Below are 268,435 nucleotides of genomic sequence, written 5' to 3'. Positions count from 1 at the left end.
CGACAGTGAGAGGCCCGCGCACCGCGATGAAGAGTGGTCCCCACTCGCCGCAACTAGAGAAAGCCCTCGCACAGAAACGAAGACCCAACACAGCCATAAATAAATAAACAACAACAACAAAAAAAGAACTAATCTACCGCAGAAGTCTTTTAAAAAAAAGAAAAAAGAAAAAAAGAAAGAATAGTGCAGCGATTAAAGCAGGGCTCTGGTTCTGCCTCAAGGGATACACATAACAATTTCTTTGAGCTCTTTACAGAACTAAAACCCCCAACAAATGGAAGATGTTAGCATTCTTCATTCCAGAGACGACCACCTGAGACCAGATTAAAGGAACCAGAGAAGCTCATCAAGAGACTACCTGAGACCAGATTAAAGGAGTGCAGGCCCTGCACACGCCCTAATCTTACCAGCAACCCCGCCCTTGAACCACTGCTATAAAACTCCTCACCAAATCCTCCTGGGTTCGGACACACAGTTTTTCAGGGCCCACACACGAGGCCACTGTGTCCCCCTTTGCCTGGCAAAGCAATAAAGTTATTCTTTTCTACTTCACCCAAAACTCTGTCTCCGAGATTTGATTTAGCACCGGTGCACAGAGGCCGAGTTTTCGGCATCACTCCCAACCATTACTTAATTCTGTTATTCATTTAGACAGAGTGGGCCAGTCGACAAGTTTTTATCAAGGACCTTCTCTATGCAAGGGATTAAACTAGGTGCTGTGGAAAGATAACTCAAACAAGACAAGGTACCACCATGGTTTATATTCCCTCAGGAGCAGATCCTGAGATAAGAGGTGAGTGCTAGCTAAAGGGTTTACTTGGGAGGTTCAAGGAACAGCACAAGTGAGACAGGGAAGGGAAGTCAGTCAATGAAGGGTGGGCTTTACTGGCTACCACAGGGGAAACTCAGGATGATGGTGTAGAGCACACGTCTCAGCGTTATCCCACCCAAGGGGCAAGGGAATTGGGGTATTTATACACTAGCTCCCATCTTTCATTGGTTGAGAGCTGTGCTCAGGAGCCATTGTCAGTCCCTGGCACTTTCAGCCTGCCCTGTGCTGCCGGGCACAGAAATGGTAATTGCTGAGAGGATATGGGGCGGGGCAGGGCAGGGAACACGGGCTGTGGGTGCTACATTCACATCAAGCACTTTACAGTATTGAGGGGAAGACTGACCATCAGAACACAGCCTGACAAGTTCAATGACAGAGGCATGCTTGGAACACAAAACAGAAGTCCCTAACCTGAGAGGCCTCCTCAAGGAAGTAGCCTAACACATGAACTGAGTCTCAAAAGGCAGCAAAGCGTTGGCCTAGAAGAAGGGGCTGGGAAGGAGCCCCTGAGGCTGTGACAGATGGGCTGCTTCAGGAGTTTTCAAGTCATCCAGTGTAGCTGGAGCATAGCCAGCATGTGAAAGAAGAAGAATAGGGGGATGAGGCAGGGAGAGAAACTGGTGCTAGATCATTCAGAGCCTGAATGTGGCTTTCTACTTCCTATGGAAGGATTGGGCAGACTTGCTAGGATTTTAAGCACAGGTAGGTCATGAATCTGATATACTTTCTAGAGAAATCACTGTGGCTGCAGAGCAGAGAATAGATTTGAGGGGACAGGACTGAGGGCAGGGGGCAGGGAGCCCAGGAGAGAAATTACAAAGGTTGAAAACAGAGAGGTGGCAATGGAGAAAGAGAAGGCAATAGAATCAAGAGAGATGAAGAATGCACAAGGCTTAATGGCAAACAGGATGAGGAGCCCTCGAGAGGCATCTACACCAGTCATAGGTTCCCACCCGGAGTTTTAATCCATTCAATACCTCTGAACTTTCTAGCACACCTGGAAGGACTTTTTACTTGGAACCAGGATACAACAAGGAGATGTTTGTAAGTTTTACCACAACGAGATCACAAGCATAAACTGTGAGTGGGTAATTGAGATGCAAGTACCAAGTCTGTGTTATTACCCTGAGAACATTCCAGGACCAAAGTCTGACAGAGGGCCCCAAAGTCTTGATTTAAATCCATTTTCAATGAGAAGATTCACCACCACGTATTTTTTTCAAGGCACACAAAATGTTAGCAGATTGCTAGCAGGTTAAAGGTAATCTTTCCAATTGGATTTCCCTGTGTCATATTAAACAAAAAAATTTTTAATTGAAGTATAATTGACATATAACATTATATTAGTTTCATGTGTACAACATAATGATTCAAAATTTGTACATATTGCAAACTGATCACTACAATAAGTCTAGTTACCATCCATCACCAAACACAATTACAAAAAAAATTTTTTTCTTGGGAGGAGGACTTTTAAGATTTACTCTGTTAGCAACTTTCAAGTATACAGTACAGTATTATTAACTATAGCCACCATACTGTACATTACATACCCATGATGTAATGATTTATTTATTTTATAACTGGAAGTTCGTACCTTTTGACCCCCTTCCCCCATTTCGCCCTCCCCCACCCCCCATCTCTGCCAACCACCAATCTGTTCTCTGTATCTATGAGCTTGGGTTTGTTTTTGGTTTTAATCCCACATATAAGTGATATCATACAGTATTTGTCTTTCTCTGACTTATTTCACTTAGCATAATGCCCTCAAGGTCCATCCATGTTGCTGCAAATGGCAAGATTTCCTTCTTTTAATGGCTGGGCAATATTCCATTGTGTGTGTGTGTGTGTATATAACAATGTATCCATTTAACAATTTCTTTATCCATTCATTCATCAACGGACACTTAAGCCGTTTCCATGTGTTGGCTACTGTAAATAACGCTGCAGTGAACATGGGGTTGCATATAAATTTTCAAAATAGCGTTTTCATTTTTTTTCAGATAAATATCCAAAAGTGGAATTGCTGCATCATATGGTAGCTCTATTTTTAGTTTTTTGAGGAACCCCCATGCTGTTCTCCATAGTGGCTGCACTAATTTACATTCCCACCAACAGTGCACGAGGGTTCCCTTTTGTCCACATCCTCGCACTGTATCATTTTCAGCTCCTTTTTCCTCCATTGACTTTTTGATCCTCATACCTTGCCTAAAGTACGCTGTTTTGGTTGCTGTTGCGCTTGTTTTTTCCTAACAGGCACCAAAGCAACCCATGTCTCATTCAGATAAGGTAGGAAGCAAAGATGGTCATGGTACAAAGTGTTCCTGTCTCTCCAATTGCAATGGTGTCTCCAGTAGACTTTGATGTATTGTTAAGATCAAGCCCTCATGGGCTTCCCTGGTGGCGCAGTGGTTGGGAGTCCACCTGCCAATGCAGGGGACACGGGTTCGAGCCCTGGTCCGGGAGGATCCCACATGCCCCGGAGCAACTGGGCCCGTGCGCCATGGCTACTGAACCTGAGCTCCAGACCCCGCGAGCCACAACTACTGAAGCCCGCGTGCCTAGAGCCCGTGCTCCGCAACAAGAGGAGCCAACCCAATGAGAGGCCCGCGCACCGCAATGAAGAGTAGCCCCCGCTCGCCGCAACTAGAGAAAAGCCCCCGCGCAGCAACAAAGACCCAACACAGCCAAAAAAATAAATTAATTAAAAAAATTTTAAAAATAAAAAAGAAATAATTCCTCTCCTCCTTAAAAAAAAAAAAAAAAGATCAAGGCCTCAAAGATAGACATTACCTGGACGTTGTATACACCCTTTCTATGTATAGCCCATTGGCCAGAACTTAATGATATGGCTGTATCTAGCTGCAAGGAAAGTTGAGAAATGTAATTTTCATTTCTAGTGGTCATATATCTAGCTGAAAAATGAGGCTTTTTTTTTAACGAGGACAAAAGAAGGGACATTGTGGGGCACCTGGAGGTCTCTGCTGTGTTAGCTAGCTATTGCTACCTAAAAAACCACCCCAAAACTTAGTAGCCTAAAACAACTACCATTTTTTTTCTCACGATTCTCTGGATCAGGAATTTGGGGCGGGGGGTGGGGGTGGGGGTGGGAGTATGACTCATCTCTGCTCTGCACGATGTTGGCTGGGGCTGGAGAACCCACATGGCTCAGCTGGGGTGGATCAAATGCGTGAGGGCCCACTAGGATGTCTGGGCCTCTGTCTTCTCATGGTATTGGCAAGAGTCACTAATATGTCTGGGGGCTTCGTTCTCCTCCAAGTGGTTTCTCTCTCCAGCAGGATAGCCTGGGCTTTACATGGTAGCTGGAAATCCCTCCCCAAGCAAAATGGAAGCTACAAGTCCCCTTGAGGCCTGGTAATTCCACCTTTTGATGGAAGCAGCTAAAGATACTTTGCAAAGGGAAGTGAACCCTGGGAGACATGATTCTTTGGAAGCCGTGTTTTAGAATCTACCACCATATGATCCTGCAATCCCACTCCTGGGCATATATCCAAAGAAAACCATAATTCAAAAAGACACACGTGGGCTTCCCTGCTGGCGCAGTGGTTAAGAATCCACCTGCCAATGCATGGGACACAGGTTCGAGCCCTGGTCTAGGAAGATCCCACATGCCACAGAGCAACTAAGCCCGTGCGCCACAACTACTGAGCCTGCGCTCTAGAGCCCGCGAGCCACAACTACTGAAGCCCGCGTGCCTAGAGCCCGTGCTCCTCAACAAGAGAAGCCACTGCAGTGAGAAGCCCACTCGCCACAGCTAGAGAAAGCCCGTGCACAGCAAGGAAGACCCAACGCAGCCAAAAAAATAATAAATAAATAAAATAAATTTTAAAAAACAAAAAAACAAAAAGACACACACACCACAATGCTCATCACAGCACTATTCACAACAGCCAGGACATGGAAACAACCTAAATGTCCGTCGACAGATGAATGGATAAAGAAGATGTGGTCCACATATATAATGGAATACTACTCAGCCATGAAAAAGAATGAAATAATGCCATTTGCAGCAACATGGATGGACCTCGAGATTATCATACTAAGTGAAGTAAGTCAGACAGAGAAAGACAAATATCATATGATATATTTATATGTGGAATCTAAAAAAAGACAATGATACAAATGAACTTACATACAAAACAGAAATAGACCCCCAGACATAGAGAACAAACTTAAGGTTATCAAAGGGGAAGGGCAGGTAGGGATAAATTAGGAGTTTTGGATTATCAGATACACACTCCTATATACAAAATAGATAACCAACAAGGACCTACTGTATAGCACAGAGAACTATACTCAATATTTTGCAATAAGCTATAAGGGAAAAGAATCTGAAGAAGAATATATCAATATATATACACACATACACATATATATATAACTGAATCACTTTGCTATACACCTGAACTAACACAACATTGTAAATCAACTATACTTCAATTTTAAAAATTTAAAAATAAAAAATAAATTAAAAAAAACAATCTACCACACCTGCAATTGGGGGTGTACTAGTCTACTTGAGTTGCCTTAAGATAATACCACCGACTGGGTGGCCTAAACAACAGAAACTTATTTTCTCACCGTTCTGGAGTCTGCAAGTCCAAGATCAAGAAGCTGGCAGGGTTGGTTTTTCTTGAGACCTCTCTCCTCGGCTTACAGATGGCCACCTTCTCATCATGTCCACACTTGGTCTTTCCTCTTGTGATATTGTGATCTAAAATAAATATATATTTGGTCTTCATCCCTGTTTCTGGCACAGAGCTCCTAAAACTATTGGAGTTTCCTAAGTGTTGAGAGCAATAAAGGCATCTTTTGTTATGTTAATGAGGTGACTTTTGGAAAGCACACAGGTAACCTGAGGATGAGGGCCGGTTGCCAGGGGACCCAACCATATGATCTGAGGATTGGAACTTTCAGTCCCTCCCCTTACCCCAACTTCCGGGAAGGGGAGAGAGGCTGGAGGGTTAATCGATTGCCAATGGCCAATGATTTAATCAATAGTGCGTACGTAGTGAAGCCTCCATAAAAACCCAAAAGGATGGGATTTGGAGGACTTTCAGGTTGGTGAACCAGAATGTTTCCACTTGCCCGCCGTGCTGGGCCCCAAACTCCAAGAGGACAGAAGCTCCTTTGTTCAGGACCTCGCCCTGTGTATCTCCTCTTCATCTGGTTGTTGATTTGTATCCTTTAATATCCTTTGTAATAAACCAGTAACCTGAGCTCTGTGAGCCACTCTAGCAAATTAATTGAACCCAAGGAGGGGGTCGCTGGAACCTCCAATCTGTAGCCTGTCAGTCAGAAGCACAGGTGATAACCTGGGCTTGTGAATGCAGTCTAAAATTGAGGGGGTAGGGCAGGAAGTCTTGTAGGACTGAGCCCTTAACCTGTGGGATCTGATGCTATCTCTGGGTAGATAGTGTCAGAATTGAGTTGAATGGTAGGACACCCAGCTGGTGTCCCAGAATTAATTGGTGGTGTGGGAAAAAAAACCCATACATTGTAATTGGTGACCAAAATCCTTACCTCTGTGCTCACACATCCCTGGTGTCTCTTCCTCTTCTAAGGACACCAGTCAGATTGGATTAGGGCTCCATCCTTACACTTTATTTAAACTTAATCGCCTCTTTAAAGGCCCTATCTCCAAATACAGTCACATTGGGGGGTTTCAACATATGAATTTTGGGAGGACATAATTCAGTCGATAACAGGGGGTAATATATTAAGTTTGATCAGTCATTTACACCATTTACCACTGCTTATAAGCTAGTCTTACAGAGACTGAGAATTTTCTTTTGAATTCCACCATGTAAATACTGGTGCCTTGGTTTGGTTATATATGCATATATCAGGGATCTGAAAGAAACCAGGAATTTAACAAAACATTAATTCTTGCACTTTTCCTATAGAAGCATCTCTCTTCTATAAAAAAAAAAAACCAAAAAAGCAGTCTGCTTAGGATACAGAATGTTGGAAATAGCACACTAGTAACAACAACAAAAATCTGGACAATCTGAAAATCACAACTTTTCTTAAACTCATCAGAGAGCTGAGGTCACAGAGCAACCAAGTGACCTGAATGCTAAGAAAACACGGGTGCCTCCAAGGTGAGACAAGATGTGAGCACCTGTTTGCCTGGGGTGGAAGCCACTGGACACTGGCCTTAGTGAAAAAAGTACAACAACATGCAAGATCAGATGGGTAATTTCATCAGAGAGAATAAAACTATAAGAAAGAATCAAATGGTGGGACTTCCCTGGCGGCCCAGCGGTTAAGACTCTGCACTTCCACTGCAGGGGACACAGGTTAGATCCCTGGTTGGGGAACTAAGATCCTGCATGCTGCACAGCACCGCCCGGCCAAAAAAAAAAAAAAAACTTTCCTTAAATGCATACTTGTGTTGGGTTAACAATGTCTGAGTAAATTAAGTATTAGAAAAAAAAAGAATCAATGGAAGTACTGGAAATGAAAAACATTACTGTGCCTTTAATGGCTCAGCAGGAGACTTGACACAGCTAAGGAAAGAATCAGAAAATTCGAAGATAGGTCAATGGAAATTACCCAAACTGAAACACTGAGAAAAAAATTGTAAGAGAAAAAAACAGAACAGAGCATCACAATGCTGTGGGAGAATATCAGTGTAACATATATGTAATAGGAATCCTAGGAGAAGAGAGAGAACAGGGCAGGAGAAATATTTGAAAAAATAATGGCCAAGAATTTTCCAAAATGAGTGAAGCTTATCTACCACACAAATTTCTCATCCCAGCCTCTTCAGCACTACACTTGGGGGTTACCTTAAACAGCAGAGTCACCAACAAAAAGCTCAAAAATGTGAATAACATGGCACTAAACAGACCACGAAAAAGACACTTATTTATAGTAGGAGAGCCAAAACAAAAAAGCAGAGCATCACCATGTTCAACCTCAGCTGGGAATGGGCACTTTGGATGACTCAAGTTTTTCACCCCTCTGCACAAGCCCATGAATGACCATGACTGTGCCATGAGTATTTACTTTGTGGTTACAAATAAATTTTAGTGAGAAGGCAAATTTGCAAATAGGGAATCCACAAATACAGGTATTCCTTGATTTTCTAAAGTTCGCTTTATGCCACTTCACTTTTACTAAAGACCTGTATTAGTACCTGTTTTCACTAACCCTGAGAAATTCGAAGAGGATTTTCGCTTTTTCAAATAAAGGTGAAAAGGGAAAATAGCATTCAGTGTTTGTTTTGCAGCCAGCTGTTATAGAGGCAGCGCGCACCCCAAGCAGCAAGAGTGGTCCCGCCAAGCTCCTTCCCTGGGAACTACCCTCAGCATCAAGCCACCATAGCTTGCACCTGTGTCTGTGAGCATCTGCGTTTTATTTATCTCCATTTATTTTGTGCACCTGTTAGCAAGATGTGTCCTAAGGTAATTGCTTCTTTGCTTTACGCCATTTTGGCTTACAAAAGGTTTCGCAGGAACACTCTACTTTCAGATAGCAGGGGAAATCTGTAATGAGGAGCTATTGTATTTGCACACGACTTGGAAGGCTAAAGAGCGGCAAGAAGCCATAATTATTGTTCCTCCAGCAACAGCAGGCAGACACAAAGCGTACAGCAAGTGGAAATTTTCATGGCCACCTCCAGGCACGTCTCTGAGAATCACCTACCTTGGTCCTGCACCAGCATGCAATTCACTGTACTCTCTGACGCTCTGGAAGTTTGAAGGAATCTGAGAGCTGGTATCAGCTTTCCTGGACCTTGGCTCTTCCAACTCTTCCAATTGTTTTGTTAGCACCTGATCTCCAGTATTAAATCCCTTCCTATTTGAAGCACCAAGTGCTGTTTTCCCAACCAAACCCTGACTAATACACATTCCCTAAAAAAACATACAGCTTGGAGGAAGATTGGAACAAATATTAAAAGTCCAACTTTGTATAAGTTGTCACAGCTCAGGATTTGCCGGTAAGGCTGGGGTGTGACCTAATTCAACCTCAAGGGCTTTGCGAGTCACTTTGGCTTCTTCATCACAGAGGGGCACATGACAACAGAACTGCTTTGTCTTCAAAAGTGCTGTCCCATTTCCTATTTATATTTTCCAGGGTAAACCCTTATCTTAGGCCACGAAGACACTGTGACAGGATTTGTGTGCAAGTGATTTATGAAGGCAGTGCTTCCAGGAGAGACCAGTTAAGAGAGTGAGGAAAGCAGGACAAGGAAAGGAAAGCAGTCGAGCAAGGGCGCACACTTGGCCTGACCCCGCCAGGGCTCTTGAGTGTAAATTACACTTTAGTCTTTTTCCCAACTCCAGCCAAGGGAGCTGGGCTTGCAGACTCCCGCGCAATGAGTCATTGGCGAAGTGCCATCCCAATTCCCAGGCGCGGACTGAGTGGCTCCGGTAACCGGAAGGCAGACCTCTGAAGAGTGTTGCACGTGCCGTCTGTTAGCAGCAAAAGTACAGAGAAGTCAGGGAAGAGGCACCCAGAAATCAAGGAAAGGATTTGAGGAGGGCTGTGTGAAACACGCACCCTTTCTTTGCTGAAATGGAGAAGAAGCAGGACATCGGGGTGACTAAGCCCCAGGACTCGAAAGCCATTCTGATTGGGTTTAAATCCCAGCTGTGGCAGACACTGAGTTGACCCCTGATATCCATTTTTCTTAATACAGAAGCTCTGACTGTCAGCTGGGCCCATGGCTGCCCAGAATAAAAGCCATATTTCCCAGCCTCGCTAAAAGCCATGTGTGGCCAATGTGAGGTGAGCAGTAGTTTGGGTACTGACTTCCATGAAGTGTCTTTAAAGGGAGCGAGACCCTTCTTTAACCCTCCTCCCTCCTGCTGCCTGAAGTGTGGTCCTAAAGGCTGGAGCGCACACAGCCATCTTGAACCAAGAGGTGGAGATAGGGTTGCCAGATTGAGTAGATAAAAATATTTTATTTTTACTTAATTTTTATTCAATTGAAAAATTTCAATACTTTAATTGTACTATGTTAGTTAATTATTTAATATGGCACAGGACATACTTAAACTAAAAAAATTGTTAATCTGGAATTCCAGTTTAATTGGTGTCCTGTATTTTATCCAGCAACCCAAGGCAGAGACCATATGTTGTTTTTCTAAGAAAGAATATCTTTCTTGTTTAAGCCACTCTTTTCTTCCCCCCCACCCCCACCACTGTCTCTGGCAGCCGAACCCAATCTAGTAACACTGGATTAAGTACAAAACTTGTTGGGTGACCTTGGAAAAGTTACCTAACCTCAAGATTGCTATCGTTTAAATGGGGGTGATTATCATAATCTACACCGCAGAGGGCTGTTGTGAAGATTAGATGCATTTCAAGTGACCAGATACAGTAGGCAGGGTTCAATAAGTGTTAGCTATTATTGAAGCAGTGGGGTCCTCCTCTCACTTATAAATGATCTCCAACACATTTCCCCTCCCCAAACAACATCATTGCACAGCATCCGGGTTCACATCTTCACCCCTGAAGACCATAATTCTATCTCCTCTGAAGGTCTAACGTCTCCCGATTTACAGAACCACTATTCGGCATCAAGCACTGCACCCTTAGGAGGTAGCTCCTGAATCTATTTCTCTCAGTCAGTTTTGTAGGGATTAAAAAAAAAATGCAGAGAAACTGGGACTGACCATGCGACGCGAAGTCTCCCACGGATAAGAGTCTTTCTATCTTCGCTCAGAATTAGACACAAGAGGAAAACCGCTGGCGCATTCTCACCTTCCGTCTAAATTTAGAAATCTGAAAACACTGTTCATTTTGCCAGACATTTGGTGCCTTCCTTGTGGGCCTGAAGGTGGAGAATTAAATCTCAACACTTTCTTGCATGAGAAGAGTGTATGGAACATTAGACAGTGATCCCCAGAGACAGATCCCCACAGCGCGATCCCCTGTGTACTTACAGGACAAGACTTTTCCTGCAGAGAGAACCAGCCGAACCAGTGTAGGCTTGCAGGCCTTGCAGCCACTCGCTCAGCCCCTCCGGCTGCCTGCAGGTGTCTGTTTCCAATATCTGAACCCGTTCCATGCAGAGGTCCATTTGAAATCAAGAGAATTCTGTCCCAAAGGCAAGGGGAGAGCCCACCCAGATCTGACAACTTGTAGATTTCCTCCTGTCAGCATATTCTAATGGCCTGATTAGCAATTCTATTGTATTTAATTTGCACCCAGGGTAATTCACTGTCAGCCAGAAGAGCCATCAGCATGAAAAATGGCACCAAAATTAAAAACCAATAGTCAAATTTCAGTTGGAATGAGCTCTCCAGGCATAATGATGAAGCAGGATGAACTGGAGTCAGTGGGTCCAGCCCACGAGGTGCAAGCATGTTAGTTACTAACATGCTGCCTGGAGTTTGAGCCAGGCCTTTCTGCATCATGGGAAACAAGCAGCCGAATAGAAAATCGAGAAGGAAAAATGTGTTGGTCCAAACTGTCAAGCCAAGTGGCTGTTTGCCATCTCCTAGCCCACTGTGGTGGTTTTAAAACATGTCCCCAAATTCTTTGACAGTCCTCTCATCCAAGGGTGGAGGAGGCTAATCCCTTCCCTGGAATATGGACTGGCTTTTCAGACTCGCATGGGATGAATAGAATATGGCAGAAGTGACGCTGCGTGATTTCCAACACTAGGTCATAAAAGGCGATACAGCTTCTGTCTGGTTCTCTTTCTTGGAAGCCCTGGGCTGATGTGTAAGAAATCCCACTGCCCTGGGACTTCCCTGGTGGTCCAGTGGTAAAGAGTCCGCCCTCCAATGCAGGGGATGCAGGTTCGATCCCTGGTGGGGTAACTAAGATCCCACATGCCGCGGGGCAACTGAGCCCACGCACTACAGTTACTGAGCTCACGCGCCTCAACGAGAGAGCCCATGTGCCGCAAACTACAGAGCCCACGCGCTCTGGAACTCATGTGCCACAACTAGAGAGAGAAAATCCCCACGCAACAACTAGAGAGAAGCCCACGCGCCACAACGAAGAGCCCACGCCGCAATGAAAGATCCCGCATGCCGCAACGAAGACCCGATGCAGCCAAAAATATAAAGACAAAACAACAACAACAAAAGATCACATATTAAAAAAAAAAAAAGAAAGAAAAAGAAATCCCACTGTCCCAGAGAGCCCCAACTGAATCTCAAAGGAATGTCGTAAAGAGGCAGAGACAATGACACCATGGTGGCAACCTCAAAGGTCTAGCAGTGACAGTGCCCTACGGAGGCTGGTGGAGGTAGGGGTGGGTGCTAGCAAGTCACACACACACATTCCCCGCACCCACCAGAGTATTCGTGGTTACAAGTCCTATCCCCTTCTGTCAAGCAGGTCGACCACCTCACACCTTCCAGAAATCCCTTTACTACTGAAGTTGGGTAGCATTAGTTTCAGTTGCTTGAAACCAAGAAGCCTGACTCAAAACACCCTCATCCTAGCTGAGCCCAGTACACAAGTCTAAAATTAGCAAGAGGCACCGAAGTGCTGCCGGTCTCACGAGGGAGGCCACAGAAGCTACAAGGATCCCAGACCACAGTGAGCTGTGTTACATGCCCATTCCCCACTCTGGCTTCGGCATGGAAACTAACCAGAGGTCACCTTTGCAAACTATTTATTACAGGGTCATAGAGTATTACACGGATAATCCAATATAAAAATATATATTCTAACTAAACCTTCCTATGAACACACATGCCATATACACACACAATTTCCTTTAGGGCAGAGGTTAAAGGCCATAGTAGCTTAGTGCCTAGGCGGGTACCTAAGATAGCCTATTATTCATCTCATAGGCCTATGCAGGAGATGTCACCATCACTGTCGCTGCCCACAAGTCCCCTCACTCTTACCGCTTATTGTATCCAGGCCCAACTTTCAAATGGCAATCCCTGAGTTTCTTCACGCAGGGGCTTCTACTGATCACCAATGCTGCTCTGCCTGTCCCCGGGCAGACTGGGGGTGTGGGAATCAGTGGCGCCCCCCCCCCTGGAAAGAGCCCCCAGTGAATGACTGATGCAAGTTGGATGAATCCCCCAGCTTCCTCACTGCCCTCCCCTCCCACCGTCTGTGTCTGTCCCACGGATACCAGTCAGATTGGATCAGGCCTCATCCTTAATGACCTCATTTTACTTTAATCACCTTGTTAAAGATCCTATCTCCAAATACAGTCACATTCGGAGGTCCTGGGGGTTAGGATGTCAACATATGAATTTGTGCAGGGCACAATTCAGCCTAGAACGGTTGCCCACAGAGGTACCTGGCTCGCTTGTGCATCCTTTATTAACTGTCTTCCCGCATACCTGCATGCCCCTGCTTGGTGCTTCCTGCCCTTGAATCTTTGTCTCAGGCTTGCTTCTGAGAGAACCCAAACAGTACTACGGTGCGGCCACTCCCTTCCTCTCGCCCTCGGCAACTTAGGCTGTCACTGTGGATGGGATCCAGCACCGGATCCATGTCAGAGCAAATTCCAAGTCCCCCACGGCCTCTCCCCTGGGCTGGGAGTGAGAGCCATCCAGCTGGGGAAGCTCAGGCACTTACACTCTGCGGTGGAGAATTCCCTTCGTGTGATTCGTTCCCCCAGCAGCTCTGCTGTTCATACCTTGGCTGTGATTGGCTGCATGTAAATTAGCTAAGCCTAATCCATTGATCGTAGTTGTGATTACTGCACACACTGCACTACCCACCCTGCTGGGCTGGCTGTAGGCTTGGTATGGATATGCAAATTAGGCAACCCTCATTTGTTGATGCTGATAAGATGTGGGAATGAACGAAGTCCTCCTGTGTGGCATCGATAAGGTGCTGAGGCTGGAACTGAGATTCGGAGTCGCAATTCATAGGCTCACACACTCCACAGAGACCATCCCTGCACACCCAGGAGCCAGGACACACTGATTGTGAAACGGTGACGGAGTCAAGACATCTAGGGGCCCGGTGGCCTTTCCTGCCTTTATAGCCGTTGTTTGGGTGTCACATCACCCCAGCCTACCAGTGTGACCCTGCTGATATGACCACGAGATTCTGTTCCACACCATCACCACCTCACAACTGTGCCAAGTGACACAGCTTACAAAATGTCGCTTCTTACATCAGCTCCTTCGTGACAAGCCTGCAAAGTAGAGGGAACAGGAATTGTCATCATCCCCCTCGATCTACTTCTGTTTTCCTGCTGAGGTCTCAGAAACTTTGCCTACGGCCCCACTGCTCAGGGACTACGTGGCTGGAGCTAGGGCCCCGGCCTCTGGCCTCTGGGTCTGGTCCTCTCCCAGGTATCACTGCACCCTGCTTTGACAAACTCAGCTGGCAATGCTGGGGCAGCCCAGGCCTCGGGTCCCTCTGCCACATTCCCGGGGAGCGGGGGGGAGCAGCCTGGGTGAGGCAGGTGGAGAGGGGCCAGATTCTCACAGGTTCTGGAGCGTCACTCACACACCAGCCTGATTCCATCTCTCCCCAACTCCAGTGTGGTTTTCAGCTGTGGCTTTTTCTCCAATCCTGACCTTGGCTCCTAGAGGCCCAGCTGTTTTCAATTGCCGGCACTGGGGGTGGGTTGGGCAGGAAAAGTCCTATTCACACCAAATCTCAAGTGTAGCAATGGAATGGCGGGCCCTAGCAGAGCGGAGCCGAGCGCACTTTGGTGCCTCAGATGGATTTATTCAAAGTTCATAATTACCCTGAAATCTCTTAAAATGAAAACATGATTGAAGAATTAAACCTGGTAAACAAATTAGTCAGAAAGAAAACCTCCGCATAGCAAATGACAAAATCCCAAGATCCAATGCAGCAAATGAATGGGCCTGCGCTATAATTGGCAGCCAGGGCTGCAGACAGACCCAGGGCCCTGGCAAAGGCACGGCTGGAGAAGCAGCCAGCCCCTTGGGCTAGGGTAGGCTGGGCCCCTGGGGCCGTGCGGTCAGGGCCCGGGGAGGGCTGTGGTCGGGGCCCTGCTGCAGCCGCAGCTGCGTGGGCAACTGTAAGTGCCTCCGGGCTCCACCGTAGCCCGCCTTCAGGAGCCTTGCCCTGGCGGAGGCTGGGGAGGACGGCAGCTGCGGGGAGGCCTGGCTGCAGCCTCAGGCCCTACAGCTCTGTCTGCGAGCGGGTTTTGGGGAGGGGTGGTTTCTTGTGCTGAAAGGAGCTGTTTCTATTTTCTGTGCTCCCCCCGCCCCCCCTCCATCTCTCATCACAGAACCACTGGGAATTGGGGCAGGGGTGCTGGTTCACACAGGATATATTCCCTTTGTCTCTCCTCTGAATCAGACCTATTTCTCAGGAACTGCTAACCTCCGATTTGGGGCTTTCTCTAGACAAGGAGGGGGTGTCCTGATTACTATTGCTGTGTGACAAACCACCCCCAAACTTAGTGGCATAAAATAGCCATTTTATTATCTTCAAATTCTGTGGGTTGGGAACTCACACAGGGACAGCAGGGACAGCTTTTCTTTGCTCCATGATTTCTGGGGCCTCAGCAGGGAAGACTCCATGGCTGGGGGTGACTGGAGAGCTGGGGGCTGGAATCATCTGGAGGCACGGGGTGCTGGCTGTCAGCTGTCTCAGCTAGAGCTGCTGGTCAGAACACCTACGTGGGACCTCTCCATGTGGCCTGGGCTTCCCCCCAGCATGGCGGTCTCAGGGCTCCAAAAGCAAATGTTTCCACAAAAAAGGCAGACACTACATTGCCTTTTCGGATGCACCATTGGAAGTCACGCCACATTCTTCTGGTGACAAGTGAGTCACAAGCCCATTCAGGTTCAAGGTCAGGGGCAGTGACACCACCTTTCCATGGGAGGAGTGTCAAAGACCTTATGGCCACACTGTAAAACCAGGACCAGGGGGTTCCTACTGGTCCAGCTCTTCTTGGCAAGATTGTATCACATTCCAGGGACAGCAGATCCTTTTTCTTAGGTTCAGGGCCCTGGTCCCCCTCTTCCCATGTGTAGTGGGTTGAACGCTGGCCTCCAAAAAGCTATGTCCATGTGTTAACCCCTGGAACCTGGGAATGGGAGCTTATTTGGAAAAAGGGTGTTTGCAGACATATTTAAAGTAAGGATCTTGAGACGGGATCTTGGATTATCCAAGTGGACCCTGGATCCGGTGACAAGCGTCCTGATAAGAGACACACAGAGAAGATACATGAAGAGGAAAAAAGGCCATGTGAAGACAGAGGCAGAGATTGGAGTGATGTGACCACAAGCCAAGGGATGCCCGGGGCCACCAGAAGCAGGAAGAGGCAAGGAAAGATCCTTCCCTAGAGCCTTTGGAGGGAGCGCAGCCTAGCCAACACCTTGATTTCAAACTGCTGGCCTGTAGGACTGTGAGTGACTCTGTTTCTATTGTCGTAAGCCACTCAGTCTGTGGTAATTTGTTATAGCAGCCCTAGGAAACTAATACACCATCCACGGGACCTTGGCCAAGTGGCCTTAACTTCATTGAGTCTCAGTGAGATGGGGATAAAAATAGTATCTGCCTCCTAGGGTTGTTGGGCAGATTCGTGAGATGACCTGTGTAAAGTGCTCGGCCCAGCATCTGGCACTATCCTTGCACTGTTATTTATTAATAGAGTCATATAGAAGCAGGTAGAGGCCTATTTCAAAAAAAAAAAAAAAGGAAAGATTAGAAAGACAATGGAGTGTAACACAAAGGCAAGTGATGTCTACTTTATCCAAGTGCTGCCTACCACGGTCCCTTCACACATCACCTGCCTCCTGCCCGGACTTGGGACCCTTTAGGCGAGTTTACCCATGACCTAGGACCCACCCTTTAAGACGTGGCCTGCCCTGCCGGCTCTGGCCGGCTCTCTTCTTCCCTGCCTTTCTCCAAGGCTGCTTCTCTGCTCCCCTACTCGCTGACCTGGGGACTGCTGCCTGGAGTTCTCTTGGCCTAAGAGATGTCTGCACCCTCTGAAGTCCCCACCCACACCGGGAGGGTCTCCAGGGCGGGAGCTGCACTTTTCCCTGTAAATGACCATTCCCACAGAGATCAAATAAGATTGGCGACGAGTTGGCAATTACCTGAGCTGGGCCATGAGATCATGGAAGATCACTATATTATTCTTGCTGTTTTTGTGTGTGTTTGAAATTGTCCCCAGTAAAGCTGTGAAATATGTGTGTGCACGCGCCAGCTGCGGCAGTTTGGGTTTCCTAGGAAGTGGACTCTCAGGTGGACTTTAATAAGATGCAGGATGCTTATCAGGGAGAGCCCGTGGCACCAACCCTTGTGGAAGGGCGGGAGGAGAGCCGGACTGGGCAGAGGGAGACCTGGCAGCAGCCTCCGGGCCCTCAGCCCCAGGGAGCGCTGGAGCTGGACCCACCTTCAGAGCTGTACTAGTTTCCTACTGCTGCTGGGGCAAATTCCCCCAAACTTGCTGCCTTCCACCACCGCACATTTATTCTCTTATAGTTTAAGAGATCAGAAATCCAAAATCCAGGTGTTGACCGAAGTGCGTTCCTTCTGGAGGCTTCAGGGGTGAATCCGTTTCTTTGCTTCTTCTAGCTTCCAGAGGCCACCTGCACCCCTTGGCCCTGGGTGCTACCTTCAACCTCAGAGGCAGCAGGCACATCACTCTGACCTCTGCTTCTGTCCCATCTCCTTCTGCGACTCTGATCCTCTTGGCCCCCTCTTATAAGGCCCCTTGTCATTACATTGGGTCCGCCTGGATCATCTCTCCATCTCCAGATCCCTAATTTAATCACATCTGCACAGTCCCTTTTGCCATGTGAGGTGACACACGTGTTCACAGATTCCCAGAACTAGGACGTGGACATCTTGGGAGGCTGTGGGGCATTACTCAGCCTTCCACAGAGTAGTCCAGAGGTGGGCCTAGGTGCCTAGGACTCTATATCCCTATATTAAAAGGTCACTGGAAGGGCATGACTTTGACCGAGGCACTCTCTGTAGCTGAGGCACCCCTGAAGGTGCTAATAGCTGGAGGGGGCCCCTGAAAGCACTCCACAAACCAGGACAGCAAGTGGTTTCTTTTTTTTTTTTAAGATTTATTTATTATTTATTTATTTTATTTATTTTTGGCTGCCTTGGGTCTTAGCTGCGGCACACGGGATCTTCGTTGAGGTTCAGTCTTTCATTGCGGTGCATGGGCTCTTCGTTGTAGTGCGCGGACTTCTCTCTAGTTGTGGCACGAGGGTTCTCTCTCTCTAGTTGTGGCGCGCGATCTCCAGGGCGTGTGGGCTCTGTAGTTTGCAGCACGCAGGCTCTCTCATTGAGGCGCATGAGCTCAGTAGTTGTGGCGCAGGTGCTTAGTTGCACGGCAGCATGTGGGATCTTAGCTCCCTGACCGGGGATCGAACCCACCTCCCCTGCATTGGAAGGCGGATTCTTCACCACTGGACCACCAGGGAAGTCCCAGAAAGTGCTTTCTTAAAGGGGAACCTGGGCAGTATATTATGGCGTCCACTACCACACTCCGTCCCCAAATCTTGGCACAGAAATGGGCACCAAGTAGGCTCGTAACCTTGACTGTAGGTGCATAAGTTGCCACCTAGACACTCACCCACAGAGGAATTCCCAGAAACGGATCATAATGGCAATGGCACCCACTGACTGAGCACATACCATCCATCTGCCAGGCCCTGCACTAAGCACGAGACTCACATGACCTCACTGCGTGCCCGCCCCTGCCCTATTACTCTTCCCATCTGTTTAAACAGAAAAGGAAACTGAGGCTCAGGAAATGTCCTCTGTCTGAGGTCACACAGCCCCAGGAAAGGCAGGACTCAAACCCATGTCCTTCTAGCTGACCAGCACCATGACACAGTCCAACTGAATGATACAGCCATAGTAGAATGAACTGGACACTCAGAGACCAAAAGGGTCCCCTCTACTGTCACCAAGCCTCGCCATGGAAGTCTGGGTGTGTCCTCCCTGGACCCTGCCATAATCCCTCCATGTGGGGGTGGTCCTCACCCCATCCCCACCTCACCAGCTGGTGTGGAGAGCAGTACCCAAGTGTCTTTAAAAGAGATTCTCGTGTATTGCTGGAGGGAATGTAAAATGATGCAGCCTCTGTGGAAAACAGGATGGTGGTTTCTCACCAAGTTCCACATAGAATTACCCTGTGACCCAGCAATTCCACTTCTAGGTATAGACCCCAAAGAATTGCAAGCAGAGAGTCGAACAGATAAATACCCATGTTTGAACACACCCATGTTCAAAGCAGCATTATTCACAATAACCAAAAAATGGAGGCAACCCAAATGTCCATAAGCAAAATACGGTTTATCCATGCAATGGACTATCATTCAGCCTTAAAAAGGAATGAAATTCTGACACAGGCTACAACATGGATGAACCATGAAGACATTATGCTAAGCGAAAGAAGCCAGACACAAAAAGACAAATACTGTCCCTTTACCCCTGAGCCTGTGTCACGTGGACCACAGCAAGATGGAGCCCAGAACACCCAAGTGTGAGCCTGGGTCTGATCTGCCTTTGACTCCATCCACACTGGCATCCTCCTTGGGCGCAGGCGGGCTCAAGGCCTCTCCAGCACAGTGGTATAGAAATAATAGGTGGTTGAAGAAATGTACACAACTGTAACAGATGCTGTGGGTACCTCTGCATATGCCTTTGGTATGCACCTTTCATATCTCCAGCTCTTTTCCCTAGCTACAGGGCAGGCTGTGAGGGCCAAGGAGTTATTACCCTCAGGAAGCAGCCCTCAACTAACGACTGATGGGACTGGTAGATAAATACCCCAGCTCCCTCACCCCTTGGGTGAATTCTATACTCATTCCCAGAGGACCTGTCAGGATTGAGTCTGTTTCCCATCTGCTTACTCACTCACCCTCTACTATTTTTTTCCCCTTCCCTGTCTCATTCCCTCCTTACTGATGTCTCTGGAGATCACCTCCCAAATGAAATCCTTGCACTCAGTGTCTGCTTCTGTGTGTGTGTCCTGGTTGTATGTTTTTTGCTAGTGAATGAGGTCAGGTTTATGCAAGTTTTGATAAATAAAAACATAAAAGTGAAAAAAAATTCAACTCAAACTAGGACAAAACATAGCACAGAGAAGACATCAGACTTGGTCAGGTGAAATCTCGGAAACCAGATACTTCTGTTGTTGACATGTGAAACCTGGGCAGAGAACACATCTTCAGCTGCCACGGAAAAAGAGGTAGGCATTTCTTTTCCTTCACTCTGTCTCTCCCCTTTCTCTCTTCAACTTCATCTCTGCCCACTCCCTCTGGCAGATACCACAGTAAAACATGCGCTCATTCCCTGAATTACTTATAGTTCTCTGCTCTTTCAAGCCTCCATTCCATTCCATGGGTTATTTCCTTTGCTGGAATGACCTTTCCCCCTTTGTCCAACCTGGAAAACTCTTACTCAGCCTTCAGAACCCAGTTCCATCATCCTTTGAGAAGGCCTTTCTTGATTCCTCCCATCACCTCTGTGCTTCTTCCCTTGGTGTTATAATTGAATGTTTCATATCTCTAACAGGACACCCCACACACACACACACACACAGTGAGTTCCTTAACTGAAGAGCCTTCTAGACTCCTAGCAACTGGGACCTACAATGCTTAGCACGTATTAGAAACTCAATACTGAAATTTAGTATGGCTTATTCCCTTTTTGTCTTGCATGAGAATTTTGGAAAGTGTGTATTATAAAGGTGATCCTTTTAAAACCTAAGTCGAGAATAAAATATCTAGGATTAAACCTACCTAAGGAGGCAAAAGACCTGTACTCTGAAAACTATAAGACATTGATGAAAGAAATCTAAGATGACACAAACAGATGGAAAGATATACCATGTTATTGGATTGGAAGAATCAATATTGTCAAAATGACTATACTACCCAAGGCAATCTGCAGATTCAATGCAATCCCTATCAAATTACCAATGGCATTTTTCATAGAACAAGAACAAAAAATTTTAAAGTTTGTATGGAAACACAAAAGACCCTGAATAGCCAAAGCAATCCTGAAGAAAAATGGAGCTGGAGGAATCAGGCTCCCTGATTCCAGACTATACTACAAAGCTACAGTCATCAAAACAGTATGGTACAGGCACAAAACCAGAAATATAGATCAGTGGAAGAGGATTGAAAGTCCAGAAATAAACCCATGCACCTATGGTCAATTAATCTATGACAAAGGAGGCAAGACTATACAGTGGAGAAAAGACAGTCTCTTCAATAAGTGGTGCTGGGAAAACTGGACAGCTACATGTAAAAGAATGAAATTAGAACATTCTCTAACACATACACAAAAATAAACTCAAAATGGATTAAAGACCTAAATGTAAGGCCGGATACTATAAAACTCTTAGAGGAAAACATAGGCAAAACAGTCTTTGACATAAATCGCAGCAATGTCTTTTTGGATCCACCTCCTAGAGTAATAAAAATAAAAACAAAAATAAACAAATGGGACCTAATTAAACTTAAAAGCTTTTGCACAGCAAAGCAAACCATAATCAGAATGAAAATACAACCCATGGAATGAGAGAAAATATTTGCAAACAAAGCAACCAACAAGGGATTAATCTCTAAAATATACAAACAGCTAATGTAGCTCTATATTTAAAAAAAAAAAAAAACCCAATCAAAAAATGGGCAGAAGGACTTCCCTGGTGGCACAGTGGTTAGGAATCTGCCTGCCAATGCAGGGGACACGGGTTCGAGCCCTGGTCTGGGAAGATCCCACATGCCGTGGAGCAACTAAGCCCGTGCGCCACAACTACTGACGCTGCGCTCTAGAGCCTAAGAGCCACAACTACTGAGCCCACGTGCCACAACTGCTGAAGCCCGTGCGCCTAGAGCCCGTGCTCCACAACAAGGGAAGCCACCGCAATGAGAAGCCCATGCACCACAACGAAGAGTAGCCCCCGCTCGCCGCACCTAAAGCCCACACGTAGCAACGAAAATCCAACGCAGCCAAAAATAAATAAATTAAATAAATTTTTTAAAAAAGAAATTAAAAAAAGGGCAGAAGATCAAATAAACATTTTTCCAAAGAAGACAGAGATGGCCACAAAGCACATGAAAAGCTGCTCAACATCACTAATTATTAGAGAAATGCAAATCAAAACTACAATGAGGTATCACCTCACACTAGTCAGAATGGCCATCATCAAAAAGTCTACAAACAGTAAATGCTGGAGAGGATGTGGAGAAAAGGGAACCCTCCTACACCGTTGGTGGGAATGTAAATTGGTATAACCACTATGGAGAACAATATGGAGGTTCCTTAAAAAACTAAAAATAGAACTACCATACGATCCAGTAATCCCACTCCTGGGCATATATCCGGAGAAAACCATGATTCGAAAAGATATGTGCACCCCAATGTTCATTGCAGCACTATTTACAATAGCCAAGACATGGAAACAACCTAAATGTCCATTGACAGACGAATGGATAAAGAAGCTGTGGTACATATATATATATATGGTGGAATATTACTCAGCCATAAAAAAGAATGAAATAATGCCATTTGCAGCAACATGGATGGACTTAGAGATTGTCATACTGAGTGAAGTAAGTCAGACAGAGAAAGACAAATATTATACAATATCACTTATATGTGGAGTCTAAAAAAATTATACAAATGAACTTATTTACAAGACATAAATAGACTCACAGACTTTGAGAACAAACTTAACGGTTACCAAAGGGGAAAGGTGGGGGGGAGGGATAAATTAGGAGTTTGGGATTAACGTATACACACTATTATATATAAAATAGATAATCAACAGGGACCTACTATATAGCACAGGGAACTCTACTCAGTATTATGTAATAAGCTATAAGGGAAAAGAATCTGAAAAAGAATGGATATATGTATAACTGAATCACTTTGCTGTACCCCTGAAACTAACACAACATTGTAAATAAACTATACTCCAATAAAAAATTAAATTAAAAAATAATGAAATAAAACCTAAGTCGGATCATATCACTCCTTTACTCAAAGCCTTGCAGTGACTCCCTATTTTACTCAAAGTAAAAGCCAAGGTTCCGACACTGGTCTCCAAGACCACTGGGTACCAGAGGGTACAAGAATCTGCCCCACCTCTCACAACTCTGCTCATATCTCCTATTCTCCCCCTCCCTCTACCCCAGCCACCCTAGCCTCCTTGGTGCTCCTGTAACGTCCCAGGCAATCCTGCCTCAGGACCTTTGCACTGGATGTTCCCTCTGGCTAGAACACTCTTTATCCAGATAACTGCCCTGCCTACTCCTTCACCTCCTTTGAGCCTTTGCTCCAATGTCACCTTCTTGATGAGACCTCCCTGACCACCCTATTCAATTCAGCCACCATCCCCATCTCATACTCCCAACCCTGATTTTCTCCTCTTTTACATTTTCCATAGAACTTCTCTCTTTTTTAAGAGATGCGATAACTTGCTCATGTGTTATGTTCATTGTTTGTCTTGCCCCATTCCTAGAATGTATACTTCATGAGAGGTGGATTTTTTTTTTTTGGGCCACGCCTCACGGCACGTGGGATCTTAAGTTCCCCGACCAGGGATCGAACCCAGGCCCCCTGCAGTGGAAGCACGGAGTCTTAACCATTGGACCGCCAGGGAAGTCCTGAGAGGTGGAATCTTTTGTCCATTTTGTTCACCAATACGTCCCCAGCACCTAGGCCAGCTCCTAGCACATGGCAGTCACTCACGAAGTATTTGTTGAATAAATGAACCTAGGTTATCAATCCCTCTTGGATTAGAAAAAGTAGGCCGGCCCTCCTGGAGGTAAAAGCATAAAAGCAGCCAGAGCCCCCAACCTGTCTGCCTCCCAGGGAAGCTCAGGGCAGGGGTCTCCCTCTTTCCTGGAGATTCTCCCAGAAATGCTCCTCCATGTCTCCTACGACAGCTTTCATTTGATGAGGAAGTTCTCCCCTCACAGGCACCCAGTTGCCCTGCACATCCTCAACTCTCTGAGCAGGGCTGAGACTCAGGGATGGGACGAGAGCCCAGGAGCAGGCCAGCGGAGGCCCCCATGGCCTGTGTCGGTGGCAGGGAAACCTGGCCGCCGTGGCCTGTCCTGAAATGCGCCCCAAAGGCTCGGAGAGGCTTCGCCACCTCAGCACACACCTCCCTTCGAGTTCTGGGGCCTAGCGGCCTAAACACCCCAAGGAGGAGCCCGTGGGTGACAGAGGGTCCATTCTGAGCCGTTACAACACAATCCCTCGAAGCCATCTCTCAAGCCCTAAGGAAAATTCCACAGGTTCTCCACAGTGAGCACTTACAGGAATGTCTACCCTGTTCAAAGGAAAAAGACAGGATACTCATAATGACTCCTTCCTTCACTGGGCCAAGTTCTGGGAGACCAGGCAGGCCCTGCATGTAATTAGATAGCCCAAGAGGCAGGCGTGATTCACCCGTCCACCACTTACAAGCATATCAAAATTTCAGGTTTTGCAACTGAGGCTCAAAATGAAACCGTTTGGGTTTGGCAGACCTGCTACAGTGTGCTGGCTTCAGCCTCAAACTGGTGATTTAGTAAACAACTGTGTGGTGGTAGGGGGGGAACCCCAGCTCCTCGATAGGCAAGACCCACCAGCCTGGCACAGAGGGCCGCGGCAGCATTTTGATAAGAACAGGAACGAAAGCAGAGAGAGGTTTCCGAGTTGAGAGGACTCCAGGGGTGGCGGGGATGACGGCGCGGGTCTTGAAGGCACGGCAGCAGGTCAAAGTGCCCCCTCAGGCCGAACCTGTGGAAAGTGCTTTGATCTCCTAATCACATCTATTTATCCTGGGTCCAGCCTGAGACAGAAGAACTGCCCAGAAGGACCAGCCTTTGAGGGCAAGCCGGGCTCCGAGGACCTCTCTGAGCTCTTGCTTCTCTGGAGGTACTTGGGGTTCTGTGGGTACTTCTTGGGCAACCAAGAAGGCAGTCCTGGGATCCCTGAGCCCCAGATGGACCTGGTTTACTAGGGCCCAGAGAGCTGCCAAGGGGGAGAAGGGGGTAGAAGCCACTGGGCCGTGACCTCTGTGGCAGCCGGATACAGAGGCGAGAGCAGCAACGTCCATGGGATTTACTTGTCCTCAAAGACCTCCAAGTGTGCGACGTGGGGAAGAGGGCCGGAGGGCGGGAGAAGCCAAGTTCGAAGTGGCCTTTCATTGGACTCCCTGACATCTAATAACAACAGTGATCACAGCACTTAGTTCGCGCCTGGCACTTTTCTTCAAACTTGCCCTTTACTAACCCATGGCCATGCTACTGTAATTCCCATTTTACAGATGAGGAAACTGAGGCACAGAGATGTTAAGTAACTCACAAAAGGTTACCCAATTTGCAAATGGTGCAACAGGAGACTTCAACCCAGGCCATCTGGCTCCACCATCCACATGCCTCACTACTGAGCCCACCGCCTCGTCACCCTGTTTTTTCCCCTCCTGCCTCCTGACCCTGACACGGTAGCACGTGGGCAGAATCAGGACCTCAGGAGCCCTGATCTGACTCTAACATCCAGGTTTATCATTTTCAACCTCCCTGGGTCCTGTTCCTCACCCATTTTGTCAAATGAAGCTTGGGAGATGCCAGGAACGTGAACACGTTAAAAACAAACAAACAAACAAAAAACACACCACCACCACTAAACGTCTATTGTTCTTTTCTTTCCTCTTCTCAATTCCTCTAGGCTTCCTGCGAGATCAAACTTATGAGAGGTGTGTGAAAAGAGTTTGGGGGGCAGAGCTGCCTGGCAAGAGGGGGCTGGGGTCTTTTCCTGACTGGAAAGGGCTTTGAATCTAGTCTCCTTTTAGGGCCTGCCAGCAGAGCCGTTTGGCTTTAACTCCAGGAGGTGCCATTCACATAGGATACACACTGATGGTGACCCTTGGAGTCATTCAACATGCCTACCAGGCTGAGTGGGAGAAGCTTCTCGAAGAAAGGGCACATTTGCCTGGGGAACAGCCCAGCCCTGACCACAACCCCTGGGCGTGCGGAGCAGGGACTTAAAGGCCTGAGGCCTTGGGGGCCGGGGGTTAGATGAAGGGCAGAGGCCAAGAGAGGGGTCTGGGAATGCCAGGTAGGCAAAGCGGGCCTGGGACGGGGCGGGGGGAGCAGCCATGAGGGAGAAGCTCAGGGACGCCCGCACCCACACCCCCGCTGGGCTGTGGGAGGGAGACCCTGACCACATCAGGGGTGTGTGGCGAGGAAATGAGGCCTCCTCAGGAACGAGCTGCAAATGAGAACCGTATGGAGTTTCGGGATCCCCGCAGGAACACAGGGAAAGGATACAGTTGCATCCATGGGAAAGTTATTATCATCTCCGCTGAAGTTAAACATTCAGGAGGCTCTGTTTTCCATCTCCTCCGCCTGGGAGCCTGTGAAGGGGGAGGCGGATGGGAGGGCGGGGGCGGGGGGCTTGTCGGGAGGGCCCGGTGGGTCACGTTTTCCGAGGGGAGTCAGGGACAGAGAGGCGCTGTTAGAGGCGTCCCGGAGGAGGCCAGCGTCTGCTCGCTCTTTCTCCAGGGCTCGGGAAGCCGGTTTGCCAAGGGCAGGCTCTCTCTGGGAGCTGTCAGAGGCTGCTTCACCTCCGCAAGTCCCTGGGCAGATGGTGGGGAGGAGGAGGGAGAGAGGCCTTGGGCCCTGAAGAGACAAACAGGTCATGTAGAACTCGGGCCGAGCTGCAGGAAGGCGAGGGCTTCAGGCTTCTGGACAGTTTTCTATCCCTTCAAAATGTACTAGGAATGGAAGTGCCGGGCAGAGAGGTCCAAGAAGGGAAGAGGATCAGCCTCCAGCTGCTGGACCTCCACCAGCATCCACTAATGACCTTTGGGACAATAAAGCTGCCTGAGAGAATGGTCCCCCTGCTGCAGCTGCCCTCAGAGGGCACGGAGAAGCTGGGCTTTCGGGCTTCAAGGGAACAAGTGTGCTGAGCACGGGGCAGTTCTACAGTCATCAGGGTCCCAAGCTCCTTCTATATTTCTGCTTTACTTTCCTTAGCATGGGGCTCCCATCCTCAAGGTCACAAGATAGCTGCTGGAGCTCCAGCCATCATCATCACAGGAAGGAGAGGTTTAGGGAGAAGGAGAAGAGCAAGCGGCAAAGGGGACTCTTCCCAGTTAAAAGAGCCCCTTTGAAGACTTGCCCTTATTATTATGAGCCACCTCTAAGCTTCAAGCAAAGCTGTGGATGTAGTCTTTTAGAGGCACACAATGCTGCCCCTAATAAAATCCAAGGAAGACGAGGAGAAGGCAGAGTTGATATTCACGAGTACGGCAGTACTGTTGTTAAAATAGTGAAATATCTCCATACTGATAATAAGTGGCCCCTTCCCCAAGCCTCGCTCCCAATGTCCCTCCTTGTGGCCCTGACCCCTCCTCTATCTCCCTATGACCTAGCAACCGGAGGGTCAATGCCTAGCCCAGCAGAGGACCTCAAGAACCCCGGTTCAGCACTGGGCAGGCATCTGCTCTGATTGGTCATTGCCTGTCCTATACGGCGGTGAAATATTTCAAATGTCACCCTTGGAAGGATGGGTGCCAGGCAGGTGAAGAGCCCAAATGAAGTTTCCTAGTAGCTGCACAGGAAGACGGAAAAAGAAATGAGTGACAGCTCGAAGGACACAGAGCAATTCTACCGAGCACGACTTAGTCTGCTCTCTAGGATAAGAAGTACCCTTAGAACCGGGCAATCAAGGCCCCTGGCCTGGGTCCCATGCTCTAGAGGGCCCTGCTCTGGCCACACCCCTGCCCATGAGGCAAGGCATCCACAGGACCAAAGGGACACCCACTTGGAGTCTCTTCTCCCCTCTGGACATGCTCTGGGATCCTGGGACCCCAGAATTCCCCTCCAGACAGCCCTAAGTTCACTACCAGGGACTGCCCAGGCCTCCTCCCCTTGTCTGTCCTCCCAAGGGCACACACTGCCATCTGTTCACACCCTTAGGTGCCAGGGGTGAGTGTTTGCAGGGGGATTTGGGGGAGGGCAGAAAGTGGACAGCGCTGGACCAGGTGGGTCGGAGGGTGAGCATTTAGGTGCACCAGGCCCCTCCCAGTGTGGAACGGAAACGGGTAGAGCGGGCCCAGGAGCCAGCTGTGCTCCAGTGCAGAACGCTGCGGAATCCAAGAATTCGAAATTCACACCTGGCTTTTCACATCACTGTGAAGTTACATTTGTCAACATACTTCGGGAAGGCTGATTTGAGTTTTGAAACATTTAGAGGTACAGAATGGGGGCTTCTGTGTGTCCTCCTGTCCTGGCCCCCAACCAAGTTAGGGGTGGGCGTGTCCACAGTGATCAGCCATTTGTAAGTCTGGCCTCTGTATCTTGGGGGAGAGAATAATCAGAACAGGGAGCAGACCTGGATGGAGTGAGTCGGCAGCAGGGCCCGGGCTGTAGCCCCGAGAGGTACCTCCCGTCCGCTGTGGGAGCCCTGGGTGTTCCTCACAGTATCGTGAGGCAGGGCTGCGGCTCTGAGGTCCGGCTGCGTGTTGTTTAATGACCGCCCTGGTCCCTGCAAGGGACACTGACTGAGCATCTTCTGGGGCTGATGAACCAGCGAATGCAGGCGGCAGCCGAGGCGCAGGTACCGCTAGCGGTGGAGAAGATGGAGTAACCCACCAATGCCTACTCTCAAGCCCACGGAGAACTACAGGTAGAAGAGGCTGTGTGTGAGCTTAATGCTGATGGACCAGACAGACGCCATCACAGCCAGGACAGCCCTGTGAAAAGGCAGCTGATGGAAAGACCCCAACCCCATCTCTAGAGGAACCCCCATTCTCCAGTCATAGAGAAATCAAGAGCCTTGGCAATGGTCTCAGAGCTGCCCCTTTCCCCGTGGAGCCTGCTGGAAATAGCAATTTCGGCCCATCTTTCTAGGCAGTGACAGACACAGAGCACAGCACGGTGGCTGTGATGGGGACCTGACCTGCTCCTCATTCTCACCCCCAGCCTGCAACCCAGTCCCTGCTCCCCGGGCTTTCCAGGCGCAATTCCCCGGCCTCCCGCAACCTCCCTTCTTCTCTTTCCCCGGAGCCGTCTCACTACTACGCTTGAGCTTCCGGAGAAATCATTAAAGCTGAGACCCGCCACACATACCGGTCAGCCACGCTCCTAAAACCCAATGACAAATTTGATGCGTAGGCACCGTCCAGGCACTCTCTGGGGTGAGGGATGGCGGAGTCCCTAGTTTTCATGGGTCACCCAGATAAAAACCCCAATGATTTCTGGTTTCTTATGAGTAAATGCTTTTTAGTATATGTGGGTCCGGCTATCTTTTTCAGTAGGAAATCTCGTTTTGCTAACTTTCAAAAGTGTATGATAAAACCTTCCACGGCTTGGAAGAAGTAAGTTTTGGAAAGCAAAGGGGAGAAGGCGGGGGGTGGGAGAGAGAGAGGGGGAGAGAAATCTCACTTCCTGAGAGAGACTTCGTCAACACCCCAAACAAAATCTAGACCCTCGGTTATACTCTCTTAGCTTCCGCATCCGGCATTTTCCCTCCAGAGCATTTATCTCAATTTGTAATTATGTATTTACTTATAAGGTAATTTGTTTTCTGGCTGAAGTTAGGAACGGTGCCTAACGGCTTAGGCACTCAATAAATATGTGTAAAATGAATTTATGAATTCTTCAAGGGAATGGTTCCAAAAACAAAGTTTTAAGAATTTGCAGGAGAGTAAGACCAGCTGCCGTGTACTCTCAAACCAATGCCAGTTATTGGTTGGGATTCTGCCCCAAAACAGAAGATCTGAGAGGAGGCTGGTACTGCCCTGAGCCCCAAATATGCACCCGAACGCCTCCTGCCCCTCGACCCAGCTGTCCCAGTTATCATAAACGGTGGAACGAATTTTCCCAAGACTTAGTAACCTAAAAAAAATAAAATAATTATGCTTACAGATTCTGCAGGTCAGGAATTCAGACAGCGGGGACAGCTTGTCTCTGCTGTGTTGTCTCGGCCCTCCTCGGGAAGACTCAGAGGCTGGGGGCTGGGGGATAACGTTGGTCATCGGCTGGGGGCCTCGGTTCCTCTCCCCATGAGCCTCACCATGTAGCCTCTCGCATGAGCTGGTTTGGATCTGCTCACAGCTCGGCAGCTGGGTTCTAAGGGAGAGCATCCCAGGTGGAAGCTGTATCGCCTTTTATGACCCAGCCTCAGAAGACAATTAGCATCATGTCTGACTCATTCTGTTCATGCAGGTAATTGCAAAGTCCCACCCAGGATGGAGGAGGGGGACTCAGACTCCACCTGTTGATGGGAGGGTGTCATGGTTCTAGAAAAACAAGTAGGACCAGAAATGTTGTTGTGGCCATTTTTGGGAAATAAAATCTGCCACGAGCCTGACACCAATGTGCCAGCCCCAAGCCTCGTGCCCTCAGATTCCCCATTCCCCACTCCCGCCCCGCTTCCTCTGCTCAGCTTTGCCTGAATGTTTACTGGCATCCATGGAAAGCCCTGGAAGGAGACTGGAGGACAGGAGGAAGGGAGAAGCCAGGGAATTCCTCCTCCTTGCTCTCTGCCTCAGTAGCTGGAGCACCTCTGTGGCCGCAGATCCCAGGGGACAGAACCGTCGCAGCTCCGGCTCCTGCCTGCTGAGCCCACTTCCGGACTCCACCGATCCAGCTCTTCCCCACCTCCCTCCAGCTTCAGGGGCAACAGACGCTTCCTGCACTTGCCTATCTCGGCGTTTTCCATCACATGTGTAAACAATTTTATGCATTAAGTTCCATCTGCTCCAAACACCTAGAGTAGTTCCTGTATCCTTGATTGGACTTTGACCGATATAACTAGCAAGGGCCAGCAAGTGCTTGCAGAAAAGCAGACAAGGTCACGGAGTGCATGTCAGAAACCCGAGAATCGAGTCTCAGCCCCATCGTCACTCAATTTGATTCACTCTGAAAAGTTTGTCTTTCTCCTGGATTCTAAAACAGCAAAATTAAACGAGTCTTTGGGACCCCTATGTTCATAGCCAGAATTTCCAATTTCCTTTTCAGACATTTAGAGTAGTTGTCTGACTTTGATAGCTCTTCACTTTCTTGAGTGTACTTTGGACCAACAGGACCCTCATTCACAGGGCCAGGAACCACAGAGCCAAAAATGTTGGCCAGATAATGCGTGTGGTAGCTCACCTCCAAGATGGCCTCCACTGAGCCCCACCTCCCGTTATTCAGGCCCTTGTATATTCCTCCCCTGATCAACAGGATATTGTGGGAATGACAGAGTGTGACTTCCGAGGCTAGATTATCAAAGACGTTGTGGCTTGTGCCCTGCTCTCTCTTGGATCAACCTATCTGGGGTAAGCCAGCTGCCATGTTATAAGGACACTCTATGGAGAGCCCTATGGAGACGTCCATATGGTGAGGAACTGAGGCCTTCTGCCAACAGCCAGTGAGGAACTGAGGCCTATTGCCAATATCCATATAAGTGAGCCATCTTGGAAGTGGATCCTTCAGCCCCAGTCTAAGCCTTCGGATGACTGCAGCCCCAGCCAACATCTTAACTACAACCTCATGAGAAACCATGAGCCAGAACCAGGGAGCTAAGCTTCTCCTAAATTCTTGACCCAGAGAAACAGTGAAGTAATAAAGGTTTGTTGTTGTTTTAAGCCACTAAGTTTTGGTGTAATTCGATGTGCAGCAATAGATAACTAATACAGCACAGTAACATTATACTCTGAGAGCAACTCTGCGGATAGAAACTCTGCTGTTGACCCCTGGGAGGTGGGCATCCCCACATCCAAAAGTGTATTCCAGGTAGATAGGACCAAAACTTTAACAACCTATGAAAGTACCAGAAGAAAACACAAACTAATTTTTTACATGATTGGGGTAAAGAAAAAACTTCCTAGGCAAGCCATGAAGTCTAGAAGTCATGGAAAAGACGGACAGATTTGACAATGTAGAAGTAAAACCTTGTGTATGAAAAAAGACATCATGAACAATGTCTAAGATAAATGACAGACTGGGAGAAAATATGTGGAGGAGAAGGTGAAAGCACACACCACAATGCCACATGGAAGGGGTATGAAGAGCAGATTTTATTGGGAAATTTTTCAAGTAAATGCTCAGCAGGATGAGGTACATGGACCCTGTGCTCTCATCAGTCCACAGAAAGGAGCTGGGACTCTGGATGTAGGATGCACAGTGGGCTATGATCCACGAAGGGACCCTGCCCCTCCCCACTCTGGATGCTACCTTTCAATTGTGTAAGATTGGAGAGGCTTTACATACAGGGAACAGTCAAGACTTGGAGGTATGTGTGCTGGAGGAAGGGGAGCCCTCAGCCCAATGCAAAGTTGGGTTCAGTCACAGCCACTCCCACTAGGGGGAAGGTGGGAGTCCTCAGCCTCAGCAGGCAACAACAGAAGGGTTCCAGGAATCATCATTGGACCATTCTGCTTGTCACTCCACAAAATGTTTGCAACATACATAACAGGCAAAATGTTACCATCTCTGATAAGCAAAGAGTTTCTACAAATTAGAAAAAAAAAGTCCAATAAAATATAAGCAAAATAGGACTTCCCTGGTGGCGCAGTGGTTAAGAAACCGCCTGCCAATGCAGGGGACACAGGTTCGAGCCCTGGTCCGGGAAGATCCCACATGCCACGGAGCAACTAAGCCCGTGCGCCACAGCTACTGAGCCTGCACTCTAGAGCCCATGAGCCACAACTACCGAGCCCGTGTGCCACAACTACGGAAGCCCGCGTGCCTAGAGCCTGTGCTCCACAACGAGATAAGCCACTGCAATGAGAAGCCCACGCACCTCAACGAAGAGTAGCCCCCGCTCACTGCAAATAGAGAAAGCCCGCGCGCAGCAATAAAGACCCAACACAGCCAAAAATAAATTTAAAAAATAAATTAATTTTAAAAAAATAAGCAAAATATAGGAACACAAATCACAGATGAAGTATACAAGACCCAAAAACATATGAAAAGATGCTCAATTTCACCCAATGATAAGAGTAATGCAAAATTAGGGACCTCCCTGGTGGTCCAGTGGTTAAGAATCCGCCTTCCAATGCAGGGGACTCGGGTTCGAGCCCTGGTCAGGGAACTAAGATCCCACATGCCACGAGGCAACTAAGCCCGCATGCCACAAACTACAGAGCCCACATGTGCTCTGGGGCCTACGCGCCACAACTACAGAGCCCACGTGCTCTGGAGCCCGTGCACCACAACTAGAGAGAAGCCTGTGCACCGCAACAAAAGATCCCACATGCCGCAACTAAGACCCGACGCAGCCAAAAATAAAATTAAATAAATAAAATTTTTAAAAAGGAGTAATGCAAAATAAAAACCAAAATGAAATACCATTTTTAACCTGTTCCACTGGCAGAAAAATTGAAACAATTGACAATAGCTCATGTTGGTGGGAGGGTAAATTGGTTCCGCATTTTGGGGTAAAGCAACTTGGCAATATCTTTCACAACTGTAAGTGTGTAACTCCTCCTTGCTCAATATACCCTATGGAAATAAATCTTAAGGAAACACGAAAACTCAAGGGGACATGAACTAGTTCATTCCAAAAATATTTATTGCATGCTGTTCCAGGTACTGAGGGCTGTTCCAGGTGTTGGCACCTTTCCAGGTGCTAGGAGATGTAGCAGAGAAAAAACAAGTCCCTGGTCACATCCTAATGGAGGACACAAAAACCTGTGGGCAAATGAGGTACCATTACACTCACCAGGGATGCTACAAGTAAAAAGACTGACAATGTTGAGTGCTGATAAGAATATGGAGCAACCAGAACTCTCATACTTTGCTGGCGGGCATGTAAAACAATTTGTCAGTTTCCTATAAAGCGAAATATACACTTATCATATAACCCTGTATTAGCATTCAGATATTTACCCAGAAGAAAGGAAAACATATGACCACAAATCCTTGTAGATGAACATTCATAGCACTTTTATTCATAATAGCCCCAAGTATAACTGACCCAAATGTCCATCAGCAGAAGCATAGACAGATTGTGATATATCCATACAATGACAGACTACGCAGCAATAAAAAGGAATTAACTATAGGTACACGCAACATGGATGAACCTCAAAAATATGCTGAACAAAATATTATGCAGTCACATGAGTGCATCCTATATGATTCTACTTATATGAAACACCAGAAAAGACAAAAACTGATCTCTAATGGTAAAGAAAATCAGTGCTTGCCTGGGGCTGGGGGTGGGAGGAGGGGATTGACTGCAAAGGGGGCACAAGGAAAATCTAGGGTGATGAAAATGTTCTAGACTTTGATTATGGTGGTGGTTACATGGGTGGTGGTCACATGGGTCACGTTTGTAAAATCTCATCAATCTGTACACTTAAAATGGGTCTAATTTATCATATGTAAATATCCATCACTAAAGTTGATTAAAAGAAAATGTGTGGGTGGATTCTTGCTGTCTATGGCACAATCCCACCCACAAAACCTTCTGGAGGCAAGAGCATGGCTTCTATCTCATGGCCTCCAAATAAGGCACCGAGGGCCATGCTACAATGTGTGAGAGACACTGAACCCCACAGTCACACAGAGGAGGACACAAGGGGACACCTGGCAGGAAGTGCTCTCTCTCTCAGGAAGTGCAAGATAGTGTTTTGATCAGAGGCAGCAGATGTGAACTGAAATAGTACTGCTCTATGATGTTAGGGACTCATTGCCCTAAAGCTGAATCCAAGATTTAAAAACTATACCTAATTATGTGTCACCCTATGGTTTATGTGTCTAACCAAAGTTGCTCTTGTCCTTGTTACCTACTGCCACATCATGCACCCAAACCTAGTGGCTTTAGTACAACAACTCGTTACTATCTCTCACAGTTCTGTGAGTTGACTGGGCTCAGCTGGGGGGCTTGCTCAGCTGGGGGGTTTTTACTCTGGGTGTCTTGTGCAGCTGCAGTCAGGTGTTGGCTGGGGCTGGAGTCTTGAAGGCTTAACCCAGCTGGACATCCAAAATGGCACACACATGGGGCTGGCAGTTAATATTGACTGCTGGCTGGGAACTTAACTGGGGCTTCAACTGGAATGCCTTAAGTGTGGCCTGTCCATTGTAGTTTGGGCTTCTCACAGCATGGTGGCTAGCTTCCAAGAGGGAGTGTCCCAAAAGTGAGCATTCTAGTAGGCTCAGGAAGCTTCAAGTCTTTCTGTGATCCTGTCCTGAAAAAACCACACAGCATCACTTCCACCTCATTCTCTCAGTCAAAGCAGGCATAGGACCCACCTGGGTTCAAAGGGGTAGAGACGCAGACCTCTCTACTTGATGGGAGAGTGACAGGTCACACTGCAGAAAAACATGTGGGATATTGTGGCAACCATCTTTTAAAAATGCAACCCATCCGGCTTCCCTGATGGCGCAGTGGTTGAGAATCTGCCTGCTAATGCAGGGGACACGGGTTCGAGCCCTGGTCTGGAAGGATCCCACATGCCGCGGAGCAACTAGGCCCGTGAGCCACAACTACTGAGCCTGCGCGTCTGGAGCCTGTGCTCCGCAACAAGAGAGGCCGCGATAGTGAGAGGCCCGCGCACCGCGATGAAGAGTGGCCCCCGCTTGCCGCAACTAGAGAAAGCCCTCGCACAGAAACGAAGACCCAACACAGCCAAAAATACACAGCCAAAAATAAAATAAATAAATAAATAATTAAAAAAAAAATGCAACCCATCCCAAATATATAGTGAAACCTCATTTTTCTTTGTGCTTCAGTGTAGTTTTAAGTTGGGCTCCAACAACTTTGACTAAGGGCAAAGGTTTGAGAAAGGCAGGATTACACTGATGGTCAGCCCAGTGGTATGGAGGTCTTATTATATACACACTAGCAGTATTAGGTATTAGAGAAATTAGCGCCTCCTCTACAGCACTTAGAGGGCTTAGTAGTGTCTCTCTTACTCCAGGATTCCCCTCTGCTGTTAGCCCTCACCCTTCCCTCAGGATCAACCTCATCCAAAAGATATTTCTCTGGGCCACACCTGACTCTACAATCACATCTCCCAGCATTTCAGTCTCTGTACACTTCCCTACAGGCATTTACAGTATTTCGTAGAGCTGGGCTGCAATGCCTCATTACACCAACAGGTGGCAACCTAACATCTGACCCAGGCTTGTACTTTAGGGAAAGGGGATGTGGGATAGGGTTGGGGAGAAAGAAAGGCAGCAAAGGAAGTATCTAACGTTCCTGTGCTGCAGTCTGCAATTTTCGAGTTTGAAACATTAATTGTTCTAAAATACCCTTTTCATCAAGCTTTGAAGTTTGATAACACCGGTTTTCTCCCGAACACAGGACATCTATGACAGCTGTACTGAATGTTCCAGAGGGAGCCTCGATAATCCAAGATTTCATCCAATATCCCGACTTGTTTTAGAGCCAGTCAGCAATCCAAAATGGATAAGCCACTCTGCCAAGGGCACTCTATTAGACTCTTAAAGTGGGCCATGACAAGGAAGAAATCCAGTCTCTAGTTTCATGGTGCCTACATGGTAACTTTCAAGACACCTCCAAGACAGTGTCTAATCAACTTAAACCTGGCAACTGAGGGCTCAGGTGTGGGCCAGTGGGAGCCCATGATTGCCCTAGCAGGGGGGAAGGGGAGAGGGGCCAACGTGGGGAGGGACAGAGTGGGAGGGCCAAAAGGAAACCGGGTGTTGATGCACACAGGATACAGTTGGGCAAAACGTCAGAGGGAAATGGGGAGAAAAAAAAAAAAAACAGTGTAAAGCGTGTTGCAGGAAAAGACAGACTTGACTTGAATGGAGGGTACAGACCCTAACTTCAAATTATAAGATGTTAGTGCCAATAGGGACCCCAGAGACCATCCAGCCCCAAGCTCATTAGCTAGGAGGGCCACTGTCGGTTAGCGGCACGTCTGGACTGGAACGTGGCACCCTGACTTCCACATGAGGTCTCTCTCCAAGTGTTGAGCGAGGATGACGTAACACAGGCAGAGAAACAGTTATTAGTCAGAATTTCCAAGAGGCAGTAACCTCTCCTCTTTTTCACCGAGTCCAGCTCAGTTTGGCAAATCCCTGAGTGACCTCGGGGAGGCTGCTTCTCCTCTGAGCCTCATTTCCTTCTCTTATCAAACGCTTACTGTACGCTTTGTGCTATTCCTGATGCTTTATATGTTAATTCATTTTGTCACCGCTACAATTGTCTGAGGTAGGTGTGATGATTACTATCCCCATGTGACAGACGAGGAAACCGAGGCAGAGGTTAGTAAACTTGTCCAAGGTCACACAGCTAGGAAGTGGTGGAGAACTGGTTCAAACTGGGGCTGTCTGGCTCCAAATGTGTGCGCTCAACCACTAGGTAATCCTGCCTTTCAGCTGGCAGGGCTGGACTAGATGCCCTCCAAGGTCCCTTCCAGGGCTGACTTGGTAAGCTTCGACCCACTTGCTTCCTCTAGGACTGGTCCAGGAGAACCCAGGAGAGTTCCAGGAAAAAATCCTCCCCGAATGGCCATGTATCCTTCTGCGCTGGGGCCCATTTTACAACCCTAGACATCATGGAAAAGGCCAATGGGGACGATCAGAATCCTGAGATGAGAGACAAACGTGGAGGGCAATGGAAGAACTTGCCTTTTTCAACCCGTTCATCTTTGTTGTTGTTTCTCTCAGTGGCTGTTCTTATGCACAGAGGGTCCACTTTTCCAAATGTGATTTTTAAACTGCAGCAGAGAGAAAGCCAAATAAACACAGAATGGTCGGCCAAGGGCCCGTACTTTCTATTCCCTGGTTACAAAGTAAAATTAGCTAGCTGGTGGCCAGGGCTGGGAGATTTATTTTGGTCTGAAGTCAACCCACAGATTAACAATATTGGCAAGAACTATACAGGAGGGGAAAATATTTTGGACAAGGCTGCATATGTTTGCAGATACATCATCTGCCTCTGCGCAGCAGCCAAGGTTAAAGAGAATGGGAGTCAGGAGCAGGATGCGCTGTGTCCTTTCCGTGAACAGTCGGTTTTCTCCTGCACGATGCCAGCTCACGCCCTCTGAGAGCAGTTGCACGGTACATCGCAGGAGACGGGGAAGGTGGCCAGGAAAGGACACTCCCCATCTTTGAGAAGACGTGCTTGCTCATCTTTTATTCCTCCTTTCCTTCCAAGACCTACATTCCATTCTGAGGGTAATTCTCAGGCAAGAGCAATTTCCAGATTCTCAAGGACTAACCGAGGGTAGTGTCAGAAAAAATTATCCAAAATTGGAAATAGGCGAAAGAGATTACTGGGTGTTCTTGCTGCACCGTGCGCGGCTGGCACCTTTGATTGATTTCCTATTGACTGGGCTATTTTACAATCCCGTAGCTGCAGAGGTTGGTTAACTTTCAGATTTTTGTCTGGTAGAGATGCAAATAATTTCTAACCTAGCTATCTCACCCTAAACTTCTTCTGTTAAACTGCCTATAGATACCTAGCCCCTCACATTCTCACTGTAACCGGTTTTAACATCTTAGAGGGTCCCCTCATTAATGAATGAGCTAAATCAAATCTTTGACATGCGGTCATTTTCTATTTGCACGAGAGGCAAGCGTTTCCACCTGTGTAAAATTCCACTTTAACACAGGAATTCCACCTTAACACGACATTTTTTTCTGGCCTCTTTGTCATCCCACCTCAAGCCCCAGGTTCAAGACCCCATACTGCAATGGGGCCGCAGATAAGACCCTGGCCCCTGGCCTCGCTCATCTCCACCCTGCCCTGGAGTATGCTGGTCCTTCAGGGAACAGCCATGGGTAGGGAAAGGGATCCAGGACCAACCCCCCCCCCACCACCACCACCAGGAGTCACAAGGCCTCTTTTTAGAGAGCTCATGAGCTTGGGCAAAAGAAGGCATCAATTCTCTGACTCTGCGGAAGTGATCTCATTCTCAAAATGGGAATAGTCATTTCTACATTGCAGATTTCACAGGGAGTTTCTAAAGTGCTTCTCAAAGTTTAACGTGCATATGACTCACCTGGGGGAATCTTAATATAGAAATTCTTATTCGACAGGTCTGGGGAGCATCTGAGGGCGTCCTAACAGCCTCTCAGGTGAGGCTGCTGCCGGTCCGCGGGCCTTTTGAGTAGCAAGGCTCTGGGGCTGTTGGGAGAGCCTGCCCTTTGAAAATCCCAGGGCACAGCAAATATACCTTTGAGGAGTTAACGATTTACACTTAGGGCTCCACTCCCACAAGGCATAGGGTCACAGGTCTGCATAAATCCCAGGAACCACCATCACCTAAACCCATGGTGTGCCTGGGCCGTTACTCGCCTGATCTCCCTTAATCCCCATAACCAGCCCGGAAGTAATTCCAATTTTACTAAAGAGGAAACTGAGGCGCACACCAGTTACATAACAGCGCTGGCTTTTGGAGCCGGGTTTGCCGAGCTCTAACCACATTACCACACAGCTTCCTTCCTCCACCATGGCCTCGCAGGGCCGAGCTCCTCGGCCACATCTGCGGGGGCGTTCGAAAGGGACAAGGGAGAACTCTCCTTCTTACCACGTGGCCCCCATAGCCCTCGCATTCCCTGGATAATTCCTCCACCCTCTCCCCCTGCAGCTGTCAGAGGGAGGGAGGGCGTGACTTCTGATTAATTCCACAGCAGACAAACGTTCCTTGAGAACCTGTGGTTGGCAGAGCTTGGTTCTTCACCCTGGAGAGGAATATGGAGAAATTCAAAGAACGAAAACAGATCTCTGCCTTCAAGGAGGTTAGAATCCAGTGGAGAAGCTATCATGTAGATACACTACTGCAATACAAATTCAGATTGTCCGTGCCAGCCCTTTTGTTTGGGGAGCCCGTCTCTCCTCTGGGTAGGGCCCCTGTTTATCAGCAGACCTTTTGGTCTGCAAAGATAATCCTTCTGAGTTTTTTTTTAATGGGACTGGGGTGGGGGAGGACAAGGCAGGTGGCAGATGGGGGCAGGGGGAGGGAGGTTGTGAGCGGCAATTAGAGTCTATTCGGTTGACGGTGTGTGCTCCCAGGGACCCAGGGACTGGGTGCTCCTTTGGCAAATGTAAATATCAAACCAATAAATGCTAATGTAGCATGAAAAAGTGCTGATCTGGGAGAAAGTTCCAATCATTTAGAGAGCTTGTCGCAGAAAGCATTTAGGTGTTCCGGCTGCAAGGGAGCTGGGGAGGGAATCAAGGGGATGGAATTCGGAGCTCCCTTCTGGGTGGTAGTACTATCCTGGCCACCCATTCCAGGAAAAGGGAACCAGCAAAGAGGGTCATGGCAAGGTGTTGGGGAGCGGGGGACAGTAAATAAGACAAAGCCAGGAAAGGGGGTCAAGTTCCTGAACATCTGGCACGAGAAGAGGGAGATGGCAAAGAGCCCTGTTATCAAGATCTCTGTGAACTTGACACCTGCCTCGATGGGTCTTTGCCCAAGGTCATTGTCATCCTGATGGGTTTCCTGAATGTGGCCCCAGCCACATCAGCCTGCCTTCACGGACCGCTTTCTGATTGATGGCTCTGATCTCTCTGTCCCTCACCCCCTCGTCCCACCCCACCATATGCCCACACTTCTAACACACCTGTCAAGACCACCCCGCCCAAAGTCTGCCACACCTACCCACCTCACAGAGGCCCTGGAGGAACTCTGCAAATCCTTATGAACTTGATCCAATACAAATGGCCATTAAGGGACCTGTGAGATGAGAAAGCAGGGAAGTATGTTGGAGAGAAGACTCGGCTGGGTTCCAGGCCTGGCTCTGCCACCTCTTTGACCTTAGAAAAGATATCACACCTCTCTGAGCCTGGAAGCCTCAGTTGCTTCATCTGTAGAATGGGAATAACAACTCCCACCTGGACAATTAAGTGAGACAGTGATATATATGCAAGGGCTTGGTAGCCTACACATCCAGCTGGTGGCAGGGCAGGTTGCCTGGGAGACGAGCAGCAGTGGGGGCCTCCACAGCCAGACCCCCCATGTGAATGACATCACACTCTGCTGGGCCCCAGGCTTGCTGGGTTCTCTTTCTGGTCCCAGGACACTGAGCAAACACCTGAAGCCTCCTTACAGCACTGCTGCCTCTGAACATCAGAGAGAAAGAATGTTCAGAGGGAAAACCACTCATCCACCGTCCCTGCCTCCTGCTCTCTAACCCAAACTGGCTATCTGATCCGGTCAAGTTTACATCTAAATATCTCTGGAACCTGCCTCTTCCCTTTCCTTACATCCCTTTCCCAGAGCTGCCGCCTTGGCTCAGATCCTCTTCACTTTTGCCCGGAAACTTGCAGGCTCCCCACTTCAGTCTCCCCAACCCAGCCCCCTCTTCTTCCTCGAGGCTGCCTCCGTTACCCCACTGCTCTGCTTCCACCGTCTTTCGGCCTCATCGGGCCCTGCCCTCACAGCCCAGCCCTCCTGCTCAGAGGCCCCAGAACCTGCTCCCGCACCTCAGGGCCTTTACATCTGCTACTTAAACAGGACAGCAACTTTGGCCCGTCCTTTTTGGCCCAGCTGGAAACCCCGGCCCCTAGGTTACCTTCAGTGGGATGTGAACTCCTTCCCATGCACTTTCTTCTCTCAGGGTTTGTACAGCTCTCAGCCTGGTAGGACAGTTATTTCGGTTTTCATGAATATGGACTCCCTCAGAACATGCTCAGAAGCCCAAGGTCAAGCTCTGGAAGGAGAGTTTCCGGTAAGGAAGGGCAGCTGGGCCCTGAGCCTTAGTGGCTGTCTCTCCCTGATTCTTCCTTTCCACAACCTTGGGATCCCCTTTGAGACCTTGAGCCCGCTGTCGACCTAGGCAGAGGCATGAAAAGACCTTGCAGAACAATGTCAAGGGACTAGGGCAGAATAGCTAAGGCAGTTCTCAGTCTTTCAAACCCTCACAGAATGCTCTGAGCCAGGCCGAGCTCTGGAGATACAGCGAAGACCAAGGCAGACCCAGATTCTGCCCTCCTGGAGAAACCTGCTCTAGGGGATGTCAGCCACCATGGCATGAGGACGCTCAAGCAGCCCTGTGGAGGGCCCGTGTGGAGAGAACAGAGGCCCCCAGCCAGCAGCCAGCACCAACTTGCCAGCCACGTGAGTGAACCACCTTGGAAGTGGATGCTGTGGCCCCAGCTGAGCCCTCAGACAACTGCAGCCTCGGCCGCCTCTGACTGCAACCTTTTGAGAGAGCTGGGCCACAACCGCCCAGCCAAGCTTCAGATTTCTGCACCGGAGAAACCAAGAGAGTGGAAAAAATGACTTTTGTTGTTTTAAGCTACTCAGTTTTGGGGTGAGTTGTTACCCCGCAATACATAAGTAATACTGTGCCACAGATGATTGAACTCAGGTGGGGTAATAGCACATATCATTATAGTAGCTCTCATCTGTTGAATACCCACTATGTGCCAGGCATCCTACTATACTCCGCACACCTTACCTAACCTGCTCCCCACAATGATCCTGAGGCAGGGCTTATTATTCCCAATTCAGAGATGAGCCACTTATCCAAGGCCACACAGTCTGGGACACTGTCCTATGGGCCTGTGTGAAGAATCCCGTCTCCTAGGCTCATCTCTTCCTCCTCATGTGTCCCACTCAGCTCGGACTTGGATCAGTGACCTATGATCAGGAAGGAACAAGGACTACCTAACAAAGATGCCTGTGTGGGATGCCCAGGGCCCACATTCCCCGAGTGCCCATTGCTCCCACCCATCAAAGACAAAAGCCTTGGGAAACTGATGTGCACAGCAGACTGTATTTTCCAAGAATGGCTGTAACAATACCATCCAGCCCACATCCTCTTCTACAATGTGACACTGACATTCCCTGTTGAGAAACTGGGTCTCCGCCCCCTTCCCTTGAATCCAGGCGGGCTTGTGACCGCTTCAGTCAACACTTCCACTGTACGTGGACGTGATGCCAGCTGACTCCCAAGGCTGAGTCATAAAAGCCCATGCAGCTTCCACCTTATTTGCTAGAACAATCACACTTGAAGCCCTGAGCCACCACATAAGAAGTCCCATCATGCTGAGGCCACCATGCTGTGAGGAAGCCCAAGCTATATAGAGAGGCCACCTGTAGGTGCTCCATCCACCGTCCAAGCCTTTGAGTCCCACCGAGCCCAGGCACCAGACATGACAATGATTGAACCTGCAGATGACTCCAGCCCCCAACTATCATCACTGGGCTTTGAGTCTTTCCAGCTGAGGCCCCAGACATTGTGGAGCACGGACAAGCCATCCCCCATTGTGCCCTGTCTGAATTCCTGACCCATAGAGTCCAATGAGCATAATAAAATGGTGGCTTGAAGTCGCTAAACTTTGGAGTGATTTGCTACATAGAGATGGTAACTGGAACAATGTGCCAGAAGGTGGGTGGAAGGCTGGGTCAGCCAGTGGGTCCCTCCCTCCCCATCACATACAGACCTGCCGCAGTTGTGTCTCAGCTCTGAAACCCAGGAAACTCTGCGCCCACCTTATACCACTGCTCCCCCGCCCCACTTACCACTGAGAACTGAAACCACATAATTCCCTCTCCCTGTGATTCTCACCCCCAATATTAACTCCCTTGCCTGGTCACCTTCCATGTTGAACAAGGCTGCCCTGTATAACCAATAGGATATCTTGGAAAAGATGAAGTGAGATTTCTGAGGTTAGGTCATAAAAGACACTGTGGGTTCTGTCTGGCTCTCTTTTGAATCACTTGCTCTAGCGGAAGCTAGCTACCATGCCATGAGGATTCTCCAGCAGCCACATGGGAGGGGCCCACACGCCAAGGAACTGAGCCCTCCTGCCAACTGCCAACCCCATTTCACCAGCCACACAAATGAGCCACCTTGTAAGTGGGTCCTCCAGCCCTGGTAAATCTTTCAGATGGTTATTGGTGACCCGAGCCAACATCCTGGCTACCACCTCATGGGAGACCCCAAGCCAGGACAACCCAATTCAGCTGCTCCCAAATTCCTGATCTTCAGCAACTGTCAGATAATAAACGTTTACTGTTTTAAGTCACTACATTTGGGGGTGATTTGTTATTCTCTGTCCCTACGTTAAACAATTCTGGGACCAGGCATGCTTTCCGATCCCCATGTTTAAATCGTACTGAGAACAAACAAAAGTAATTTAGCTCTTTGCTATAAGAAATACTTGCTCCTGGAAGATAAGACTGAACCAACTAAAATAGCTTGTTATCAAGACCAACAGCTAGCTCATCAAGACTTACTACAAGACCTCTGCCTTGCTGTGTTTCCCAAACCAAAACTACTTTGTCAGAAACTCTCCCCAACCCCAGTCAGTTTCTTGCCTTGAAAGACCCAACTTCAAAATCACCCAGAGTCCAGCCTCTAAATGCTATCAATACCCTTCCCCAGGGTCCCTGCTTGGAGACATCACTAGCATTCTGTCACAGGGGTCCTCTTCCCTACTGAAGTAGGTCTAATAAATTAAGCTTTGCTTGATTGAAAAGTTTTTCTGGGGACTTCCCTGGTGGTCCAGTGGTTAGGACTCCACACTTCCACTGCAGGGGGCACGGGTTCGATCCCTGGTCGGGCAACTAAGATCCCGCAAGCCATGTGGCATGGCCAAAAACAAAAAAAGTCTTTTTGGGGCATCGATAGTCAATACCATACACCCCCCAAACTGGGGCATCCACTCTTGGGATTTGGTCATCTGTCCAGATATAGTCGCCACTAGCCACACGTGGCTATTTAAATTAAATGACGTGAAGCACTTTGCTGTACACCTGAAACATTGTAAATCAACGGTACTTTCATTAAAGAAATCCCAAAAAAATTACATAACGTTGAAAATTCATTTCCTCAGTTGCACTAGCCACATCTCAGCACAGATATAGAATATTTCCCTTCTCACAGAAAGTTCTATTGGATAGTGGTGCTCTAGAGGAAAGTGGATCATTTGCTTCAGAGGATGGTTACCCCTGAGGAAGCTCACAGAAGCAGGAGGGGGTGTGTGGGAGGGACTGCAAACCGGGGGCAGGCCACTGCCCAGAGGAAAGCAGACGGCCCAGCTCCTCCCGGGCTCGACAAATGCCCGCCTAGGCCGCAGGCACGACTCCACCAAGCAGGCCCCTCCGTGGGCTGCAAGAAATCACCAAGCTTTAGACCCACAGGGCACACGGGCATGCTGATTTCTGGGACTGTGCACGATCCCTGCAGAGCGGCGCTGGCTCAGCTGGAACGCAAGACAGATGATCCCCGATCAACACACAGTCTCCCTCATCAACTCACCGGCCTGCGGCAGGGCCCTGCTCTTGCTTCAGGTCTGACAGCAACCTGCTGGCCTGCAGAACCTCCTAGCCGAGTTTCCTGGATCCTCGTCATCCCCCCAGGTCGGGGACGTGGGGAGAAGTTCGAGAAGAAACCATGGCCTGGTATGTGGCCTTCGCAGAACAAACTCCGAGCAAAGGAGCAAATGAGAGATTCATCAAATCCTCGGACTTATTTGGCCTTTTCTGGGCTTTGAGAATTTTTATCTCTTCCATGGTAACTCTTCCCTGGCTGGGGAATGTCATTTTAAATCATTCTGTCTTTAAAACCGTGGGATGAGGGGAAAGAAAAAGTCACCTCCAACCAGGTTTTCACCATGCAAATCAAGGACATTTCAAAATGCTGGCGAGCTGCTCGGGGGACTTCAAAGATGTCCAGGTCCAATTACGCTTCATTTGGGGTGTGAATTGAGGAACTCTGGGGGAGGTGGCCCGAGTGCAACGTGTCAGGGTCGATACTGTGGTAATGAACCTAGGCCTTTGTTCCTGGGAGCCCAGCTGCTGACAAGTGGGCCGTTTCCTGAAGGGCGGAGAAGCGCTGTGTCCCCCACCAGGTGCAGGAAGCAGGGTAGAGACGTAGATGCCAGTCAAAAAAAAAAAATCATTTTAGGGTGGCTTTTATTTTTCTTCCTTTTTAAAAATCAAAGGTTTACGACAATGTAATATTATACATCAACTATACTTCAACAAAAAAAGGTTTACACAATTAAAAAAATTAAAAGGGGGCGTCAACGTCAAAATCTTGTCATGTCCTAAAATTAGCCACAGTAAGGGTCTCCTGAAATTTGACTGAATTGGGATCTGGGAAATGACTCTAACTTACGGTTTAGATACGTACCACCTCAATTTCTGTGCCTGAGTATGTTTGGATGGGCACTGGGAAAGGTCTGACAGGGGAAGATTCATCATTGAATGGTTAAAAAAAACAACAACAGCAAAAACATTTTGGGCGAATAATTTTGGTTTTGCTTGCTAGTTAGAATTGAACTGACTGCCCTCTGTGGGCAAGGCTGATGGCTTAAGGGCATTCAAAAATGATTCATTCAAGTTCTTCTAGCCCAAAAAGCCCCTCAAAAAGCCACAGCATATTCAGAAATCTCAGCCAAGACTGCTGGGTAGATTCCTAGCAGGACATGTGAGGGCAATAAATCTGCTGCAAGTGTGAGAAAGGAGATCAAAAGCTGGTCTCTCCCACTCGCTAAGATGCTTATGCAATTCATTATTTTATGTCCTTGGCTCTTTTTTCAAATGCAGACACCCTGAGAAAGGTAACACATCCAGTTACTAACACCTTAGTGCAAATGCATGCATCAGAAACATTTGGAATCGCAAAGGAATCTGGGTAAGGCTGCCTGTGAAGAGGGAATAAAAAGTACAGATGCTGAAGTCACACCCCGGAGATTCAGTTTCCTAGGGTGGAGGCCTAACAGCAATATTAGTTTTTAAAGCTCCCCAGGTGATGTCAATATATGGCCAAGTCGAGAACCTCCGGGATAGAGGATGGTGGGGTGAGGACAGAGAGGGAGGGACTGGAAGAGACAAAAGAAAAAAACAAGAGTTCTTCTCATGAAAGACCTGCTTTGAGTCCTGGCACCCAACTTGCTGGCTGCACGATCCTGGTCGAGTGACGTAGCCGCCCTGATCTTCATTTTCTTCATCTGTCAAATGAGAATAATATTCTTCGTAAAACAGTGGCTCTCAAACTTGAACTTGAGAGGGCATCAGAATCACCTGGAGGGGTTGTTTAAACACAGATTCCCAGGCCCCAGCCCCATTGCCAAAAATCGTGACTCAGTAGGTCTGGGGTGAGCCCCCAAATTTGCATTTCTAACAAGTTCCCAGGTGATGGTGATGTTGCTGGTATGGGACAGCGTTTTGAGATCCCCTGGTATCAGGGGCACCTGAGCTGCTTATTACTCATTCACCGATTTTATCCATGACAAGGCCAGAAACCAAAGGTAACACCTGTTCTCTCTTGAGAAGGGCTCAAGAGCCAAATAGGGGGTTGAACTTGCACACAAATATCTCCATTGTTTTAGCATTTTGCTAAGATACAGCCCACATTCAAACCTCAGGCCTGAAGCCACCAACGAACCGTCATGGAGAAGACTGGAAGAATTGTGCCGGGCCACAGAGAGGCCACATTTTAAGCAACACCCCTCCTCCCCCCAAGAGCATCCCTGACACATGTCGTCCCAAAGAGGCCTGGCCTGGTCTTTCTGGAACCCACTGGGCTGGGGCATCAGCACCAAGAGCAAGTGTAACTGATTCACACTGCCCTGCTCCCTGGGGGAACAATTCACACATGAAAGCTCCAAGCATTGAGGGAGGGGCACATATCTCCTCTTTAAAATGCTCAATGGCTTTCAGGAGCTGGAAGAGGGACTGGGGGGCTCCTACCTTAGCTGCCCCTTAGAGCAGGGCTGGTGAGGCCAGGCTCTGAAGTAGAGAAGGTCATCATTTATGCGCTCTGTCCATCCCAGCCACCCACCCCTGTTTTTCCTGTTCCAGAACCCAGTGTCCTTATGCCTCCAGCCTGGGTTTTTGGTCTCTCTTTGCCCCCGACTTCCCCTACCTCCTCCTATCAGAAGGTTGCCAGCTCAAACTTCCCAGGTGTCAGTGACAAGATGATAAAAGAGCCCAGTCTTCACATATTTGGGGGTGATAGGTTGAGGCCCTTCTCATGAATCAGAGCATTTTCCCTGGGGACTCTGAAATGGGGGCCTCTCTGGCTCAGGGATTCACAGGGGACACTGCAAGCCACAGAGGAGTCTCCAGGATCAAAATTAAAGCCAGAGCATGTCAAGTCAGGTCCAGAAGGAGACCCTCCATTGAGAAAAGGGAAAGTGAACCAAGAAATAGGAACTCTGCCCATATGGGTTACATCTTCCACTTAAGGGTCTTCTACCCCGAGTCCCACAGTCACCAATTAACTAGGCATGAAGAACCTGAGATCATTCTCGCTCACCAGGGCCTCATGCCATCTCTCCACAGCTGCCACACATTTCTTGCTCCCTGGACCCTGCAGTCTGGGCCCACCCCACCCCTAGTCTGGGCCACATATGATGTCACCTGCCAAAATGGTGCCAATTTGAGTGTACCAGCTTCCTGGGGCTCCAGGCTTTGGGGGTCCAAATGATCACAACCTGATGTTATTATTTTTAAATTCATCTTATTGTTGTTTCATCTGTTAAAATGTGACACGCTCCATAGGGCAGTCACTAGCAACCTTGTTAAAGTACCAGCCCTAGCACAGTAGTTGGAACATTTTGATTGTATGGGTAGATAGGTGGGTGAGTAGATGGATGTAAGGGTGGATGAATGGATGGATAGAAGAATAGATGCATGGAAGGATAGATGGATGGATGGATGGGAGGATGAGGGTGGATGGATGGATGGGTGGATGGTCAGATGGATGAATGGATAGATGGATGGGTGGGCAGACTGACCTCCACATGTTACTAACGTACTTCTCCTATAGATACCATAACACCTAGATCAGCAGTTAACAAATGTTTAGATCTTGGGACCCCTTTACTTTTTTATTTATTATTGAGCACTCCAAAAAGCTTTTGTTTATATTGACCCATGTATCAATATTTCCCATATTAAAAATGAAAACCGAGGAAAGTTTTAAATGTTTGTTAATTGATATAAAAAAAATAATAATGAACTTATTAGATGAGTGGTAGGCAGCCTTTGAGATGGTATCCAGTAATTCCCACCTTCTGTCACCCACATCCTTGAATATTTCCCTCCCCTTGAATGTGGGGTGGACTTACTGAGTCACTTCTAATAGACAAGACAGAAGTGATGGGATGTCATTTCCAAAATTAGATTATAAAAAGACTGTGGCTTCTGTCTTGGGTGCTCTCTTTCACTCTCTCTGGGGGAAGCCAGCTGCCATGTCACAAGGCAGCCCTGATGAGAGGCCCACATGGCAAGGAACTGAGGCCTGCCAACAGCCATGTGAGTGAGCTGAGAGCTGGATCCTTTCTTTCCTTGGTTGAGCTTTGACATGACTGCAGCCCTGGACCATGCCTTGATTACAGCCTCATGAGAGACTCCGAGCCAGAACCACCCAGCTAAGCTGGCTGCTCCCAGATTCCTAACCCACAGAAACTGAGAGATAACGTGTGTTGTTTTCAGCCACTAAGTTTTGGGGCTATTTGTTACACAGCAATAGATAACTAATACACATGTTAACATCAATAGCACAATTTAATGAAAAAAAAGACTGTATTTTCTAAAAAAAAAATCAGGGAGAAAAGTGACATCGCTTTACATTTTTGCAAACCTCTTTAATAGCTGGCTTCATAGAAGACAGCTGCTTTCTCCTAGCTGCTTCAGCATCCAATCTGTTGTGATATGTGGTTTTGGTTGAAATACATGAAGAAAATCCAGCCTTATGGAGCTTGCAGTTAGAAAAGACAGTCTTGAAAAGGTCTGGGGTACCACAGGGATCCTTGGAACACACTTTGGGAACTGCTGACTTAGACAATCAGGGCCTCAAAAGAGTCTAACTCTAGGGCCTTGACCCCTAATGTTGCTTTCCTGTTTGGGACATTTGCCAGTTTCTCCAGGTGCTAGGGTGACCATGGTAACTGACACCACCCAGGAGGTCTTGTCCCCTGCTGGAAGGGATAAGGCTCTCCTCCAAGGCCCAACAGCAGAAGACAGTGATGAACAAATGCCTAGTCTTGACTGGGTCACGCCCAAGGTGTCACCCAGAAGGGAAAGGATGGCCCACTTCTAGCAGCCAAGGTTAAGGCTGAGGCATATGGGGCACAGGACGGCAGAGGGGGGTTGTTCTGTGCAGTGAAGCCTTCTGGAGACTGTGGTTTGCTGTATCCTCAGGCATTTCCCCCTCTTCACCCCTTTCCTGTGCACCTCCCCCTCCCTGCCCCCCACCCCAACTATAAGGCCTCTTTCGGCAGGAGCCAGTCTGATTTTCTCTGCCTAGTTGGTCAGAGAAATGCATGCAGCTGCACCAAAGAATAAAAATAGCCTCCTCCGTGACCAGTTTCTTCCCACTTCCCTTTCTCTCTCTTCGTGCTCGCCTCTCCGTCCCCACTTTCTGTGGAGGCAGGAAGGTCCCCGGAGGGCGCGAGCATCACTGAGCTATGCCAGGCGCCCGAGTTTCCCTCCCAGGCAGCACCTGTTCCTGATTCTATTTTGCTGTGGCCCGCGCAGGCTGGCACTGGCTTCCCAGGGGACAGGGCATTGTCAGATGCGTCCCTGCCGGCCCAGCGTCCAACCACCTCATGGGGCAGCCTTGCTCTGCTGCACACAAGCACGACAGACATTGGCACATAGAGTGCCCACCGGCGGTGCTGGGATCTGGGGCGCCCAGCCTCTCCCGTAGCCAGCCAAAGGCCTGCACGCGAGCCTTCCAGACCTTCAGGCACCTTAGAGGTTAAACAAGATACCTCAAGCTGGAAGGAAAAAAAAAAAAAACTGCCCAGGTGCTATGCGCCCAGGCTCCAGGTGGTGTCCCCAGCATCCCGGGCTTCCTCTGCGCAGTGAGGATGGAATCTGAAAGTGGGCATCGGGTTTTTTAGTTTGGAAGCAGAAGCGGAGAATCAAACCAGCAGCAGCTCGACTCCCCGAGGCGAAGGTCTTGCCTGCCTTGGGCAATGGAGCGTTCCTAAAACCCCGTGCCGCCGCCAGCGAGAACCAGGGGTATGGCACGCTGAGCCTCTCTTCCCCAAGGCTGTAGGGCCCTGCGGGGACAGAGGACAGGCCATCTAAATCATTTCAGCGCTGGCTTACGGGGTCCAGGGCTGTTCGCCTCACTGTACTGCAGTTTGGGAACAGAGTAAACCACCCCGGCAAAGCTGGGCGGACTTGTCCAAACCACACAAAAGTTCAAACCACACAAATGTTGGCTCCAAGTGGGCTTGGAGCGCAGGGCTGGCTTTATCTGTCCCCGAGGGCTTTGCCCTGCCTTGCAATTGATTAGGGCTCCTAAAAACCACTGAAACGGTTTATCTTGCCCACTCAGCCTCAAGCCCCCTGATGGGCTGGAGTGGAGCCTGGATTGTTCTGGCAGCCAAGCCCCAGCCCAGCTTCCTCCCAGCTTCATGGCCCCCAGGACCACCTGCCTGGCCCCTCACCCCACAAAGACTCCTCATTTTGTGGCAGGAAATAGGGGCCAATGACATGACCATGAGAATGTTATTCACCACAGAAAGGGAGATCCTTCAAACCTGATGGGAGAGGAGGGAAAGGTTTTGTAAATACAAAGATTTAACTGGGAGGGGTACGGAATTAAAGTGGGCTTTAACACAAACTAGCGGGTTAATGGGGGAGCCCAGGCATGGGTAGGGGAGAGTCCCGTGGTAGCTGACTTTTCAGGTTCACACCAGGACACCTGCCACCTTTCCCAGCCGCCACGGCATGTCAGTCATTGCTCTAACTGTGGACAGAGAGGCTGTATTCGCCCTGAATCCGCAGCAGAACCCTTTTGGCCTCCGAAAGCAGGTGACGCACACAAATTACCTGAATTCTTTCAGGCTGTCTTCTGCTCCAGCAGTTTGCGATAAAAGAACGTGTAAACAAGTGGCTCGTCACAAGGGTTTCTATCATGTTTAGTCTCCCCTGACAAAAGGGACACCCTTCCTTGAAAAACACCTAACAGACATAAAGGGCTTTACAGTTTACAAAGCTGTGTAGCACCCACCATCTCCTCTCATCCCAACAACTGTGTGAGCAATGGGGTGTGACTCCTATAGCAGTTAGGGTTCAGTTGCAGGAAACAGAAAACCTCTCCAGCTATTTTAAGCCAGAAGAGATATAATACAGGAAATTAGGTGCTTACAAAATCATTGGAGCAGGCTCTAGACGCCCGTAACACCACTGAGCTGGGCTGCCAAGACTGCTGCCATCTCTGCCATCATCAGGAAGGTGGGAAGGGAGGGGGTCAGCCACAGAGATGTTGATTTCAAGAGGACACTATTGTAGTTGCCATCCAAGGTCAGGAAGCCACTGCCACCACAACACCTCTCAATACTCACAAAGCCGGTAACTAATCAGACACTAGAATGTTGCCTCTCTCTCTCTGTCTCTCTCACACTGACACACACACACACACACACACACACACACACACACACACACACAGTGTCTTCAGCAGCAACATCCAGAGTAGCAGGCAAGTAGTCTCTTCCCCACTGCTGCCTTCCTAACCTCACACAAGTGCATCTCCTTGCTGGAATCTAATTCTCATCTGCAGCCCCAGCTGCAGAGGTGTCTGGGAACTGTAGTTTTTAGCCTTCCAACCTCTGCAGAACATGAAGGCGCCATAGAAACAGGTTGGAATGGAGGCTGAGTGCCTGCCACCTCATCTCCATTTTACAGATAAGGAAACTGAGGTTCAGAGACGTTAAGGAACATGTACAAGGTCACATGGCTGGCGAACCCCGATCTCTCTGACTCCAAAACCTGCGCTCTCATCTGTTACACGGAACCAATGGCCCCATTCCATTTGGGGCTTTGGCAGTCTTGGGGGCATCTTTTGGCCCAATGGCCCAGACTACAGCAGAAGCCACCACACATCTTCTGCATGCTCAAAGACTGAACAGCAGGCTGTGAGTGGAACTGAGGCCCAGGGACTCAGAACCGAACGCAGGGTTCCTGACCCCACGTTGTGTAATGTGTTCCTGTCCTTACAGACACACACACACACACAGACACACACACACAGACACACACACACACACACACTTCCATCAGCATCTGGAGGAAGGGAAGACAAGCTCAGGCTCTCCCTGGAGACATACAATCCTCTAGCACTCCCTGGGGACAGCTGTTCGGCATTTTTCCAGGTGAGGTAAGTACAAGGCTGACCGGCATCCAACCCCCACTACCGTGTTTGAGAAATTGCCCATCTTCCTAGTTGCCTCCCACCAGAGAAGCGAAACACACCATACAATCATTTTCCCAGCTGCCACTGCAGTTAGCGTGGGCTCCTGACTTAGGCTCAGCCAATCAGATGCCCCATCAAAGACTTGGAGTCAGGAGCTAGTGAAGCAGAGATGCACAGAGCACAGGAGTCCGTTCTGGTGGAGGGTGGCAGTCACCATGGCAATGACATTCCATTCCTGGGATGGCAGGGACCATATCCATGTCCGGAGGTGGCAGGGTGTCCTGGACTTGGCAGTGGGATTGTCACTGGATGGGCCTGACTTTGGCCGTGGTCCTGACCGCTGTGCAGCCTCCTTTGTTTGGCCTGCTTTCCAAACCCGGTTCTCCAGCCCTCCTGGTTATTTTGTGAACTCACCAAGACCCTTTTGATAAAGTCCTTTTCTGCTTAAATAAACCAGAATTGCTTCCTGTTGCTCGGAGCCAAGAGCTCTGGCCGTTACAGCTCAGTTGCCAGATTTTGCCTGGCTTCCCTCAGCGAGACCACAAAGGACACCAGCGATTCTAGATCCCTTGTGCATCGTGGCCCACTTCCTGGGAGCTCGTGTCCCAGGACGTCAGCCTGTTGGCCTTACATCAGGAGAACTGGCCTGGTTTGTCAGAGGATCCCATGTCCATCCTGGGCAGCTGCACAATGACGTTCCTGGGCTCCATCTCAAGACTCCCTCCCATCAAAGGCCTTCTCACTGACCATGACCTTTCCTTGGGCACAAGTCAGAGGCCTCCCACACACACACACCTCCCCCAGGTCTCCCATTCAGCACCCAGAGAACATTTCCTCTTCCTCCAGAGGCTTTGCTTTTTGTTAGCCTTCGTTCCACGCTGAGGCAGAAGAGCTGCGGGCCCAGCTCAGACTCCACAAATGCAGGCTGGGGGCAGTGACGCTCCCGCAAGAGATAACGGCTGGACATTAAAAAGAATGAAATAGGGCTTCCCTGGTGGCGCAGTGGTTGAGAATCTGCCTGCTAATGCGGGGGACATGGGTTTGAGCCCTGGTCTGGGAAGATCCCACATACCGCGGAGCAACTAGGCCCGTGAGCCACAACTACTGAGCCTGTGTGTCTGGAGCCTGTGCTCCGCAACAAGAGAGGCCGCGATAGTGAGAGGCCCGCGCACCGCGATGAAGAGTGGTCCCCGCTTGCCACAACTAGAGAAAGCCCTCGCACAGAAACGAAGACCCAACACAGCCAAAAATAAATAAATTAATTAATTAAAAAAAAAAAAGAATGAAATAATGCCATTTGCAGCAACACGGATGGACCTAGAGATTGTCATACTGAGTGAAGTAAGTCAGACAGAGAAAGAAATATCGTATGATATCGCTTATATGGGGAATCTAAAAAAGAAATGATACAAATGAACTTATTTACAAAACAGAAACAGACTCACAGACTTAGAGAACGAACTTATGGTTGCCGGGGTGGGGAGAAGGGTGGGGTGAAGGGATAGTTAGGGAGTTTGGGATTGACATGTACACACTGCTAAATTTAAAATGGATAACCAACAGGACCTACTGTATGGCATGGGGAACTCTGCTCAGTGTTATGTAACAACGTAAATGGGAAAAGAATTTGAAAAAGAATAGATACATGGGGGACTTCCCTGGTGGTCCAATGGTTAAGAATTTGCCTTCCAATGCAGGGGACTCGGGCTCGATCCCTGGTGGGGTAACTAAGATCCCACATGCCCCGGGGCAACTAAGCCTGCACGCCACAACTACTGAGCCCGTGCTCTCTGGAGCCTGTGTGCCACAACTAGAGAAGCCCGCGTGCCGCAACAAAGACCCAGTGCAGCCAAAAAAAAAAAAAATAGATACATGTATATGTATAACTGAATCACTTTGCTGTATACCTGAAGCTATCACAACATTGTTAATCAACTATACTTCAATATAAAATAAAAAGTTTAAAAAAAAAAAGAGAGAGAGAGATAATGGCTGGAGATGACATCCCAGGTTCAAGGCCCCAGCTTTGCCGTCAGCTCATGATAGGGCATTGAACAAATGGCTTGTCCTTTTGGGGCCTTAAGAAGAGGGGAGAGTGAGAGTCCAGCCACAGGAAAGTGAGCAATGCTCCCTGCAACCACAAACTGGGAGTGGAAAGGACCATGAGAAGGGCGCTCCTCACCTAGGTGCTGGGCCTTCAGGTCAGATCAGTGGGTGGAATTGACCAGGGCCTCACTCAGTCAGAGGCAGGCAGGAGCCGGAAGGGGCTGGATTCCTGCAGTCATCACCGTGGAGCCAACTCAAATCAGCTGAGTGTAGACAGGGGTGAGGGTAGGAGGCCTATCTCAGGAGTTGGCCCAGCCGGTGGGCAGACTGGAAGTCCTCTGGGATGACGACAATGTGCTATAAACTTGGGCTTATCTCCGTGATATTGTCTTTGTTCCCGTGACCCTTGCTTTCCAAGAAAGGGTACCCCCAAAACAGAACTGAGGTCCAGAGAGGTGTGTGTACCCTGAGGCCAGCAGAGCCAGGATGCTGCTGTGGTTGGAGAGGCCACAAGTGATGGGGCCACCTCAGTCCTGGCTGGGACTCTGAAGGAAGCAGGAGTAGCTTTCTGTAGTCAACACGGAAGGGAGAAGAACAGAAGGGGCCCAGCAGAAGAAGGGTGCTTTTCTCCCCTTTGTCAGGTGAGCAGGAGAGGTTCAAGGACATCATGGAGTGCTAGGGCAGGATGGGCTGAAGACGAAATGGAAAATCACATCACCAGCCGATTCTGGTGGGGGCGGCCACAAACACCAGCCTGCCATAGAGTCAGCCTTGGCCATGCTTTGAGGGAGAAGCACGGATTTTGGAGTCAGACAGACCTGGGTTCAAATCCCAGCTATGCCATTCAACAGCCGTGGGAGCCTAGACAAGCCTTTTTTTGGTGGACTGTTACTTGGGCATCCCCAATAAGCCATGCTTCCCAGTATGTGTGCCCTCATGTTGTCCCCTCCCACACTGACTCTGGGTTTGGGCATGTGACTTTCTTTGGCCAATAAGGACATTAACAAGCATGATGTAAAGCGGAGGCTTGCTAAGTGCTTGCATGCTGAGGCTTGTCCTCTTGGAACACTCCCTCTTGGAAGTCAACTGCCATGCTTGGGGAAGCCCAAGCTAGCCTGGTGAAAACGACATGAGGAAGAGAACCGAAGCAGCCCAGCCAACAGCCAGCACCAAGACCCCAGGCATGTGAGAGGCCCTCTTCAACCTTTCAGCCAAATCTAGCTGCCAACTGACTGTATTCACATGATAGACCCCAGCTGACACCACCTGGAGCCCAAGAACCACCCAGTTAATCCACAGAATCATGAGAAATTATCATTCATTCATTATCATTCAGTGTTGTTTTAAGCCACTAAGGTTTTGGATGGTTGTCACACTGTAATAATTAGCTGAAATACTGTGTAACCTTCTGAGCCTCAGCTGCCCCCTCTGTAAAATGGGGTGATAATATTCGTTGCCAAAAGTTATGAGGAGTAAATTTAACACACAATAACAATGAGCATTTATTGAGTACCTGCTGTGTTTCGGGCACTGTGATAGATGCCAAATGTACATAATTTAAAGCATATAATCTGTAGAGCATCTATCTCTGTGAAGTAAGTACTGTTAGGCCCATTTTCCAGACAAGGAGACTGAACTCAGAGGGGTTAAGTAACTTGCCCAAGGTGGCAGGTTAAGGTCAGAGCTGGGGCTCTAACCCAGGTCCCTCTCATTCTAATCACTAAGACCCAGCAGGGCCTCCTCCACTGGCACCGACGAATGAACGACCTTCCAGGGGAGCACCAAACCTTCCTATGCTTCAAGAACTTTGTCTCTGTCAGGTGGTTGGAGGATGGAGACAGGGGGCATACTCACAAGGCCAGCATCAAGTCCAAGTACCCTTGAGGGCAGGTTAACAGGGCTCCGTTTGGTGGCCAGTCCCCTGCTCTTGGCGCTGCTTCAGTGAGCCGTGGGTCACAAGGGATGACAGAACTCAGAGCAAATCCATTCTCACTTCTAGGAAAACAGCTAATGGGGCTTAGCAGTACCACAGTCACAAGCAAAAGGCAGCTTGTTTCTCAAGAGGCAGGAGCACCTCAGCCATGAGTGCCCCGCCCCCGCCACTGGAAGGCCTCAAGAAGCCAGAAGCCACCCCTTTTGTCCCTCTGAGAGACAGCCCCCCTCAACACACACACACACACACACACACTCACTCACACACAAAATCACAGGGGAGGGGGCAGCTGTGGGGTCCTGGATCACAATGGGGTAGGAGTGGGGCATGACCAGAGGGCCCCGCTGGCCCAGGCGGCTGCTGCCGGGAGTCTCCCACCCTCCCAAGAACTGGTGAGTGACACTGAAGACGGTGGCAGAGGGATCCTTTCTCGCCCTCCCCAAGCTGACGGCATCACTCTCCACCCCAGAGGCCCAGGAACAACCTTGTCCTGGGGAGGGTAGGGAAGCCTGCAGCTGAAAAAACCCACACCCTTCCCCCCTTTCCTTGATTCCGCCCATCTTACCCGTCTTGCCTTCACGGGGTCCTTTTCACAAGTGTTCACACATGATACAATGCGTGAAAAGAGATAATCTAAAAGTATATTGCTAGAATGCTCTCAACTTTGCTTAAAGTTACATATATATTTGAAAAGTTATATATATATTTTCATAAATATACAAAAACGAGTAGCAAGAACCATCTGAAAATGTTGACAATGATTATCTCTAGGTGGTAAGATAAAGTTTTTTCTTCTTTGTACCTTTTGTATCTTCGACTTCTCTACAAAGGGCACGATTGCTTTTAGAATCAGAAAATAAACTATACTATCTGTGCTTTTTAATGAATGTGCACGGCCTGGAAAAGTCACACCTTAAAACTCTTCCCAGGGACTTCCCTGGTGGTCCAGTGGCTAAGACTCCGCACTCCCACTGCAGTGGTCCCGGGTTCAATCCTTGATCAGGGAACTAGATCCTACATGCTGCAACTAAAGATCCTGCCTGCGACAACTAAGACCCGGCACAGCCAAATAAATGAATAAATATTTTTAAAAAACGCTTTAAAAAAAAAAAACTCTTCCCATCCAGCACCTTCATTATTGGTTCACACCTGGATTATTAGTAGTGTCTCCGGACACCTGAGTCTTCACCCAGGGTAGAGATGGGAAGGGAGCGGCCCCAATGCCCAAGGCAAAAGGGGGCAGGGCCACTGAGGCCAAGCAGAAAGGGGCGGGGTCAGTGAGCCTGGAGCCTGTGCAGTCAGTACCTAGGACTGCTTCCAGCCCTCCAGTGGACTGAAGACCCGGTACCCAAGGCACTGCAAGACTGGGCTGGAGAAGTTGCTGGAATGGAGGGCCTACCCTGCCTGGCCTGGGAGGGCAGGAAGCCCCGGCCCAGGAGTAAAATTCCGAGGCCTGGCTCACGCATGCCGCCTGGTTCACACCGGACCCCATCACTTAGATTAACAGCCCTACCTTGCAGGCAGAGCATGAATTGTAGGAGGCGAGGTGGCGCATATACAGCGCTCATCACAATTCCTAGCACACACAAGGCACTCAATAAATGCAGCTGTGATTATTAGGAATAAACACATGCCCATCAGCACCGGCTCTCCTGGGTAAGCCCAGCACCCCAGTCATCTGGTGCCAGAAAAGGGATGAGCCATCACGGTGCTCAGCCGGCAATCCCCCGTTTTGTTCCTTGCTGGGTCCTGCTAAATATGCAAGCAGAAAAATTTTTTCCACCCCCAGAGCAGTTTCTAGATGTGCTACCTTGGCCAAAGCAAGCTGCTAATTAACATGGGTGAGAAATGCCCAGATGATACCATCAAAGGCCGTTAAAGTACCCCCAGCTGGTTGTGGGTGTTTGTTTTGCTTCCCATCAATTCTGCTCAGAACGATGACAGTACCCAGCCAGAGTGGGAGCCACACAGGGCAGGGTGGGTCTGGGGAAGGCAGACACAGCTGGGAGTGGTCAAGTTCCCTCACACAGAGGAACGGACTCAAGATAAGCTCCTCTATCCTCCTGTACTTTCAGACTTGCAGTGCCCAGCTGCTCTCTCCCTGCTCTGACTTACACACTTGCTCCCAGGAAGGGGTTTTCAGTAAGTCATTTACACATTAGTATGAATTTCAGTATTCCCAGGGGCCTCTGGTTTCATCATGGAATAAAACTCTTTATTCTCTTCCCTTGAAATCCTACCATGTGGGGGGGGCGGTCCTTGGCCTTAAATGAGAAAATGGGAAGGAGTTCTAATTCTGTTTTAGCCATTCCTGGGCTCAGCCACCCACATCCCCAAGATCAGGACCTTCTCTACTCTCTGAGTTCAGCAGCGTATGTATTCACCTTTATTTCTCATTAAGGAAACCTCAATAAAAGCATGAAAAGCTCTTCTCTATCTTTAAAAGAGAAGGATTTAGAGAATTAAAAAAAAATGTGTTAAACTGATAAAAAGAAAAAAAAAAAGGACACAGAACTCAGAAGTCCTAAAGGAAAAGATGGGCAGATGTGACAACACAAACCTCCTTTGCAGGGCAATACAGCATCAACCAGAGGTTGCGAGCTGGTGTCCTGCTGACCCAACCCAGCCCAAACATGGCTGTCTCTTCTAGTGCTTAAAGTTTTTTGAATGAGTTGCCAGCATTTTTAAACTGGAAGTTTTCCCATAAAAGTCCATATTTCCAGCGTCTCCTGAAGAATCAGAAGATCTGGCACACTGGTTCCCAGCAGAGGCATGTGCTCTCCCCGGCCTGCCATGGCCTCGGAGCCTGCTCCACTTATTCACATTGCTTGCCTCGCCTGCAGCAGATGCCTGTGATGTGCCGTAAACAAAACGAAAAAAAGCAAAAGGTGCTTCAGGAGAACATGTTTGCAACACATCCAAGGAAAAGTTAATATCCATTATATATCAATAAGAACCCCACCAACGGTTCAATGGAAGAATGGGGGAAAGTATAAACAGGTAATTCATAGAGAAAGAAATTCAAACAGCCAATAAACGTGAAACGTACTCAACCTACGGGTGATTAGGAAAATGCAAATGAAAATGAGAAGATACCTTTTTGCCAAAGCCATCAAATTGGCAAACAATCAAAAAGCTTTCTAGCACTGCTGTTGGCAAGGATGTGGGGAAAGGAGAGCTCGTGCGTGTTGCTGCTGAACGTGTAAATTGGTGCAACCTTTGTGGAGGGTGAGTTGGCAGCTCCGATCATTAGTTTAAATACATGTACCTTTAAAGAAATGCAGGTAAATTTTTATTGAAGTAGAGCATGCAGGGAGAAAAGGATGCAAATCCTGAGTGTGTGGCTGAGACACTGAACGCACCCAGGTGACCGCTGCAAAGGGAGAAAGAGGATATTATCAGTACACAGAAGGCCCCCTGCGCCCTTTCTCAGTCAGTAAGTCTCCCCGAAGAGAACCACTATCCCAACTTCTAACAGGATTTGACTGTTTCTGAACGTTCCGTGAATGGAATTATGTAGTATATATTCTTTGGTGTCTGGCTTCTTTCACCGAATATTATATACTTATTTTATTTTATTTTATTATTATTTTTTTATGATGCTGTTTTTTTTTAAATTTATTTATTTATTTATTTATTTATTTATGGCTGTGTTGGGTCTTCGTTTCTGTGCGAGGGCTTTCTCTAGTTGCGGCAAGCGGGGGCCACTCTTCATCGCGGTGCGCGGGCCTCTCACTATCACGGCCTCTCTTGTTGCGGAGCACAGGCTCCAGACGCGCAGGCTCAGTAGTTGTGGCTCACGGGCCCAGTTGCTCCACGGCATGTGGGATCTTCCCAGACCAGGGCTCGAACCCGTGTCCCCTGCATTGGCAGGCGGATTCTCAACCACTGCGCCACCAGGGAAGCCCTTATTTTATTTTTTAATCGAAGTACTGTTGATTTACAAAGTTGTGTTCATTTCTGCTGTACAGCAAAGTGACTCAGTTATACATATATATACATTCTTTTTTATATTCTTTTCCATTATGGTTTATCCCAGGACATTGAATATAGTTCCCCGTGCCATACAGTAGGACCTTGTTGTCCATCCATTCTATATGTAATAGTTTGCGTCTAATAACCTCAAACTCCCAGTCCATCCCTTCCCCACAAATATTATATTTTTAAACTTCACCTATGCTGTTCTATGAAGCAGAACATTCACTTTTGTTGCTGTATAGCATTCCACTGCGTGGCTAGACGGAACTTTATTATTCTGTTGTATTGATGAAGAACACTTGCGTTGTTTCCAGTTTGGGGCTATTGCAAATAGTGCTGCTAAGAAACATTCTTGCATGTGACTTCTGGTGCCCATAGAAACGCATTTCTGTCGGGTATACAGTTAAGCCTTGAACAACATGGGGGTTAGGGGCGTGGGGCCCTCCACACAGTTAAATCTGTCTATAACTTAGAGTCGGCCTTCCAGATATATATGTTTCCTCTGTATTCACGGTTCCAAATCCGAGGATTCAACCAACCCGTGTAGTGCTGTAGTATTTACTATTGAAAAAACCCCGCCTATAAGTGGACCCGAGCAGTTCAAACCCCTGTTGTTCAAGGGTCAACTGTATACCTCTTGACACCGCTCACACTAGGAATCTATTTTACAGAACCCCCTGAGAGAACAAGACTTCATGTCCAAGGCTGTTTATTATAACATTAAAAAAGAGTGCGGTCAACCTCTGTGTTCATTAATAACGATACGGTTAAAAAAAATGATGCAATGCTTCCCTGTGACTTGAAATAGTATGCAGCTCATAAAAAAGAGAACGAGCTCCATAGGTGGATTCTGATATGGAAAGGTGCTCACACATCGTCAAGTGAAAAAAAAAAATCCTGCAAAAAAAATTGAGTATAGTACGATTCCACTTTTTAAACTAACAAAAGATAAAACAGACCTTTACATGTGGAGATGTGTGTCCATTATATCCGGAAGGACTTTTCACATATGAACTAGAGAAGGGAAAGGCAGTGGGGGGAGGGGGAGGAAGGGGTGAGATTTTATGTATATTCTACACATCTCAAATTCATCTACTCTTCTCCATCATTGCCACTGTCCTATATTAAGCCACCACAGCTCTGGTGCTGAAAACACAATGGTCTCCTTACGGGTTCACCTCTCAAGTCATCTCTGCCACCATCAGGAAGGTGGGGACTCAGGGGACGGTGCATGGAAATGTTGGCCTCAAGACTCAAGGGTACACTATTGTAGCGGGGTCAGTAAGGCTGCCCGTGACACTGCCCATCAAGTGAAGAAAGAATCTTGCAAAAAAGTAGGTAGGGTATAATCCCATTTTTTTTGTAAATAAAAATTTTCAAGTTAAAACAATACAAGTGAATATATATATATGCATTAGAAGATTTGGAAGCCACGGCCAGCATAATATCTCATTATCTGCAAAGCAGGTGACAGGCCAGTGTTCCCCCAGGAACAGCTGTACCATGGCACCCTAGTGACCTTCCATGTATCCACACGGGTCACAACACAGGCAAAGCCTGAACCGCAGCTAATCTTCATCTTGGCAGAACATGAGAAGATGGAGGCCTGTAGGGAATGCTCTGAGGCCATCTTCCATTCATCTCCCATATTAGTCAGCTCAGACTGCCATGCACAGCACCACAGACTGAGTGGCTTACACAACAGAAATTTAATTCCTCACGGTTCTGGAGGCTGGAAGTGCCGGATCAAGGTGCCGGCAGAGTTGGTTCCTTCTGAGGGCCAAGAAGGAAGGTGGGTTCCAGGCCTTTCCCCGTGGTTTATAGATGGCTGTCTTCTTCCTGAGTCTTTACATCATCATCTCTCTGTGTCCTAATCTCCTCTTCTTGTAAAGACACCGATCAGATTGGATTAGGGCCCACCCATATGATCTCACTTTAATGTAATTACATCTTTACAGGCCCTGTCTCCAAATACAGTCACGTTCCGAGATACTAGGGATTAGGATTTCAACATATGAATTTGGGGTGGGGGGGATATAATTCAGCCTATAACACCCCCCTATCTGCCCTGGGAGGCTTTCACGGGATGGTTTCTCATCACCTCCTGGGTTCTGATGAGCTAGGAAATTTTCATACCACCCCCCTCAAGATAGAGCTTGTACAAAACTGCCTAGTTTTATATTTTTATACTGCCAGTCTAGAATCGGCCCATCAGGCCCATTTTGTTTTGATGTCATCCTTTTTGGGGTGAGGCAAACACCCAGGGAGCTGGCACCTCTGACTAATCTTCCTTTCACTGTTTATGTAAGTAAGAAACTGTCCAAATCTGAGAGTGGCTCACTTCATCTTTATCAGCCAAGGCAGCCAGGGCTTGGCCTTTGGCTTTCCTAGAAAGCCTTGTGTGTGCTTGACAACAGACACTGGAATGTGTTGCAAAAGCAAAAACAAAAATCTTGCTAACAGAGGTGGGAGAAAGGGAAACAAGAAGGATGGCTCCCAATTCTGTGTTCCTCCCACACATCCGGCACCCGGTGCTCTTATGCGGGGATGACCCAGGCCTCCCCACCCCAGTCTCTCGGTCACCTGTATTTGCACTTGCTTGCCATTTAGAAAATGAATTAACGAAAGATAAAATGCATGCACTGAAATATCTAGAAGAGCTTTTTACATATGAACTGATGGCATCAATAATCCTCGGGGAAGGGATTTTGACACTTCATGTGTATTTTATACTACGGGCCTCAGAGGACACAGGTGACCTGCCAGAGGTGGGAAGGTTGGCCTCTGACAGGCAAAGTCGAGTCCATTCACAGTTAACATCCTGTACAGGAATCATTACTCTCAACTCTTTCCCCAACAAATAGAAGTTTAGCTAAAGAAATCAAAACCATGAGGAGAGACTACTTCACACCCATCAGGATGGCTATTTTCAAAACCCAGAAAAAACAGAGAATAACAAGTGTTGACGAGGACGTGGAGAAACTGGATCCCTTGTGCACTGCTGGCCGGAATGTAAAATGGTGCAGCCACTGTGGAAAATAGTAGCCAGACACAAAAGGACAAGTGTATGATTCCACTTACATGAGGTGCCTAGTGTGGTCAGATTCATAGAGGCAGAAAGTAGGATGGTAGCTGCCAAGAGGAAAGAAGGAGTCAATGTTTAATGGGTGCAGAGTTTCAGTTTGGGAAGATAAAAATGTTCTGGAGCTGGATGGTGGTGATGGTTGCCCAACAATGCACGTGTCTTTAATGCCACTGACCTGGACTCTTCAAAAAGGCTAAGACGGTAAATTTTATGTTATGTATATTTCACCACAATAAAGAAAGAGGATAGTGCTCGCTTCAGCAGCACATATGCTACAATTGGAACCATACAGAGAAGATTAGCGTGGGCCCTGCACAAGGATGGCACGCAAATTCGTGAAGCACTCATTTTTTTAATGCAGAAAAAATATGAAGACTAGAATAAAAATTTCCTGGGGGAGGGAGGGATAAATTAGGGGTTTGGGATTAACAGATACACAGTATTATATGTAAAATAGATAAACAACAAGGACCTACTGTATAGCACAGGGAACTATAGTATCTTGTAATAATCTATAAGGGAAAAGAATCTGAAAAACGAGTGTGTGTGTGTGTGTGTGTGTATGTGTATCACTGAATCACTTTGCTGTACACCTGAAACTAAACTAAACTAATATTGTAAATCAACTATACTTCAATTAAAAAAATAAAAATTACCTGGTATCCGAAAACCTAGCTCACCACACGCACACACAAAAAAACAGTATAAAAAAGGATCTCTTCTAAAGTAAACTTTATACTCCATACACACACAGAAGTTTAGCTCAAGATTTGAGAGGCTTTGCTGCCTGGAGATGGAATTTAAGAAAGACACCAGTTTCCTTGTTGCAGTTTTGCACGTGTTGAGAGAGGGACTGGCTTCAGCCACCTGCGAGCTAATGGCCAGAGAGACTCCCCAGGCGGGGATGGTCCTGAGCCAGGGAGGCTGGACACACCGTGGGCATGTCATTTCCCTTCTCTCTCTTCTCTGTCTACAGCCTGGGTCAGAGGACACAGGGTTAAAAGCTGAGACACGCAAAGCCTTCCTCAAATCCTCTCTGTCTCTCCCCACCCTCCTCCCATCGCATTTCTTCTGTGGAACCTTCCACGAACTCTTCCTTCCCCGAACTGCTGGAACAGTTATTCATTCCATATGTGTCTTTCAGCGTGTCTGACTTACTGTTTAATATCACGAGCCGACTTTGCACGGGTGTGTGTCTTCTGGCCCCAACTAAACTAGAAGTTGCCCGAAGGTAAAGACTGATGCTTAGCCTCCCTTGAATCTCTTTAGCTCTCCCATCAGTGTCTACTGCAGAGGAAGCGGCATGTACATCCAGACGATGGAATATCGCTAAAGCGCTAAAGAGAGATGAGCTGGCAAGCCATGAGAAGACGTGGAGGAAGCGGAAATGCTGATTACCCAGTGACAGAAGCCCGTCTGAAAAGGCTACCTGCTGGATGAGTCCAACTACTTGACATTCTGGAAAAGACAAAACTATGGAGACAGTCAAACGATCAGTGGTTGCCAGGGGTTGAGGGAGAGGGAGGGATGAATAGATGGGGCACAGAGGATGTTTAGGGGGTGAAGCTATTCTGTATGATACTGTAACGGTGGATGCATGACAGTAGGCATTGTCACAATCCACAGAATGCATACAACAAAGAGTAAACCCCAATGTAAACTATGGACATTGGTTAGTAATAGTGTATCCATATGGAGTCATCAATATTGAACCAATATTCTAATGCAAGATGTTAATAATAGGGGAAACTGGGGGTTGTATATGGGAACTCTATACCATCTGCCCAGTTCTCCTGTAAACCTAAAACTGCTCTAAAAAAGAAAATTTATTATAAATATATATATATTTATGGAAAAGAATATGAAAAAGAATGTGTATATATATATATATATATATATAAAAAACCGAATCACTTTGCCGCACAGCAGAAATTAACACAACATTGTAAATCAACTATACTTCAATAAAATAAAATTTTAAACTAAAAAAAAATTTTTTTATATATACTTGGATAGTTGAGTGAATATTGGACCATACACATGGACACATCCAGTTATGAGGGAGCTGGGAAGATTTACCCAGGCCTGACATTTTTCAAAATCCAGTGAAACATAGTTGGGAGTAAACGAAAGTTTCTTCTTGAAGCCAAAGAAGAAAAATTAGGAGATAAGCATTTATTTGTGAGTTAAAATTTACGCAGAAAGTTGCTAGATTTGCCTGTAGGTGTTTGTGTTTCTTTACATTTTGCCCTAACTAGTGTTATCATATTTTGTATTAAAATCAGAACTAATTTTGACAGAGAATCAAAGCGTCCTTCGTGGGTATCTGACATCCCCTTTCCAGGCCTTCTCCAGCCCAGACCTCTGAAGGGAAGGAACAGGCCACATATCACACGGCTTCGTTCAGAGAACGAAGGAAGGGAGTTAAAAACCAAATGAACAACATTACAGCAGTATCACCTGGCTACCAAACAGTTTCTGGGAAGACAGTATTCAGGGAACTGCACTGCACAGAGAAACACAAAGGCTCTGATGTCAACAGATACTTGTCAAGAAAGTGCTTGACCGAAAGGCAGCGGGCAGGACGGCCATTGCAGGTGGTCATTTTGTTTCTGTAACAGCCCAGGGCAGGTCCACGGCAGTGGCCTATGTGAACTTCCAGAGCCTTCCTGCCCCTCCAAATCCACAATACAATGACATAAACAGGTTTAAAACACTTCTGTATTTCCCAAATATCTCGCCTTCACTATACTAAGCTTAATGTATCTGCAGCAAGAGCCACTAACTAATGTTATTTTGCTGGCATCCAGGGCTCATGACCTCACAGTGTACATGCGCAGAAAGGAGAGGCAACCGAGTGCCTCCAGCGGGTGGTCCTGACACTGGGTTTTGAGCGGGACTTTCCCGCTGTTTCTGACTCCCAGGTAACTGCGTTTCTCAGCTTCACACCGCACCACGGTTCCTTCTTTCCTTTATCATACTCCCCCAGCAGCCCCCCATGCCAACTTCTGATTAGAGGCTGGAAAACAGGCCCTAGGAGGGAACTAATTACTTAAGTAGGGGACAGAGAGGCCCAGGAATGGCTTGGAACACTCTCCGTGCATCTCGAGGGTTACTGCTGCGGGCCATGGTGACTAGCAGTGTCTTAGGTCAGGTTCTCCAGAAGGAGAGCCCCAGACATGGATTCTTGTGCGAGTGAATTATTGAGGGAAGGGCTCTCAGGAGACACAGGTAATGGTGGGAGGGAAGAAGAACAGGGCAGGGAAAGAAGCCAAGCAAAGATGGAGATTTGGCCAGAGCCTAGCCTCAGCCTGATCCCCTGGAGGAAGGGGGGTAGGGGCAGGGGAAAAGGAGGCGGGGCAGCATCGCAGAGTCATTCATTCCCATACCTGACACAGCGGGTGGGCCTTTATATCTCCCATATCAGTCAGTCACCGACCACAGGCCACCTCCATGGGGGGCAGGAGGGCACATAAGCCCCAAGCCATCAGCTGTGGGCGAGGCTGCTCCTGTAGGGTGGAGGGCTGTTCCACAGAGAAGGCTGAAGCTGTGAGCTGCTCAGCTGGGATCAATGCAGGGCATCTGTCTAGACACCACCAGCAGCCACAAAGGGCTGCCCTCTAAAACAGAAGCAGGAGAGAGGTAAGGTAGAAACAAGAAAAAGCCTCCTGAGGTGGCAGGATTCTTTAGAAGTCCTTCCAGCTGCCTGTCATTAGAACAGATGGACAGGGAACGGCCTCAACTCAAGTGGATCTTTCTAGGCACATCCAAGCAGAATGTTTGTGCAGGTGCCCTCAGAACAGACCCAATCTGAGAACCACACACGTAATCCTGCTGTCAAACAGTAGCCTGAGACCTAAGGGGCTCCCCAGAAAGCTTCCAGAATAGTTTAGTTCTGACAACAGTGGCAACCTGTACAGATGTTACTCTGCCAGGTGCTGTTCTAAGCGCTTTATGTCTGTTACCTTCACTTAATCCTCACAACAACCATAGTAGTGAGGCATTATTATTGGCCATCCCCATTTTACAGATGAGGACACTGAGGCCCAGAGAGGTTCATTAATTTGCCCAAGTTAACAGTTGGAAGTAGCAGAGCCAGGATTTGAACCTAGGTAGCCTGGCTTGGGAGGGCTACACCACCGCTCTACCGCCCCTGGCTGTCTAGCTGGAGTAGATGATGCTATAAGGCAGGAGACCACCACCGTGGATGCCTTCAAAGGAGCATGTTTATACATCAGAATCACCTGTGGGTGACTGTTGCGCTACAGAATCCAGAGTCTCATCCTGAACCTACTCAGAAGCCAGGGCTGAGGGCCAGGTGGAAATCTATACATTTAACAAGCCCCCCAGGTGTTCTGACACAGATGGCAACTCTGAAACCCCACAATGATTCAGACTGAAAGAGTAGAGGCCAGGTTCAAATTCTAGCTCTTCCACTTTCTATCTGTGTGACCTTGGAAAAGTTCATTCACCTCTCTGAGCCTCAACTGTTCTCAAATCTAAAATAAAACTAGGGACTTCCCTGGTGGTGCAGTGGTTATGAATCCGCCTGCCAATGCAGGGGACACGGGTTCGAGCCCTGGTCCGGGAAGATCCCAACATGCCGTAGAGCAACTAAGCCCATGCACCACAACTACTGAGCCTGTGCTCTAGAGCCCGTGAGCCACAACTACTGAGCCTGCGTGCTACAACTACTGAAGCCCGCGCGCCTAGAGCCCGTGGTCCGCAACAAGAGAAGCCACCGCAGTGAGAAGCCCGCGCACCGCAACGAAGAGTAGCCCCCTCTCACCGCAACTAGAGAAAGCCTGCGCGCAGCAACGAAGACCCAACACAGCCAAAAAAAAAAAAGAAAATAAATTTTTTAAAAAAGCTTTTAAAATAAAACTAATACTTCTCCTATTAAGATTTTGTGACATTTAAACTGTGAGTTACTGTACATCTGGTATAATTCCGTGTATACATATTTAAAACTGTGTACATGTATATCTTACACATATATATAAATATTAGACAAAAACCAGACAGAATAAAGTAGTAAGGGTGATTATCTCTCACGAGATAAGAGGGTGGGATAAAGGGGGGTAGAGAGTGAGATGGGAAAGGCTTTCACTTCTTACTCCATGTATTAAATTTTAATTTTTTATAAAGAGAACATATTAAAGTTTTGTATATGTAAAATGTATTTAATCAAAACCCAAAAGACTAAAGAGAATCATCTAGATAAGTGCCTGGCCCACAGTACGTGCTCAATTAATGGTAGCTGTTGGTCTTATCATCGTCCACAAACATTTGTTGAGTGCCTATTATGTGCGAGTCATCATATTTAGGCTGCATTGGGAGGCAGAGAAGCACAAAACAAAGTCCCTGCTCTCACATGCACGAAAAAAAAAAAAACCAAACGCCCAATGGCAGTGTTTACTTTGGGACCAATGAGTGCTATAGAAAAAAAAAAGCCTTTAAGAGTTGAAATGAGAGAGATCATTTCCAGCTGGCCTCTTCAGGGGAGGTGGGGCTCGCAACGAGGCATTGAGGAAAGGGGAAGATTTCAATAGGCAGAGAAAGGGGGAAAGAACATTCCAGTGGCAAAAAAGAGCTTGGTTCAAAGGGCAGTGGGACTTGGTGGGCATGTGCAGAAGATGCTGAGCGGGCATTTGGCTCCGCGCGGCCAGCCTGCGGGATGCAATCGTGCCGGGTCCCAGGCAGGCCATCGCGGGCCTCCCCTCCCACAACTGAAATAACACAATCTCTGGCCCCATCCCTTCCGGTGCTTGGAATGGGGCCAAGATCGACTTTCTCAACGATTCTTGACCCTTGTGGACCAAACATAGAACGGGAAGAGAAGCGGCCAAAGAGATTGAAAAAAAAAGTGGATCCTCTCCCCCAGCTGCTGGGCCCAAGTATATGCAGGGCACATGCTGGGGATGCGGGTGGAGCCAGGTGGGGAGGTGCGTGGTAACGTGGGTCTGGGGGCGCCGTGTGTGTGTGTGTGTGTGTATGTGTGTGTGTGAACTGACGCGTGAGCATGCACGTCGTTCTGACAGGCGGCATTTCCTGTGATTGTGTGCTGTGATCTACGGGCCTGAGTTATGAGTGCAGTGTGTGCTAACCACATTCCTGGAGGCTAATCTTTCTGAGCCACTGAGGAGGACGCAGAGGGAAGCAGGAGCCAGCAAAATATCTGTCCACGGAACACACCCTCTGCCTTCCTAGGACTTCTGCTCGGGATGAGGGTCCCAGGGAGCGTGGGTGGCACCGGGAAGAGGCAGGGAAAGGTTCACACAGGGCACTGACGAGAGCAGGACGAGAGCTGCCCCTGCCTCAGCAAATACCACACCGCAGCTGTGCACTCGGTCACCTATAAAGCACCCTGACATCTTCCTGGATCTGGTGCCTGTGTGTCTATATACGCAGTGTGTATGTAGAGAGCTAGAGATAAACACTTTTTTAAAAAGTTAAAGCTTGATTAGCTGAACACCACGAGGCCCTGGGAAATTGAGTTTTAGAAAAAATTTGGATAATTGGAACAGCAGAGAATATCAAGAATGTTAAATACACAAGTCAGCTGAGCACACAAGAGTTTATGGCAAGCTCTGATTAAGACGAAGTTTCTGATAATCAAAGTTTTAAGGGCAGAGGCTCATTTGAATTTCTTCTGTCTAAAAGGGAGATTAGATATCGTGTGCACAGAATATCTTGTGATATTTTCCATTCTTCCCAACCCCGGGTGAGTCACAAACATGCTTTTTTATGTATGTATTTATTTTGTAAAAAGTACTCTATCCTTTGGTCTGCCCCAAACTACCCCAAACAGGACTTGCCACAGATGTGTTTATCAGATTGTACTGCAAATGCTCGGAGAGGGCAAGTCTGCCTAACGTCTAAGTGATTTCAAAATCAAAGCCATCCCAGACACACCAGAAGCCTAAAGCAGCCAAGAGATAGGCCAAGTTTATAAACTTCCATAATATGTTTATTGCACGGATGGCAATTACCCAATATCCCTGCCCTCCTGGGTCTTAGATCAGAATAGTTCCACAAAAAGAAATCTGTGTTTGACTGCATTTAACCAGTCATAATTCCAGATGTCTGGAATATTCCAACACCAGGCGTGGGGATGGGGAGGAAGAAAGGAAGCTGTTGATCATTCGGCGACAGTCTTGTAGTCTGCGGTGGCGTGTCTAGTGGGGCTGCTTGTGCCGCTTCCTCTGTCCCTAAAGGAGAGGTGTCACAGGAGCAGTCATTGTATTTAGGGGAAGTGGCTGTCTCCAGCCACAGGCAGGCTTTTCTGTCCACCTCTGGAAACCCGATGTGTCACATCAGAGATATAATTTCTTAATGAAATGGCGAGAGTGTCCCTAATTTATGCCAGGACGGAAAACGCTGACGGGGCAGAGAGGACACTTGTTTCTGCTGTAACAGGGAGCACGTGTGGGCCACGTCACTCAGGAATGAATCAGACCAGCGTTCTGGGGCAGTCTGCTAAGAGAATTGCCTCCTTGCGAGCTCCTGTAAAGTGTTAAAGATATTTACTGCGTGCATACATGCCGGTCCATTCCAACCCTTTCATTGGAACGCAGACTTATGTGAGTTCAATCCTTTGTCCCAGACCCCTTCCTGAGCATGAGTAAGAAAAGTTGGATTGTGCTATAGAATCATCAGTGCGATTCATTCTGCCCTTTCCTCTAGGGCTTTTCTGGCAAACATTAAACATCACGAGGGACTTCCGTGGTGGCACAATGGTTAAGAATCTGCCTGCCAATGCAGGAGACACGGGTTCAAGCCCTGGTCCGGGAAGATCCCACATGCCGCAGAGAAACTAAGCCTGTGAGCCACAACTACTGAGCCTGCGCTCTAGGGCCCGTAAGCCACAACTACTGAGCCTGCACGCCACAACTACCGAAGCCCGCGTGCCTAGAGCCCGTGCTCCACAACAAGAGAAGCCACCGCAATGAGAAGCCCGCGCACCGCAACAAAGAGCAGCCCCCGCTCACTGCAACTAGAGAAAGCCTACGCGCACAGCAATGAAGACCCAATGCAGCCAAAATATAAATAAATAAAATAAATAAACATCATGACACCCCCATTAAAGGGACGCGAAGTACTCATTTCACAGACGGTAAGTCTGACACACAGGTTTTGCCTCCGTGACACCTTATAGCCAACGGGATAGATTTTTTTCCCTCTCCGGCAAAGCGGGTGTGAGATGCATTGATGAACTTTTAAAAATTTTATTGAGGTATAGTTGATTTAAAATGTTGTGTTAATTTCTGCTGTACAGCAAAGTGATTCAGTTATTCATATATATACACGTTCTTTTTCATATTCTTTCCCACTATGGTTTATCACAGGATATGAATACAGTTCCCTGTGCTCTACAGTAGGACACTATTGTTTATCCATTCTATATATAATACTTCGCATCTGCTAATCCCAAACTCCCAATCCATCCCTTCGCCACTCCCCCTCCCCCTTGGCAGAGATGTGCTGATGAACTTAACCTAAGGCTTGGGTATGGTGTGGCCAAAGAGGTCAGGGCTTCTCCTGACGGTCGTGGGGCTGCGGCAGGGTCTGAAAGTCTGGAGTCTTTGTCTCCTGCTCAACACTGGGCCAAGAGGTATCAGTCATGGCCAAGTGCAAGAGAACTTTCTCTACGCCAGAAAGTCTCCAAAGTGGGGGCACACACACCCTAAGTGGTACACAAGACAATTCTTTGAGGGGTAGTGTTAATGGGTTGAATTATGTCCCCCTCCTCAAAATTCATATGTTGAAGTCCTAACCTCCAGGACCTCAGAATGCAACCTTATTTGGAGATAGGATCTTTAAAGAGGTAATAAAGTTAAAGTGAGATCTTTAGGGTGGGCCCTAAAAAATATGACTAGTGTCCTTATAAAGTGGGGAAATTTGGACAGAGACACACATAGAAGGAAGATGATGTGAAGAGACACAGGAGAAAGACAAGCCAAGAGGAGAGGCCTGGGAGAGCCTTCCCTTGCAGCCCTCAGAAGGAACCAACCCTGCCGACATCTTGATCTTGGACTTCCAGCGTCCAGAAGGGTGAGACAATATACTTCTGTTGTTTAAACCACCCTGTCTATGGTACCTTGTCACGGCAGCCCAAGCAAACTAACACAGATAGGAAGAAGATACTAGAACTTTAGAATTTCTGTTTATATTACTGTGGTGGTTTGGCTTATGGATCCTAATTCATCACCTGCATGGAACAGAATTAATACCATTTGCCATGTCACTTTGCAGTGCTTCCCACTGTGGGGGGGACTATACTCCCCCCATGCCAGTGACGTTGCACTTGACCAAAGGAGTATTAGTGGATGCGGCTTGTGAGCAGGACTGTAAATGTGTTGTGTGGTGTGTGATTTGCCCTCTTGAGCTTCTGCCATCACTAAGAGAAGAACAGGTCCTAGGTGGCTACAGTCACATCAGCCTGGGCTCCAGACCTGCACAAAACCTGCAAGCTGGAACCAAGCCTGGCCAACCTGCAGCCTGAAGTCGCCCAGCCCAGCCAAGATCCATTAAGACCCCGCAGGACCAGGAGCGACAAAAACCCATAAATGCCTATCATTGTAAGCCGCCGAGTTTCGGAGTGTTTGTTTTGTAGCATAATTGGAGGAAGAGTTGACTGTTACAATGACCAATATGCAACATGTAGATTGACCACATGGCCTCACTCAGGCTGAATGTCACTGCTCGGCATCCAGTGTGACAGGCAAGGAATGCCAAGGGAAGAGTGACAGTCTTGGAACTTGGCTGGCATCTGCCTCGCATGATTTTTCACCTCAGTAAATGGCCTGTTATGAGTGCCACGTCGAGTGATTTGCAAATTATATGATCTTGCTCTAACTAAACTAATCATCACAAAATGGGCAAGGGGCTTGAAATGTCTCCTCTAAAGAAACCATGGCTTGCAGATAATACTGTGAAAGCAACTATCAGCTAGGAAGGAACTGGCCAGCTCCGGGTTCCAGAGCTCTGCCAGCCCGATTAGGAGGAAACAACGTGATCTGAATCAGATTTGACAAAGAGTACGTTTTAAAAATTTCAAACTTCAGAAGATCATTTGAGATGCAGATTTTCAACTTCTATTGTTAAGAATGGGCCTCGCACACATATATATGGCCTTATGCTCTTAGCAGAAAACATCAGCATGTGAATGTGATTTGTAAGTAAATAAATATACTCAAAATGTGCAAAAAATGTTTCACTAATCGGGTCGAGACCCCTTGAAAGTCGCTTGAAAGTGAGTCCAGCCTATCAAACTGATTTATTAACCTTTTGGGCGAGTTCATTGTTTTTAATGTTGAGGAATGATTAGGGTGCCATCAGTGGACATGGGAAAGACCCGTCCCCTCGAAGTGCAGTGTGCAGAACCCATGGGCTCTCCAGTATTTGGCTGTGTTCACCCTGTTTCTAAAGCCTGGGGGAGAAATTGATGTCACGGGGAAAGTGAGGACGCACCTCAGTGCCGGGCCTAAGGAGAACCTTCCAGAGCGGGGAGCTGACGCGCTGTTCAGCAGAGAGGGTGCGCGGGGCAGGTGGGCCCTGCTTTGGGCCCAAAGACTCCTCCCAGCTTCGAGAAGTCCTGAAAGGGCCCAGCTCTGCTGCCCCGTCCCGACTCCAACACCACCATTCAGGGCATGGAGACAAGGAGACAAGGAGACACCCCACTCTCAACCAGAATCTCACTCTGGGCACAGACACCGGGCAGCCAGACTTCATGCCCAACTCTGATTAAACCAGAAAGTGTCAAATAATGCTGACCACTCCCTCCACTCCAGAAAATAAATATCTTCCTCCCTTGAACTCTTGAGCTGCATCGTTTCTTTTTCTTTTTTTTTTTTTGGCTGTGCCACATAACTTGCGGGATCATAGTTCCCTGACCAGGGATCAAACCCGCGCCCGCGCCCCCTGCAGTGGAAGTGCAGAGTTCTAACCACTGGACCACCAGGGAAGTCCCTGCATTGTTTCTATCTTCCCTATGATGCTGACCCCATTTTGTCTTCAAGTATTGTCACTTAGACTTCCGCATGGGTGCGTCCCATCTCAAGGATGTGGGCTGGGTCTTATGGAGGTGAGGACCCCATTTTATATTCCTTTGAGTGTAGAACCTATTTAGGGAGCTGGGTGCATGAGTCCCCGGGTTTCTCTCTGGGCTGCTGTGAGCATAGGCCATTGCGTGGGTTACGGGTGGAGGGGAGGGCACTGCTTGACCCTGAGGTCTCTGTTCTGAAGAATTTTCATCAATTCACGGGAGGCCACCCATGCCCAGGCATTACTATGAAGAGACTGGGACAGAAAGGACGAGGAGGTTGTACCAGTCAGGGCTGGAGCAGGGACGCAGACCATGATGAGGATTATGGAGGAAGGGCTTCATAATGGAACAAGAGCCGACCCAACTGTGGGAGAGTCTGGGAAAGGAAGGGTCCAAAGGCGAAGTTGGAGGGTCCAAGGAGAGTCACTAGCCAGCCCTCCTGCAGCTAGGCGCGAGCAGCTGCCAGAGCAGGGCCACGAGAGGGAGTTGGGGGAACAGCCCACAGAAGATATGTCTCTATGTCTGGTGGCAGGCCTGGCATGGCTGTGGCTCAGCAAGGCCTGCAGAGCAGGAGAGAGCAAGGACAAAACGGCCCCTTCTGGCACCTCCTGTCTTTTATTGCATCTAACCATGATGGCCAGAGAGGAGTAGCAGCTGCTTCTCTGCCACCTTCCAAATGTTGTGCAAATTTCTCTTCTGACCACCTCTAATGTGGAATCATAAAAGGAAGGGAATTCTGGAAAAGGCTCCAGCTTAGCTGAGGTGACACGACACAAAACCACCACAAGATATGAGCTGTCACAGGGTCCGCCGTGGCTCTTCTGCACAGCTACTTTAGAAGTGAGGACTACGCTGCTTGTCCTCAAACATTTCTGTGCCCAGGCTTGGCAGGTGGACTGGGCTCACGGAGGGAAAGACCTTTATGGAGCAGCACCTTCCAAATCTCACCAGCAGGTCAAGCTCGACACTGTCCTGTTGACCCCCTTATCACTCAAGAAGGATGATTTCAGCTTGAGAGACTCAGAGAGGAAAATAGCTAAGGGCCTATGGCAGACTGTATTTTCCAAGAGGGACTGAACTGTGTCCCCGCCCCACCCCACCCCACACGAATCCGTATGTTAAAGCCCTAACCCCCAATATGACTGTATTTAGAGATGGGGCCTTTAAAGAGACAAGTAAGGTTAAGTGAGGTCATAAGGGTGGGGCCCTAACCCATTAGGATTGGTGTCCTTATAAGAAGAGGAAGAGACACCAGGGACTTGCATGCACAGAGGGAAAACCACAGAGAGGGTGCCTGTCTGCAAGCCAAGGAGTGAGGCCTCAGGAGAAACCAACCCTACCAACACCTCGATCTTGAACTTCCAGCCTCTGGGACTGTGAGAAAATAAATGTCTGTTGTTTACGCTACCCAGTCTGTGGTATTTTGTTATGGAAGCCCAAGCAGACAAATATAGCCACCACACTATCTCCCATCCCACAGGCTCTTCTTCAATGTGACAATGACACTCCAATGACAATACTTCCGATGGTGGTGTCTACACCCTCTTGCCTTGAACCTGATCAGGCTTTCATGACCACTTCAACCAATAGAATACAGCAGAAGTGAAGCTATGTGACTTCCGAGACTAGGTCCTAAAAATGCCATGCCCTTCTACCTTGTTCCCCCAGCACACTCACTCTTAGAACCCAGCCACCATGCTGTGAAGAAGCCAAGAAGCCACAGGGAGAGGCCACGTGGAGAAGCCACAGCCAACAATCCCAGCTGAGGTCCCGGCAGCAGCCAGCATTGACACTAGATGTGTGATCGAGGGAGGCTTTGGGTGATTCCAGCCCCCAGCCACTGAGTCGCCCCCTACCCTTTGAGCCACCCCAGAGGACATTCTGTCCCCACTGGCCTTGTCCAGACTACAGATTTGTCAGCAAAATAAATGATTTGTTGTTGTTTCAAGCCACTGATTTTGGTGTGATTCATTATGCAACAGTAGATGACCAGAAGAGAGGTCCTCAGAACAAAGGCATCCAGGAGACCGCCTAAGAGAAAATGGGGCCAAGCCAATATATAGGCTTGACCTGTTTTGGGGGGTATTACAGTGATTTCAGACAATCAAAGCAGTGCAAACCTCCGGCATCAATGCAGAAAAACAGGCTGTCAGATGAGCGGTCCTCTGAAGATCACACCCACTTTACGATTCCTATTCATTTTCCCGCAACTCTGAACATCTTCCCAAGGAGATTTTTTTATTCACGTTGATCAAGCTCTGGACAGAGTTTAAAGGAAGCGTGTATACAGAAAGAAAATGGTGGAATCGGGAGGTTAAGCTGGAGGCTAGAATAATTAAAGGTTAAACTCCAGGTTTGCATTTGGTATTTATAGAATTTTCCATGCTTGGTGTGAGGGTTTTAAAACCAGGCTGAGCAGGGAAGCGCCTTTCAGCTCTTAAAGGAGGGAAAGGATTCTAACACAAGGAATCCAACCTGCCTAGTTCAAAGTTTTAAAAGGCAGGATAATTAAGCTGCTTTGTGGCTTCAGGTGATGCTGTTAAGGTGAACAGGGCTGGGAAAGGAGGCTCTGTGAACAAAACAAAGCCAAACAAAACATTTTCTTTCCCTACCAGGCACCCAGGGCTGTCAGCAGCGGTTCCCTGGGTCCTCGAAAGCGGTTTTCTGCCCCTGTTCCTCCCTGCTCGGAAGGCACGTGAGTGCTGCTTATAGCATTTGACACGAGCCAAGGCAAGCATGGGACAGCAGTGTTCCGGCAGGCGCATTGTGGGGGTTACCAAAGGATGCGCGCGAAGGATGTGGGTGGAGGCGGAGGTAGCGGGGACCCGGCACCCGGTGCTGGCTCGCGCTCAGCTGCGCTCTGAGGCTGAATGCAAACTCCCCGGAATGCACTTCTGCTTTGCTCCAAGCTTCCTCTCGCCTCCTTTATCCCCCTCCCATTTTCAGTATAGAACTTCAGAGAAACTCCTCTCTCTGTCTTTCAGCTTGTTGTTATCTGTTTGCGGGACATGGTTGTCTCTTTTTGTTTCCTGAAGCTTTGATGGGGCTGGGGATGAAAGGTCAAAGGAGGCGAGGCCAGGGGTGTCTGCGCTACAGGCTCAAACTGCTTCTCCCAAGAGTTTTCCAAATGCATCCTGCTCCCAACCTTCAAAGGATGCGGGATGCAAAGGCTTGTGAGAACTTGTCTAAACTGGCACTGCATTTCTTTGTGAAAATCTAGTTACTAAGACAGACTATAATGCAGCTATTGAGAAGGATGATTATAAAGACCATGTGGCAACATGGAAAAGGCAGGCGTGACATAACATTAAACGAAATAGTAGAACTCCAAACTGTGCCTGAGGTACTGTCACAACTATGTTCAAAGTGGATTAGGAGCAGGGACTCAAACAGATACTTGTACGTCAATGTCCATAGCAGCATTATTCACAATAGCCCAAAGGTGGAAACAACCCAAGTGTCCATCGACGGATGAATGGATAAACAAAATGATCAAAAATTCTTTTTTGACCTTAAAAAGGAATGAAATGCGGAGACCTGCTACAACATGGATGAAGCTTGAAGACATTATGCTAAGTGAAATTAGCCAGTCGCAAAAGGATAAATACTGTATGATTCCATTTATACGAGGCCCCTGGAATAGTCAGATTCAAAGAGACAGACAGTAGGATGGTGGTTTCAGGGGCTGGGGGGAGGAGGGAATGGGGAGTTGTTGTTTAATCGATATGGAGTTTCTGTTTGGGATGATGAAAAAGTTCTGGAGATGGATGGTGGTGATGGTTGAACAACACTGTAAAAGTACGTAATGCCACTGAACAGGACACTTAAAAATGGTTAAGGGGCTTCCCTGGTGGTGCAGTGGTTGAGAATCTGCCTGCCAATGCAGGGGACACGGGTTCGAGCCCTGGTCTGGGAAGATCCCACATGCCGCGGAGCAACTGGGCCCGTGAGCCACAACTACTGAGCCTGCGCGTCTGGAGCCTGTGCTCCTCAACAAGAGAGGCCGCGATAGTGAGAGGCCAGTGCACCGCGATGAAGAGTGGCCCCCACTCGCCGCAACTAGAGAAAGCCCTCGCACAGAAACGAAGACCCAACACAGCCAAAAATAAATAAAGAAATTTATTTTAAAAAAAAAAGGTTAAGATGGTAAATTTTATGTTATGTATATTTTACAATAAAAAATTAACTTTTTTAAAGTGCATTAGGCAGATTGGTGATTGCCAGGGGCTGGGAGGAGGAGGGCATAGGGAATAACTGCTTAATCAGTACAGGGTTTTATTTAGGGATGATGATAGTGTTTTAGAACTAGATAGAGGTGACTGGTTGTACAACAGTGTGAATGTACTAAACACCATTGAATTGTTCACTTTAAAATGGTTAATTTTATGTTATGTGCATTTCATCTCAATTTTTTTAAAAACTGGATTAGGAGGACACTGAAAGGGAATGTGGAAAAATGAGAACTGTTTAATGCATTAGGATGGCTAGGACTATGGGTGGATTCACTTTGATTTCTGAAAAAATTGTTAAAATACAGTTTGTGCAATGTATTTTTTACATATTTACGAAAAAACTGTCAGGTAGAAATTCTGTTACAAAAAACAGAATGTATACGGGATTAACATATACACACTACTATATACAAAATAGATAACCAACAAGGACCTACTGTATACAGGGAACTGTGCTCAATATTTTGTAATAACCTATAAGGGAAAAGAATCTGAAAAAGAATATATATATGTGTGTGTGTGTGTGTGTGTTTGTGTGTGTGTATATATATATATATATATATACACATATATATATATACACATATATATATATATAAAAAACTGAATCACTTTGCTGTACACCTGAAACTAGCATGATATTGTAAATCAACTATACTTTAATAAAAAACAAAACAAAACAGGGGAATTGCCTGGCGGTCCAATGGTTAGGACTCCGTGCTTTCAGGGCCGAGGGCCCAGGTTCGATCCCTGGTCAGGGAACTAAGATCTACAAGCCGCATGGCACAGCCAAAAAAAAACCCAAAACAGACTATTAATCAACTAGAGCAAAGTTTCTTACTTTTTCTTAAGACTTGTGGGGCAAGATTGTACAGAGAAAAACCATAGGGAAAGAGAAATTGAGGACCGGGCTAAGATAGTGCTTGTCACTTTTTAGTATGTATTAATATATACTATGTGTCATGTATTAATGTGTTAATAATAAAGAATATATATTAATGTAAATCAATAATAAAGACTATAAGAGATAATCACAGTAAGTCCTTACCAATCAATCAAATATATATATGTTTAATATCCAGTGTCCCCAGCATGATGCTGGGCCCTGTGGGAGGCCCAGAAGATGAGGCAGAGTGTCCTTTTGGAGCTGACACTGTAGGGCTAGCTTGTATGATACTGATGGCAAGTGTGTGAGGTCAGAAAGAAGCTGAAGCACACAGAGAGGCTGCCTAAAGGGAGTGGGGGCACCTCGGCTGGACTTGGAGGGATGGCAGGGTCTGCACAGGCCAAGGGGAGAGAGAGGTCCTTCTAGGTGTGAGGGGACAGGCAGGGGGCAGGAACGCCAGTGTCTGTAGTCAGGGGAAGGAAGGGGAGAGCAGAGAGGTGTGCCGGGCGAGTTGAACAAAGCCCAGTTAAAACACCCCCCTTGAGGGATAAACACTGTAGACAGTGGGGAGCCGTGGTTGGCTACTGAGCAAGGGATGGAAACCATATTTTCAGATGGGGACTCTGCCAGAATGACAGTAGGCCTTGGATCCCCTTTCCCTTTCACTCAGGGGGCTCAGACAGGCCAAAACACAGCCAGACACCCCCAGCCCTCACATGGATTACAGTAGCAGCAGCAGGGAGCAATTCTGGAAACTCCGTTCTCTCATTGATGGTTTCTAGTTCCTCGTCCCCAAAGGGAACACTTTTAGAGAAAAATGATATGTCTGGTTAAAGATTGAGGATTGAACACATGCGTCCCATCCCTCTGCTCCAGGCCAAAACTTCATGAAGATGATAGTAATGGGATTTTCAAAAGGCATTCACCTGCAAGTATAAAGAGAATGAGAAAGGAGAAAATAGCCAAGAGTTTTGGAAGCTGGAAAGCAGAAGGTTGTTTGGTGACTAACCTATAGCAGGGCTGAGAAAGCTGAATCTCAAACTGGATGTGGGGAAAGCTGAGAAGCGGCCTGAATGGATGGCATCGTAGAACCTCTCCCCGCTCCAAAGACTCAGAAGTGGCAATGCCAGGTACTTCTGGAAGAGGAGGTGAAACTGGTACTAAGAACAGGAGGATCAACTGAAAGTTCATTTAAGAAGCAGTCAGGAGGGCTTCCCTGGTGGCACAGTGGTTGAGAATCTGCCTGCTAATGCAGGGGACACGGGTTCGAGCCCTGGTCTGGGAAGATCCCACATGCCGCAGAGCAACTGGGCCCGTGAGCCACAACTACTGAGCCTGCGCGTCTGGAGCCTGTGCTCCGCAACAAGAGAGGCCGCGATGGTGAGAGGCCCGCGCACTGCGATGAAGAGTGGCCCCCCGCTTGCCACAACTGGAGAAAGCCCTCGCACAGAAACAAAGACCCAACGCAGCCAAAAATAAATAAATAAATAAATTAATTAATTAATTAATTAATTAAAAAAAAAAAAAGAAGCAGTCAGATGTTCGGATGCCTTTCCCTGTGCTGTGAACCTAAGTGACTGTCCCTTCACTCCCTCATCCCCCATCTCAGACAGAAGACTGGACTTTTATTTAGTATCTGGAGAGGGTTTTAAAAAGGGTCTTTGCATAGAAAACAAACTTATGGTTAACAAAGGGGAAAGGGTGGGGCGGGGGATAAATTAGGAGTTTCGGATTAACAGATACACACTACTGTATATAAAATAGATAAACAACAAGGACCTACTGTATAGCACAGGGAACTATATTCAATATCTTGTGATAACGTATAATGGAAAAGAATCAGAACATATATAAAACTGAATCACTTTGCTGTACACCTGAAACTAACACAACACTGTAAACCAATTATATTTCAATAAAAAATAAAAATTTAAAAACTTAAAATTAAAAAAATAAAAATAAAAAATATCTCTTTATTTTTGGATAGAGATATAAAGCATAGTTGAAAGTAGGATGCCCAATTGAAAACAGGGAGATTATATATAAGTTTTTTTTTTAATGAACATTGTACCCCCAGCCAAGCTTCCCTGCTCATTCAACTCCCAGAAACTTGACATTCAGGCTTGGACCCTCTAGGAAGCAGATCGAATACTGACATCAGAGATTTGCCAATTAAAAGGCTTACCCAGATCACCATAGAGTGGTGGTTCTCAAACTTCAGCCTGCATCAGAATCCCCTGGAGGGTTTGTTAAAACACAGACTGCCAGGGTTTCAAATCCAATAAATCTGGAGTGGGGCCTAAGAATGTACATTTCTTAGAAGTTCCCAGGTGATGCTGCTGCTGGTCCGGGGACCACACTTTGAAAACTGCTGCTCTAGAGTGAAGTCTGCAATTGGCAAGCCACATCCCCACACATAGAGATTTCCAGCAGCTTTTTAGTGCCCTGCTGTAGATGTGCACACATAACTGGTGATCACCAGACGTCTAAGGGAAACCTCTAACATGAATGACCAAGACCAAAACAGATGAAGCAGGCTGAAGGAAACAGAAACTATGCTGAGAAATGTAAATTTCACACACACGTGGCGCACACACACACACACACACACCTACCTATCAATAATGTCCCAGAAGAGACATTATTTTAATAGCATTAAAAAGAAGCATTCAGGGAACACAAAGAAACTTTTAGGGAGTAAAAATCGAGCTACTGGAAAATTAAAATATGACAGCAGAAATGAAGAAAATAGTAGAAGGGTTGGAATGTAAAGTCTAGAACGTTTTCCAGAAAATAGAGAAAAGAAAAGGAGATGAGAAATAGACAAACAGTTTTTAAATGATTACTCTAAAAGTCTAAATAAAAGGAGTTTTAGAAAGAGAGAACAGAGAGACAGAGGGGAAGGAAGCATCAAAGAAATAACTCAAGAAAATTTCCCATACCTAAGGGACACGATCTTACAGATGGAAGGGACCACAGAAGTATCTAATACAATGGATGAAAACAGACTCACATAAATACATATCATCATGAATTTTCAGAACATTGGAGACAAAGACCCTTAAAGCTTTGAAAGAGAAAATATACATAATATACAAAGGATTGAGAACATTTCTGGCTTTGGACTTCTTAATGGCAAGTCTGGAATCTGGGAGAAAATAGAAAAATGCCTTTCAAAATTCTAAGGGAAAGTAATCCAACTTAGAATTCTATATCCAGCCAAACGATCAGTTAAGTGTGAGCATAGAAAGAAAACTTCTCTGACATGCAAGGTCTCATAAAATTGCTGCCTGTGCATCCTTTCTCAGAAAGCAACTGGAGGAGATGGTCCACCAAAATGTTGGAAAACATCAAGAAAGGGGAAAACGTGGAATCCAGGGAACTGGGGATGCCACCCAAGATAGAGTCAGAGGGAATTTCCATGATGAAGGAGGCAACCCCAGGGTGACGGCTGAGCCCCAAGCATAAGGAGCGACCAGCCTAGATAGGAGCTGCTCAGAAGCCTCTTGATAAGCCAAGAAGAGGGACTTGAGGTGTTTGGACACAGTGCAAATCTAGTAAATTGACAGAGTTTGGGTTGCAGCAACCTTCTTAAAGCAGAGGCAGCCCGAAAGGTGGTAATAAAGCTCAGTGACTACAGCCTGAGCTGAATTCCAATTTTCCATACAAAGATGAAAGGTCCTGGCTCCCGCCTCTGCCTTCCTCCACCGACAGCCACATCCCCACGCATATGTGAGAAGGCAGAAATATCTAGGCCAATTTTATCATACTAAAAAGGAAGAAGAATCATCAAAGTTCAAACTCTCCATCATCAGACGATCTCAGAGTCTCCCCGATGTGAAATTCCAAATGTCCGGGTCCAGGTGCTCTCATGTGTAGAAGGGAAACTGGTGATTGGCAACGTTCATTGTTTTATTGAACAAGAACTTGCTTGCTGGGGTATAATTAGATGACACAGATTCCTTTTTCATTTTTTATAGGGAAGTATTTTGCCGTTACCTCGGAGTATGGCATGATATGTTTTATGGCCAGGGATTTTTTTCACCGTGTAGTCTTTCTTACAGTGGTTTATTTAAAGTCGAAATGACACCAAAATGGAGAGCGAGTGGTTTGTGTTCTCACCCCAGCCCCACCCCAGAGCTGCAGCACAGGTAAGTGTCTGTCACCTTGAGACAGGCTGGGACCTAGGACCCTTTGCTGCAGTGCTGGCACCTGGACCTTCGAGCAACAGAATACAAAAAAAACTATAAGGGACTAAAAATAACTGCACGCATGCCCAGTTGGGGCAAACTAGGAACAACAAGATACAAAAAGAGCAAAAACCCAACTGCCACTTCTGAGGTGTCAGGAGCAAAAGCAGGGGACTGTGCATGACCCCTGCACACAGCACCACCAAGGGGGTGGGCAGACCACCCAGGCCACCCCTCTGGCCCGACCCCTGGACGCGCCCCTACCCTCACCCTATTTAAGGGACCAGCTCATCCCCCCACTCAGGGAGCCAGCAAGGACACCTATTACTTGTTTTCGCTCCCTCGTGCTGCAGCACGAGTCCCATTAAAGCCTCGCCTGAATTCCTCCTATGGCCTCTTAACAATTTCTATTGATTAAAGAGTCCAAGAACCTAGGTCGGTCACAACCTAACACATTTCCCTTTGGTGGAATTGGCCACCTTTAGTGGTTCACATTAGGTAATGCAGTCCCATTCTACAACTTTCGCGGCATAAAATGTAGGACTAATCAGGATAGGAAGATATCTCAACAGGTTGAAATAAATAACAAGTCCTCTGCCTATGGCCTAAAAAAAAAAGGCACCAAAACAATCCATCCCATTGCTCCATGATACAACCAAGAGTCCTCCAAAGGAGACAAGACCCTGTGGACCAGGCTTTGGCCCCGCCCTGCTGCCTGTCATGATGCGCCCCCCCGCCATGATGAACAACTGCCCGACACCCACTGTAAGCTCCTTCTGGGAGTCTGGCAGACCCTCTCCAGCTTCCCCACCCCACATCTCCTCTCTCCAGACCAGGGGTCCCTTCCAGACTGAGTCCAGACAGACCAGCAGCACTCCTACCTGGTCCCTGTGCCCCCTACCCACTTACTTAGGTACCTTTCTCCCAGCATCCCGGGAATGACCACTGCCCATCTCTCCTGGCACTGTGGCCAAGGGAGGGTGGAAAATATAGATGATTCATCTTTGAATCTGAGCACCTAGCAGAGTCTGGCATGGAATCGTGCTTAATAAATACTTGTTGAATGAATGGGTCAATGAACAAAACGAATGTATGGATAAATATGACTTAGGGGCTTTGGTAAATGCCACATGAATTTCTTGTGTCATATGACCGCCCCCAAAATGCTAATACCAAAGGCTTAATGCTGTAGAGTCGTGGTCTTTGACACTCCACTGGGGTGCATTGACAGCTTTCATTTCTCTCTTATGTTTTTAGGATAAAAAAATCTACATAAAGCCATAATGTAAATATTAGTGGAGATTAATTTCTTTTTATTTATAGGTTAAAGTCAATGTCACTAGTCTCTATGTTTAGCGTGCAGACTGCCACTTAAGAATGCCCTTACCTGGCCAGTAGGACTGCGAATCACAGTCACGGGTGGCACGCACGCGGCTTCAGGAGAAGAGTGGGAGGCCCACTCCGTCCTCCACTGTCAGCATATTGTGACGCACTGCAGCTTACAGGTGCCTAGTGATGTGGATTTACTGATCATATGACCTAGTTTTAGCTTAACTCCCAAATGAGCCATAGGGCTTAAAAAGATTCCTGCAAAGAAACCATGTGTTAAAAATAATACTAATAATACAAGCACGCTTGAACAAGACGGAGGCTGGGCAGATGTTTCTTCTAGTATGAGCTCTTTGTCAGCCACATCATGTGGCAAAAACAGCCATAATCTAATCAGATCTGAGCCGAAGTCGGCCCCCAAATTGAAATTATCAAGAGACAATTGGAAACATGAGTTTCCCATCACCGCTGTCTTAATGACAAGCCTGGCCTTGAGTGTATATGGTATATTGGGACTATCTGGTGAACGTCACAACCCTCCAGAACAGAGGTCCTTAACCATAAATAAATACATCGGATTACAAAGGAAACCAAGGAGGCTGAAATCATTATCAAATTATTAAAACAAATTTGTGTTATAGATATGTATGTATGGGCTTCTTTAGTAAATCATTAAGTAACAAGACCCGTGGCAGATCTGATGACTACCACCATTTCACAGTGTTGATGAGCATATGTGATATTTTAAGATATCTGCTAATACTACTGAGATGTGTTGCCTATGTAAGTAATTGAAGGAAATGCTAAGCTGTAGTTAGAGGCTACTGAAAAGGGAGATGCCATTTTTCCCCCATCCAATTCACAAACCCTGTGAATTCTATCCTTGAACCTCAGGTCAAGAAATGCAATCTAGGGCTTCCCTGGTGGCGCAGTGGTTGAGAATCTGCCTGCCAATGCAGGGGACACGGGTTCGAGCCCTGGTCTGGGAAGATCCCACATGCTGCGGAGCAACTAGGCCCGTGAGCCACAATTACTGAGCCTGCGCGTCTGGAGCCTGTGCTCCGCAACAAGAGAGGCCGCGATAATGAGAGGCCCGCGCACCGCGATGAAGAGTGGCCCCCGCTCGCCGCAACTAGAGAGAGCCCTCGCACAGAAACGAAGACCCAACACAGCCATAAATTTAAAAAATAAGTAGATAAATAAACCCAAAGTTTAAAAAAAAAAAAGAACTGCAGTCTAGTGCAGATCAAAGGCTATTGGTCCCATCTCGCACAACCTTACCAGGTGTTCTGTTAACAACCATTTAAAAAAAAAAAATCATAGCCAGCCTCCAACTGAATCAGAAATCACACATAAAAACGTTTATTACAAGCAGGCACAAAAACCAGTTACGCAATCTGCTCTTATAACTCAGTGAGGTGCCAGGTCTCTGTGCTTAGGCACACCAACAAGTCCCTTGGTTAAAAGCTACGCTGAATATAGAAGTGACAATATTTAAGTGGCAGGATTCAACTAACCCTCCAGTTAGAACAGGCACAATGTCCTCTGTTAGGTGGCAGGCCATAGGAGTAAACAAAGTCTGTGGCCTGGGATGCCACACCCCAGGGTATCTCCCCTCTGGGTTCCTCAGATTCATAGACCCCATTCAGGCAGCAACAGAGGTGCTCGTACAATATTTCTTGCCAATTCCCATGTCTTTTTTTTTTTTGAAGTACAGTTGATTTACAATGCTGTGTTAGTTTTAGGTGTACAGCACAGTGAATATATATATATTCTTTTTCAGATTATTTTCCCTTAGAGGTTATTACAAAATATTGAGGACAGTTCCCTGTACTCTGTAGTAGGTCCTTATTGGTTATCTATTTTATTTATAGTAGCGTAGCCAAGCCCCATGTCTTGAAAACCACTTATTTTGTCAATAAAAACTTTTTTCTAACATTTAAAAATGCTAATCAGCAAACCCTCTGGTACAGATTTAGATAGCCGATGTGTAGTAGGTGTCTTTGGACTGTGGATTTCCGATTCAGGTTTTTCTAATGTTAACTAACCATCCCAGAGGTGTGCATCCTTCATTAGTGTATTTCAAATGGAAACCCACCTCTTCTACAGTACAGATTAAAAACAAGCTATCTATACTGAAGTACTTTGTTATGGACTGAATTGTGTCCCCCCCCCCAAATTCGTAGGTTGAAACCCTAACCCCCACTGCAACTGTTTTTAGAGATAGGGACTTTAGGGAGATAATCAAGGTTAAAGAGGTCATAAGGGTGGGGCCCTAATCCTATAGGACTGGTGTCCTTATAAGAAGAGGGAAATTTGGACACAGACACACAGAGAGAAAGGGGAATGCATGTGAAGACACAGGGAGAATGCCATGTGAAGACAATTTCTGACAATTTATTACATGTCTTAATTCCTGTGGGTCAGGAATTCAGAAAAGTCACAGTGGGGACAGCTTGTCTCTGCTCCACAATGTCTGGGGCTTCAGTTAAAAGCCGTGAAGTCAGGGCCTGGAAGATACACTTCCATGGTAGCACACTCACATGGCTGGCATGGTGGTGCTGGCTAGTTGGTTTCTCACCATGTGGATCTCTCCACAATGCTTCTTGAATGTCCTTACAACATGGCGGCTAGCGTCCCCCAGAGCAAGCTACACAAGAGAGCAAGGCAAAAGCTGCAATGCCCAGCTTAGTGATTATAGACAACAATACTGTATTATAAATTTCAAAGTTGCTAAGAGACTAGATCTTAATTGTTCCCACCATAAAAAAAAGAAATGATAATTATGGGATGTGATAGAAGTGTTAGCTAACGCTATGATGGCAATCATATTGCAATACATAAATGTATAAAACCAACATGTGGTACACCTTAAACTTATACAATGTTATATGTCAATTATATCTCAATATAAAAGAATTCTTTAAAGAAAGAAAGTTGCAATATCTTTTATAACCAACCTCAAAAGTCACATGCCAGCACATCTGCAGGAGTCTATAGGTCACAGTAGATTCAGAGTGGATCTAGCCTGATTCAGTGTAGGAGGGGATTGCACAAGGACAGGAATACTAGGCGTGGCTCATTGGGCCCACCTTGGAGACTGGCTTCCACACCTCCCATCACCTCTATATGTGGCTAATGATGCATAATAATGACAAGGACAGAAGGTCAGACATGGCTCTCCTACTCATGGCTTTTGAGAAAGATACCAGCCAAGAAACATTATCTTAAAAGATTCAGGATGTGTCTTCCCCTTCTCATATTCATCCACTAGGGATCTAGACTCATCATCGTTACCATAATAACAATCATCATCTTTGTCACTGTTGTCAGTTACTGAGCATTCAACTATGTGCCAGGCACTGTGTCAGGTGTTCTACAAACATTATCTCCTTTAGTCTTGTCAAAAATCTTGGAAAAGAAAGTATTATTGGGCTTCCCTGGTGGCGCAGTGGTTAAGAATCTGCCTGCCAATGCAGGGGACATGGGTTCGAGCCCTGGTCTGGGAAGATCCCACATGCCGCGGAGCAACTAAGCCCGTGAGCCACAGCTACTGAGCCTGCGCATCTGGAGCCTGTGCTCTGCAACGGGAGAGGCCACGACAGTGAGGCCTGCGCACCACGATGAAGAGTGGCCCCCGCTCGCTGCAACTGGAGAAAGCCCTCACACAGAAATGAAGACCCAAAACAGCCAAAATAAATAAATAAATAAATAAATTTATTTAAAAAAAAAAAAAAAAAAAAAAGTATGATTAGCCCCACTTTACAAATGAAGAAAGTGAGATTGAAAAGGTTAAGAACTTCACACCTAGCTAGTAATGGAACCAGAATTTGAATACGGGGCTCTCTGGGTCTTTGTTTTCTGTCATACTGCCTCCCTGTCTGTATTAGGGTTCTCCTGAGAAACAGAACCAATAGTGTGTGTGTGTGTGTGTGTGTGTGTGTGTGTGTGTGTGTGGAGAGAGAGACAGAGATTTATTTTAAGGAATTGGCTCACATGATTATGCAGACTGACAAGTCCCAAGATCTTTAGTCAGTAAGCTGGAGACCCAGGAGAGCCGATGGTATAGTTCCAGTCTGAACGTCTTCAGGTTCAAAACCCAGGGACAGCCAATGTTTCAGTTGAGTTCAAAAGCAGGAAAAAACAGATGTCCCAGCCAGAAGGCAGCCAGACAGGAGGAGTTCCCCCTTATCCCCAGGAGGGTCAGCCTTTTCGTTCTCTTCAGGCCTTCAACTGATTGGGTAAGGCCCACCCACATTACAGAGGGCAATCTGCTTCACTCAGTCCACCAATTCAAATGTTAATTTCATCCAAAAACACTCTCAGAGACTTCCCTGGTGGTTCAGTGGTTAAGAATCTGCCTTCCAATGCAGGGGAGACAGGTTTGACGCCTGGTCGGGGAACTAAGATCCCACATGCCGCAAGGCAACTAAACCCATGTGCCGCAACTACAGAGCCCACGCACTCTGGAGGCCATACGCCACAACTAGAGAGAAGCCCGTGTACCACAAGGAAGAGCCCATACGCCGCGACGAAAGACCCTGTGTGCCGCAACTAAGACCCAATGCAGCCATAAATAAATAAATAAAAACACTCTCAAAGACACACCCAGAATACTGTTTGACCGAATATCTGGGCTCCCGTGGCCCAGTCAAGTTGACACCTGCAATTAGCTATTACACTGTCCTCCATGAACTCAACTTGCTTATCCTTGCACATTTTTAGTTTGTGAGACCAGTTTTGCTCTTGCTTGGTCTGAATTTTATGCTTTAAGGAGTCCTGCACTCACCCATACATAATTCATGTATTTTCACAATTTTATTGATGTTGATAATATCTCCTCTTAAATTAGGTGGGGGAAAATAGATAGAAGACAGAAGGAGTATTAGGGTATCCTAGTTCTAAATACTTTTTCTTAATAATTTGGGGAAAAATCAATGAAAATACTTTAATAGGAAAAAAATAGGAAAATACTTTAATAGTCTATGACAGTTCTTAAATTATAAAGTACATCAGAATTACCCATGGGCCTGTTAAAACACAGATGGCTGGGCCCCACCCCCAGAGTTTCTGATTCAGTAGGTCTGGGATAGGGCCTGAGAATTTGCATTTCTAACAAGTTCCCATGATCCTGATTCTGCTGGTCCAAGACCACATTTTGAGTAGGAAAATGCTAGGGGGAAAAGTGTGTCCATAATGTGCCCAGAACTGATATGGCACTCGGGGACCTGTGTTTTCTGCTATCTTGGTACACTTCACCATTCTATGCCACCTCACAGTCCCAGATGGCTGCCTGAGCTCCAGCCATCAGGACTAGATTCTAAGCAAATGTTAGAAGGAACAGAGAAAGACCACTCCTTTTAAGGATACTTTCCACTTCCCAGAAGTTGCATGCAAGACTTCCACTTACATTCCACTGACCAGAACTTAGTCATATGGCCACACTTAGCTGCAAAGGAAGCTGGGGAAAAAACTTTTTTTCTCCAGGAGGCTATGTGCTCAGCTAAAATTCTATTACTTTATTACTTATAAATAGCGGGGGTAGGGGGCGGGGAAGAGCTATTTAGGGACAATGAATGGTCTCTGCCATGGGGATCTTGCAGCTTGTTTGAAACACGAAATAATTCGTTCCTATGTCAGCGTGTAACTTGGGCCTACCTTCCCTTCTGAGGCAGCGGCACAGTCCATGCAGCTCAATGAATAGCACTTAGAACCTTGCAAAGCCTAGTGAGTAAGGAATTACCAGTCTGGCCTATGTCACATGTTCTCCCTGCTAACTGCTAGAAGAATGAAGATGGAACTCCAAAGCTAGATACGGGCATTCCCGTGTTCCCTCTCACTGGTTTGGTTAATTGGTTATCCTGTTAACTGGCAGAGGTTTTGGTTTCCTCTGGATCGCTTGCCTTCTGAAATCCGGTAAGGACCAGACGTCAGCAACTTTAGGGGGGAATGTCCTCTGGAGGAAAGACCTGGAACTCCAGCAATGCACATAATTACACACGCTTGGTTCTAGAGAGGACATAGAATAAACAGGCTTTTAACAATCCCCATAGCCGTGCCAGACGACAGAGGTTTTTCTAAGACCCCTCCCCCCACCAAATTCTGGGCTCCAAGGTGGAGGATGAGCCCACAAGATCTTGGCCGCTAAGAGGAAAGGAGGCGTGGGAAAAAAATGCTGCCAGAGTCAAAGCCCAAACAGACATTTTCTTCAATGTTTGACTCAGTGGTTTAATTTTTAAATGCAGCTCTGGTTGATAAAACTGAGATGCAAAAAGAAACTGTTGTTCCCTGATTAACCCTTCTAGCCACTGGGTGCCACTATTGATTTGTTTGGTTAACCAAACTGTAAAAAAACACCTTACTATGGGGGGGGCGGGGAAATTCTCAGTGTAGATTACTTTTGTAAAGCAGGAAGTGAAAGCTGGACCAAAAAAAAAAGTCTGTATGTGTATATATATATTTCCTTAGATGTATGTTGGTTATTTTTTTCTCCTGACTTCCTCTCACCAGACAACAACATACTTTTATTTCTCTGTAGTATCTCCTCCTTGATCTCATGATGAATTTCAGAGTAACGCTTGAAGTATTGCTTCAAAAATTATATTTTGTTTCCTAAAGTCCCTTACCGCTCTCAGAAAAAGAAACATGTACAAACTCTACTGCTTCATGATGTTTGAAATCATTTATACATGTCATCATCATCAATAACAAATGTTTATAAAGTACCTACTATGTGCCTGAGGCTGGGGAATAGAAAAACCAAGAGGTTCCTGCCAGCAAGGGGTTATACTCTCTCTATTCATGGAAATATGACATACAGTCAAGAATATAAAGGTAGGGACTTCCCTGGAGGTCCAGTGGTTAAGACTCCACGCTTCCACTACAGGGGGCACAGGTTCGATCCCTGGTTGGGGAACTAACATCCTGCATGCTGCCTGGCAAGGCAAAAAACAAAAACAAAAACAAAAGAATATAAAGGCAAATAGGTAGGTAGGTAGGTAGGTATTTGTGGCCAAAACTACAGGTTGCTTATCCAAGGGTCCATTCTCTCCTTCTATGCCCTCAAGGTCACTGCATCTTCCTCGACGGCCAAGCCCAAATTTTGTTCTGGTGTTCATCCTGCAGTGTGGTCAGGGAAGGGGACCCCCTCACATTTCTAGGGGGTGAGTTATGCTCGATCCAAGCGAACCATGATGACCTCATATTCTTTACCAAAGATTGGTGGAGCACGGCCTTGTGACCCAGTCCTAGACAATGAGACTGGAAGTAAAATGCACTACCCACAGAAAAGGAGGTGTCAGTTTCTTTAAACTGAACCTGTGATGTCTGGAATTGCTTTAGTCGTCTTTACACCATGAGGATCGTCACCTCCAACAAGCCGAGGGTAGTGGAGCAGAGAGATGCTATCCCCGCCCCCAGCCCACCCCCCGAAGTGAACCTGCCTCAGGAGTTCTCTTGTGAGACACAGTCCCGTTTTGTGAAGCCACTCTTAGCTGGGTCTTCCGTTCGTCGCAGCTGAAGGCACCCTGTCCGAAGCAGTGGCCACGTATGCTGGTTGCTTCACATACGTTAGCTCACTGCTGTCCATCTGCCTGCGAGGAAGACATTATCAAGCCCATTTTAGGGATGAAGCAATGGAGTCTGAGAGGTTAATACCACATCCAACGTCACACTGGTGGAGCCCTATTTTACGCACAATCAGTGCTCAATAAAGGTTCGATGGCGGGGGGATCCATGGCCCAGCATGGGGTGCAGCTGAGTGGCTGAAGGGCACAGCCACTTGGTGGCCGGGAAACACAATCCTCTGTGGGACGCACCCTGTCCCAACCTTCAGACAATTCCTAGACCCTCCAGCCTAAGCATCTCCCAATTCAAACCAAACAACAGTTTTCTGGGTTTCACTGAAAAGCCTCTAATCGAAATCCAGGGTGAAGACTATCCTTCTGACCTGGAAGTCCTTCCTAAGATCTGACCTCAGACTCCCCCGTGGGAGAGCACAAGACAGCCCTGCCCTCTTCCTTCGCTTTAGCAGGAAGGAGAAACTGTGGCCTTGGATTCAGCACCCCGCCCTCCAGGCAGAGCCGTGACTGTGAAAAGAAATCTCTTTGGAGACAAAGACTGCCGGCTCCCTGCGGCTGTCAGCACCGAAAGTCCGAGAGCTCCGTTTCCAGCGTCCTTCACGCTCCTTAGCCAAATGGAAAGCCCGCACAGCAAAGCGATGCTTATGCTTTCCTTTCTTTTGTTCAGCGTCCATTACAGGACGGCGATGACTGCTCAGCGGGCACATTTCTCTCTGGCTCGCCACCCAGCTCCGAAGCTGGGACTCGAGGGCTGTCCTTCACCCGGCGCCACACCGCAGCCCATCCCAGCCAGCTTCCCGAGGGCGGTGTTCTAGGTGAGGAAAATTGCTCCCGAGATTGCTTAAGGCCCCTGGGGAAATGACAAGGAGAAATTAATCTTCCATTGCTAATCTTCCTACACGGCTGGATCAGAACTGTTGCCTGCAGGAGATCGTCGCCTGGCTCCCGCGGGGCCCCGGATCCGTCCACACTGCCGATGGGCAGAGGGCAAGGCAGAGGAGGTCAGAAGGAGGCCCGGGGTGTGGTTGTCACACACCTTGCCCTGTGTCCCCGTGCCAGAATTCTCCACCAGTTTGAACCCAATCACTGATATGTGACCTTGATTGTCTGCCTACACTTAACCCTCCAGGTGCACAGGATCTGGACCCCGTTCCAGCAGCCCACCCCCTTCACACTCCAAGGCCTGGACCTGGGCCAGGCCCTCTGCCTGGAGTCCTTATTTATCACAGGTGTAATGACTTTCACGTCCTTGTCCCTGGCAGACCATGAGGACAGGTGCCTTATCTGTCTAATTTGCCACTGTACCTCCAGCACCTAACACGGCGCCTGGTATGTACTGAATACTCATAAATAGGTGTTGGGTGAAGGAAGCTGTTCCTGGAGCTTAGAATGTGCAAAGCACTGCCTTGGGCACTGTGAATGAACACATAACTTTCATCATCATCATCATCATCACGGCTAATTCACTTAACTTGCACCAATGACCCCAAGGATTAGGTACAATTATTCTCTCCATTTTACGGAGGAAGAAACTGAGGCACACACAGGTTAAGTATCTTGCTCGATGCAGGTCATCCATTCCAGAACATATGTTCGTGGACCCCTATGCTATCATGCCTCCTGAACCACAGGCCCTCTTGGGAGGCTCCAGACGCCTCCAACTAGACTGTGCCCCGTTTTAGGACAGGACAGGCCTTCCATCTCCTTGGTATTTTCCCCTAGCCTGGAGCAATCCAGGCTCTCAGTTAGTACCAGTGAACAACTGTACACGATTCAGTCAAAAGAAATCACAAGCCTAGTTTTCACGGGCTTGCTTTCTAAGACAAAATGGGACAGAAAGTAAAGAAGAAATGTAAATTACAGGGGAATCAGGGAATTGTCCCCCTAATTGGATAGATTCTTATCCTTTTGCTTCAGAGCTTGCTCTCTCTGTAAATCTGAAGTAAGAAAGGAGGAAACAGAGGCTGGAAGGTGAGTGACGCAGGTCAGAGACTTGCCTGTGGTCTCCGAGGCCACCTGCATTCCTCAACCTTTAAGTCTGAGAATTCCCAAGAGGGGCCTTGTCCATCCCGCTTGGGAGAAGCCGTGGAATTTGGAGAGGGGCAAGAACAGGACTGGGAGCTGGCAGGGCAGGGGCGGCTGTCCTGCTCCAACATTTGCCAGCCTGCTGCAGAGCAGCTTGACTCACTGGCTCCACGACTTGAAAATCTAGGTTGCAGCCACCACTGACCTTGACACCCTGAGCAACTGTTATCAGTTAGGTCTGCATTAGGGTGCAAGTAACCAAGCACTCCGTGAACGGCATCCTCAACAAACCCGCGGGTTATTTTCCTTACAAAAGAAGAAGTCTAGAATTAGCTGCCTATAGATGTGAGTTCAGTGACTTAATACATAAGGGACATCAGCGTTCCTGTTATCCTCTTGGCCTTTCCTTCTGGTCTCAAGACAGCTGCGGCAGCTCTAAAAGCGTGTTCATGGTCAAGGCAGGAAGGTGGGGGAGGTATTCCAGCACCAAAAATATCTGTTCCTTTTATAAAGAAGTGAAAGCTTTCCAAGAAAGTTTCCAAAAGACTTTGGCTTATGAGCCAATACCTGGCAGTGGGTCACGTGGCCACCTATAATTGTGATGGGAGCCGGGAGAGGGAGCTTTCAGCCCTTTCACCTTACATATCGGGGAAGGGGGTCGGGAATGGAGAGTTGGCTGAGGTTCCCCCCAAAGCAGAGCCTGAGATGAGAATTTGGGTGCAGGTCGCTTATTTGGAAGGTGACCCCGGGAAGCATGGTGAGGGAGTGGGGAGGTGAGATAAAGAGGACAGCCCATTCAGGGGGTGTTGATGAGTAAGTTACCACTGAGGGCGGCTGCTCCACCCCACCCGGGACCCCCTGAGAGGCCACGTGGGGCACACATCAGAACACGTCCCCCATTCCAAACACCCAACTTGGGGTAGCAAGGTTGAGAATTTCCCCAGGACGCTGACTCCGTGGCATTTCCAGGTTGCATGCTTCCAGCAAGATCCCTGATGCCAAAGAAAGTCCATAGGCTGAGAAGAAAAGAGAGACGAGCCCTGCAGGCTTTCTAGAAACAGCTCAGCGCAGCTGCAGGTGAACTCAGAGGCGGGCTGAGGGGATGCGGAGATGGGCATCAATAGGGTCGGCTCCAGCCGCCGACACTTACTGCCAGAGTGACTCATTGGTATCCCCTGCTGTCCCTCCTTGACTGCACACCTCAGGGCCCAGGGCTTGGTGACCGTGCCAGGGGCCCTCCCTTCAGCCCTCTCCCTGCTGGGTCCTTCTCTATATCCATCCTCTCCCCTCTACCACCTACCCTCAGATTGGCCCTTTGGTACTCCAGAAAGAGTGTGATGAACTTACACCAATATTGTAACAATATCTCAATAACAATAGTGTATATAAGGCCCCTTAGAGTTCACCATGAACCTTTACACGCATTATACTGTTTAAAACTCACAACGTTGCCTAGCAAGGAATCTGAGACTCAGAGAAGTTAAGAAATTTGCCCAGGGATACTCAGCTAATACACTGACCAAACTGGGTACCTTCTAAACGCTAATACTCCAAATATCAAGCTATTCCTACCTTCCCACAATGCCTTGTTTTCCTGTCATGAGTAGGCGCTCAATAAATATTTGTGTTGAATGGACTTTTGCACCAAAAAAATAATTGCTAATTGTGGGAACTGTAGACATCAGAGTCCGTTCGGAAACGTGTTCCAGAATAAAATCCAAACTACTAATCTTAGCCAACATGGCCCCGCATGGTCTGGTAGTTACCCGCCTTTCCTTTCATCTCATCTCTCTCCTCCTGTCTACCTGCCCTCACTTCCACAGGTCACATCCTTCACTAATTACACTCCTGTACCTTGAATAGGCCATGCTCTTTCCTGCCTCTGAGCCTCTGTTTTTGCTGTTCCCTCTGCCTAAAATACTCTTCCCCTGGTTCTATCATTGCTGACTCTGACTCACCCTGAAGCTCTCAGGTTAAATGCTGCCTCTGTTGTCAAGATAGGAGTTCTCCTGAAAAACCCATTCTTTTCTCCCTTGATAAAAAAAAAAAAACTTCCAATTTTTCACTGAACCCATGGTTTGACAGAATAAGGTCTACATTTCCCAGTTAGATGTGGCCATGTGACAAAGTTCTGGCCAATAAGGGGTAAAATGAAACGGTGGATACAATTTACAATAAATGTCCTTAATGTGGAGTCTGCCCTCAGAAGAGTAGCTGCCTCTTCCCTGCAGGCTGGAATGGGCACCAGAAGGCTGGGGCTCAAGCAGAGGAGACCAGGGATGGTTGGAAGCTACACGGAGAAGCCTCACATCCAACGTGGTGCCGGAGCCACAGGGCAGCTACGGCCCAGGAGGCCTGGAGGCCAACAGTGTTCTCCAGCATGAGGAAATAGAGCTGTATAAATGTTTCCATCCCCAAGATGGGCACAGACATGGCTGTGAGGCTGGAACACCAAGAGGCCTCTGGGTAGCGGTGAGGGAACTAGAGTGGACTTAATGAACCAGAGATGGTGGCAGCTCTAAAAAGATCAGCAGCCAATGCATGGAGAAGAGAGGGTGTAGCAGACCGTATTTTGAGAGTGTCCTCTACAACATTTATGAATTCACATGCTCTTCTAGTATGTGCCATTTCCCCCCTCAAGAGGTGGAGTCTTCCTCTCCACCTCTTGAAGTTCAGCGGGCTTTTGTGACCACCTTGACAAACGGAATGTGACAAAGTGATACCCCACGATTTTTAAGGACTAGGTCATGAAAGGCAAATTGGCACACCCCTCCCCTCTCTCTTCATTTACCCTTAGAACCCAGCTGCCATGCTGTGAGGAAACCCAGACCACAGGCAGAGGCCATGTGTAGGTGTTCCATCTGACAGCCCCAGATGAGGTCCCAGATGACACCAAGCAGCCACTGTCTGAGGGGGCCTTGGAGAGATTCCAACCCCCAGCCTTCGAGCTACCCCAGCTGACACCAAATATCTGTGAAGCCCTGCTCAAATTGCAGATTTTACAGGAAAAATAAATATTGTGTTTGTTGTAAGTTTTGGAGTGGTTTCGTATGCAGCTGGAGATGAGTAACACAATTGGGCAGAAGTCAACGAATACCAGTGGTGGCCTGTGGGCCCCTTCCTCAGGCCGGGACCAGGGGTCAGCCCTTGATTACCCCTGGGAGAAGGGAAGGAGGACGTGAGGATGAGGGAGTGCTGCATTTACCCGGAGAGGGGCTACCTTTAAACAGGAAGTGCTGAGCTGGGTTGAATTGGCACGCTGACAGTATTCACCAACAGTGGAAACGAGAGCTCAAGAGCGAAGGTAATTCTAGTTAATGCTGACGCTTGGGCTTCCCTGGTGGCGCAGTGGTTAAGTATCCGCCTGCATTGACAGGGGAAACGGGTTCTATCCCTGGTCCGTGAAGATCCCACATGCCGTGGAGCAACTAAGCCCGTGCGCCACAACTACTGAGCCTGCGCTCTAGAGCCCGTGAGCCACAACTACTGAGCCCGCGCGCCTAGAGCCCGTGCTCCACAAGAGAAGCCACTGCAATGAGAGGTCCGCACACCGCAACGAAGAGTAACCCCTGCTCGCCGCAACTAGAGAAAGCCCGCGCACAGCAACAAAGACCCAACGCAGCCAAAAATAAATAAATAAATAATTTTTTAAAAAATACATAAATAAAAAATTCTGGCATTTTATTACCAATAAAGCAGAATTCCTTCACCCTGCCCTGCCCTGCCCTGCCCTCCACTCCTCTCCCACCCTTACCCTCCCCACACTAGTATGGATGCTTGTTTTTAAAAACTCATGTTAATAAAAATTTAGAGGCTGCAAAAAAAAAAAATAAGAAAAGAAAAAAGAAAAAGGAAAATAAAGAGCATTAGTGTCTGCACACCAGACTTTGTGACCAAGCAAAAATTCCTACCCACTTTACAATTTGGGGCTGGATGCTTCCAACCACAACTCTGATTCTAGCCCCCGAGCAGACATTAAATTCACACATACAAAGACTCAGGCAGCACTGTCCCTTCCAGCAGGCAATCGTGAATCAGCGGTATCAAGTCATGGTTCCTGGAACCAAGTGGGTCTCTGCTAAGTTCATTCCTCTACCATCCCAGCCCACCTGAGGCTTCTGGCAACGGGAGAGATGGGGAAAGATTTGTGCTGGGTGGAGAGCCCCATCCCAGCTCCATTCTTGGTGGCGGTAGGGAGCACTCATGGCCAAGCTGCAGCCCCACCTGCTTGCAGCCCCTCTTCTTGGCCTCTGCACAGAGGGCCACATGCTGGCCCAGTGGTTTTGTGGACAATCCAAGCAGAAGGCAGCGGGATGGGCCAGATGTGCCTCCAGGCATCCCCCACCTTCCAATGACGAGACAGACGTTTTATGACTCAATAGTTTGGGGAAGGCAATCTTGCTGCAAGTACGCCTATGGTAATATCTACAACTTAAGTTTTTAAAAAATATATCTTTTTTACTTTGAGATACCTGAAACAGCTCTCTGTCCCCAAACATGCCTTTGGAACTCTTTGGCTTCCTCTGTGTACTAGCTGAGCAGCACCGTATTTTTTCTTCCTCCCACAAAGTAGGTGCATATTCTCCTGAATAACACATGGTTGCCATTAACGCTCGTGATGTTTGGGGTCTGGTGTAAACCCACATTTTATCCATTGAACTATTTCTTTTTTCCAAAATAGTGAAAAGAAGTACAAAACACAAAAGCAATTACATGTCTTAACTTTCCATCTCTGTCAAGCTGTGATTAAAAGTGGAAAATAATACTAGCACTTAGGTTTCTTTCTGGAAAGGCAAGAAGAAAAGGCAATTTGTTGTGATGGTTGTTTTTTAAATGCCATAAACTAGCAGTGAAGAGGAGTGGAGAGAATGATGGGGGTGCCTGAGAGCACAGGAGCTAAAACGAAAGGCCTTTTTCGTGAGGGATGAGGGTTTGGTGAGCACCCAGGTCCTAGAGCAATGGGAGATGTTCCCCATCATGTAGCTTGGGATTGTCGTTTAGCCTCTGATGGCTCATTCTGCGCTGGTAGAGTCCAAGAGAGATTCACTCTTGATCTCATGATTTATAATAAGAAATACAGATTTGGTCTGGTCCCTTTCTGGCACAGAGCTCCTAAAACCCTTGGAATTTCTTAAGTGCTGAGAGTGATAAAAGGTGTCTTTTGTTATGTTAATGACTTTTGGACACCTCGTTAAGGATGGGAGCTGGTCACCAGAGGAACCAACGCTGTGATTAGCAGGTTGGAACTTTCATTCCCACCCCCTGATCTCCTGGGAGGGAAGAGGGGCTGGAGGTTGAATCAGTCGTTGATGGCCACTGATTTAATCAATCGTGCCTGCGTAATGAAGCCTCCATAAACACCCAAAAAGACAGGGTTTCGAGAGCTTCCAGGTTGGTGAACACGTGGAGACATGGAGGGAGTGGTGAGCCAAAGAGAGGGCATGGAAGCTCTGTGCCCTTTCCCCAGACCTTGCCCTATGCCTCTCTTCCATCTGCCTGCTCCTGAGTTATATCCTTTTATCATAAACCAGTGATCTAGTGAGTAAAATGTTTCTCTGAGTCCTGTGAGCTGCTCTAGCAAATTAATCGAACCCAAGAAGGAGGTCGTGGGAACCTCTGATTTATAGCCAGTAGGTCAGAGGCACAGGTGACAACCTGAACTTGCAATTGGCATCTGAGGCAGAGGGCAGTCTTGTGGGATTGAGCCCTTAACCTGTGGGATCTGACGCTGTCTCCAGGTAGATGGTGTCAGAATTGAGTTGAACTGTAGGACACCCAGCTGGTGTCCCAGGCACTGCTTGTTGTTGGAGCAGGTGGGGGGGGGGGACCCCTCTCCCTCCATGCATTGGAATTGGAATCTGGACACTTTCACTCACCAATAGTCTATACCAATGAGGAGGACGAACTGGCTCCTGGTTCACCAGCCAAGCCTGTATGATCTCCCCTGGATTCCCTGAAGATTTTTTAAAACAAGTTTGGAGAGGTCCTCCCACGGCCATTTAGCTCTACTCTACCTACTTTCATCTGTCCTGATTTGGATCTGTTGCCCTGGCCACAGTTTAGGCCTTCTGAGGTCTCCCACATGCCCATGATCCTTGGGAAGGTGGTAAAGGAACATCCTGGTAAAAGTAAAGAGGCTTATATAATTCTGTATCACACAGGACTGCATTCAGCTGCCCATAAGAGAAACTCAACAACTGTGGTTGTTGGCTTAATGGTAAAGGCACTGATTTATCTCAGGCAGTAAGAAGTTGGAGTAATAGAGTCCAGGTCTGGAAGGGTGGCCCACGAAGGCCAAGAAGAAGCCTGTCTGTCTCCCCCTCCTCGGAACGTGGCAATGACGGGTGCATCTCCAGCCCCAGCCCCTCACTCCAGCCAAAGGAGAAAGCAGTGGAAGAGGCAATGATAGCTGACTTCTGACTGTGTCCCACTGGCTGGAATGGAGTCACACGGCCACCTCTCTTGCACAGATGTCTGGGAAAGCGTGTTATTCAATGTAGAGCCTTGCTCTAAAGGACTGTCAGCAAGAGGAGAGTTGAAATGGGTGTTTAGGGACCCCACAACCTACCATACCTGCCCTGGTCTCTTTTGGACTGATGGTTTCTTTCTGTCTTTCTTTTTTAAATGAGATGTAATTGACATATAACAGTATATTAGTTTCAGGTACACAACATAATGATTCCATATTTGTATATATTACGAAATGATCAGTACAATGTAAGTCTAGTTAACATTCATTACCATACATAGTTACACAATTTTTTTTGTGATGAAAACTTTTAAGATCTATTCTCTTAGCAACTTTCAAATACTGCAATGCACTATTATTAACTATTATTAATGTAGAGCATAGTCACCATGCTGTACATTACATTCCTATGACTTACTTATTTTATAGCTGGAAGTTTGTACTTTTTGAGCCCCTTCACCCATTTCACCCACACCCCCATCCCCTGCCTCTGGCAACCACCAATCTGTTCTCTATGAATTTTGTTTGGTTTTGTTTTGTTTTTTAGATTCCACATATAAGTGAGATCATACAGTATTTGTCTTTCTCTGTCTGACTTATCTTACTTAGCACAATGCCCTCAAGGTCCATTCATGTTGTCACAAATGGCAAGATTTCCTTCTTTTTTTTAATAGCTGAATAATATTCATATATATATATGCCGCACCTTCTTTAATGATGGTGTAGTTTCTGTCTACACTTTGCTTCAGCCAACAGGCTGGACCATGTGCAATTCAGAAATAGATCCTAACCAAACTCCTCAGGGTGTTTCTTAAGTCTTATTTTACTACTGACATAGGGTTAAAAAACAAAAAGGTCGTGTTCGTTTTGTTGTTTGAGGGGCAGTAGTAGGAGGGAAGTATCCTATCAAATATAGAGGGGCTGAGAAACACTTATACAGAATCTCCACACCTCTGCCAATCTCAATTCTCATAGTAAGACTATTCAGCATCCAAAGAATTGCTGAGCTAATTAACCTGTAGAGTAGTAAAAACTGCTTTCCATGATAAGACATAGAAATCCCCATGGAAACTGGTTTACATACTAATTGGGGAATGTACTGGTTCACATAACCTTAAAGTCCAGAGTTAGATCTGGCTTCAGGAAAGCCCTGACCCAGCAGCATCATGATATCTCCAGGGGCCTAGTACCCCCGCCCCCATTTCACTGTTCTACCTTCCAAGGCACAGGTTTCTTCCTTAGGTTTGCTCCCCAAGGCAGACACTATTGATGCCCCATTCCTTACACCCTTGGCCTGCCTGAGTTCGCAGGCAGCTATGTGAGACAATTCACTGTACTCTGACAACTTCCTTCCTCCAGCATCCACATATCTTTGATGCTCTGCCTGGATACCTTCTCCTGCAACAGGGGAACTGATGCTACTGCAGGCTGGGAATTGATACTGGGGAGACACCGCCTTTCTCCGCAGCTACATATGTGGCTTGCGTTATATTTCTATTGGACAGTGTTGCTATAGATTCTGTGCAAAGTACAGCCTGTGCACCAAATCTGGCCCACTACCTGTTTTTATAAATAAAGTTTTATTGGAACCCAGCCACACCCATTTGCTTATATATCGTCTGTGGTTGCTTTGGCTGCAAGGGCAGAGTTGAGTATTCACAACAGAAACTGTCTGGCCTGCAAAGCCTGAAATTTTTCTTCTCTGGCCTGTTACAGAAAAAGTTTGCCGATCCCTGATAGAGAATATTGACCCTAAGGATATTTCTAGGCTGCAAAAATATTACTGGCTTTCAGGAAAGAAGAAAGGTTTGGTTATTTTTGGAATATATGAAAAATACATATTTAATAGGTGTGTGTGCACATCACGTGTGACTGGTGTGTATGTGTGTGTATTTTGGGGTGGAAAAGGGAAGACAGAAGCCATGTGGAAATTAATGCAGACAGCAATGTGGACACTTCAGCAGAACACTGAAGTCCCTGCTTCCAAGTGATGACTGACCTGACGTAAATTTTGACTAAAATGAAAAGTGTTTCTAACACACTCTTAACAACTTGCCAGAGAAGTATTAAAAAAAATTCTTATTAGGCTCCGGGTGGCAAAGTAACTTGCTCAAAGTCACACAGCTTGTGGTCTCCGATCTTCTTTTAAAGGAAACTATCTTAAACCTCCCCTTCCCCCCCAGAAAAAGGTTACCAAATAAAGGTGACAAAATATAGCTATTATTTCAGTCTGCCCAGAACACATTCTCATACCCCTTCTTCTGATACCACCACTACCACCTTTGATGAATCACTCTAGCCCTAGGCGTCTGGTATGTGGCCGTAATAACATCCCTGCCTACTCCCCCAGGAATGAACACATAAACTAGGCTAGAGCTACTCTACTTCCTCCTGGACAGAGCAGTTGGCTCAAGAGGTAGGCATGTGACCCAAGCCTGGCCAATTGGAGACCTTTCCCAGAATTTTCTAAAGAGTGGTAGCTGTAAGAGTGTAATCCTGGGCTCTTTATTCCACTTACAATCGCTATGGAACAAATTATGTCAAAGCATAGTGGCATAAAAGAACCATTTATCATGCTCACAGATTCTGTGGATCAGGAATTTTGACAGGGCACCATGGGGAGGACTTGTTCCTGTTCCCCAATATCTGGGGCCTCAACAGGAAGGACTCAATGGCTGGGGGCCAGAGTCATGTGGAGTCATCTTCACTCACATGTGGTGGCTGATGCTGGCTGTTAGATGGGACTTCAGCTGGGGCTCTTGGCCAGAACACTTTCACGTGGCTTCTCCATGTAGTTTGGGCTTCCTGACAGCATGGCAGCCTCAGACTTCTGCCATGGCAGCTCAGGACTCCAAAGGCAATGTTCTAGCAAACAAGGCAGAAGCTGTATCGTCTTTTATGACCTAGCCTAGAAGTCACATAGTGTCATTTCCACTGTAGTCACAAGCCCACCCATATTCAAAGGCAGAAAACACAGGCCCTACCTCTCAATGGGAGGAATGTCAAAGTCACACCGTAAGATGAGCAGCTGGGATGGGAGATATTGTTGTCGTCACTTTTGGAAAATATAATCTGTCATTCTCTTGGTAGTCATTTTCTCTGCAAAAACAAGGCCAAGTGCCTCAGTGAGGGACCATGGAAAGAGGATCTGGCAGGTGAGGCCCTGGTTCCTAGAATCACTCTGTAGACTTTAGAAACTACCCCAGTCATCTGACCCCAAAGATTTCCTTTTTGCTTAAAAAAACTTTAAATGGGTTTCTAACACTTGCAACCATGAGTCTGGCTGATAAAATAAGTAATTATTGATTTTGAAACTGAGAGAAGATTTCATTCATTCACCAAATATACATAAATATGTACACATGGTAATCTGCTAAGTACTGTGGGGGAAGACAACACCATGAGTAAGACACAGCCCTGAGTCACCCACAAGGGGTTTACAGGCTGTATTAGCTCAGGTTGCCATAACAGAATACCACAGACTGGGTGGCTTAAACAAGAGAAATTTATTGTCTCACAGTTCTGGAAGCTGGTAGCCCAAGATCAGGGTGTCGGCAGGTTTGGTTTCTTCTGAGGCCTCTCTCCTTGGCTTACAGACGGTCGCCTTCTGGCTGTGTCCTCACATGGCCTTTCCTCTATGTGTCTAAATTTCCTTCTCTTATAAGGACACCAGCCAGTTTGGATTAGGGCTCCCTTAATGGCCTCATTTCAACTTAATCACCTCTTTAAAGGCAATATTTCCCAATGCAGTCACATTCTGAGGGATTGCGGGGTCAGGCTGCAACATATGAATTTTGGGGGGACACAATTCAGTCCGTAACACAGGCTTTTAGGGATGATAATTATGAGACTGTAGTATTGTTCAGCCCCCTCCCTCTTGGGTTGTTGTGCTCCCCTGCTCCACCGACCTTGGGCTTGACCCTGTGACTTGCTTTAGTCAATGGAATGTGAGCAGGTATGATGCCAGCAAAGGCTTCAAAGGTGCTTGTGTTGTTTGGCCTGCCTTTTGCTCTCTGGTGATCTGCCATAAAACGAGGATGCTCCAGGAAGCTGCTGGGCCAAGGAGGATGAGGAGACATGTGGAACAGGCCTGGACCCAAGCTATAGAGTACAGCCAAACTCAACTGAGATCATCAGAACCCCAGCCCCCGACCCCTACCCCATGAACAGGAAATAAACATTTTAAGCTGCTGAGTTTGGGTGTGCTTAAAACTTTTGTTACACAGCATGATTGCAGCAATAGCTGACTAATGTGATAAGTAATAAAGTAAATTACTGTGCCATGTAGACAAAAAGCTTTTCCTCTATGCTGAATTTTATTTTACCAAAGATTTCGAATAGACAGAACTCCTTTTTTTTCTAATGGTTAAACAGATGGGGGCTTCCCTGGTGGTGCAGTGGTTGAGAATCTGCCTGCTAATGCAGGGGACACGGGTTCGAGCCCTGGTCTGGGAAGATCCCACATGCCACGGAGCAACTAGGCCCGTGAGCCACAACTACTGAGCCTGCGCGTCTGGAGCCTGTGCTCCGCAACAAGAGAGGCCACAATAGTGAGAGGCCTGTGCACCGCGATGAAGAGTGGCCCCCGCTTGCCACAACTAGAGAAAGCCCTAGCACAGAAACGAAGACCCAACATAGCAATCAATCAATCAATTAATCAATCAATAAATAAATCTTAAAAAAAAAAAAAACAGACGAGCCATAAATTATTTTGAAAATCTAACGTACTTGACATGGAGGAGATTTTTCCAAACACACTGCATACGTTTTTACTTTCAAGAGGATTATTACTATTTCGTTGAGTGTCAGCAAGGCACTAAGTGCTGACCTGGGATTCCAGGAAGCACAGTTCATGCCCAGAAACCTCAATACTGGAGTCACCTAAGGACCATCAGACAGATGAGGTCATAAGCTAAGAATTTCTTAAATATGTGAAAGGATTGTGAGTGATTATGTAATTATGCTGGTGATTAAAAGACCAAGTTGGCATACCTTCAGTCTCAGGTATGGCTCCCTACATAGTTCCAAATTGAAATTTCTCAAAGCTTGCACGGCCTTGGTATGTCCAGTTTCTTATTTCTAATCCTAGGAATCTGCTCCCAAGGTTGGAGGCTCATCTTACACCTAGTGGGGTCCAAACACTGGAAGCACCATTTATCCATTCTTATTTTCCTGATAACCTGCCAGGATCTAAGATTTATAATCAACTGCATGGGATTTTGAACATTAGTTGAAATGCACTTTATATGGCCTCCGGATCATCTGTTTTATTTCATTTAGGCTCACCCGTTTCCACTGCATCTATAAGCAAAGGTCATGACCTCTTTTGAAAAGGGCTCAACGGAAGGGAAAATAGCAAGTCTACGTGTTGAAGTAAAAGAATTTGGTTCATAAAATAAAACTAAGGCGACAGAAGGCAAAGGGAGTTTCCGCTCTTTGAAAAGGGGCTTTCTCAGCACAAGCTTGGAAAAAAATGTTGATGATTTATGCAAATTAGAGAGGAAATGTGCCCCGAGGGATCTTGGCACAGAAGCTCAAGTCGGAATTCTGGATTCGAGGCTGGCGGTGTCTCTGATTCACTCTGTGACTGGGGCTGAGCCATTGAACCTCTCTGTTTCTAAATACCCTCATCTATAAACGTGGGCTAACAACCCTGTTCTTCCTGCCCCTGAAGGGGAGGCAGTAAAAATGAATGCAATGTCGGGGAATTACTTCTAAGAGCCATCGATTAGAACTACAGCATATGGTCTTAATGAGAGCTTGTTTCTGCCGCAAATTTTTCCCTGCGCCCTATGATCACTCCAGCTAGAGTGCCACAGAAATCAACTTCTCTCTTCAGCTATCTTCACATGCCGCTCTTAAAATCACAGAGGTCTTTAAAACAGAACTCCTGCCTGCTCCGGGTGTGCATTACGAGGCCATGGCTCCTGGCTCTTTTCGACACAGAGCCACGCAGCCCAGATTTTCCGAGATGGTGGTGATTTAAAATATTCTGTCCCATTGTCAGATCATGTGTCGTAACATGTGTCAGATCACGTGTCCTGATCATTGCTTCAGAAAATATGGTCACTCACACCTTCACGGGAAAGGAAGCACCTGCTTGTTGCCTAAAGTCCTCTTTGGAGATGGATGGGAATAAGCAATAAAGCTGTAGGGACCAACTGATTGATTGAGCAGTGGATATATAAATAGTGGAGGGGGAGGGGGGAGAGTGTTAATTTGACTCAATCATTACTATGTGCCAGGGTCAGGTGGGGCGAGTTGTCTGTTTATTAAGTAGCTAAGTTTGTGCTGGGCACTGGGCTAACGACTGCGGTTACAGAAACTGATAGACAACATCCCTGGCCTTGGCAGCTTGCAGTGCAGTGAGGGACAAAGGCAGGTAGCAATTAAGAAGCCAAGGGCGTGCTTTCAGGCTGTCACGAGAGCAAGGACAGTTTGTGGCAACACAGGGAGAGCTTCACAGAGGCGGTGACACCATAGCTGAGTACTGAAGGATGAGCAGAAGCTCGTGGCGGGGCTGGGGGGGGGGGCGCGCGGTGGGGGTGTGTGTGCTAAGAAGGAGCAGGCATTCCAAGCAGGGGGGCCCTGCAAAGACCTAACCGCAAGCTCTGTTGGTGTCCCACCCATGTCCCTCCACCCAACCCGGAAGGCACCTGAAAAGATTTCCCAAATACAATGAGGACTTCCTGAAACCATCAGAGGGAGTTCTCGGGCCTCTGAAGCATGCTCAGCTGGCCACCATATGGGCGAGCAGATCCTAAGTGCTTAGCTTCCCAGAAACAACCCTCAACTAATGCGGAATGAGAGCTGGGGTGTGCTGGAGCAGTGGTACTAGCTCTGGAGAGCCTGACTGTTACATATTCAGAAAATTTGCAAGCCAAGTGTTAAAACATTGGTAGCTTCCAATCAGCCACAGTGGGAATATTTATATCGTGGCCACTGGCAAACACTACAAATTGGGACTTTCTTTGTTCTCCCAGAAAGCTGGTTTACCAGCACACCACTGGATGGGAGTTGGTGGATAAATACTCCAGCTTCCTCACCCCTCACTGGGGCAGTGCTGAGGGGTGTGCTACACAGGATCTCAGAGAGGCACCAGCAGAACTGAGCCCCAGTTGCCCATATCGGTAACCTGCTCACAAACGTACCGTATATCGGCCTTCCTCCCTTCCCTGTCTTGATTCTCATTCCCTCACTGTGCTTCCTGGGATCACCTCTCTTATGGCCCCAAATCCTTGGCTCAGGGTCAGCTTTGGGAGGTACCCAAATTAAAACAGGCATGGAAGCAAGAGCCGTGATTGCGGAGGGCTATTATACCAGGCAGAGGATGTTGAAATTAACCAAGGTGTCTCCGGTCTTGAAAGAATTTAAAGAGGGAAAAGACAGCAAGATCAAGTTTGTATTTGAGGAAGGTCCCCTCCCACTGGGGCCTGTGTGACAGATGGAAACAAAGGGAGCAAGACTGAGGCAGGAGGTTGGTAGTGATGGTTTCGAAACATGAATGTACTTAACACCACTGAACTGTACACTTACAATGGTTAAGATAGTCGGTTTTATGTTATGTGTATTTTACCACAAAAACCATAAAAAAAAAATGGGGGGAAAAATTGAGGTGGGAGAACCAAGAACTAGGTCAGCGGGAGAGTCCAGGGAAGAAATGATAAGAGTGTCAGACACCCATGGGAGGTGCCACCCACAGAGAACACGATGAAGTTGTCCTTGCCACAGCACTGCTTGTGGATCAAACTCTGAGCACAGCCGACGTTGTAGGAGCAGATACCAGAAGAGGAGGACGAGACCCAAAGGAAGATTGTATCAAGGAAGACAGGGTAAAGGGAATGTCAAGAAGGAAGTGTCACCAGGGTCACAGGCCAAAGAGAAGTGGTTGTGAGGATTAAATAGGTAAGGGTTTAGTAGCTGATACAAACTTCTCATTGACTCCTCACCAGAGCCCTACATTAAATTCAGTGACCTTGCTGAACTCCCTTATTAATTCTAATAGTTGGATTGTAGGTTCTTTTGGATTTTCTATGTGCACAAGCATGTCATTTGAGAATAATGACAGTTTCACTTCTTCCTTTCCAATCTGGATGCTTTTTCTTTCTTTTTCTTGCTTTATTGCACTGGCTATGACCTCCAGAATAATAATGAATAGAAAGAGTGATAGCAGACATCCTGTCTAGTTCCTGATCTCAGGGCGGAAGCTTTTAATATTTTATCATTAAATACAGTGTTTGTTGTAAGTTTTGTTTGTACATACTCCTTATCAGATGAAGGAATTTCCATTCTCTTCTAATCTTGCTAAGCGTTTTTACCATGAATGGGTACTGAATTGTATTTCTGTATTTCTCTGGGTGACCCTGGGAAAGTAACTTAAACTGTAAACTGTAAAATGACCTACTGCTTTTGCATTAGATATATCTGGTTTCAAATTCCAGCTGTACCATTTTCTAGCTGTGATTCTGGGCAATTTAATTAAGTTTCCTCATATAGAAAATGGAGACAATTATAACTCCCTCATAGGAATCTGAGATTATTTTTTGTAAGTTCAAGAGCCCAAGAGGCTGGTTTTGAAGCAGGACTAGGATTTAACATCCAGAGCCTATGGAATTAGCTCTCTGCAGAGGCTGATGTTCCCAAGAGCCTTTCCATCTCCTGCCCCTTGCTGAGGATTTCCCAGAATACTTCTGATGATGAATGGGGATGGACCTGAGCTCTTCCAACCATGTCCTTGCACTTTGCCCCCCAGGACTAAGGGAACAAACATATAAGTGGTTGGTCCACTGTGATAGCTAGTCTCCAAAAATGCCCCCACCCATGACCCATGCATCCTGGTATTCACACCCTCATGTAGTCCCCTGCTTTGGAATCTGCGTGAGCTTCTAACTCTCTTGTAATTAGGTGAATCCACAGAAGTGATACCGCATGATGTCCAAGGCTAGGTCAGAAAAGGCTTTCTAGATTCTATCTTGGTCTTTTGGAACTTGGGCCACCATGGAAAAAGTGATACTATCCTAAGACCACCATGCTGGAGAGCCCACAGATAGGAACCACATTCTACAGTCCCAGCTGAGCCCAGCCTTCCAGCCATCCCCACCAAAGCACTACACTTGTGCATGAAGCCAACTTGGACCCTCCAGACCAGCACATCCACCACTGGAGTGCCACTGAGAGCCCCTAGCTGACCCCACATGAAGCAGAAGAATCACCCATCCTAGTCCTGTCCCAATTCCTGGCCCACAAGATAATGAGATACAGTAACATGGTTGTTATTTTGAACCACACATTTGGGGGCTGTTCATTGTGCAGCGATAGATAACTGGAATATCTACCTTATGTGTTTAGTCTTTAGTCATGGAAATATGCTAAGCAAACCTGTCTAGTGCTCAAACCTATGACATCCATCTTGTTTGACCCTATTCTAACCACTTAAGTTAACCAGATTCAAGTATGCAGTATTTAAGTACTGAGAAAACAGTCAGAGAAGGAAGTTGTTTCACTCAAAATTCTCTACATGCCTTTGTGTCTTAAATCCTTCTATTAACAAGAAGGGGTGTAAACAGATAATCCTTACAGCAACTTACAACGTTGGTACCATTAGGTCCAGCCATTTTTTTAAGGTTGAAGAAACGAAGCCTCAGAGAGAAAAACTAACCTGCCCAGGGACTTCCCTAGTGGTCCAGCGGGTAAGACTCCGTGCTCCCAATGCAGGGGGCCCAGGTTCGATCCCTGGTCGGGGAACTAGTGCCCACATGCATGCCGCAACTAAGAGCCCATATGCCACAACTAAGACCTGGTGCAGCCAAAATAAATAAATAAATATTTTTTAAAAAAAACCACTCGCCCAACATCACACATCACACAGCTAGTTAAACGGCAAAGTTGGGACTGAAACCCAATACTATAAACTGCAAACCAAGCTTTTTTTTTTTTTTTTTTTGGTCTGGGTTGGGGCACTTTTAGTTGGTAATCAGGGGAATCCATTCATAGTAGCACAAGGAACAGAAGGGAACTGATGAGAAGAACTCAGGAGCAGTACAGGCAGGCCCCCACAGGGGGCAGGAGCCGGGCACTGGACGCCCTTCAGGAACCCATCTTTGCCCTCTCTGGGGCCCTGTGTTTCTGAAGGCACTCTGTTTTTTACCGCATTTCTTTATTATTCTCTGCCTTTCTGCAGACTGGCTTTCCCTGGCCTGGCACCCACAGGCTCGAACGCAATGGCCCCGCAGTCAGGCAGGGCTGACTACATAATTTGTGGGGCCCAGAACAAAACTAAAATGCAGGGCCCCAGCCAGGGGCTGGGACCTCACTCTCCCCTTCCCACACGCCCACTGCCTCCACCCGAGGTACTCGCTGGCCTCCAAGGGATCACGACCTCCATGCTGGGACACATTCGGTGCCTGGATCCTCAGTGGAGGAGAGGGCCCTGCCAAGTGTCCGGCCAAGAGTGCTGCCACCTTGCCCCACCCACAAGGCGCCGTGAGGCTCCCCAACCCTGACCTTCCCAAAGTCAGTACCCAGGGGCAGAGGGTGGTAGCAGCCCAAGGCCAGGGTGGTGTGTGGGAGGCCAAGCAGGGCCAGGGTCACAAGGAGGTGGGGAGCTGGCATCTGAGGACCCATCTCAGGAAGGTAAGCCGGGGCGGAGGGCGGGAGGTGGAACCATGCATGAGCTGAGGCTCCACTGTCCCATTGGACATCACCTACCAAACACAAATTTGAAATAATATTATTCAGAACGTCAAGATGGCGACTGCAGAGCATTAAATCCCAAGGATGGGGCCCATGACACAGGGCAGCGTGACTGCACTGGTCAGGCACCACGCAGTCAGCCCTGCCCTGACTGACCTGACCAGCTTTCTCTCTCCTGATCCCCCATTTCCAGGGGAAAAAAAAAAAAAAAAAAAGAACAGAACTGGCTCAGCTAAGGGCAGATTCCACCTGCACCTACAGCAACATAGAGGCTGCTGGCATTCCAACCCCACGGAGGAGACAGAGGGCAGCTCCCAGAGAACTGGGATGTGAACCAGGAACAGAGCCCAAAAGGTCCCTCTTGAACCCTCTCCTACCACCTACTAAGTGATGTCATACTGTCTGTCTCATACCCTGTGAGTATATGAGCAGAGGTGGCTGGCTGACCACCCCAGTAGCCATCCCCCCCTTCCTTAGTAACCTGAGGCAGCAATGGCCTCAAGCTAAAAGGTACCATTCCTCAGCCTCCCTTGCAGCAAGAAGTGGCCAATGAGACATAAGTAGAAATCACTAGGTGGGACTTCTGAGAAATCTTTATAAAGGAGGCTGACTCAGCTGGATGGGGGTGTCCTTATCTCCCCTTGTCTCTCCCCTTCTTGCTGCTTGAACGATTCAAAGCAGTGGGTGGCATGATCAGATGGAGGAGGCGAGTTTGGGGACGGTGGGTTCCATTGTCCCATGAGGAGTCCTCAAGGATCTGAATTAAGGATGGTCGGATGAGGAAGAGCCCAGGATAGACGTTAAGGAGGTAGGACCTACAGGATTCGACGGTCAGGACCACATCCAGTACCTTTCGTGTGCCAAGCAAAGTAGAATATAAGCTCCGTGACGCAGGGACCGTGTCTCTGTTGCTTACCATTGCATACCCTGGGCCAGCACAGTGCCTGGCACAAAGTGCGTAATCCCTAAGTGTGTTCCAATAGATGAATGAAGAATGAATGAAACTGCTCCAGGAGTCATTTGGGGGCTTGACTCCTAATTGTTCAGGAGCATCCGTCCCCAGGGAGCCCCTTGTACCCATGGAATGATTCCCAAGTACGACTTCTCTTGCTTTGTGCCACCTGTGAGTGCCCGCCATCCCCATGCTCAGACCCAGGCTGGGTTTTTGGGGACCTGGAGGACGAAAGCCATAGGAATGCCACCCTGCTCCGAGCTTTTCCCAACTCTGGCTCTGATGTGGTTTGCAGGCCAAGTTAATGCCCCTGTTTCCACAACATCACTTCCTCTGCAGCGTGAGAAAAGAGGAAGAAAACTCGCTCTGTGACTCTCCTCTTCCCCCAGGGAAAGCACAAAGCTGTTGGAAACAATAAAAGCAGCCCTGTGTAAAGGGGAGACTTTTGTCTGTGCAGTCAGGGGTTGCTGCGCCCGCGACTTCCTGCAGGGGCATTCGGCAGCTTTGCAGATAAATAAATGCTCACATTCAGAATGACCAGCCTAGAACACTTTTATGAGCCTTTTCTCCTCCCCAGGCTGTACACAGATAATAAATCATATTAGCATCCTGAACCTCTGGTTCAGCATCACTTGTCACCAGTTCCCCCTGCACGAGGGGTAAGTGAATTTCGGCAAGACTGTGCTCAGCTACGATCCGGCCACGTAGGATTGAGGCCTGTGGCCTCCTTGGAAATCACTTGATGTTTCCAACCTGGGCTGGCCACAAGCTGAGGTCACAGGGTCCGGCTGGTCACTCCAGACCAGACTGTAAAAGAGGCGGCTGAAACCCCAGCCTTCTAATCAATATTGGGTTGTTACTTAGAAAATAAACGCTTTCATTTCTTGGTTAATTATCATAGGAACATGAGCCAAAATAGACAACTGTCAGAAAGAGAGAAAGACAAAGAAGGAAGGGAGGGAGGATGGGAGGGGTAGAGAGAGAGAGGGAGGACAGACTATATCACTAATCAGAAACAGAGACTAGCCATTTTCCTCCTCCATGTTCTGCCTAATATAGTGACTTACACCACAGAGGCATTCAACAGATGTTGGAGGAATCAAACTGGAAGGCAGAAAGTTTACTTTCAGGTAACCGGAAATGAAATTTGTCCTCATTTCAGGCTGCCCAATTAGTGACACAGAAGGAACAACTGGTTAGGTTTAGAAAACGGGTGGTTGGGGGGGGGGGGAGACGGCGGATGACAATATGGATTACCTGAATATATGAATTTTTAAAAATCGCATCCTCTCTTTGGCTACCGGAAGGAGCAGGACAGCCCAGAGCACCAGCAGCAGCTCTCCAAATGGCAGATATGGTCCCGCTGCCCAGCATCTCGGAGCTGTTGGTTGAGGTAGATGACTGCCTTCCAAGAGATGTGACCTCACAGCTGGTGAGGGCTGGGACTCTGGAACAAGCTGCACAGATGCACGGATCATGGTGTTCCTTATGTGGTCTGTGAATTAAAAGATAACCACTGAGCTGCAAGTCACGCTCCCCCCACGCCAACACCACCACCACCAGCCTGTGGAAGGGAAGCCAACGAGCCATGTTTGGTGGGTGTATACTCCTTTCCTGTGATATGTTCAGAATCACTTCAAATGCAGCTCCAGGCTGCCTGACCCTGAGCAGAAGCCTACGGAGAAGGAACAGGGTAGGGAAAATGGCTGAGATCAAGTAAAAGCTGCTTTGGGTATGTGCCCTAGCAAGTTCAAACGCTGCCAGGCTGATTGGCTGGGGGGAGGGGTGGGAGGTTAATATATTTTTGAATAAGAGTTTCCTGTTATCTGCAAACAGTCACGAAACAGCTAGAGATTTTACTAAGGTAAAACAGCCCTCTTAGAAGGAGCAGTGGTTGGGGCCGTTTTCTCTAAAATCACTTGCCATCAGTGATTCTGTCAATCATTTATTCGGACACCCATTCATTTCACCATTATTTATTAAGGCCTACTGGGTGCCAGTCACAATGCAACGTGGAAAATATGTAGCCCTCAAGTGAACACTAAGTTCTGTAGATGGGTCTGTACTTTTGATTCCAAGGTGAACACTAGCATAATGTTTAACCACCCCGGACTCTGGGACACCTGGGTTCAAATTCCTACTAAGTCATTTAGCTTGCTGGGTGACTGATAGTCAATTAACTGACCTTTCTCTACGCCTCAGTTTCCTGATCCGTAAAGTTCAAGGGCTTGTAAAGTACTCGGCACAGCGCAGAAGTGGGAGTTACTATTACTATTAAGCGCAATCCCTCCACCCCACCCCAGCTCTGATCCGTGCCGCACTCCACCGCTCCGTGGTATTTCGGAGGCTGTCCAGGCCCTCCGCCGCTGGGCCGTGACCCTGGAAATCAGGTCAGGCACCAGTCAAGGCGGCGTGTGCGTGTGCGTGTGTGTGCGCGCGCGCGCGCGCGCGTTGGGGTGGGAGTGGGGGGGGTGGCTTTCTTTGCGCGCGGCTTTCCCCAGGGCCTCTGGACAGTCTAAAAACTCACTTGGGAGGAGAGGAATGAGCGTGAAGTGGCTCTTTCGATCTGAGACACCCCCTCCCGGAGAAATCACCCCCTCCCCCCAGCCCAGCGCGGAGTGAAATCTTAGAAGCCGCCGCTGCCGGGTTTGAACAGAATGCCGGAGTCGGTGGAAGCCGGAGCTGGTCGGCCCGAAGGTCAGCGAGTTGTTTTGAGTTCTCGTACCCGGAAGGGGGGGGGAGGCAAGGAGGAGAGGACGCCGGGGCCCGAGAGACCCCGCGTCAGAGCAGAAATTGTTTGTGCTCCGGAACAGGCAGATAGGCGGAAGCCGCGACGGGGGCGGGTCACGTGCGGCGGTGGCGGCGCAGCTGGCGGGGGAGCCGGGCTGGGACAAGGGCCGGGCCGGGCCGGGCCGGGCGGGGGTGGCACGGGGCGGCGGCTTTCGCAGCCGAGGGTGGAACCGGCGTACTCCGGGCGCTGAGAGCGAGTGGTGCCCCGAGCCCGGGGCGAGGGAGGTGCGCGAGTTATGGAGGGGCTGGGGTGGGAGCCAGCGTGCTCGGAGCTCCGCGTGGTGCCGCACGGGCGGGACGAGGGATTGCTGGGGGGGTGGCACGGGGTACGGAAGCGGGCCCCCCAGGCAAGAGTGGCGATAGCGGGACCGACGCGGAGACTGCGCGGGCGTCTCAACCCCGAGAATGGAGGCGCCGCTCCTGTAGTCGCCGGCCTTGTTGTCTTCTTGCACGCAAATCCCGGAACGACCGGAACCGCCATCCCTGCCTGCGTCCCAGGGGTGCCCCATTACGCGCGGGGAAAGCTGCATCCCGCAGGGCGACTCCGGGCGGGGCAGGCTGCGGAGGTGGCTCCGCGGAGGGTGCGGGCCGGAGTCGTGGTGCACACGACCCACACGCCTCCCCCTCCCCCGGAAGAGCGGGCGAGGGAAGGCGCGGGCCATCTGTGGGGACTCCCCGGGGCTGTGGGAGCGGTGCGGGGACCGCAGAGCGGGAGAGGGTGCTGTAGAGAGACCATTGGCCCTACCTTAAAGACAGGGGTGGCCTCGTGGCCGGGGTTGAGGAATCTGAAGCTTCCCCAAAGTAGCGAGCGCTACTCCGGCGTGGGATGGAAAGAACACAAACTTGGCCATCCGCCAGAGCCCTTGGGGACGCCTGACTTCGGTGCCACCCTCCGAGTGGCCCGAAGTGTCCCTCTCCGCTCCGTAGTCCACGAGGTTGAGGTCCGAGGCCTAGAAAAGTGGGAGGGTGTGGTCAGGCCTCGGACGGGAAACCCACCCAAGTTCCTCTCCGACGCCACGCGAGAAAGGCGCGGAACAGTCGTCTCGCAAAGTTTCCCGCCCCCCTCCCATCGGGGAAGGGCAGCTCTTCCGGCGGTGGGGGCGGGGGAATGGCCTCGGCCCGGGGAGCGGTGCTAGTTTGTTTTCCCGCGACCAGGTCGCAGGAGAGGGGCGCGGGCCGCCGGCGTGTTCGCGTCCCCAGAGTGGCGGCGCTTGGCCCGCTGCGACGTCTGCTCGGAGTCTCGGCAGCGGGAGCTGTGCAGAGTCTGGGACGACGCGAGACGCCATTTGCATCCCCCCCCTCCCTCCTGCAGGTTGGCGGGGGCCGGGGTGTCGCCCGCCGCGGAAGCGTATTCCTGGCAGTGACACTGATTAGATGCTGTGTCGGTACGTGCACAGAATCGGGTGGGCCTTCACCTCTCCTGTGCGCATACACTTTCTGTTGGAAAAGTTGCGGGTTATTCCCCACCCCACCCCCCCTGCGCCGCACAGCTGCTGTCTCCAGGGCGGAATTTGGAGAGCACGTTTGCTCAGCCCGAGGGAGAGAGGATCGCGCCGGCGCTGGGAGGCCGCCGGGCCCAGGCTGCGAAAATCCAGCCCTGGCTTTGCGTCGAGCTGCCGAGTGCGGCGCTTACGCGCGCCCGGCCAGCCGAGGCCTGGTTTCCATCTGCCCCTTTTGCCTCCGTGTTAAGTTCGCCGGGGAAAACCCAATGATCCGTGCAGAGCCCCTCGGAGGAGAACACCTCCCCGCCCCAAGCCCGATTCTGACCGATGGAAAAAATGACAGTATAGGTCAGAACAGGCTGCCCGCGAGTATTAATGCGGCCGTCTCCGTTCCCGGTGCTTGGGGAGGATGGGCGCCAAGCCAGGAAACCGCCGAAGGAGGAGCCTGCCCCTTCCCGGGCTAGAAAACGTGGATTCTTAGAGAGACCAGACAAACATGGGCAGACAGCTGAGAGAACTTAGCCCATCTAAATACAGGTTGTTCATGTATCTTTCAAGCAAGATAAATCTTTTTTAAAAAAATCAAGTAAACGTTGAGTCAGTTATAAATACTGTGAGAACTAGTTGATCTGTAGATGAAACTCCGCTCTCTGCCTGCTATTAAACGTGTGTGCAGGAGGTGCCGGGCTGAGCATGATGTATCTTAGCACAGCCCGTGTGTGTCCTAAGAAACCGCGGTCCCCTGTGCACTCCACCTTCGAGGACTCTTACTATAACTCTAAACGGGGATTTCGTTTAGTTGTAGTTTCTATATGGGGGTTGCTTGCTCCTTGCAAACTCCCTCCTGAGGTTGTTTGTACTTCAGACTAGATGGTCCTGGGTTTTGGCTTTTATAAGCCCACATTTTTCTCTTGCCTTTTTCTTTAACCTGCGTTCGTGCTGCTGGGTGCCGGGGAGTCCCCGCCCCCGGCCCCAAACGTCTGCTGCCGCCGCCCTCGGACTCTCAGTCGCGCACCACGCGGCCTCGGAGGAGGGGAAAAGTGAACGCTCCGGGTGGCGCTCGAGAACTGGAATTCTGACTTAGGGCTGCGGGTTTGTTCCGGAGGCTGGCCGGCAGCGGCTTGGGAGCCAGAGGCTGTGAAGGGGAAGCCCCGGAGGTGACCCTGAGGCTTCGGGAGCAAACCCAGGAGGCACCCGCGTCTTTGTCTTTCGCGGGGCTGGCCGCCTGGCACGCACAGTTCCGATAAGGATCAACTGCAAGAGCGAGAGCGCACCGCCAGCACATTTCAGTGATTAGGCGAACGCCGGCAGCCACGTAAGGGAAAGGCCATTTGCGTTGTCTTTGAAAAGGAAAAGGCTGTCCCACCTAATGAATTATGAGTGACCTGGGAGAGGCCAGGCGGGGAGTGAGTGGCGCCGAGGCCTCCTCGGGGCGCTTCTTTGCCCCACCTCCGCCCCATCGCGCAGGAGACCCCATTTCAAAGGAAATGAGAAGCTTTTTGAAATTAGAAATCTGACCCATTCTATGTACGTAAATAGTGGTGCATTTGTGAGTCCCTAAAATGAGACTCACCAGCAGCCCAGGGACTGGGGCCTGCCGCCTGCCAGCTCTGGACCAGTGTTAAAATCTGGCTAACTTATATCCCCAGAGGATGTGGCTTTTGCCCAGCGCCTCTAAGAACTGATTTATAGGAGGTGGCCTTGAGCCATCAGAAAGGGTGTCCTGGAAGAGTCTACCGAACGTCCTCTAAACCAGTGCTGTTCGCCCAAGGCCTCAGGGAGAGGGTGGGTAATTGTGCCTGAGCCCTAGCAGGAGCTTCCCATTAATCCAGTCTAAATGAGCACCATTAAAGCAAAGTTCCCCCTTCCATCCCTACCACACATGAGGGTCTTTAAGGGAAAATCTAGTGGAGGCAGTTTGAGCCCATTTTGTCTTCTTAACTTTTGTGGGCAGCAGTGCCCTTTCTACCCTGTGCAAACCCTGCCTTCAGCCGCTTCAACCTGGTAAGAGGGTACCAAATCCTAACAACAAACATTGTAGCACTGTATGCCAGGCAGAGTTCTATGCACTTTATATATTAACTCTTATCCTGAAAACAACCCCGTGAGTTAGACACGTTATTGGTATCATTTTACAGATAAGGACACTGAGGCCCAGAACTGTTAAGCGGCTTTGTCGCACAGTTTGGGCTATGGCCAGGATCGCCCCCGACTGAGGAATGTAGGGCTGTGCTGCCCCCCCCCCGTGTTGTGTAGTGAAGGTGAGCTGTTTGGGGGGTGTTGGACCCCCCACCTTCCAAAGGGTTATGGGAAGAGATGAGGAAGCCTGACATTTGGCCCTTATTTTGCACGTTATTGTGGCTCCGCGGCGGAGAAGGGACCAGGGAAGGCAGTGCAAAGGCCCCTGGCCCCACCTCGCCACATAGCATCCGGCGGTCACGTCCGCCGGAGGTGACTGGGGACTGGGGACAGCCGATTGCCGAGGAACTCCTTATCGCCGAGAGTCAGTGGTCCCGGGAGGCGGAGCTAAACTACCGCCTGCGGGGGCGGCTGGGTCACGCCGGTCCCTGGGCCCCGGGCGCGCCGCCGGGCTCCTCTCGCGGAGCTGGCCGGACGCCCGGCAGCGCCTTCCGCACCTCCTGGCTCCCCTCCGCTTGAGCCGCCAGCCCTGGGCACGCAGCCTCACGGCCGGGGGCTGGAGAGGCCAGCTAGGCAAGTCCCGATTGGGACGGCTGGTTCCGGGTTGCTCACACTCACCCTGCCTCCCCCAAACACTCGTCCCCCTTTCCGGGCGCGCGCGCCTGCGCGTGTGTACACACACACACACACACACACACACACACACACACACGTCTCAAGCGCGCAGCCCGCCTCCCGGGCCTCCGCCTTCCCTTCCTCCTCCCCTCTCCGGCGCTTCGGAAGCCCGTGGCGGTTGTGTGCTGCACGGGGGAAGATTCAGGGTGGAAGGGCCGCGCTGCCCTGCTCCTCCCCAGGGTCCGTGCACACGCTGGCACCCCTGGGACGTGCAGCCAGGCCTGGGGATCCCCAACTCCCCCGGGAAGCGGCTGGGGGGGACCTGTGCGCTCTGTGTTTCATGATGGCCCGGGGGGGTCAAAGGGGAAGGCTACACAGTGGGGCCTACGCGTGGGTGGCGGTGACGATAAATCCCCTCTCCGCGAAGGCTGGCCGGGTCTCGGGCCACCGCTACTGGGAGTCTACCCTGCATGTCTTGTATTGGCCGCAGCTTGACGCCCTGCGTGCCCGGGCCAGAGTGTGGCCCTGTGTGTCTTGGGGCGGGGGCTGTTGTGATCGGAGGCGGCTGGGCGATCAGCTCCCCATCTCACATCCTCGAGCCTTTACTTTTAGCTCGCGAAGACCCACGGGCCCCCGCTACCCTAGCCACCGCCGGGCCCGAGGAGGGACAGGCTAGCCTGGCGGCAGGCTGGCCTACCCGCACTTGCGGGCGTTGAGAGAGGCTCCGAGACCCCGGCCGGCTGCCGAGCCGAGGGAGGGAGCGCAGCAGCCCGCGCGCCTAAGGCAGAACACACGCCTTTCCCGGAACCTTGAAACCCAGGGGAGCCGCTGCCATCTTCGCGTGACGAGCAGCGAGACGCCGGTGATTAAGTGCTTCTTTCCGGCTCCCTCTCCGGGTTGCGGCTCTCCTCCTTGCCAGGGAGGGAAGGATAAAACCTGGGGGGAAAAAAAGCACACTACTGCGCTCTCCACTCGCCCTCGATGTCCTCACTGGTCTCCCAGGGTGCGTCTGCGCAGGGCGCCCTCCCCCCTTGCACCCCGCCTTGCCGAGGATCGAGGCTTTGGGATAGCCGCATACCTCAGTTTCCATCCGCCTCGGCCCAGATCTGGGAGTTTAATGGGGGGGGGCACACATTGCCGTAGCCACCCGTCCCCCATCTCTTCTCCTCCCGTGGGGATTAAAGTTTAATACAGGAATCCCCCACCCACACCAGGGACTAATCCTGCCGCCCCTCCTGGGATTAACTCGGCTCACAGGTCCATAAAACACTTCCGGCGCGGCCAGAGGGTCTGTCTGCAGAAACACTTTAAAATTGTCCTCCCGGGCCTGGAGTCGGAATTGACCCGGTGGAGGGAAGTGAGTAAACAGACGGTTGTAAGAGACTATCCCGTGCGGTTTGCAGGCTGTGGAAAGAGGTGCCTAAAATGTGGGCCGTCGGGGCTGCTTCAACCCAGAGGGTGGCTGGGGTCTCAGTAGACACATCTCAGAAAAGGATGCAGCATTTGCTATATGACATTGATCTGGAGGAGGGTAGATGCAGGCAGGAGCTGGCAGGTTTCAGCTGGCTTCTGGCCCCAGTTCAATGAGGAAGACTAGATTCCTGAAACTTGGTGGGGGGGAGTCTGTCTCCTTATCTGTAAATGGCAACAGTAACACTCATCTTGCCCCTCTCAGGTGGGATTCTGAGAACCAAAGTCTTAAAGCACTTTGTAAACGGGGCCTGACCCCCTGCACATCACTGTGACTAATGTTCAATCTCTCTTACTCTAGAAAACACAGTGATTTGCTGATTAAAAACCAAAACAAAGTAAAAACCAGCTCTTCCTCAAATCCATGCAGGAATGTACAGATAAAGGGAATCCAAAAGCTGTTTAAGATTTTGAACATCCTTTTCATTTACATCACTTCAAATTAAGTTTCTGAGGTAATGGGAGAATCTTTGGAATGCTCTAAGAAAAATCCCTGTCAAAAGTGGGGTTAAATGGAAAGAAAAAAGACCTCTAAATTGGGTCAAATCACATTTTAAGGAGACGAAAACGGGATGAAGAATATAAATTCTGAGTAGCTTTCTGGCTCCCGTATCCTTCTCTTAGTCTGGAGAGCAGATGCTATAGATAGCCACGCCACCCCCCAGAAGCCCGGAAGTAGGCCCTGACTCGGGCTTGATCAGCTAAGGGCGAGGTGACTGGCGTTTAGGGTGGGGACAGTGACGAAGGGCAATAATTTGCTTAAAATGAACATAAGAAAGACCTAGGCCTGCCTCTGCGTCCTGAAGGCCCAGAACTGCTAAAACTGTGTGTGGGAGGGGGCGCCAGGTGACCTCCTTCCCCGCAGATGGACTCACGCAGCGTGACCGGCCCCAGGTGGCGCCCAGGCGCGCTGGGGATAGAGGCCCAGGCTGCGCATTCGCTCAGCCTCGAAGACTGCAAGCGGGGGCCTCTGGCTGGACCGCCCACCGACCTTTCTCTCCCCGGCCAGGCCCCGAGGCCTCCGGGCAGGGTCTACTCGCCGCCACCCCAATGCCCCTCGTGCTGCGCCCTCCCCTCCCTGGCACCCGGCCCAGATCCCGAGGCCTCCCCCGCCCGCAGCCGCCGTTCTTCCCCTTGTGATTCAATTAGCAACGGTGCAGAAAGCCTGTTTACCTCTGCAGGCCAGGGCGACTCGATCTGCGTAAAAAGCCCTAACGCCAGCGCCGACCAGTAGGGGGGGATTGTCCTATAGATTATTTCTCCTCCTGGGTTTTTTTTTTTTTTTTAAACGGGAAGGCTTGGTTGGAGAGGGGGTGGGGTGGCGTGTTGCTGCTGTTTTTTAAAACACCGTATTTGAAAGAGAAACAAAAGCCACACAAAAGCCGTTTAGGAGGTACCAAGGCTGTTTTTACATATAAAAAGTGCAGCGAATACCAAGGGGCCCCCAGCAGTGATAAACTAAATGGTTGGCCGATTTCGACAATTAGCAGTTAATGTGTTATCTGCGATCTGCAAACAAGTTTTGAGGCTCGAAGGACACCAAATTCCTGTTCCAGTCGACAGCGTTGTACTCGAATCTGTCGGGCACCTCCGATGCTCTCGGTTTCCCTGAGTGCGAATCCAGCTTCGGCAAACGTGGGTTTCCCGAGTTGGAGTACAGACTTGGGTCTCAGAAAATTCACTTGGGCAGCCGAGAAGCCTCCGCCTGCATCGCCCCTCCGGCCCGAGCTTGTCTCTTTGTTCCAGTTTCTCCAATTTTTTTTCCCACTCCCCCCTAATTTCGCAGACCTCTTAATTTTGCACGTAGTAGGCCTCCAACAAATGTGGAATGAGTGTCAGAAACCAAAGTGAGTCTCTTGGCCTGGAAGGCAGCCTGGTGCGCGGCCTCGCCCTCGGAACCCCATTTGGGTGCCCAGAGCCCTCTGGCCGCCGCAGCCTGCGCGCCGCTTCGCCCTGCGCGGGCCGGAGCGGGCGGGGGAGGCCGGGAGGAACGAAGCGCCCGGAGCCTGCACGATGATAAATATTGCGCAGACAGCCCATAAATAATTTGCATTATGTTCAGCTGACAACGCAGGGCGATTAATTTTAATAGCTACATATTTGCCTGGGCTGCTGCTTTCGTAGGCCCGGTAATGAAAGGCGAGAGGCCGCCCTGGCTCTGTGCTCGCGGTCCCGGAAGGCAGCCGGGAGGTGCGGGAGAGCCCGACACGGCGTCTCCTCCAGGCAGCCTCCCGGCGAGTCTCAGCCCCTGGGCCCCCCTCTCGCTCTCCGGGCCGTGTAGACGTGGGGTGCGCGCGCGCCGCGGGAGCACCCCCGGGGCCTCGAGCAACAGGAACCACCATAATGACACTGCACATTTGTCTATATGGGGAGAGCCACTTGTGGACCAGGAGACCCTCCCCAAGGCGATGCGCCCCACCCGGACCAAGTCCGGAGTGAACTCCGGAGGGGATTTCATGTTCCAGTTTTGGTGGGGGTGGGGAAGTGCTAGTGCTAGCCCGCCGAGTCACCGGTGGGCCCCAGCGCGGCAGAGGCTTTTCCGCCCTCGGGACCCCGGCAAGGGGCAGAACAAAGCCCAGCTGCCCACGCGTCCTCTCCGCGCGCGTCCTGAGTCCTGCGGTCTTGCGCCCCGCGGGAGCCCCCTCTAAAATGCTTCCCGAGCTCCTCGATTAAAAGGACCGCACACATAAAAGACGGAAGAAGGGATTTGGAGCAGCTCTTAAAAAGAGGGGGCGGGGAGGGGAGCGCAGCGAAGAAGCACACGGCGCAGCGGCTGCCGCGGTCCCGTGGTGGCCGGGTGCGCGCGTGTGCGTGTCTGTGTGTGCGTTCCGATGACAAAGCCCCGCCGCCGCCTGCGAGCTCCAAGCTGCCTGAGCACTGGTGGGGGAGGGGAGGGGAGGGGGGGAGGGGGGGAGGGGGGAGGGGAGGGGGGGAGCCAGCGCTCGCGTAGGTAGCGGGGAGTCGAAGCTTCCCGGGAGAAAGAGTTCATTCATAAGCTGGAGGAGGCCTCCTGGACGGGCCAGGTGGAGCCTCCCGAAGCCAACACCTGTGTATTTTCTTATTTGAAAAGGGGCGAGCGCATCAATCATTACCATATTTTAATTGCCTTTCGCATAGGTCATCTCTAATTATGGGTTGCGAGGAGGGTTGGCCAGGGTCTGTAAGCCCTTTATTATGTGTGTGCGTGAGTGTGTGTGTGTCGCCGCTGAGACAATGCGCCCAGCTTATCGAAATGCCAAGCCGAGGGTGTCCGTGCGCGCCTGCGAGGCGGTCACGACGTGCTGGATCCACGCAGACAGACCAGGCTGCGTGCACAATAAAAGCCGAGCAGGCGGCGAAGGGCCGCGCAGACCCACGGGTTTTCTTTTTAGAAACGGTGGTGCGAAAAGACTTGACAATAATAACACGCAGCAGAATTAAATCAGGGCGGGAATAAGAAAATGCATTTTTGTTTCTAGAACCGCGTACTGTGTTTAACCCATCCGATCCCCCAAGAGCTTTTTGTGCCCACGTGGAGGCCCGCGCAGGGACAGGTGCGGGGCAGAGAGTGGCTTTGGGACTGCCTGGTGATGGTCCAGGACAGCCACCTTATTTTAAAATAATACTAATCTCTTCCTTTAATTCAGCGTAGTTGTCAGCTACAGTGAAGTGGAATCCTTAACGATGTCTGTTTTATGGGGAATGATACCCGGCTAGTTGAAAAGGAGAAAGAAAACATTAAGGGTTTTTTTAACTTTTAAAAGTCTGCGTTTCCTTAGTTTTCATCACTTGCGGAAACCCTTGAGGCAGAAGCCGATTTTAACTTCGTCTGAGGGAGCAGCCGGCAAGGTTGTTGGAGGGTCAGGGGTTCTTAGGAGGCTATTTTGGAGATGAGGGGGTGGGAATCAGTGAAGAGCTGTTGGTCAGGGGTGGCCAGCAGCCACTCTAAACTTGACTTTATCAAAGGAGCCTGACATCTCTGAGCCACCATGCTGTTTCTGGGAGTCCCGCCTGGCAGAGCCAGGGGCTGGGGTCAGAAGCCTCAGAGAGTTAGAGGGTTTTGTACCAGCTCTGCTTCCTGCTCTGCCCCCCACACCTGGCCTCCTGGCCTCACCAGCAGCCTGCTCTGCCCGGAGGAAGGCAGAGCCAGATGACTGGTCCAACCCCCGAGAGACCGCCTGGCTTTCTCCTCCCCTGTAATCAAAACCAGATGCACTTAAGCGCCTTTCATCAGAGGAAGCCCAAAGCCCTTTAACAGGCTTCAATAAAAGCCTTGCTAGGGCCTACCAGCCTGCTCAACGTCCAGGCCCCTGTGCCCATGTCTCACCTGAGGAAGCCTGGGGTTGCAGACAGGGTCTCGCTCCTCCCAGAGGGGCCCCAGAAGCCAAGGACATCTACCCAACCAAGGCAGCCTTTCCAGGCAAGTAGGGTGCCAGGATCCCTGCCAGGTGTGTGAGTACGGACTCCGTTGATAGGAGAAAAGAAACAGGCATGGAAGAGAAGCCAGCAGCTAGTGCTTAAGGAAGGATAAGAGCCGCCTTGTGAGAAGAAACCAGGGGGGGGTAGAAGTGAAGTGAAAGGGTGATGACGATCAGATCAAGATATTCAGAAGGGCTCCACGGTACTTGGACCACCCCGCATTCAGAGCCCCTATCCTACTGTATTGCAGTGTTTCTGTCTCCCCCACTAGACTTCAAACTCCCCAAGGGCAGAAACTGTCTTATTTATCTTTGCAAGCCTGGCACAGGTTGGCACAAAGTACGTGATCAAAATGTTTGGGAGATCACAGGTGTGGTGGAAAGCTCTGGAGCAAGACACATCTGGGCTTAAGATGGGAGCTCTGCCCCCAGGGGTTATATAACCTTTTTGAGCCTCAGTTTCCTTATCTGTGAAATGGGCATGAGAATGCCTGCATCACCAGATTGGGGAAAGATTTGGTGAAGTAATTGCATGTAAAGCAATAATAAGGTTTTAATCAATAATAATAATAATAAGGTTTTAATAAATGTTTTACCCTTGTTCTTGAAGGAGTGAGGAAGGGTTGGGGCTGATATTGTTTGAAGCATACGAAGAAAGGTCCTAGCTGGGCACACATCTCACTGGCCTGAGATTTGGGTCAGCAGAGAGAATTGTTTCTAAAATGTGTGTTGCAGTAGCCCTGTGAATTGGAGCTGCAGGACTCCACTGTCCAGCAGGCAGGCAGCCCCAAAGCTGTGAGCTCGGGGAGCCGTGCCAGCCTTTGGACTCAGGCTCTGGGGAAGGGGTAGGTCCCAGGCCCTTGGGTGCTCCTCTGCCCATTCTGGCCTGTTCAGTAGCTCCTCACCTCTCACCTTCCCACCCCACGCAAAATGTGGCCTATTTTTCTCCACATTGCAGGCGACTTGTTCTTTTCTCCTGCTCCTTGGCTGCTGTGCTTATTGGGTGTGTGTGTTGGGGGATGGGGATTAGGACCTGGCCCCTCCATCTTCCCCTCCTCAGTCTTCCACATTCCAGATGTCTCGCAGCCCCTCCCCAGGTCTCCCCTGAGCTCAGCATTTCCCCAGGAGGGCAGGCTAGGCTGTAAGTTAGGGTCGGTGGGCTGACTGGGCAGCAGGGGCCTGTGAGTACCTGCCTCAGGGGAGGAGAAAGAGGGGGGAGGGGGAGGGAGAGGCCAGGGGTGCTGCTGGGTGATTCTGTGGGTGTGGCCAAGCAAATGTGACTCTGAGTATCATGAATGGAAACGTATTTGTCTGGACTGTGACACAAATGGGGTAGTTGGGTGCCAGGGAATGAGAAGATGTGGGGTTTGTGGAGGAATTGGGAAGAAAATGAAGTAAGCTGATCCCTCTTCTGTATTCCATCCCACCCCCTCCCCGACATGAGAACCTTCAAGAAGAGGCAAGGAAAATGTGGGGTGGGGTGGGGAGGGGAGGGAGGAGGAAAGATGGGAGAGCAAAGCTAGGCCAGTGGAAATGTTCGGTCCCTCTCTCCTGCCCCGTGAACTGGCTCCCTTGTACAGCCAGCGTAGGTCAGGAGGCAACAACAAATGGGGTCCTTTCAACCAGATCCTTTAGGGGAAATGTGAGATCAGATTCGAGGAGGAGACAGGTCACCGTCTGTCCTCCAGGGATTCCATAAAGAACAAGGCGTTGTGTCATCCAAGGTGGAGGATTTGGGTTGTGATGAAATATGTCCTGTTCTCCACACTTCTGTTTTTAATCTGCTCGCCTTCTTCTATGGATTTCACAACATGTTATAAAACTGACCTCCCCTACTGACTGTGGTAAGTGAGGGTCAGAGCTTGTCAGCTGCAAGGGAGCTAGTGTAGAAGCAATTGAATTCTGCTTGTGGACTCATTGGGTCCAGAATTTGGTGGAAATTCCGGGAGCTGGAATCATCTGGACGCTGCCTCCCCCGCCTGTCCAGCCGCTGGCTGAGACCTCAGCTGTGTTCTGCAGCACAAGCACAGGGCTCTCTGTGTGGCTTGGGCTTCCTCATAGTATGGTGGCTTAAGGGTAGTAGGACTTGAAGTTACATAGCAGCAGCTCAGGGCTCCAAAAACAAGCATGCCAGCATCACCTCTTCCAACCCACCCTCAGAAATCATGTGGTGTCATTTCTACTATATTCTACTGCCTACCATGAGTCGCAGGCCCACTCAGATTCAAGGGGAAGGGACACTGAGAAAAAAAAAAGAAAGAAAGAAAGCCATGCCAGGCACTCTTGAGAGCTAAGCCTAATTAGCACTGGCTCTAAACAGAATAGTCTATGTTATAATAGGAGCTTGTACCCTCAGGAGGCTGTATAAATTATATGGGGGGTGAGGGGGAGACAGAGAGCTAAAATTAGGCCAGGGTAAAAGAAATAGAGCCGTAAAGCAAATATGGGTTTTATGAAAAATAGACGATATCAAAGGACAGCTCTCTCTGTGAGCTTGTGAAGTGTGGGAAGAACTGAGGAAGAATTGGTTGGTGGAATCAGCTGGGTTTTAGGCCCTTCAGTGTTGAAAGGGAAAGCAGGTAAAGGACAGGACTGGGAATCCGGCCACCACCATCCTTCACCCGCCATCTTGGGGGGATCTGTGGTAAACCCTTCATCGCTTCAGGCAACATTAGTTTCACGATTTGCTTGCAAATCACCTTTTTTTTTTTTTCAACATACAGATATCTTTCTGTGGTACAGAGCTGGAAATGTAGTCAGTGCATTTGCTAAAGTGTGGAAAAAATAATACATTACTCTAATAATAAATTACTCAAATACTTACTGTTCGTCCCCTACCCCCAGGTGTGGTTTTAAATATCCAGCATGGATAGTGTTGTGACTAAAAGGAGCTGGGTACATCTCTAGGGCCTCGGGTTCCCATTATCCTTGTCTCTAACCCCTGAATGGAGAGTTTGACTTCTAATTTCATGCTAGGGGTTTCACAGGCAACATAATTGTATTTGCCTCTGCCTTTGATCTGCTATTTGATCTGCTATTTCATTGTGGCTTGACTAGGAGACAGAGATAGCAACGTAGTGGAAAAACACGATTTTGCTTTGCTTCGGAATTGGCAGTTATTATTTTCTCTGGCTCCCTTAATGTGACACACATTCCCTAAATCTGAAATCTAATCATTTTCCCGTTTTTGAAATTCCAAAAGGCATGTGCACCCTCTGGCCTGCTTTCCTTTTTGCTCATGAAGATTTCATTTTCAGCAAGGCTTTGGGGCAGGATGCTCATGTTTTTAAAAGATCTCAATGAACATCGAAGTCCCAGAGTTAGTGGAGAACTCCTGGGTGAACTGGGACCTACCTGCCCCTTTCCTGACCTCACCCCAACTTCCCAGGATGCAGCTGGTTCACCCCAGCCTCTCTTCAGGTGATTAGGGTCTGTAGGGCTGAAAACCAGGTCTGCTGTGCTGGGAACCAAAGAAACCCAGATGCAGCAGGAACCTTGCGGGTCAGAATTGAGCAACCTCCAGGGTAGCCCCCGAAATAAGCTGGCTTCTCGAGCAGGGTCACCACATCAGGTTGTGTAGTTTGTGCACTACACTAAGGTTCCCAGCCAAGACGGGGAGTGAGGACTTGGAATTCAGGCCCAGAGGCACCTTTCTCCAATGCTCCCAAAGTCACCAAGGAGGCTAGTGGCAGTTCTGTTTTCAGGGCAGAGGAGAAACAGATTTTCTCTCTGATCAAGAAGGAAAGAGATGGTGACACAGGGCAGGACGGGGGTCAAAAGGGCATCTTGGGAGCAGAGCGGGCCAGCCTTAGGCTGCAGATCAAGTCAGTGTTGGCCCAGCAGGTTGGAGCAGTAGGCCCGTTACTCGCTCTTTGTTTTGTCCCCTCTCATCTGCAGGGTCCAGTGTTCATAAACTACTGAATTACTAGATCCCTCCTAGGCTTTATTTGGCGTTTTAAAAAAAGACAGGGGTGTCACTCTACCTATGTGTCTTGTTTAGCCAGCAAGGTGGGATTTGAGGGGGGGATGTTTTCTTTGTTTTTGAATGTGAAGCCTTTCAGGGATGTTGTTAACTGCAGGCCTTTATGTTGTGGGTGTAGGCATTTGAGTGTAAGACCCTAACAGGTGGTGCCATAGAGTTGGACATCCTAACTGGTTACCTGTGAACTGAAATTCACACTAATGTGTAATGGACGAAAACAATTTGCATTTAAAAGTGGAGGATCATCCAGAGAAAGCAATTCCTAGTCAAAGTTAACTCCAAAGAGGGATTTTTCTGGTGTCAGCAGTAGGGTCCTAGGGGAAGCCTTTGGAAGCCTTCTAAATTAGCCCTGGAAAGCTTACTCTTGTTCATTTCTATAGTGGACAGTATGGGTATGTGGAATTGCATTAATATTTGGGAAGGTATTTTCACAGTAAGGCCAGAAATGGCATCTCTCCTGAGAACAGCAAATTTGCTCTTCCTTTATAACTAGGAATGTACAGGCCAGGAGCTCCAAATCCATTCTCCTCCCTCCCTGTTTCTTTCCACACTTTGGGTAATTGGAGCTGAGTATGTTGAAGGAAGATACTTTCAAAGAACATTAGTTACATCATTGTGGCTGAGAGTTCTCAGAGTTTTATTCTTCTAAATAAGTGTGTGTTTTTAATTTAAAAAAATTAATTTGTATTTTTCACAAAGGACTGTTTACCCAAAGTTTATGAAGCCAAATAGTATGTAAAGGCTTGGTACAAAAAAGCAGTCCCCCGGGGGCACCTCCCTCTCTTGTTCTGCTGGTTTCTTCTGGTAGATACCATCATATTTGTAAGTAACACGTAGATGTGGCCTTCTCTGAAATAATCCATAATAATAATATCATCTGTTGACCTCCTGCTACGGTAGAGGAGGATTTTAGTTCTCTGCATCATATTTCCCCTCCCCCACTCTCACAATAGAACTGTATCATAATTTCTTATTAAATTCATATCCAGTGTTTACTTTGTGACCACATATAGATTGTTTATTGATGAGGCAAATGAGCTTCAGTGATTGCATTTCCTTTCTTGTACGATTTTTTTTTCCTGGAGTTAATAATTGCCTCATTTTTTATTTGCTTAATTTTCTTTGACCTATGACTAATTTTCCCACACTCTCCAACCTCTGTACAAATCATCTTGGGACAGTTTTCTGCGTTCACATCTTGGAGACCATCTGCAAATAGGCTGATCTTTTTTGTTTTGTGTGTTTCTTTTTTCATTCCCATTTTCTTTAAGTCTGAAACCTTTTTTAGAAGTTTCTAATCTTCCATTTAGTTTTATTTTCTAAAACTTTTCTTTTTATGAAGTGTGGTGGGAGTTTTACCGATTTCAAAGCGGGGGAGGTAGGAGGTGGTGGTATTGTGTTTGGATGGAAAATTGCATCTCTACAGCTCAGCTTATGTCAGGAGCTGAGAAATGAATCCTAAGTTTCTGAATCTTGGTATTTTGCTTAGTTTAAATAAACTTTCACCATTTTCCCTAAACATCAACCTTTCAGAAGTGATGACTGTTACTCCCTGGAACCCTGGAACTATTCAGTGTTAGCATATTTTTATCCTCCCTTCCCCTCCCAGAACTGATTCTACATTTTTAGAAGTAAAGGTTATTTTAAAAATAATTAATTGGCCCTTCCCCAGACCATTTACTGCAGGATTCATGCCCTTTGTTTACATTCATTTCACTGTTGCCTTTTATTTGTGTTTAGTGAGTCATTTACAAGTCTGCCTTCCCACCTAGATTGTAAATTACCTGAGGGCCAGGGGTGCCTTTTTACAAAATTCACTTTTGTACTTTTGGATTCCCCTAGGGACTAAGCCAGTGCCTTGCCCTTAGCAAGCTCTCCATAAACGCCTGTCAAAAAGCGGACAAGTAGAGTGACAGTCTTCTCCAATCAAGATCCCTTAAAGAGAGGTAAATTTCAAATCCTCTCTTGCCCCGAAAGCGGCTTAGAGACCCCTTGAACGGCGGGGACTGTGCTGCAGGCCTCGCCCCCCGGGATGAGAACAGCCCAAGTTGCGGGATGCGCGGCCGGGCCGCTGGGCGCGGGAGAGGTGATAACGCGTGGACCATTCAGGAGTCCGGGAACCGGAGGTCGTTTCTCCAGATTAAAATCCGCTCTGGCGTGGCGGCCAGGGGCGACTACAGGCCGCGCTTTGACCAGGAGCGGCCGCCCCGGGCCAGGGGTCAGCCTTGACCCGCTGCGCGGAGGGGCCTCCGGAGGGAGCGGGCGTGGCGCTCCGGGAACGCCCGCGCGGCCGCCTCGGCCCGGCCTGCGGCTCTGCGGTCCCACCGCCGGGGGCAGCGCCGCCCGCGCCGCCCGGGCTAAGATGGCGGCCGGCGTGCAGCCCGCGCCCGGGGGAGAGGCGGGCGCAGTCCCCCAGGAGCCGGCGCGCCCGGCCCGAGCCCCCAGCGGGGAGGCCGCTCCTGCTTGGCCTACGGGGACCCCTGAGGACCCAGTCCTGCCCCTTCCCCAGACAAGCTCCCCGCCCTGCGTCCTACCTGGATGGTTCCTAAAGGGATGTTTTATCACCCAACTCCCCCGGATTCCTGATAGGGGGAGGTAGGGACAGGCCCTGGCTGAGATGAGGACTGCGAGGAGGATGGCTGTCAGACTAGACACAGTGGACAGAGGACCAGTGGGTACCACTGGGTGCAGGCCTCACCCCCAAGCCATTTCCTCCCATCCTGGCAGCTCGGCCGCTAAGGCATGGGACACAATACGCACAGTTACACAATACCCATGACCGCAGGTCGCGAATCCTGCCCGATTAAGATACAGGGCCCAGAGCTCTTGAAATCAAGAATGTCTGGGAAAACGGGGTACATCCGGTTGGGAAATCCATAATATAATCCAGTAAAGGCTACAGAATGTGAGCCGCCCATCACATTTGCACTGACATCAGTATGCGCACTGTGTAGGCTGCCTTCTTCCTAGGACACTCCAGAACCTGAGGCCCAATTTACCAGAAATGGCATTGATGAATACTGTCCATTCTGAGTGATCTCACCTTGGGCTCAGGTGGGGAGGTCAGAAGGGCCACCCGAGGGAGTAGCTGAAGCAGGTAGAATCACAATGGTAAGAACGGAGAAGTACCCGGAAAAGCTTCCCATTGCCCTTTGTAAACTGCAGCCTGACACCTCCCACTGGTTCAAGATTCCATCCAAAGTTTGCAAGTTGCTTATCAGCTCAGCATGAGAGGCTGAATGTGAACTTTTTTGTTTTGTTTTGGTGAAATAAAGTCGTTCTGCATAATGTTTGCACCGGCTGGTTATTCTCATGGAGAACACTTCCTTCACCCACCCAGGCAGCAGCCACGCCAGCCTTTCTTTACTTCTGCAGCCCCTCTATTAATTACCTCTCTCTTGCCCCAGTTTAGGCAGCCCCCGGTGCTTTGTTCAAGTACAGCAATAAACCCAAGACTGGGCCTAATCCTCCCTGGTCCTGACCTTCCTTCTAGCGGGCCTGGAGCCTGTGGGCCCTCCTGCCCCCCCACCCCAGCTGATTAGGGCCAAGGACCCTGCTTGTTGTGTTTTCTCCGCTCTGCACACTTGATACTTTTCAGACAGACCGCTTCACCAAAAAAAATAAATCGTGTACAAGAAAAAGTTCAAAGCGGCCCTTTGGAGCCGGGCCTGCAGGAGCCAGCCTGCCACCTAGCCAACCATCTGATTTCTAAACCGTAGCCCGCGCCAACGGGTTACCGCAGACCTTGCACCCACCGAATTCCTCTAGTAGCGCCAGCTCGGGTGGCCCGGGGGCACCCACCTCCAGCCTTGTCCAGCCCCGTGCCCCTCCCGGGAGGCGCAGTAACCATAAACGGTACGACAGGCGCCGGCCGAACTGGTTCGGTAACGGCTCCCTGGAGACCGCCGCCTCGAGCGGCAGGCCCCATCTGCAGTGCAGCTGAACGAGTTAAGCTGCCCCGGGTGTCAGCGGCCCGGGGTGGGGCCTGGACGAGAGAGAACCAGCGGCAGCTCCGGGCAGCCGCGGCCTCAGGATCCCCCAGTTACAGAACTGGATGGACCTGACTCCTTGCTCCCGAAGGGCTGCGTGGGAGGCTCGGAAGACCCCAGGCAAGGGTCGGGGCGGCGGCTTCCGAGCGGGTCCCGAAGTGTGAGGCAGCGCTGGGGACCTTGGAATCGGAGGGGAGATGCACCCTCCTGGGTCCACCCCACCCCCCGCCCCGGCGGGCGGGGAAGACCCTTCTGCGCCAAACTAGCTGGGAAAAGCTGCAGCACCCGACCCTCAGGCTCCTGCAGCCGAGATGAGCCCATGATACAGGCAGGCAAGGGAAGCGCGGCTGTCCGCGCAGCCCCAGGTGTGCTAAGGTTAACTGGCCACCTCCGGGACAGCCTGCCCCCGCAGTGCGGCCTCTGCCTTCCACCCTCGGGCGCCGGCCGGATCCTGGGCAGCACGGGCCACCGCCCCGGGGTCGCCGGGCTCAGCCCGGCGCGGCTCCGCCTCGGCCTCACAAAGGCCGCGTGCGGCTGGAGCAGACGAGGAGCGGCCACAACTCTCAGATCTTTAATTACGCCCCTACCCTTCCCCCCACCCCATCGCCGGCTTCCAGCCCTTTAATCAATTTCACGATATTAAATATTAATTTCCCGCCAGCCAGTCTTTCTCGAAGGAGGGGGAGGGGACGGGCAGGGCAGCTCCGAGGAAGGGACGGCTTTGTAGGGTGTGACCTGGGTAGTAGGGCGTGAGGGCTCTTAAGTGACCTGTGCCGGGAACGCGGAGCCACCGGGTCTGCGCTTTGCGGCTGGGGAACTTGGAGAGTTATGAACGCCGGGATGCAGGCCTCCCGGAGGGGCAGCTAGGTGCGCCGAGAGTCCCAGTGCGCTGGGCGACAGCCTCCTGCTCCCCACCCCCCAACCCCCAGCCCCGAGTCAGCTTCACGCGGGCCCGCGGCGCGCAGCGATGATGGATCGCGCCTGGCGGGGGTGATTTGGTGTTGATCGCACATTATCACTGGCAGGTTGGACTGGTTGCTGATGGACGACTTCTAGCGGCTGCAGCAGCAGCGTCTTCAGACACCGCGCGGGGACTCGCTTGCTCTGCGAGGGTCTCTCTTTTTCCCCCCAACTCCTCCCCCGCCCCACTTCCCAGAGACAGGAGGCCCTGAGAGTCCGAGCGGGATCTTGCGGCACCCAAGGCCGCCCGCCCCGGTCTGGGTCCTGGTGTGGGCCGAAGGCCGGGCAAGGAGGGGAGCCAGGACGCCTCTCCCACTTCCTCCCATTCCTCCTTCCCCGCCTGCTCCCCCCCTTCCTTCCTGCTTCCCCATCGAAACCGGGAGGGCCTGGGTCACTCGCCGTGCGGTTTCCCCGCTGCCGGGTCCAGGCCGCAGGCGGCGGGGGGGTTACCCCGCCCCACGGCTCCCGCCCCTCTCCCGGGGCTCGCAGCACCGCGGCGCTGCAGTGCGCCCCTCCTCGCCTCTTTTTCTAAAGTGCCTGCAGATACAAAAGCGGTTTCGTAATGCCTTCCGTCTGCGAGAGCTGGAGGACCTTGGCTGACCTTTCGGAAACTGATTGCAACTGCCTGTTAACAGCCCGTACTGACCGCACCGAGCGGAGCGGAGGACAATCATTTAAGTGACAGACGGCGAGGTGGCCTCGGCTCAGTCGAGCGGCCTGGTTAAGCCCGCTCCGCCCCTCCCCCCGAGTCTCTCCCCACCCCTAGCTTCGGGCGCACTGCGGGCTGTGGCGGGCGCTCGGGCGGGCAGGGAGGGCGCGCCGTGAGCGCGCGCGTGTGTGAGTGTGTGTGTGTGTCCGCGATTACCGGCCGACGGGTTAACCCTTAGCCGAGCGGCCGGCCCTTTTGAGGCCGGACGCTGCTGGCTTAATCTGCCATCTGCAAAAGAGGAATAAAAGGGCCGCCTCCGCCGACTTTCCCTAATGGGTAAACTGTCCCCTCTCAGCGTGACCGGGGCTGCGTCCCTCCTGCTGCCGGGGAAAGATCCCGACCCTCGGCCCTTCCGGCACGTCCCTGGGTCCCCTCCGTGCGCCCCCTCCCTCCCCCGCACACACACCCCGACACGGGGAACAGCACGGGGACAACGCGAGGGGTCCAAAGGCTCCGAGAGACTCGCGGTGCAGTGGACGTGGGTGTTCCCAGTGTTTTCTGTTTTGGAAACTGGAGAAGGGTGGGGGGTGGGACCGCACTGGGAAGGCGAGGTGGGGGAGGGGAGGCTGGTGACAGGGCACCTCGGGCTGCGCTCGCTCCCTCTCTCGGGAGAGATCGCCAGCTGCTCTCCAACAGGCAGCGCCCTGAAATCTATTTAAAGAGAGGGAAAGGGGAGGAGAACAAAGGGGGAGGAGGGGGGCGGCGAGCAGAGCCAGGGCGAGAGCGAGCGAGCAGGGAGGATCCGCCGCTCCGCGGGCACATCAAGCGCTCACATCTGTACACTCCGCGATCGATGGGGAGAATGGATAATATTTGTCAGCTGCAGACCTTTCTCTTCCCGGTTCCCGGGGAGGGGAGGGGGCGAGGGAGGGGGAGGGGGAGGGGCGGGCAGACCAGGCGAGAGAGGCCGCCTCAAGGACAGCGCGCTTCCCGCTGCAGCCACACGGAAACCCAGAGCCATGAAAGCCCGGGGATTTTTCTCTTATTATCATTATTAATTATTTTTTATTATTCCACAGCAGCCAGCGAACGCTCGGCGGCGCCCCTCCCCCGCTTGCCCGCCGCCTCCCTTTGTTGATTCTCAGCTGCGAGCGCGGCGGGCCCGAGCCGCCGCTGCCGCCGCCGCCGCCGCCGAGCACGATCTGCTCTTGCGCCCTCGGTCGCAGCTGCGGCCCAGGAAGCCTGGGCTGCGTCCCCGCCCCCCACCCCCCACGGCGCGGCTGCCCCCGCACCCCCCTCCCTGCTGCCCGCCACGAGGCCGCCCCAGCCTCTTCGCTGTTCCTCGCTGCGGCTCCGCGTCCCCAACGCCGAGCAGAGGCGCTGGCTGCTGCCGCCCCGAGCCTCCGGCCGCGCGGGGGCCTTCGCCACCCCCCACCCCGCGGCGGCTGCACTCTGATGCCGCCGTCCCCACACATGGTCTTCATTTCGCACACTAGCTGCGTGCTTCCTCTCCGCTCCCCTCCTCGGGGCTTTTCGGAACGAGGAGGGAGGTTTAGAGGAAGTTGGAAACCCAGCGAGCCCAGGGGAAAGGGGGAAAACCCTCGCTCTCGTTCTGAGCTTCCGAGGCGGAGGGGAGCGCCCCGCGGAGGGTGGGGCAGAGCCTGGGTGTCCTCCCCTTCCTCAGGTGCAGGAAGGGCGAAGTGAGGGGTGGCGGTCGGGGGAGGACAGGGAGCTGGAGAGCGAGAGCTCCAGGTCTGCTTTCGCTCCGTTCCCTCGCCCGCACGCACCGGCCAGGGCAGAAGTGACCCGCCCCCTCGCAACGGCACAGCGGGCCGGGAGCCGATCGGATTAGCGGTCATCAAGTGGGACCAAAGACACCTCAGACTGTCCCCCACCTCCCGCGCGGGGGAGCTCCCTAGGCCTTTGCCCCCTCCCTCCTCCAAGATTGAGAGCCGACGCCCCACAGGCCCGGGGTCCGGGCCCACTCTGGGGGTGGGGGGGAATTGTGGTGCAGAAAGTTCTAGTCAGGGTTTACTTGTAGCTTTGCGCCCCCCATCCCCGTTGTCCTGCGATTCTGGGCCAGCCTGCGGCGGCGTCCCCGACTGCTCCGCGGTCCTGGGCAGGGCAGGAAGCTGGCACGGCCGCCGGCTGGGCCGGCGCCACTTGGCCGGGCCGGCTGCTCGCTGGAACTCGCGCGGCACCTTCGCGCCGAGTCGGGTTCCCGGGTCTCCCGCCCGGTCACCCTGAGCGGCTGACCACCCCCACCCCCCCCGTCCGTCATCCTCCCTCCGGAGTCTCCCTGTCTCCACCCGCCCTCTCAGCTTTTCCCCTCCTCGGTCTGTCTCAGGAGCCCTGTAGCGCAGTCAACCGCCCTTCCCGAGATTCAAAAAGAAGTTTTGTGTTTCCCCGGGGGCAGCAGCCTAATGCTTCCCTTGTTTTCCGGAACAAAGCAGACATTCAGTGGGGAGGGGGCAGGCGCTGACTCCTTCCCCTCCCCGCAGCACCCCGCACCCCTGCAGGTTCAGAACGCTCGCTCCCGGGCCACGGTGGCCTGGGGGTGGGGTGGGGGCCCTCCTTCTTCGGGCTCGGCTACAAAAGCCTCGCCCTCGGCGCCTCCCCCCTCCCCCCCCCCCCCAGCCTCTGCCGGGAGCCGGAGAGAAGGCGACATGGTGTTTGGGTGAGGTTCCCAGCCTGGGCGGGGGGGGGGGGCGGCGCACGCAGCTGTTTACAGTGTGCCTGTGCTGCTGGAAGCTCACCCGCCGCCGCCTGACAGCGTGGGGCACCCGCGCGCTGCCAGCTCAGAGGAGGCGCGGGGCGGCGAGCCCTCCGGCACTCGGCCCGAGGCCTCGGCAGCCCCGGGGCCCGGGCGCGCGGGGAAGCTCGAGGTCTCCAATAGCGCATTCCTCTTCTAGCCCACAGACCGTCCCCCCTTCCTCCCCAACAATGGTCTGAATCCGGTAGTGTATCAAAGGAACTGGGGGGAAGGAGTGAAGAGCTCGCAAGGGGCGCTCAGAGCAGTCTTTGCGCCCGGCTTCTGGGCACTCACTCCTTCCCCTCGCCGGGGGTTAGTTCTCCGGCCAGAGTGAGCAAAGCACACCACTCTTGCGACTCGGAGATGCTTCTCCCTCCCGATAGCTCTTCGCAGGCCCACCTGCCCCTGCCCACCCTGCCCGATGGACTTCCCCTCGCCCCACCGCCGGGGGAACCGCTGCACTAGCTGTGCCCACGCGCGCCAGGCCTTCTTGTCCGCGCAGCGCTGCCTTAGATCCCGCTCCAGTTCTTCCCCTCTCCCGGGCCTGTGGCCGGCCCCCGGCGCCTCCAGCGCGGCCTGAAACTTGATCCCGTGTCGGAAGGACAGTGTGTAAACACCAGGCGCGCTCCGAGAGCCCGCGGGAGGTGCCGGGCGAGGGCCGCCCGGGCAGCTCCGAGGCCCCGCGCTCCCGCCCGCCTGCTCGCCCCGGGCACGATCGGCGGGGCCGCCGCCTCGCTCTCTGCCTTCCCAGTTGGCTCAGCTAATTGGAGCCGCCGCCGCCGCCACCGCGGCGGCCTCTTGTTGAATTTTCTAGATCGTAACCGTTCAGTCGTGGCTGCTTGCGGCTCCCCTCCCCCTCCCACAGCTGTTATCTCCGCCGGCAACTTGTTGGTGGTGGGGACCGTCCCTCCGCTGACCCTGGCCTCAAGCTCGGTGTACACCCCAGCAGTTCGGGGGTGTGTTTGTGCGGGGCGTGGGAGGGGAGGTAGAGTCTTATCCGAACTGTGAGGCTTCGCGCCAGAATCTCAAGCCCCTTGTTTTGGTGAATGCAAATACTATCCAGGGGATCCTATGGGCAGAAAGCCATCGTCCTTGCTGTCTTGCACCCGGAGGTAGTGGTAGTCCCTGAGAGGCTTCAGGAACAACTCCACTAGCAGTTTTGGTTGGTTCCAGGACAACGTTCAGAAGGGCGGGGTGGTGGGGAGGCCCACCAGTCCGGGGCTGCCTACCTCCTCCAAGCCGAATCAGCTCTGAGCTTGCGCCAGGAGGCCCTCCTGGGCCCTTGGGTCCCCCCAGCTGAGCCTCCCTTCTCCCTTGGCCAGCTGTCTCATACCCTAGTCACATGACCCTGCTAGGTGCAAACTGTGGGGTCTGCAAACTGTCAGGTCTGCATGGGTCTGGAGGAGGCCCAGAGCCTGGCCCGATGGCCAAGGTGGGAAGGAGCTAGGGAGTTTGGTAGTGCCGAAGGACTCAGGAAGACGTTGCTGACGATGCTGGAGCAGTTGCTCTATATCCAACATCCGCCTTAGAACGTCTTTTCCTCTGAAAAGAACTTTTGCTAGTGGGTTTCACAGGCCCGGGGCCCGGTGTTGTAAAAGTGACTGCACCCCTAGCCCGGAAACGCATAAATACAGGCAGGCAAACTCCCAGGGGGCTGGGTCTGTGAGCCACCACCGAGGGGATCTATAGCAGCCAGAGAGCATCAGCTTTTCCTGTGACAGTTCTGAGAAGGGCCCCTGTTCCCTCCCTTTGATGGTTTCTCTGACAACTGTTAGGGAACAAAGAGGCAAGGCCACTGGCTCATTAACTGTCATTTTCTAACACCTCTTTCCTTCCCTTCTAACTTTTACCCAAATTGCCACTTTGGGGTTTTCCTGAGGTGTCCTTTCTATTTATAACCAGAGCAAGATTTCCGACTCAATCCATGTTGATTTAAGCTATGATAAAAAAGGGAATCTATAAAACTAATATTATAAGTTAGTGTCTGGGGTGGCACTTCAGTAGGTCAAGTTCACCTAGTTCTTTGGCATCTATAAACCTCCAGGCCCTTCCAATCAGATAACCTAAGTGTGTCTCCCACTGTTGGTTTCTCTTCTCTTTCTGTAGTGGAAAAAAAGGAATCCTTTCAAAGATGTTTATTCTTCTTCACCCCTTCGCTATCAGTGTGTGAGAACCTTGTTTCTGTGTAGGGGAAAGTGTATTTCTGTGTTTTGATAAAAAAGAAAGTAATTTGTGTTCCTCTTCAGGCCTGAAAAGATAATTGTGCGTCCCGGGAGCTCGCTCTTCTCCTGGCTGTTTAACAGACAATCTGGATTCTTGTTCTCTAGCAGGAGTACTTCAATGTCCCAGCCTCCTTCTCATCGTCGTCCCCTTCTCTGTCACCAGCCAGCCATCACCAGGCCCTTCAGCAGGTCACATGGCCGAGGGTTTCTGTCTTGAAGGCTGGTGGTGCCTCAGAAGACCCTGTGACTCCGAGCCTAATTCACATTTCTTTTACTGTGCAAAGAATATTCTGAGCCATTGGAATTCCCAGTCCATCTCCCTGAAAGCTTATGCCAAAAGCTCCCCATGGGGCCTATCGGTGATGGATGTCATGAGGCCCTGGGAAGGAGCCATTATGGTGGGAAGTGTTGAGTGCTTGCCTGCAGGACTCAGACCTGAACCAAACTGAAGTGCAAATGGCAGCAAAAAGGGCGGCTCCATCCACCTGGTAGCTTGCTTGGAAATAAATTCTACCCCATCCCACTCCCCAGCTAGTAAAGCCTGGGAGCACATCATTCCTTTGGCCTCCCTTTAGCGTGACTTAGGAATGGCACAGTTCAGCATATCAGGAAGCCGAGACGCATCCACTACTCCTCACTTCCCTGGCGCTGGGCTCAGCTTGGCTGAACTTGCCGTTCCTGTCTCTTTAGAGGAGCTGGTTGTGTTCCTGAAGCAGGATCGCACTGTGCCGCCTCCCCAGGGGTCCCCAGCTATTGATTTTTAATATCCGTATTCAATATTGTGTATTAAATATTGAATCCATGCACGAGAGGATGTGATGCAAATCACCAGCCGTGCCTGAGACTTTAATAGTTGTTTTATTGCCCGGAAACCACAGTTGGACGCAAGGCATCCTGCAGCTGAGGCTGGGGGCGGGGATGACAGGCAGAGAGGAGAGCTGAGCAGACAAGCAGAGCAGGGCCTCCCAAAGATACAAGACCTCTGGAATAGCCACTGCTGAAGGCACGGCCAGGCACCGACAGCTCACCCCTGGGCAGGTGGGTTGGGGGCCAGCTCGCAGGCTGCTATGGAAAGAGCGGAGGCGGTCGGGTGAGACCTGAGTAGAGGAAAAGGTGTGAGGCTGTGTCCTTCCTTCCTGGACTCCCCTAACGGGACTGTTGGTTCCCGTCCGGCCATCCCCCTTCCCCTCCACACAGATATTCACCCAGACACACACACACACACAGCTATTGAACAGGAAAGTGAACTTGGGAGCAGGAAACCCCAGGCCTGGGGCCTCCTCCACCACTCTTAGCTCTGAGACCTTGGTGCAGACCTCTCTTAACCCCTCTGGGCCCCATCTCTCTCCTCTGCCAGTGGGGGTAACGCTATCTGCTCTACCTCCCTCACAGCCCGGTGGTGAGGCCGGTGCAAAGGAGATAATATTCAGGGAAAAGGCTTTTGTAAACTGTCAGGCCCCACATAGGCTGGCTGAGGGATTAGTGTTGGCTTTCCCTTTATGCTCCCCTTGTCCTCCAGGCTGTGGCTCCGGGCTGGCTTCTTTTCTCTCAGGCGTGCGCCCCCTCCCCTGTTATGGGCCCTCTCCTCCTCTCCCCTGGCCACCTCCGCTTGGTCTCCCGGGCTCCCCACTCTGCCGGGGCTCTGCACTCAGGCTGTGCAGTTAGGTTTCGAGGACGTCCAGCAGGGAGACAGGAAGGGCGAGAACGACTCGTGTGTGTGTGTGTGTGTGTGCGTGTGTGCGCGCGGTGGGGGTGGGTACAGCCAGTGTGCCGCCAAGCCAACAGCCGCGGGAAAGCGCTCAGCTTCATTCGAGGAGGAGAGGTGCGCTCCGCGGCTTGCTGCCCCGGGCTGCGGAGCCAGCGTGGGGGAGAAGTGGGGAGGATCAGTGAGTAGGGAGCGCTGCTGGCCCAGTGGGGGTGGGATGGGAGGGAGCGGCGGAGAACTTGAGGCTGGGGGTCTCTTCTCACATGACGCTGTTCCTCCTGGCGGGAAGTCCAGTCTTGATTCCCGATTGTTGGAAAGTCAGGGCGTGGGCTTTGCCGTAGGGGTCTTGCGATCGGGAAGTTGGAATGTCAATTCGGTCGAGGGTGGCGGCCTCCTAGCGCCTCCAAGTCAGATAAACAGTTGCCAGAGGCCCCCCAGGGTGGAGACTCGAGGGCTGCACTCTTGCCTTGAGAAAGTGCGGAGCTCCTCAAACCCATACCTTTGTCCGGGGGTCAGGGAGGGGCGGGGACCAGAGGGGTACCTATCATTTAAGCCCACTCCGTGGACCCCACCATCTGCTGGGAAGGTCCAAGCTGACTCGCCGAGCCAGCCCAGGCCCAACAGAGACCAGCTCTGGCAGTAGGCCCTGCCGGGAGTCCGCGTCGGCGTCCCTGGGCGCGCAAACCGGGGGATGCCAGGCAGGGCCTGGCTGCGCACGCCTCCGCGTCGGGGCTCGGGCATCTGCTGCTGCCTGCGTTTCCGGGTCTGCGGCTGAGCCTCCCTGGCTCTCTCCTCCCGCTTTGTTTCGCTGCCAACTTCTCGCCTGCCCTCGCCAGTCTCCTGGGTCGGCCGGTCGCGCTCTGCCTCTCCGAGTGCGTCTCAGCTTTTACGCTGCCTCGCTCTTTGCGCACGTGTGTGACCGCCTTCCCTCAACCCAGGCTCAGCTTGGCCTCTTCTCGCGGGCTACTTGGCACTGCCCTCGGATCGCTGCGAGTGCGCACCCCTGGCGCCCCCTCCCCCGCGCCAGGCTGCAGCGTCCGGGGCTCGGCGACCTCCGGGACTGAAACATGCCGAGGTTCTGGTTTAGCTCCCCGAAAGCAAACCCAAGAGGGCTCGGAGTATCCCTCACTGCGCTCCTCGTTGCTCCCAGCCCTAGGCAGCAACTGGAGGGGGACTTTTATGAGACCTACTTTGCAGAGTTAAAGGGAACCACTTCTGCGGCCGACCTCGCGCCGTCTGTGGCGTTCTGCGAACTCTCGAGACTGTAAGCCTCTGAGAATTTGAGTACACGGCTATGCCGCTGACACGAAAGTTGGCCGGACGTGTGGGTCCGGGTGGCGGTGCCCGAAGTGCGTGTGCATGTGCGGATCGCAGGGACTCTCGGTGGATTAGCCGCCACAAAGGGAGGAGGAGGGGGCGCGGGCCTTGGACGCTGGGGCTGGGGGCCAGCCGGGGGCCTGCGAACACCCTAGGCCGCGGGGCAGGTGAAGACACCCTTCCGAGCCCGCCCCCTCCCCCTGGGACCCGTGCGCGGGCGGTCTCTGAGGCGGAAACACCGTCCAACTCCTTGAAAGTAAACTTGCCGCGAGGGGAGCGAAGGGGGGAGGGGGCTGGCGGGGGTGTCTGCGTCGGGAAGGCTTGTGTCAAGTTTCAGCCCCTAATGACTCGCGGTGGCAAGGTGCCAGGGCCCTGGGAACGGCGGCAGGGGGAAGGGCGGCGCGGGGTCGGGGTGAGAGTGACCGGACTCGCGAACCCAGAGGCGCACCGCGCGTTCTCCGGCCGGAGGAGGCCGGCGGGGCGGGGGCGGCGGGCGGGGAGGGGGCGCTCCGAGAGCCGCCTGAGCCGAGAGGAGCGCAGGCATCTTCCGCAATCCATTCATGCACTGAAGCGCGTGCAGAGCTGCTGATCGCTGCCATTGTTACTCGCGGGCGGTGTGGGAGCCGAGCCTCCACTCTGGCGAGAGATAAATGGCCTCTGACAGCCCCTCCTCGCCAAGAGAGCTCCTCGGATTTCACCGCGCGGCGGCTCTCAGGTCTGTGCCTCGCTCGCTTCCCGGTGAGAACCTTTAAATCAGCCTCCCGGCCCTCCCTCCTCCCGGACGCTGCCCCCCGCCTGCTCAGGCCCTGGCAGGGCCCCGGGCGCGCTGCGCGCAGTCTCCGGCCCCTCCCCACCTGGTGGGGAGGACAAGGTGGGGAGCTCCGGGCGGACCCGCGGGCCGCCGGGGGAGGCGGCTGGAGCCCCCCGCCCCGGCTCCGCACCTCCCCCGGAGCTGAGCCCCGCGCCCCGCCTCCGCGCCCACAAGATGGATCAGGCTACCGTGCGGAGAGCGGGCTGTAAATATTTAAAAAGTCTCTCGCGCGCCGGCGGTAATGGCTTTCGCAGTCAGAATGTGTGCTGGGAGAAGAGAGGAAGGGCGATGCGTGTACTGTGTTGCGAGATGGGGGAATTGTTCCTATTCCTCCCCCCCACCCCGCCCTGGTCCGGGGTGGGCTGCAGGTTCCGGCTTCCCGATTTCCCGCCCTCCGTTCTCTGCCGCCGCGTCCCACGATAGCGTTTGAGAACGCCAATCGATAGGGAACTTGAGCATGGCACGGCGACGGAGGCTCGGACGAGGTGACCTGGAGCCACTCTCCCCTTGAGGGTCTCCCGAGGTCCTAGGCTGGGACTGGTCCGAGACCCCCGGTCCAGGTCCGCTTCTCCCTGATGCACAGGGGAGGGGGGGGGAAACGCACAGGTTGAAGCCCCCTGAGTTTGGGTGGTCGCTAAAGCCCGGACGGGGGTCTCTGCAGCGGGGCCCTGAGCCCTGTTTGTGCCTTTGCTCCCCTCCCCATGCCTCTTTTAAGCCTTGATGCACTCTAAAGGAGAGCCCTTCCCCCGCCCGCCCGCCCCCCCCCCCTTTTGAATCGGAAAGTAGCTTTGTGGCTGCTGGGACCAAAACCTGGGAGGAGGCAACGCGGAGAGATTGGGGGGGGGGGGGGCGGCAGTGCCTCGAGCCCAGGCTCAGTGGAGGTCACTCGTGGATGTGGAGGGGGATCCTTCGTACTGCTTGCGACTGTGGGCCTGGGATCTTTAAGGCTGAGCCCAGCCGGATGGAAGAGGTGGGGGAGGGGCATCCAGCTTTCTCGGCTTCTCGGCTGGGAGAGGCTTAATGGGCCCACCACAGGGTGTGTGCTGGCTGAGGCCGTCGCCTTTGCCAGTGGCCCCTCCCTGGCAGGGCGGGGGCGCCGAGTTGCCCAGAGCTGAGGCGGGCCGGGCGCCGCGGGTTCGCGCGGAAGGTTGGAGGGTGTGGGCCCAGGCTGGGGCTGCTCCTCTGCACCCCTCCGCTCCGCCCGCTCGGGGACCAGCCAAAGTGTGGGTGCTGGCGGCATGTCGGGGCGCGCCAGGGCTGCTCTCCGCGTTCGAGCGCGTGGAGCTCCCGACTCCTGGCAGCTCCGCGCACGCCGCTTCCAGGGGCTTGTGTTGCGCCCTACTCGCTTGTTTGTCTCGTGTGAGCCTCGTAAACCGCCCTGATTTATTACCCAGACTAAATGCTTAATTTGTGAATATGAAACAGATTAAAAGGGGCGGGGGGGGAGGGGGCTTGGGGTCGGCATATTTTAGCAATCAGACCAAAGCAGACCGGCAGATGTTTCAAATTTGTCGACATTTTCAGGCTCATGTGGAAAGCCAGCCAGAATGGTCAAGAGGTCCTTTCTCCTTCCTTCAACCTGAGAACTTGACAATGATCAAAAGGAGGTGATTAGTAGCTACAGAGAAAAGACACCAGCAGGCAAGGAGTTAACAGAGGCAGAGCCCTTCACCTCCAGGATTGGAATGGGGGTGAGGGGTGAGAGCTGGTCACAAAGGCGAGAGGGGTCCGGACTAAAAAGGCCCAAGTCCTAGAAGCCAACTTTGAAGAATAAAGTAGAGGATCCATTAAAAGTTAATTCAGCAAATAAACTTCATTTGCGATAATACAAACAGGAAAGATGGAAAGGCCAACTTAAAATAGCCAAAAGATAATACAAATAAATTGTTTTTATGCGGCCTGTACATGTGCTTCGCTACAGTGATCTGCAGCGGCATGGGCCTCTCCCGAGCACCCTCTCCCTTTGAAAAGCCCCCATGTGTACAGGCAGTGTTTGGGTTGGGTTTTTTTGGCATTTGTCATTTTGGGGCAACTTCACACATCAAAGGCGAGCACGGTGTTCTTATCAGCAACCTGGTTTCAGCCGCCCAGTGAAGCAGATACAGTTTCTATAAATTGGACTTCTCCTCTGGGTTTTGATTGATCATCACCATATGAGATTATTGAAAGTCTAATGTCTCATTTCACTTTCTCCAAGGTGTGAGGAGGGGAACAGTTTATTGGAAGTCAGGCCACGTGAAGATTCTGGTGTTGTGCAATAGTAATTTCCATTATCCTGGGTATATCAGCCTCTGGAAAGTCCCATGCATCTCCTGCCGGTTCCTTGTACCATCTTCCCCCTACCCCCTCCAGGTCTCAGCTTCAGTCACTGTTAACAGGTACAGTACAAACTAGAGCCTTCTGGAGCCTTTGTAGTTAGAAGGAGAAAATGGCTGTTGACTAAAAATAAGGCAAGAAAAGATTCATTTTTTAAAACATTTATTATTAACTCAAGAATCCCCTCTTGAGGACTGTTTCCTACTCCAAACTTTTTTGTTCTCCTTTTGCCTCAATACCATCTTTCATTTTATTAAAGTTGATTATGGTCCCTCTGTCTTGTCCTCAGCCAGACAAAGGCTTAGGGAAAGTCAGAGAACGTATTAATTATATGTTTCTTGTAAACTGACTTTTCATTTCCCCCTAACACATTTAGTTGGCTTGGTGTTTAGTTCAGCACTCAATTGCTGCAAATATGCTGCTTAAAAACGCTGTCTTTATTAAAACAAATAAATGAATGCAGAGACCTTTCTAATTTCAACTCGCGTGGGCTAGAAACAGAACAGAAAACCGAAAGCGAGAGCAAGAACGAGGGAAAGGCAGCGGGGAGGAGAGAGAAAAGAGACCAGGACACACACACACACACACACACACGCAAGCACACACGCAAGCACACGCACGCACGGAGCTTTCCTTCCGCCATTCCTCCCCCCACCCCGCCCCAGCCCTGTTAAACTGGTCCATACAATTGTCCCTGGCCGCACCCTGAAGCTCGCCAGCCCGCCTGGATATTCCATCACTTGGCGCCTAAGGCGATCATTAGCTGAGAATGGACAGCCTCCTCTACCTGCTGGCAGCCCATCACTTACCAGCCAGGGGGGAGGCTGGCTGCAGGTTCCTGCGCCTGGGCTGGGCCCCATTTGCTCAGCCCGAGAGGGGGCCTGGGTCCTTGCCCCTGGGTGCATTGGTGCCTAATTAAACTCTATCCAGGGCAACGTGCACTAAATATACGAAGGCTGAGAGGAAGCTGGGGTGGGGTGGGGTGGGGTGGGGTGGGGTGGGGGGGAGGCGGTCATTACCTGGGCAGAGAAAGTGAATCTTCTGAGAGAGACAGGAAGGGATCCCCCGATCACACTCTCTGTTTATCCTCGGCAGAGCCTCTGAGTGCACATTTAACTCTCGTGCTGAAATCAAGGAGACATGGAAATGAGGAAGAAAAAAAAAAAATCCAAGAGCCCACACATAACTAAACAGGGCCTGTGTCACCACCAGGCAGGAGGGAGGTCTTCCGTAGCTCCAAACAGACAATGCTAGCTGCAGAAAAATGACTCGGGTGCCCTTGTGGCATTGGAGTTATTGCTCATGTGCCACGGCCCCGTCGCACGTGGGAGCCGGAGCTGTATAACTGGCTGTGAGGACAGAAAGGAGCAGACGTGTCAGGAGCCCAAGGACCAGGTGTGTATGTTGTGAAGCTAAACGGACCGTGGAAAAGCACAGGAAGCATCCTCAGCCGAAGGCCAGGGACCCCACTAAGACCTGAGCCCTGGCAGGACGGAAATGGCCAGACCAGGGCTTAAAGCAACAGCTGGGAAAACAGGAGTGCGCGCAGATCTCAGAGCATAGCCGCCAGGGCTTTGATTGAGCCCCCATTTAGTCCAGCTGAGGAAATCGGTTCAGAGCGTGACAACGCTAGCTCAAGGTGACACATCAGTGCCAAAAGTAGAACCAGAACCCAGAGCTCCCTGCTTTGGGAATCAGAGGAGGAAGAGGACTTCTGGTTAGAGAGGGACCCAGGGTGATCTTGGTCACTGCAGAGCCCAGGTATTTTTGCAACATAGCATTTGTTAAGCGCTTGCTGTGTGCAAAGCGCTGTGCTGGGCCTACGAGACCACAGTGCTAGGGGCCCTCAAAGGCCCGAGCAGGTGAGTAGGGGGTAACACAGGCCATGAAGGACGGTGGGCGAGGGGACTGGGGAAGAAGGAAGCTGGCCGGCCACTCGAAGGGCCACAGCGAGGTTTACGGGAGGGCAGCCTGGACATGAGGCCACTCTCCCAGGGGTGGAGGTGCGAGAGAGGCCATCTAGGCCAGGGCCTTTCACTCCGCTGTCGTCGGAGGGCCTGCCGGCGTTTCCCAGGGCAGGCCGGGAAAGTGAGTCTCGTGTGAACGGAGGAGGCAACTTTTCTAGCTCGAGCACTACTTGCAGCTCTCTCTCTTGCTCTGGACAAATACGAGAGTGTAGCTTACCCCCCAAAGGCTCCTGGATAAATGGAGGCTCTCTGGGGGAGCTGGTAAGGGAATACTGCCTCCCTTAACAAAATAAACCCGAGACTCTCCAAGGTTTAGCACTGGAAACAGTCTTCCAGCAGAGAAAGGGGGCTGGCTTAAGTGCCCCCGCCCCCCGCTCTGCGCCCCCTGGATTCCACCTGCCCCTTGGGGCGCTCACAGTGTGATCACAGGTGCCCTCCCTGCAGCCATCTGGCCTCCGCCCAGCCTCTGCTCTCGGTTTCTCTAAGCAGAGGCGAAACACGCTGGAACCTTCAAAGCACATTCCTAAACACTAAGGGAGAGCGGTGGGGAAGCGAAAACAAAGGCCCAGGAGCGCTGGAGCAGTTCAGCTTACAGAGTCTGTGGGCCAACAGGGCTGGCCCAAGTTCAGTCAGACTTCCTGGCCGCGGGCCAGCTGGAGCTGGCAGCCTGCCCCGTCCAGCCCACTACTCAGGCCCACGTCGCCCCCCAGCCCGGGGCACACCCTCGCACCTAGCCCGAACCCCAGGAAACCCTGCTGCCCCTTAGCAGTGCCCTCGGCCCGCCCTCTCCTCATCTAGGTGGCCAGCGAATGGCCCCTGCAGCCCTCCGCCCAGAGCTTGCCAAGAGCGACGGGCTTGCCAGTGGGCCAGACCCTTGGGGTGGCCCGGTGGGTCTGGCAGGGGCGGGGGTAGCTTCAGGCCTTGAGCAGCCAAGTGCGGCCGTTGTGAACACTTCGTCGCTGTTTACCCTTGTGCGTCGTAAAAATATCATCACGTTCTATGTGTGTCAAGGCTGGGAAGCACTGCTAACTCGCGATAAGTGTGACATCCAGGCCCCAAGAGGTACCCATACATATCACGGGGAGAGTATCGGGCCAGATGGACCCTGTCCGAAGGTGAGCACGGCTCATTCATTCCACAAGCACTGCATAGAGCCCCTTCTGTCTGTTGAGCACGGTGCCTGCGACTGTTGGGGGTGGCTGGGGGAGACCCCAGGCTACCAGGCTCTGGGCCCCTCCTTAGAGAACTTACAGTCTCCCCGAGAGATTTAAGCCCCATGTGGCTGAAAACCTCCCTGTGCTCACAAGTACCTAAAGCCGGCAGAAAGCTGCCCTTGATTTTCCTCCTCAAGCTTATATTTTTCAAGCCAAAGAGTGGATGGAGTGTTTCTGCCCACTTTCCACTTACAGCTGGATAACCAAAGATTCCCCCACACTCTGAGCAGCCAGCCTGCTGGATAGGGACTTGGGAACCGGGAGTTCTGCGCTTTCTTTCCTGAGGTTCCACCCAGACGATGTCACGTGCACGGCAGATGCTACGGATAACACCTGCCTGTGGCACAAAATTCCGAGAATATCAAGGGGCGCCTCTCCGCCGTCCCACCACACCGTTCTTCAGCCACCCAGGCTGCCTCTCTATAGGCAATCACTGCTCCCGGTTTCTTGCTTACCCTCCCCAACATAGTCTATTTTCTTTTTTAAAAAAATTTTGGCCTTGCCCCACAGCATGCAGGATCTTAGTTCCCTGACCAGGAATCGAACCCGTGCCCCCTGCAGTGGAAGCGTGAAATCTTAACCACTGGACCACCAGGGAAACCCCCCAAGATAGTCTATTAAAGCTAATTCTTTTTATTTATTTATTTTTAATTTATTTGTTTTATTTATTTATTTTTGGCTGCGTTCGGTCTTCGTTGCTGCGCGCGGGCTTTCTCTACTTGCGGCGAGCGGGGGCTGCTCTTCGTTGCTGTGCGCGGGCTTCTCATTGCAGTGGCTTCTCTTGTTGCGGAGCGCGGGCTCTAGGCGCGTGGGCTTCAGTAGTTGTGGCACGAGGGCTCAGTAGTTGTGGCTCGCGGGCTCTAGAGCGCAGGCTCAGTAATTGTGGCGCACGGGCTTAGTTGCTCCGCGACATGTGGGATCTCCCCGGACCAGGGCTCGAACCCGTGTCCCCTGCATTGGCAAGCGGATTCTTAACCACTGTGCCACCAGGGAAGCCCAAAGCTAATTCTTTTTAAAACATTTAAATTTTATTTTGAAAAAAAATCCAAAACCCACAGAAAAATGTAAAGAACAAGTACAATGAACACCCACATAGGAAGGCAGGTTTTTGAAAGCATTGTATTTATTCAACACTCCTACCCTTGGAAAGAATTCAAAACCCCTTCAAAGGTCTGAATTAATTTAACTTTATCTTAAAATGTTTCTTAGGCCCGCATGGATACATTGCTTGTACAGGGTGCTCCCCCCATAGTCCCCAGCACCTTATCATTGCGCTTGGCTCGTGGGAGGTTTCTGGGATTCAATAGCCAAGACAACACAGTAGCTGGTAGGGCACAGCCAGTCTGCCCTGGTTCCTTCCAAACCTGGCTCGGCCACTTGACCAGCTGCGTGGCCTTAGGCAATTGCTCTCAGTGTGGCCTTGGGCAATTGCTCTCAGTGCCTCACTTTGCCTGTCTATAAAATGGAGGGGGGGGGCAGATAAAACAACAGATTTCATAATGTTGGGAGAATTAAGTTAGTTTATGGAGATAAAGCAAGTAAAATAGTGCCTGGCATATAGAAGGTGCTTAACAGGTACTGGGGAGACAAGACAAACACATTTGGTATCAGCTTTGCTTCGGTGATTGCACGTGAGTCATTTGGCCCTGAGTTCATGGCCTCCCAGTTTTCATCAGTAACCGCGAGAGAGGCCGGAGGAAACCCAGAATGTGGCTTCATAATCCTTCCCAGCCTGAGAGAATTGCCCTGGCTCAGCTCTGCTCGGAGCCGGGGGCTTCCCCTGGACAGTTTCCACACTCATGAAGAGTTTCTAGCCGTGCTTATTAAAAAGACATTTGGAGGGAAAGCCTTTTTTTTTTTTTTTTTTCCTCCCCATTTTCTAGCCTGGCTAGTTGCTTCCCTGCTGATAGAACCATCTTCGAAGAAAGAACTAGCGTTTACTTTCGGGACAAAGCCAGGAAGAATACATCCTTCTCCCTCAGGGAGTTCCAGGCTCACAAAGGCCCGTTTCAGGCCCAAGTTGAGGGTCAGACGGGGCAAGTGGGTACAATCCCAGGAACCACCCCCCCCACCCCCGCATCTGACAAGCCAGAGAGGGTCTTAAGGACCCTCAGACAAAGTTGTCCAGGATGCTCTTCACATGGGCAGCGTCGAATGGCAGATGTCTGACGGGCCAGAGGCAAGAGACGACACGGGAGAGATAAGGAAATTTGTTTAAAGGTATACTTTGCTCTGTGCTATAAAATACTGCGCCTAATGTTAGGCTTTGACGGCTGTAATGTCTGACCTTGACATTGTGGTGTTTCTGCCATATAATTTAATTAACGTGTGATGCTGGCCCAATGCCAGGGAGTCAAATGTCCTGACGGCTCTTGGAAGCCACATCAGTCCCTTTGAAGTTCCCCCCTGTGAACCGACACACACAAACCTCCTAAGGCTGAGGACAGCCCCTGAGATGGGCCACAGAAACTTAGCAGTCGTGGTTCCATTGGATGGCGCTGGCCAAGCCACCTGCTGACTTGTCACAGTTCTGGAGGCCTGCTGTGGTTTCTGAGGGCCCTGACCACGGGGAGCGGCTCCTTGAGGAAAAAATCCCTCACCCCTCATCAGGGACAATATCCGGCGATCTGCTCACAGATTTTTTTTTCTGCACAAAATGTTTTCTTCTTCCTCAACTTTGCCTATCACCACGTCGTTGAGCTTCACAGAGGAACACAAATTAGACAAGAGGCATATTAATTGAAGGCAAAAAGGACTATCCATCCATTCCGTACATAATTATTTAACACCTGCCACGCTCCTACTAGGGCTTTGGGCGTTTACAGCAGGGAACAAAACAGTATCTTGGCCATAATAAAACCTTGTTTTACTTGAGAAACAATAAGTGCATGAGCCATATATATATATATATATAAAACATTTCAGGTTATGATAAATCTATGAAGAATTAAGAAGGGTAGGGGAGGGACTTCCCTGGCGGTCCAGTGGTTAAGACTCCACGCTTCCAGTGCAGGGGGTGTGGGTTCAATCCCTGCTCTGGGAACTAAAACGCACATGCTGCACAGCATGGTCAAAAAAAACAGGGGGTAAGGGGAGAGAAATGAGATGTTCTTTTAGATGGCAGATCGTGCACTGATGGAATAAAGTGCTCAGGTGGAATATCAGTCCACGCTTGCTGCAATTATGCTGTATAACGAGCTACTACCCCCAGACTTAGTAGTTGACATCAGTAAGCATTTAGTTCTCACATCCGTGTCTGTGGATCCCCTGTGGTTAGCTGATCTAGACTGTGCCCGACTGGGCTTGACTGCAAGTGTGGGTTGGGTCCATTCTGCTCCATGGGTCTCTCATCCTCCAAGGACGAACGGGCTACTTGGGACACGGCCTCCTGGCAATAGCAGAAGTGCAAGAGGGTAGAGTAGAAATGCAATGACTCAAGTCCTAGACTCAGAGCTTGTACACTGTTACTTCTGCTTACATTCCACTGGCCGAAGGACATTCGTGGCCTGACATCAATGGGGTGGGGGGGGCCACTCCACCTCTAGAGGGATGAACTGTAAAGTCACGTGGCAAAGGGCGTGGATATAGGGTGGGGTGAAGATTTGGGAACAGTAATGCAATCTGAAACAGATGGTTCAAACCAAAACTATGTATCTCTAGCTGAGACATTTATATATACAAATACGTATATGAAATGATATGGGGCTTCCCTGGTGGCGCAGTGGTTGAGAATCTGCCTGCCAATGCAGGGGACACGGGTTCGAGCCCTGGTCTGGGAAGATCCCACATGCTGCGGAGCAACTAGGCCCGTGAGCCACAATTACTGAGCCTGCGCGTCTGGAGCCTGTGCTCCGCAACAAGAGAGGCCGCGATAATGAGAGGCCCGCGCACCGCGATGAAGAATGGCCCCCACTTGCCACAACTGGAGAAAGCCCTCGCACACAAACGAAGACCCAACACAGCCAAAAATAAATAAATAAATGAATAAAAATTAAAAACAAAAAAAAAAGTTTAAAAAAAAAAAAAAAGAAACGATATGACTGCCTTTGCTGGAATCCTCTGTTTTAGATTACATTAAATCCATGCAATAATTACACATTCACATCCCTGAGGTGGTTTATTATGGGACCAGAGGCTTCTGAATCATGGCCGCCAACCTCAGGAAACCTGGGAAGATGGACCACAGGCCATCCCAATGCTGAGAAAGAACACCATGATGGAGACCTTTCTTCTTGCCTGGGTTTCCTACGTAAGGATGGGGGTGTAGGTGAGAAAAACCAGAGGAGACCCGAGACCTAGCAAATGTCCTTGCTGGCCTCTGAGCATGTCTTGGAGTGACACAAATCTGGAGTAAGACCCAGGAAGTGTCACCACTGGACCTCACTCTACTACCAAGTAGACATTCTAGCTAGTCTCACTGGCTGTCTAGGACAGGCCTTCTTCATGCATTGATTGTTTAAGGGAATAGGTCGAAGATTCCAACTCTTTCTTACAGCTCCTTTCCACTCCCCCATCCTGCCCTGCCTTTCTCATGCCATCCTTGAATAATGTGGGAGGGATGCCTAATGTCTCTTCAAAAAGTGATGTTGTCTAAAATCAGGCCTCCCTTCAATGAATTCCTCCAGGGCTCTGCAGTAAGCCAAGTACTGGAAACTGGCCCTTCCCTTTAGGAAGGAAAGCTCGCTGTTCAATTGATTCCGACAGCTAATGGAGTATAATCACCTTTGCCCAAAGTGATCCCAATCAAAGGAATCCACTGTATAAAAATTCAAGGTGGCAGCATCGAGATTTACATCTTGTAAGCAGAGAGAATGGAGTGTTGGGGCAGATGTTTAATGGTGGGGCCCCATGAGGATTCAGGCCATCTCTTATTTGGGGGAATTCTGCCTCCTGTCTCCAAAGGTGTGTGAGGTGATCCGTCTTCTGTAACTAATCCTAGCCTAGGTCTGGAGAGGGGACCAGCTGGATGTAATCGCCTCTTAGACCAGCCGCCATTATGGAGCGTGTCGGGCACTCCTGAAACTGCAACTTGCTCTCTGATTTCACTGACAACTTTGCTTGATTTAACTGGGTCCATCTTGAACTTACCCATGTCGGAACGTCCCTCGGCTTTGTTTCTTTGTCACTCTCCATGTAAATCTCTTCGCAACTCTATCCCAGAGGCCCTTCTGTGCCTTCTGCCTTCATTCCCCATCAGATGATGACGATGACAATGGTAATGATTTCGTTTTTATTGACGCAAAATAGCTGTACAGAAGAGCACACAGATCATTAGCGTCGGGCTTGATGAACACACCCATATATCCAGTGCCCAGATCACGAAACATCTCGTGCCCCCTTCCAAGTACTACGGCCCCAGAGATAACTGCTAACCTAACTTCTAATAGCATGATTAGCGTTGCCTGATTTGGTACTTTATAGAAACGGAATCTACAATATGAAATTTTTGTGTGTCTGGTTTCTCTTGCTCCACGCTGTGCTTATAAGATCCATCCGTAGTGTGTGCTGGATGGTTCACTCATTCTCTTTGCTGTGTGCTATTCCATGGTATGAATACACCACATTTTATTTCTCCGCTATTCTCCTGTTGATGGGTACTTGGGCAGTTTTGCTTTGGGGCTATTCCTAATAGTGCCACTATGAACACTTATGTTCATGCCTTCTAGTGAATAGATGGACACGTTTCTGCTGGGTGTCTGTATACCCACAAGCTGAGTCGCTGGGCCTGTGTTCAGCTTTCATAGATGGTGCCAAACCTTTTCCAAAGTGGTCATGCCAGTTTATATTCCCAGAACTGAATAGGAGAATTCTCCTTGCCAGCACTTGGAATTTTCTCTTTCCTTTTAGGCATTCTGGTGGACCCTATGAGATTTCAAGCTCCTAAAGGGCAGAAACAAAGGATTTTTCTTCCTTGAAAATTCTCCCAAGTGTCTCCTGTAAAACCATCCTGGGGAAAATGTTAGCTGATGCCCTGGAAAATAAAAGCACATGGTTTTCTTTTACTTTTCAGGAAAAGCTGAAATGTGGTCCTTGATCTTTAATGACAGTAGCTTTTGGAAACTGAGAAAATAAAAATCTGGATCGAGCCTCAAATTCCCACTCCCACCCTCCCAACCACCACCAGTCTGGTCCTGCTCTACAGTGGTTTCCATATGACACAAGCACACCTGCCCGGCAGCCCCAGGCTTCCCACTGCCCACCCACACCCTCTTGCCCGCTCTGCTCCCTGAGGGAGACTCAGCTCCTGGATCCCCCACCTGGAGTGATCTCCTTGCTCACCTTGACGCCCAGCTCCAGGCACACCTCCTCCACAGAGCCCTCCCAGACTACCTTTAAGTTGAAATCTCCCAGATGCCTTTGTGCTTATCGTCACAGCCACAAAACTTATCCTTTGTTTGTTCGGTTACACCTTATCTCCTCAGCTCAGTTGTAAGTTCTTGGACGGACCACGGTGTCTAGCAAGGTGTTCTCACACACCAGTTGCCTACGATGTGCTTATTGATCAGATACATGACCGTTAGGTTTTGTCTCTTAGTTGTGTGGGGCCGGAGAAGACTTCTCAGATGGTAAGATCAAGAAAGTCTCAATTGACTCAGATGAGCACATGTGGTGAGTGGTGTCCTGACACTGGGTATATTTTGAAGAAAAGCTTGCTGGTCCCCTCTAATTGTCTCTGATAACCTGGCTGAGCAGCGGGGCCTGCTGCTTGGTTCACTCACCAATGGTCTCAGTATCACCTGGGGTGTCAGCGTAGAATGCAGTGTCCTGGCCTTACTCCTTAGACCTGGGGTGGGACCTGGAAATCTCTATCTTCACCTCTCACCACAGTTGACGCTGATGCACAGCCAGGTTTGGAAACTAATTGATTCTGAAAAGAATGTTCTCTTCTAGGAAGTGAGACAATGTCAGGGGGCATGTGAGGAGGGGCTGTGATAGAGTTTGGATTGAGAGAGGCAGAGTTTGAGTCTTAACTCTTCCACTTACCAGGCGTGTGACCATGGACAAGGCACTCAACCCCCCTGAGCCTCAGTTTCCTCTTCTGTGAAGTGGGAACCTCACTATGGATCTGGTTTTGGTGCAAAAATTACCCCAGATTTGTTGGTAGGTAATTTATCAACAAATTACTTTGCCCCTTAAAACAACTGTTTTATTTCGGTCACAACTCTGTGGGTCAGGAGTTCTTGGAAGGGCTCAGCCGGGTGGTTCTTTTTGGGCGTTACAGTCAGGTATCAACAGGGGCTGCAGCCATTTGAGGGATGTCCGAGATGGCACGCCCACGCGGCTACCAGTTGTTGCTGGCCATTGTCTGGGAGCTCAGCTGGGCTGTAAACTGGGGCATCTACCTGTGACTCCCCAGCATGGCCATGACTTCTTTCTGACTTGTCCCAGAATGGGTGCCCCAGAAAGCCAGGAGGAAGCTGCATGGCCTTTTCTGACTTGGCCTTAGAAGTCTCACAGCATCACTTCTGTTGCATTCAGAGCAGTCATGAGCCCACCCAGATTTCTAGGAGTGGGATCACCGCCCTCACCTCTTGATGGGAAGAGTGTCAAATGACCCACGGACCTGTTTAAAACTGCCACGGTATCTGATGGGGTTGTGATGAGGATTAAGTGAGATATCTTTGAAGTGCTGGACAAATGTGAATTCCTCTTCTAGTTTGAGACCCAGGAGCTCCCAGGGCAAAGTCAGTGCCAGGTGCCAGGTTTCCAGTTGCTTTTGTTCATGTCTACTGGGCTGTAAGGATGGGGTGAAGGGACAGTCTTTCTCAGTTTCTTTTTTTTTTTTGGCGGGATCTTAGTTTCCCAACCAAGGATTGAACCTGGGCCACGGCAGTGAAAACGCCGAGTCCTAACCACTGGACCACCAGGGAACTCCCTCTTTCTCAGTTTCTAGTCATTTCTAGTGCCTTGGGATAGTTAGTACAGGGCAGCAGTGAGGTACTTTCTGATTCCCCAATGGGGGTTGTTGGATACACAAGGTCTCCCGTGGTCCCCTGAGACCCCGTATCAGCCCCAACTGAGTGCCTGGGCTCAACTGGAACCTTCTTGGGCTCCAAATGGGAACACCCGGCTGAGGACACAATGTCTCCAGGACAGATGCCCTGGTGTGGGTCCCTTGGGAGGCCCACACGTGTTGGGATGGGGAACTGAGTGGCAGCTGAATAGAAAGCAGTCAGAGAGTGGCTCTTGGGGGCGTTGTTCTTCCTTCTCTTGTTCAGGAGTGGGTCCCATCTCTGCCCTTGCTTTCTTCACCCCAGGTCGGGAGAGAGTCGGGGGGCTGAGGAGAGGTCAAAGGGAGACCATTGGGCCAGCTCCCGGGCTGCCAGGGGAAGATGGGGGATGGCTTGCCTTCCAGAGCTGCATTCAAGGGTGCCTCCGGATAAGGCAGCGTTAAGAGGGAGGCTGGGTTCCAGCTGGTGCCACAGTGGGTAGGATTTGCCCAACAGGGAAGGCAGGACAGAAGAGGCAGGAGCCCTTACGCGTCTGCTCCAGTGAGCTGGTGTCCTTTGGGAAGGTGGCCGAGTGCCCTCCTTGAGGAGCTCTCCCATGGACCCCTCTTGCTCACACTCTTGTTCTGGAGGAAGACGGCGGGACCTGTGTTTGGCAGCCTGAGGGTGCTGCGCCCTTTGGTCCTGCTTTTCCTTCTGGGGCTCCCTCACCTTCTTCATCACCACCACTAGCCTACCTCACGTTGGGCGACCGTGTTGTTCAGAGCAGGGCGGGTAAGGCTCAGAACCGCACAGCCGTGCAACACTTTAGCCCCCAGAGCTCACATTATTGCGCTCCTACGTGCCCGACACCGTGCTGAGGGCGAGAAATGGTCCACAGGCCTCGTGATGCCGGTCAAGGAGAGCAAATTGATGAACAGGCACCACGTGCCCAAGTGAATGATACACGTGTGGGAGCACCTCAGGAATCCATGGCCGGGCAGCTCTCGGAGGGCTGAGGAGGCCAGGAGAGGACTAACTAGGCTAGGCCATAATGCAGGCTGCTCATCCTCTCACAGCTCCGTGCCTCAGTTTCCGCATCTGTAAAGTGGGGATAACGAGGTGCCCGCCTTGAAGCGTCAGTCATGAGGATGAAATGAGGGGATGCAGATAAGCACTTGGCAGGGCCCCGGGCACACAGTCAGCCCCTAATCAAGTTGGTCTTCAGTGGTGAGGGATTTGCATAAGCAGGAGTGAGGGAAGGAGGGAGGGCAGAGTCATCCAGAAGGAGAAACCAGCGGGGAGCCCGGAGGGAGGTGGTGGAGGGGCGGCCTCCTACAGGGGTGGGTTCCATCCGCCCCTTCCTGCCCCCAGGTAAGGACAACGAAGAGCTCCCCACGCCCCCCACCTCCACCTCCCCAAGGCCTCCCAGCTCCTCCCCCCTTCGGACTGCGACACCTGCTCCCTGAGGCTTTTCCAGGTGGCTCCACCCTGGTTCTCCCTTGCGGAACCTGGCCTGGCTCCTCCTTATAGACCAGCTCCTCCTATTTCTATTCACTGCGTGGTGGGGGGATCCCCATTCTCCTTAAGCATCAAACCTTGGGGGAGAAGAAAGACCGTCACTTTGCAAGTCCAGACCCACTAGCTTTGTGACCTTAGGAGAGGTACTTAACCTCTCTGAGTCTCAGTTTCCTCATCAACAAGAGGGTAATCCCTGTGACTAGTGACTTGTTCTGCCCATACTTCTAGGAGAATTAAATAAGAGAATGCATTAAATAGGCACCTAATACTTAGTAGGTGCTTAATAAATGGTGGCTATTTCCATAGTGATTCTACTGCTGTGTATCCAGAAGGTGTTCGGTTAAACGACATCCGGGGATTTGACTGGCATAGGCAGCCGCTCCTTGTTGGCAGATAAAGAAATGGAGGTCTTCCTCTCTCTTGATGATTCGGGGAAAGCGCTCCCTGCCCCCTTTCCCTCCTGAGAGGTACCCCATGCTGTGCTTCAGAATTGGAAACAGCAGGCACAGACACAGTGCGGGGTCAAGCCAGAGGTAGCTGAGGGAAGAAAGAGTTCTAGATAAAGATTTTTCTCACTTAATGGAGGGCTTTGCCCAATAGTCACGAAAACATAACTTTCTTCTAAAACTCTGGGATGGAACCCTTTCTACAGTACGTTTCAATGAGCTGTATTAGTTTGTTATTGCTGTGTAACAAACTGCTCTAAAATGCAGTGGCTTAACACAACAACAATTTCTTCTTCCTCACCATCGGGTGGGTTGGCCGGGCTCGTTCATGCAGCTCACTCATCTCAGGGGAGGCCCAAGATGGCCTCATGCACAGTATGGCAGTTGGTACCAGTTCTCAGCTGGGGTGAACAGTGGCTCTCCAGCCTGTCACCTCGAATCCTCTAATACACAAGACTGGCTTCCTTATGTGGCATTTTCAGAACTGCCTGAGAGAGTGAAGCAGGTTGCTGCAAGGTCTTTTAAGGCCTTATCTCAGAAGTCACACAGTATCACTTCTGCCACATTCTGTTGGTCAGAGCGAGTCACCAGGCCAGCCCAGCTTCTAGGGAAGGGGACACAGATTCCACTCTGTATTAGTCTGCTCTGGCTGCCATAACAAAAGTACCGCAGACCAGGTGCCTAAAACCACCGAAATATACTGCCTCACAGATCTAGAGGCTGGAAGTCCAAGATCAAGGTGTGGGCAGGGTTGGTGGCTTCTGAAGCCTCTCTCCTTTGGCTTGTAGATGGCTACCTTCTTCCTGTGTCCTCACATGGTCTTCTCTCTGTGTGTCTGTGTCCATATTTCCTCTTCTTATGAGGACCCGGTCAGACTGGATTAGGGCCCACCTGTGTGAACTCATTTTGAATGACCACATTTTAACTTAATTACCTCTTTAAAGACCCTAACACCAAATACAGTCACATTCAGAGCTACTAGGGCTTAGGATTCCAAAATATGGATTTGGGGGGACACAATTCATCCCATAACACACCCTTTGGTGAGGAGAGCTACAAAGTTGTGACCATCTTTTTTTTTGTGTGGCCATTTTTAATCTATGACAGGAGACTATAGTAAATGCTCAAACATGCAACTGCTAGTACTGTTATTTCTGCTATTTTATTACCTGCCTGTTGTGAGGTTAGTGAGGAGAAACTCCAACTCTAGGTCCTTAAACCCTCCAGATTCACTCTCTCCAACAAACACGCATCTTTCCCAGGGCAGCTGCCCTAGTACATCACTGCAGGCGCTCAGCAGGCTGCAAGGACCTCACATGCCTGTGCCACTGGCTCCCTGGCTTTGAGGAGACTGTGTGGGCAACCTCCCAGAACAGGACAAGCCAGGCTGGCCTCACCGGCCTTTATCACCCCACGCCCCAGGCCCCAGACAAACCCCTCCATCTTCCATCTGGCCTGCCGCTTCCCCCAGGTGCCTGGGGTGTCTTTTTCAGGGCAGTCTAGTTCCCATAACACCTGACTTATACATATGGGGTGTTTAATAAGAGTTTGAAGAATAGAATTGAGTTCGGAATCTTCGTGGTCCCCTTAACCCCTAGCTCAACGATTCCCCCCTGGTCCTCATATCCCAAAGTCACCAAGAGCCCAGTGGGGATTTGGAAGGTTTCTCCTATCGCAGCTTCTCTGGTTGTTATTCCTCCCCTCCCAGGCCCCTGCCCCTTCCCCCAAATCCATTCCACAGCTGCCTTTCCTCACCACGTGGCATCCTCAAAGACTCAGGGTTTTGACATTGAACCTGACTTTTATCTGCTGTGGATTGGTGGAATGGTGATGCTGGGAGAGAGGAAACATTTCTGCTCCCCCCAGAACCCCCTTACACACACACACACACACACACACACACACACACACACACAGACTTCCGGAGCCAGATAAATGCAGGAAAGTAAGACACAGCTGCAGGTCCAGCCACCCCAAGAGAAATGAGAAAGTGTGGAAGAAAACAAGAAGAAAAGGTGCGGAGTTGGGAGAGGTCAAGTGCCATATTATTTGCAGTTCTGATGGGCACACAGCGCAGCTCAGGGATGCGGTGTTGGTAGCAGCCCAGCAGAAAAGGCTGACAAAGCCAACACCCATTGCCAGAGCCGCAGCTCTGCGGGGCGGCCTGATGAGTTCTGCCTCTGAACACCATTGTGAATGGACGGGATGGTGAATGTGCAGAAACCTTCACCCCCAAAATGCGATTAACTGACTGTAGCGCCCCTACTGACTACACTGCCCTCCCGCCCACAGTGACCCTCCACCCCCGTCCCCACCTGCCACTGCACACACAGCTTGGTGGCATGCCAGGTGTGAGGTACCCTCCAGGGTGGGAGAAACCGGTCCATCCAGAAGGGGAATTCACCCAGGGATTTCAGGAAAGAGCCACAACGGGGATTTCTGATCCCCAGGACCCCCCTTTTTTTTTTAAAGTTGCTGCTTACACGGATGGACCTAGAGATTATCATACTAAGTGACGTAAGTCAGAAAGAGAAAGACAAATATCATAGGAGATCACTTATATGTGGAATCTAAAAGAAATGATACAACTGAACTTATTTACAAAACAGAAACAGACCCACAGACTTCAAAAACAAACTTCTGGTTACTGGGGGGAAGGGTGGGGAGAGGGATAAATTAGGAGTTGGGGATTAACATATACACACTACTATATATAAAGTAGATACCCAACAAGGGCCTACTGTATAGCACAGGGAACTCTACTCAACACTCTGTAATAACCTATATGGAAAAAGAATCTGAAAAAGAACAGATATATGTATATGTATAACTGAATCACTTTGCTGTACCCCTGAAACTAACACAACATTGTAAGTCAACTATACTCCAATATAAAATTAAAATTAAAAAAATAATAACGGTAAGAAACGACCCAAAAAAATTGCCTCTTGACCCACAGTGGATGCCTTTGACCTGTAGAAAGGAAGGTCAGCCAGTATCTGAGACTCCCTGGCCTCCGAGTTGCCCCAGGGCCCAGGCAAGAGGTCAGAGCCACACTAACTGCCCCGCTGTGGCCAAGAGCCCCTGCTGGGCTGAACAGTTCCTGCTAAGTCAGAGCGCGTTCTCCCAACAATCTGGCTGCTAGTCAGGCCCAGGCGGCAGTGAGCAGCCCCTGGCTGAGTGTGACGCTGGGCTGCGGGCCTTTGAAACAAGCACGCTTCGCTTCACTCGACTCTGAGTTGTCTGCTTGGAAACAGAGAACATCTTGGCCCCGGCGGTGAGCGATCTAAGCCCTGGTGGCAGGGGAGTTGAGATTCTCGGGATGACCGGCTGAAGGCTGCTAAGAATATCCAGCCACAGGCCCGACCACAAGCCAGTGAAGGCCCCACGTGGCGGCTTCCGTGGTCCTTCAGACGTGGGAGGAAGGAGCTGTCTGGGCAGCCGGTGCTCGTGGGGTCCCTCAGTTGGAAGTGTGTAGACGCAGAAGTAAAGAGTAAGGTCAGGTAACATTTTTAAAAATCCAAGAAGCCCATCCTGCCCCCAGGGAATGCATAATCCCAGGAGGAAGGACATCAGCCACAAGGGACTTAGTGCGCGTTACAGGTTAAAGCGAGGACAACCAAACAGAAGGGGCCGGCGGCAAGCCACCTCACATGCGTCTGTGAGGCTGCAAGTGCCAAAGAGAGAGCACCCACACCGGCTTCCTGCAGCCAGATCAGGTGGGTCTCGTGGCCTAGCAGCTGGTGGCCTGATGGGGAGCCCGGGATACATGGTCCGTCCTCTAGACCTCAGTTCCCACATCTGCAAAGCCAGGGATTCGGGTCACTGTTTCATAAACATTTTGAAAGGTCAGGTCTCAGACCTTCCGGACTTTGATGCATGCGCCCCCTGAAAAATGGACATGGGCACCAAGGCCACCATTTTTGCACCATTTCAAGGGGTTGCCCGGCCCCAAGCTGACCATCCAAGGATCTCAAGCAAAGGTTCTGAGGGTTTGGCTTAGGGGAGGAAGTATTCTTGGAGGTCTGGAGAGGACTGGGAAGAGTTCAGGGATAAAGTGGGATTGAAGGAGGGGCAGAAATTAAATATCTACTCCTTCATCCAACAAATGTGGTGAGTGGCAGCTGTGGGCAGGCACAGTGGGTGCAGCCACAGAGGAAACACAGGGGTCCTGGGTCTTGTGGGAACGCCTTTCTAGCTGGAGAGACAAGCCCCTTAGGCTCCAGCCACACAGGCCGTCGTTGTTCCCTTGCTCAAATAGTTCAGGGGCAGTCGTACTTCAGGACCTGCGCGCTTACCCTTCAGCTGCCTGGAGCTCTTTTTCCCTTATCCTCAGACAGCTGGTCCCCTCTCAGCTCAGAAGCCATGCCCGGGATGAGGCCTCCCTGGCCATCCCCGCCCCTCGCAGCCACGCTGCCCTGTTTCATCTTCTTTGCAGCTCATATCATCATCCGAAGTTATCTTCTCTATTTGCTTTGTGTTTATGGTCCGTCTCCCTTAGCACAGGGACCCTGTCAATCTTGTTCTCCACGGTGCCCTGGCGCCCAGGACAGTGCTCGGCATAGAGTAAACACCTGTCAGAGATGTGATGGACCAAATGAACTAATTACAGACTTAAAGATAGATTGCTGCAAACTGGTGAGGCCTGTGGTGTAAGGCTAAGGACCAGGTGGTTTGAGAGGGTGAAGCTGGGGGACTAACCTGGCTCGGGGGAATGTGTCTTAGAGGCAATGCTGTTTAGATAGAGCTCCAAATGACTAGGAAAGTGGGGTGGAGGGAAGACGGATCCGGGCAGTCTCCTGGGATGGCCCGGATGTGGGAAGGGGCTGGAAACAGAAGCCGAGAGCAAAGGTCTGAAGGGTAGGGCCTGGTGAGCTGCCTGAGGGCTTTCATCTTCATCTCAGTAGTGAAAGCTGTAGGGGTACCATTGCTCTGGCTCCAGGGCGCTGTGCCCCCTATTACCTCTCTGATCCATCCTCCTGCTTTACACTCTGGCCACACTGGAATCCTGCTTGTTCCTTACACACCGCAGACACCCTCCCGCCACAGGTCCTTTGCACTGGCTATGCCTCTGCCTGCAACTCTCTTCCTCCAGAAATCCTCTTGGCTCCCTCACCTCCTTCGAGTCTTTGCTCACCTCTCACCTCCTCACAGAGGATTCCCCTGACCACCCCTGAATCCTGAAACCTTCTCCCTACCCCCTGCCCTCCTGCTGGCCCTTACCTGCTCCCACTTTTCTTTCCTTGGTGTGTATCGCTGTCTACTGTCCGAGGCAATTTTAAGACCCGTTACCTTTATTGTCTATCATCCATCTCTCTCCTGCTGGAATACAAGCACCCTAAGGACAGGCATCCGTTTTGCTCCCCAGGATGTGCCGAGTGTCTGGAAGGGCACCTGGTACCCAGTAGCAGTCGAGATTTGCAGGGATGGTCGTTGCTGTTGGCTGCTGTGCTGGAAATGGACGGCAGAGGGGCAGAAGCGGACCAAGGGGGCCAGTTAGGAGGTCACTGCCAGGTCTTAGGCAAGAGATTGTGCTAGGCAGGCGCTGGATGCAGAGGGAATGGATGACTCCTAGAGCTGCCAAGAGGACAGAAAACAGGATTTGGTGATGGGTCAGGTTGGAGGGGTGAGATGGTCAGAGAGCTCAGAGGTGACTCCCGGGTCCCTGGACTGCATTCTGGGCATAGCTGGGTGTCATGACCAGGTGGTGTGTGGGAACCAGGGAGAAGAAACAGGGTTAGAGGAAAGAAGGGAGAAAGGGGTTCCCGGAGGGGAACAGTCATGGGCACCAGTGGGGGAAAGGCTCACCTGTCTAGGGGAGAGTGAAAAGTGCGGTTTGGCTGGAGTGGAAGGAAGTTCCTGCGGAGGAGAGGAAGATGGCAGGAAAGGCCGGATCAGGGGGCCTGGCCATCCGCTAACGCTGCCTACTTGCTGCCCTTGCTCTGGCATCCTGGGCTGTGGGCAGGGTGCTGTGAATCCTCACCCTGAACATGGCCCATCCACCTGGTGCATTGCTCTCAACGACTTGCTTCTATCATGGAGCAGAAAGTTTGCTTTTGTTCCCGTGATTTTAAACCGTGCTTCCTGGCTGTCTCTAGAAAAACCTCACTGCCCTGCCTCCCCACCCCGACTCCACCCAGAGTGTCCCCCACTCTCCTGCAGCCGGGTCTCCTGCCCAAGAGCTCGCATGCAATTATAAGCCTTCTCCTTCCCCAGTTTGTTTGCGTATTTTTTTATTTATTGTATTTTTTTTCTTTTTGGCCACGCCCCCGCGGCTTGCAGGATCATATTAGTTCCCCGACCAGGGATCGAAGCCGCGCCCTCGGTAGTGAAAGCATGGAGTCCTAAGCACTGGACCGCCAGGGAATTCCCTATCTATTGTATTTTTTATTTTGTTAACATTCTATTGAAGTGCAGCACACAGACAGAAAAGTATCTAAATCCTAAATGTACAGCTTGATGAACCTTTACAAGCTGGGCACACCCGTGTAGCCAGCATCCCGATCAAGATGCAGCGTGTTCCCAGGCCCCCCACCCCGAAGTCCCTGTTGTGCCCCCTCCCAAGGGGCATGCCCCTCTCCACTGTCCCCCTTCCTCCAAGGTCACCCCTAGGCTGACTTTTGACACCTTAGATTGGCTTTGCCCACTTTAAAACTTGAGGTAAATGGAATCCTATTGAGAGCGAGCTTTTGAGGCGGGCCTGCATTTTAAAATCAGTCTTCCTGGCGGCCTTGAGGCCAGTGGTGTTAGGTGCTGGAATTGATAAACAAATGGAAAATGGGGTTAGGAGGGAGTGAAGGCAGTTGAGACTGGATCTGGAGAGTCGGGCGGAGTTCTAAGAGGATCTTGAACTGTAGGAGGAGGAAGGAAAGTAGCTCACACCTGAGGGAGGGAGAGACCCCTGCCTCTGAGAAGGACATGCTCCATGCTACCCTGATCCCAGAAGTGTCTCTTTAGCTAAAGATCAGAAAGGGTTCTTGCCTTAGGGGAAGAGATCATTCAAGTTCCATTGTTCCAGTGTCCGGGAAGATTTTTCTGTGTGTGTGTGTGTGTGTGTGTGTGTGTGTTTATGAGAGAGAGAGAGAGAGAGAGGTATTCCTGGGAACCCATTTCTCTAATAGTAATTCCTAGGGGGCCTCATGCTAGATGGGCAGTACTGGCTTCCACCTGCGTGATGGTGATGATGGTGGTGGGGAGGCCTCAGAGATGGGCAGAGACATTTGAGGATTTTAGAATCCAAAGTCCAGAGAGGGTGAGTGACTTGCCCAAGGTCACACATCGAGGGAACCAGCATTAGAAATGGGATCTCTTGTGCCCTCCCCGGTCCTTTCATTACTGTGTACCACCCCCTTGCTTTACAAAGAACCTAGTGTTGCCACCAAAACAGCAGAATTACCTCATTTTTCCTTTTTTATAAATTTATTTTTGGCTGCGTTGGGTGTTCGTTGCTGCACGCGGGCTTCCTCTAGTTGCAGCAAGCGGGGGCTACTCTTTGTTGCGGTGCGTGGGCTTCTCATTACAGTGGCTTCTCATTGTGGAGCACGGGCTCTAGGCATGCAGGCTTCAGTAGTTGTGGCATGCAGGCTCAGTAGTTGTGGCTCGCGGGCTCTAGAGCGCAGGCTTGGTAGTTGTGGCACGCGGGCTTACTTGCTCCGCGGCATGTGGGATCTTCCCAGACCAGGGCTCGAACCTGTGTCCCCTGCATTGGCAGGCGGATTCTTAACCACTGCCCCACCAGGGAAGTCCCAATTACCTCATTTTTGAAAGGCGTTATGAACTCAGTTCTATATGTGGAATGGGGCACAGAGGTTGTGAGTGGGCATGACATTATAATTCACGTCCCACTCTATTTATCTTTGCTGGGTTTTGTGTATCTTTGGAAGCAGCCTTAAATCATTATTGGAACAAAGTAGGGAGAAAAATAATAATATATAATTACAAATGAGGACTAGACCGTATGAATCCTAGTAATTGCCTTCCCTGCAATCCTTAGTTTGGGTATTTTCAGAATAATTAAAAGATTAGGCTTTCATTGGTGGAGGTGGTGGGTTAGCGCTGAGCCCTAAACAGTGGCATCACCTACTCCAGGGATGGCCCCGTGCCACCTGCTGCCTGGGACGCTTTCTGAGTAACACCAAGGGCTGTGCTCCAATCTCTGAGTATTTACTCTCTGCTGAGGAGAAACTCTGGCAACGGCTGTGAAATAAACCCCAAAGCCAGGGAGAAGCTGAAGAAAGGAAATAGTCGGTGGCGCATTAATCATTGTCGGCATAGCTAGAGCAGAGGACAGAGGCTGGTTTGAAGAAAGACAGAACCTGAATTATCTTGGAGATTGATCTTCCCTCCTGCACGCTCCCTGTGCCAGCAAATAGGTCAGGAAGGTCCCGGCGCAGCCACTGGCATTGAACTGGCGAGGGCATCCACCGACTGGCCAGCATGCTTTGTCAAAGAGACCAGGGCAGGGATGACCACACTCTGTCACAGGGATCATCCCAGAGCTTCTGCTTACCCTGAACAGGCTGCATCTTGGAAAGCGACAGAACACAAGAGGCATCTCAGAGAGACCTTCGGGACAAATTCACTGCTGTCATGTCCTCAGAGGGCATTGTTGGCATGCCAGCATGCAGTGAAGGCCATTTCCTTTAGATCCGAAGAAAGCACCCAATTATGATGCACCTGTGGAATTGGCAGAGTAATGACGTTGACCACAGGTGCCTGGAGAGTTGGAAAGACTGCATGGATCAAAGTTTAGGCTCTAGGAATCAGGCAATGAGTGTCCAGGCAAGCAGGCAAGTTAATTATCCTCTAAGCCTCAGTCTACTGATCTGTGAAATGGGGATAATAATAGTACCTTTATTATGGGATAGTTTTCCCATATGTGAAATGAGATTAGTAATGCATATAAAGTGTTTAGAATTGTGCCTGGTGGATAGTGAGCCCTTAATAAATCCTAGCTATTGTTCTCCTAAGAGCTGAAAAGGGCTAGTGGCCCTCCTCCTCCCCAAATTCAAGAACTTCAGAGGGGCTGTGTAGTGGGTTCTCCCAATATCCTCTCTTCCCTGCTTTAGCTCTCCCCATGGTAAGAGCAGAGTAATCTTTATCAAAGCCCAAAGCTGGGAAAAACGTTGCCCAGAAGTCTGAAAGGGCAAGGTGGTTTATAATCTCACCAAACACTGAGCCATAATTTAGTACTGGTGGAGGTGCAGAAACTTTCCAAACAGAGCTAGACAACCTACTTGTTCTGGGGAGGAAGTCCTTCCCTTGAACTTGGCCCCTCATTTTTTCGAAGCTTACTTGAGAGGAAGGCAACTCTTCACATAGATGATAAATTCTTAGGTTCCCATGGTGAACACAGCAGATCAGCCAAGACCTGCTGATCCCAGAAAGAAACAAACTCCTTTTATGATATTTACTCCAGTTGGCAAGTTGGCAAGATGACCCCAGAGGGACAGGATTGGAGAAGCTATGTAGGATCTGATCCCAGAAATAGTTTAAGGTTTGGGGGAACAGTGCATATGCATGGGAGACAAACAATTACTCTACTGGAAAGAGCCCAGGTTTGGAGTCAGGTAGAATCCCCATCGCCAAACTCAGTTAGATTAGCTATATATATGGGGAGGGCAATTGTGAGCTTCAGTTTCCTTAGCTGTAAAATGTGAATCATAATACTTAACCCATAGGCTTATTTTTGGGGCTTTGGTGAGGTAACTTGGGAATCTACCTAATAAAGTAACTGAAAAGAGCGAAGGCCCTCAATAAACAGTAGCTATTTTTATCATGGAGGAATTATTCATCCTTAAAAAAGACTTGCTTTGCTATCAAATGCATCATAATGACATAGTTACTGTTCAAAGTCAAACGGCGGCATGGGACTGAGAGAAGAACTCCGACTGCCCAAGGTCACCTGTGACCAGAACCCACTCTTCTGGTTTCTGAGGGTCTGGAGAGGAAGGGTGGTCTCAATCTTTTGCCACCAAGTAAGGACCAAGTGGTTGGCAACAGGCAAAATACTCTAAGGAGCTTTGGGTTCTGTCTTGTTCTTGGCTAGGACGTCCCTCTCTCACCTCCTGGGGCTGATATTCTGTGGCACTTAGCAAGGATAGGAACGTCCAAGGCCCGCCCTCAGCATGTACACCCAGGAACCCTGGATCCTCTGACAAAAACCTGTATGCTTGCATCCCATGCTCCCATGAGCCTCTCCAGGTGATAATGGCTCCTCTGGCCTCATGCTTTACTTTCCTAATTTCTTAGGTCTCGATCCTCACCAGAACTACAGAGCTACTCCCTGCAAGCCCAGACACCCAGCTTTTCCTGAAGCACATGCCCGTAATTATCTTACTCTCTCTTTTTAAAAAAAAAATTTTATTTTTTGTGTATTTTTTTTGGCCCATTTGCACCAAAAAAAGTGATTCATGTGGGATCTTAGTTCCCTGACCAGGGATCAAACCCGTGCCCCCTACATTAGAAGGGCGGAGTCTTAATCACTGGACTGCCAGGGAAGTCCCTTGTTTTGCTCTCTTGAACTTGGTTTCTTCTCTGGCCATGATATAGAATATTGATTAGAGTTAGCAAACACGTATGAAGCATTCAGTGACTCATTTACTGTTTATCAAGTATTTTGGGGGGAATTCCCTGGCGGTCCAGTGTTTAGGACTCCGCACTTCTACTGCAGGGGGCACGGGTTCAATCCCTGGTCGGGGAGCTAAGATTTCACATGCCGCGTGGCGAGGCCAAAAGTAAAAAATAAATGAAGTGTTTTTTTAAGCATCTATATGTGCCAGGCATTGTGCCACAAATGTGCCGCAAACAACATTATGAGAACAGTATGTTTCTACATGTTCGTTCCTGGATATTGATGCAAACTTAGTACACAGTGATGGCGCACCCTGTCCTTACAGAGCGTACAGTCTCTTTGGGGAGATGACAGCCCAGGGAGGAATGCTCAGAGCCTATTAACAACAGGGCCATGTGTGCTGGCCCTCAGAGGGTGAGGCAGGCAGTGGCAAGGCATGAGGTGGCAGGGATTGGAAGCCTTGTTAAGGAGTTTGGGTTTTGTTCCAAGTACAGTGGGAACTAGTGGGGTAGTGACATGTGACATGCTTTTTTTTTTCTCAAAAGACCTTTGTAGCTGCCACGTGGAGGATGGGTTGGGGGAGGGTGAGAGTGGCAGCACAGAGAACAGTGGGACTAGTAATCCTGTATGCTAATCCAGGCAAGAAGATGGTGCCCTGGCCAAGGTGGATTTGGGAGAATCCGAAGAAGTAGGTTGACTGGATAGAACATTTGGAAGTAGAATCGGTTAGCCTTGCCATCAGACTGGAGGAAGGCGAGGTGGGAGATAAAGGAGACAGGTCTAGAATGACCCCTTCCCTCCCACCCCCAAGATTCTGCTTTAAACACTTAAGTGGTTGAGACATTTTCTGCCATAGGGAAGGGAATTGGGACAAAGGGCAGGTCCCAAGGGAAGAGCAGGTCTCTTTTTTAAGGGACAGTTTGTCCTGCTTGCCACTCTTTCCCCAGGACCTGTTGCAGGGCCTGGCATTTAGTAAATACCCCCAAATATTTGTAGATTAATTGATTTTTTTAAAATTCAGTTTTAGGTAGGCTATGAAGCAGAGTGACAAAGAAAGTGGACTCTACGACTGACTGAGTTTGAATCTTAGCTCCACCATTTTCCGAGTGATTTTGGGAATGTTCTGTGACCTCTCTGCCTTAGTTTCCTCATCCGTAAAATGTGGATAATAATTCTACCTGCCTCAGAGGGTAGTTGTAAGGATTAATCGTTAATTTCTAGAAAGTCCTTAGAAGAGTGTTGCCAGCACTCTGCAAATGTTCACTATTGTTATCATGAAGCTGGTCATAGATGGCCAAATTGAGATGTCAGGTCTGCAGTTTGATATGGGGGTCTGGAACTGGAAAAACAAATTGAAGGGTTATCAGGTCATCAGCAAGTAGGTGGTATTTAAAGCCATGAGCCTGGATGAGGTTGGGGCAGGGGGGAGAGAAGGAAGGACCCAGGCCCAAGGCAACTAGTAGAGCATAGAGAAGAGTCCAGAAAGAGACTGAAAGAGACTCAGAGGTAGGATGCAAACCATGTGTGTGTGGTATCTGGGAAGCCAAGAACAGTTCAAGTGGGGAGTGGTCAGGGGTGTTGAGTGCTTCCAAGGCCAAGGAAAGCTTGACACCCCCCCCCCCGCATCCCCACCCTCCAGCAACAAGGAAGTGGCAGGTGATCTTGAGCCCTTTCTGCAGAATAGCTAGGGAGGGTGGAGGTTGAAGAGTGTGGGTTGAAGAGTGTGATAAATGATGCATCTACACAGTGAAATTCCACAGGCCTTGGCACAGACAGAGCCCATCTCCAAGTGCTGATATAGAAAATGATCTGTAAGATGTAGCAATAAGTTTTATAGGTGAGGTACAGAACAGCTTGTGCAGTGTGTTCCCATTTCTGAAAATAAAGAAAGTGGTGGTGAGGGTGGTGAAGATGTTTAATCTTCCCCAGCAGTGTTGAAGATGTTTAATGTACCGACAAATATGTGTCTGTATCCCCTCTACGTTGTGTTTTACACAAACTGTAAGGTACTCAAACTGTAACGTACTATACACACCCATTCTGCACATTATGGTTTTCCCCTAACAATAGACCTTAGGGGTCATTCCCTATCAATACTGCAGAGCAAATTTTTATTTTTTAAAATAGGTACAGAATGTTCCCTTGTATGCATGAACCATCAATGTCATTGCTGGACATTTAGGTTGTTTCTAATCTTATGCTGTTACAAACAAAGCTGTAATTTATACCAATATTTTAGAATAACTTCAAAACGAGCTGAGTTTTAGAGGGCACACAAGGTAAGGAAATGGAAATACTAATGGACGCAGACACCTCTTTTGAGAACTACAGCTGTGCAGGGGAACGGATAAATAGGGAGCCGGGGAAGGAGATGTGGGGCTAAAGAAGGGCATTCTAAAGATGGAAGATGCTTCAAGGGAATGAATACAACAGAGTAATTCAATAAAGAGTGCATGAGGGTGGGGGAGGGAGGCAGTCAGGAAGAGCCTCTGCCAGTGATATTTTAGCAGGTGTAGGAGGATGACTTAAAATGGTATGAGGACCTGTGCTGAGTGCTGTGGGAACAGCAGGTTGGATGAATGGACACAGGCCTTCAGGAAGGTTCCACTCCAGCAGGGAAGCTACGATGTTTCACAAATCAGTTGTGATATTGTTAGAAAGTGGTTGATTCTGTTACTGAGGTATAAAGGTCTATAAACATCCCACTGGGTGCCTGCTGGTGGAATTTGCTCACACTTCCGGTGATTCCCTGGGTTTTTGATAAACCATTAGCTGGAGGAGAGGAGAATGATATTTTGCCTGGAATTTGTGGATTTTCCTATAGGGATTAAATGACATGCACGCCCTGGAAGGCTGAAAGAAAAGAAAAGGAAAGAAAGAAAGGAGGAAAGGAAGGAAGGAAGGAAAGAAGGAAGAAAGGAAATAAATAAATAAAAATCCCAAGAATTTATATTCCTGATGGCTTTGCTGATGGTCGTGTAAATTGTATATTTAATCAAAGGCACTCGAATGTCTCTTTTTTTTTTTAACTATTGAAGAGCCATTTAAATGTCAACATAAGTGATTCCCTCCCAAATAGTGCTGTTTATACATTACTTCCCCTAATAGACCATAATGATTCATAAGGAGGCATTTCGCGCCTCTAAATTGTAGGCCTATTGAAATATAAATTAAGATGATAAATAATTTGACCTTACCTGAGAGTACTAAGTATTTACATGTGTCAAATACGAAATTACCCTGAATATCAGGGTCCCTAAAAAGGCAGCCTTCCTCTCCTGGATGAATTCAATAAATGAAACGGGTTTAAATATCTCCTTTGGAGTGTGGAGAAAAGAGAGGGGCAGACACAAAAGAACGGGCCGGGGACCCGGCCGTCCCCGCCCTCCAGACTTCGCCTTGGCCTGGGGGCCTGGGACCCCTCCCCGGGAGTGCAAAGCGGGTGCCGGCCGCCCCCGCGTGCCCCGCGCGCCCTCTTCGCCCCCTCCTCCCGCGACGCCGCTGGAGTTTCTAAACATGGAGTTTCATACAGGAACTTTGCCAGGCCGAGCTCGCCGCTCTCCCGGGTCCCCGCAGCGGGATTCACCGAGTCGGCGGCGCCGCGCGGCCTCCCCGCCCCCACGCCTCCGGGGAGCCGCTGACCTGGCGGCCTCCAGCTCCGCAAAGCCGCTCCGCCAGGTTCATAACCCGAGAAGGCGCGGAACCTCCCGGGCCCTGCGCCCCCGCCCGACCCTGCCAGGGCCCCGGAGGGTGGCAGCTGGGCGCCCTCGGCGGGACCCGAGCCCAACCTGCCCGCCGGGCCTGTTTGTTGGCGGCCGCCTGAGCTTGGGGCCCGGGGCTCGGCGAGCTCTCCGCTCCCCGGACCGGGGCCGAGCCGCGGGGGTCGCCGAGGCGGCGGAGGGGCGCAGGCCACGGAGGACCCGGGCTGGGTGCGTTGACCGCTCGCGCCGGGTTTTTGTTTTGTTTTGAAGCCGGGCGTGGGGGAGGGGAAGCACCTTGTCAATGAGAAATTTCCTGTTCGCAAGACTCTTCTTGCAGAGTTTCTGTCCTGCCCTTGAACTGACAAGTGGATCTCCGCAGCGCGAGCCCCCGAGAGTTCATCCAGCCGCGCCGGGCGCGCGCAGGGGTGGGGGCGGGGGCATCCGCGCCGCGGCGCCGAGCCCCCGGGAGCCCGGTGGAGCGGGGCCGACGCCTGCCCTCCCGGTTCCCGGGCGCACCCGTGAGCGCCCAGCCGAGCGGTGACTAATCTGCGGCTCTGGGCCTCTTGGCGCGCAGCCCGGGCTCGCCTCCCGCCCCCTCGTTCCATCCCCCTCCCCGCCGGCCTCCCGGCCCCGCCGCGCCGAGCTCCGCGGAGAGAATCGCGCGGGCCGCCGCCGCCGCCGTCGCGTTCCCGGGAGTGTGGGAAGCGGGTCGAGGCAGGCGGCTCCCAAGCCGTCTCTCCAGTCGCTCTTCTTCGACCCAGGCCCAAGTGTGCGTGTGTGTTTCCTTCCCCGTAAGCACTTTGATCAGCGTTTCCTCAGCGCCGCGGAGGAGCCAGGGCGAACCGGAGCTTTTAACCCCCTGCGTGCCGCCCCACGGTGGGCTCCGTGGGGAGGGTGCCGCTGGGAGACTAGTCGACACGGGGGCGATCGGTTTGGTTTGGCAAGCCAGTGTCTGGAGGAGCCCGACCGGATCCGAGGAGCTTGCCCAAGCGCGGCAGGCTCTCCTGGGGAGAGCAGGCCGCGAGGCCCGGGGCGGCTCGTTAATGTTCCAGCCTGCCCGGGGGCCGCACAGGAACCCGACCTGACTGGCGAGGCGAGGTGCGGGCTTGAAAGGCCCGGCAGGCGGAGGCTTCTGGAGGGGATCTGGAGGCCCCGGGGGGACCCACTTTCACGCACCCTGTCCGCTGGCGCGTGGACGGCTCCCAACCCGGGGTGGGGGCCTCGCTCTCGCCCCGCGGACTCGGCTCTGGCTGCCGCTCCCTCCCCTGGCCAGGCCTCGCCGGGGAGTTAATGATTGATTTACTGGCTCCGCGCGGCCGGCGCCCTCCCAGCTATTTGTCCAAGCTGAGGAGTTGCTGGCGAGCAGCGCAAAGGCCGGGAGCGTGGGGGTCGCCCGGGAAGGGAAGCCGCGCTGCTGACGGGAACGAGCGACCACTTGATTAGCCCCCACTGAGTGGCTCTAGCCGTGTCCGGGGCGAACCTGCTGGAGGCCCGGGCCGGGTGAAGGGAACATTGGGAAGCGCCACACGTAAACGGGTTGGCAGCTGGTGATTAGGCCGCCCGGTTTTATGAGTCATAATGGGTCGCCCGCCTGGCCCTCAGCCTGCTCGCTGTGGACTCGGCGCGCCGGGGTCCAGGCGGTGGACCGTTCCGGGCCGTGCAGAGGGGGATGCTCTGGGGGGGCTGGGCCGCCGAAGGCGTTGCGCAGGATTTCCTCTCATTTCTCGTGGAAGGCAACACAAACACCCTAAATCAAACCGCTCCGACAACCGAGGGCTCCACACAGACACATCAATAAGAATTTCGCCTCCCGCGTTCGAACGCACTGAAACACTTGTCCTATTTTTATGCAAATGACACCACACAAATAGATCTCGCAGGCCCGGGAGTGGGGCGAGAGGAGGAGGGGCGCCGCCGCCCCAGCCTGGGGGCTGTGAAGGGGGGAGGGAGTCCCAAGCCCGCACCCCGGGACCCGCGCCGGCTCGGGCACAGCGGGTCTGGTACTGGCCAGGCGGCCCGCCCCGCGCGCAGTGGCTCCCTGCCAGCGCCGCCAAGTCGGCCGCGTCCCCAGGCTGCCTGCAGAGGCGGATTAGGGAAGGAGCGAAGCGAGCCTGTGACTAATCGCGGGGCCTCGGACCGGAGCACCAAGGCCATGTGCGACTGACAGGATCGACACTAGCAGAGGACACGGCGACGCCTCGCTTAATTGCAGGCTTAAAAAATTGCCGCCTGAGCAGCTCCGGTGCGGAGCCACGGCATGCGCTCTGGGCTGGGGAGCGCGCCAGGGGGACCTGCGCTCTCGCCCGGGGGAGGGACGTTTGGCGTCTCCTGGATCGAGGGACCCGGCCCTCCTGTCCGTTCCCCACTCTGCAATGTCCCCCCACCCCGCTTGCGGACCGGGCTGTAGCTGAGCCGACCAGCAGAGTAAGATCCAGCTCCCAGGCCTAGGTTTCTGACCCTTTCCGCCGTGGGGCCCACGTTCCCCCTTCTCGCCATAGATCCTATAAAAGAGGCTATACAGTTGGAGGTGAGAGATTCCAACAAACCCTTAATATAAAAACCACACACGCGAACCACTTTCTTCTCTTCCCTCCCCTTCCTTCTCCATCGGCTGATACAAAGCCCCGAATGACCAAAGGGAGGGAGAGGCAAGTCAAGGCTTCAAGGAGCGAGGTCACCGAGTGCCAAAAACTCGGGGCCCACGGATACGCACCCTAGGCTCTTCACCCCTGGTCACAGTCCCTCTAGCCCAGCCCTCCTTCCTGGAGCGCTGAGGCCTCTCAGGGGGAGAAGGGGGGAAGCGTTGGTAGGCCGACTGGCCTGTGTGTGAGGGGGGAGGGGGGGAAAAGGCGGGGTGGCGGGGAACCCAGCGAGAGAAGTTTCCACCACGCTCTGGTCGGCTGCTGCCAAAATCCCCGGGCCCCTCCCCGCCCGCACCGCCTTCCGTTGCCACCACAAGTTTGGTTTAACGAGAGCTCGGGACAAAAGCAAACGTTTTCTATAGACCCCGAAAACAAAAGGGAAAGAGACGCGCGGGGCGGCCGAGAAGCGGCTGCTAGCGTAATGGTGCCGGGCGGACAGCAGAGCATTAGAACTGCAAAAGCCTCGCGGGCGGGAGGAAGTGCGAGGCGGGAGGCGGGAGCGCGGGGAGGGCGGGCGGGGGAGGGGCGCTGCGCCATGTTTCCGTGTCACCCGCCGAGTCGCCGGCGCTGGGCTCGGCCGCCGGCTCCCGCCTGCCTCCGTAACAGCAGAAAGCGTGCGATTAGCAGCCAGACAGGCGGGGACTCCGGGCCCGCGGGGCCGCCGCACACGCCGCCCGCGGCCCGGCCCCGCGCCCCCCCGCCCGCCGGGTAATCATCCTCCTCGCTGCAGCGCTGTGTGCACTCTCATTAGAGCAGGGAGGCTTTTCTCTGCGCACTCGCTCGGCTCCCGCTGGCAAAACAACGCCTTCCCCGGCCGGGCCCTGGGCCAGGAGCTCCGGGGAGGGCGGGACGGGGGAGGGGGGGGTGAGGCAGGGCAAGCGGCGCAGGTCATCTCGGCTGCCCGATCTCCTCTGGGCACACAGGAGATGGGGAGGGTCCGTCGGCCCTGCCCACGCCGAGTGGCAAAGTCCGAACCCCGTACCAGTGCCGCCATGACCTACTCTCGTCCCCCGCCGGAGGCTAGAATGGGGGCCGAGGGGAGATGAGTGTGTCTGGTTTGGAGAGCGGGGGCGGACACCGGGAAGACTCCCAAAACAGGTTTTGCCCCATCTGTCTTGCGAACGACCTCCTGAGGCCAGAAGCTGGATCCCAGGGGTGGCGGCCCTTCGACCCTCAGGGAGACCCGAGTCCCCGAGCTTCGGGCTTGATCGCACAGAAAGGGTGGGAGTTGGGGGCGGCCAGGGCGCGGCTGCGCCTGGCCCTGAGCTTCGGAGCCCCATTTTCTCCTCCGCTATCTCTGCACACAACAGTAGACAGCCTCTCCCGGCACCACGCGCCCAGCTGCAGGGCCCGGGAGCAGGTGTTCCTGCCCGGCCGGAGTGGCGGCTCCGCGCCCCTCCTGTCCCAGCTGCCGGGGGAGCCGCGCTGATGGCGGTAATAGAGGAAGGTCTCGCTGGACCTCGAGAAGGGTCCTCCGGGTTTAAATGGGGATGCCCCAGGTCGAGGGCGGCCGCCTGGGACTAGGAGGGATCGAAGGTGACGCGCGACCAGCCCTCGTCTGGAACAGCCCTAGGGGCCAGCGGAGGCCGCTCGGGGCGCCGCAAGGGCTTCCGGTCCCGGTGACTGCGGCGGCGGCGGCGGGGCGGCTGGGAAGTTCCCGGGGCGGCCGCGAGGAGCACCCTCCCCTGGCTGCCGCCGCCGCGCAGCTTTCGGAACGGCGCCCTAGAAGCCTCTCGGCGTCTGGCAGCGCCGCTCTCGGCCGGCGCGGGGATGGGGGCTGCGGGGTGGTCCGGACCCAGCCCCCCGCAGGGCGGGGGAAGGGGGGGCCGGAGACCCCGCGGGAGCTGTGGCGCGCCTCCCTGCCCCCGCTCCTCGCCGCCGCCGCCGCCGCCGCCGCTGATATGGCGGGCACGTGAAGCGCAGCTCGGCGCCTCGGCGCCAGCCAGGGAGCGGCCTGCCCCGCCGGCTCAGCTTACCCGCGGGCCCAGGAACGCGGAACCGAGCCCGGCCGGGCCCCGCAGAGCCCGCGCCCCCGCCCCGCTCCCAGCTCGCCGCGGCCCCGCACCCCCTCTCCGCCCGCGCCTGGCCTTGGGGCCGCGCCAGACTGCTCGCCCGAGGGGAACTCAGGCTGACTAATGGGACGCGTGTGGGCCTTACGTGAGGCCCGGCTGTCAGCGGATGCCCGTTTGCTTGGCGCCTACGCCGGGGCCAGGCTTTTCGCGGAAGGGCGAGAGGAGGGGTTTCCCCGCTCGGCGGTTTCGGCTCCCCGGGGACTATCCGGCCGCGGCTAGCCCCGGGCTTTAGGTCGTGCCCGGAGAGGGCAGACTCGGTGTGCGCCCAGCGCCGAGTTGCGAGCCCGGGATGGGGGGTGAAGAAGTGGGAGCTCGGGAGCTGTAAGCCGGAGGTGGGCGCAGAGGCTCATCAACTCAGCCTGGGGCGCCTGCCTTGATGTTTGCGATCTGGGGCCAGCGGCTGGGCTGGGGGGAATTTACAGGCCGCCCTGCGGGCCTGGAGTTCAATACCGAAACCTCCCTCAACAAATACAAAGCCTTCCGGAAACCTCTTGGTGAGATTTTTGTGCGAGAAAAGAATTTTATAAGACTCCCCGAGAGTCCGGTTCGGCTGAGAGTTCTCGGGTTCCGGGGCGCATGACGCCTTTTCCTTCCTTTACAGGGGCCTGTAAAGATCAGCAGAGTTTCTTATTATTTCGCATTAACAACCGCTTCGTGTTGACATAGTTATATGATCCTCCCAAATATAACTACCTGTTTAGTTTTAACACACGAGCGCCATGGTGAAACACAAACAGCGATCAGGAACTCAGAGAAGGAAAACCCGGCTGCGAGCCTGGGGTTGGATGCAGGATAAATCCTCATCACGCATCCCTGGTTTTATTCAGCCTAATTACACTAGTAATCCTGCCCCCCACGAGAAAGCCTGAAACCCTGTAGTCGAGGTGCGACTTTTCCTGGGGAGCCCCGCGGATGGGGAGGGGGTTGCTGGTGTAGAGAAGGTGAGTTTTAAATGTCAGTTCCAAATGAAAATGCTTTCCTTCAGCCTTTTTCTTTTTTTGATGCAGTTTTCGAAAGGAGCATTTTTGTGAGATAAGAAGTGACCGATCAAAATCGCTGAGGGGAGGTTGTAAGCAGCCGCTTTGCCTCAGCTTAGCGTTATCTTATCTTTCACACTTGCATGGCGGAAAAAAAAATTGGCTTATCTTTATCCCCACCCCCTTCTCGCCTTAATTGCTAAAAAACACTGGTGTGTTAAACGGGGAGGAAGGAGGTCTCTGGATTGTCAGTGGAAAGGGAAGATTCAAAAATGTGGGCGCCTGGGGGGAAACCGGGGTAGTAGGGTTTATTCTTTCCCCCAGGCCTTTCTTTTTAGTACAACGTAGAAGGTCCAGTCCGGGGTGGAAGGCTCGATGGCCAGATTTAAAAAAAAAAATCTGGGGATGGCCTTGGGTCGTGTGGCTTCCCTAGGCCTCACTTTCTCCTTGGTGCATTTACCAACCTCTTCTCCACTTCATCCCTCAGAAGCTAGCGGTGGGTCTCGGGTTGAGGCCTCTCACTCTGCCTTCATTCCTACCCCCCCATACACGTCCCCCTTTTGGGGAGCGGGATGCAAGGCTGGGGCGCACGGCCTGCTGGAAATCATTAAAATATATGCGAGTGTCTGCAAATACACACTTTTAAATCATGGCGTTTCCCCTCCACGCTGGTATATTTAAACTCCAGAGCGAGCTGGATCTCCTCCCTCTCAGTCGTTTGTCTGTGTCACCGACAGGCCGCTAATGGCCGGGCTTCCAGGCGCTGTGCATTATGCATTAGCCTCCTCCCTCCGCCGCACACAGAAGGTTCTGTCAGGCCTCGCAAAACAAACCACCCTGCGCACCCCCCCACCCCGCCCCGCGCTCGCGGCCGGGGGCTGCGCGACTGCCAACGTGCTGGAGACGCCGGGATGGGGGGGAACATCGCGGGCGAAGGCCGAGCAGATTGGACCCGGAGGGGGGAGGGGGGAGGGGGAGGGGGGAAGTGCAGCGGATTAGGCCGTTTGGAATCCCCAGCCCTGCGCTAGCCCCAAGCTTTGCTCCCTGGCTGACCTTCCCGGGGCAACCGCCCCGAGCCACTCACCTCTGCGCCCGACTTTGTGGTGGCCTCAGAGGTACTTAGGGACAGGCCAGCGCCGCGTTTTCATCTGCTGGGCGGTACTCCCTTCCTGCCCCGAGCGAGGGGCTGGCGGAGCCTTCCAGATCCCTCCAGTCCCCGGGATAGTGCCCGCGAAGGGGCTCAGGGTGGTGCATGTCGGCAGGGGTCCCGCGGCCACCGAGGAGGGAAGCTGCAAATAAAACGGCTCTGGCGGAAGGCCGCCCTGCTGGGTCTGCGAGCGAGGAGTTGGTGTTCTCCGCCCCCTCTCCCCGCGGTTCCCACTCTCTGACCCCGACTGGGTAAAATATGAGCTGGAGGCACCTCGCTAAATAAGCAGCCGGGGCGGGACGTGGCGTCTGAGTTTACCTACAGGAGCATCCAGCCCAGCTCGGTGGCTTCGAGGGCTCTTAAGCAGGGGCCAGGTGGGGCGCAAGACGGGGCCTCCCCAAGCCGCCAGTATTTATGCTCATTCGGCTGACATCCGTCTACCCAGCAAGCCCCTCAGTGTCAGCGGTAGTTCACCCACCGGTGCCTGGTCAGAGCCTGAAATCTAACCCAGACCAGAAATTCTGAGAGGCAGTTGCTACTACCATGTTGGGCCTGCCTTCTGGACCCTCCTCCCACAAACGCCCAGTAACCGTTCAAAGACTAGACAGAAAGAGCAACCGTCTTCAACCTGGAGACCCCTAAGTCTAGCAGACTCCTACCAGGGAAGGGAGCTACCTTTAGATGTTTCCAGATAGGTGAAATCCCTGGGACAAGGATGCCTTGTGCTTGGGAGATGGGCCAGTGGGTCTTCTAAGTGCCACTTGGTAAGCCCAGAGCTCTTTTGCAAAGTGACCAGGGAAGACTGTTACTGTAGGTTTGTGTGTTTTTAAAAATAGTTAACATTGACAGGCTAGCTCACACTATACAGAGTAAAAATGCATTCTCTGTAATCACACAAATCCCACCTATTCCGATAACCAGTGGCATAGACGTGAGAACAGCCTCTGAAGAGCGCCATCGGGGCCTACAGAGCTTTATGACTTAGTTCCTGCAAGTATGTTACAAACAAACCCCACGCACCATGTTAGGGTCCCAGGGTCCCCCAAACACCAGGTAAGAACCGCACCACGGGATGCATGGCCTTTCCCCTAGGCCTTGGGCAGTGACTGAAGGTGTGGAAGAGGGCCTGGCAGACCTTACACAGTCAGCCTGGCAGGAAAAGGGCGACCAGGCTCCAGGCCTGCTCCCCGGAAGTGCCAACCTGCTTGTCCAGTTGCAGAGGCTGGATAGAATCCGCAGCAGGAGAGTGCCTGAGAGCCATAGGTTATAACTGGGAGACCCTTACCAGGGGACAAGAGGCAGGTGGGAGAGGAGTGGCCCTGCGGCTCAGTTGGAAGCACCTCGCCATTCTGTGCCTATTTCTCCGCTGCCTGTGCGGCCTCCCCTCCCTTGCGCTCACTCGCTGGCTCTCTCCCACCGCCTCCTCCTTTGCTTTCATTGAAATCCTCCCCTTGCTGAGTGCCGAGTGTAGCAGCCTGACCCCCAGGTCAGCTCCTGAGGGACTCGTGGGAGGGCAGGGGAGGAGGGAGCAGGAGTAGGCCCGCACAGGCTGCAGGCTCCACAATGTTCCCACTCCCAGAGCCCCTTCCCAAGTGAGGACACAAGACGGGACTGCCATTCCTGAGCTTTCCGCTTCTCCTCCCTGGAATAATGCCAACTAACTGGGCCAATAGGTGTAAACTCCCTCCCCCTCCTCCACCTTAGAGCACCCCAGGAAAAATCTCACATTTTAATCCCCAGTGAGTCATGAACCCCCTCCCCCCACGTACATTCATGCCTCTTAGGACTGCCTTAATAAGATATTTTTTTTAAGTCCCACAGAGTTGCAAAATATATCCCTCGGAGATGGAAGAGAAACCTTTTAATCCCACCAAGGATACCACGGAGGCAAGACTCCTTAAAAAGGGTGTGTGTGTGTGTGTGTGTGTGTGTGCGCGCGCGCGCGCATGCTGCAAATTACGTCAAAGGCGAATTTACTGGTCTGTTTGTCTCCAGCATCAAATTTCTCCCACAGTCAGCCCTCCTCTGGCCCCTTCGCATTTACGGCACCGCCCCCCTCCCCAATTCATTTTAACTTTTAAAGTTAGACAAACAGGCCCCTTTGTCAGCAGCCCCGGGAGGCCACAGGACTCGGAGAGGCAGCAGACTCCGTGTTTTAACTTGGTTCCTGGATTTTCCAAAAGTTCTGGACTGTTACACGCAACTTTCAACTCCGGGAAAAGCCTGTGCCTGGGGGGAGAGTTGGGGAGGCATGGGAAGGGGAGAGAAGGTGGCCGGGCATGGGGCCAGGGTCTCTGCGGTGGCCCTAACTGAGCCAGAAGAGCCTGGCACGGCTCCGCACTCACCCAGGCCAGCTCTCCCTCTCGGCCCACAGTGGCACAGCGGCCTCCTTGCCTGGAACCGCATTCAGAGTGTTTCCCCACAAATACCCAACTTCAGTCTTCCCGGTTATTTTAGATTTGTTTTGAATAAAAGGAGTTGCTTCAAAAAGAAATGTTGCTACAACACACAACCAGAGGCCTTTTCTCCAGCTGTGTCTGTAACTTGCATGCGTTCAGTCTAATAACTTTTAATGTCTGGCCCTAAAATGTCTTTATAAAAAATAGCTTTACAGCATAATAGTCCAGGTGTCTTTCTGCTTGTTACCGGAGATTAAAAAAATGTGTGGGTTAGCCTTCAGAGACATCCACCTCCAGAGACCAGGAAGAAAAAGGCGTACATTCCATTATGCAGGCACGGGTCCTGGAAGCCGTGGCGGCCCAGCAGGGCTGGGAACTGCTCACAGGGGCACTTGCCCGCCTGTCTTTTGCATCAGTTGTTTTAAGCAGCTCTGGAGCATGAAGATTTAATTCTGCCCGAAGTTTCGGCTTTCAAACGGTAGAGATGTTTCACTTCTGCTTTGAAAAGGGCTGTTTTTATAACTATGTACTGAGAACTAAAACAGAATAAATAAAATCGCACCTAACACCAGTCCCGCAGTCAGTATTAAGTCTAATTTTTTTAAAGGGATCTGCTAGCTAGAGCTGATTTTGGCCTTGACCTTGACTTAGTAATCAACTTGAGATGCTTTTGATTATTTTTGGCATGGAGACACTCCAGGATATTTTAAAACTTTCCGTGTGGATTTACAAGCCACCTCCATTTCGGATTGATGTTCTCATCGAGCCTGCACCATCTTGTCCTTAGGCAGAAAGAGACTCCCCCACGTTCAGCATAAAAAGACCCTATCCAGCAACGGAGTGGGGTCACCTTTTGCGGCGGTGTCCGGGCCCGGTTAGGCCGGAACACCCCTCCCCCACTCCCACCCCTTCCCGCCCGCTTCACGAACTGGGGCTTCTCGGCTCGCCCTAGAGGCTCTGCGCTCTGGGGAGGCCGGAACCTCGCCTCTCCGCTTCCCCCTCTCGCCTGCCTGCCCCCGCCCTCCCCCCGCGCCCAGCGCCGCGCCGGGTGCGCTGGAGAAGCTCAATACGTGTCAATTGAATTGAACTGCTGCGGGCGCAGGCTGTACGCCGCCGCCGAGCTCCGATCAGCACGACGTTACCGAGTGGAAATTTATGGAGCGAACGGTGTAAGCCAAAAGTTGCTCTCTGCCAAGGAAAATAAAACGCGGGAGATAATCTCCCGAGGCAAGGGTGAGGGGCCAGGACAGACCCTCTAATCATCTGAGATGCAGACTGTGAAAAGCCCGAGAACGGGGAGAAATTCTGGTGGATCTCCACTCCCCTACCGCTCCCACCCCCGCCTCCTTGTGCCCCACGGGCTGCCTCCTCCATCCCCCGCCTCTCCAAACAATTCCCACACAATCGAAACGTCCGGGGAACTCGGGCGCGGAGTTCGGGCGGAACGGCCACCGTTGCCCAAGGTGGTGTTTTCAGGTAGCTCTTGACACCGAAATGGGAAAGGGCTTCTCCGGGAGGAAGGGGCGACCCAGGGTGGGGATGGGCACCAACGCGCACTCGCCAGGCTCTGCTTGGTCTCGGAGGGGACGCGCGACCGGGAGAGCGCAGCGCTGGTGGCGAGAGGAGGCAGCGGCGGCTGCCGCTGGGGTTTGACAGCTTTGGCTGAGCGGAGTGCTAGGCGCTTTATGGTAATTGCGGTCCTCCACTGGCCTTCTGGGTAGCGAGGGGAGTCTCGGCGCGCGGCTGGGAGAGCCGCCCCCGCCGCCCCCCATCCCCTCGGCTCAGGATCAGCGGGCCGCCCGCGCCGCCGCCGCCGCCCAAGTCGGTCTCTCGCTCGCCCAGGACGCGCGCCCGGGCGGGGTGTGCGCAGCCAACTCGGTCCCAGCGGGGGAGGGGAGGACAAGGGGCGAGGGGGACGCCACCCAAGTGGTCTGGGGTTCGGACCCAGAGAGGCGAAACGCGCCGGGAATCGATGAGGGCTGGGGAAACTCGGGCAAACCTTTCTTGGGGAATCACCCCTCCGAAACCCCACCGCCCAGGCGCCGCAACGGAGGGTGAGCGGAGGGTGAGCGGAGGCTGGGGAGCTCAAACTTGCGAGAGCTGGAGGCGGCGGCGGGCGGGCGGCTGTCGCCCGAGCGCTGCGCCTGCGGGGGGAGGGGAGGCGGCTGCTGGGAGGGAGGGAAGGAGGGAGGGAGGGCGGGCGAGAGGGCGGAGGGAGGGGGAGGAGGAAGAGGAGGGAACCAGGGAGGGGGGACGCGTTGGGATCGCGGCGTGCGGCGGCAGACGGAGCCTGGGCTCCCAGCGGCGAGGTGAGGCAGAGCTACGCTCCTTGCTGAAGGCGGACCGAGCTCGGCGGCAGCGGGGGAGACGCGCCGGAGCCCAGACCGCGACCGAGAGCGGGAGCGAGGCGGCAGCGGCGGCGGAGGGGGAGCCCGCGAGCTGCCGGGCGGGGAGCCCAAGCCGCGCTGTCGCCGCGCAGGGAAGACTTGGCCAACACACTCACACACACACATTCACACACCCAGCCCGAGCGGGCGCTCGCGGCGAACCGTCAACATGGCGCTGGGGCTCCTGCCCGAGCGCGGGCGGCAGCAGCGGCGGCGCGAGAGCTGCTGAGCCCGGCCGAGCCCGGCCCAGCCGCCGGAGCCCGGAGGATCGCGCGGGGCTGTCGCCACCTGCCCGGAGGCTTTGAGCCCGCCCCGCCCTGCCCCGCCCCCACCCGGCCCAGAGCCCACCCCTCGGCGGGGCCGACCCCGAGGGCAGCCGGCTGGCAGCAGACGGCGAGGGAGGCGAGCGAGCGCGGCGCCGCGAGCGGGTTGCGGGCAGCGGGGGACGGCAAACTTTGCTGCTCGCCGCGCTTCCCCGGCCCGGCCCCTTCTCCCATCGCCAACGTCGCCACCCCACTTTCCTCCAACCCCGCACACCTCTCCCCACCCACCCCACCTCCCCTCGCTCCTCCTCGCCGCCTCGACTGTGCTCCGGGGAAAACTTCAAAGCGCCGGATCGCAGGCTCCCTACTTACTCCCCGGCCGGGGATTTCAGGTCAGTGCCCGGAACACCTTTCCCCGGGGAGGCCGCGCGGGCTGGCGGGCGTGCGTGCGGCGGGCTGCAGTCGGCCCCCTCCCTCGGGGCCCAGACTAGCGGCGGGTGGCTCCTCTGACTCTCGCGTACCCCTCGAAGCTTGTGCCTCGCGCTTCACTTTGGCTGCTTTGCTCGCTTTCGTTTTTATTTCCTAGCTGTAAGTTATTAAAAATGCAGCCAACCTAAGCGGCCCCGCGTGGGCTTCGGGGAGGGAGGGGCGCGGCGGGGGGGGCCTGCCGCCCCCCTGGGGGCTGGGAGGAGAGCAGGGAGTTCGCGGAGTGGAAGTTTGCAGGCAGTGTGTGCCTGTGTGCGCGGGAGCGCGGTCGTCGCTGAGCGCCGCGAGTCGGGCGGGGGGGCGGGGGAGTGAGCTGGGCTGGAAGCTGGGAAGCTCGGCTCGGCGTTAGCTCGCTAGCAGGAAGGGGAGGGCGGCGGGTTCCCGTCTGCTTTCTTTTTCGACTCGGGAAAGAACTGTAAAAACCCCCAGCCGCCGCTGCCTCGTCTCGCCTCTCCGGGGGCAGCTCGTTCCTGCTCGTGGAACGACGGCGTGTGCGTGCGCGAGGGTGTGTGTGGCGGGCGCCCCGGGCCGAGCCGAGCTCGACCTGCCGCCGCTGCCGCGCGACTCGGGAGGGGAGTCCCGGTTTTTTTGTTTTTTGGTTTTTTTTTGGCTTGCTCCAAAGCGTGAATCACGTGGATTAAAAAAAAAAATACTAGGAAATCGAGCAGAGCGAGGGGTTCCGACTCGGCCCGCCCGCCAGCCAGCCAGCCAGGTCAGACGCTTTGTTTTGTAAATGTTCTTTTAAAATTTTAATCTGCCACCCTGGTCCACCCCCAACCTCCCCGCGATGTCGTGGGGTTGGTTTTAAGTTGTGAGACCCCAGGGGTGGGGGTAGATCGTGCGGGGGCGGCGGCGGGCGGGGGGGCGAGACCTGGGTCGTCCTCTGGGCAGCGAGGAGTCTGGTGGAAAGCCCTGTAGGGCGTGTGCGAGTCTGCGGCCGGAGGAAGTTGGTCCCACTCGGAGGGCGTGCGGCGCAGAGGCTGAGGGCGAAGAGGAACTTGCGCACCCGGGCGCGATCCTCGGCCGAGGCGGGGAGGGCGAGGCGCCGCCGCGCCGCGGGGCCCGCGCTCGGAGCAGGCGGGCGGCTGCGCTGCAGAGCCTCCGCCAACTAGGGGGCTCGGGGCGGCGGCGACGTGCTCCTGCTGTTTACCAAGCAAGCCCCGGGGCGCCGTATGCGGAGTAGGGCGGCTCGAGGCACGCGTGGTCCCGGCGGGCTTCCCGCCGCCTGCACTCTCGAGTGGGCACGTCCCCGGGTCCCTGAGACGGCTGAGCCTGGCCGCGTGTAGGCCGAGGCCGGGGCGAGGCTTAATTTGCTGTTAATGAATCTTTTCCAGAAAGTCCGCGATCTCCAGCTAGAGGCTGTGAGTGCCCGCGCGCGAGGGCGCGCGCCGCCGGCGTCTAAAGGGTTGGGGGGTTGGGGGGATGGAAGAGCGAAGGAGGGGGGGGGAGGGTTACGTGTATTTAAAAACAAACCTTAAAAAAAGAAACCAGCGCGCTTCAAATAGGTATTCGTACAGCCTCCTGTGTCTAGAGTAGACTGCTCAGGGTTTTAGCTGTTTTTTTTTTTTTGGTTTTTTTCTTTTTTGAGAGAAGGCCAGAGGAGGGGTAGTGGTATTTGATTCTAGGGGTAGTCTCTGGAGAAAAATCCTTAAAATGACTTGGGAATAAAAACGAGGAGGAAATGGCCCACCCCAGAAGGTGGTGGGTGGTGAACGCAGACAGACTTGGGTATTTCTAGCCATCTGACACTTCCTGTGGCACTGGAAACGGACACCGCGGGCCGAAATCAATCCTTACGAGGTGTTGGATTCGGTTTGGCCAACAGAATTGCTTGTGTGGAAGGCATTTTAATTGTCGGCCTCCGAGACTCCTGTACGTGGACACTTGGAAAATAACGTTTGCTTCTCGACCCTTCCCACTCCACCCCCGACCTGTTATCTGGTCTGGGCTTTGCAGTGTTGGTTCCCGTGTTTATTTTGGGTACGATTTCACCGCGTGGAGGAAGGGGGGAGATGGCGGTGATTAATATGCCGTCCAGGTTTAATCCGAGGCTGGTCTTTAGTGTGCGGGTTTACGCCGCTACTCACCGGGATTGCCTGGGGTAGTGAGGGGGGTGCGCGGGGTTCGGGCGCCAGGCGCTCCGCGGGCAGGTCGGGGTTGGGGCTCGGATGGCCCCAGCGCTGTCCTTTGAGGCGCTGTCACCAGTAGGTGACTGAGAGTTAATTAGGAAGTGTTCTCCGGATCAATGGGCCGCACAGCTCATTAGCGATTCTCTCCAGCCCTTTGCAGGGCCGGCCGGGCCTCTGCCTCCCACACAGGCCGGGGCCCCGCGGCCCGGGCTGCGGAGAGCGCCGCTGGGAAGTGGGGAGGGACGGGCGGCGAGGGGCGACCGGGAGGCGAGTGTAACTTCGCCGGGCGGCGCGTTGCGTGCGGCGCCTCGAGGCCCGCGCAGCCCGCTCTTTCTTCCTGCTCTCGGTCGCCTCGACTGTGTCTTTAACTCGCTCCCGCTCGCGTCGCTGCCTGGCTGCTCCTCCCCGCCTCCCTCGCCTATCTCTTGTTCTCTAAGCACGACGCCTGTGCTCCCCGCCCAGTTTGGGATTAGACAAGATAAAAATAGGACTGCCCAGCGCGCAGAGCTGTGACTGTGCCCCGGCTGCTGGGCTGGCGGGAGCGCTGGGGGCCGGGGCCGGGGCGGACCCGCGGTGCGCTTGGGGCAGCCCGAGCCCGTAGGTTCCCACCCCGACCCTGTAGGCGCGGTCACGCTCCAGGGTTCTGTCCGCCGGGAACCGTGCGGGCAGGGGGACCTGGGTAGGGTCTCCGCACTCTCGCGGGTGTTGTTGGTGTGCCTGTGATAGATCGGTCTAGACAGGCATGCAGGCTCCCTCCCGGCTGAAGGACGGGAAGCGGGGGGGGGGCGGGCCGCGGAGGCGGCGGCAGACTCCCGTGAGCGAGCGAGCCTGCGGGCCCAGCGACCAGGGTGGAGGGAAGGCTGCGAGGGTTTCTCTTAACCCTTTAAAGACGGTAGGGAGAGTGGGGGTGGGGAGTGTAGTAGAAATTCCTGGAGGCAAAGTAGCCCCCTGGGGAGAGGAGGCGGGAGTCTGGGCTTAGGGTTTTCCTTTCTCTTCTGTGTATGCAATCTCACATCCTGGTACATTGGGCTCGATTCTTCGACAAACCAAACGCAGCTGCTAGGTGATCTAATTTGACCCGATACTTCTCAATGGGGGAGGTGTGAACACACACAGTGGGCACCCTCACTTAAGGAACTGAGTTGGGGAGATGCAGAGGTTAGACCTTAATGTTCCCAGCGGCCCAGTATGTGAAGGTCTGCTCAGAGCTTTAGTCGGTGGGGCCTCTGACCGAGAGTGCTGCCGACCAAAGACCCAAGCCTGAAATGCCTGGCCAGTGTGTACAGGTATGCATCGGAGAGAGCAAAGGGGTCCTTGAGTTGTCTATGTAAATAAAAACACTTTTAACCATGAACTTGTGGAGAGTTCAAATAAGATATGTGCAGGGAGGCAGCCTCCAAACAGGAGTTGGACAGTGATGTGTACAAGATCGATCATTTGTATACACATACATGGGGTCAACATTGAATTGGTCTAAAAATTTAATACAACTCTGCAGGCATTGGTCTCGTTCTTTCCCTGAGGTAGAAATTGGTGGGTGGGTTACCCTATAGAGAAATGAATCATTAGTCACACTCCTCTCTCCTTCCCCCCTCCTCTCCCTTTTAGGGTTTGTAGTCTTAGGGGATCCTCTAGTTACATTAAACTGCAAACCCATATTGGTCTAGGAACGAGCCACATTATAGGCAAAGCAAGAATGTAAGTCGTGGGGAGGTGTACGTGTTAGACAGGAATGCACAGATTAAGATGTGTGCCTGAATGACATGTGCTGAGACAAATCAAGACACTTGGGCTCTGATGCCCACCTGGAACAAGAGATACAGAAGAGATAAAGAACTGGCCGAGAGGAATGTAAACATGGGTATGCAAATACTGAGACCTAGAGCGAGATTCTAGGAGAAAATCCCAGACTTTGTTGAGCTGGAAACTGGAGCAGAATTTCTGTAAGTTCGTTCCAGAGACAAAAGCCCATTTAAAGGTGTGAAGAGGGTCACTTGGAAACACAAAAAGCATTCACATGCATACATCCATGCTTAGATACACAGGCTGAATGACAAAAACTCAATGCCTGATGAAGATTTTCCTGCCCAGTGAGACCGAGCCAGGGCACGGAAGTGTGGGCCACACAACCACATTCGCACACTCATTCACTGGGAAATACTGTGTCTTTGGCTAGAGGGAAACTGAGGGCAACGGTGCCTAGCTAAGGGTGGATGGCCCTTAGTTACTAAGATTGCTTCTGGTTATAGTTTCTTCCCATCTAGAGTGGGGAAGAGGGTATGTCTTGAGCAGGTAGGATTTCTGAAAGGTTTTTGAGTTCTTGACCCTGAGAGGATGGATGGTGGAGGAAAAAGAGGAGTAGCTTTGCACTCTGGGTCGGGAGCAAGGGATGTTGCGCTCCTCTAAGTCCTGTTTGCTAAGGTGGCGCAGGGCCTAGTGAACTGATAGAGACTGAACCGAAAGAAGTGCGAAGTTCGGCCTCTGGGCGGAATCAAGGGGAGGTATGCTTTCTTTCCCTTTTTTTTTTTCCCCCTTGAGGAGACCGTGCGGGGACGGCCAGCGTAGGGAGGATTAGCAGGCGCCTCTGTGACCCCAGACGCGCGCGTAAACTCGGCTTGGGTTTGGTTTGCCCGCGGCGTCGATTTGCCGCGGTCCCTCTTTGTCTGAGCCCAGCCGGGAATTCCAGCTTTTATTGGGAAGACCGCACTCGGGTGGAGCCCGCGCTGGGTCGGGCACGACTGCCGGGCCGCGGGGCTGGGCAGGAGGCTCGCCGGCTTCCGAGCCGCCCGAACCCCAGGACGGTCCTCGGGAGTGCCCAGCGGCCCCCGGCAATGCCACCTCGGTGGTTTCCTCGAGGGCGCTGGGCCCGGCCGACCCAGCCCGGCAGGGCGGGGGGCCTCACGGGTCCACTTGGGCCGCCGCACCGCCCCCCTCTCCGCTGGCCCCACCCCTCCCCCGCCAGCCCGAGGCCGAAAGGAGCTCTGAAGGCCCTTTGTTAAGCTCCAGGGTCACACCCGTGCCCCGGGGGCCGCGCAGGGGCGGGAGGACCTTCTCCTGGCTGGAGGCCTCCAGCCCTCGGCTCACATGGTTCGGGCCTGGAGGGGCCTCGCCCAGTCAGGGGAGGGGAGGCCGAAGCCGGCCCCGGCCCGACCGGGCTGCTTCGCCCGAGTGTACAGCCGGCAGGATTCTGTCTGTTTGCAAGGCTGGCTGCGCTGCCGGGGCCTAGATGGTGACGCTGGCTTGAGAAGCAGCCGGGGCAGGAGTGGAAGGTCTTCTCAGGCCACCCCCGTGGCAGCCAAGCCGCCTGTTCCCCGAGCACTTGGCCGGGGACGTCTCCCAACCTCCAGCCCGGCCCGACGGCTTTCGCTGGTTGCCCCCCATGTGTTCCTCCGGAAGGGATAGCTGACTTTCTGTTGGATGGGAATTAACCAACGAGCTTTTCCCCCCGCAACGTTTCTGTAGAAGGCCCCCTTTCCCAGCGCAGGCTCATTTCCGCCTGCCCCTAGTCGAGGGTGTTGGAAGTGGGGGGGGGAGTCCCCGCACTTTGTTATTTCTTAGAACCATGTCTCCCCGGCCAGCCATCGCCCCTCAGCACCCATGGGCTCCGGCGCCCCGTGATTAGACTAGCGGGGAAGTCCGCTAGAAGATCCTGACAGCATAAAATATAATTTGATCTAAAAGACAGTTTCCAGTATAATCTCATTATGCATCACAGACTCCCGGTGTTATTTTGTGGAAGGCGGACAATGATCAATTTACATTGACCCGGGGCTGGGCGAGCTTTTAGATGGTAATTGCCATATTGATTTGCATGCAAAAAGGAGACCTGCTAAAATTAAAGACCGGAAGCTAAATTAAACTAAATTTATTGTCTAGGTGCAAACCAGAGGAACTACTGGGGGGAAGAGGGTGAGTCAGGTCAGGGTGCCAGGGGCAGAGCAGGTGAGAGGCCCAAGAGCTTCGGGAGGTCACAGATTTGGGAGCGATCTTTGCCCTGGTGATTTCAAAACGTGAGGAGGGGGCTTGTTTAGGGTATGGGGACCCAGCAGGGAAAAGTTATAAACAGGCACTATTGCATTGAAGGCACTGGGATCTTTTAATGCTAATAGTAACTGCGAAGGGGGAGGAGAGGTTTATAGGGTTATAGGGGTCTTCCTGCACCATTTCCGGCACCCCCCATTTCTATTGTTCTACCCGAGCGCTCATAACCATGCCAAGGGCACCCAAATTCTTGCATCTGAAGAGTTAAATTTTTTTTAAAAAGACAGGCCTTAAACTCTCCCCCCCACCCCCGCGTCAGGTCTTTGGGAGAGAGCGAGAGTAGGGGGCGGTTCTGCATGCCGCCGCGGGCAGGCCCGGACCTTTGGAGGCTGCGGGTTCCTCCCCGGACGCAGCAGCAGTCCCAGACTCGGCCGGACGCCGATCGCTTTGGGAAGCGGATCGCTCCAGGTGGCCCAAGTGGCGGGGGCGGGGGAGGGTCTGCCGGGGCCAGGGACTCACGGTGCCCAGGGGCGGGGGTCACCTCACTGGAGGTTGGAAGGGCCTGCACGGAGGGGGTGGAGGAGGGGAGGCGGGGGCTGGAAATCCTGTTCCAATCGACGGTGATCGCCAAGGCCGGAAAGTTTAAAAAAGAGAGAAAGCCACTGGCTGCGAGCCAGGGGCTGCCGGGCCGCCGGGGCGTGTTTGGCTGGCTAGAGGGGTGAGGACCCGGTTCCGCCATCGCCTCGGTCCCTCCCGCTGCCGAGGCCCTGGCCCGCCCCAGGCGCTCCTGGAGCCATTTCACACATCCGGCGCCTCAGCCACTGGAGGAGCCACCCGCCCGGGGCCGGGAAGCCGCAGGGGCGGCTGAGTGTCCGGCGCTCCTGCCCGTTCCCCTTCGAGCTGAGCTGGAGACAGCCCTCGGTCGTGGAGCCTGTGGCCTCTGTGGCGTTGGGTGTGGATAGTTCCCGGAGCTTCTGAAAGCCCGGGGCAGACCAGGAAATTGAGGATGGGGTGCGGAGGGGATGTTGAGCTGCTGGGATGAGAAGTTGGGGAGAGGAGAGATAACCCCAACCTCTGGCTTGTCTCGGGACTTGTCTTTTTGTGGGGACCCCCAGGAGTCCAGGAGGGTCTAGCATCTTGCAAGCTGCTTCCCCCTCAATTGCCTCCCCAGCCCACTTTGGTCCCTGGGTTTTTCATTAAAGTCCTAGGAAAGGTAGATAGATGTAGGCACTCTTTCCAAAGGACTTTTGCTCTGTCTAGATAATTTGATTTATTGCTTTATGTGGCAAAACTAGGGTGGCAAACCTTGTTCTAGTTCCAGGTGTCAGCACTTTTTACAGAGACCTAAGAGTAGCACCCACCTCCCACTGCCTGTTCTGGGCTCCTGGAGGAGGGGGAAAGTGGAGCCTTGTTGGGATCCCTGGCCTCACACCAGGGTGTTCCAGTGTAGGGAGATGGGTAGGATGTTGGCAGAAATTTCGAAAGACTTCACATGGACCAAGAGATTTCTGGGTGTAGGAGAAACTAGGGTCCAGGCTTCTTGTGGACCGAATTTCATAGGTGTTAAGTGCTATTCTTTTACCCTGTGTTGGAGTACAAGGGCTTAAGGAAGCCTTCCGAACTTCTTGGGGATTCCGAATGGCACAATTTGACCAATAATTGGCTCCTCTCCGCAACTCCAGGACTGAGTTTGACCGTGGCCCATTTTTACTAGCTGTGTGACCTTGGGGGCAGGTTATTTATGGCCTCTGAGCCTCAGTAAGTTTCTTCATTTGTAAGACTGGGAATAATTATCCACCTTTAGGATCAAAGAATACTTGGCACATAGTAGGCCCCGAGGATTAGTAATTGCTTTGAATGACTGGTCAGATTCCTATAGGTTGCTTCTCCGTTCCCTACTGCCCCTGAGATGCCCACCCCCCCCCCCGCCCCCACTAAGACCTGCGTAGGCCAGTCAGTGTCTGGGGACCAACCTGCAGGTTAAGCTCCCCTCCAAGGGTATTCCTCAGGCTATTCTTCCAGGTCTGCCTCCGTGGGTTCCTCTTTCCCTTTGTTACAGTTCTTTGCATTCTGGGCTTTAAAGGATTCCATATGAAAAGGCTGGGATTTTTTTTTTTTCTCCCCCTAAGTGGGATCATTTATATGGTTAGGAATTGATTCCAGAACCGGTATCTAGGTGCTCTTTGGCAAGTCCTCCCGCCATTCTTTCGGGGGGAGGGAACGGCAGCGGCTGGAGGGGAGAGACCTGGTGGGAAGAGGTGAAAGGGTCTGGCCCGCTGCAGAGGCCAGAGGTGCTGTGGTTTGTTTGATAGGGATTAAGTCCGGATGTTATGAGGTCTCAGTGTGGTTTTCAATAAAGTCTGTCAGGGATTGCTTCTTTTATATCGATATGTATTTTAAAAAATTACTAGCATGAGAAGAAAACCAGACCTGTATGGATCCAGGCCGGTAGTAAGCTACTGTGATTAGGTTTCCTACTAGACTCCCAGAGGGGAAGTCAGCGTTTGATTGAAGCTACACTTGGTTCTTGACTCTCTGGGGATGCCTGCTCTGAAACAGGAGCCCTCCCTTTCTCTCCTCCCCCCACCCCCCTTTTCCCTTCTTCCCCTAAAAGCCTTTGTGCTGAAAGAGCTTCAGTAGGCATGAGTCCCTGGTCCCTCTCTAAAGAATGCCTTCCAGCCTTTGCTGACATTGTGAACAGTGGGTTTTACCAGGCCAGCAGTTTTCCCCCCATCTTAGCTCACTATTTTAGAGGTTCGAGTATGCCCAGGATGCACCTAACTGCAGTGCTTTCCAGTGTGTGTAGCCAGGGCCTTGCCTGTAATCTGAAGACACCTTAACCTTTGCCCTAGGTGCCCCCCCGGGGGGGGTGGTGAAGGTGGGGAGAGCAAGGACAGGGGATTGTTGTTGAGTGTCTGTTTGTTTTCTCCAGCCACAGAGGCAGAGGGGTGGAGTGGGGCGAGGCCGAGAGTACGTTCCAGCCTTGGGTCTGATTTAAAACTTGGTTTAATTGGAGAAACTCTTAGGCATTTAACAGTTCTGTACAAATGCAAACTTGAAATAGCTCTAGGCCTACGTCATTTAGGAAAGAATAAATGAAGTACAGAAATGTCCAAACTATGTAAATCCTAGAGTTGTCTGCCCTCCCATAAACACATGACAAGTGCCAAGGCATTTCCAGTCAAAACACCCATGGAACCAGCAGCCTCCATCCTTTGTATTTATTATTTTATTAACAGCATTTTACACAGCATTTAACAAGCACAGCCTGCCTGCTTTCCACCACGGCTCTCAGCAGACTGAGGGGTGGAAAACAGATGGGGGTGGCGAGGAGTGGTCTCTAGAAGAGACTTTTAAGCTGGAGAAATCTCTTCAGATGGGCAAGGAAAAGGAACGTTTGGGGTTCCTTTCTCCTGGCCCCAAAGAGAAGACAAAAGTAATGCTTTGGAGGAAGAAATCTCCTCTCCCTTCTCCGGAGGAAAGTTGTGCAGATGTGGTCTGTCTAGTCTCCACTTCGATCCCAGAAGGTGTGAAGCAGGGTCTACTTTCCCAATACTCTGCCCATCAGTTATTGGTGCTTTTCAAAGAATAAGTATTTGTCTGCTATCATTATTCTGTATCCTGGTGGAAAGTTTATAACGAAAAGTAATGCCTTTCTTAAGTCATAAAATGAGCCTTGTATGATTATTTAATTAAAATCTATTTAAGGACCGATTAGGCGTGTAATTTGCGCTAATAATGACGATTATGGAAATGTTCGACTTAACCAAAAATCATAAAGGAGACATTTTGATCAGTGGGGCGACCAGGAAGGATTCAGGGAGTTGGACGGTTTTCCGAAACACACGAGGCTTTGGGCTGCAGAAAGTGCCGAGCTGCCTAGCCTCTGGGACACGGTAGAGAGGGCTGCAGGACCCCAGGCCTGGCCGGGTCAGGCCGACCCACGCTTTGCTGAGCAGAGAAACCGACCCTGGGAGTCTGAACAACCTTTATTCCCAGCTGAGGAAATGGGGGAGGGGGCCTGGGAGGAGGAAACTCTGGGAGAGAGCTGATGAACCCCACAGAAGTCTGCGCGAAATGGCTGTGTTCTCTTGCTTTAACAATCAGCAGCGACACACGCATTGCTGCCTCGGCTAGCCTTGGCTGGAGCCTGGAGGGGTGGGGGGAGGGGGGTCTCTTGTTCCGGAGAAACCTGCCAGCTGCTGGGCTTGGTGCGAAGGCAGACACAATGCTGCTGTTGTTGGTTTGATCTCTAACTGTGGATTGTTAGTCTGGCTTTAACTATGTGGTAAGGGGGGAATGTGAAGGCTGTTTACAGCGAGTGCAAATAATGTGACAGCTGTTGGTGCACGAGCAGCGCTGTGCCTCCTCGGCGCTCACACAAAGCGCGCACTATGCAGGCCCGCGGAGAACTGCAGAGGTGGCCGCCGCTTGCTGGCCCGGGAGCCCTCGGATGCGCTGCGAGAGAGCCCTCGGCAGCGGCACCCGCCCCCCCCCCCGCACCCCGCGACACGCATCTTTCTGGCTCCTGGGATCGTGGTGGACGTGCGCGCTGGTTGGTGTGTTGTGGTTTAGGGAACTTGTTAGGCAGAGGTGGCAGGAGAAGGCCTGCGGGGTCATGAGTGTCAACTGTCTGGAGGGGTTTGGCCGGGATCTGTTGACCTGGGGCCTCGGCGGCTTGTGACCGGGTTGTTAAGATTTGGGAAAATAACTTTCCGCCCTAAAGCAAGCCTGTTGGAAAGAATGTATTATTAACTGAAGGCTTTCTGGAAATTGCAGAGGCTCTGAAGGCCGTTGTTCTTCCTCTGAAATGGCCCTGTTATTCAGACAAGTTCAAGAGACAGGCGGCCGCTGTGTTCTATGCCCTCGGCCCTGTTTCCTGGATTGGAAACACAAGTGTGTAGGTTCAGGACCCGAAGGGGGGTGAATGGGGGTGGGGAGGGGTGCAAGTCGGCTTTTGATTACCCACCTCCCTTTGCCTTCCCGGTTTTTAAGAGCGCACTTGCCTTTCAGCTGCAGGACCAACGGTGCTGTCTTGAGGTCTGCCCACAGCGCCACCCACTCTGTGACTTAATCAACTAGATGCCCACAGCCCGGCCTTCTCTGAGTTCCTGGTCCTCTGCCAGGCACTGCGGGGAGGCGCCAGGGTGGGAGGGAGAACAGTTGGTGGGTGGCAGCAATACCCCGCTGGGCCGGTCCAAGCTGGCGGGCTCAGGATGGTCCGGAAGATGGGCCTGCCCCTGGGCTGTCCTGGGGCAAGCTGGGTGTAAAAACCACTCCCCCCAGTCTCAAGGTTGAAGGCTTCGCAGCCCTGGCCCCCGGGCTTTGGAGGATCATTTAGAGCTGACTTAATTCTATATCCTGCCCTTCTGTGTGACTTTGGCCCCTGAGTGTACAGCTTGCAGGATATCTGCAAATTATGGGTTCACCTCCCCCCCCCCACCCCTGCCCCCAGATCTACTCTCTGAGTTATAATGTGGACTTCTACATCTAGTTGGGTTCCCTAGTGGGGAGCTGGGAGATGCTTCTGGAATGATACATGAACTTCGGTGCCAGTTCTATAAATTGGTCTCTTTTTATGACGTGTGCCATTTTCTGTAGGAATGTTGCTTGCAAAACGAGTTTCGCCTTGGAGGAAAGGCGGAAAGATAAACAAGCCTGCAACGCCAAAACACTGGCAGTCTTTCCCTCCTTCCAGCTCTCTTAAAGCAGCCGGGCTGTATTTCCAGGATTAGACTCGTGCTTGTGAAGAGGGACTCTGGTTGGCTTTTTTTTCCCCCCAAGCAAATGCAAATTAGAGAAAAATAATTTTCTTTCAACGATATGCAATGTATTAGTCACTTGTTATCGTGCTCCGAGGCAGGCCTCATTTGCGCGTCTGCCAGCTCGCTCACATCTGCTCGGCGCTGTTTGGGGCATTTTAACCTTGGCGGTGTCGTGTCTGGTCCCACGGATCAAGGAGGAGTAATTAAGCTCTGAACGGCTAGAAAAATTCACGGGCCCCCACGTCTACCGCAGTTTTCCCACAGCTTTGTTTGGGGTGTTCCGGGTTCCAAGATGAACAGACGTGGGGTTCCTATTGTTCCTTGTAAAGAAAGTGGGAGCCCCTGTCCTCCCCTGACCCTCATCCCCAGCCTTCCCAGGACTCCCAGGCTGCACACAATCAGCAGGGAACCCGGGTGCAGATCACAGGACCCTGTGTTTTATGCATCTTTTATTCGTAAAAAGTTCCTTTGTGCTTCCTGTGTGTACTAATGATAGCTGTCGTTAATAGCCTTATGGTATAGCTTGTTCCTTGTGGGGGGAGGAGTTTGCAGTGAGTTCACTTTATTTCTACAAAGCCCTGATGGAGGCTGCAGTGCAGTGACACCCCCTCTAGAGTTGTGGTCTACGGATCGTTTATTCTGGATTTGCCTCCAGGTTGTGTAGACTCCAAGTGGGAACCCAGCCTGTAGGGACCAGACCCGAGGGGGTGTGGAGGGTGGGTTGGCGGGGAGGAGAGGAGTAAGGTTGATTAATTGCATTCAACCTAGGTTTCCTGTCCTGGGCTGCTGCCTCCTGTTGAGGGACACCAGCTTCCAAATGGGGCCCCCTCTTGCATACACACGTGGTTGTGTGTGGCACAACCGTGAAAGAAAGTGAAAGGAACAAAAAGCCGAGGCCTGGCGTCGGGGGGGGGGCGGGGGGTGCGGGGAAGGGGAAGTGTCTGAGGTTGGTCCAAGAGCTGATGGGGGGCAACGGCTCTGTTTTTGGGAAAGGGGGTGTGTGGCGGGCAGCCCCGGTTTGGCAGCGGCTCTCCCGGTCGATCCTTGCTGGTGCCCCCCTCCCCAAGCCCCCGAGCCCCCTTTTACAGTTGGCTACACCTGGCTTGCATCTTTCAATCGGGGAAGGTGAGGGAGGCGTCCACGGAGAGAACACTCCAGACTGGCCGAAGGGAGCGCAGGACGATGGCCCGGAGCGGTCTCCAGTCAGGGCCCACTCCACTCCCCTGGGGCGCGCCGCCGCACCTCCTGGGTTCTCCGTGCGCCCACCCAAAGTTGCTTTTTGTCAGAGATTCAGCGGCAGGCGCCTGGGAAGGGGGAGCCCAGAGGAGCGCGCGGGCGGGGTGAGCTGGGGTCGAGGGCTGGCCGAGAGAGCGGGGGGTCCTGGAAGGTCGGGCGGGGGGTGCGTGTGGGGGGGCGGCCCCGCGCGGGGACCTGGCGTTGGAGGGGCGAGGAGCCTGCGGCAGCGCGGGTGTGTGTGGTGGGAGAGAAAATCCCTTTGTTGCCGACCGATTGCGCTCGGGGCTGAGGCGGGGGAGGGGGCGCCGCCCCTCCCCCACTCGCAGCCGCCGCCGCCGCTGCGGGCCAAGTTCACTCCCAACTGACCCGAGTGGCTCGCTGCTCTATCCTGGCGCCCTGGGAGGAGGCAGGGAAGGTTCTGGTTGCTCAAAAGGTCAGGGCCGGCCGCGTGAGTTTCCCGTCCCCCACCCCGTCACACCCCTACTCCCGCTCCGCAGCTCTGTTACTAATGCAAAACTTGGGTCGTGAGTGGGGACGCCTCTGGAGGCGGCGACAGCCATGACTTGGAGTGTGCCAAGAGACAGCGCCTGGGCAGGCTGGATCACCCCTCCCACCCCCCTCACCCCCCTCACCCCCCTCACCCCCACCAGCACCCATGCCCGGCTACAGGACCCAGTCGGCGACCTCCTTCAGCCACACCCCAGGAAGCCTGCGACCCTCCCCCCGACCTGGGGGCATCCTTGGGGTCCCCCTCTCCCCACTGCTACACATACTGGGGAAAACATCCCAGGAGGACTTGCCCCAACGCTGCACACCCTGGACCGCTTTTTCTCATCTCCCACCTCCTTGCGGCCCCCAGTCCTAAAATAGGAACTTCTTCATCCCTCCCTTCCTTGACGCCAATAGAGAAGTGCCTGTGTGTGACTCAGTCTGCGCTTGAGCAGTCCCAGGAAGGGCTCCCGCGCCATGAGCTTTGGGCTTCCATGAAAGCCACACACTCTGCAGAAGGTCACCCCTCCCTGGCCCCCTCTGTGTCCCTGCCTCAGCCTTCCCTCTGCCGCAAAGAAACTATGCAGCCATTCTGGGGTTTGTTTGTTACATAGTATGTTTAGTGGAGTCAGATGCTGTTTAATGGGTTAGATGTGGCCTGCACCAGCTATTGCCAGGCAGAACTCAAGTCCATAGTGCAGTTTAATCCTCTGGAAAACACGGTGCCAAATATTTACAGATGAGGGGGCCAAAGTTGAAGAGGTCCGGCCACCTGCCCAGAGACACGCCGTGGATGAGAGTGGGAGCTGGGAGGCTGTGGTGACTGCGGGCGCGCGCGTCCTCCACAGAGAACCAGCCATGCCCATGCAGTGAGGGACACCCCTTCCCCGAAGAGGTCCCCAGCCTACGGAGGACCGTGGCACATGGCATGCTGGCTGGGAGCCCTGCCGTCTGCCCGGCCTTCTGAGCCGGAAGCTCCCCAAAACCTGTCCAGGTCTTCTTGGTCACTAACTGGATAAGTGCCTGATGCGGCAAGGGGTGCCTAGAGAGCGAGGCCCTAGGAAGGGGCACCGTTAGTATTGGAGTGGAGTTGGGATGGTTTGGTGGCGCTGCTTCCCATTTCGTCGCTGCCACTTGACAAGCGTGCTCTGCAGACTTGAACCAATCCATCAGCCGCCTCAAGGGCGGAGGCAGTGGAAAGTGGCCCGGTGCCAGGAGGAGCTGGGGTGGAGAGAAAGGAGAGGTGCCAGGAATGGCCTGGTGCTGCCTTCCTCCCTGCACTCACGCCAGCCTCTCACGGCCACTGCTCCTTCCTTTGCAACCTGTTTGTTGTCTGCCAAGGGGAGTCGCCTTTAAAGAAAAAAACAAACGTTCTCTCCTTTTCCTCGTTCCATAATGGTGTCTTCATGGCAGGAATCGGCAGAACGGTGGTGGGTGCAGCTTGGGACCCGTGTGCCCCCTCGTGTCTTTTCACAGAGGGCCAAGGTACCCTCACTCAGGGATGCCGAGGTTGGGGTGACAGCTCCTAATCTTGGTCCCTCTGACCTCTTTCTGCCAATCACGCTCTTCTCCCCAGTGTCCAGGCCAAGCTCGGATGCTAATCATAACTCTTGGCTCCCGGACCAGATGACTGCCCAAGTCTGTCGAGGGAGACTCAGGCTCTCCTGTGCTTGCCCTTAGGGCCAGACCGAAAGCCGGAGACCACGCGGCGAGTCTGCGTTTTTGCAAGCCGGGTCTCTCCCAGAACTGGGTGTTCAGCGAGCAGCCGCCACAATTCCTGGTCTGTTCTTCAGAAACCAGACGCTCCTCCGTCTCCCCAGCTGATCCCTTCTCTTGGCCACCTTCCCTCTTCATCCCTGTCCCACATCCTTGCCCCCTTCTCTCCACTGCTGGAAAAAAGGGTTAAAACCCAGAGCCAAGGTGTAGCTTAGCAGCTCCCACTGGAAACAGGTTGGTGCTTGTAAAGTGCTTTTCATGACTGACTTCACACATCTTGGCGCTTCCAGAAGCATCACCCACCTGTGGAAGAAAGGGGGGGGGGTCGTTGAGAAATAAGGGCAGATGAGCCTCTTATATACAGCAGCAAAGCGCCTGCTCTGTCATCTAAATCACGTCATTCGCCCCTTGCACCATGACCCACAGCCAAGGGTCAGGGAAGTCACTTTTGAAGAACTTTTCCTCGGAGGTTAAAAAAAAAGAAGAAGAAAGTAAGAAAGACCCCCAACTATTTCAATAGCCGCTTCTAGAAGAGGAGTGAGCATGGCTGTGTCTCTGACCCTGTCTCTGTGTCCCTTACGCCCAAGATCCCCTTAGTTAGTTCTACATCCCAGAGAGATGGGGGGTGGGCCCGTTCTTCAGTGATGGTGGGGCGTAAGCAGTATGGCCTTTGCCCAGGATTTGGGCTGTCACTCTGGAGAAGGGCCTCATGCCAGGCAGGGCCCTGGCTCCTTGGCCCTTTCCGCTCAGGTCCATCTTTGGCCCGGAACCTGAAGAGTTAAAAGTCTTTAGCTCGTTGCAATGAAATTATGGCTGGCAGTGGCGCCGCTGTTTGTTCAACAGACCTCCACTTTTAAACAGTTCACAAAAAGTTCATGGGGCAGCTAAAGATTATAAGTGTGTGTGTGTGTGTGTGTATGTGTGTGTGTGTGTGTGAGTAGGTGTAGTCAGCAGGATCCAATACTGAGCCTTGCCCCTCCTCCTCTTGTTTCTTCACGGCCAGCCCCCCGCCCCCGCCCCCACTCCCATGACACCCGACCACGCTCGGGGCCTCAACCCTCCATCTGACCCTGTGCACGTAAGAACACTTCATCCTGACACTGGGTGTTATTTATCTGTGCAGCGTTAATATTGAAAACCCCACCAGACAAGACCTGGAAGGGCGGGGAGAGGCTTTGAAAGCACCCAGTGGTCCCAGGTGTCTCTAAACTGCATTCCCCTCTCATGCTAAGTCCAGGCCGCCCTTTCTAAAGAAAAGCCCTTTCAAGGGAAGGGGGCTGCTGGCCCTTTTTGAGGGGAGGGGAGAGGGCTCAACAGGATGATTGTGGCAGCGGCCTTTCTGTTTCCTCAGTCAGGTGCTCAGAGGTCCTTGTCCCAAGGTGACAACTAAAGGAGACATGTAGGAGGAAGCTTGTGTAAGTTTTGAAGACTGGGGCACCAGAAGATTGGGGCTTCGAGGGCACACACGCTTCTTCCCTCATCCTTTTCTTAAGGGTTTGATGGAGTGACCCTTTGGCTGCTGGTGTAATGTCCAAATTTCATCATGACACCCAGCCAGGGGGTGGCATGGTGTGGCCCTCCCGCTGCAGCCACGGCCAGGACACTTGCACCGAGGAATGTTGCTCCTCCACCTTTTAGATGAGGCCTCCCTGGACACCTTCCTTTTGGTCTTCCTTTCGTTAGAAGGGGCGGCAGGGGTTAGGGAGGGGACACTTAGCTGAACGTGCCTTCTGGTCGGCCCTGCACTAGTGGTGGCCTGCCCCCAACTTGATTTGTATGTTCGGAACACGGAAGGACAGCCCGTGAGCCCCACACAGAACCTTCCTTGATACCCAAGTCCATCTGAGTCCACCTTTTCGGGGCACTGTGGCCAGCCACTGGAAATGCCCCAGTCTGTCTAAAGAAAGGGGCGCTTCCTAAAGAAATAGCTTCTCTAGAATCCCACCAGGCCGGACCCAACTGGGAGATCTCTGCCTCTCCTCCAGCTTCATTGTTGAGCTCTAACTACGCGCTGTGTGTCTGCGCGTGCGGCTCTTGATTAACAGACGGTGTTCTCTTCTGTATAGGGGCCGACGGGGGATGCTGGTGGACAAAAGCCTGTGTTAGGACAAAGAAATGCAGAGGGATAGCCTGGCTTGCTTTGGGATTCAGGTCTCCCAGGTGCTCCCCGACCCCACCCCTAGTCACTCTCGGAAAAAGAGTCCCCAGTCCTGGTGGCTCCCACCCAACCGACCTGGCAGTCAGCTCTGTGTGCTAAAGTGTAAAAGCAAGCATTTGCATATTTTTTCCTGCTAACAAAGGAAATGTGTCGACTTAGGGAACATTTGGGCTTTCGGAAACTGTGTGGGTGGGTGTGTGAGGGAGGAGAAAGAAAAGTTCCCCCATGAGCTGCACACCAGTGATTTCACACTCAGGTTTGGGTCCTGTGTAAAGAGGCCGTGACTGGGGGGGCCCTCCCGGGGGACCTCCCCCGCCCACCCCCCCCACCCCCCCCCACCCCCCCGCCCCGGACAAGGGAGTCTTCGAGCAGGGGAATTGCCTAGGGCCATCGGTCCCAGGCATTAAAGGCTCCCCTACTTATTAACCCAGCATTTAACAGCAGGATATGGGGCTGAAGCGCAGTCAAAAGAAACGGCTCAACCTCCAAAGAGCAATTAAAATCCTGCACGAGGATAAATCACGCGCCGTGATAATCCTGTTAATAAAATGCAGCTTGTCCTGACCCTTCACTCATGCAGCAAACTAGAATGTGATGTGGGTGGGGCTGGTGGGCCGGGAAGTTAAGGAGGGGGCGGGGCTCTCCCCTCTGCCTCGGCAGCCTCCCCCCTCCTCCCGGTAGACGGAGAACGGGTGGCTTCTGCTTGCTCCCCGCGGGCCGGAAACTTGCATCCCCAGCCCGAGCCCGGCAGCCTGGGCTGCTACGACTTCTGCACTCGCTACTGATTGCTGGTCCCCAGCGAGCAGGCGTCATTGAATTACTCAGCCGCCTCCCTCTGCAGCTCCCAGGCCAAACCACCCAGGTTTGGGGCTTAATCTAATCTAGGGCTCGGGTGGGGTGGCTCGCCAGCCCACTGACTCTTTTTAACCCTCCATCTGTAAGTCACACGCGCCGCAGCCGTGGAAATGAGTCGTAGTTTGGGCCGCCACACCGGACTGTTTGTGCCTTTTATACCACACCCCACCCCCGTCCCCAATCCTTTCAGCCCCAAGAAGAATCAATGTGGGGCTCCCTGGAATCCAGCACCGTCCGCTTTCAATCCAAGTGTGTTCTCCAAAAGGCTGGGAAAGGGGAAGGGAGAAGGGCAGGTGCAGGGTGACATGTGCTGTACCTTGAATGGTGTGGCCTGTGGCTCTTGAACCCTCTCTGCATCCCCAGCGCCTCCTGCCAGGGAAGTTCCATCTCTCTCCTTGAACCTCTGGCTCAGGTGTGTTCCTTTGCTCCTGGCCATCTGTAGAACATGGAGCAGGGTCTGCCTTCCCAAGTGCATTCTGTATGAATTGCCTAGGAGGGTTTCTCTTGTTCCCTCTTTGGCTCCTTTTTTATTCAACCTCCTGGGATTCTTTTTGTTTTAAACAGACTAGACGCTTGAAGAAAAGCTGCCATCCAAGAAGACGACATGCTTTCAGCAACCCCCCTGTATGGGAACGTTCACAGCTGGATGAACAGCGAGAGGGTCCGCATGTGTGGGATCAGCGACGACAGGTAAATGCGCGTGTCTGGCTGAGGCCTGGGGAGAGCGTGGGTCCTTCCCCAGGGCTCCTGAGCAGAGCCCTCCCTTCACGTCCTCACAGCCAGAGTGGGCCCAAAGGGGGTAGGGGGGAGATCTCCTGCCTAGCTGGCGGCCCTTGATTTACAGTTTTAACAGGCAACCTGGCTCAGCGAAGCATTGCCGCCCTTTAAGAGATTAGCCCCTAAAGCGGCCTTTCAGTGCACTTTCGTCCTTAATTTATTATTTCATATTTATGAAGGAGAATTAATCCCAGTCTATATGCTGCTTTAACTCTAAATGTCAGGAGTGTGGGCCCAGGTGGATCGGCATTCGATGTGCTTTTAAAACAAATAGTTTGCTCAGTAATAAATGGGGCGATAGCCACCCTTCACATCATTGAAGCCCAGGGTTTCTCTGGGTCCTCCGCCGCCTGTTCGGCGAGGCCACTGGCTCCTGGTTTCAGTCACCCGACAGCTCTGTTATGCTTCCTAATCAGTAATTTTGGAGTGCGAGGTAGAGGCAGCTAAGCAGTAGATAATTGAAGCTGCTCTTCCGGGTAACGATGAAACTTTTCTCTGCGGCTTGTCAGTGATTTTATCCTGGGGATTTGGAAGTTGGCACCAAGCACTTTCTTTATCGATGCTCTCTGATAACAAGTTCCAGGGCAGCCGCAGCAGCCTGGCACAGATGTGCGGCTTCCCCTGGAGCAGCTGACATTTGTATGATATTAGTGTCTATCCCCCATAATTTTGATAGAGACAGTCAAATATGGCTTCATTATCACCATGGAAACCAGTTGCATAGGACATGGTACCTAACTTTGTTTGGGGAAAAGTTTTGAAAGCCTGTCCTCACGGGTAACACAGAAGTGATTGACGTAGCCAGCTCGCAGACTCCAGCCTTGAGGTCCCCCCTTTGGCTTTGGCCATTGTATTACTTCATGCCTGTCCTCAGGTAGAGCTTATAAGGGTCTGCTAGGTCAGCAGAGCCCAGACTGCCCTGCCCGGCCTCTCTAGAGAAAAAATTGTGAGGGTGACGTGGTTGTGCAGAATTTCTGCCTTACCCAACTCGAGGACGTGTTTGTGATTTCACATCCCTGTTGCCCTGCCTTTCCTTTGTTTTTCCCAGTACGGTTGAATCACCATTTGGGGACAACTTTCAATATGGGCCATTAGGGAGGATTTTTTTTTTTTTTTTTTAAGGGCAGTTGGAAAAATGGAGTTATTAGAAACTGGTCTATTCTGGGGCAATCTATGAAAGATGGATTAAGTGAGGAATGCTTTCATGAAGTTGGTGTGTCCTTCTAAATAGGAAAATTCCTGTAAACGATGGTGACGCTTCAAAGGCCAGACTGGAACTAAGGGAAGAAAATCCCTTGAATCACAACGTGGTAAGAGATTAATGGCTTCTGTTGATGTGCTGAGTATCAGTGATCTGTAATCAATCGTGCATTCATTTGCATACCATTAAAGGGCCTTTTGGGGGCAGGGCGGGGTGTTTCAGGGCAGGGCTGAGTGGAAAGCCTAGGCCGAAGGACGAAGCCTCACCCAATTTCTTCCTGGCTTGCTTTCTTGGCTGTGCTCGCCATTTACGTCCTCGTCCCCTGGTGACTGGTGGGATACGTGCCGCCTTTTCTTCGAAAAGCTACGTGCCACATCAGTGCTCCCAGCTGGATAAATTTGTAGCCTCCAAGTAGACCCTTAGGGTTTACCTTCCCAGTAAAATATGAAACAGAGCTGTCTTCAGATACCAGGGAGAGGAAGTCAAAAGACACAACTACAGTTTGACCCATGGCCTCTTTATTGATTTAGAAATGAGACAGCTCAAGTCCTTCATTCCTTACTGTCCCCCTGAAGATGGTTTTTTGTTATGTTAAATAATGCCTCGATACATCCGGGAAAAACCACAGTGAACATCGCCCCGCCCCAACCCGACAGGGCCTGGGGAGGGTGAGTCCGAGTTCTGTACCCCACGAGGGTGGTTCTGAGAGCAGTGGAGTTGGTATCACCTCAGTTGCAGCAAAGAATTTCTGCTGAGAAGGTGGATCTTCCAGAGTTAATAGATGACTAAATTAATGCAGGAGCCTCAAGTCTAAAGGGACCAACGTTTTACGTGCTTTCAGGATACTAGTTGGACAAAGGTGAGACGGCAGGCAAAGGAGGGTTCTGGATAAGCGGGGAGGGGGCCAAAGACCTTGTGAATCCTTTATTTTTTAACCCTTTTGGCTCAGATGTTGAGGCTGATGTCCTATTGAGCTAGTCCGCCTTTTCTCTTTGGGATGGGCTGCTTTGAAGGCGTGTCCTCGGTAATACCCATTTTCTTCTTCTGTGAAGGTGGACGCGACCACGGCCCATCGGATCGATGGCCTGGCAGCGCTGAGCATGGACCGCACCGGCCTGATCCGGGAAGGGCTGCGTGTCCCCGGAAACATCGTCTATTCTAGCTTGTGCGGACTGGGCTCAGAGAAAGGGCGGGAGGCTGCCACAACCATAGGAGGTCTGGGGTTTTCTTCCGAAAGAAACCCAGAGATGCAGTTCAAACCGAATACACCCGAGACGGTGGAGGCCTCCGCTGTCTCCGGAAAACCCCCAAATGGCTTCAGTGCTATATACAAAACGCCACCCGGAATACAAAAAAGTGCTGTCCCCACGGCAGAAACACTGGGCTTGGACAGACCTGCCAGCGACAAACAGAGCCCGCTCAACATCAATGGTGCTAGTTACCTGCGGCTGCCCTGGGTCAATCCTTACATGGAGGGGGCCACGCCAGCCATCTACCCTTTTCTCGACTCGCCAAATAAGTATTCCCTGAACATGTACAAGGCCTTGCTACCTCAGCAGTCCTACGGCCTGGCCCAGCCGCTGTATTCTCCGGTCTGTACCAACGGGGAGCGATTTCTCTACCTGCCGCCACCTCACTACGTCAGTCCCCACATCCCGTCATCCCTGGCCTCGCCCATGAGACTCTCGACGCCTTCGGCCTCACCAGCCATCCCGCCTCTGGTCCACTGCGCAGACAAAAGCCTGCCCTGGAAGATGGGCGTCAGTCCTGGGAACCCGGTCGATTCCCACTCGTATCCCCACATCCAGAACAGTAAGCAGCCTAGGGTGCCCTCTGCCAAGGCGGTCACCGGCGGCCTGCCGGGGGACACGGCTCTCCTGTTGCCCCCCTCGCCTCGGCCTTCACCCCGAGTCCACCTTCCCTCCCAGCCCGCTGCGGACACCTACTCCGAATTCCATAAGCACTATGCCAGGATCTCCACCTCGCCCTCGGTCACCCTGTCGAAGCCATACATGACGGTCAGCAGCGAGTTCCCCGCGGCCAGGCTCTGCAGCAGCAAGTATCCAAAGGCTCCAGAAGGAGCCGAAAGCACCCAGCCAGCTCCCGGGCACACCCGGAAAACAGCAGGTCAAGACAGAAAAGATGGCAGCTCACCTCCTCTCTTGGAGAAGCAGACGGTTACCAAAGACGTCACCGATAAGCCACTAGACTTGTCCTCTAAAGTGGTGGATGTAGATGCTTCCAAAGCTGACCACATGAAAAAGATGGCTCCCACGGTCCTGGTTCACAGCAGAGCTGGAAGCGGCCTAGTGCTCTCCGGAAGTGAGATTCCGAAAGAAACTCTATCTCCTCCAGGAAACGGCTGTGCTATCTATAGATCTGAGATCATTAGCACGGCTCCCTCGTCCTGGGTGGTGCCCGGGCCAAGTCCTAACGAAGAGAACAATGGCAAAGGCCTGCCGCTGAAAAACAAGGCCTTGGACTGGGCCATCCCGCAGCAGCGCAGTTCTTCGTGTCCCCGCATGGGCGCCGCCGACGCCGTGGTCACTAACGTTTCGGGGTCGGTGTCGAGCGCCGGCCGCCCAGCCTCTGCGTCGCCGGCCCCAAATGCCACCACCGAGGGCAGCAAGACCAGCAGGAGCTCCGTGGATACCACGCCGTCCGTCATCCAGCACGTGGGCCAGCCCCCGACCACACCTGCCAAGCACAGCGGCGGCACCGGCAGCAAGGGCGCCAAAGCCAGCAACCCAGAGCCGAGCTTCAAAGCGAACGAGAATGGCCTCCCGCCGAGCTCAATATTTCTCTCACCAAACGAGGCGTTCAGGTCCCCACCAATCCCCTACCCCAGGAGTTACCTGCCTTACCCAGCGCCCGAGGGCATTGCGATAAGTCCCCTCTCCTTACACGGCAAAGGCCCTGTCTACCCTCACCCGGTGTTGTTGCCCAATGGCAGTCTCTTTCCTGGGCACCTCGCCCCAAAGCCGGGACTGCCCTATGGGCTACCCACGGGCAGGCCGGAGTTTGTGACCTACCAGGACGCGCTGGGGTTGGGCATGGTGCATCCCATGTTGATACCTCACACGCCCATCGAGATCACTAAAGAGGAGAAACCGGAGAGGAGGTCCCGGTCCCACGAGAGGACCCGCTACGAGGACCCAAGCCTCCGGAACCGGTTTTCTGAGATGCTGGAAGCTGGCAGCACCAAGTTACATCCAGAAGTCCCCGCGGACAAGAACCTAAAGCCCAGCCCCAGCTGGAATCAAGGGAAGACCGTCGTCAAGAGTGACAAGCTCGTCTACGTAGACCTTCTCCGGGAAGAGCCAGATGCGAAAACCGACGCTAACGTGTCCAAACCCGGCTTCACAGCTGAGAGTGTCGGCCAGAGTGCCGAGCCCACCAAACCCCCGCCTGACCCGGCCCTACAGCCACACCGGGATTTCATTGCCCTGAGAGAGGAGTTGGGGCGCATCAGTGACTTCCACGAAGCCTATACTTTCAAACAGGCTCCGGGCCAGCCAGTCTTCGGCTTAAGCAAGGAGAATGTTCCAGCGGGAACCAACAAGGAGAACCTGGCGATGCCGGTCTCGACTCCGTTCCTGGAGCCGACCCTGGGGAGCGATGGCTCTGCGGTCACTTTCGGGAAAACCCAAGAGGATCCCAAACCATTTTGCGTGGGCAGTGCCCCACCGAGTGTGGACGTCACCCCCACCTATACCAAAGACGGCGCTGACGAGGCAGAATCAACCGATGGCAAAGTTCTGAAACCGAAGCCATCTAAGCTGGCAAAGAGAATCGCAAACTCCGCTGGTTACGTGGGGGACCGGTTCAAGTGCGTCACTACCGAACTGTACGCAGACTCCAGTCAGCTCAGCCGGGAGCAGCGGGCATTGCAGGTGAGCCCCCCACCCGAATTTCAGGAGCCTGACCAGTTGTCAGGTTTTTTTAATGTGTGAAGAGGAGGGGGCCGGGGGTATGATAGGGCAGGACACCGGGCTGATTTGGTTAATGCAGCTTATGATAATTTAAATGTTTGAAATGTGTCCAGTAAGGGGACGTAAGTGGATACTTTAAGTTATTCTGTAGATTTTAAGCGAACTCCACTCGAATGCTGATAACGGAAGTTTTAATTATTGCGAAGGATGTCTAAAAGACTGCATGACATTTACCTATCAATCGCTTTGATTTCTCTGCCGTTACTGTACGTTAACAAATATACCTAAAAGCGCTGCTTAGAATGCCTTACGTGATACTTGGTGGAGGTGTGTAGCGGCCGCATGTCTGTGAGATTCGTGCAATTTTTTTTTTTTCACCAAAAAAACAAACCAAAAAAAAAAAACAAAAAAACAAACCTTGCTTAAAGGGATAGAGTATGTATTTAACTTGCTAGTGAATGATAGATGTTGTATAGGAATTTCCTTAAGATATTTTACTTTTAATTAAAAGATAAATAAAGCCAAATTGTTTTGCAATGTTAAGAAAAAAATTGGTTTATGCTTATAAAAATGGATGAAGTTATCTAAATGATCCATTGAGTGCCCATTTTAATTACATAGATGGAAGGATTACAAGAGGACAGTATTTTATGTCTACCCGCTGCTTACTGTGAGGTCAGTTCTTCAAATTTTTATTACTAGAATCTTACATAAACCTTTTGAGTTAAATTTCATTTCCAAATATACAAAGGGAAGTTTGTGGGCCATGGTCGTCTTTATTCATTGTGCATTTGTTTTCTTTTCTGTTGTGTTTTTGTTTCGCTTTCTTTGCGTTGTGTTTTTGTTTTGTTTTATTTACCTTCGAAAGAGAATGTCTGTCTCTATGCCACAGCGTATGTATGGCTATACATACACACCGCATATATCTCTACATACATATGGCTTTATGAATAAAGAGTGTGTGACTACTTACATATAGACACTCTTACATTTTTATCGTTAAATTTTAAAATATCTCAGTTGTATCATAAATTGTGGTTGGTTTTGGGCAAACTTTTCTTTGAAGATACTTTCCTTTAAGGTAAGGGCAGTGAAATAGCTTTGGTGGTAAGGTGTGTCTTTTTTCCATCTCCGTTCTCTTTCTAGCGTGCAATGATGCGCTTCTCAGAGTTGGAGATGAAAGAGCGAGAAGGTGGCCACCCCACGACCAAAGACTCCGAGGTGTGCAAATTCAGCCCCGCTGACTGGGAAAGGCTGAAAGGAAGTCAGGACAAAAAGCCAAAGTCGGTCGCCCTGGAGGAGGCCATTGCCGACCAGAACGACAGTGAGAGATGTAAGTGAACCCAGGCGGCTCGCGTGTGGTACCACGTCGGTGGGAACGGGGCGATTCCGCTCCCAGTACTGAGGGAGGTGAGAGGAAGCAATACGCTTCCGATGGCCCAGCATCTGCGTGGTGGCTGTTCGGAGAACGGGCTGCTCTGGCCATCCTTCCCAGCTGTGGATTGCAGGGCTGGTTGTCCTTTTGAGCACTGCGGCATCCAGGAGTGAAGCACCTATGAAATGTTGTTTCCTGGCACGCATCTCCTTTTTCCGGAGAAATGCTAGTCCTGTAGTTAGTAATAGTCTAATACAGCAGAGCAGAGGAATGGCAGTGCAAGACCTCCAGCGTAGCAGGTATGTGTTCTGTTTTGTAGCAGGTACGGATACGGGTTTTTGGTAGCAGTGGAATGACACTTGCAGCCAGAGCCAGACCCTCCAGAGTGACAGTCTCCTATGGGAGGGAATGGAGAGTACTCGGATTCTCCCTCCAAAGGCAGAGGTTTCGTTAAAATGAGATGAGGGCTGATGAAGGCACCAGAAAGATGAGCATAATTATTTTCTGTGGCAGGCTTGTTTGCAGTCATTAGGAATTGACAACACGCTCCAAGGGCGTGGGATAAACGAGGGCGTTCTTCCTACCAGACGGGGTGTTATTATGTTTTGGAGGCAAAATTGGAGAGAAAGCTAGCGTTTGCCTCGAGTCACACTCTGCGGTCCCAACAGCTGCTCCCCCACTGGGGTTGACTTCGGGCTTTGCCCTTGAGACTTCCTGGGCTAATGAGATGTGTTGGCAGGAAGTGGAGGTCTTTCTCCCGCTTTCTTCAGTGTGCGTGCTTGTGGCCTGCAGCCTGCTCCAGACCCCAGAAACCTCACCGGTGATGGTGAATGAGGGCATCTAGGTGAACGTCCAGGACAGGGTGGGCGTGACATCCTCCTGAGACAAGACAGTCGGGGGTGGTGGGCACGTTTGGGAGGTCCGGGCCCTTGGACCCAGTCGTAGGGTCGACGTTCCCCCGCACGCTTAGGTCGTGGGTGCCTGATGCAGTTCGGGAAGATTATGGTCAGCAACAGCGTGTGCTTCTCTCTGCTGCTTGGAGCACCACCCTCCCCCAGCTCATCTTTGGGGTCAGACAAAGGCCTGTGGCCAGGGTTCTGGGTAAGCCACACCGGGACCGGTTTGTCCTACGTGGCTCCCGTAGAAGGGGATTTCTGTGGCTAGTCAGTGGCGGCCTTACCCGAGCGATGGCGCTCTTGATGTGCCTGGAGTAGACGATTCCGAGCTCCTCCTCCTCGGGATTGGAATGAAAAATGGAGGGTCCAGGCCACCCTGGAGTAAAGCAACAAGAAAGCCTCCCTCCTTGCCTATGCTCACAGCTGACACGCAGCCCTTACCCTCCTGAGTGGCCTCATAACTCAGCTCTTGGGGAAGTTTCTCAGAGAGATCTGATAAAAGTGGGCAAGGCCAAGTTCACGGGATGCACTTTTCTGAGGAGGGGATCTGCCTGTTCTGGGTGGATGGTGAGGGAGGCTGGAGGAAGGGAGCGGGAAGTTAACAGTCCTCGAGTCTTCTTGCCCTTTTTTCCAGCAACATGGCCAAACCCAGGGTGGCCGCTGCCCTTCATGTCTCAACGGCCTCACCCCGCCCTTCTTCCCAGAGAAGTTTGTGTGTGTCCTTCCCAGTCTTTCCTGCTGAGCGTGGAGACAAGAACTCGGTGTGGCTGATGGCGAGCAGGGCCTGAGCCCCAGATGATTCCGAAAGCCCCCTCCCCCCACTGCCTGCCTCCAATCTCAGACCGACCGACGGGTCTCTTCCTGGAGCACCCGGGACATGGCCCAGTGAGCCATGAATCGCCACCATGGGAGGGCGGGAGAAGGGTTGGGGAAGGTGAGGGGCTCCGTTTGAAAGACTGGGGCAATGGAGGTGGGTTCACCATCCACCCTCTGTCTTGTAGAGACTTGTGGTTTGTAAATAGTTGGTCAAGAAAGGTCACCTAAAGGAGCCATTGTTCTTACTGCCGCCTCCGCATCCAAGGCACAGCAGGTGTTCATTCCATTCAGCTGGAAATTAATGGGCCTTCTTGTTCTTGGGCCATCATGTCTTGAGCTGATATGGGCTCAGGTCCTTCTCATGGGTGTCGGTGTGGCCGAGAGCCGAGCTGTGAGCACATGGGAGCTGGGGTGGGGATTTGGGGCGGGCAGGGGTCACAAAGAGGGTCCAGGACGCCTTCGAGATGCCTTCCCCCTTCTGAGGCAGCCCCTACCCATGGAGGGACCAGGAGCTTCTAAGATGGTGGGTGCTGTTTGCACGGCCCTGGTTGTCCCAGTGCGGGTGCATCTTGTTGCTAGGTGCTTGTTTAAAAAATGAATTAACTTGAAAACACAGTGGCCAAGATATTCCTTTATTCTTTATGATCACACGGGTGGCTGAGTTAAATTTTTATTTTGGAAGTTCACCAAATGAGTTTGGAGGTTCCTCAGACTTGGAAGTTCATTACTAGGAACCCTCAGTGGCATTTGAAGATGGGGCAGGGCAAGGAGGCATTGGTCCCTTCCTTCTCAAACTTGGAGTAACCATCTCCCTTGCCAACCACTTGGCTGGGACAGACCTAGGACCTGCTCAGTGGCAATGCCTGGCCAGGAGCTGGAGGAAGCCTCAGTCGAGGGGCTTCATGAAACTTCTTTGCTCAGGGAACTTCTCTTCCAGCTGAGCACCCGCACGTTTGTAAACTACTTTGGAACAGAGATCCCCTGCACTCCTTCTGTAGAGGGTGTAAGTTTTAACAAGGTTAGCCCTTACTGGAGGTGCTATAGTTAAGCTACAGAGAAGGGGATTTTAATCCTGGGGAGCCTTCCAACAACTCAGAACCCTCTCACCTTGTTTAGGCCTCACTGGGCATGGCTCAACAGTGGTGAGGGTGCTTTTTTGCCACGGTGACTTGTAAATGTTGTTATGGTGATGCTTCTGTGAGGTGATGCTATGGCACAACCGTAATGAATTATGGGATATATGTGCTGTGAGTCATATGACCATGCTGCAGGGAGCAAACATTAAACCTCAAACAATACAGCCACGTTCACATCTTGCTTAGACTGGGTGACCAAGGGCACGTGGCTTCCCGCTTTTAGAAGGACCAAAAGTAGCAGTGATGGCAAAGCCTGATGGTTAGGATCCCCGTGTATCTAGTTATCTCCCCATCTCCTTTGTCCTCAAGGGTAATCCTCCTGTGGGTCGTGGTTAGAACAGTCATTGAGAAGCTCCAAGTGACACGGAGCCTCTCCCCCATAGCTGGTGGCCATGGGTATCTTGGGCAGTCGGGGTGGGTGTCCTTCAGGGTTATTACTGGCCTGGGTAAGGTCACACTAGCGTAAGGTCTTGGGGGGCCTTAGCTGAGGGGAATTGAGATCTTTGCCCTAAAAGGCTCCGGGGTTGGAGGGAAGGGTGGATGGACCTAGTTTGGAAAAAGAAACTTTAAAATTGGACATGGGGGTTCTTAAGGTAGCCCTTACATTCCTCCGTGGATCCCCTCCCACGGAGCTTTTAGGGAAGGCTGATTGGACCAGAGAAGTCCAATGGTGTAACCAGGAGGGCTCACCTCTTAAAATTTCATACATTTTAGGCCTGAAATTCAGGCTGGTCTGAAAGTCTTGGCATCTTTTGGTTAAAGGGGTTTTTCCAGCCTTTCTCTGTGCTGAGCCCGGCCCGTGATTATGAAGCCCACCCCCGGGAGGAGGCTAGCAGTAACATTCCCACTTTACAAGTGAAGGGGGCCGAGTTGTAAAGCGGCGCCATTCCTGCCCGAGTGTTTAAGAGGGTCACAGAGCAGCCGGAGTGAGAGTTGCAGCGCGCCCTCTTCACCGGGCCTGCGGTAGCCTGGGCTGCATCACCCGTAAGCACAGGCCAGGAGTTTGGGGTTTCTCCTGCTGCCATGACAGGAGACCCTCGCGGTTGGGGTGATTCTACCATTCCGGCAAGAGTAGATGGGGATCTGTTCCACCTTGGGATACCCTTGGAGAAAAGGTAAGTGGGTTCCACCATTGAGAACACAGGTCAGGCTAGCCAAGGCCAGGGTGAAGTTCATCCCCACAACTGACTGCCATTAAATGCTGGGAATGCCCCCAAGAGAGGCTGATCAGGGGACCAGCCGGCTGGGCAGAAGTGGGAGTGATACTTGAAGTGGTCTAGGGAGAGGAGGAGGAATGGGTGCAGCATGTGAGGGGTGTGTCCATGATTTCATCTAGAAAAACGGGCTGTGGGAGCTTAGCTCAGGTGTTAACGCAACACCAAACTCATACACCCACCCCCACCCCCGGCCGGTGATGGACAGGGTCATCTTACTTAGGGGAACTCTTTAACATCACAGTGATCATTATGGAATTATTTGTGTGTTAGAAAAAATGTGACCAGCAAAGCAGTTGAACTGTTTCTTTGGCTAGAGCAAAAGTGAGGAGTGATGTTAGGCTGGGCTGATTGGAGGAAAGGCCCCAAGTGGATGCTAGGTTGAGCAGAGGCAGCGGAAGCAGCACAGGCGGAGCTGGGGTGTGAGCAGTTTAGCCCAGCCCCGCCCACCCTGCCCCCTGTCCCCCGCCCCCCATGAAGGGGGTTGGAGTCTTGTCTTTGGAATGTCCTTAGATGCTTGCCTGGGAAGGAAGGCGTGGAGAAGTGCCAGGTGGGGTGACTGGTGTCCCCGTGGGTGTGCCTAGTGTCACTGAGGGCCTTCTTCCTAGACAGGAAATAGGAGCAGCCCTTTGATGGCAGTGAAATGCTTTTCCCCCCACGGGTGTGGAAAGAGGACAGACGGACTTGTGGCAATCTGGTTGAGTTCTTTGAAATTGCCCTTGACCCTTGTGTGTGCACCAGGAAGCCTTTCCTTTATCTTTGCCAGGCTCCTCTTCCCTTGGTCTCCCAGCTTCCCAGCCTCCCACCATTCTTTCCCTACCCTCTTTCTCTTCACCCTCGCCCCTGCTGACCCAAGTGAACATTGGTGCTATCTCTGTGTAGATAACATTTGGGGGATATTTGGTCTCTTTAGGACATCAGCCTTTTTTGTTTATTACAAAATAATGACCTCAGCAACTGTTTCCATAGTAATTTGTAGCTCAGCCCTGGATTGCTTGGATCTTACTGTGAGGTCACTCACCCTCAGCTGAACAGGACCCTAGAGGAGACCTGACTGCCAAAAAGTAAACCACCTTGGAGGTGGCACGTGCCTATAGAAGGATAATCTTGACGCCTCACCTTGACTCTCCTGCTCCAGTTACGAACAGGAAGATGGGAAATTGTGGGCTACACGCCTCATTTTCTGCTTTCTTTGCTGGTTGTCTTCAGCTGCCCTTCCTTTGGGAGGTTGTCTTTCTGAGGGTTTTGTGCTTCCAGCGTGTGAGGCCCCTGGTCTCCGAAGGAGGGTCTGTTGGTAGCAGATTGCCTTGGGCATGGGGGTCCTGCCTGCTCCTGGTGACCTTTGTTCCCTCCTTTCCGGGTTGTCTCCCCTCCCCTAGGCGAGTTTAGTGCTGGAAGCAAACACGACCCCTTCGAAGCCCCAGAGGACAAAGATCTTCCCGTGGAGAAGTACTTCATAGACAGGCAGCCCGCCAGCGAGCCCCCCGCCGACCAGGCGGCCCCGGACGCGCCACGCAGCCCCACCCTCCGGCTGGACAGAAAGCGCAAGGTCTCTGACGACGGCAACCACACTGAGACCACCGTGGAAGAGCTCCCGGAGGACCCTCTGCTGAAAGCCAAGCGGAGACGGGTCTCCAAAGGTGAGCTCGGTTTGGCTTCGGGCCCGCAGGGCCGGAGCGGTGGAAAGTTCCAGTCCTACCCTGGAGCCCTGGGGGGAGCCACTCACACCTCCCCACCCCCCCCCACCCCCCCACCCCCAAAGCCAGGTGCCGGGGCTGGAGCCCAAAGATGGCCAAAGGCAAATAGGCCCCCTCCCGAGACTTGGTGACAAGTTCCAGCCAACACAGTGACCACACCCCTCCCCTCCCCCACCCCTATTAGTGATGTGTAAGACAGTTTGTTCCCCACCCCCACCCCGGGGGGCTTCTTCATTAATTTGTAGTTATTTCTCCATTAGATGACTGGCCTGAGAGGGAAATGACAAACAGTTCCTCTAACCACTTAGAAGAGCCACATTATAGTGAGCTGACCAACCTGAAGGTGTGCATTGAATTAACAGGGCTCCATCCCAAAAAGCAACGCCACTTGCTGCACCTTAGAGAACGGTGGGAGCAGCAGGTGTCGGCAGCAGAGAGCAAACCTGGCCGGCAGGGCAGGAAGGAAGTGACCCAGGCGGTTCAGCCTGCGGTCACCCCCCAGGGCAATAGCATCTCCGAAGAGAAACCTGGCAGGAAAAGGGCAGAGGCCAAAAGCAACAGAAGCTGGTCGGAAGAGTCCCTTAAACGCAGTGATGACGAACAAGGTACGCACGGGGCGGGGGGCGCTCCTGGAGGCTGGATCACCCGCCCTCTGTGGGAAATGGCCCTGGAGGGGACCTGAGCGCCATCCAAGTTGACAAGAGTAGCGTGTGGCAAGCGGGGAGTTTTCTTCATGAGGTCCTTTCAGCCTGCACACTTCCTTATGGAATGTACAGTGAGGCGGGAGCTCGACTTCCTGGGCTGCTCCTCACCCGGCCCGCGGCTGGGCAGGAAGGGAAGTCTTGGGTGACCCCAGGCGCTTATCAGCGCCCTCATTCCAGCCTCAGGCTGTCCCCAGTCGCCCTGTCCCGAGCACCCAGGCCCCCCACGGGTGGGGACGGGAGAGCAGGAAGGGCTGGCTTCTGCCCTCTCTTGCGGCCCTTTGAAGCAACTTGCCATTTGGCATTTCATGGGTTAACCTATTTGCCGGTTGAATGTGGGATAATTAAAATATTAATGCTTTGAAAACATAATTGGTATATCTTTAAAAACTGAAGCCGCTCCAATGATCAGTGCTAACAATGGGCTTTTCTTTCCTCACCGGCTACAACTGTGTAACGCCCGCTTCTTCTCCCCCTGCCTCCCGCCCTCCCCCACTGTGGATTCAGCCTTGCCTGTGTTCTCCGGCTCTCCGCCCATGAAGAGCCTTTCATCCACCAATGCAAGCGGCAAAAAGCAGACTCAGCCAAGCTGCACGCCAGCCTCAAGGCTGCCTACCAAACATCACAAAGTTAAAGAAAGCCAGAAGGCAGATGTGCTGTGCACGGACGAAGAAGAGGATTGCCAGCCTACGTCCCTGCTGCAGAAATACACCGACAACAGCGAGAAACCATCCGGGAAGCGACTGTGCAAAACCAAGCATTTGATCCCTCAGGAGCCCAGGCGGGGCTTGCCGCTGCCAGGGGACTACTACGTGGAGAATGCCGATGGCAAGGTACCTCTTGCCCCTGGCTCTCCCCCGCCCCCCGGGCCTGTGCGAGCACATCCCGCCTGCCTACTTCTCTGCTTCTGGGGACAAAGTTTTCCTTTTCCTGAACCCCTCCCCCAAAACGTCACTGCCCCTTCCTAGGGGACCTGTCTCCTGGGTGGTGGTGAAGGTTCCAGCTAGTAAAAATGCAACCCCTTCCTCCCACCCCGCCTCCCCCAGACAAAGAGGAGGAAAAGTGCTTTCCTCCATTCAGGGAGGAGGGGAACCAGGCGGGTGGTGGAAGGACAGCCTGAAATGTGTGCGCTGCCTGGTTTCATGATAGGTGACCGTCCGGAGATTTCGAAAGCGGCCTGAGTCCAGTTCCGACTATGATCTTTCGCCGGCCAAGCAGGACCAGAAGCCCTTGGACCGTTTGCAGCAATTGCTACCAGCTTCCCAGGCCTTGCAGCTGCCATGCTCAAGCTCCCCCCCAGAGACCACGCAGTCCCGCCCAATGCCACCGGAAGCACGGAGACTTATTGTCAATAAGAACGCGGGCGAGACCCTCCTACAGCGGGCCGCCCGGCTTGGCTATGAGGTGGGCATCCTTGTGGGTGCCCCGGATTCAGGATCCACGGGCTGCTGCTCCTTGGGTGGGGGACACGCTGGCTGGGGACGGGGGGCGGGTCTCAGAGCCCAGCCCCCTCCACGTGGCGGGCTGGGCTAGGTGTTCCAACAGGGTGTTTGCGTTGGCCCCGCTCACACTGCCGGCTCTTTGGTGGCTTGTTCAGTCGTGGTGTGAAAAGAAAGGCAGGCCTCTCTGATGTTCCGTTCACGTTCAGGCAGGTAGGCTGCTTCGGCCATTCCGGCTCACTTATCTCTGATATAAAATCTGACCTAACCCAGGGCTTGGCGACTAGGGGAATTTTAATGAGCCCTTTTGGATTCTGAATAGCAAGAGGGAGAGTAGTTATTAGCTCTATTTTGGGTTACTTGTGCTGTTTGGGGCAGAGTGGTGCCCCTGTGGGGTAGCGGGTGGGAAGTGTCTGTGCAGAGCAGGGGTGGGACTGGGGCAGACCTGAGCAGTCTCTTTCTGAGAGGGCACAGGAGCCGAGGGCTGATGGGGGGGGAGCGGGGGGTTGAGCCTTGCACAAAACTCCCTGTCCACACCACTGTATCCCAACCCAGCACGGCTGATGACAGTGATAGCCTCTATCGCTAGAGCAACATAGACAGAAAGATAGCTGATATCTTTCTAAGCCCGTGTGATCTGTAGTAACTCCTTTCACCCTTTTAACATCTTCACGTGGGAGTAACGAGTACTAGCCCGCTCTTGGATGAGGAAACTGAGCCTCAGAAGGGTTAGCTGATACCCGTACAGGTAGCAATCCAGCAGTGCTCCACAGCCCACCACGCTCCTCACCAAGACTGGCTCACATTGCAATTGCCCTTTTTACAAGTTCAAAACCTCTCTGAGACAGATTACTCCCTCTGCCCTGTGCAGTTCCCCAACCATACTTGTCAGTAGAAATTGTGATGTAATAGCCCACAGGGCAAAGGCATTTTTTTGTGCTGGCATCAGCCCTCTGGGAGTTGAATGGTGACAGTAAAATGCGGCTCAGCAGGCTGAGCGTGGAGGTGTGGACGAGCACTGGGGTGGCAGGACCCAGGCTGGCCCGGAGCCCTGGCGCCCACACCCTCAGCCAGCTCTGTGCCCCTGTCCCGTGTCCCCCCCGCTATAGTGCCGTGAGCCCTTCAAGGTGTGCCTGCCTTGGCCCTAAGGCATGACTGTGGGTGGGAAGTTGGAAGCGCTAGGTCTATGCTTAGTTTGGGGGTGCTTTTTTTTGTTGTTGGTTGAATGTGCTGTTGTTTATATCTACACGTCTCTTGGAGACCTCTCCATTAGCTAGAGAGCACTTTCTGGTAGTTAGCGCAGTTACTTGCAGGTGAAGTCCAAGGAGCACCCAGTTGGTTTCCCAAGAGCTGAGAGCAGCAGCGCCTAGGAGGACAGAGCAGATGTTGCACATAGCGCTGAGCTAGACCCCCCGTGGTTGAGAAAATAGACTCCTTGCTTCCAGCAAACGTTGGAGGTGGGGGGGAGCCCCCTAACCCCAACTTTTGGGTTAGGGTTGAGAAAATAGACTCCCGCTTCCAGCAAATGCTGGAGATGGGGGGGCGCGGTGCTGCTGCACCCACCGTGGAGGGCGGGGCTCCTAGCCCCACCTGTGAACTTGGCATCATTTCCAGCAGTCTCCCTTTGGGACCAGATACCTCAAAAGACCCTCGTTGGTCCTCTAAGACAGTTTCCATTTTGGTTTGGTGGGTCTGAGGCCTGGACCAAGGGGCACTTGATCCATACTTTTTTAGGCTACCTGGCCTTTGATTGCACAGGAAGCCTTGGGAATGTTTATGGCCGGATTTGTTTTTTTCTTCAAATGTAAATTTCAATATGTAGATTACACAGATCACCGGTTTTGATGCTGAACATTGTGACCAGTAGATGAACGCTTTCAACTTTGAATCCAACTTTCTGGGATTTCTCTGGGCAGAATTTTAAATGTTGGGATGATGGCCCAGTTGGGGGATGTGGCAACTTAAACCTTTTAAAATTGAAGGACAGTTTGCTTAACCAGATAAGGGTGTGGTTTGAACATACAGTTTGGGAGGGTTTTCCTGAAGTTTTGTCTTCAGCATTCTTGGTTATTTTCTTCTGCTTAGCCAAAGATACCATGTGCAGTAAAAAGGCTGTCTGAGCTTTATGTCATGATAATCTGGTTCTGGAAGTTTAGAAACACACTCTGGCTTCAGATCCGCGTTAAATAGATCACTTGCGTGGCCAAAGACCTCAAACCTTTCCCTCCCGAGAAAAAGGCTTCTATTTCGTAGGCTAAAACGCCAGTGTGCAACCACATGCTTGTGCCTTTAGCAGTGCTGGTTAAATTTTCTATGAATTGAATAAATCATGTTTTTTAAAAAGTTAATGAGGCATTTAATTAATTAACAACGTCGGGTTTATGGCCTTTATGGTTACATTTTGCGGGTAATGGCATTCGGCTTATAGCCGCTTAACAGAGAGTTGTCCAACAAAAGCAGTTTGATTTTGCTTGGGAATGGGTGGGCTGCCCTTCAAACACTCCCGTTTATTTCTAGCGGAGAAAGTAAACCAAGAAATGTGTTGCGTAGACAGACTCGCCCGGCCTCTTCACCTTTCAGTTAGAGAAACTGTTGGTGACGACGGTTGCCATCCATTTAGAGGCCATCACCCTCCCAGCTAGGAGAGTGTAGTTAGCCCACTTGACCCCCAACAGAGAAGACCTGTGGGATGCTCGTCACAGCTGGATTGCATCCCTCTAGCTGGGGCCCTCTTGGGCCTTTTGAATCTTCCCAGCTGACCAGGTACCAAAGACCTGAGTTATAGGTCTAGTACTTCATGTTAATTGAACTTGGGGGGTTTAATATCTCTGGGCCTCAGTTTCCCCAAGTGTTGAATGAGGATAGTACTACCTTCCTTTCCTGATATCTCCTGGGTTCCTGTGGATGACAGAAGACGTCCTCATCTGGGGAAATGAGAAGCACTGTGTAAATAGTGGTATCAACGTGGTTGAGTTAGGACAGCCGTGGCAAAAAGTCTGACCTGGCCGTGGGGCTACTGCTGCCTTTGCTGCCATCTTCCAGGAGAAGAGAGTTGACTTACCCATCAGCTTGGACGGCCTTTCATTTCTAGGTACCCTTGAATCGGCCCTAGTAGTGATGAAGGTTTCCAGGTGAAGGCCATGATTGTCACAGCAAATAAACCCTGGGTTGAGTAAATTGATCTGTGCACAGCAGTTGGTGGCGTTCAGACCTGATCCCAGAGCCACGTGACAGGGCCTCTCCCTGGCTGGGGCACACAACTCATTAGCTTGCAGCCGTCCACTCAAGTCTGGCTAGTGAGGGCCTGCTAAAAGAGCAGCAGCTTCATGCGGTATCCTGGATACCAGGGCCCGGGGCAGGTGGCCTGGGAGCCCAGAGGATTGTGGGCTTTCTGGCAGGTTGGGATCTAAACGGAGAAACGCATTCGTGGGCGTGCCTTTTCTCTTCCTCCTCTTGTTTTGGAAGGGAGCTGCCGCAGTGACCTGAAGTAACAGGGCACCGATGGCCAGGTTTACCAGCATGCCCCATTAGGTTCACGTGGTGAGCAAATGGAACATTCTAGTTCGTTCCCAAGTGAGTGGTCACCTTTGATTGGCGTGTCCTCCAAAGGGCATAAAAGGTTTTACAGAACCCATCTCGCACTTATGGGTGGCTAGAATGACCCCCGTTTTAGGTTTAACAGATGAGTTACCTGAGAGATGTCACAAGGAGGCCTGATGGGAGACCCCATCCCATCCCGCCTTACCCAGCAGACCATGTGTTGGGCCACATGCAAGCTCTGCCTACTCCCAGCTCTCAGAACCTGACAGCTCTCTGCTGGGCATGACTTACCCAGTGTAAACAGTATAACGTGTTTTCTGGTGGCAGATGCTTTCGATGTGTTTGAAAACTTTCTTAAGGTAATAAAACATTGAATAAATTACTGCTGTGCTTACTGGGAGTGGTTCATATTAATATTTTAACAAGCCAAAGAAATAAGATTAATAACAGTGATTCTAATGCACAGTGTTGACACAGAACCCTTTTGGGGGGAGGGGAGGGTGAACGTTTTATTTGATTCTTGAAATGTGGAGGTTGCGGCATGTGGTATATCAGGTTCCTGTCATTAACTTGAGTAAATATGAAAATATTAGACTGATTCTGCCCCGAGAGGGTGGAGTGAGGCAAAATAGAGGGTGGGGTTATTTGAAGCATTTTGTGTCATTCCTCGAGGATGGAGAGAGAGAGCTTCTCTTTAACTCTGCTTAACATACAAACAAGAGCATCTGAGGCCCAGGTTCTGATTTGGGGTCTTAACAGGCGGCGCGAGGATGTAGCTGACCTGGGTGTCCCTCCTCCTCTAAGCTGGGGAATGTTCTCCGGCTGATTTAAGCTCTCTTTAAGCATTGGTCAACCATACTTTTATCTAAACTTGTGTTATCATCCACTGCCACCGACTGAACGGACCCATCAAGTGAGAATGGTCTGTACTTGGCAATGTGTCATCTAAGATGTTAGCGGCCGTGACACCTCTGTACTGGTCACGTCAGCCCCTGGGCTGAGGGCTTTCATCGCTATCCGAATGCGTCCTCTCAGCAGCCCTATGGAAGCTTGGAGAAGTTCAAGGGTAACTTGCCCATGGCCAGGCCACTGGTGCATCAGAGCCTTAGACAACACTGTCTGCATCTCCAAGCCCTTCGCACGTGCTCTTGCCCCCCACCAAGATGCCTGCCTCCTGCCCGTGCCATAGTGGGCTTTTGGACCCAAGGATGTATGCCTTTGAAAGTGGGCACCGCCAAGCTATGAAGAGGTCACCCTTACAAGGTTCACTGTGTGGTGGTCTGATGGCATCTCCTCTCCTCTCCCCATAGGAAGTGGTCTTGTACTGCCTGGAGAACAAGATTTGTGATGTGAACCACCGCGACAACGCGGGTTACTGTGCCCTGCACGAGGCTTGTGCAAGGGGTTGGCTCAACATTGTACGACACCTCCTTGAATATGGCGCCGATGTCAACTGCAGTGCCCAGGATGGAACCAGGTCAGTGGCGGTCTTGCTCTTGGCCTGGCCCTGCGGGGGCATAGGCAGTGGTTCTCAGGGTGTGCGGGGAACCCCAGAAGGAAAGATGGAGAGTGAGTTCCATGTAAGCACACTGATGGCGAAGTCCTCTAGAATGGAATTGAACAGCTCTTTCTGGCAAATTTACATCGAACTGTAAAACTTTGTGACGCTATCATGGACAGAAGTCCCTGAAAATGTTGAGCCTGCATGAATAATCAGGGGTGTTCTCTTTTAAGACCCTGGACTCTTCACCAGCGTCTGTTGAATCACAGTATTTAAAATATATGTGAGTTGGAAGTTCCAGGTGTACAGACAGGTCCAATGGCGACTGGCTTGATAGGACCTGCCGTGTCCACCCACATCCCCGGGCCTGGCCCCCACTCTGTCCTTGACCTCGGTTTATTGGCCAGAGGCCCAGGCCTGAGTCAGCCCAAGCATCTTCCTGGTTGTGCCTGGGATGCTACCACGAGGCAGGGCACTGGGGCTTTCCTGACAGTCAGAAAATTAGCAAAACCGAAAGGTATTTGGTGGTTCATGGTTTCCAAAAAGCATTCTTTCTGGATGGCACTGCGGACAGTGTTCCTGACCCCAGCGGACACGGGCAGGAGGACTCTGTACCCTCCTGAGAACTCGCCCTGCCTGTCGACTGCTTCTGGGCGAGAGGGTTGATCGCTCCTCTCCAAGTTGGTTTCAGGAGAGGTTCCACTTTGCCCCTAGTTTCTTTTACAAACTGCACTTTTTTTGTTGTTTGTTTTGTTTGTAACGGTATAACAATTGCTTGTCGTATTGGCTTCCATGATGCTGGGATTCTCTCCCCCCGCCGTAAGTTATCTTCTTACAGTCTGTCACTGTTTAAGTTCATTGGAAACGTTTTCATCGTGGCCTGAGTTCCTCCCTGGGCCGTGCATTAAGAGAGATTTGCATTTAAGAATTAGGCCTGAGATAGTCCCTTCACCTGTCCTGTAAAGGGTTATGTGTCGAAATAACAATTTGTCGCTTGACCATGGGCCAGTCAGTGCCTCAGGTTCCCTATGTGGAATGGCAGTGACCGTACACTCACCTCCTCGGTGAAATAGCGCGCCTGCGAGGCTTGGCCGCACATGCTCCATTTTGCCCTGTGTCGCTAGAAGCAAGCGTCGCGTGCACAGGTGTAATCCCCCGCACCTCTCCTAGGCCTCTCCATGATGCTGTCGAGAACGACCATCTCGAAATCGTCCGCTTGCTCCTCTCCTATGGTGCTGACCCCACCCTGGCCACATACTCAGGTAGAACCATCATGAAAATGACCCACAGCGAACTTCTGGAGAAGTTCTTAACAGGTACGACAGAGGTCAAGAAACGGTCTTGTTCAAGCATCTAGACGGTGACTTCACAGGCTTTCACCTGGGTTCCCCCTACCCCCACCCCCCGTTTACCCTAAATGACACTTTACTGGGAAAAGTGGCCTAACGTTAGTCTGTCAAAGAAGAGATACACACTTAGAGTTTTGCAAGGGAGGGCTGGAAAACTCTTAGCTAGCCAGGCTAGCTTTTGTTTGGCAGGCTGGGGCGGTGAGGCGGGCAGTCCCTCAGGAAGGCGGGTGGACGCGTGGGTAGGTTTCAGTCAGATACCTGGAGGCGTGTGCAGTGGGACTTGTCGGGAGGTGACACCGGCCCCAGCGTGAGATGTTCCCGAACTCCAGCAGCATTTGCCTCTTGCCAGCAGGCGTTATCTTGTTTCTCTCTCTCTCTCCAGACTATTTAAACGACCTGCAGGTTCCTGATGACGGTGACCCCGGTGGCTCTTGGGAGTTCTACGGCAGCTCTGTGTGTGGTGAGCAGCCTTGTTCGTTTCAGTTGGGCGGGACGTGCATGAGCTACAGAACGTTTCTCTCTGGTGCGGGCGAGGGCTTGCGGGGGTGGTGGTGCTGTGAGCAGGGCTCGCTTGGGAAAGAATTTTTCCAGGGTCCTTTTTGGAGAACAGCTGGAATCTTGCTCTAGCTTACTGACCTCTCTCTTGTTTGCCCCCCGGTTAGAACCAGATGATGAAAGTGGTTACGATGTTTTAGCAAATCCCCCAGGACCGGAGGACCAGGATGACAGCGACGAGGCCTACAGCGACACATTTGAATTTGAATTTTCAGAAAGCCCCCTTTTGCCGTGTTATAACGTCCAGGTGTCCGTCGCTCAGGGGTGAGCGTGGCCAGCGTGTGGTCGAGAACCAGCCCAGCTGCTCTATGGGGTGGCAGGAGTTAGAAATACCCTTCAGCAGATGAGGGTGGATGGGGGTGGGGGGTGAGTGAATTCCTCACCAAGTGTCCACCGACCTCACATAATGCAGTAGAACTTTTCCAGAAAAGTTTGGGGGGTGGGAGGGCTCCCCAGCAAACTGCCCTCATTGGAGCACACCCCTAGAGCCCAAAGGACACGGGAGTCAGTGACTGGAATTGCACAGTTTCAGTCACTAAACTCTTGGGGAAGGGATCCCCCCCAAACGGCTACCGTAGGGGCCTTCCAAGGCGCGTGAGGGCCACGGGACGATACTGATGTACCCTCTTCTCGTATAAGATTAGAGAAAGCCATATGTGGCACCTGGGATCTTATGTGTCTTCAGATTTGCTTAGATCGAGTCTTGTCCCCACGGTCGGGCCACTGTGCCCCATGACCAACCCTTCGGAGTGAACACGTCAGGAGACCTTGCTCTGCTGTGTGTTGACCCCGGTGCTTAAGGAGTAGCATCCTGCTTGGACTCTGAGGCTGGGAACGTGTCTGCCTTTGTGGTGACATTCTATTCGGGATAGAGATCATAAAGCGTGGCAGGGTACCAGGAAGGATTGTACCACCTCCCTTCTCGAAAAAGCCTCACTCCCGGAAGCATTGAGGGGCGGGTTGGAGGTGTGGAAAAGGAAAGGAAAGCCAGGTGACCTCGAGTGTTTCTCGCGCTCTCTCTGTGAGGGCCGGAGGAGAGGAGAGATCAAAGAGGTGTTCGCCATCTCCCTTGGGTTGGCATACAGACTGGTTTTCCCCAGTGACTAGAACGGGGTGCATCCACTTGGAGAGGGGTGACCTGAGTTGTGGCCAGAGCCAAGGCAGCACTGGGGTGGCCTGCAACGAGCCTCGTTCAGGGGCGCTGCTCCTGCTTTTGTCTTAAGTTGGCTGATCCACCCTAGATGGTCTCTTAACACATGCACATGAGTCCAGAGTTCCCCCGCTAGAAGTAGATCTTCCGGGCTTCCCTGGTGGCGCAGTGGTTAAGAATCCGCCTGCCAGTGCAGGGGACACGGGTTCAAGCCCTGGTCCGGGAAGATCCCACATGCCGCGGAGCAGCTAAGCCCTTGCGCCACAGCTACTGAGCCTGCACTCTAGAGGCCGCGAGCCACAACTACTGAAGCCCGCGCGCCTAGAGTCCGTGCTCCACAACGAGAAGCCATAGCAATGAGAAGCCCGCGCACCGCAACGAAGAGTAGCCCCCGCTCGCCGCAACTAGAGAAAGCCCGTGCGCAGCAACAGACCCAACGCAGCCAAAAATAAATAAATAAATAAAACTTAAAAAAAAAAAAAAAGAAGAAGTAGATCTTCTAAGGACAGTGAGAAGTGGGGTGGGGGTGGGGTAATCAAAGTGGAAGTAACGGGCCCTTTCACCGCCAGGAGACAGGTAGTTCATAGTTGGGAGCGCTTCTAATTTTGCCGGAAACTCAAACCACTGTCCTTTCTCTGGTTCAGGCCTCGGAACTGGCTGCTGCTTTCAGACATGCTCAAGAAATTGAAAATGTCCTCCCGCATATTCCGCTGCAATTTCCCAAATGTGGAAATTGTCACCATCGCGGAGGCCGAGTTCTACCGGCAAGTGTCAGCAAGTCTCTTATTCTCTTGCTCAGAAGACCTCGAATCCTTTAATCCTGAAAGCAAGGAGCTCTTAGATCTGGTGGAGTTCACGAACGAGCTTCAGACTCTGCTGGGCTCATCCATGGAGTGGCTCCACCCCAGCGACATGGACTCAGACGACTACTGGTGAGCTCGCCGGGGCCCGCCGTGTACAGTGTGTCATAGTGTTAATCCTTGTGCATATGTGTCATAATACGACTATTTCTGTAAAGAAAGGACACTATTACATATGAAAATATCTCTTCTTTATATAAGAGACACGACTCCAGTCGGAAGGACTTAGAAACATGTTTTTTTCTTTTTAAACTTTTAAGTCAGTTTTTATGAAATTGTTATAATGTTTCTTTACTTTTCAATGCACACATGCTTTGGGATATGTTTGTTTTTACTCGGAACAATTGTTTCTTTTCTTTTTTAAGGAGAAAAAAAAAAAAATAAGGAAAAGGAGCTCCACACTTTGACTTAATTTCATACAAAGCTCCGATGACAGAGGCCATAACTGTTGAGAGAGTGTGGTCAGAACCGTGTGGTTGGTTTGGGGGGTTGAATTCGGGGAAGGCACTTGGCGACGTTGTAACTTTATGTTTTGTTTACAGAGTACCTGCTCAGGCCAGGTCAGTGCTACTGGATGTGATCCAGTAGTGTGTAATATAAATTCAAACCATATCCACACACAACAACTAATTGTATGAAACTTTTATATCCTAATTTAAAAGCTGTGAAATTAGTTTTCACGCATCAAACCGGATTGTTTATATGTTTAAACATTTTATGCTCTTATTTAAAGAAGACTTTGAGCTATTTTTTTCTGTACCCTGTAAAATACTGAAAACTAACATAATATGTTGAGGTTGCTTGAAATTGTACATAAAACTAAAATTTTCTGAATTGTGTGTTTATGTTTGAAATCTGTGTTTTAACTTTGTAAGTAAATTCTCTGCCTTTGTATTTATATTTTACAAAAATTTTCTTAAAAGGCAATAAACCTGTTGAGGAAAGGAGAAAATTGAAGTACCTTGTTTCCTATGTATTTTCCTAAAACATTACTGTTGTCACAGTTTTTTTTTAAAGTGGTGTTGATAGTCGGTTCCCTATAGATAACTTCAGGGCAATTTATAGTCTCTATAAACTGAAACAGACTAGAGGATTTCAGGAGAGTGAGACTCTGAAGACAATTTGAAGTTCTATCCTGAAAACTCAATTCATAGACATACATGTTGATGTTTCTCAGATCCTTCTCAGCCTTATCTCCTCTGATGCCCTAGTAGGCTTTTACGTTGCCTTTGACCTTGATGGACTACGGTAGCTTCATCATGGCCAACCCTTTATCTTTAGGAATATTTTTTTCCAGAAACAGGACTTTCATTGTGTCACTTCTCCCTCCAGACCTCATGTTTTTCTGTGACCTTTTAACATGAAGTCCAAACCTGCTTGGCCCAATAGTCAAGGCTTGTAGTTTTGACCACTCAGCTACTCTACTGCTCTTACTTCTTGCAGCAGTATCCCTGTTGGGTACTATCAGTTGGCACTCAATTTCCATCCTACATCCTTTTAATTCCTTCTTTCATTGCAGAGGCTAGAAACCTGAAAACTACTAGACTCATTTGCTGCTAGGATTCTGAATGGTCGGTTTGGAAGGCAGAGAGAGGTAGAGGCATCTTCTTGCTCTACTGGCTGCTGGTAAGAAGGGTTAGGGAGACGTGCTGGCCAGTTGTAGTGACTCGACCAGCCTTCCAACACTGGGTCTTCAGCTTTGTGGGTAATGAGACACAGTAATGATTGTGGTGATGCCTGGATGACAACCTCAGCAGACTGTTCTTAAATCCAGTGGTTCCGGTGTCATCCCTGACTCACGTTCCTCCAGCCCTCCCAAAGATTTTATAAGCATCTGATTTCCTTCTATCAAATCCATTTGGGATCAGAATGCCCTTAGTGCTTTTCAGTCTCGCAATGAACCCTGAGAACACCTAGGCAGAGCAGACGGAAGGGGCCATGGAGATGATGTACTTGAGTGGGGTCGTAAAGTATGCAGACGGAGGGGACCTGCAAGCTCTGTGACCTGGCAGGTGGGAAAAGAGAGCCGTGTTTGGGAATGGGGAAATCCAGCAGTGTCAGAGGTGGAAATGAGAGAGGGCCCATTGTTGGTGAGTACCAAATGATGCTTGGGATGTATCCTGAAGACAAAAGGGAACCAACAGTGTTCTTGATTTACTAATTTTTTGATCATAAAAAAATACACTTTCGGGCTTCCCTGGTGGCGCAGCGGTTGGGAATCTGCCTGCCAGTGCAGGGGACACAGGTTCGAGCCCTGGTCCGGGAGGGTCCCACATGCCGCGGAGCAGCTAAGCCCGTGCGCCACAACTACTGGGCCTGCGCTCCAGAGCCCGTGCTCCGCAACAAGAGAAGCCACAGCAGTGAAGAGTGGCCCCCGCTCTCTGCAACTAGAGAAAGCCCGCCTGCAGCAATAAAGACCCAACGCAGCCAAAAATAAATAAAAATAAAATAAATAAATTAAAAAAAAATACACTTTCATTGTTTTTTTTTTTTAATTAAGATATGTGAGGTACATCCTTAACTTTTTTTTTTTACTTTTATTTATTTATTTATTTATTTTTGGCTGTGTTGGGTCTTCGTTTCTGTGCGAGGGCTTTCTCCAGTTGCGGCAAGCGGGGGCCACTCTTCATCGCGGTGCGCGGGCCTCTCACTGTCGCGGCCTCTCTTGTTGCGGAGCACAGGCTCCAGACGCGCAGGCTCAGTAATTGTGACTCACGGGCCCAGTTGCTCCGCGACATGTGGGATCTTCCCAGACCAGGGCTCGAACCCGTGTCCCCTGCATTGGCAGGCAGATTCTCAACCACTGCGCCACCAGGGAAGCCCCTACACTTTCATTGTTTTAAAAAAAATCCCAGCATTTCAGAAATAGAGGTTCTTGTCATCCCAAGCCAACCCTTCCTCCCATTCCCCACTCCGGAGTTAAAACCAGTGTTCACAGTTTGCTGAATATTGTTTATTAGGAAGTCACCTCAAACAACAGGAGAGAAAGACAAAGTAAATGACAAGCAAGACCTGCAGAAATGATCGAAACGAAAGAGCACTGGTGAGCCTGAACTACTATAGGTAACAAGGGGCTCCCGAGAGCCCAAATAAAAGCAAAGAGTAACTCCAAGGTATTTGGCTGTTTGTATTTGCATTTGTGCTGGAGGTACGGGGGGGGGGGCCCGAGACCAACTGAGGTTCTATCCTGAATGAAGGTGATTTTATTAATAAAGCCAAGAAAATAAGTGGGAGCCACAGGTTTAAGGGTTGCAGAGGAAGTAAGTAATGGGCTTGGTTTAGGAGACATTTAAGGTTGTGGTTTATGCAGTTGGGTTGGAGGAGCTGTTGTTGAGTTAGAACATTTATTGTAAGAACCATCAGGGTGTTAGAAAACGTGGACAAAGAATAACTAGGGTATCTGACCCAGGGTATAGATGAGCTGCCCATGGCCTAGAAAAGTTTGGATGTCAAGGAATTCCCCATGGGTAAAGAGGAGGTACCATAGGTGTAGATGCCCCCGCCCCCCCCCCCAATGGGAACAGAGGGGGCGCACCCACTGGGTGTAGAGGAGCTCTCCACAGTGAAGATACGGTATAAATGAGGTCATACTGGCTGCAGCGGGCTCCCAGGTATAGATTCACTCATACTGCTTACCAAGGTGGAGAGTAGAAGTATGGTTCTTCTGAAGGTGCCTCTAAAGGGCAAGGTCATTCCCTTTGTCTGGTCCTACCTCCTGGCTACAGTGTGGTTGTGGCAGCTATAGCCACAGCACCCACCCTGGACCATGAAGCATGGAAGTCAAGCGCTCAATGTATTTGGAGGAGCCTGGGTGCCTGAGGACCTAGTGGCACAGAACCACCATACCAGCCCTGCCCTGCTCTGCCTGCCTTTTATGTTTGAGAAAAATAAACAGTTCTGTTGAAACCACTGTTACTTTGAGTTTTTCTACGACTCCCACCAAATCTAATCTTAATATGCTTATCATCTGTGTGCACTTGGGCATCTTCCTCTTTCAGCCTCATCAAATTGGCCCAATAGTGTAACAGCAAAGGGGTGAAAACACCCAAATCACCATCAGCCGGGCCCTGTTTGAAGTAACAGTGGTACATCTGCACAGTGGGTACTATGCAACTGTACAAGGAATTGAGAGCTAGCTCTAAATTGCTTTAGAAATGGTTACCTCTGGGTAAAGAAGAACAAGCTGCCAGGAAAAGGGGTGGAAGCTTCACTTCTCTGAATGTTCTTATAATATCGATTTGACTTTAGAGTTAACATAATTATAAACCAAAAGCAATGTCAAATCAAAAAGCAAAATGAAACTGACCTTAACTATCCAGTCGGAAGCATAACCACACAGAAAGGAACTACTTCAAGTGACTTTAAAACACAATAAAGTGATTGTATAATCCCTTGCCCTAAGGACAAAAAAGTACAGAAACGGTTTAGATTATTTTCACTAATCCTATCCTTGGCGATAGTGTCAGCATTGTGATGCTGACACTGTCCTGTTTGTGTCGTGAGATGAAGCAAAAAGTATTTGGCATGGTTGAGAACTGGGGATTTTTAGCATGGGAGAGAGGAGATGCAAATATAGGATTGGTGAGGTTAAATAGAAATTGTGTAGTCCTTGGGAATTCCCTGGCAGTCCAGTGGTTAGGACTCTGTGCTTTCACTGCTGAAGGTGCGGGTTCGATCCCTGGTTGGGGAACTAAGATTCCGCCAGCCACGAGGTGCGGCCAAAAAAAACAAAAAGAAACGAAAAGAAAAAGAAATCGTGTAGTCCTGAACTTGAATTAGAAGTATCAGTATGCACTCATGATGAATTAAAAAAAAAAAAAAAAGGTTTCCTTCTGTCCACTGAAAATACCTAGAAATAATAACTAATAGAAATGAGCACCACCAACTCCCAGACTGTGGTTTCTAAATACCTTTTCTCACTAAAGAGAATGGAGGTTCCTTTGAGAAATGGTTGATCCCAGTGAGAGTTGGCAGGGAGTATGGACATACACAGTAGAAGCTGGTAGGGCTGTGTCAGACTCAGTAGCCAACTTGGAGAAGCCCCTATAAATATGGGCCACTTTTAGCATCAGTGAGGATAACTGCAAATAATATAAAGTAGTTCCCCACCCCCCACACCTGCAGTTTCGCTTTCTGAGGTTTCAGTTACCCACAGTCAACCTTGGTCCGAAAATATTAAATGGAAAATTCCAGAAACAATTCATAAGTTCTAAATTGTGCACTGTCCTGAGTAGCATGATGAAATTTTGCTCCGTCCTGCTCAGTCCTGCCCAGGACGTGAATCGTCCCTTTGTCCAGCTTATCCACACTGTACATGCTACCTGCCTGTTAGTCAGTTAGTAGGCAACTGGGTCATCAGATCAACTGTCGCGGTATCGTAGCCCCTGGGTATAGGGTTTGATACTGTCTGCAGTTTCAGGCATCCACTGGGGTGTCTTGGAACGTATCGCCCCATTGATAAGGGGGGAGTATGGTAAACATTAAATATGTTCAAATCCATGAGTTCATAATGAATGTTATATATAAAACAACAAACTCATTGATCTCTTTGGAGGGATGATCGGGAAAACCTCGTCATTTGAAACTGGCAAATACAGGGGAAAAAATAAAGCATTTCCCTGCCTTTCCTACATGAAATGTTTTGCTTTACAACAGTATTACAGCCAATATAAGGTGTTACCAGGTTACAACCCTTAATGAAATAGTAGATCCAGGCAATGACCATTCACGAAAGCCAACATTACCGAAAATAGAAAGAAAACACAAAAAGGAACAACCAGGTATTCTGAGCCTCCTGATAAGCAAACACTTCACCTCCTATGAAGTAGTCTTGCCAAAAAATTGAACCTGAAACTGATGAGCCTCCAGACCAGCGCTGCCCAATAGAAATATGTGAGTCACCTGTGTAATTTAGAATATTCTAATAACTACATTTTTTATTTAGAGGTGTTTTGGGTTTTTGTTTCTTTTTTTTAGAGGGTTTTTTTGTTTCTTTGTTTGTTTTTGGCCACGCCACGTGGCTTATGGGATCTTAGTTCCCCAACCAGGGATTGAACCCGGGCCCTCAGCAGTGAAAGCATGGAGTCTGAACCACTGGACTGCCAGGGAATTCCCTAATAGCTATATTTTAAAAAGGGAAAAGAAACAGATGAAATTAATCTTAATATTTTAACTCAATATATCCAAAGCATTACCATTTCAACATGTTATCAATATAAAAATCGTTATTAATGAGATAGTTTACTTTTGTTTTTTTCTACTAAAACTTTAAAAAAATCCAATGTATATTTTATAGCACTTTTCAATTTGGACTGGCCACATTTCAAGTGCTCAGTAGCCACATGTGGCAAGTGGCTACCATACTGGACAGTGAACGTTTAGGATCTATTTACAATTTACAGGAAATACAGGGGACAGAAGAACGTGTTAGGACATTATGGGTATGCATTCAGCAAAAGCCAGATTGAGGCTCTGTAAGGCACGTGATTTGGTTTCTTCAAACTGTAAGTGGAAAAAAAAAACAAAAACAGATCGAGGGGGGAACCTATAGACTAAAAGAGATTTAAGAGAAATACCAACTGCAAAATATGGATCTTAGAGTCCAGTTTGAACAAACTAAAAAAAAAATATTTGTGAAAAACAGGGAAATAGGAACACTGAACATTTTTTTTTGGTAGAGACCTTATCTTTTAATAATACATGCTGAAATATTTATGGATGAAATGATAAGATATCTGGGATTTGCATCAAAATCATCCAGGAGGCGGGGGAAGGGGGAGGTATGTATAGATGAAACAAACCTGATCATCAGTGGGTAATTGTTGAAGTGGGTGATGGGTACATGGGGGTTTATTTGCACTGTACTCTTCTACTTTGGGGTATATTTGAAATTTTCTACACTAAAAGGTTTTTGTTTTTTTAATGAGCACCAATACTTGTCTTTCAGAGCTGTGAGGATTAAATGAGAGCACCAAGCACAATACCCAACAGGTAGTAGGCACTAGATAAATGCTTAGATTCCCCTTTCTAAAAAGTTGTATACTTAAAAATAAATAAATAAATAAAAAGACCCTGAAATGATCCTGTCTCTTCACATACAATTTGTAAATTCCTGCAGATTAGATTTGTTTTCCTTATCTCTACCATCTGGTGATGACCTGGTCACTGGGAAAACTGGCAGAGAGAGAAATTATGGCAAATGCTAGTCCTCAATGGCAAAAGCTCAGTCAGGGGTGGGGCAGGACTCTGTGTACACCTATTATATAGTTTTTAATGTTTTAAATATTCAAAAAACAAAAATAGATGAATAAAGATAAATGCTGAATTTGAATATAAATAGGAACAAATGAAACTTTGTATCCCATTGACAACATTACCACACAGAGTGTACATCCTTAGTGGAATATATTCTAAGGACAAACATAACTGCAAAGATATCATGAACTTTACTTAGCAGATCTCTTGTAGTGATGTTTGTATTGAAATTGTATTTTATAGGCATTATAAGATAGAGCAAATGATAAATACATTGGTAATTTTGGGAACTTCTGTGTGAGAAAGGAGGTATGAATAGGGAATGTGCAGAAGGGAGAAAGAACCTTGTGATGTTGGATTTGAATTGTCAACTCAGTATTTAAACAAATACAAGCTCTGTCTGCCCACTAAAAGGGCCTAAAAAACATTGATACCCCGGTAGCAATGAACACATCCAGGACCAAGTTCTTGGTTTCTAAATACCATTCTCCACTATCAAGAACCAGGGGTTGCTTGAAAAAATGGATGACCCTGAGTCTGTAGCAGGGAACGTACAAGGTGAGCCTCACCTGTAGAGGAAGAGACTGGCACCATATGCCTCCCATCATGATGAATAAGAATAAGAAGGACACAGCATCACCTCTGCAGTGTTCTTGTCAAAAATTCGGAACCTGAATCCAATCATGAGGAAATGGATAAATCCCGAATGTGGGATATTCTGCAAGACAAGTGGCCTGGCTTTCTTTTATTTCTATTTTTTAATCACTGCCATGAAAAACAAAAGCAGGAGGGAATGTTCTAGATTCGAGAAGATTGAAGAGACAAGACAACGAAATGCAATGCATGAACCTTGATAGTATCCTAGATCAGGGAAAAAATAGTTATAAAACACTTGACTAGGGCTTCCCTGGTGGCGCAGTGGTTGAGAATCTGCCTGCCAATGCAGGGGACACGGGTTCGAGCCCTGGTCTGGGAAGATCCCACATGCCGCGGAGCAACTGGGCCCGTGAGCCACAATTACTGAGCCTGCGCGTCTGGAGCCTGTGCCCCGCAACAAGAGAGGCCGCAATAGTGAGAGGCCCGCGCACCGCGATGAAGAGTGACCCCCGCTCGCCGCAACTAGAGAAAGCCCTTGCACAGAAACGAAGACCCAACAAAGCCAAAGATAAATAAATTAATTAATTAATAAAATTGTGCAATCTTTAAAAAAAAAAACAAAAAAAAAACACTTGACTAATAAATTGGATAATAAGCAAAAAACAAGAACAACAACAACAACAAACCACTTTTGAGACTACTGGGGAAATTTTTAAACTCAATCTCATTGAAGTATAATTTAGATACAATAAAAGACACCCATTTTAAATGTATAGTTCTATGAGTTTTGACAATTTCATACCCATGTAACCACCACTCCCAGTCAAGAATCTAAGTTCCTTTGTGCCTCTTTGCTTTCAACATTCCCCTCACCCCAGACAACCACTGATGTGGTTTCTATCGCTACAGAGTCAATGGGGAAATTGAAATAAAGACCATAAATTAGAGGATATTATTGAATAAATGTAAATTTTCTTAGGAGTGATAATGGCATTGCAGTTATGTAGGAAAATGCTCTTATTCTTGGGCGATGTATGCTAGGGTGTTTAGGGGTGAATTATCATGATGTCTGTAATTTAGTTTCAAATGATTCAGCAAAAAGAGTATACACACACAGATAACAAAAGCATGGCAAGATAATAATTGGTGAATCTAGGCAAAGGGTATATTAAAGTGTTCTTTCAACTTTTTATAGGTTTGAAAATTTTCAAAATAATAAGTTTGAGGGAGGAAAAAAAAGAAAAAAATGTAATTTTCATCTCAGACTTTTTTCACTGCCTCTCATAACTGCTTCCGCAGAGAGAGATGAAACGAAGACAGGTTAAAACATTCTTCTTCCTTTTCTAAAAGGTCTTAGGATTCTGTCAGAAACAGAAGGCCCAAAAGGTTTTGCAGCCTCTCCCCACTAAGGCCCCTCCCAAAGCCCAGGTTCAGAGTTTGGGGTTTGGATTTGGGTCTGGTTTGGGGGAGGGGGTGTCTCTCCCCCTCACACTGAAGTCACTCCATATCTTAGTCTGTTCAAGCTGCTATTAAAAAAAGCCATAGACTGGGGACGTTATAAACAACAGAAATTTCTTTCTCACAGTCCTGGAGGCTAGAAGTTCGAGATCAGGGTATCTGCATGGTTGGGTTCTGGAGAGGGCCCTCTTCCAGTTTGCAGATTGCCAACTTCTCCTTGTATCCCCACATGGCAGAAAGGGGCTAATTAGCTCTCTGGCCTCTTCTTATAAAGGCACTAATCCCGGTCATGAGGGATCCACCCTTATGACCTAATCACCTCCCACAGGCCCCGCCTCCAAATACCAGCACATTGAAGGTTAAGCTTTCAACATATGAAATTTGAGGGAGACACCAACATTCAGTCCACAACACCCTCCTTCCCAGAGCCCTCTGGCTTGGACAAACGGGAGGATTGATCAGCCAGGCCTCACCCTGAGCAGCCTGTCCCTGCATGAAGTCCCTGCAGGCAGGCAGCCAGAACCAAGCTGCTGGGGAGGGTTGCTGTGCCGGCCATGAGAGCGCACTGTTCAGACCTGCCGCTCAGGGAGCATATTTCATGGAAGGCCCCAGCTGTCTTTCTCCTCTGGAACCACTACCACGTTCAGGCCAAGGCCACATTTCCCCAGGGGGCGGAGGCTGTTCGAGCCAGTGACTGCGCACAGCAGCAGTACAGAGGCCGCTCATTCTGGCCAGATGTGGGGTTCCTCCAATGGTCGACTTTAGCTCAAGACTCTCCACAGCCTGGCTGGAGATTTCTTGGCACTACACTGCACTCTGAGAGTGTTCCTTCCCCTCTCCTTCCACGAGTGTCTGACCTGATTGAGGTCTGAAAGCTCTCCTTTCATTTTCCTGCTTCCTCGCTGACGACTGGCTTTCCTATCTAATCCCATCTTGGCATCTACTTCTTGGGCGACCCAAACGCATACAACTTTCCCTCTGCCACACGTGCTATAAAAGAGGACTAGGACCAGAGTTAGCAGGCGCCCAGTATGATTTTGGAAACTGCTTTTTTCCCTCAAGGTGTTTATATTAAAAGTAGGCAGAGGAGGAAGAAGAAGAAAGAAAGAGTCCGCTTTAGATGACTGGTCAGGACAGAGAGGGCCTCTCTGGGAAGGTGGCGTTTTGAGCAGGCAAGTGAATAAATAAATTGGTTTATAGTCAACCAAAGAGATACTAGACCCCAGCTACACCAACCAAGACAGACGCATGTCACAAATGTAATACTGACCAAAATAGAAAGTGAGTTACGGAAGAATGTGTACAGCATGACATATTTCTCTAACATTTCCAAATAGGCCAAGTACCGTGTTATACTCTTAATGGGTTTCTGACCAGTTACTAAAGATATAAAAACAAGAAGAGTGATACATACTTAGTTCAGGATAGTTGTTACCTCTGTGGGGTGGGGGGGGGCAGTGGAGGAAGGGAAATGGTTACTAGAAGGAGGAGGGCATGGGAGGGGGGAGGAGAAGGAAGACGAAGAAGAAGGAAAGAAGGAAGGAGGGAAGGAAGGAAGGAAGGAAGAAAGGGAATGCTGAGGATATGAACTTTGGAAGCAGAAATTTTTTTTTGACTGAAGCCTGTGTGATGCTTAAAATAAAATAACAAATAGTTTCTGGTCTTCAGGCACGTCCTATGTTCACAATCCTAGAAGGAAAATTATAAGAGTTTGCAATTATAGCTTATCTGTCTGGCTTACCTCTACAGATTAATCTCGCTAGCAGGTGGGATCATCACCCTGAACACGTTTTGGAGGTAACTGTGAGCCTGGTTGTTTGGCCCAAGACTGAACTTCTGCCTCTGTCACTCCCATCCCCAAATCTGCTAGATTTGCAAGGTCTATACAAGTCCTAACAATGCCCCCAGCCAAAGGCTTCAAGCTAAAAGGATGGGACGGAGAAGGACAAGCCTGAAACCTTTGTAAGTTGGCCTACTTGTTCTGTTACACCACGAGATTGCAGTTCCCCAGAAATGAGCAGCCTTCGTGGCCCATTCCCTGGGGTCGGAAGAATCTGCTTGTGCATGTGCAAGGCTGGCAAATTTAAGCAAAAGATAGGCTTAAGGAGACTCAACAAGGAGCAAGGAAGATTCCTGTCTCTTCTTCCTTCAGCCACCTTTCTTCTCCATCTTACACTTGATCTCTTCTAGTCACTCCCCTCCTTGCTTCCTCCCTGTTCCAGTTACCATGGCTGCATAACAGTCACTCCCAAGCTTTATGGCTTATATTGGCATAAGGACAGGTACATAGATCAATGGGGTAGAATAGAAGAGAGCCCAGAAAGAAACCCTCACATAGATGGTCAACTGACTTTCAACAAGGGTGCCAGGACTATTCAGTGGGGAAAGGATAGTCGTTTTAACAAATGATGCTGGGAAAACAGGATCCACCTGCAAAGAATGAAGTTGGATCCCAACTTCATACCATACCAAAAAAGAAACTCAAAATGGAGCAATGACCTACATGTAAGAACTAAAACTACCAAACTTTTAGGAGAAAACATTGGAGCAAATCTTGGTTAGGCAATGTTTTTTAAGATATGGCACCAAAAGCATGAACAACCAAACAAAAAATGAACTGGTGTATATATATATATATATATATATGAATCACTTTGCTGTACACCTGAAACATTGTAAATCAACTGTACTTCAATTTAAAAACTAAAATAAATGAGGTTAAAAAAAAAGAAAATGGGCTTTCTCAGGATTAAAAACTTTTGTGCTGCAAATGATACCATCAAGAAAGTGAAAAGAGGGACCTCCCTGGTGGCGCAGTGGTTAAGAATCTGCTTGCCAATGCAGGGGACACAGGTTTGAGCCCTGATCCGGGAAGATCCCACATGCAGGGAGCAACTAAGCCCATGCACCACAACTACTGAGCCTGCGAGCCCCAACTACTGAGCCCGTGAGCCCCAACTACTGAAGCCCGCTCGCCTAGAGCCCGTCCTCTGCAACAAGAGAAGCCACCATAATGAGAAGCGCGCGCACCGCAACGAAGAGTAGCCCCCACTCGCCGCAACTAGAGAAAGCCTGCGCGCAGCAACGAAGACCCAATGCAGCCAAAAATAAATTAATTAATTAAAAAAATAAGATTGGAACTTAAAAAAAAAAAAGAAGATATATCGCTATAAATGGCCAAAAAGTACTTAAAAAAATATGTTCAAGATCATTAGCCATCAGGGGCTTCCCTGGTGGCGCAGTGGTTGAGAATCTGCCTGCCAATGCAGGGGACACGGGTTCGAGCCCCGGTTTGGGAAGATCCCACATGCCACGGAGCAACTAGACCCGTGCGCCACAACTACTGAGCCTGCGCGTCTGGAGCCTGTGCTCTGCAACAAGAGAGGCCGCGACAGTGAGAGGCCCGCGCACCGCAATGAAGAGTGGCCCTCGCTTGCTGCAACTAGAGAAAGCCCTCGCACAGAAACGAAGACCCAACACAGCCAAAAATAAAAAAAAAATAAAAAAAAAAAAGATCATTAGCCATCAGGGAAATGCAAATCAAAACCACAATGAAATACCACTTCACACCCATAGGATGGCTCTAATCAAAAGACAGAAAATAACAAAAGTTAGTAAGAATGTGGAGAAGTTGGAACCTCTGTACATTGCTGGTAGGGATGGAAAATGATGCAGCCACTTTAGAACACAGTTTGGCAGTACTTTAAAATGTTAACTAGAGAATTTTCCATATGCCCCAGCAATTCCACTCCTAGATATATACCCAAGAGATATGAGAACACTTCCACAGAAAATCTTGTACATGAATATTCATAGCAGCATTATTCATGAGCGAAAAAAAGTGGATATAGGGATTTCCCTGGTGGCGCAGTGGTTAAGAATCTGCCTGCCAATGCAGGGGACATGGGTTCGAGCCCTGGTCGGGGAAGATCCCACATGCCAGGGAGCAACTAAGCCCATGCACCACAACTACTGAGCCTGCGAGCCACAACTACTGAGCCCGTGAGTCCCAACTACTGAAGCCCACTCGCCTAGAGCCTGTGCTCCACAACAAGAGAAGCCACCACAATGAGAAGCCCATGCACCACAACGAAGAGTAGCCCCCACTCGCCGCAACTAGAGAAAGCCCGCGTGCAGCAACGAAGACCCAATGCAGCCAAAAATAAACAAATAAATTTATTTAAAAAAAATGTGGATATAAATCCAATGTCCATCAACTGATGAATGGATAAATGTGAAAATGTAGTCTATCTATACAGCGGAATATTACTTAGCCATAGAAAGGAACGAAGTACTGACACCTGCTACAATGTGGATGAACCTTGAAAACATTATGCTGAGTGAAGAAAGCCAGACACACAAGGCCACGTATTACACAATTCCATACATATGAAATGTCCAGAATAGGCAAATCCATAGAGACAGAAAGCAGATTAGTATTTGACAGGGGCTGAACAAGGGTGGAAGGAGCATGGGGCTTTTTTGGGGGGTGATGAAAATGTTCTAAAAGCGATTGTGGTGATGGTTGCACAACTCTGTGAATATACAAAAACCATTGGATTATATACTTCAAATGAGTGAAGTTTATGATATATGGATTATATGTCAATAAAGATGTCAAAAAGAAACTTCTTGTTTCAAAGCAGCAACAATTATTTTGCTCATGAATCCATAACTTGAGCAGGCCTCCTTTGGGAGAGCTTACCTATACTCCACTTGGCATCCCCTGGGGTGGCTCAGAGGTTGGGGCTGGAATCTTCTGGAGGCTCCTTCTCTCACACGTCTGGCGTTTGAAGCTGGCTGTCGGCTGGGGCTCCAGCGGGGGTCTGGCAGCTGGAACACCTACACTCTGCATGTGGCCTGGGACGCTTCCCTCCACAGTGGCTGGGTTCCAAGGGCAAGCATCCTGTAAAAGCGGGGACCGCTCTGAAGCTTTCCTTTTATGATCCACCTCTGAAAGTCACACACTGTCACTCTCCCCACATTCTATTTGTTAGAAGCGAGTAACCAAGGCCAGCCTATATTCGAGAAGAGATGGATTAGACTGCGCCGCGCGGCTTGTGGGATCTTAATTCCCCTACCAGGGATTGAACCCGGGCCCTCGGCAGTGAGAGCAAGGAGTCCTAACCACTGGACCGCCAGGGAATTCCCTAGACTCCATCTAATGCGGGAAGAGGATCAAAGAATTTGGAGGCATGTTTTCAAGCCATCACATTCCCTCTGCTCCATACGTTCTCCAAATCTTTATGGAAGCGAAACCATTCAGTGAGTGTAAACCAAGGAACCCCACTGAATTTACGTTTCACAAACGGCATAAAGGAGAAGTTTGGGCCAAATACTCACACGCGCCTGACTTGGGGTTATACCTGATTGCGACACGGGCTATGAGAACCATCGGTGCCCTGTCTGAAGGGGCAGTGCGGCTCTGGAATGGGCTGTTGCTGCGATCAGACCCTGGATTGTCAGGTCTTCTGACCTTTCAAAAGAGAAGCCAGTAATCTGGAGTTTTATGTGAACTCTCTCTAGCATTCATGACATTGATAAAATACTGGGTAGGCCAGGCCAAACAAAACCATCCCAGGGAGGCCCCGGGCCCACCAGTTTGCAAACTCTGATGTAAATCCATGGAGGTTTTTTTTCACTCACACGAAAATATGGAATACAAATTTCCAGAATTGCCCATGGTCTGGATGATTCACCCCCTGTCGGGGCGGGGGCGGGCAAAGAGACAATTTCAAGAGCCTCTGCTCCAGACGTCCCCCGAGAAGCAGTGCAGTGAGGCTTTTGAGCCTGGGGTCTTGGTTAATTTCCTGGTAAATAAATAAGTGAATCCAGTATAGAGCGTGAACTTAAAAAATTCTTTTAATTTAAAATTTTTAAATTTTTTATTACGCAAATGAACTGCAAGCCCGTGGGTGGGGGGAGACAAGGTTTTGGTGAATAGCCTTTCAACTTTCCTTTTCTGTTCATATATATGTTTTGTTTTGTTTTTTCATATCATACAGGTGTTTTTTTTTAATTTTTAATTTAATTTAATTTTTTTTTGGCCGTGCCACACTTGCGTCTTAGTTCCCCGACCAGGGATCAAACCCATGCCCCCTGAAATGTAACGTGTGGAGTCTTAAGCACTGGACCGCCAGGGAATTCCCATACAGGTTTTTCTTCTTGAATTCCCCTTCTCACTTTATTATAAGAATCTTAGTCCCGTGAGTGCTGGATCCTGTTCCCATGGTCACCCACTACCATCACCCTGACACTTCCCATAGCTTAAGAGCAACATTTCCTAGACCCAGCAGCTGGGTTAAAGACCAGACACGGCCACAAACTGGAATGGAGGCCGAGGACATGTGGTGAGGCCTCACAAGTCCCCCAAAGTCCCCTCTTAAAAAGTAGCCTCTTAGAGTCTATATATAAGTGATAACATACAGTATTTGTCTTTGTCTGTCTGACTTATTTCACTAAGTATCATACCCTTCAGGTCCATCCATGTTGCTGCAAATGGCATTATTTCATTCTTTTTTATGGCTGAGTAGTATTCCATTGTATATATGTACCACATCTTTGTTATCCATTCATCTGTTGGTGGACATTTAGGTTGCTTCCATGTCTTGGCTATTGTAAATAGAGCTGCTATGAACATTGGGGTGCATGTATCATTTCGAAGTAGTGTTTTCATTTTCTTCGGATATATACCCAGGAGTGGAATTTTTTGAGTTTTTTTAGAAAGACTCTTATCTTGAAAGAATTAGAATTGTAATGAACAAAATAAACTTTGAAACAGGCTAAAAAAAACAAACGTAGCCTTAGGCCCCTTAGGCCTGATGGATCTGTTGATGTCACCTGGGTCTTCATGTAAAAACTTCTGCCTTCCCTTAAATTTCTCCCTTCCTCTGCCTTCCCCTGTCCTTAGTCCCTGACCTGTCCAAGCCCCTGACTCTCCCCCAGAATCTCCAACAACTGGCCCTGCTCTCCTGACTCACCTTGCTTGGGGAGGGGGGGTGGCGGAGATAGGGTGGAGGCAGATATTCTGAGCAGATTGGACGCCCAGGAGCCCTTAGCTGAGACACTTGGTCTCACCTCAAGGAGCTCTCTGGAGACTGGAAGAGCGCCATTTTCCACACACTAGGCCCACATGCTTCTAGCTCCCACTTCTCCCTGGCTGAGGCCCACGTGACACTCTGCTGACTGAGACCCCTCTCCCCTTCCCAGCTTCCCCCATCCCACTTCCCAGCTCCCTTTCACAGCCCGTCCTTCTCTCAACCCCCAGATCAACCCGTGTTTGCTACCATGTCCCTCAGAACCACTCTCCTCTTATTCCCCTGGTCCAAGGCCAGAACCCAGGCTAGTCAGGGCCCAGCAGCAAGTCTGGGTAGCCTCAGATATCACCCCTGCCCCTAGCCCTCTCTCCCTCCAAAGCATCCAGGGCTTCACATTCCCAACTCCCCTGTCAGATCACCACCACCGACCCTCCCCTTCTGCACCAACCTTTCCAAATCTTTCCTGTTCCCAGAGCTGTGGCTTCACCCTCACAGCTGCCCCCTCTTTTAGCTCTCTCAGAAACCGTCCCCTACAACGCGGTTCTAAAAGGAAATAAAGGGACTTCCCTGGCAGTCCAGTGCTTAGGACTCCGTGCTTCCACTGCTGGAGGCCCAGGTTTTATCCCTGGTTGGGGAACTAAGATTCCGCAAGCTGCATGGCACGGCCAAAACAAAAAACAAACAAACAAAAAGGAAATAAAACAAATGAAGTAAAATGTAAGCCACCCCCAAAAATTCATGATTAGAATGAAGCTTCTGGAAACCCAGGAGGAGCTTATGTCTTTTCTGGTCCCTGGAACAGAACAGGAACACTATATTTTTGCCCTGTGGTGTCGTAAGTTCCTTGAGGACAGTGGCCAAGGTTTTTTGTGTCCACCTGAGTATTGAGTCTCCTCAGAAGTCTGCTAGGGCTTCCCTGGTGGCGCAGTGGTTGGGAGTCCGCCTGCCAATGCAGGGGACACGGGTTCGAGCCCTGGTCCGGGAAGATCCCACATGCCGCAGAGCAACTAAGCCTGTGTGCCACAACTACTGAGCCCGTGTGCCACAACTACTGAGCTTGTGCTCTGGAGCCCGCGGGCCACAGCTGCTGGAACCCTCGTGCCTGGAGCCCGTGCTCCGCAACAAGAGAAGCCACCGCAATGAGAAGCCCGCGCACTGCAACGAGGAGTAGCCCCCGCTCGCCACAACTAGAGAAAGCCTGCACGCAGCAATGAAGACCCAACACAGCCAAAAATTAAAAATAAATAAATTAAAAAAAGAAAAAGAAGTCTGCCCACCATGGCCCCTCTGTCAGCGCTCACTCCGTATACACCAGCCACTTTGGATTCGGGCAATCTACCTGTAAGAATTTGCATTGTCAGTCACTAAATTAAGCTGGAGAGAGTTTTCTTTGTATTCTCTCAGCCTGAACACCAGGCCTGAGTCAGGGCAGGCCCTGCCTAAATGTGCGCAACTGTACCTCTTTCCCCCCATCAGCAAAGAGAAATGACCCAACCCAGGAATCAGTGTTCCCTCAGGGAAACCTAAAGCAGAGGGGCCTATGCTTTTGTTTATTCATTTATTTATTTTCTAGTTAATTAAACTATCCAGCATCTTTCTGGACACAAGAGGTCCAGTGATTTCAGAATTGAGGCCACCCCCATGCCAGGGCCTTTAACCTTGGAAGCCTCACGCTACATTGTCCTCAGACAGCCGTCCCCTTCCTGCTCATCCATGTGCTCCTCCAATTTTTTCTTTCCTTTTTTTTTTTAACTTTAAAAAAAACCACATTTATCTATTTATTTCTTTGGCTGCGTCGGGTCTTAGCTGCGGCACGTGGGATCTTTGTTGCAGTGTGCGGGCTCTTCTTTGTGGCGCACAGGCTTCTCTCTAGTTGTGGCACACGGGCTCCAGAGCACGCGGGCTCAGTAGTTGCGGCACCAGGACTTAGTTGCCCCGTGGCATGTGGGATCTTAGTTCCCCGACCAGGGATCGAACCCGCCTCCCCTGCATTGGAAGGCGGATTCTTAACCTCTGGACCACCAGGGAAGTCCTCTATATGTCTTTCAATGGAAGAGAAATAAGCATCTGTCTTGTCAAATAACTATGAGTAGTAGGAAAATAAAACTAAAGAGAATATGATCAGACCTGTCTCTACAGCCCAAGTACTACTGCAACCAAAATTTCCCTCAGAAAGCAGAAGCTACTCCAGAGGTTTTTCATAGAAACTTTTTTCGAAGTGTAACATACAAAAAAGTACACAAATCATAAATACACATCTTGATGAATACATGAATTTTCACAAGCTGAACACACCCATCTAAGCAGCACCCAGATGAAACAGAACGTGGCCAGCACCCCAGAAGGCCCCTCAATGCCCCCTTCCAAGCACCTCCCCACCAAGGGTAACCCTAGTTTGTCTTCTTTCACAATAAATGAGTTTGGCCAGTTTTTATATTTTATATAAATGGAATCCTACTGTGCCTATTCTTTTGTGCTTGGCTTCTCTTGCTCAACATTTAATTTGTGAGATTCACTCATGTGGTTGTGCGTGGTTGTAGTGTGTTCACTCTCATTGCTATGTGGTGTTCCATTCTGTGAACTGTCCACAATGTATGGATCCATCACAATGCACTGATCCATTTGACTGGTGACAGTTACCTTGTATTTGAGTCCCAGAAAACTCTCTTGATTTGGATGACACTCTCAATGACTTTATTTCCAACAACAAAGTGGTGTTTAGGGAAGACCCATTAACCCGAAATGGCCTCAGTCGATGCTGGTTTGCAATGCTTAAGAGAGGTCACCTAGCAGAATTGGTTTATTTAAAAAAAAAAAAAAGAAGAAGAAGAAGAAGGAAGGAAGAAGAAAGAAAGGAGGGGCTGTTCAGGATGTTATAACAGAATACCATAGACTAGGAGGCTTAAAACAACAGACATTTATTTTTCACAGTTCTGGAGGCTGGGAAGTCCAAGATCAAGGTGCTGGCAGATTTGGTGTCTGGTGAGAACCCATTTCCTGGTTGATAGACTGCTGTCTTCTTGCTGTGCCCTCACATGGTGGAAGGGACCAGGAAGCTCTCTGGGGTCCCTTTTATAAGGGCACTAATTCCATTCATGAGGGCTCCACCCTCATGACCTAATCACCTCCCAAAGGCCTTGTCTCCTGATGCCAGGGGGTTTGGTTTCAACATATGAATTTGGGGGGGACACAAATATTCAGTCCTTTGTAGAGGCAAAGAAAGTTAACCAAGATTTAGTCATTATTCCTGGTTACAACACAAATATTGGATGCTGTTTTGGATAAGCCCTTGAATGCCTGCTTTCAAAAGCAACACAGTCAGTGGTTCTGTTGTGGAGTCCACAAATGCACACAGAAGGAAAGCATGAAAGAGAGAACCTAATGGTTGGACAACAAGTGCTTATAGCTTTGGATAGAATTTCCACACAGAAAGTGTAGGGTCTCAAACTACTCAGTGAGTAGTGCAGATGAAATCACTAACGTCAAAGATTTGTGGAAAGTTTAATAAAGTGGTTTTGGGCTATGACAGTGGAAAAGGCAATACAATCTCAACTTATGTGTTATTTTCATAATAAGTTCTTCTAAATAATAAAGGTAACTGTGATGGTTTTAAAAATACATTCACAAATTCTTTAACACTCCTCCCTTCAAGAGGTGGAGCCAAATCCTCTTTCCCTTAATGTGGGCTGGACGTGGTAATGAGGCTTCTAATGAATAGACTAAAGGGTACATGATGGTGTGTGGCTCTGGAGGTTAGGTCATGAGGCACTGTGGGCATCTGGTTGCTCGGTTTCTTGCTCTCTCTTGGATCACTATGTCTGGGGAAAGCCATCTGCCATGTTGGGAGGGGCCTGAGGGAGAGGCCCACGTGGTGACTGAGTGAGGGAGGCCTCCCTCTGGCCATCGTAAGTGAGGAACTGAGGCCTGCCAACAGCTATGCGATTCTCCAGCCCCTGCAGCCCTGCAGCCCTGGCCCACATCGAATATTCTAGGCCTAAAAGTTCAAGGTAGTCACAAAAGGTGTTCGGGGACCTTCTCACTAGGACAACATGGGATCATTTTATATTTGGCCATCAAAGACATTTCATTCATTGAACGGATGGATGGATGGATGGATGGATGAATAGATGAAGGAATGAATCTGGGCTTAAACATGGCATTTTTTTTTTGGCCGCGCCACACAGCTTGCGGGATCTTAGTTCCTCAGCCAGGGATTGAAACTGGGCCCTCGGCAATGAAAGTGCAGAGCCCTAACCACTGGACAGCCAGGGAATTCCCAAGAAAGGATAGATTTTGGAAGAAGGATTTGACATGAAGAGCCCAATGGCAGAAGCCAATCAGGATGCTATTGCAGTGGTCCAGCAAGAGAGGATGGGAGGGACTTCCCTCGTGGCGCAGTGGTTAAGACTCCGCACTCTCAATGCAGGGGGCCTGGGTTCGATCCCTGGTCAGGGAACTAGATCCCACATGCGTGCCGCAACTAAGAGCATGCATGCCACAACTAAGGAGCCCCGTGAGCCACAACTAAGAGGAACCCGCCTGCTGCAAGTAAGACCTGGTGCAACCAAATAAATTAATTAATTAAAAAAAAGAATAAATGTTCAGTTAATAACGTGCTTCTTTCAAAATAAATAAAGACTATGCTTTAAAAAGAAAAAGAAAAGAGAGAGAGAGGATGGGAGCCTGGGCCAAGGCTGAGGCTGTGGGGAGTGCACAGAAGGAGGATGCTTATAATCAGAGGGACATTTTGAAGCAGAGGTTCTCCATCATGGACCCCTGTGTCGATCTGATAAATCATATAACCCCCTTCTCAGAATCGTGCTTTACAATGCATAGAATAAAACAACAGGATTACAAAGGAAACCAATTATATTGAAATATGCTATCAAAATACTAAAACCCCACTAATTTGTGATATTGTCATTGTGGCCACAAATCTTTTGACACTTCCCCCATTGAGAGGTGGGGTCTTTGTCCCCTCCCCTTGTATCTAGGCTGACCTTAGTAAGAAATTTGCTTGACCAATAAAACGTGGCAGAAGCGACATTCTGGACTTCCTTTTTTTAACTGAGGTACGATCGACATATAATATTCTATTAGTTTCAGGTGTACAACATAATGATTCGATACTGGTATATATTATGAAGTGATGACCACAATAAGTCTAGTTACCATCCCATACACAGTGTCAACATTTTTTTTTTCCTTGTGATGAGACCTTTTAAGATCTACTCTCAGCATCTTTCAAATATGCAATGCAGTGTTATTAACTATAGTCACCATGCTGTCTATTATATCCCCAGGGCTTATTTATTTTATAACTGGAACTTTGTACCTTTTGACCCCCTTCATCCATTTTGCCCACTTGACATTCTGGAATTTCCTTTTTAAAAAAAAAATTTTATTTATTTATTTATTTATTTTTGGCTCCGTTGGGTCTTCGTTGCTGTGCATGGGCTTTCTCTAGTTGCGGCGTGTGGGCTCAGTAGTTGTGGCACAAGGGCTCAGTAGTTGTGGCTCATGGGCTCTAGAGCGCAGGCTCAGGAGTTGTGGTGCATGGGCTTAGTTGCTCCGTGGCATGTGGGATCTTCCCGGACCAGGGCTCGAACCCGTGTCTCCTGCATTGGCAGGTGGACTCCCAACCACTGTGCCACCAGGGAAGCCCGACATTCTGGAATTTCTAAGGCTAGATCAGAAGATGTCTGGCAGCTTCCTCCCTATTCTCTGTAACACTCTTTTTGGGGCTGTGAGCCACCATGTAAGAAATCTCACTACCCAGAGGCTGCCCAGTTGGGCAGAGGACATGGGGGAAGCTAGGAGGCTGCCTAGAGGTGCAGAGAGACAGAGATGCATAAAGGAGCCCCCAGTCATTGGGATCATCCGATCTGAGGCCTCCGACATTGCCTGGAGCAGAGACAGCCCACCCAGCCCTGCCCAAAGGGCAGGTTCAAGGGCAAAAGAAATGATTGTTGCTGCTTTCAGCCATTACCTTTTGAGGTAATTTGTTCCAGAGCACAGATAACCAGAACGCTAATGGATGGGCCTATTTAATTATGAATTAAATAGTAAGATCTAACAGCAGGCCTAACAAATACCATAATTTCAAATTAGTGATGAGTGTAATCAGTATATTGAGGTATCGGCGTCGACTATACTGTGATATGAAAGTATCTGTGATTTTGAGTGGTGACCAAGTCACAGGTGCTGCTAATACAATGATAATGGTTGCCTACATGCAGGGCTGAAGGAAATGCTAAATTTCAGTTAAAGGTTAATGAAAAGAAAAATAAAAAGATTTCCCATCCAAGTTCACAAGTCCCCTGAATTCTATCTACGGATCCCAAGTTAAGAAGCCCTATTTTAGAGAGAAATCGGGGCATCCCTTTGATGACTGATTCTGTCCTTCTTAAGAATTCAGTGAAGCAGCTTTTATAGACAGCTGAACAGACTGTATTTTTAAATGTGTTTTACCGGAAGCTTTAAAAATACCCCTCCTTTCATTCTTCTCCCCGCTCTCTGATGTTCTCTCTCATTTTTCTCCTACAGCAGCTCTTGCTGTCTCCTTAGTGTTCTCTGCTCCTCTCCATCCCCAACACCCAGCTGCCCTGGTGCCCATACTCCTGGCCTGGACCACGCAGAAGGTTCTCTCAGTCCTGCCCGGTGCCACCCACCCACTGCCCTCCTGCCTGAGAGAACTTTCTAGAACACAAATGTAATCCTGTTCTCTCCAGCTCCAGCTCCCAAGTCCACAATGGTGAGTGAGAGGGAGAAAAGCTTCTCTGACAAAGACAAGCCAGAAGCAGGCCCCTCTCTCCTGGCCACTGTTATTCTACGACGCTTCCCTTATCGTTCCCCAGCGCTCAGGCTGCTTCCAGCCTCCCCGGGTTTGCTTTTGCATTTCTGCCCTCTCCCAGCATCTTCCCGAATTCATCCCCAAGGCTAAGGCAGGTACACCTGTGAAAACTAGGCCAGCATCACCTCCTCCAGGAAGTTTTCATAAGCTCCCCACCCTAAGAGTAACTAACAATGCCTTTCCTCATTGGCCCACCTACTTGCTCAAAGGGTGGATTTTTTTTCTTATACATTTTATTGAAGGACAGCACACATACAGAAAAGTGCATGTGTCATAAGTGTTATCACTCTATGGATTTTTGTGGACTGGAGAGACTTGTACCTGTGCGTAAGCAGCTCCCAGAATAAGGAACAAAACTTTCCCAGTCCCCCAGTGGTCCCCCGTGCCTCCTCCCAGCCACTACGCCCCTCCCCACCTGAGGATAACTATTGTCCAGCCTTCTAAGTGCAAACACTAGTTTGGCCTGCTTTTGAACTTCAGATCCGTGAAATCACAGAGTAGGTGCTTTTTTTTTTTTTAATTGAAGTGTAGTTGTTTACAGTGTTGTGTTAGTTGGTGCTTTTTGATGTCTGGCTTCTCCCACTCAATATCATGTTTATGAGATCCCTCCCTATTGTTATGTGCAATTGTGGATTGTTTATTTTCACTGCTGTATAGTATTCCATTGTGTGAAGACACCACAGTTTCCTTCCCCATTCTGCTGTAGATGGGCATTTGGGTAGTTTCCAGTTTGGGGTCATTACCAACAGCACTGCAATGAGCCCTGCCTTTTGAGGAACATGGGTACACAAGTCTGGTTGAATATATTCCTAGTAACCTACAAAGACAGGTTAAAACAACTGCAACATTTTATTGCAAATCACTATAATTTTTTTTTTTCTTTGGTTGCACCGTGCAGCACGTGGGATCTTAGTTCCCTGACCAGGGATTGAACCCATGCCCCCTGCAGTAGAAGCACGGAGCCTTAACCACTGGACCATCAGGAAGTCCCAACAAATCACTATAATTTGTGTCTCTGTTTCCCTCTATTAGACTGTGAACATCTTTTTTATTTATTTGTTTTTCAAATAGCATGTTCCAAAGTTTAATTTTACGGTTATTGAGAGTGCCACAAAGAACTGTTTTGTTTTTATTTTTGTTTTTGGCTGCACTGGGTCTTCTTTGCAGCTCGCGGGGCTCTTGGTTGAGGACTTCTCTCTAGTTGCAGTGCGAGGGCTCTCTAGTTGTGGTGCTCGAGCTCAGTAATTGAGGTGCTCAGGCTTAGTTGCCCCAGGACATGTGGGATCTTAGTTCCCCAACCAGGGATCGAACCCGAGTCCCCTGCATTGGAAGGCAGATTCTTAACCACTGGACCACCAGGGAAGTCCCTAGACTGTGAACATCTTTTTTTTTTTTTTTGGTTGCATTGGGTCTTTGTTGCTGCGCACGGGCTTTCTCTAGTTGCGGCGAGTGGGGATTACTCTTCGTTGTGGTGCACGGGCTTCTCATTTCATTGCTGTGGCTTCTCTTGTTGCGGAGCACAGGCTCTAGGTATGTGGGCTTCAGTAGTTGCAGCACACCAGCGCAGTAGTTGTGGCTCGCGGGCTCTAGAGTACAGGCTCAGTAGTTGTGCTGTACGGGCTTAGTTGCTCCACTGCACGTGGGATCTTCCTGGACCAGGGCTCGAACCTGTGTCCCCTGCATTGGCAGGCGGATTCTTAACTACTGCGCCACCAGGGAAGTCTCCGACTGTGAACATCTTTAACAACGGGCTGTGTCTTACATATTTTTGTCTCATCATCATCTAGCTTAGAGTCGCCATTCAAGAAATATTATTTAAATGAATGAATACTGAATGCTGATAAATTGCTAGGAGAAAAGTATTTCTCCTATGGCCTTCATATTGTTTCATCCTTCTGTTCCTAGATTCTCCCAGATTCTGTTATTTACTATTTATAATTTTCGATCAGTTTGTTACATTTTTATTAAAAATTTACTCAAAATCCTTTGTGGAAGAATGTGAGACACACACATACACACACACACACACACACACAGAGCTTCCTTTTTCCTATCTAAATTCAGAAAGCAGTGGGACTAATTTGACTATGTGATGGTCTATCTACTCTTCTAGGAGGAGAGTCTTAGCTACCTTAGGAAGTCCCTGTTCCTGGGACAGGAAGCAGCTTGAGTCATTTAGGTCACACTCCAAATGTTTTATCATTTCAGTTGTTGAAAAATACCATGCACACAGAAAGGAAGTTATTTTATCTTTAAGTAGCACTTCGGGGCATACCTATAGGAGATTCGCTCCTCTAGAACTTAATCATCCCAGTTTAGCTTTTCACACTTTTGGTGACTTCTTGCAGGGTATGAGTGTGTGTTTTGTTTCGTTTTGACTCCATCTCCAAGAATGCTTCCTCTCTGTAAGTTAAAACAGTAATGAATTCTTACAAAGATCTGACTTTCAACTACAAAGTGATCAAAAGAAATATTTAAAACTGTTTTACTGCTTCTGCTAGTTTATCATCACTGTTATTGCTGGGCACATTAATTCGCCATATATTTAGTTCACTCTTTTCTCTCACTCCCCGCAGTGTGATTTAGGTTATTTCTCGTGGCTTTTAGAACACGGTTCTCAAGGTTGAGAGTTGGGTGGGTGTCTTGCTTTGGGGGTTGGCAGAGGCATATCCATCCCCCTAGGCAAAATAGAAATGTGTTTAGTGTTATTAGAATGGTTTAGAGCTGTGTCCAAATGCAAGGTTGACTCATGTATTAGTTACCTATTACTGCATAACAAATTACCCCACAATTCAGTGACTTAACAACAACAAAACATTTATTATCTCCCAGTTTCTGTGGGTCAGGAATTCAGGAGTCAGGGGCCTTCATGAGGTTGTATTCAAGATGTCTGTCTGAAGATTCCACTGGGGCTACCAGATCTGTTTCTAAGATGGCTCATTCACATGGCTGTTGGCAGGAGGCCTCAGTTCTTGGCTCACCCAATAGGGTTGCTATGTGCCCATGACATTCAGGAGGCTGAATGTGCCCATGTCATGGCAGCTGGCTTCCCCAGGTAGCAATGAGGAAACCACAATGCCTTTTCTATCCTAATCATGGACGTCACATACAGTCACTTCTGTCACGTTCTATTTATTAGCAGTGAGTCACTAAGCACCGCCCACAACCAAGGGAAGGAAAATCAGGCTCCACCTTTTGAAGGGAGAAGAATCAAAGAATTTGTGGACATATTAAAAAACCACCACAGGCGGTAAATATGTTAATTGAATCCAATCAAATGTTGAGGCAACATGGGTGGTAGCTACATATTTCTCTCTCCTTCAATCAGATGACAGGGCAGAGAGAGATCAGAGGTTAGAAAAGAATCAGGGTAGGATTTACCTTGAACTGGGAACCTGAGATTAAGAAAAAAAATTCCACCTGAAGGGTATGGCCGTGGATCTTCAGTTGTCATAGCAACTATAAACAGAATTAAGAAGGGCTCTGGTTGTCTGTCTGGGGTGTAAGCAAATTCTCCTTGGAGATCTGTAGGGCCCATATCCTGCATCTTGGCCTCCAGTTTCTAGCCAGCCACTAATGTTATCTATGTAGTGTGATGAACTCTTGACCAACGTTAAAGGCTGTCTCAAAAGAAGGCAAAATCATGACTCTCATACAAATATAAAATGAACACATCACAGGTTTTATATAACTCATTAATTAAATGAGGGAATGGGTGAGATATAACTGGCTCAAAGGAGCATCCCAAGAACAGAAACATTTGTAGGTCGGGAATACTGAAACAAATTTGCAAATGGACGCAAAACTGGCTTTTGGGGTGGGAGTAGGGGTTCTCACTGCCCCAGAGAGAAGTTATTTGCTTATCTATAGGCGAGAAGTATCCACAGTGCTATTAGTTCTCTGCATCGTATAGAGTTGTAAAATAGCCTGGCAAAGACAAAGGTTCATTTTCTGTAGGTTCAGAAAATACCCCCACCGTCAGGCTCCAGCATTCCATTGAAAGAATAGCCAGTAATCTTTTTTGCTTATTCCAAAGCCTTACATTTTTCCTTGTATCAAGTAACCTCAACTCTCTTGAGTTGGCAAAACACTCCTCAGAGGGTGTCCTTTGAACCTTGGGAAGGTTGAGAATTGAATACAGAGAAGATGAAATCAATCAAATATACTGTAGTGATATTTTGGTGTTAAGTTCAGGAACAATGTATGCATGTGATTTAATCTGTAGTGTTTATGACAAGTTGGGGGTAGTAAAGAATCTCACAGGTTAGCCTTATGATTCCAACTTAAAATTGTATAATAGACTTTAGACTTGCAATTTTAAGGTAAAAGGAATTAAAATTTGACTTGGAAAGCAAGAGTTGCAATGTTTAAGCCAACTGGATATTCACTATATTTACACATTTAACTGATTCGATTTTGCTTTTGGTCGGCCCTCTGTATCTGCGGGTTCTGCATCTGAGGAATCAACCAACTGTGGACCGAAAATATTCGGGAACAAAAAAATTCCAGAAAGTTCCAAAAAGCAAAACTTGAATTTGCTGCACGCTGGCAACTATTTACATAGCATTTACATTGTATTTACAACTATTTACATAACATTTACATTGTATTAGGTACCATAAGTAATGTAGAGATGATTTAAAGTATATGGAAGGATGTGTAGGTTACATGCAAATAGTACAACACTTTATATAAGGGACTTGAGCATCCTTAGATTTGGTATCTGAGGGGTGGTCCTGGAACCAATCCCCTGTGGATACTGTATTAGGTTCATAAGTTTGCCCATTCAGGCATTCGAATGCTTAAAAAGAAAATAAAACAAATTATATATGTGTGTGTGTGTGTGTGTGAATATATATAAAATGTTTAGGGAAATTTAGCTAAATTTATAAAGGGATGGGACAGTTTAAGAGCATTTAGTCTGTTCAACTTGTCTTGATTGAGCCTTAATCAAACGCCTCTCTGAAAATGATTGCTCTAATTTTGTATAAAAATAACAGGGTTAATAAATGCAAGTTAAAGACTTGTGAAACTCTAGATTTAAAAATCTGGAACTTGAAAAAATCAATAGTAACTTAGCACCTGAAATTGAATGGTTTTTTTCTATATACACCCACACGAATTAACTGGGATATCAAATAATTCCCATTGATGGTTTGGAGGAAAGAGATGTGGAAGAAGGCAAAGGAGGGGTAGGAGGGACTTCCCTGGCGGTCGGTCCAATGGTTAAGACTCCTCGGTCCCAATGCAGGGAGCACGGGTTCGACCCTGCATGCCACAAGGAGGGGCCGGAAAAAAAAAAAAGAAAAAAAAAGGAGGCGTAGGACATGAAGCAAAAAATGAAGTGATGTGTTCTATTTTCATTTAAAATAACATAGGTGGCAGGTTTTTGTTTTGTTTTGGCCATGTAGCGCTGCTTGTGGGATCTTAGTTCCCCGACCAGGGATTGAACCCAGGCCATGGCAGTGAAAGCGTGGAGTCCTAACCACTGGACTGCCAGGGAATTCCCTAGGTGGCAGTCTTAAAGCAGAGCCCCAAAATTCTTTGACACCCTTCCCATTGAAAGATAAAAGGGAGGGGTTGATGTCCTCTCCCCCATTGAATCTGGGCTCTGTAACTGCTTGACCAACAGAATATGGCAGAACTGACACTGCTAGTTTCCAGGCTTAGTTTCCTTAAGTAACTGGCAGCTTCCATTTCCTTGCTCTCTTAGGTGCTCACTCTTGGCACCCAGCCACCATGCTGTGAGGAAGCCCAAGTGATCCTGTGGAGAGGCCCACATGGAGAAGAACCAGAGCCAGCACCAACTTGCCAACCATGTGTGTGAGCCGTCTTGAAAATGGATTCTTGAGTCCCAGTTGAGCTGCCCCAGTTGACGCAGCGTGGAGCAGAGGTGAGTTGTCTGCCAAGCCCTGCCCAGACTGCAGATTCTCGAGCAAAATAAATGCTTATTATTGTTTACACCACTAAGCTTTGAGGTGGCTTTACACAGTAATAGATAAACAGAACAAAATATAACTTACACAGTAAAGCATACAAATCTTAAATGTACAGCCTGATGAATTTTTATATTTGTAAATAATCAAGTAGTCATCAATCAGGTTAGATATAGATATTTGCATCTCCCCAGAAGGTTCCCTAGTCAAACAGCTTCTTGAAATACTAACCAGGCACCTGAACTATTAGCCCACAGTTCTGGGCAGCTCAGCATTTGTTTTTTCTCAGAGATGTTTCCAAACTTAACTGGATTAGAAACATTCTCTTCAGCATCCATCGATGGAATAGAAACAGGCTCTGATGTGGAGGCCAGAAAAGAGCAAAGGCTCGAATAGAAGACGACCAGATTTCAGTCTGTAACCTCTGGGAAGTAGGTCGGCAGGAAAATGAGCTGATCTGCTCTTAAACCTCCCATCAGTGCATAGGGTGCTTTCTTAATACCTGTAGTCAGGCCTGTGAGGCCTGATTTAGTACTTACAGTCCTAACTCTGTCCAAAGCAACAGAGACCAAAAGGGCTTTGGGGAATCTTTAAGCTGGATGGAGGAGATCCCCCCAAATCTGCTTCACCAACTGCTTTACTTCAAACTGTGGGCTGATTTCCATTAATCACACTTGGCCCTAATTACCCTGGAACAGCCTTTCTTCCTTAGGCCTGGAGCAGGAATTTTAAGGGGCTCCTGACAAAGCAGGTCCCTGAGACCAAACAATAGTGGTCTCCAGGAAAAACCTGGATGAGGAAGTGTTCATCCCCACTCCTGTCCTTCCTGGAGACCCAGGTTCTAGGCCTGCTTGTGATCTCCCCAGGTAGAAACTCGAGTTCCTCCACTAAATAGATTTTCCTTTTGTTGTCACATTAATTTGCAACTCATTAATAGTGACAGAAGTGAGGTACTGCACCGATGCCATTTGCATATTCATGAGTGACTTATTATTAAACAAATAAGATTTTCCTATCTTCGCGAGCACCCAAAGTAAGGCTGAACAGTACATTACGCCGGCCCCGATGCTTTATTCTCTCTTTAATATGTTAATAGATGCAGTTGATTTCTTTAAGTAAATACGCATCTGTAAAACAACACGTACTTTATAAAAAAGAAATCATTTAAGTAATAATCTATTAGCAAAGTTGGCAACAATTTAAGAGGAACAACCCGTTAATACCAACTCGTGAGAATCAATTTGCGAATTTTAACTCGGTTGGGTGGTGGGTTGCGGACGATCGAGGAGGAGGACCTGCGAGAGTGTGTGCGCGCTTAAAAATATATTTTAATGAGTTTCCGGAGACAAGCGCTCGAATCCTTCGCATCTTTCGGGTGCCGGCTCCCAGTAGGTCGAAAACCGCCTGCGTCCTGACCCGGATCAGCGTTTTTCCGACATCCGCAGGGCACTGGAATCGTGATCTGAAAGCAGGCCGGAGCGCCACGTCTACCCGGCCGCTTTCACCGTGCCCACCGGCCCCGCATTAGCACCGGGTTAAGCCGGGTGGGGGCGGGGCAGGGCTTGGGCTCCCGGCGAGACTCCCCCACCGGGCCGGGACTGGTGGCCTCCCCTCCTATCCACCCCCGCTGCGGCACGGGTTTCGTCACAGCCGGTTCTTTCCTGCCGGGGTCAGGGCGGGTTCCCCCCGCGGCGGCGCGGAGCGCGGGGCCAACCGCGCACCCTTATCTCGGCCGAGTCAGACACTCGCCGCGCGGAATCTGTTGACATTTACTATTGTTCGCAGGAGTCCGGAGCACGGGGCGGGGGCGGGCGGGCCGAGACTGGGAGAGGGAGGGCGGCGAGTGTGGGGCCCGCGGCCGGCCGGGGTGTGTGTTTGTGTGAGCTCGCGAAGGGGAGGGGGGGCGATGCGCCGTCTCCACGGAAAAAAAAAGTGGCTCGCGGGCCCGGAAGCTTCCAAGGCGGCTCACTGGCCGGTGGTGGTTGGGAGGCTGCACAAGAAGAAAGACGGGGCAGCCGGCGGTGGGGCCCGCGGATGGAGGGGGTCGGCTCCAGCCGCACGGCCCCCGGTGACCCGCAGGACACAAGTGCATTTGTGCCCAGCCGTGGCGGGGATTAAAGTGCCATACGGCCCGAGCGAGGGGGGCGAGGCGGGTGGAAAACAACTCCCCGCGCGCACAAAGCGCGCATTGTTCCAGCCACCTCCATTATGCCGCGCTGCAGCCAAGAGCCCGTTTCGCAACTGCCCGCCCGGCGCTCGCGCGCGCGCGCGTACACACACACACACACACACACACACGCACACACACATACATGAATTCGCCTGGGCCTAGGCCGGGGGTGGGTGCGCTCCGCCGGGACTGGGAGAGGCCGCTGGCGCTGGGGGGTTGGGGGGAGAAGGGGCTAGCAGGCGTCTTTTTCAGCTCGGCTGTTTGTCTATTCAGGGCTGGGCTTTTTAATGTCTTCTCTCCCTAATCTCCTCCCCGGCACTTTTCCTTTTCTCCGGTTCCTCGGGCCTGCCCCGAGCGCACCCCGGAGCCTGGAGCTCCCCGGGAGAGGCGGCGACAGTGGGGGGTTGGGGAGGAAGCGCTCTAAGCCGCTGTCACCCGCGGATCGCAGCCCCAGGCACGCAGCGCTTGCCTGCTCTGCTGAGGACACGTGCTCGGGAGGAACCGGGGAAGCGTCCCGCCTTCCAAGGAGAGGCTCCCGGAGCGACTCCATCCCGGGCTCTCCAGGACTTCCCCGGGACCGGAGCGGGAGCTGCGGAATCCCGCGCCGCACTGACGGGCCTGCCGCCGGTGCGTGCCAAGTGGGACAGCCCGGCCGCCCCTACCCTCACCAGGCCAGTGCCTGGGCCCTGTTCTTCACTCTCTCCAGCCTTCACGGCACTAGATAGGCTCCCCGAGAGGAATTTAAGGCTTGCCAGCCCCTTAGGACCCTACCCTTTTCTCCCCCGGGAGCGGAGCTGGGGTGGGGATGGGGGGCAGGGAAAGAACCGAGACGCCCCACTCGCCTCCCGCCGCGCCCTCCTGGTGGGCAGGTGGGGAGCGTAGGAGCCCGAGCGCGGCGAGCCAGCGCGGTCTGGTTTCCTTTACGTTTACAAGCTATAAATAAACTTCCCCTTGGGCGGATGCGCGCTGCGTCCAAGGGTGGCTTCCCGCCGAATCAGGCGGGTGGTTTACCATCCAGGCCGGGAGCTGGTCCTAGCGCGGCCTGAGCCCAGGGTGGGGCGCTGGCTCCGGGAAAGCTCAGAGGTCGGCCAGGAGTGGCCGAGTGACCCTCCATCCCTGCGGGCCTGGGGCGCCTCTGCGGTGTGGCCCGAGGGTGGGGCTGGGTGATTTATGAGCCGTCACCCACCCCGCCTCTCCCGTTTCACTTGTTTTCCTCGCCTTCTCCAGCTCAAACCCCATTCCCAGAGCCTCGCCCCCAACCCTGCCAGGCGACGATTTGGCAATTGCAGGCTGCTAGAGCGCCAACCCCGGCCCCGGCGGGGCGCGTGTCCGCAGGGCGTGGGTGAGGTCCTCGGTGCTTTCACCCCCGCGCCCCCGCCCGGCGCGAAGAGGGGGCGGCCTTGGCCGGAGAGGCGGGGAGGAAGGGCTGGCCGCGCCACTCCGGAAACCGCGGGCCTGCCGGGTGGATCACTGACCCTCAAGGTCACGCGGCGCGGGGAAACCACCGGCCCACGCCAGAGCTGAGGCCAACGCTCCAGTCGTAACCCTCCTGGGGGGTGCGCAGCTCCGCAACGGAGCCCAGAGGACGAGATAGAAGACGTAGCGCAGAGGCCACCACGGGTCCCAATACTGCCCTCCATCAAAGGGGCGCCGTTTCAGTCGGCTCGGCGCCCACACTGCGAAGTCTGGGGCCAGCCCTCCTCGAGTCCCCAGCACACGTGTGTGTGTGTGTGTGTGTGTGTGTATGGCAGTGCACATGTATGGGCCTACGGGGACTCTAAAAGGAGTGGGGTGACTCTGGCGGCTGCTACGTTCGTTTCCGCTGAGACTTGGGAGGCCGCGGAGGAGAGGCGGCCAGCGGTGTGGGCGAGAGCCGGGCTTGGGAACGGGGAGGGGGCGTCTTCCCCCCCGGGAGGCTCCGTAGCGAGCGCCCCCAGCATCCTCTACCCTCCCGTCTCTGGGCGGCAGCCCCACACCGCCCGAGGCTCGCTCCTCTGCTCCGTGTTTATTTAACCCTCAACCCCTCCGCGGCAGCTGCGGGTAGAGGGATTCCCGGCGGCGCTAATCCCGGGGCTGGACCCCAACCTCGGGCCGCCGGGAGCGCCCCTCCCCTTCCCGAACCTCGAGGTCGAAGGTCCCAATGGGCCGGCGCCTCCGCTACCTAAATGGGCCTGGGGACCGTAAGGGGTCGACAGAAGGGGACCCTTGGCAAGGTCCCCATTGTTCCCCGGGAGCTGGGAAGCTGACTCACGCTCCGAACACAGAGCGATGCCGAGTGTTTTCTCGGCAGCCTTCACCCGAGTGCTTTATTTAGACAGGCTTTATTTACAGTACACATGTTTTCGGCTCGTTATTCTGGAGGCGGGAGTGGAAACTGGGCAGAGCAGGAGTTCTCCCCGTGAGCCTCACGTTTTGAAGGGGCTGAGGCTCAGCGCAGTTGAAGGATCCCACTCCCGCTTTGCTATGTTCCCTAGTGAGATGATGCGGAGGAAAACAGTGAACGGGTGGCAGTGGAGGGCGCTGGGGGGGTACACGGGGGGGTCACCCCCTCCCACAGTGCCGCTCTTCAAAATGCATAGCACCCCAGGCATGTGAGATATCCGCAGGCCCATTGTACAGACTTGGGGTGGGGACAGAAATTCACATAGACAACACACACCAGCTTAGTGAGAAAAGCGTCTTTAACTCTTTTTCCTGGGCTTCTTCCTTCCGGTTTGGACTTCTCGGGTTATCCAGGTCTTGGTCTCTCTGGATTCTGGGAAAGGCCTGGTCCAGATTCCTGAGTGGAGGGTACAGGCCAGCCAGGCGGCTCAAAGGCCTCTGGTTGCCAGCCTGTAGTCAAGCCTTTTTGGCAGCTCCTCAGTAAGTGGGGTGGTCCGGTTAGGGGCTGCAGGAAATTGTCTGAGCTAGGTGAAATATTTTACAAAACCTTTTGGGGGTTTTGACTTGAAGCTGGCAATGTTAAACCAAACCAAGGTTAACGAGTTCTCTCTCCTGACTTTTTAGGTGCAGTTCAGAGAAAACTGGGGGTGGCGCTCTTTAGAGGAAGTAGGTTTAATGGCATTTCCTCTCATTTTTCTCCACCGCGAGGTGTTGCAGTCGTCCCCCCTGCTGCTTGCAGAGTTCAGTAGCCTCTCTCTGGTTGGGGGTGGCAGAAAGGCTTCTCTCTCTGGTTGGGGGTGGCAGAAAGTCCCTCTTTGGGGGGCCCGCAGCTGACTTGGTCTCTCATGGCCACTGAATTCGAAGTCTTAGCCTGTTTGCTTGCTCTGACTCCTGCTTGGAGTGAAGGGCAGCCTGACCAGAGGTGCTCAGGCCCTCGGAAGTGCACAGGACACAATACAGACACCCGGGGCCTCTTCTCCTGGCCTTCCCCTAGCGCAGCCCCGGGTCTCTTCAGGAGTCAAGGCCTAAACAGCCTTTGCCTGGGTTTCTCTCCCTGTCTTGAGCCTCTGGCTGCAAATCCTCAGCTGCTTTCTGGGGTTTATCTGCAGTGCTTCCCTTCCTGAATCCCACACCCTTTGGTCCCTGCCCCCTGGCTTGCGGGGCTGACTTTTCGCCTGCACACATGCCCACCCCATTCCCGTTTTCAAGCCGCGGTGTTGGAGCTGTGCGGGCCAGAGCTGAACTGTGGCCATGCGAGAGAAGGAGGTGGCTTGACCTTTGCAGGAAGGGAAGAGAAGGCAGATTCACAGCTCGCAGCGCTGCTGGGAGACCCGGGGCTGCACAGGGAGCCGCAGGCGTTGCTACAGCCCCAGAAGCTCTGACGGGAGCCTGTAAGAGGAAACCAGCTCCGGGAGGCCGAGAGCTTCTGTGCGATATGTGTGTGTGTGTATGCGTGCACAGGCCGCTCATCGAGAGAGGAACTGCCTTTGTTCGGGGGGGAGGGGGGAGGCTGAGGCTGCTGCCAGCGTAGGGCAGTCGGCAGTGGGGGGAGGCTCACAGAGAGGCTGGGGGCCAAGTTTGGGGCTGCAGTGGTGGATGGGGCCTCTGGAGAAGACAACTGCTAAAAGAAGCTGCTCTTAAGAGGCCCAGACACCTGGAGACTGGCTCATCAGATGTTGGGGGGCGTGGGGGGAAGGTGTTCCAAACAGCTTAGGAAAGTACAGCCTAGAGGGGGTAGAATTTAGAACTGCCAAAGGGTAGAGAGCCTGGAGCCTGCTTGGGTTTTTAAACATTAAGATTTGGGGTGGCGTCTTTGAGACAGCACCTTCCCGGGGAAAAACAGCAGGCCCTTTACTTGGAAGTCCCCAGAGGCCCCAGGTACAATGAGCCAGCAGTCCAGGCTCACCCAGGGGCGTGCGTCTGTGGAAGGGGCTGCAGAAAGTGCAGCCCCCGCCGGTTGCTTCCCAGGCTCCGGGCGAGGGAGCGGGCAGTGGTGGGGTGGACCCACTGCACACCGAGACCGCTGCCATTGGGGGGTGAGGCGGGGCAGGTGCTGCCTCAGCTTAGCTGCTGGGAACCATTGTTTGAGTCTGCACCCAGCGCTTCTCCAGCCGGGCTAATTCTCCACGTGTCCAATTTTCGTGTCTGAAAAAAAGCAGCAGTACAGAAACAAAACCATATGACAGGACTGGGCTGCAAACCTTGAAGAATCGAGAGGGTGGGAGAGGTGGCGGCTGGGAAGGGGGAGGGGAAAGAATGTGTGTGTGTGTCTGTGGGTGTGTGGTGGCGGCGTGGGGCGGGCGGCGGCGCACAGCTCAAAGTTTCGCCCATTTTCTACCCGATCTCACCTCCCGGAGTGCTCATCTGATGCAGTTCCAACTCCCTCAAACGATTCCGCAGCCCCAGCGCCCGCAGGAGTGTGGAATTACAGTCGGGAGGCGAGGCGCTGCCGCGAGCCGCGACGCGCAGAGCCGGGGGTGCGGAAGCCCAGGCCCGCAGCAACGAGACACCCCGGCCAGCTCGGGCTCGCCGTCCCCACCCCCCCTGCGGCTCCGTCCCCTTCCCGGTCCCGAGCGGGAAGGTTGGTCACCGCACACGCTCTGCTGGCTTCGGGACAGGGGGGAGGGGGAGGAGGGAGGAGGGGGAGTAGGGAGGAGGGGGGAGGGGGAGGAGGGATACGGGGCTTCTCCCGCCTACCTCTCCGGGGCGCGATGCCCCCTTTCCCCTTCCTGAGATCCATTTCCTTAAAAAATAGCCGAAGGGCCAAACGTTTAGCTACGGGTTCGGCCTTTCCCCACCCCCTGTGCACTCTCCGCGTTCCCTAAACCCGCCAGGGCACTTTAGGCCCGGCTTCCCCCCCTCCCCCCCGCTTCCGCCCGTGCACGAGCTAGTGGCGGTCACTTCTGCGACTCTTTGGAGGCCGACGGCCCGGAGCTTTGTTCTCCCGGGGCTTCCCCTCCCCCCTCTAAGTCATCCCCGGCTCCACACTTTATCTGCCCCCCTTCCACGTCCGCGCACACAAACAACCCAGGTTCATAATCTCATTAGCATAGGCCTGGATCTGGGTGACCGCGAGGCTCCGCGCGCGACCCGGCGCAGCGCTGTACTTCGCCGCGAACCGGAGTTTCCATCAGGCGTGAGCCCTGGGCGGGGGCGGGGATGTGGGCTTTGGGGCAGGATTGGGGCCGGCCGGGAGGAGGAGGCCGCCCGGGGCAGCCGGAGCTGCGGGAGGAAGGCCCCTCCCAGCGCCCAGTTGCCGTGGTCCCCGGAGCAGATGGCAACTTTGTCTCCTGGTGTGCGCGCAGCGACTTTCAACACATTCAAAAGGCTGCGCTCAGCCTGTCGGGGAAGCCTCGCTGACATTCAGAACCGATTAAAGACCCGAGACGGTGCCAGGCGCAGTGGAGAGTTATGAATTAATCATGGGGGTTACCGATATCTGAGGCTCCCCAGGGCAGCCCCTCAATTATTAAGCAGCCCCCACTGCCCATTCCTGACCCCACCCCCCGCCGCAAAGCGGGTAGGCCCGGCGTCTTTTGCGCTGCCCCAATTAACAGCCACCGGGTAATGTGAAAAGTGTTTGCCCTGCCACCCGAGGTGCGGGCTCAGGCTGCGCCGCTGGGCCTGCCAGACGCACGCCGGGCAGAAAGCTCAGCCTCTGGGACAGGCCCCGCGTGAGCGTCGCACTCCCGCCCGGGAGTCGGGGGTGGAGTGAGGCGCGTTCTCAGGCTCCGTGCCCCAGGCGCGGCTCCCTTCACCTCTGCAGGTGGGGAGGCCCTGGCTAGAGGGCGACGGCGGGGGCCACCCTCCGCAGGGTACATGTCCTGGGTCTCCGGAGTAGCGGCTGGCTCGTGGTTTTTGTGTAGTGGCTCTGGCGATGTTCCAGGCATGGAAAAGCGAGGTTTGTGTGTGCTGTGAAACCCCTCACGATCCCTGGGCCTTCTAGGAGGCCCACTGGCTGGAACCCTCATGCCCCAAGCAGCCCAGAGTCCCCCTAAATGGGAACCTCCTCGACTACCGAACCCCCTGTCCGCATATTAAATCACGCACACCCGTTTAATCTTCCCTATTTATTTCCCGGGCCTGCCTGGCCACAGATTTCTGCAAGACAGAGCAGTCTTCGGGTTCCTCCTGCTTCCAGAGGGGCCATAAAAAACAGATGGTCTCATTAGGAACAATTTATGCATATATATTTCGAAGAGTTCAGCAGAGCCGGGGTAGGTTTGCAGCCCCTGCGTCAGGCAGGAGCAAAATATCACCACTTGCAAATGTTTCCAGTTTGCAAAGTAATGGTCTATCCAAAGTAGCTAAGCAACGAATTACTCAAACACTAGAAGGTTAGATGCCAATATTATCACATTCCTCGTGTTCCTTAAACCGTCCTCCTCCGCGGTCACTGGATTTCGGAGGGAGGCTCGCTGGCCACGCACCCCTACGCCCGCGGCTTCCTTTCAACGACTATTTCCAATCTCCAAGTCAAATCACTTATTAATTATAGAGGCAACTCGAGCAAACCCAATTACCCGTAGGCAGCCCTTCCCAGATGGGAAGTCTGTCTCGCGGCTCCCACGGTGGCCCAATTTCTGGGGAGCCTTTTTTTGCATCCGATTTCTTTTTGTCAGTGGTCCGCCAGCGGCCCTGAAGGAAACGTTTCCTCTCCCTGGTTTTTCTTCCTAGAGGCAACTCCATTTTCTTACCCAGTTCCCTTTCCTTCCTCCAAGGAGACCTCCCCGCCCCTTAGGAGGCTCTGCCTTCAGGCTAAATTTACCGCCGCGCCAGGTTTAAGCCTTAGGCGTTGCAGACCTGGCGCTGGAATGGCTGAGGCCGTAGACAGAGCCCTATTCATTTGCAAAGGCGGAAGGCTGAGTGATTCGCTCGCTTGGCTGCCCTTCGACTCCTCAGTCTTCCCTTCAGGCCTAGCCGGTGTCTTGGACTCACCATGATCTGTGAGTTGTGACCCTGGGCTCCGCGGGGGTTCACTCCAGGTCGGAAAAAGGCCACCTCACTTTTTAATGCCGCTACGGTTCTGGCCATATGGTAATAATAATGCTAACCACCAGGACTTTTTGTGCCAAGCAGTTTATATAGACATACATCTTGTTTCAACCTCGCTGTCGCGCATTTATATAGGCATCATTTCTCCCATTTTGCAGATAAGGAAACTGAGGTTAAGAAACTTGCCTCAGATCACGCTGTTACTTGGAAATGAAGCCCTTAATTCAAAACATGCGTTTTCATTCACAGCTTCAAAGACACCTTCCAGAATAGTGTAAGCCGTAGGGGGAAGGAGGGGGGCGGTTGGCGTGCAGCAGAGGAGGCCTAGCAGCGCAAAGGCCTCGGAGTGGTCTAGGCGTCGAGTAGGCATTTGGATAGCACACCGGCTGGACGGGGGAGAGACCTGGAAAACCGAGGCGCGCCTGGGATTTGGAGCGCTAGGGTGGCTGCACTGGCTGGGGGCAGGGTTGCGGGGCAAAGCGCGGCTGCCAGGGTCTTGCAGCGCGTGGAGAGGGGTCCTGAAGGGACCGCGACAGCGGCTTCCGGGGCTGTGGCGCGAGTGGGACGCGTTGCGCGGTGCGGAGGACTCGCCCCGGCGACCTGGGGGGTGCGCAGCGTGCGAGAAGCCTCGGGAGATACCCAGGGGCCGTTGGCCTCCGCCGCGCCTCCCGGCCGCGCTCGCTAAGATGGAGCCAGCAGTTCCGCGGAGGAGGGGAGGAGAGGGGAGGAGAGGGGAGGAGAGGGGAGGAGAGGGGGGGAGAGGGG

General features: G+C 50.9%; 1 protein-coding gene, 1 long non-coding RNA gene and 1 other non-coding gene across 11 annotated transcripts; 2 read left to right on the top strand and 1 right to left on the bottom strand.

The window, feature by feature from the left end:
• Nucleotides 1-45,636: 45,636 nt before the first annotated feature.
• Nucleotides 45,637-117,008, bottom strand: LOC118888582. Its single transcript, XR_005018330.1, has 3 exons — nt 116,777-117,008; nt 114,499-114,736; nt 45,637-46,588 (listed from the first exon to the last, which is right to left on the bottom strand). It is a non-coding gene; the product is annotated as an uncharacterized LOC118888582 (long non-coding RNA).
• LOC118889388 lies at nt 64,088-64,194 on the top strand. The gene has a single exon (XR_005018522.1). It is a non-coding gene; the product is annotated as a U6 spliceosomal RNA (small nuclear RNA).
• Nucleotides 115,744-229,936, top strand: BCOR (BCL6 corepressor). Of its 9 annotated transcripts, XM_036839817.1 has the most exons (16): nt 185,665-186,426; nt 203,188-203,251; nt 205,414-205,539; nt 206,858-206,936; nt 207,880-210,720; nt 211,381-211,434; nt 211,906-212,092; nt 217,576-217,836; nt 218,154-218,498; nt 219,102-219,427; nt 219,744-219,998; nt 224,884-225,050; nt 226,245-226,390; nt 226,806-226,883; nt 227,086-227,242; nt 228,773-229,936. In XM_036839817.1, the coding sequence occupies exons 3-16, from the start codon at nt 205,454-205,456 to the stop codon at nt 229,062-229,064; spliced, it is 5,274 nt and encodes a 1,757-aa protein (XP_036695712.1). In that variant the 5' UTR covers nt 185,665-186,426; nt 203,188-203,251; nt 205,414-205,453; the 3' UTR covers nt 229,065-229,936. The 9 variants fall into 9 exon arrangements, with proteins under 9 accessions (XP_036695713.1, XP_036695712.1, XP_036695718.1 ...); XM_036839818.1 differs by lacking the exons at nt 185,665-186,426; nt 203,188-203,251 and adding an exon at nt 115,744-115,938; XM_036839823.1 differs by lacking the exon at nt 203,188-203,251 and having other exon boundaries at nt 218,256-218,498.
• Nucleotides 229,937-268,435: the final 38,499 nt, after the last annotated feature.

The sequence above is a fragment of the Balaenoptera musculus genome, chromosome X (assembly GCF_009873245.2).
Source record: "Balaenoptera musculus isolate JJ_BM4_2016_0621 chromosome X, mBalMus1.pri.v3, whole genome shotgun sequence".
NCBI classification, from domain to species: domain Eukaryota; kingdom Metazoa; phylum Chordata; class Mammalia; order Artiodactyla; family Balaenopteridae; genus Balaenoptera; species Balaenoptera musculus.
Note: the sequence above shows the minus strand (reverse complement) of the source record. Positions and strands in the feature narration are given on the sequence as shown.

What these genes read in the sequence shown, in the direction of transcription:
- BCOR (XM_036839818.1), top strand. Translation starts at nt 205,454, where the DNA reads ATGCTTTCAGCAACCCCCCTGTATGGGAACGTTCACAGCTGGATGAAC. An exon ending in GCGGAGACGGGTCTCCAAAG is followed by an intron (nt 217,837 to 218,153) that starts GTGAGCTCGGTT and finishes TTTCTCCATTAG; the next exon opens with ATGACTGGCCTGAGAGGGAA. An exon ending in TCTGGAGAAGTTCTTAACAG is followed by an intron (nt 226,391 to 226,805) that starts GTACGACAGAGG and finishes CTCTCTCTCCAG; the next exon opens with ACTATTTAAACGACCTGCAG.